This window comes from Nomascus leucogenys, chromosome 22a (assembly GCF_006542625.1).
Source record: "Nomascus leucogenys isolate Asia chromosome 22a, Asia_NLE_v1, whole genome shotgun sequence".
NCBI lineage: Eukaryota > Metazoa > Chordata > Mammalia > Primates > Hylobatidae > Nomascus > Nomascus leucogenys.
In genome coordinates, this window is record NC_044402.1 from 133531734 (window position 1) to 133791151 (window position 259418).

Below are 259418 nucleotides of genomic sequence, written 5' to 3' on the forward strand. Positions count from 1 at the left end.
AATTATCCTTAAAAACTCCAATCCCTGAATGCTTGGGGAGATTGATATGAGTAATAATAAAACTCCCGACCAGGCGTGGTGGCTCACGCCTGTAATCCCAGCACTTTGGGAGGCCGAGACGGGTGGATCACGAGGTCAGGAGATCGAGACCGTTCTGGCTAACACGGTGAAAGCCCGTCTCTACTAAAAATACAAAAAACTAGCCGGGCGTGGTGGCGGGCGCCTGTAGTCCCAGCTACTCGGGAGGCTGAGGCAGGAGAATGGCATGAACCCAGTAGGCGGAGCTTGCAGTGAGCCAAGATTGCACCACTGCACTCCACCCTGGGCAACAGAGCGAGACTCTGTCTCAAAAAATAAATAAATAAATAAATAAAATAAAATAAAATAAAATAAAACTCCCATCTCCCTCACAGCTGCTCTGTGTGAATTACTATTTCTCCATTGCAATTCCCGTGTCTTAATAAATTGGCACTGTCTAGGCCGTAGGCAAGGTGAACCCACTGGGTGTTTATACACCTGCTCGGGAACAGGCCCCTCTAGGTGCTGGGGACAGCTCAGTGAGACGGGCCTGGCCCCCTTGGAGCTCGTGGGGGCCACCAGAGGGAAAAAAGGACTACAAGGGAGAGGGAAGTGTCAGAGCCCATTGCAGGGGAGGTACTGGTGAGGAGCAGATCACAGGCGAGGCCGCAGCCCTGGGGGACTGGGACTGGGGGAGCTTCACTGGAGGTCAATCCTTGGAGCTGGCACCTTGGATTTCAGCTTCAGCCCAGCAGGAGACATGGGCAGCCCCATGCCAGGAGCACAAGGGCAGCTGCTGCCCAGCAGGTGACACTGAAACATCATCAGTCTCTCCAAGGAGGGGACACAGGGCACCTGTGGAGATTGTGGGCTGTGTTCGGGTCCAGGTGGGGCAGGTGGCCAGGAAGTGTGGCCTGAGACAGGGGGACAGCATGGTGGCACCTTTGCTGTGACAAGAAGGGCTTGAACCTACCATCAAGGGGGGCAGGAAGATGGGGCTTATTGAGGCAAAAGGTGCCCCCAGCACCCCTAAGAGAGGGACTGGCTGATCCCAGATCACCTACATAATTTGCATGTTCCTTCCTGGTCCTTGAATTGGTACCTTAGCCTCTTCCCAGGTAGGAGGCACAGGTTTGTCTTGGGCCTTTTTTTTGAGACAGAGTTTTGCTCTTGTCACCCAGGCTGGAGTGCAGTGGCACGATCTTGGCTAACTGCAACCTCCACCTCCCAGCTTCAAGTGATTCTCCTGCCTCTGCCTCCTGCATAGCTGGGATTATAGGTGCCCGCTATCACATCTGGCTAATTTTTGTATTTTTAGTAGAGACAGTGTTTCACCATGTTAGTCAGGCTGCTCTCGAACTCCTGACCTCAGGTGATCCGCCCGCCTCAGTCTCCCAAAGTGCTGGGATTACAGGCTTGCGCCCAGCAGCCTTGGGCCTTTTTTCTTCCTGGATCAAAGTGGGGAGAGTGAGACAGGAGGATTTAGACAGAGGAAGGAGGCACAGATGAAGTTTCTGGTTTGGCAGAAAAGCCCCTGCAAGGGAGGGAGGTGGGACAGTGGCCCCAGAAGACGCTCCGTGTCCGAGGAAGACCTGCATGGCATGGATCTCTAATGGAACCCTTGACAGTTGTGGAAAAGGTAGAGAAGCCAATCAATCATACAGGGAGACAGCTGTCACCCCGCCCTGGGGATAGCTGCCCGTTGGGGCATTTTGGTGTTCTGAGCATGAACAAAGGTGAGAGGTAGAGAAAGATCCTGGCAAAATCTTAAGTGGAAATTCCGAAACTGGGGAGCCAGCACTGGGGAGGGGCAGTAACAGGAAAGGGGCTGGAGAAGGGGAGCTTGGAGCAAGGCTGGGAAGCCTAGAAAGTTCTGTCCCTGGGGGTGGGGGGAGCCCCTACTATGCCGTGGCCACTTGGGGGCAGCGTCAGCTTCAGGAGGTAGAGAGGAGGGTCCCCGAGCAGTGAGGGAAGGAGGAGGGGACCTTTTAGGACCAAGACGGGGCAGAAGGCAGAAAGCAGCAGTTTGGTGCCTGAGGGGTGAATGGAGCTGCTCCTGAGGATGGAAATACCTGAAGCAGGTAGGGTGGTTGGGGGGAGTGGAGGGGGGGGAAGGGAGGATGGGGTGCAGGGTTAGCTGAGAGGTCGGGGCGCCTATCTGAGCAGAGGCCTGCAGGAGGGAAGCCAGGGAGCCTTGGCTCAAGAGGGAGAAAAGTAAGGATGGCCCCTGGCTTTCCTTAAGGCTGCAGAACTCATTAACACACTAGGAGAGGAAGCAAGAATGTGCGGGGGAAACCAGCCTGAGCTCAGAGGGAGACTCTATGGGGGAAGCTGGACTTGGAAATGGCCCATTGTTCCCCGGTCTTGGGTCTCGTGTAGGGTTGGGACTAACCTGGAAGGTTAAATATGAATTACAGGAGCAACTCATTGAATACCAGTTTAACAATCATAGTTTCTAATGCAAACAACATCTCTTTTAGAGACGAGAACGCTGAAACCTGGTGAGATTAAGGAACGTTCTTAAGCCCACATGGCTGCCACGGTCCAGCTGGGCCCCGAGTCCGGGCCTCTCCACCCCAGGGCCACTTCTTCCCACTCCTTGCTGCTCAGTTTTACATCCTCCAGGCTGAAATGTTCATGCAAAAGTGGGAAGTGTGTTAGAAACTCTGACAAAACTCATGTGCAAGAGAAGTGGTATGTCAAATGTGAAGAGCATACCTTTTCCTGATGCTGGGACAGAAATCACTGAAATTAATTTTTCAGACAGGGTCTCACTCTGTCACCCAGGCTGGAGTGCAGTAGCTCCATCATTGCTCACCGCAGCCTCGAATTCCTAGACTCGAGCAATCCTCCTTCCTCAGCCTCCCCAGTAGCTAGGACTACAGGCACACGCCACCATGCCCCGTTAATTTTCAATTTTTTTTTTTTTTTGTAGGGATGGAGGTCTTGTTATGTTATCAGGCTGGTCTGGAACTCCTGGCCTTAAGCAATCATCCTTCCTCAGCCTTCCAAAGTGCTGGAATTACAGGTGTGAACCATTATGCCTGGCCTGAAATTAACTTTAAACCTAGGAAGTAGAGAGTGGTATAGAGAGTTTGAGACAATTTGTTTTTTACAGGATGGAAGTCCGATGCCAGAGAGTTGTAGGTTATGGATTTGTATCTATAACCTACATGAGGTGAAGAGAGCCCTCCAGGGAAGAGGCAGAGCCAGAGGCGAAAGAACAAGCTAGACATTCTGGACAGCAAAAAAGGCCAATGACAGCGTGACGGAGAAGAGGAACCGTGAGCTGCATGAACTGCAGCAAGCGAAGCACAAATGAGCCATCGGTGTGGGTGATGGAGGAAGGAGAAGCCGGGAGGACTCTGGGGAAGGAGCCTGCAGGCTTGGCAGGCATTAGGCAGGGCAGGGAAATTTCAGACAATGGAACTTCTAAAAAGTTAAACGTTTTATTTTGTATTTCCAAAAAGCTGCGGATGATGGAATTCTAAAGCCAGCTCTTCAAGGAACCAAAGGGCTCGGAGCGTAAGATTAAGAAGTTAATGATTTGGAGATCTGCATATCTGCACCTAGTAGGTTCTCAGTGTAAGAGGTTGAATAAACGAAAAGCAGGCAATTAGGAAATGAAATAAGGAATTGAGAGTGGATGGGGAGACTGGGGACAGCTCTCAGGATCCCCCAGCCATCTCTCCAGCCACAGTGCCGTTTGCTGAAGGGGAGGGGCTTTCTGGGGTCACAGAGCTTCAACAGCCAGGACTAGAACCTTCCCCCATCACCTGATATCTGGCTGTGTGCTCCTTCCCTTTCTCCTTCTGCCATGTATAGGGAGTTCTGGAATTTGTTCTATATTGTTGGAAGACCTGAGCAAACTGTTAGATGAGATAACAGCTTGAGTTAATCCCAGTTCCCAACTTCCCATTAAAATCCCAATGCAATCATACCACAGGAAGATGCTACCTCTGCACTAGAAGGCAAAATTAAGAGTTCAGTTTATGGGCCGGGTGCCATGGTTCACGCCTGTAATCTCAGCACTTTGGGAGGCCCAGGCAGGCAGATCACCTGAGGTCAGGAGTTCAAGACCAGGCTGGCCAACAAGGCAAAACCCCATCTCTACTGAAAATACAAAAATTAGGCCAGGCGCAGTGGCTCACGCCTGTAATCCCAGCATTTTGGGAGGCCAAGGCGGGCGGATCATGAGGTCAGGAGATCGAGACCATCCTGGCTAACACGGTGAAACCCCGTCTCTAATAAAAATACAAAAAAAATTAGCTGGGCGTGGTGGCGGGTACCTGTAGTCCCAGCTACTTGAGGGGCTAAGGCAGGAGAATGGCGTGAACCCGGGAGGCAGAGCTTGCAGTGAGCCGAGATCGTGTCACTGCACTCCAGCCTGGGTGACAGAGAGATACTCCGTCCATCTCAAATTAGCCGGGTGTGGTGGCGGGCACCTGTAATTCCAGCTACTTGGGAGGCTGAGGCAGGAGAATTGCTTGAATCTGGGAGGCAGAGGTTGCAGTGAGCCCAGATCACGCCATTGCACTCCAGCCTGGGCAACAAGAGCGAGACTCTGTCCAAAAAAAGAAAAAGAAAAAAGAAAAAAAAAGAATTCAGTTTATGGCAGGACTAGCAGGCTCTTCCACTAAACATGCTAATGAAAAGTAAAATGTTGAAGCATTGCTGAAGATTGACTTTTGCTTATAAAATTCTTAAAAAAAGAAGACATACAAATGGAAAACAGATACATGAAAAAACACTCAAGATCACTGACCATTAGAAAAGGACAACACAATGAGATACCATCTCACACCTGTTGGCATGGCAGTTATAAGAAAGATAAGAGAGCAAGTGTTGGTGAGAGAAGATGTGGGAAAAGGGCACCTTGTGTGCTGGTGGTGGGAATGTAAATCGGAACAGCTCTTACGGAAAACAGTATGGAGGTTCCTCGAGAGGTTAAAAATAGAACTACCATATGACCCAGCAACCCCACTTCTGGAAATAAATCCAAAGGAAATAACATGAGCATCTTGAAGAGATATCTACACCCCCATGTTCATTATTCATGATAACCAAGATGTGGAATCAACCCAGATGTCCATCTACAGATGAATGGATAAAGAAATTGTGGTACATATATGTGGTGGAATATTATTCAGCCATAAAAAGGAGAAAATCCTGCCATTTGCAACAGCATGGATGAGCTTGGTTGAGCTTTCTGTATATGGCTAACTGAAATAAACCATACACAGGAAGAAAAATACTGCATGATCTTATATGTGGAATCTAAAAAGTCAAACTCTTAGAAGCAGAGAGTACAGCAATGTTTGCCAAGGGCTGGGGGTCCTTGGCAAAGGGGAGATGTGGGTCAAAGGGTAAAGCCTTTCAATTATAAGATGAATAAGTTCTGGGGATCTAACATATAGCATAGGTGGTGATGGATGTGTTAATTTGATTGTGATAATCACTACATGATGTATATATCTATCACATCATCACACTGTATACCTTGAACATATTCCACATTTGTCAATTAAATATCTTTAAAAATTATATACACAGTTTATAAGTCAAAAGACAAAATTAGAGGGGAAACATACAGCAGGAAGCATAAATGAAGTGTTGGAAGCGTTGTAAGACACAGAGCAGGACTCTTTCTTTCTTTTTTTTGAGACAGAATCTCACTCTGTTGCCCAGGCTGGAGTGCAGTGGCATGACCTCGGCTCACTGTAACCTCTGCCTCCCAGGTTCAAGAGATTCTCCTGCCTCAGCCTCCCGAGTAGCTGGGATTACAGGCACGTGCAGCCACGCCTGGCTAATTTTTTATATTTTTGGTAGAGATGAGGTTTCACCATGTTGTCCAGGCTGGTCTTGAACTCCTGACCTCAAATGATCCACCTGCCTCAGCCTCCCAAAGTGCTGAGATTACAGGCATGAGCCACCGTGCTTGGCCAGAGCAGGACTTTTTCTGATGTTCTGGAATTGCTGCTAAGGCCAAACAAATTTCTGCTGTAGCTTAGGTCTGCCGGCAACCCAAGGGATCACTGAGGGAGGTGTGCCTCCTATGGTAGTCCCCACTCTCAGATAAAAGAAGAGGAGGAAGAAGGGAGGAGCTTGGCCCTCTGGGGGTGCTGTAGCCCATGCAGAGGAAGCTGGCTCCAAAGAAGCCCTGGAAAGGCCCAGGGCTCCCTGCAGGAAGGAGAGGCTCCCAGCTGGATGCTCGCAGGGCTGTGGAACCCACGGATCCATTCCAGAGTCTCCTGGGAAAGGGTTCTGAGAGCCTAGGGTTATGGTGCTGAGATATGGGAATACGCTGCCCATAGGAATGGAGCTGGCTTTGGACTGGAGGATTTCTGAAGGTAGGGACCTGTTGGAAGACTTTGTTCTATGGGGCTCAAAGGGATTGTGGCTTGTGTGTCCTTGAAGAAAATGAACCCCCTCAACCATGGCCTTTGGAGCAGCCCTTTACGAGAAGACCCTGGAGTTCCCTGAGGGTCCTTGAAACCCAAATGTCAGCAAGTGGTAGGGGTTGGGGACAGCCCAGGTGGCCACTGGGCCAAGCAATAGGAGGCCCAATCTGGAGAAGGGATTGCAAGCAGGCATGTGCCCCCAGGGCCAGAGGGAGATGTAGCCACCCCTCTGGGAAGGATGGTCTCTGGTGTGTGTGTGTGTGTGTGTGACCACCTCAAAGACCCCAGAGGGATGCCTCCTACTGCTGTGCACAGCTGGTCGAGTAAAGGTGCCTTAGCTGGCTGATCCCTGCTCCCTCCCCAACCACTGGGGGAGGAGGGGAAATGGGGAGGGTGGCTCCAGGCCAGCTCCTTGCCACTCCCCAGACAGTCTGCAAGAAGAGCTTTGAACACTATGAGATTGAACGTTGGAAAATTGGAACGTGGCTGAAATGTGCAAAGGATATAAACAGCGCACAGAAGGTTGATACAAATCACCCTTAAAATCTTGTGAAAGGATTTTCAACCCTGTGCCTCGTAAAAGGAAAGTAAATCCAAACCACACTGAGATGTCTTTTTTCACTTGCTATATTGGCAAAAACTCAAAAGTTTGAAGAGTAATTGGTGCAGCCAAGGGCAGCAGGCAGCCGCCATCCCTGCTGGTGGGAGTTTACATGGATTCCAGCCCTACGAGGCAGTTTGGCAATGCCTGTCAAAATAAAAAAGCAAATACGCTTTGACCCAGCCATCTCCCCTGCAGGAATTTGGCCCCTGGATCTGCCTGCACTGTAGGGAGTGTCCTGGGTGCAGGTGACTCACTCCAGCATCGTCCTGGAGCCAGTGACTCATGGCAGCATTGTTCAAGGGCAAGCAATTGGAAGCAACCGGGGTGTCTCTTAATCAGAAACTGGCTACACAGATGAGAAAATTCTAAACATTTTCACAAATGGGAGATGACGCAGTTGTAAAAGCAAAAAAGAGGAAGTTCTATGTACAGTACTGATCAGGAAAGGATGCTGGGATACATCAAGAAAAAAAGCAAGAACAGAAGAGTATGTTTTGTATGTTTCTATCAGTATAAAGAGGGAAATGTATTCAGATTTATTCAAATGTGCCTAAAAACTTCTGGAAGGAGTTACAAGAAATTAATATCAAAATTATTATCAATGGTTACACACACACACACACACACACACACACACATATCTGAAATAAGATTAAATTAGATGAGGGAGCCTGGATAGTTGGGGAGTAGAGCTGGGAGGAAGAACTTAAGGTATACCTTTTAATACATTTTTATTTCTTAAAGCTATGTCGGCCAGGTGCGGTGGCTCATGCCTGTAATCCCATCACTTTAGGAGCCCGAGGTGGGTGGATCACTTGAGGTCAGGAGTTCAAGACCAGCCTGGCCAACATGGGGAAACCCTGTCTCTACTAAAAATACAAAAATTAGCCAGGCATGGTGGTGCACGCCTGTAATCCCAGCTACTCAGGAGGCTGAGGCAGGAGAATTGCTTGAACCTGGGAGGTGGAGTTGCAGTGAGCTGAGATCGTGCCACTGCACTCTAGCCTGGGCAACAGAGTGAGGCTCTATCTCAAAAACAAACAAACAAACAAACAAACAAAACTATGCCAGGGTATTATGTATTCAAAAATTAAATATATCTCTTGAGAAAAAATGACTAGCACAGAACCTTAAATACAGAAATGAGTCCATTCTAAAAACTAAAGGAGACAGGGAAGTTGTGGGATCTGGACAACAAACCTCCAAGACCCCTGCTATGCAGCAGAGAAATGAGTCTACAAAGAGAGAAGTTAGAGGCCATGACGGGGAAAAATAAAGCTGTTTTATATGTATACTTTAAAGAAACTGGGGTTTCCCAAAGAATTAGGTATGGAATAAGAAGGAACAGTTAAATGAGATATTTTAATTTCTTTATCAAAGTGTTTTCAGAGTGATTTAACTTAATAAAGTTGAGGCAATTTCATAATCATTAGAAAGTCTTAATACAATATAGCCATTGGTAGGTCAGTTGACAAAATTAAATACCAATCCCCAGCAAAAACCTTTAAAGATGAGACTAGAAGGAAAATTCATCATGGTAAAGAAGAGACTGTGTACATTTAAACATGGCAATGGTGAAAAATCAGAGATGCTCCCAATAAGAGTATGGTTCCTGCTCTCATCATTATTAACATGTTTGCAGAAGTTTTGATCAGCATAATGAGACATAAAACAAATAAGTTATCAGGAAGAAAGCTAAAGTAATCATAATTTGTAGGCGACATGACTTGTATACCTAGAAAACTCCAAAGAACCAACTGAAACTACTAGAATTACAAATAATTCAGCCTAGGTCCTGAATAAGATAGACTCACTGCATGTCAACAAAAGCAAGTTAGAAGGTGGATTATAGTATTATAGTAACAAAGCCAGAAAACACAGGATAATTGTATTAATAAATACAAACAACCTATATAAAGGAAAAACTTGAGAGATGAAAGGAAGCTTGCATATTTAGAGAAGCATGAGTTTTTATTGGATTGGAAAATGGAATATTAAAAATATATCGGTTAATATTTAATACAAGTTAATATTTATAGTTTTAGTGCCATTCCAATGAAAAAGACTGATCAGACTGTTTTGACAAAATGATTATGAAATTCATCTGCAGGATAAACAGCCAAAATTAGCTCAAACTTTTTGAGCAATATAGATAATAAAGAGAGCCTTCTTTTCCCAAATATCATTAAATGTTACAATAATAAAAGGAATGTGGTATTGGTACAAAGTAGTTGATCAGTGAAACAGAATGGCCAGCCCAGAAATAAATTCTTATCTCTAAAAATGTTATTTTATAGAAGAGGCCTCACAAATATAAAAAATTGAAGGGCTACTAAACCAGATAAAAGTCAGAAGAAAATTATAGTCCAATATCTCTTACTAATATAGAAGAAAATGTCCTCAACAAAATACTACCAAACTGAACCCAGCAATATATGAAAAGAATTATATAGTATGACCAAGTAGAATTTATCCCAGGAATGCAAGGTTGGTTTAACATGTGAAAATCAATTAGTGTAATATACCATATGAATGAAACAAGGGACAAAACATGATCATCTTATTAGGCATATGACATCAAATAGCATTTGACAAAATTCAACAACCCTTCATAATAAAAACATTCAACAAACCAGGTATAGAAGAAAATTTTCTCAAACCTGATGAAGGGCATCTATGAAAACTACACAGCAAATGCCATATTTAATTGTGAAAAACTGCCTACCTTCTCTTAAGATCAGGAAGAAGATAAGAATGCCCACTCTCACCACTACTATTCAAAATTATAATGGAGGTTATAAGACCCTTAGCCAAGAAAAAAAAGTCATTCAGATTGGAAAGGAAGACATAAAATGATCTCTATTTGCAGATAACATAATCTTGTATATAGAAAATTCTAAGGAATCCAGTAAAAAACAAACAAAAAACCCCAGAAAACTATTGGAACTAATAAACAAGTTCAGCAAAGTTTCAGAATACAAGATCAATATACGCAAATTAATTGTATTTTTGTATAGTAGGAAAGAATAAACCATAAATTAAAATTTTTAAAAACCCATACATAATATCATCAAAAAGAGTAAAGTACTTACGAATAAATTTAACAAAAGAAGGGCAACATTTAGATGCCGAAACTACAAAATATTATTGAAAAAAATTAAAGAAGACCTAAATAAGTAGAAAGATATCCTATTTTCATGGATCAGAAGAATTAATATTGTTAAGATGGCAATACTCCCCAAACTGATCTCCACATTCAACATGACTTGATTAAAATCCCAGGTGGCTTCTTTGCAGAATTTGATAAGCTGATCATACAATTAATCTGGGAATTCAAGAGACTCATGCCAAAACAATCAAAGAACAGAGTTGGACTCACACTTCCTGACTTAAAAACCTACTGTAAAGCAACAGTAATCAAGACAGTGTGGTACTGGCACAGAATAGGCATACAGGTCAAGAGAATAGAATTGGGTATCCATAAATAAACTCATATGTCTATGGTCAAATGAGTTTTGACAGGTGCTAAGACCATTCAATGAGAAAAGGATAGGCGTCTTCAACAAATAGTGCTGGGACAACTGGGTAGACACAGGCCAAAGAATGAATTTGGATTCCTACCTCACATCATATACAAAGATTAACTCAAAATAAATAAAAAACCTAGTTGTAAGGGATAAAACCATAAAACTCTTAGAAGAAAACTAAATCTTCTTGACATTGGCGTAGGTAATGGTTTCCTACATATGACACCAACTGCACAAGCAACAAAAGAAAATAAATTGGACATCATCAAAATTTAAAACTTGTGTGCTTCCAAGTGCACCATCAAGAAAATTCTTGGCTGGGCATGGTGCCTCATGCCTGTAATCTCAGCACTTTGGGGGGCCGAGGCTGATGTGTCATTCGAAGTCAGGAGTTCAAGACTAGCCTGGTTGACATGGTGAAACTCTATCTCCACTGCAAATACAAAAATTAGCTAAGCTTGGTGGTGCACACCTGTAATACCAGCTACTTGGGAGGCTAAAGTGGGAGGATCACTCGAGCCTGGGAGACAGAGGTTGCAGTGACCTGAGATTGTTCCACTGCACTCCAGCCTGGATGAGTGAGACTGTCTGAAACAAAACAAAATTAAAAAAAAAAAAGAAGAAGAAAAGAAAATTCTCACAGAATAGGAGAAAATATTTACAAATCATATACCTGATAAGAGTCTTGAGAGGATGGATTTAAAAAAAAAGAATCTTGTATCTAGAGTATATAAAGAACTTGCACAACTCAATAATAAAAAATAACCCAGTTAAAATATGGCGCTGGGAACAGTGGCTCACATCTGTAATCCCAGCACTTTGGGAGGCTGAGGCAGGAGGATCACTTGAGCCCAGGAGTTTGAGACTAGCCTGGACAACATGGCAAAACCCCCTCTCTACACAAAATACAAAAATTAGCTGGATGTGGTGGCACACACCCGTAGTTGCAGCTATTCAGGAGGCTGAGGTGGGAGGATGGCTTCAACCCAGGAGGCAGAGGTTGTGGTGAGCCCAGATCACACTATTGCACTCCAGCCTGGGTGATAGAGTGAGACCCTGCCTCAAGTATATATTTACCCATATATGTGTGTGTGTGTGTGTGTGTGTATGTATATACATATATATATATATATACACACACACACATAAATATATATATTCAAAATATACGTGTGAGTATATATATGGGCAAATGTATACACACACATATGTATATTTTCAGATCCTTTGCCCATATATATGAATTGACATGTCTCCAAAAGATATACAAATGGCCAATAAATACATGAAAAGATGCTCAACATCATTAGCCATCAGAAATGCAAATAAAAGCCACAATGAGATACCACTTCGCACCCACTAGGGTGGCTGTTAAAAGAAAGACGGACAATAATAAGTGCTGGTGAGGATGTGGGGAAATTGGAATCCTCATGCACTGCAGATGGGAATGTAAAATGGTTGGGGCACTTTGGGAAATAGTCTGATAGTTTCTCAAAAGATTAAACATAGAGTTACCATATGACTCAGCAATTCTCTTCCTAAGCCTGTTCCCAAGAGACATGAAAACATACATCCACACACAAAGATGTACACACGTGTTTATAGCAGCATGAGTCACAACTGGCAAAAAGCCAAAACACCACAAATGTCTATCAACCAATGAATGGGTAAGTAAAATGTGATCTATCCATACAGTGAAAGATTATTTAGCTATAGAAGAAATTGTTCATACACGCTATGACATGAAGGAGGCTTGAAGACATTTTGCTAAGTGAAAGAAGCCAGTCAGGGAGGACAACATGTTGTATGATTGCATTTATATGAAACATCCAGAACAGGAGACTCCACAGAGACTGAAAGCAGATGAGTGGTTGTCCAGGGCTGGGTGGGTTGTGGGAGACGCAGAGTGAGTGACTGCAAATGGGGATGGGATTTCTTTTGGGAAGGTGAGAAAATGTTCTAAAATGGCACAGTTTTGTGAATATACTAAAAACATTGAGTTGTACACCATAAATGGGTAAGTTGTGTGAAATGTAAATTTATCCCAATACAGTTGATATTAGGCTGGGTGCGGTGGCTCATGCCTATAATCCCAGCACTTTGGGAGGCCGAATTGGGTGGATCACTTGAGGTCAGGAGTTCAAGACCAGACTGGCCAACATGGTGAAACCCCGTCTCTACTAAAAATACAAAAAGTAGCTGGGCATGGTAGTGGCTGCCTGTAATCTCAGCTACTCAGGAGGCTGAGACAGGAGAATCGCTTGAATCCAGGAGGTGGAGGTTGCAGTGAACCGAGTTTGTACCACCGCCCTCCAGCCTGGGTAACAGAGCGAGACTTTGTCTCAAAAAAAAAAAAAAAGATACTAAAAAAATAGAGGGCTATCAATAGAAGTTTTGAACACTGGTTAACAGTTGGGGAAAAATGTCAACTTAAGCCTTCATAATAAATTTCCTAAGTAAACTCCAAAGGAATTAAAGCATTAAATATTTTCTTCAAATCACAGAATATTTTGAGAAAGAATTTGGTGGTTCCCACGGCTTGCCATATGACACTGGGGAAACTGTGGGTGTTGGGAGTGGGGAGTGGAGTCGGCCAGGCATGGCTTGTCATCCCCATTCGGCCCTTCGCTGGCTGAATGCACTGGGCATGGGGGTTCCCCTTGGGGCCTCCTGTTGCTCCACTGTCTTGCAGGGAGGACAAGTGTTATCCAACTCCTGGGACTGATATGAGGTTGCACACTGCTGGCACTCAGTATGTGGGAGCTGTTTTATTTATGCATTATTATACAAATTAACATAGAAGATACTATTCCATCCACAAATGTAATACATACACATATACATATATGGATATATACACACATGTAATACATACATATGTATTATATGTACATGTACATATATGTATAACCACATATGTATAATACATATATGTATATGTGTATATATGTATATAGCCAACACAGCACGTATTATATGTATTATATGTAGATATACATATATATAACCACATATATGTATAATACATATATGTATATGTGTATTATCCAACACAGCATAAATCCAAAAGAGGATAAAAGAAAGAATAAAAGGGTGCGAGCATAAAACTGAACGGGGGATAAGGTTAAGAAATTCGTATTACAAAGACTCTAGTGTGGATGGGCTCAAACTTCCCTAAGCTTCCTGGCAGTCAACATGAAAAGGAGACATGTGTCAGTGACTCATTCTACTCCATTCAGGTATAAAAACTGACCAATTCCAGCCTGGCCAACATGGCAAAACCCCATCTTTACTAAAAATACAAAAATTAGCCGGGTGTGGTAGCACACATCTGTAATTCCAGCTACTCGGGAGGCTGAGGCACGAGAATCGCTTGAACCCAGGAGGCAGAGGTTGCAATGAGCTGAGATTGTGCCACTGCACTCCAGCCTGGGTGACAGAGTGAGACTTTGTCTCAAAACAACAACAACGTCATCAACAACAACAACAACAACAGCAGCAGCAACAACAGCAACGGACCAATTGCTGGGAAACTGCGTTAGTGCTAAGGCTTCAGGGATTTCTACCGAGGGCTCTTATGAGAGAGGCCGCTGCGGGCAGTGATTCTCACGTGTTTAAGAACTTGTTAAATATAGTCTTCCCTCGGTATCCGTGAGGGATTGCTTCCAGGACCCCCATGGATACTGAAATCCATGAATGTCCAAGTCCCTTATGTAAAATAGTGTAGTATTTGCATATAACTTACAAAGTATAACTTGATGATTTCACACAAAAAGACAACCAAGCTCACCACCATGCCCGGCTAATTTTTGTGTTTTTAGTAGAGGTGGGGTTTCACCATATTGGCCGGGCTGGGCTCGAACTCCTAACCTCAGGTGATCCGCCTGCCTCAGCCTCCCAAAGTGCTGGGATTACAGGTGTGAGCCACCGCACCTGGCATCATTTACCCTTTCTTACGGTTAAAAGATTTTTTAAAATTTTAGCAGGATACATAAAGAGCCCATATTAAGTGTACAGATTGCTGGATGTTTACAGACTGAACCCAGATGCAGAAGAACTTTATTGCCACTTCAGAAAGTGTCCTAACGCCCACTCGAAGTCACTGCTCCCTGCCCCCAAGGGTGACCTCCGACTTCTAACAGTTTATGGAACTGGAATCATTCTGAACGTTCTCTCTTGTGCCTGGCGTCCTTCCTCAGTGCGCCCTCATAGTTGAGCACTGCGTCCTTGTAGATGGTTTGCTCTCAGTGCCCTGTGGCAGTGGTTCTCACTCTGGCACTGGCCTGGGGATCACCAGGAGGTTTCATGCACAGATTGCTGGGCCCAGAGCTTCTGATTCAGGAGGTCCAACCCGGGCCCTGGGCATCTGCTTTTCTAACACATTCTCAGATGCTGCTGCTGGGGCTGAGACTGGGGCACACACCGTGAGAATTCTCTTTTCTCTGGAAAAGGAGCCTGCGCTTGTCATTGTTGCTTTCAGGAATCGCTAAGGGGCAGCACACCTCACAGGGGTTGGAGGGACAGGGTAGTGTGGAGACCAGGGCAGGGTCCTGAGGTGACACAGGCCTCTGCAGTGAAACTGTCAGAGTGAAGTGAAGCTGGCATCCAAGCCAGAACCCCCGGGCACCTTTAATAATATGCACCCTCCTTGGGCCTACAGTGGAGATTTCTAGAACACAGAACTATCCACCATAGATTTCTGCTCACGGCACCAATCGACTCCCTATTCTCCCTCAGAAAGGGCTCTGGCGAAGGGTCCCACATTCTCCCTCTTCTCTCTAATGTCTGCCGTCCCCTAGGGCTTCAGGCAAGGCTCTGGCGACCTGGCCTCCCCACTGCTTCCCGCTACGCTGCTGCTGTCTCGTGCCCTCTGCTCTCCCAGGGCCCACCCTCTGTCTTTTTCCTTTGTTGGAGTCTGCTCTCCCAGGGCCCACCCTCTGTCTTTTTCCTTTGTTGGAGTCTCTCCTGCTCAGGGGTGTTAGCTGATGGCTCTGTTTAGATGGCTGTGCCTTCCCTGTGCTCTGTATGTCAAATAGTGCATGCTTCTGCCTGGCGTCACTGAGCGCTACCAGCAGGTCCACCCGCAGGTGGCCGCGGGTGATCCTGGCAAGCTTCGCTACAAGTCCTCAGCCACGTTTGGGAGAAGTGCCCCGACAGGACAGGGGGTGGCTCCTGCCACCTGCAGCCCCTCCCTGCCCCGTGGTTTCTGAGGAGGAGGTCACAGGGCCGAGAAGAGCAGCAGGGACGCAGGCCAGAAGGTGGTGGTGGAGACAAACCCTCCTGGAGAGTAACTGCCCTGAGCAGCAGATGCTCTTCCCCCTCTTCCCAGAGGAAAGCCGCAGTGGGTGTTTCAGTGCTGAGATAGGCCCTTTCCATTGAGCTCATTTGATCTTCACAACAACCCCAGGGGGTGGGGCGGGAGTAGGGTGGCTACTATTGAATCTGAGGCTCAGAGACACTCAGTAACTTGTCCAAGATCACACAGCTGGTAAGTGGCTGAGGTGGGATTCAAGCCAGGCTCTTCCAGGTCCCAGAAGAAAGGTACGGCTGGCATCAGCACAGGGGAGGTGGAAAGACTGCCTGCAAGGTGGAGCGTGGCGCATGTGCTTAGGAAGCACGGCTGCCCCAATCAAAGAGCAAAGACCAGGGACAGTGCAGCCAGGGACAGAGCCAGAGGCCAGGACAAGGCAGGCCTGGCTCTCTCCGGGGATTCACCAGCTGGCTCATGCCAGCTGGGAGGCTGCCGTCCGCTCAGTAAAGCTCTCCCTCCATGCTGGGTGAAGCCTTCTACGTAGGGGGCCCTGGGCAGTTTGGGGGCAGGGGCTCAAAGCAGCAGTAGGTGACTTTCCCACAGTGGCTGTGGTGGTGGATGGGTGGGTGTCTCCTGCTTCTTGTGCAGCCCTGTAGGTGCTGGGCTGGTCGTCTCTCTTCTTCTGATGTCTAACACCCCTAGGAAGGCGCTCCCTCCCAGCATGTCCTAGCAGGACTCGAGGCCAGGTCTCCCTGGGCACTCCACACACCCCGGGAGCCTCTGGTCCTATCTGTAGGGTGATGCTGCATTCCTAGTTCACGGTATGAGGTTCAATATGGGGCCCTCAGTGGGTGGGTTCTGCCCGCTCGTACAATGCGCATGACTGGCTGCCACACTGTGCTAGGGCCTCTGGTCACGAGACGGACACGGGCTCCTGGTTTGGGACCCCTGAATAGCAGGCAGAAGGGAATTTTCTAACATCCCCCATCTTTCCAAACCTGAACTTGCCTCTCCTCTGGCCTCTTTCCCTTCTGGAAGCTTCCCGCATCTGAGCAGCGATTAAATCTGAGCAGGGATTAAATGAGATTATGATGCTGGCCATGGCAGACACTCACCATGGCAATCCTCCCAGGCTGCTCTTTTTATTATTTGCAACTAAGTGAATGATCCGCTTTTTAAAATAGTTTTTACTTTTTGGTATATAAAGAATCAACGGTTGTAAAATGTATGTAATGCTCAATATAAAAATTGTACATAGAGTTAAAAAAAAAATCAAGTGGCCGTCAGAGCCCTCCCCTTGTGTCTGACCCAGTAAATGACATCTATGCTGCATTGTATCGGGGACTGGTGGGTGGAACTGCTGAGTCCTGCCCCCCCTGGGCATGCTGGTGACAGCAGCCACTCTCAGCCAGGTGGGAGAGGAGAGGGGCACCTATTTTATTCAAGTGAAGTCCAGCAGCTGCCTCCATGTGTGACTGTGTCTCTCACATTTCCCTGCCATCAGACAGGGCATGAGCCAGAGGGAGAGAGCTGGGGACAAGGACCACGCCTTCTAGGGTGAGCGGCTCAGCGAGCCTCCGCCCTTGGCAAGCTCCCGCCTGTGGGCAAGGTCTGCCACCCCAGCCAGAGGGAGGAGGGCCAGGGCTGCTGAGCTCCCAGGCCCAGAGCAAGGCAGACGCTACGTAAAAGTGGTGAACATCATTTCCAAAGCCCAGTGGGGATGTTTATGTGCAGGGGCCTGCATGACACACTGGGTCTTTGTTGAATTCTAGTAATTGGGTCATTTGCATGTCGGGGTTGCTGTGAACTCCTTTATTAACCCATAGTCAGGGCGAGTTATAAAAAGGTCGGCTAAAAATGACAAGACTAATACCGGTGTCTTAGTCTGCTAACACTGCCGTAACAAAATACTGTAGACTAGGTGGTGTAAAGAACAGAAATGTATTTTCCAACAGTTTTGGAACTGTAAGTCCAAGTCCAGGTAGCCGGCATGGCCAGGGTCTGGTGAGGGCCCCATCCTGGCTTGCAGAGGCTGCCTTCTCTCTGTGTCCTCACTGGGACTTTCACCCAGGATGGAGGGCAGTGGTGCCACCATCGCTCACTGCAACCTCCACCACCTGGACTCAAGCGATCTTCCCGCCTCAGTCTCCTGAGTAGCTGGGACTACAGGCATACACTGCCATGCTTGGCTAATTTTTTGTATTTTTTGTAGAGATGGGGTTTTGCCATGTTGCCAGGCTGATCTTGAACTCCTGGGTTCAAGCCATCCTCCTTCCTCCTGCTTTGGCCTCCCAAAGTGCTGGGATTGCAGGTGTGAGCCACCATGCCCAGCCTCTTCCTCTGTTTATGAGGGTACTGATTCCGTCATGGGGCCCCACCCTCATGACCTGGTTTAAACCTAAATGCCTCCCAGAGGCCCCATCTCCAATACCATCACATGGGGGGTTAGGGCATCAATGGCTGAATTCTAGGGGGAGACAAACATTTAGCCCATAACAACTGGAGAAGGAATGAAGGGAACACTTGGATTTCTGGTTGGGAAAGTCTCAGTTTAACCTGATTTCTCGAAATGGCGCCGTGAACCAGTGTTGTACCAGAGGCAGCCATCCTACCTTCCTGTTCCCGAGCCCCTTCCTTGGGAGCTGCCTTGTCCTCAGCCCTGGAGGGGGCACCCTGAGTGCCACTTCCCCGCTTCCCACTGGCCACAGCTGACCAGAGCAAGGTGAAGCTTTGGCCCAGGAGGAATCAACCTGGAGGCTGGGCTGAACCAACCAGATTCCCCCTTCCGGAGAGGAGGATTGGAGAGGCATTGAGTGCAACCTTGGCAGGTCCCAGGCGTGAGACAGACCTCTCGCTCAGGCCCAGCAGAGCAGGCAGGAGGCAACTCCTAACATCTCTCATCACCCCCAACATAAGCTCTTTGGCATCTCCCTTCTGGAAGCTTCTCTCAGGTGTGCATTGCTAGAAGCATCGAAAGCACCTTTGCACATCCTCATGTGAGCCTGTGAGTCTCCCCACGGGCCCATAGGTAGGGGGAGGTGACTCAGACCTGAGGAAAGTTTCCTGAGGATGTGAGCCCAGGAGTGGGCTGGAGGGATTCAGGCATGTAGAGGGTGCTGGGGCCTTGGTGGGGAGGCAGAGAGGAGAGTGGGAATAGCCAGCGAGAATGGAAGGCAAGAGGGAGGCAGAGGGTGACAAGGTCGTGTGGGCCATGGGGCAGAAAGGCCAGGATTTCTATGCTGGCTTGGGTGAGTGAGTTATTCAAGAGGCAGATGTGTTTTTAAAAATGAGCAGTAGCCTGGCCAACGTGGCGAAACCCTGACTTCTAAAAATACAAAAGTTAGCCAGGTGTGGTGGTGTGCACCTGTAATCCCTGCTACTTTGGGAGGCCGAGGCGGGTGGATCACCTGAGGTCAGGAGTTTGAGACCAGCCTGGCCAACATGGTGAAACCCATCTCCACTAAAAATACAAAAATTAGCCAGGTGTGGTGGTGTGCACCTGTAATTCCAGCTACTTGGGAGGCTGAGGCAGGAGAATAGCTTGAACCTGGGAGGCGGAGGTTGCACTGAACCATTGCAATCCAGCCTGGGCAACAGAGACAGAGAGACTCTGTCATAAAAAATAATAATAATAAAATAAAAAAATGAAAGCGAGCAGTAATGGCAGGGACATTGGGGCTGTGATTTTTTCCATCCGTCTCTCATCTAAAATAGTCACAGGATTTGGGTAAACCCTAGATCCTCCTGTCGTCCTTCCAGCTGCGTGGGAGTTGAACCGGTGACTGTGAGGTAATTTTAGGAGGGACATGAGTCAAACGTTCAAAAAATCAATAGTTTAATATTTTATGTATTCTAGAAAAAAACCCAATTAGCACATCAAACCTGTGATTTCATAGATATTAAAGCTTAGGATGAAAATGAATGAAGTAAGAAATTTAATTTAAAGGCAATCTGTAGAAAATATTAATAAGACAGGCAGTACATGGACATGTTAAAAATTGTAAATGTGGCCAGACGTGGTGGCTCATGCCTGTAATCCCAGCACTTTGGGAGGCCGAGGCAGGAGGGTCACTTCAGGCCAGGAGTTTGAGACCAGCCTGGGCAACATAGCAAGACCCTGTCTCTACAAAAAATAAAAAACTAGTCAGGGGTGGTGGTGCACGCTTGTAGTCCCAGCTACTTGGAAGGCTGAGGCGGGAGAATTCCTGGAGCCAAGGAGGTTGCAGTGAGTTATGATCACACCACTGCACTCCAGCTTGGGCAACAGAGAGAGACCCTGTCACACACACACAAAATATTGTGAATGTGGAAAGCAATTGATTGATGTTCGGGAAACACTAGATTGAAATGACCTCGGTGAGCCAGACACCAGAGCATGTTTCTGTTCTGAGCTAAGGCTTCTCTCCTCTCTTCATGCCAGCCTGGTCCACTGTCAGTGGCAGCAACAGCATTTGTGAACTTTAAAGAAATACAGATTCTTGGGTTGTACCTGGAAGCCTGGAGGGTGGGGCCCAGGCATCATTGTGACAAGCCTCCTGGGGGACTCTGAGGAGCCTGGACCCTTCTTACACTGACCTCAGCGAGTCTGCACATCTCCGGAAAGGGGGTGCAGAGTGTGTGTTTGTTCAGGTCCAGGGGGAGAGTGCATGCCTTTCACCAAATCCCAAGAGGGTCTCGGCCCTCTAAGCTTCCTGCAGTCCTGTTTAGCTGACACGTGATTGCCCATGCCCAGGAATCCATGTGCGTTAATCGTGAATAACCCAAACCCTCTCAGGAGGTGGCGGAGCATTCCTGGTGCATACAAGACAGCTCTGGCGAGAGTTTGGGGCCTCCCCACTCCAAGGAAGGCCTCTGGGACTACCTGGTGGCTGCCCCAGATGGGGCTGCCCAGCCTCCAGGCCACTGGCCTCTGCTCCCAGACCCACAGCAGCACGGGGTGCTCTTTCCCCCTGAGGTCGATCCCAGCCTGTTTCTGATTCTTCCTGAATTCTCCTTCTCCCTCTCTTGGCTTTTCTCTTCAAACGTCTCCTGACCAGGTTCTGGCAGTGGTTTGCAGCTTAGATGGACCCTCGGGTGTCCGCCTGGAGCAGCCCTGCCTGCACCTTCCCCTTCCCCCTCCTTGCTAATATCCTCTAAGGCTCTTTCCTGGAGGACTCAGTCCCATTTGTTCCTGGGCTGGCCTGAGAAGCCACTCCACACACACACCACCCTCCCCTCCCACCCCCACCGAAGTCCATGGAGACGTCTGTTCATCCATCGGCTCCTTTCTCTTCTAGCAAATGTTCACTGAAAATCCACCTGCCTGGGGCCAGGCCCTGGAGAAACAAAGACGCAAAGGCCCAGCCCAGCAGGCCAGATGGTCACAGTACAACATAAAAGTGCCAAGCTGAGGCCATCCAGGAGGCCCCCTGAGTCCCAGCCATGGGGATCTCGGATGTTCCAGAACTTGGCACACATTGCAGATGTTCAAATCACATGTACCCGATACTGGTGGCTGTGCCCCTGGCCCTAGCTTGTTGCTCCAACTTGGCCCTTGTTGTGTGGCCCCTGAATTGCCTTTTTAACCAACAGACCCAGCATTTAATGCATGTTAGAGTTTTCTGACCTCCTTGCCTGGTTGAGGGCAGACAGATGTCACAGTGATTCAGTCACTCTGCAAGACAGGCCAGCAAGCCGGCTTCATTTCTGCAGCAAGCACCCCCTCGATCTCTGCCATGATCATGTCATAACTTCTCCAGGTCCCCCAGCCTCCCGCCTCACCTGCCCCTCTGTCCTTGTACCCAAGGTCCTTGAGAAAGCTGGAGGCTGGAGAGAGGAACTCTCCAGCAGCCCCTGACCCTGCAGCCCTGCAGGTGCCTGTCCAGCTTCTCCCACCCCTTCCCTTCTTCTGGGGACTCCTCCCTCTGCTCTGCTTCCCAACGACCCCTCCCATGCTCCCTACTTTCCACCTGCACCTGCACACCTGAGCATGTCATTGCGACAGCTGCAGCCCTCGCACGGCCTCTTCCAGCCCTTCCCCAACCCCTGGTCCCAGGGGCAGCACTTCTTGGCCTTGACTCCAGGCTGATCTGGGCTAGGAGCTGCCCTTCAGCCCCTGGAATCTGCATTGCCCTCCAGGGTCCTCTTCCCGTCTAGATTCTAGTGTGGAGTGCTTGTCAAGGCCATCAGGGCAGAAAGATGAGGTAACTGCTGGGAACGCCAGAAAACACCCAAACCTGGTCCTTTGTGGAAAAACACACAGTGCCTCATGTCACACCCACGCCCACAACACTCCTGAAGGCATTTAGGAAGCAGCCCAAATGCCTTACCTGCCCTTACTGGCCCCTACCTTCCCTTCCCCTTCCTCCTGCTCCCGCTCCCCTCACCCCCCATCGCTGAGGATCAGGCTGGGCTTCGCCTCACTTTCCCTTCCTCATCCTGCTGGGGGCCTTTCTTTGGGGCTGCGTGGACATTTGGTTGAGGCAAAGGTTTTCTCCTGGCCCCTTTCCCCGATCCTGGGGTCGCTGGTTCAATGACTTTGAGTGGGCTGCGTGCTGGGTGCTGGGCTGCCAGCTTTCACGCATGAATGTGCCTAGGGTGCCACTGACAGCTGCCTCCAACCCCCAGAGCCCCGACCATGACTCTGAGTCCCATCCCAGAGGCTCTGCCTCCGCCATACCTGCTCCCAGGACTGGGGCGGCTACCGCATGCCCCTTTCACATGGGGTCTCTCTAGCCTGGTCACTTTCTTCCAGCCTTTCCCTGCTCCCTTCCCCCACACAAGTGGATGAGTCCTCTCCAGGCAGAACAGGGCCTGTTGGGGAAGCAGTTTCAGGCCTGCTCCAGGTGGAAGGATGTCCAAGACTGCTCACCACGGCAGGGGTGACCAAAACAAGGACCATCTCAGGGCCAGGGCACTTGGACCTCTGACCCACAGATGCAGGCAGTTTGCGACAGGTGGCAAGTGGCACTCCTTCCCCTTTGTGACCCCGTCATCCACTCAGGGGTCTGGGAAGGACTTGATCAGTGTCTCTCATTTTAAAGATGAAGATGCAGAGCCTCCACCAGTGCACCTGCTCAGAGTCACACAAATAAGGCACAGCTTGTCCCCTGGGTTCCCAAGGACCTGACTGCTCATAGAAACTTCCTCCCTACCCAGACGCATATACATGGCTGGTGGGAATGTAGATTAGCACAACCTCTATGGAAAACAATACGAGGATTTCTCAAAGGACCTAAAATAGAACTACCATTCGATCCAGTAATCCCACTACTGGATATCTACCCAAAGGAAAAGAAATCATTATATCAAAAAGATACCTGCACTTGCATGTTCATCACAGCGCTATTCACAATAACAGAGATGTGGAATCAACCTGTGTCCATCCCTGGATAACTGGACACAGAAAATGTGGTCTATAGACACAATGAAATACTATGCAGCCTTAAAAAGAATGAAGTCATGTCTTTTGCAGCAACATGGGTGGAACTGGAAGCCATTATCTTAAGTGAAATAACTCAGAAACAGAAAGTCAAATACTGCACATTCTTCCTTATAAGTGGGAGCTAAATAATGTCTACACGTGGATGTCGAGTATGGACTGACAGACATTGAGGACTCCGAAGGGTGGGAGGCTGGGAGGGGGGTGAGGAGTGAGAAATTGCTTAATGGATATAATGTACAAAATTTGGGTGATGGTTACACCAAAAGCCCAGACTCTGCCACTGTGCAATATATCCATGTAACGAAACAGCTCTCGTACCCCCTAAATTTATACCAAAAAAAAAAAAAAAGACTTTCTTCCTAGTGTGAATGGCAGATCAGATACACACGGACCACCTTTCTCTACTCCTTTGTCATGACAGACATTGCTAATCTATCACAGCACTCTTTCCCTTCCAACCTAGATTGGGTCTCGTTGTCCTCAACGGATTCTGCAGGCAATCATTAGCATGGATCAGCACCAACACATGGATGCCCCCAGTGTGCCATTTCTGGGATATTAACTGGTAAGTTCCTACTCTGAGCAGCTATGGGGCTCCGAGTGCCCCATGGTTACAACCCAGAGGGCTGGAGCTGGCAGGGCCGCTCCTCAGATGTGTTCCCTCATGGAGAGTGCAGTGGGGGAGCAGTGCCCTCGGGGCTGTCTCTACACCCCCAAAACACAGGCCCTGAGCACTAGCAGGAAGCAGCCAGCCTACCGAACACTTCTGCCCAGATTCTCTGCTGGGAAGGCGAGGCTCTCCTGATCCACAGGACCACTCCTTCCAGCGTGGATGCCCGTGTGCTTACAAGGCCACCTTCTGTGGCAAAAAGTTCAGCATCTTGAGATGGGGAGATTATCCCAGATTACTCAGGTGGACGCAGTATATTCACAAGGCTCCTTATAAGAGGAATGCAGAAGAGTCAGAGAGAGGTTTGAAGGCTATGCTGCTGGATTTGAGGATGGAGGAAGAGACCACAAGCAAGGTAGTACGGGCAGCCTCTGGAGGCTGGAAAAGGCGGGAAACATCCTCTCCCAGAAACTTCAGAAGGAAACAGTCCTGCCAGCAGCATAGGTTTAGCCCAGTGAGAGCCATGTTGGGCTTCTTGTCTTCTAGAATTGTAAGATTTGCATTGTTTTTTGTTGTGTTTTGGTTTGGTTTTTTGAGACAGAGTCTTGCTCTGACACCCAGGCTGGAGTTCAGTGGTACGATCTCAGCCCAGCGCAACCTCTGCCTCCTGGGTTCAAGCGATTCTCCTGCCTCAGCCTCCCAAGTAGCTGGAATTACAGGCACCTGCCACCACATCTGGCTAATTTTTGTATTTTTTGTAGAGACGGGGTTTTGTAGTGTTGGTCAAGCTGGTCTCGAACTCTTGACCTCAAGTGATCCGCCCACCATGGCCTCCCAAAATCTGGGATTACAGGCGTGAGCCACTGCGCTTGGCCTGCATTGTTTTAAGCCACAGTTTGTGGTAATTTTTGACAGCAGCAGTTGAAAGCTAACACACTCTTCTTAGTGATGGAGCTCTAGCTCTATGGGGTTCACCATTATTGAGCTCCCCAAAACTCTTTCCACACCAGCATTTACCAAGCCATTTTTTGAAAAAATTGGAGCATCAGGGTTTTGCTGGGAAAAATGCCTTCACTTCTCAAGCAATATTATTCACTGGAGGGAAGTCATCATTGGGTCTAATGTGCAGGTGCCTCAGGGGAGATTTGGGGGTTGTAGAGGCTTCTGGGCTGATGACAGGTAAGCTTGAATGGCATCATCAAAAGAAGAGGGCACCTCCAACTTAGCCAAGCACAGAGCATGTGGAGCTGGTTTGGTGAAATCTTCCCAGACAGCTGATTCTCTTTATATTTGAGGGTTCTTGTGTACACATTCCTGTTTAGTGCTCAATGTTCTAACTATGTGCACTGATAAATTCACTGATAAATGCTGCTGAAAGTTAACTTTTGTATTGGAAAAAGTGATCCGTTTTCTTTCTCATGGCATATCAGTATAATAATAGCTAAAATTTTGCAATGGCCAAGAGCTTTCTGTGCACCATCTCATTGAACACTCATGGCGATCCTGTATGATCTTTCCTGTACTTGTCCTATTTCTTTCACTTTTAGAGAGGAGGACATGGAGCATGGTGGGTCAGAGAGGTTAACCGACTCATCCAAGGTCACACAGCCAGCAGGTGGTGGAGGCAGGATTCAAACCCAGGCAGCCCAGCCCCAGCAAAGCGCTTAAGATCATGATTTCCAAACGGTTTCTCACCACCTTTAATTTAAAACATGGTGGGTCAGTCATGGTAGCTCATGCTTGTAATCCCAGCCCTTTGGGGCCTGAGGCGGGCTGATTGCGTGAGCCCAGGAGTTCGAGACCAGCATGGTCAACATGGCAAAACCCCATTTCTACAAAAAGTACAAAAATTAGCCGGGCGTGGTGGCACATATCTGTGGTCTCAGCTACTTGGGAGGCTGAGATGGGAGGATCGCTTGAGCCTGGGAGGTCAAGGGTGCAATGAGCCATGATCCCACCACTGCACTCCAGCCTGAGCAACAGAGCAAGACCCTGTCTCAAATAAATAAAAATAAATAAATACAATTCTAACTTTTAAAGCAGATAGCATTTCTCAAGAAAACAGCTTTAAAGATCACAGAGAATTTGGAGGGGGAGCAAAGGTAGATAATGGTCCAGCCTAGCTTTCTAGGAAGAACCCCTTGGCCCTCCAGGTAGCCACCAGGTAGCTCGGTGTCTGAGTCCTGCTCAGGCTGATCGTGGGTCTCCAGCGGGGACAACTCACAGAGAAGAGCAGCGCAAACTGGTGCCTAGCGAAGGCTGAGAAAGGGAGGAGGATCCACACCGGGGGCTTTTAACCTGGCAGGACCCTAGCACTGCTCACATGAGAAGATGCTGGCTGTCTATGCATGCCACGTAATTTTGGCAATTTCTGTGATATTTCTCCAATGAATACACAAATCAGCCGTAATAATGTTTTCCCAAACACGGCCTAGATGAGCCTGTTGATTTTAGATTGAGCATCCAAACGACTTCATTATGACCCTGAGCTCCATTTCTTACCCTTGACTTGGAACCCAACGTGGCCAATGGTGAATGACTTTGCTCTTGATTTAGGAATGGTTCCAAAGAGGCCAGAAAACTGTAGAAAGTTGCAAGTGACTGCTCTGATATCTCAGGCACCAGGAAAAGTTGTCCAGGTGCCAGATGCCCTTTTCAATCCAGAAACAACTTTAAAATCATTTTAAAGTCCAAAGCTAATTTCCCAAAAAGGAACTTGGCACAAAGGAAGGCTTTCCTCCGACGCTCAAGAATCCACCAAGGAATGTTTTTCTCACTCAGATGAGAGCAAAACTGCCTTGATCTTTGTCCTTACTCTCATGAGTGGATTTATGACTTGGGAGCATCCTGAAAAATAAAGCCCATATGCGAGGTTCTAAAAACTTCAAATACTTGGAAATTTTTCACTCCATTGGTGGGATTTAATGGGAATCTATTTTGGCTCAGCAACACTGAGTGTATCAGCTGAGAGTAAGGAAATTGAGTTTTCTTGATCTGCTTATGTGGATTGTGGTAAAGGGTAAGGAGGCAGCTGCAGGGGCCTGAAATGATGGTGGAGAGCTTGGGAGTGGAGCAGGCAGTGTTGCCATCTTTTCACTTTGGGCCCAGAGAGCAATTGCACCCAGCAATTGCTTGTCGATGGGCTGCATGAGGTACTCTCCAGGGATCTGGCCTTCACAGAGTTCACTGTCATGTAGCCTGAAAGACTGATACAAGCAGGTCGCACTAACTTGTACATAAGATAGAGCAACACTCCCCAAGTCAGCACCTTGGGACTGACCCTGGCCACTTTGGGGTGGGACCTGGGGGTCAAGGGCCTTAGGCCCAGCTTGCCTTCCATATCCCCTGTCACTGCCCCTGTGGTTCCCAAGCTTCTCTTGTCCCTTGAAGGGCATTGCTGTCCAAGTTTCTCACCCTTCTGCAGAGCCTATATTTTGAAGGATTTGTCTCTGGTAGGAAACATACTCATTAAATAATAGTGAATTGGCACCTCTGTTTCTTTTTAGTTTTTCAATAGATATTTCTTTTTTTAAAAAAAAAAAACTTTACTATCTGCATCTTTTTTTTTTTTTTTTTTGAGATGGAGTCTTGCTCTGTGGCCCAGACTTAGTGCAGTGGTTTGATCTCGGCTCACTGCAACCTCCACCTCCCTGGTTCAGGTGATTCTCCTGCCTCAGCCTCCTGAGTAGCTGGGATACAGGTGCCACCACACCCAGTTAATTTTTATATATTTAGTAGAGACAGGGTTTCGACATGTTGGCCAGGCTGGTCTTGAACTCCTGGCCTCAAATGATCTGCCCGCCTTGGCCTCCCAAAATGCTAGGATTACAGGTGTGAGCCACCACACCTGGCCCATCTTCATGATTTTTTAAGTGTGCAGTTCAGTGATAATAAGTATCTTTATATCCTTTTTCACTCCTTTATCCCTGCATCCCTGCTCCACTTCCTGGCCTCCAGTAACCACCAGTCTACTGTCTGTCATCATGAGACCCACTTCACAGTTTTAGCTCCCACATATGAATGAGAACATGAGATATTTGTCTTTCTATGCTTGGTTTATCTCATTTGATATAATGGCCTCCACTTCTATCCATGTTGCTGCCAAAATCTCCTTTTTATTGATCTATTTATTTTTAGAGATGGGGGTCTTGCTATTTTGCCCAGGCTGGATCTGAATTTGCGATCCTCCCACCTCAGCTTCCAGAGTAGCTGGGACCACAGGACACACCGCTGCACCCGGTTCATATATCCATTTTAAAACTCATCAGCAACTTGGGGCCAGGTGCAGTGGCTCACCCTTCTAATCCCAGCACTTTGGGAGGCCGAGGTGGGAGGATTGCTGGAGCATAAGGTTTTGGGATGAGCCTGGGCAAGATGGTGAGACCCCATCTCTATGGAAAAAAAAAAAAAAAGTAAAACTCCTGGATGATTGGCGGCCAGAGCTTCTAGCTGTGGGAAGCATGGCGCTGGTGCATGAAGCTCCAGCCGAAAGTGAAGGCAACTGAGACACAGCCAGCAGGTGCAGGGTGCAGAAGTGAGGGATGAATTTCCCATGGGACATGCTGGCCATCCAGATCCCCACTCTCATCTCTGTGGACCTCTGGGGTCCTGGCATCTTGGGTTGGGCCATCCCCTCCACCCTCCCTCCACTCCACCTGTCCTGTCTCTCTTTTTTTTTGAGTTAGAGTCTTGCTCTTGTCCCCTAGACTGTAGTGCAATGGTGTGATCTTGGCTCACTGCAACCTCTGCCTCCTGGGTTCAAGCGATTCTCCTGCCTCAGCTTCCCGACTCCTGGGATTACAGGGGCCCACCACCATGCCATTTTTTGTATTTTTAGTAGAGATGGGGTTTCACTATATTGACCAGACTGGTCTTGAACTCCTGACCTCAGGTAATCCACCTGCCTCGGCCTCCCAAAGTGCTGGGATTACAGGTGTGAGCCAGCACACCCGGCTGGCATCCTTTAAACAGACCTCATGCCTCTCCTGTCTCTGCCTCCACTGGGCCAGCCCTTACCTGCAGGGCTCCCTCCCTCTTGCTAAAACCCTGCTGTCCCTTCACCTGGAATGTGCTATCTGTGAATGTATGCTATTTAAAGAACCTGGAGCATTCAATTCGAGTGAGTGTGAAAAAAATTACTACCTTATTTTCAAGGTAGAGAGTCTTGCTTTATAATACATCAAACCACACCCCAGTTCTTCTCCCACTCCTGGAAAATCATTAATAAGTGATGGAAAATTGTTGAATGATGCCCAGCTCAGAGGCCCGGTCCTCCATGCAGGCCTTGCTGATCATTTGTCCCTTTGATAGTGCCCATCCTCCTCATTTGAACATGTGATTTTTTTTCCTTGTCCACAGGCAAAGTGAGTTGAGGCCAGAAAGATGGAGAGATGGCCTCACCCAGGCTCCCAAGTCCTTAATCAACCGCCTGAACTAGTTTCCCAAAAGCAGCCCCCAGCGGCTGCTCCAGCAAATGGCCCCTCCTCAGTGCTTAAACCCTGTATGGTCTCCCAGGATGCTGGCCTCCAGGATGGCTGCCAAGCAAAGGGAGGAGGAGTGAGGCTGAAGGCCTCAGCCTCCTGGGGTGGGTCCTCCAGTCTGGAGGCAGAATTCCACCCCCTGGTCTGACCTCTCCCAAGGTGGGGAGAGGTGGTCCCAGACCAAGGGAAGGAATTTTTCCTGAGGCCCAGCAACCTCCTGAAGACACCATCATGGTAGCAGAGGGGGCTTAGGTGCGGGGAGAAGGGGGGTCTGAAAAGAGGCACCCCATCCAGGCTCAGAGATTGAACCCCATGCTCAGCTGGGCCACGGCGCCTCTCAGCCTCAGGATCCTATTACCATTGTTGGGGTGAGAGGGCTGTTGTGCTCTTTTCACAGAGCAGGACTTCTGGCCTGGCCTCGGGGATGTGGGACACAGCAGCGCTTCATCTCCACTAGCCTGAGGGCCACCATTGTCCCATCTGTGTCCCCAGCCCCACTTCAAAGCCTCACACATACAGGGTGCACAGCAATTATCTATGAAGGAATAAAAGAATTTTTGCCATTGGGGTCATGCTGGGGGGTGACTTCAGAGCATCGGAGCTGACTCCTTACTCGGGAGGCAATGGGCCCATGCAGATGGGGAAGGGATGTTATCTTGGGAGACGGGATGTCCAACTTGGTGCTGGTGGCTCACCAGCTTCTTGGGACAAACAGTGGCTCCTGTGTCCCTGGTAGAGCCAGCAGGCTTAGGTGATTAGATTTGGTCTCCTCTGAGAGGCTCTGGGTGGCCCCACAACATCTGGGCTATTTTGTTACTGGTACAAGCTTCGGGTCTCCCACTGGCCAAGGGAAGTTCTTAAAGCAATAAAAAAAAAAAAAAAGGAACAGAGACAGAGTCTTGCCAGATTGCCCAGGTTGGAATGCAGTGACATGATCATAGCTCACTGCATAACTTCTGGGCTCAAGCAGCCCTCCTGCCTCTGCCTCCTGAGTGGCTGAGACTACAGGCATGCATCAGCTCTTCTTAAAGCAATTTATCTTCCCCCATCTCTAGCCTTATCTGTGTCCCCAGCCCCACTGGGGCAGAAAGCTGTTGAATGTTACTCACACTGTCATTGGTATCAGCCCCTGGCTTTCCTGTGGGGAGCCCCTCCCAGGGAGGGGCTCCTATGACAATTTGGGCTCCAGAAAGGGATGTAGAAGGAGAGTGCGGTAGAGGGAGGTGGTCTGTGGTCTCCCTTCATGAACCAGAAAGCTTGACCCCAAGGGGACCCTGGCTTCTACTTCCTCAAAGCTAAGTAGCGCCAAGGGGCAGCCTGAGACATGGGCAAAGGGGAAGCCTAAATGGAAAAAGAGAGAGAGAGAGAGAGAAAGAGAGAGAGAGAGAGAAGGGGCAGGGAGAACAAAGACACATGGCAAGTGTCCAAGCCAGAACATTCCCACCAGTGGCCTTATTGCATTAAGGATTTTCCCCAAAAGCAGAAATACATTGATAATCAATGGAACATAGCACAGCTGTCACAAGCACAGGAATCACAAGTCCCACTTCTACGGAGCCAGAGACTGTGTGACTGTCCCAAATTTTAAATCAAGATAGACAATAAGAACCTACCACTTTCACATCCAAGAAAACCGTGTCCCCACACATTTCAGTCACACCGTGCTGTGGCTTGAGGCCAGCCAGGTGCACAAATCGGGAAGGTTCTGAGGGGTAGGGCCTTCTGTCTTTCTGAAAGGGGCCCCTGAGCAGGAGCGGGCAGTGCTGGGGGAGCTAAAGCGCAGTGGGCTGTCACTTCATGGCTATGACTTCTGTTTCCCAAGTGCACCTCCGACCCTGAGATTTGCGCCATGGCATGCAGGAATCAGGGCACTTCCGTTTACATATACACTTCTTATCAGGACTGGCGTCGTGGGTGTGGGGCCTGTGCAGTCACAGGGCCCTGTTCTTAGAAGGTGCCCTGGCTTGCTTTAATGCTGTGTTGTTGTCCTTTTGAAAGTCTTACTATTTTAACAAGGGGCCTTGCATTTTTATATTGCACAGGGCCCTGCAATTATGCAGCCATTCCTGTTTTTGATCTCGCTTACCCCACAGCCATAATGGAAGAGGGCCTGGAAGGAGTCCTTACTCTGATTCCCAGATGGTGAAACCGAGTGCCAGGAGGGGCAGTGCTGAAGCCGAGACCAGACAGGATCCCTCCAGGGCTGCTGTTTCTCTTGGGGGCTCCTCCTCAATGAATGGATGGGTGGCGATCTCCCCTCCTACCTGTCCCAGAAGTAACCTCTCTTCCTTCTCTTGCTTTATCTCATTTTATTAAAAAAAAAAAAAAAAAAACCAAAACCATTCTCTCACCTGCCAGCGAGGAGCTCATAGGGGTTGAGCTTCCTCAGAGAGTGTTCCTCTCTCGTCCCCTGTCCTGTCCAGGCACCTGCGAGCAGGCTGGTGTGTCCCCGGCTAAATCCACAGGCGCTCCACTCTGTCCTGGAGAGCCCACAGCCAAAAACTTTGCCCTCTCCTGGAAAAGCCTCACTGGGAAGCATTCCTGACCTTTAGACCTGCCTTGGCTCATAGCTGGCCACGAGCCCATAACGATCACTTCCCGGCTGGGTGTTTACCTTCCTGGGCCCCATGGGCTGAGAGCCAGGGTGGCAGCCACACACCTGACACAAAAGTGGTGCAGGAAGGAAGGGCTATCTGAGGGGAAGGCTGGGCATGGCTGGAATACCCGCCGCCTGCCCAGTGCAAGGTAATGCTGATTGTCACACCAAGAGGGGCCCGTGGCATACCTGGCCCACCAACCCCAAGCATTGGCCAGGCCAGATGCACAGCCCTCAAATCTGAGATTTGGGAAAGGCTTTGGGGTCCTCCAGGGTTCTAGTTGCTTCCTGCCATGGCCATCTGGCCTTAACTCAATCACTTCCAGGCATGGAACACTCACTGCTTTGTAAGGCATCTTGCTCCATTATTATTATTATTATTATTATTATTAATGCTAATAGCTTCTTTTATCCAGTGCTTACTACATTACAGGCACTGGGCTAAGTACATTACATAATCTATGTAATCCTTGTGTTGTCACTATGACCAGAGAATTATGCCCATTTTAAAGATGCAGAAACAGAGGCTCAAGAAATTGATCATCTTGCTCAAAGCCCCACAGCTAGTAAGCTGGAGATCCAGGATTCAAACCCAAGCCAACTATTATCAAAACCACTACTGTCATTTGCCAAGTTTAATTGCTACAACATCCATCTTTATATAAAACTCAAATCAGCATTTGTTTTAGCTATCTATTCTGGTAACAAATTAACTCAAACTGCGTGGCTTGAAACAACACTTATTTGTCATCTCAGTTTCTGTGGCTAGAAGTCTGGGCACTGTTTGGCTGGGTTCTCTGCTCAGGGTTTCTCATAGGTTGCCATCCAAGTGTTGGAGGGGCTGAGGTCTCATCTCATGGCTCCACTATGGGGGATCCACTTCCAAGCTGCTGATGTTGGCAGGATTCCGTTTCTTAGGGCTGTAGGATGAAGGCCTCAGCCCCTCTCAGCTGCCAGCTGTGGCCACTATCAGTCCTTTGCCACGTGGGCCTCTCTGCCCTGGCAGCTCGTTTCATCAGAGAGGGCTATGGAGAGAGTCTGGGAAGAGGTAGGTCAGTCTTTTGTAATATACTTGAGGATGTGATATTCCATCACTTCTGACATAGTCTACTCGTTAGAAGGAAGTCATCAGGCACAGCCTGCACTCAAAGGTAGGGGATTACACAGGGCACAATACCAGGGGTGGGGGTCCCTGAGGGCCATCTTTGAAAGTTCCCACAGCCATCTGATTGCCACAAAACATGGGTTTCAGTTTTGTCCCTGAAAGCCAGATTGAAGTAGTCTCTTATCCATTCTCTCACCCATCCATCCACCCATCCACCCATCCATCCACCCATTCAACCATCCATCCATCCATCCATCCATCCATCCATCCATCCACCATCCATCCATCCATCCATCATCCACCCATCCACCCATCCATCCATCCATCCATCCACCCACCCATCCACCCATCCATCCATCCACCATCCACCCATCCATCCATCCACCATCCATCCACCCACCCATCCATCCATCCACCTGCCATCAATCCATCCATCCATCCACCCATCCATCCACCCATCCACCCACCCATCCACCCATCCATCCATCTATCTATCCATCCATCCATCCATCCATCCACCATCCACCCATCCATCTATCCACCCATCCATCCACCCATCCACCCACCCATCCACCCATCCATCTATCCATCCATCCATCCATCCATCCATCCATCCATCCACCATCCATCCACCCACCCATCCATCTACCTGCCATCGATCCATCCATCCATCCACCCATACATCCACCTATCCACCCATCCCTCTATCCATCTATTCATCCATCCAGCCACCATCCACCCATCCATCCAACATCCACCCATCCATTCATCCATCCATCCATCCACCCATCCATCCACCCATCCACCCACCCATCCTTCCATCCACCATCCACCCATCCATCTACCATCCATCCATCCATCCCTCCACCCATCTACCCACCAATCCATCCATCCACCCACCCATCCATCCATCCACCCATCCACTCATCCATTCATCCACCCACTCATCCACCCATTCATCTACCCATCCATCTAGTCATCTACCCATCCACCCACCCATTCATCCATCCACCCATCTATCTATCCATCCATCCACCCACCCATCCATCCATCCACCCATCCACTCATCCATTCATCCACCCACTCATCCACCCATTCATCTACCCATCCATCTAGTCATCTACCCATCCACCCACCCATTCATCTATCCACCCATCTATCTATCCACCCATCCACCCACCCATCCACCCAACCACCCATCCATCCATCCACCCATCCATCCACCCAACCACCTACTCATCCATTAATCCATCCACTCATCCACACATCCAGCTACCCATCCATCTACTCATCTACCCACCCATTCATCCATCCACCCATCCATCCACCCATCCACCCATCCAGTCATCCACCCATCCATCCATCCATCCAGGAAGCTTGAAGAGGTTGATTATAGATCAGAAGTAAAAAAATGTCCCAGGCCATGGATAGAAATAGAATTACCCATCCATTTACCCATACATCCATCCAGCCATCCACCCAGCCATCCACCCATTTATCCAAACTTTCCTTCATTCATTCAACAAACATTTGAGCAGGGCACTATAAACCAGATCCCACATTAGGCTCAAGAGATATTAGAATAAGTGCATTAACTCCCTCTTTCCCTTCTCTGTCCCTTGCCACCAAAGCCTCCCAACAGAGCCTTCCTGCATGCCGAGGTTGGAGAGGTGTCCGCTGAGTGCTCTGTCTTCTGGGAACATAGGCTGTTTCCTGCAACCTATCATCAGATGCCACACTTATGAGACCCTCATCCTTCTCACTCTCTTCCATTGTTTCACTCATTAAAAAATATATATTTTAAGCAATTCCTAAATGTAAGCATTGGTAGCTGGTGTGTGTGTGTGTGTGTGTAGGATTAGATCTGGGTGGGAACATGGGGGTGCAGCAGGGACCTCCTGGGTGGGCAGGGCCAGCAAGGGGCACAGGTAGAGGCCTGAGCCCTGGACTCACCTGCCTGTGGACCTGTCCCCACAACCCAGCTCCCCAGGCCCAGGGCTGAGGTAATGAACTTGTGAGAAGAGGGCGAAGGGGTCAGTGGGGTTGTCATCTTCAGGTGCCCAGTGGGATGACTTTGAAAATTAAAATTATAAGTCTTTCACACAGGAGACCATTTCTTTCCTATTGAGCACCTAGTACCAGTAGGTATTGTGCTAGGCCCTGGGGCTACAATTGGGTGGCTTTCTAAAGTGAATCTAATTTCCTTTTTTGTCCTTTGCTCTATCTCACTGCCTCAGAACAGGCCCCCATCAACTCCTACCCGACAATTGCAATGTCCTTTAAATGGGTCTCTTGGCTTCAGTCTCTCCCAATTGCTTCCAGCCCTCAGCACCCCATCCCACTCAGTATCCATGTGAATCTGCTGACACAGATCTGATCTTGTCACTTTCTTGCTCAAAAACATTTTATATAACCTGTGTTAACAGTTTTATGAGTGTTCTTCCAGAAATGTTCTATCTATACATAATCTCTTCCTCCCTTCCTCTCTCTCCCTCTGTCTCTCTCCCCCTTGCATTTCTGTGTGCGTACACACACACACACACACACACACACATCCCTATATCCTTTGTTTTACTTAGGCAGGATCTCAACATGTATGTTCTGTTCTGTATTACTGTTTTGGTGGTTTTCCAATTTAGCGCACTTTGAAGTTCTTCACTGTTTTTAATGGCTGTTGGCTGTTGTGGTATAGAAATATTCTGGGATGGTACTGAGAAATCCCTTTCAGGGCCTGGGGTGTCCTTGACCCGAAGCTTTTGTGATGCTTTTCTGAGTGATAATTTTGATAGATCGTTAATGAGCTTAGTAGTCATAAGCCAATTGTTTCAAAGGGATTTTCATAATTTTGTGTTGGTAGGAATTGAATAATTAATATAATGAGTTTAATTTATTATAAGACTTTTTTTATGATAAAATACCTTCTCGTGTTAAGTTTGCTTTAAGGGGTGGGAAGAGGAGAAGAATCTAAATGTTTTGTTATTGTTTTGGTTATTTGAAAAAGTAAAATTTAACTATATAAAGATGATGGACCAGGCCTGGTTAAGAAAAAGAACTGAACAGAAGCAGGAATACTTATCAAAACATCCACTGAGTACTTGTGAACCAGGCACTGTTCTAAGTGCTTTACAAGGATTAACATGTTTAATCATCCCTACAGTCTAGGATGAGGAAGCCAGATCTAAAGGGGTTAAATAGCTTTCTCGAGATCCCATAAATTTTCTGGAACATACAGAAATGCTGGATATATATTTTTTGTAATGTAAATATGCAATTCAATTCAAAACAAGAAAGGTACATGTTCAGGTGCCACAAATGAAGAGATAATTCTATATTTACCTTGGTGAGCTGAGTACTTTAGGGACTGTAGCATACATTCCTTATGGTGTTTGTTATAAATTAATGGTTATGGGGCAACAAGAATCAAAGCCTCTGAACTTGAACACAGCAGGAAGCTTGAAGAGGTTGATTATAGATCAGAAGTAAAAAAATGTCCCAGGCCATGGATAGAAATAGAATTACCCACAAGAAATTGGAGAACAAGCTGGATCCACACATGGGATCTAACTTTTAGCCACTCGTGATGTACAAAAATCCCAAGATAGAAACGGAGAAAAAAATTTGAGAATTTGTGACCCCTTAAGACTTATGCAGAGGCAACTAGGGGGAGGTCTCCACGATCTGGGGCACTGGCAGGAACAATTCCACCATCACACTGAAAGGATAATTCCCATTGAAGATGAGCTCATAGGCAGAAATTATAAAACATTTTGGTCTTAAGGAAGACCAATATGAAGAATATAAATTATTAAACATGATCATAACAAATTATAAAACATTTGAGAAAGTCCAACATAAAGAAATACATCCCACAAAAAATGGGAGAGTTGACACATGAGAAAATAGAAACAATACAATAATATTTAAAAAGACTTTAAAAACTTGTGTTTCATTTCGGAAGTGAGTGCGTGACATAATTACCTTCTTGGGATTTCAAAGTACAACAATTAAGTCTCTCCTGGCCTCAGTCAGATGATAACAAGTTTTAGCAAACTTGGCATTCATAAGTACTTGACCTTGGATGGAGGAAAAGGTTAGAAATATTTGTGTGTGGAGAAGGTAAGTGTATCAGTTTGCTAGGGCTGCTATAACAAATTACCACAGACTGAGAGGCTTAAGCAACAGAAACTTCTCACAGTTCTGGAGACTGGAAGTTCAAGATCAAGGTATCAGCAGGTTTGTTTTTCAGAAACCTCTCTCCTTGGCTTGCACATGGTGGCTTTCTCTCTGTGTTCTGTCTTTCCTCTGTGTGTGCACACACGTTTGTGTCCTAATTTTCTCTTCTTATAAGGACACTGATCTTACTGGATTAGGGACCACCCATATGACCGCATTTTACTTTAATTACCTCTTTAAAGGCCCCATTGGCCAGGTGCAGGGCATCACGCTTGTAATCCCAGAACTTTGGGAGGCCGAGGCAGGTGGATCACCTGAGGTCAGGAGTTCGAGACCAGCCTTACCAACATGATGAAACCCTGTCTCTACTAAAAATACAAAATTAGCTGGATGTGGTGGCACACATCTGTAATCCCAGCTACTCAGGAGGCTGAGGCTGGGGAATTGCTTGAACCCGGGAGGTGGAGGTTGCAGTGAGCCAAGATTACGTCATTGCACTCCAGCCTACGCAACAGAGCCAGAGTGAGACTCCATCTCTAAATAAATAAAAAAATAAAGGCTCTATCTTCAAATATAGTCACATTCTGAAGTACTGGGGGTGAAGATTTCAACATATGAATTTTGAGATTACACAATTTAGCCCATAACAGCTCAAATGCCTTTGTTTCTGCTTTTAAATCCCAATAAAAAAATCACTAATTGTGTGACCTTGGAATAGTTACATAATCACGTTTTGCTTCATTTTCTGCTTTGCAAAATTGGGGTGATAAACAGCACCTGTTTCATAGAGTTGCTGTTAGAATTAAATAAATTAATGTATGTAAAACTGTTAGAAATAAATACGCTTAAAGTGCTTAACGAGATAAAGGAATACAATCTATCAAATAAGAAAAGAAAATTATTATTTTTTAAGGTAGAAGTTGTAGAAATAAAAAATATTGATGTAGGCTGGGCACAGTGGCTCACGCCTGTAATCCTAGCAGTTTTGGAGGCCAAGGCAGGCAGATCACTTGAGGTCAGGAGTTCAAAACCAGCCTGGCCAACATGGTGAAACCCTGTCTCTACTAAAAATATAAAAAAATTAGCTGGGCGTGGTGGCGGGTGCCTGTAATCCCAGCTACTGGGGAGGCTGAGACAGGAGAATCGCTTGAACCCAGGAGGCGGAGGTTGCACTGAGCCAAGATTGCGCCACTGCACTCCAGCCTGGGTGACAGAGTGAGACTCCGTCTCAAATATATGTATAAAATCTTAAATAGAGATGACTTTAGGTTTCGTGAGATTTAAAGGGAATGCTTCCAGTTTTTGCCCATTCAGTATGATATTGGTTGTGGGTTGGTCATAAATAGCTCTTATTATTTTGAGACATGTCCCAACATGCACACGTATGTCTATTGTGGCACTATTCACAATAGCAAAGACTTGGAACCAACCCAGATGTCCATCAATGATAGACTGGATTAAGAAAATGTGGCACATATACACCATGGAATACTATGCAGCCATAAAAAATGATGAGTTCATGTCCTTTGTAGGGACATGGATGAAGCTGGAAACCATCATTCTCAGCAAACTATTGCAAGGGCAAAAAACCGAACACTGCGTGTTCTCACTCATAGGTGGGAATTGAACAATGAGAACACTTGGACACAGGAAGGGGAACATCACACACCAGGGCCTGTCGTGGGGTGGGGGGAGGGGGGAGGGATAGCATTAGGAGATTTACTTAATGTAAATGACGAGTTAATGTGTGCAGCACACCAACATGGCACATGTATACATATGTAACAAACCTGCACGTTGTGCACATGTACCCTAGAACTTAAAGTATAATAATAATAATAATAATAATAAAGATTTAGTGAGATTGAGTGATTTGGAAGAGATATCTGAGAAAATCACCCAGAATGAAGCACCAGCAGGTAAAGAGATGGAAAATATGAAAGAAGCAAAAACAAAATCTACAGAATAAATTTTAAAAACTCAAGGAGGAGAGGTTACTTTCAAAGAAAAAAGACTGAGGATTTTTCAAGGTTTGGAGAAAGACCTGAATTCTGGGTGAATGAAAGTGAATTCACACCTGAACAGCCCATAATGGAACTGCAGAACATCAAGGAGAAAGAAAAAATCATAAAAGCCATCAAAAAGAAAACAGATTAATGATGATCCTGGAAAGCCAAGCACTGTCCCCTGACCACAGGGATTTTTCTCCACACCTCTCCCCTCCCTTCCTCACAACCCAACGGAGCACCCACTGTGTGCTGGGTCTTGTGCTCTCCACTGAAATGTTCTCCTCTGCTTCTTACATTTTACTTTTCTTCCTGGTCTAGCCCAGGCCTTACCTCTTCCTCCAGGAAGTCTTCCTGACTGCACCTGTTCTCATCACTTCCCACTGTCACTGTCACAGTCCACCTCAAACCTGCCCTCACTGGCCTCTGTTTCTTGCGTGTTGGTCTTTCCTGCCATGTAAATACTAAGCACTTGGAGCTCTGGGACTTGGCCCAGGATCTTTCTCTTCTGCTCCTCCCCAGTCAGCATGGTGCTGGCTACACAGGGTGTGTTCAGTGAATATGTTTGAACACTCAATCAGTTGATCCCTGGGAGTCAAATATACATTAAATTTGCATGCCGAATCAAGCTTCTTCGTACAAGCTTTTCAGGTCCTTTTGGAATCATGTGTTCCTATTAAGTGACTGGGCCAGGTTAGAGTTAATGGGCTCCCTTAAACCACATTTTAAAGGCTTTCATTATATTACTCACCAGTATTTTTAAAATAATGACATTTATTTATTTATTTATTTGTTTATTTATTTCTTATTTTTGATTTTTGAGACAGGGTCTCACCCTGTCGCCCAGGCTGAGAGCAGGGGCACGATCTCCACTCATTGCAACCTCTGCCTCCCGGGTTCAAGCGATTATCATGCCTCAGCCTCCTGAGTAGCTGGGACTACAGGTGTGTGCTGCCATACCTGGCTAATATTTGTGTTTTTAGTAGAGGTGGGGTTTCATCATGTTGGCCAGGCTGATCTCAAACTCCTGATCTCAAGTGATCCACCAGCCTTGGCATCCCAAAGTTCTGGGATTACAGGTGTGAGCCACCACACCCGCCTAGTCCCTTACACTTCACTCATCTTTAGAATACGTCTTCTGTGGCTGTATCTAAAGGCATCAACGTTAAGGTGATTCCCTGACCTCCTGTGGGGTATGAGTCTGGCTGGGCAGTCTGGGTTTGCTGAGGACCCCCGATATGGGCTGGCCTTTTGGAGGGACTTTTGAGAATTCCAAGGTCAGACTTACATGACCATCTGTCTCAGAACTGGGGAGAGGGTAGATCAGAACAGGAGCAAGAGGACCCAGGAGCCATCCAGGAGGTCCCTCCGACCTGGGGGCAGTCAGGGAAAGCTGACCTTCCAGGAAAAGAGGGGCCGAGGTGTCATGGACACAGTTGGCTCTGAGCCATGGGAACCATTGGGAGCTGAGCAGCCAACCACAGACCCCGTGAAAGGACTTCGTCCAGTGGAGGGGAGGGGAACAAAGGACAGGGCCTCCCACATCCCTGGCTCAAGACTAAGACAAAAAGCCTACCCTGAGCTAAATGTGACTGCCTTTCAATCTTTCCAGCTTCTGCAGCCTCACCCACGCTGCCTGGTGGTGACCTGCAGTGAGGTGGTTTATATCTTCTGGCTGCATGCCAGCAAATGACTCATCCTTCTGGGGATAAGCTCACGGCCCAGGGAGCCTTGGGCATGGTTGTGGTGCATAGAGAAGAAAAGGATTCGCTGCCAGGTGCTAAATCTGATGGGTCCCTACCATGGGTGAGACGCTGGGTAGAGAGATTCACATCTGCCCTGCCTGGAAAGGTAACATTCATCCTTTCACTAATGAGTGCTTATTGGGCCACAGTGATGTATCAGAAACTGTTGGAGATACTGAGTTGCAGTAGCAAAAAAAGCATTCAGAATCTCTGCTCTCACGAAACTTAGGGTCCATTATGATTTTTTTTTTTTTTTTTTTGAGATGGAATCTCGCTCTGTTGCCCAGGCTGGAGTGCAGTGGTGCGATCTCGGCTCACTGCAACCTCCGTCTCCGGGGTTCAAGCGATTCTCCTGCCTCAGCCACCCGAGTAGCTGGGACTGCAGGTGCCCGCCACCACACTGGGCTAACTTTTTATATTTTTAGTAGAGATGGGGTTTCACCATATTGGCCAGGCTGGTCTCGAACTGACCTTATGATCTGCCTGCCTCTGCCTCCCAAAGTGCTGGGATTACAGGCGTGAGCCACTGTGCCAGGCCCTCTTATGACATTTTACCTTCATTTTTCAGAGGAGGAAACAGATCCCAAAAGGCCAGAAAAATGGCCCCACTCACCCGTGTAGTATGTGGCCGAACCAGAAGAGCAGCCAACTCCTGCCTGGCTCCCCACCCCTGAGCTTTCCAGACTCTCCCGGGCCCTGGGAAGTCCATCCTGCTGAGCACACGTTTTGCTCAGTGCATCCACTTGAAGAGCGACCTTAACTGAAAGAGCTCATGGCTCATCTTCTGATTCAGGCCTGCCTGTGTGGAGCGCTGGACAGACTTCCTCCTGACTAATGAGCCTTCGCATCCTAATTGGGCCAGGGCTGGGCCTACATGCTGCCATCGTTCCTGGAACGTGCTTGGCCAGATGAGTGGGAGGCAGACGTTGGGGACTCCCTTAGGTGTATATAGGTCATGGACCTGATAGAGGAGGCCTTGAGACCCGAGGAGAGTCCAAGAGAATGCAGGAGCCACGGCACTTCTAGAAGCCGGGCTCCCACCACTGCTGGACGCACACCCCAACTTCACAACTGGGCCCTGATCCCAATCTGGCTTGAGACACTCCTGGAGGTACGGCTTATCTCTAATTAACTTACACGTTCCTTTGTTGATATAAACAAGAGCTGTTGTTCCTGCTGGATAAGTCTGAAGCGGGGTGCGATGCTTGGAAACGCCTTGACAAGGCCCATTTTAAAGAGCATGACAGTCGCGGCCCCTCCACACCCACTGGGATTGCACCCCGCTTGGTTCTTGGGATGTCCAGCGGTCATGCTGGATGGGACCGTGTGCAGAAGGCTCAGTTCAGCCGGCTCAGGAACACTCCCCGATTCTGCCCTAAAGTCACTGCTGGTTTGAACTCCCAAGAGGAGGCCCCACAGTCCTGGACCAGTGTGGAGTCAACACCGCAGTTCTCAGTTTGGCCTGGGAACTCCAGCAAAGCACGGGGCCAAGCGGACTTGTGGAACCCACTGGAAATGGGTTTTTCTTGGGGAAAGAGGCTGACCATGCGTGGGGCTTGCTACCTCCAGGGTTGCTCTGCCAGTGCGGTGAGCTGACTGGAGGCAGAGCTGCCTGCTGTTGGGAGAGACGGCATTATTCTGATGTGGGAGCCAGCAGGTCAAGTCCCACCCCAAACTCAGCCAAGAACAAAGGTGTTTCCTCTGGGAAAAGCTGCCCGGGGCACCAATTCCCCACTCCCCACAACTGTTGACTCCCTTTGGTTGTTGTGGAATCCCAGAGGCAGGGACCAGGGCTTCTCTGTTTATCTGTTTCCCGCACTGGCAGGTGCTCCATACAGATCTGTGAAATGCCAAGCATCTCCCCGAAACGGGCAAGGTGAATGCCGGCAGGGAGGCCCCAGGCTTTGCAAAGTGCTCACGAGGTTGTGCTCCCAACAAGACATGGAGAGAAGGCAGACAGGGGTCCCCCGATGTTGTCTTTGGTCAGGGACTTCACAGAATGTTCAGACATCAGAATCCCAGCTGTGGGGCTTGTGGCAGGAAATCCCAGTAGTTGGGTCCTGGAATCTGGCAGATCCAGGCTCAGAACCACTCATCTCCACCACCAACTGGTTGCGTGCTCCTGGGGAAGCCTCTCTGACCCACTTCTCTGTTTCCCCACATCTGTGATAGGATGTAAAGGCCAGCCTGAGGGGCTGCGTGGGAGAAGTGAGATTTCACATGCGAGATGCTTGGCTCTGGGTTTGGTACCGGCAAGGCCAGAGCAGCACCAGCCACTGGTAGCCTTAGTGGGACCCTATGAAATTGCTCCTGTTTGGCTATTTTAACCTACAAAATGGCAATTTCTCAGAATTCAACCTGATAGTGTCACCGCTGACATTGTCTGGCTACTCGAGTGTGAGGCTGGGTTTTGCTGAGACCCTTGTCCACCCCACCCAGGGGGATTCAGGTTCCAGCTCCTTACCCACCCACACTCCCTTGATCCTCATCTAGGCTCAGCCCCTAGAAATGGAAGGGGCCTGGGTGGGCACCTCACATAGCTCCCTTCCCACCAGATGGGGCAGCTGAACCCAGGAAGGTAGATTCTTGCCAAAGGTGCACAAACTATTAGGAGTGGACGTAGGACCAGAATCCAAATTTTTGGACTCCTAATTCAGTTCTCTTCCCACTACATCAGCCTAGAGCAGCTGCCAATGTTTGAAGCCAGGGGGCTGGGTCAAGGTGAGCCAGCTGTTTATAAGATGTGCTGAAGCCTGGCATGGGATTTAAAGAGGTGCAGGCATTTTCAGGACTTCTCTCGGAGGGAGTGCTGCATGGGCTTAGAAGCGTCTTTAGTCCCAGCTCTGCCACTTGAGGGTTAGGAGAGCTCGTTTTCCTCATCCGTACAATGGAATAATTACAGCAGCTACTTGGTAGGGTGTTGCAAGGGTTAGATTAATCAATATTTGTAAATTGCATTGTCAATAATAAAATTTGTAAATACGATTTACAAACATTTTAAGACAATATTGGAGAGCACCGAAAGAGCGTCCAGCACTTTGTAAGGCCGTGTAAGTGTTTGGTATTATTATTATTCGAGGCGGAGTCTTGCTCTGTCACCCAGGCTGGAGTGCAGTGGCACGATCTTGGCTCACTGCAACCTCTGTCTCCTGGGTTCAAGTGATTCTCCTGCCTCAGCCTCCTGAGCAGCTGGAATTACAGGTGCCTGCCACCATGCCCAGCTCATTTCCGTATTTTTAATACAGACGAGGTTTCACCATGTTGGTCAGGCTGGTCTCAAACTTCTGACCTCGGGTGACCTGCCAGCCTCGGCCTCCCAAAGTGCTGGGATTACAGGTGTGAGCCACTGCGCCCAGCCTGGTATTATTCTTATGAGGACACTTGGGGATTGATGTGGGTGGGTGTGAGTTGGGGCCAGGGCTGAGGCATTGCTGAGGATGAGAGACAAGAGCCCTTAAGCTGACCCTGGGGTCCTGTTTTTCCTCCCCGACCTCCAGTGCCTGGCTTTGTCTCGACATACACACAAGACAAACACTTGAAAGACCAGCAGATTGCAAAGGGTTGGGGTGAGGAGGAGTCCACAGCTTTCTGCCTCCACACTGTCATCTCTTCCATAAGGAGCATCACTCCACACCTCCCACGTCTCACAGAGTCCGGGGTTAGTGAGGGCAAATGAGGTGATCCCTGTAAAGTGCTTGTACAGGTTCTGGTCCTAGCAAGCCCTAGCTAGGTGTTTGGCAACAATCGTAACCCTTCCATCCCCTGAAGAATGCAAATTCCACGAGAGCAAGGATCTTGGTCTGGTTTATTGATGATGTAACCCAAGTTCCTAGATCCATGCCGGGAACATGGTAGAAACACAGTAAATACTTGCTGCAAGAAATAATAACTTTGTCCCCACCCTCAAAGAGATTAGAATCTAGGCCGGGTGTGGTGGCTCACGCCTGTAATCCCAGCACTTTGGGAGGCCAAGTTGGCAGATCACCTGAGGTCAGGAGTTTGAGACCAGCCTGGCCAACACAGTGAAACCCTGTCTCTACTAACAATACAAAAAATTTAGCTGAGCATGGTGGCGGGTGCCTGTAATCCCAGCTACTTGGGAGGCTGAGGCAGGAGGATGGCTTGGACCCTGGAGGCAGATGTTGCAGTGAGCCAAGATCGTGCCACTGCACTCCAGCATGGGCAACAAGAGCAAAACTCCGTCTCAAAAAAAAAAAAGGAGATTAGAATCTAAAGGAGGAATCTGGAATACAGTCACAGACACTATGGAAATCAGTTCCGAATACTTTAACCTCACATGTTCCCAATGCCTCCCCCGGTTTACTTTCCCGATCATGTTGATTCCTCTGCTCTCTAAGAGCCAGGCCCCTCCCAGTCACCACTGTCTCTGCTTCATCCAGGCTTTTGTTTGATCTCACTGGAAAACTGCAACATGCTCACCTTCCGTGCTATTCCCCCTGAAACTAAAAGGGGCACTTACTAAAAATAAATCAGGTTGGGTCACTCCCTTGTCTAAAAATGTTTGAAATCTTCCCATTGCCTCCAGGCTAAAATCCAACTCCTATGGCCAAGAAGCACATGCGAAGATGCTTAGCCTCCTTAGTCATCAGGGAAATGCAAATCAAAAGCCACAGTGAGATGCCACTTCGCACCCACTAGGAAGGCTGGAATCAAAATAACTAAAAGGACATAATAACAAGTGTTGATGAGGATGTGGAGCAAGTGGAACCCTCGCACATTTCCTGTGAAAATGTGGAGTGGTATAGCTGCTGTGGAGGATAACTGGGCAGATCCTCAAAAAGTTAAATACAAAATGACTGTATGACCCAGCAATTCTGCTCCTAGGCAGATACCCTAGAAAACTGGAGGCATATGTCTGCACAAAAACTTGCACACTAGTGTTCATAACAGCATTAGGCAAAATAGCCCAAACACCAGAAACAGCCCAAATGCCCATCCGCTGATGAATTCATAAATAAAATATGATTTATTAGCTGGGCATGGTGGTGTGCACCTGTAATCCCAGCTACTCAGGAGGCTGAGGCAGGAGAAACCCGGGAGGTGGAGGTTGCAGTGAGCCAAAATCGCACCATTTCACTCCAGCCTGGGAGACAGAGCAAGACTCTGTCTCAAAAAAAAAAAAAAAACAAAGTGACTTAGTCTATTTGTGTTGCTATAACAAAATACCACAGACTGAGTAATTTATAAATAATAGAAATTTATTTCTCTGGAGCTGGAAAGTCCAAGATCAAGACACCAGTAGGTTCAACGTCTGGTGAAGGCTCGGTCTCTGCTTCCAAGATGGTGCTGTTATATATAAAGTTTTGGTGCCACAAAAGGAATAGCACTCGAATATAAAATTTTCTTTTCAATTCTCAGCAAGGCAAGTTACTTCTATAGAAGGGTGTGCCCTTACAGATGGCGCAATGGTGAGCACACACTTGGACAAGGGAGAGGAAGGGGTTCTTATCCCTGACTCACGTGGCCTCTACTGCTGCGTCGTTCCCCTATTGGCTAGGGTTAGACCACACAGGCTAAACTAATTTCGATTGGCCGGTTTAAAGGGAATGATGGGATAAGTGCTTTAGGTGGGAATCAGGGAAGAGCAGGTAGCAGGTAATTGGAACGAGTCAGAGTGGAGCAGGTAATCGAAAAAGGTTGCTTTATGAGGAAGTTAAGTTTAAAAGTAGAAGGCAAAGAATTTAACATACTGACATATTAATTCTTTGAAAAGAAATTTAGAACTCATGTCTAACAGTGCCTTGTTGCTGCATCCCCTGGAGGGGACGAACACTGTGTCCTCACATGGTGGAGGGGGACAAACCACTCCCCTAAGCTCTTTCATAAAGGTTCTAGTCTCTTCCATCCTCATGGCCTGGTCCCACCTCTTAATACTATTGCACTGGGGATTAAGTTTTGACATGAATTTTGAAGAGGATACAAGCATTCAAACCATAGCTGTGGTGTAGCCATACAATAAAATATTACTGAGCCATGAAAAGGAATGAGGTACTGACACATGCGACAACCTGGACAAACCTTGGAAACATGGTGCTTGGTGGAAATGCCAGTTGCATGGGCCGCATGGCATATGACTGCATTTACATGAAATGTCCAGAACAGGCAAATCCAGAGAGACCGGACATAGATGAGTGGTTGCCAGGGGCTGAGGGGACTGGGTAATGGAGTGTAAATCAGAAGTAAAATGCTAAGTCCCCCCAATGAACTGAATGGACCCTTCCTCAGCTAAGGGCATTCCCAAGTTAATTTGAAAAACTAGTTCAGACTATGATGGGAAGTGAGGGTCAGAGGTCAGACATGTCTCCCACCTTCCTCCTTTTGGAATTCAGATACAGCTGACCAGCATTAACATTAAAACAAATCTTTTTTTTTTCTTTTTTTTTTTGAGGCGGAGTCTCTATCACCCAGGCTGGAGTGCTCACTGCAACCTCTGCCTCCCAGGTTCAAGCAATTCTCCTGCCTCAGCCTCCCAAGTAGCTGGGATTACAGGCGCGTGCCAGCACACCTGGCTAATTTTTGTATTTTTAGTAGAGACAGGGATTCTTCATGTTGTCCAGGCTGGTCTCAAACTCCTGACCTCAGATGATCCACCTGCCTCAGCCTCCCAAAGTGTTGGGATTACAGGCGTGAGCCATTGCACCTGGCTAAAACAGATCTTAAGGCTGATGAAATGGATTTTTTGTAGCAATAAGACACCAAATTCCAAACTAACTCTAGCATAGCATCACAGGACAGATAGTAGGTCCTGAATGAAATTAAAGTATTTTACCCCCCAAATGTATTTCCTCGACATATTTTGAAATGGCCCTGCAAAGCTGTCTCTTGTGAGGAAACATCTGCGTTCTGTAGAGAATCCCCTTCCCTTTCCAGGCCTCTTCCTGATCCAGGAGAGAATTAACTAAGACCCTGGCATCTTTTTCATTCTGTGAAGAGCTCTGAGGCCTGCCACCTGGAGGCCTCCTCTGCGTGATGAGACCTTGGTCTCCACAACCGCTCATCTTAACCCAGACATTCCTTTCTACTGATTCCAGGTCTTTAGATAAACTCTTTTGACCAACTGCCAATCAGAAAATTTTCGGAATCTAACTATGATCTGGAAACTGCCTTCCCTACCCCCACCTCAAGTTGTCCCGCCTTTCCAGACAGAACCAATGTACATCCTACATGTATTGATTTATGTCTTAAGTCTCCCTAAAATGTATAAAACCAAGCAGTACTCTGACCACATTGGGCACATAGGATCTCCTGGGGCTGTGTCAAGAGCCATTGGTTACTCATATTTGGCTATAAATCTCTTTTATAGCCAAATAGTATAAATAGTATAGTACAGTATAAATCTCTTCAAATATTTTACAGAGTTTGACTGTTTTCATTGACAGGGGAGTGACTGCTCACAAGTATGGGATTTCTTTTGGGGTGGTGAAAATATTCTGGAATTGGATAGTGGTGATGGCTGTATAACTTTATGAAAATACTAAAAAACCACTGAATCATACATTTCTCAAACTCCTGACCTTAGGTGATCCACCCGCCTCGGCCTCCCAAAGTGCTAGGATTACAGGCGTGAGCCACTGCACCCAGCCTGAATCATACGCTTCTAAAAGGTACATTTTATAGTATGTGAATTATATCTCTATTTTATTTTATTTTTTGTTTTGAGACAGGGTCTCACTCTGTTGCCCAGACTGGAGTGCAGTTGCGCTATCTCAGCTGACTGCAACCTCCACCTCTCGGGCTCAAGCAATCCTTCCACCTCAGCCTCCCAAGTAGCTGGAACTACAGACATGTGTCACCATGACTGGCTAATGTTTGTATTTTTTGTAGAGATGGGATTTTGCCATGTTGCCCAGGCTGGTCTGGAACTTCTGGACTCGAGCAATCCACCTGCCTCTGCCTCTCAAAGTGCTTGGATTACAGGCTTGAGCCACCGTGCCTGGCCACATATCTCAATTTTAAGCATGTGGTTCTCTTCTTGAGGGTGGGCCAGCCAGTGGCTTCGCTCCCTAGTTCTAGCCTGAAGCCCCTGTTCTCTCCCTTGCCCCATCTTCTCTCTAAGGCATGAGCCACCAGTTCTGGTCACGCTCACCTCATGGAGCCCACCAGCCCCTTTCCCAGGCCTTAGGCTGGACCCCTACTCAACCCCAAAGGCCCGGTGTATGTCTTGCCTTGTGATTCCTCCCAAAGACGTCTCTGTCTTGTTTTCCCTCTAGAATGTCTTTATAGATTTCCTCAGCTGGCCGGGCATGGTGGCTTATGCCTGTAATCCCAGCACTTTGGGAGGCTGAGGCGGGCGGACCACCTGAGGTCAGGAGTTCAAGACCTGCCTGACTAACATGGAGAAACCACGTCTCTACTAAAAATACAAAATTAGCCGGGCGTGGTGGTGCATGCCTGTAATCGGGAGGCTGAGGCAGGAGAAGCACTTGAACCCGGGAGGCGGAGGCTGTGGTGAGCCAAGATTGCGTCATTGCACTCCAGCCTGGGCAACAAGAGCTAAACTCCATCTCAAAAAAAAAAGATTTCCTCAGCTAACCTTCCCTCCTTTCCTCCCACATTGTATAGAGAAGGCCAGCCATTGTAATCTGTACAGAAATTTTGGCCCTGAGGACATTTTAAATACAAACATTTTAAACTGAATTATACCAACTCTGCTGAATTTCCATCAAGGACACACTTTCCAGAGCCCACTCTATGGAGCTTAAATAAATCCTTGATCAATTTTCGAGAGAACACTGTGAAACTGCATAGTTCTCCATTTTCATTTTTACTTGTTATGATATTTGATTCTTTCCCGCTGACATTTTCTAACAAGATTTCAGCATAGGCCTCCCGATGTCCATCAAGGCCTGTTTTCTTGGATTGTAATTTGCAGGTCTAGATTTTGTCACCAAGCCATGAATCTCCCACCCAAGTTTAGGGAATAGCACATTTTTTCCTTGTGCAGCTTTTGCCCTTCTAAGTTTTATTTTCTCGCATCGTCCTAATATTAATGTTCACTGTGGTTGAATGAAAGACCGATAGATTACAATTATTTCTCAGAGAAGCTAAGTTTTAAATAGATAACGCACGCATGTGGTAGAAAAATGAGAGCAGTACGAGAGGGTGCACAAAGGCAAACCTTGCCCCTCTTGCCGGCCTCTTGCCCACTTGCCCTCTGCAAGGGCTGTCTCTCAGACAGGGAGCCCAGGACGCTGGCTCTGACATGGAGACCCAAGGCAGGCAGGAGCCTCCGGGGGAAGGGGAGGAGCAGCAGAGAAAGAGGCGGCTGCAATGCAGTCTCAGGGAAGGCCCAGCCGCCCCAAGGGAGCTCCGGAGCGGCACTGTTCCTGGTTAGGAGGTCAGGAAGAGGGTCTTTAGGCTCTGGGTGGACCAATCATCACGCAGCCCTTCTTGGGTATGACCTGGGGCAGATTCTTCATCTAGGAACAACTGGCCTGTCCTCCCCAGGCCAGGGCCCTGCAGCCAACACCTGGGGGATGCATCCTCCTAAAGGGACCTAGGCAGCTCAGCCCGAAAACCACTGTCACCCACTGTCCCCAAGTTACCTTTGTCCCCTCCCTACCCTTTTTAGCAGAAGACTTATTTTTAATTGTTATTTTCTTAGACCTCTGGAGCACCCCACACCCCCAGCCTGGGTTAGCTGTCAGGAGCCGCTGTCTCTTCCTTTCCCACTGCCGCGCCGCCCCCTCGCTGCCTCAGGGGGAGCCCACGCAGCGGGGGAAGCCGGGCCTCAGCCTCAGGCAGCCTGGGGAGCAGAGCCTTAGAAGCCATGCTTTTTCTTTTTCCTTTCTTTTGAAACAACTTTCTAGGGCTCTGGAGTTCTGAAAAGCTCCCATGTGTCACTTTCCGGCATTTGGGCAGCTGCCGAATGCCACCCGGCCTGCACTGCTGTCCTCCCAAGGTTTGCCCCTGGATTGATGGTCTGGGTTTGGCAAAAGCAGCTGGAGGTTATCGAAAATCTGTTGCAAGGAGCGTTGTTAACTTAGAGTAAAAATCTAATCCAAAACACACTTTTGCAATACCCCCTCCCGATATCCACCGAGGCAAAGGCAGAATTAAGAAGCAGGGTCTTGAGACGTAGGAAAGGAGAATGAACCCCACGCGGGAGGAGGACAGGCCGCCCCGACTTTGGTCCACTCTGCCAGGGGGTGAGCACCGCCTGTCTTGATGAATGACTCGGCCCATCTCAGATGTGGCTGCAGGTGACACATCTTCTCTTCCTGTCCACCCCCAGCCCCATGGCGTCCCTCCCTGTCCTGCAGAAGGACAGCGTGTTTCAGTCGGGAGCCCAAGCCTACAGAATCCCTGCCCTGCTCTACCTGCCTGGGCAGCAGACCCTGCTGGCCTTCGCGGAACAGCGGGCAAGCAAGAAGGATGAGCACGCGGAGCTGATCGTCCTGCGCAGAGGAGGCTACGATGTGCCTACCCGCCAGGTTCAGGTGAGGCAGGAGGTGTCTGCCCTGGCTCCCCAGGGCTCTGCCACACCCTTTGCTGCTGTGATCAGGGGCCAGGCCTGGATCTCAAGAAATAAAGGGACAACTTTATCCCTCAATGGCTGCGGTACGGAGGACAGATAGAGCAGAGAAAGTGCCCCCAGTGGTCACCTGGACCTCTGGATTCACCGTGAATTAGTCCAGTTGCCCTCCATCTGTTTTCCTGAATGACTGAATGAGGTGCCCAGCATCCCTGATGACCTGAGGGAGGAATAGTTCAGTGTTGCATAATGGAGGGTTGTGTCCTTTGAGTAAAATTAACTTGGGGACCTGGGGTGGGGTGATGGCTTGTATCCTGAAGTTCCATCTTGTAGATTAAATAATTAATCCTGACGATAGCACCCAAGGCTGGCTGATCATATTTGAAGAGTTTAATATTATCATTCCTTTGTGGTCATTACTACACAGCTGTTCAAAGCATGGGATTTGAAGCAGGTGGACCTGGGTTCAAGTCCTGGTTCTGCCACTGACCAGAGGTGTGGCCTAGGCAACTCCTCCTCCCTGTCACAGTCTCTTGCTCACTGTAATAATGGAGCTATTAACACCTGTTCCCCAGGGATTGAGGCATTAGATGAGACCGTGGATGTTAGACTTTTGGCGCTATGTCTGTGCTTAGAATTGCTCAATGGGGGTAGCTGTTAATAAATGGGGACAGACAGCACATGTGACATAGACTTGGGGATTCTGGAAGCTCAATGTGACTCCTCCTTGGCTACATGAGTAGGATATGGAGTGTAGAAGGTGAGAGGTGACTGTCACATTCTGTCTTGTACTGGTTAGGTTGTTGCACCTCCCGCCAGGGCTTTGCTATTCAAGGACGGCGAGCTGGACTGGGGTGGGAAGTGGAGGAACCAGGATGAAGTTGGGAATGGCTCATGCACGAGTCATCTTCATATCTTGTGGTCTGGCAGGTGGGTGTTCTGTAAATGCATATTGATGGCAATGGAAGGAACAGAATCACTCAGCCGAGTGTGGCTGCCTTGGAGGGGTGAGGTGGTGCCCCGGGCCCCGCAGCTCTGGGGAAAGTTGCGAGGAGGATATGAGTGCTGGGTGAAGAGTTCTCCTCGATGACTTTTGACTCTAACCTGGGAGACACGCCTGTGCCCACCCCTCCCATGCGTGCAGCTCCTGGAACCATCCCCAGCTGTTTCAAGGCTGCCTTCTTCTTTCTCTCTCCCCACTCAGTGGCAAGCTCAGGAGGTGGTGGCCCAGGCCCGGCTGGATGGCCACCGGTCCATGAACCCATGCCCCTTGTATGACGCGCAGACGGGGACCCTCTTCCTCTTCTTCATTGCCATCCCTGGGCAAGTCACGGAGCAACAGCAGCTGCAGACCGGGGCCAATGTGACGCGGCTGTGCCAAGTCACCAGCACTGACCATGGGAGGACCTGGAGCTCCCCCAGAGACCTCACTGATGCGGCCATCGGCCCAGCCTACCGGGAGTGGTCCACCTTTGGGGTGGGCCCGGGGCATTGTTTGCAGCTTCACAACAGGGCCCAGAGCCTGGTGGTGCCCGCCTATGCCTACCGGAACCTTCACCCCATCCAAAGGCCGAGCCCCTCTGCCTTCTGCTTCCTCAGCCATGACCATGGGCGCACGTGGGCGCGAGGGCACTTTGTGGCCCAGGACACCCTGGAGTGCCAGGTGGCCGAAGTCGAGGCTGGGGAGCAGAGGGTGGTGACCCTCAATGCGAGAAGCCACCTCCGAGCCAGGGTCCAGGCCCAGAGCAACAATGATGGGCTTGATTTCCAGGAGTCTCAGCTGGTGAAGAAGCTGGTGGAGCCGCCGCCCCAGGGCTGCCAGGGGAGTGTCATCAGCTTCCCCAGCCCCCGCTCGGGGCCTGGCTCCCCAGCCCAGTGGCTGCTCTACACTCACCCCACACACTCCTGGCAGAGGGCCGACCTGGGCGCCTACCTCAACCCACGACCTCCAGCCCCTGAGGCCTGGTCGGAGCCGGTACTGCTGGCCAAGGGCAGCTGTGCCTACTCAGACCTCCAGAGCATGGGCACCGGCCCCGATGGGTCCCCCTTGTTTGGGTGTCTGTATGAAGCCAATGATTACGAGGAGATTGTCTTTCTCATGTTCACCCTGAAGCAAGCCTTCCCGGCTGAGTGCCTGCCTCAATGAGCCCGCGGTGCCCACCACAAGGGCCTGCCTTTCACCTGCACACCCAGCTCAGAGACTGTGGCTGCCTCTCCTTCCCATGGCCCCTGGACGTGGGGGCCACTCTGGGCTCCCTTCGGCACCCATGTGTGGGGAGAGGTGCACCTCTTGCTCTTTTCCTCCTGCATGGTTCCAGTCTTCCCAAAAGGTTCTATTTTCAGCCCAGAAACCAAAAGTGCCTGACTTCCCATAGCCCCTCCACAGGGAAGGCGTGGAGGGTCCTGCAGCGCAGCTGTCACCTTGCCTGCCTGTCCCCCACCCCCAGCTTTGTGTAGGTCTTGACAAATTTCCTAGTTCAACTCCTTCCTTCTTGGGAACCCCTCATTGTGTTCCTGGGGAAGAACTGAGATGGAAGACCATGATGTAAATTAGCAGAGATGTGTGTGTGTGTCCGTGTGTGTCTGCATGTGCATGTGTGTTCATGTGTGTCCATATGTGTCTCTGTGCATGCGTGTTTGTGTGTCATGTGTGTCCATGCATACATGTGTTTCTGTGTTCGTGTGTCTGTCTGCATGTGCATGTGCGTTCATGTGTGTTCATGTGTGTCATGTGTGCCTGTGTGTTCGCATGTGTGTTCATGTGTGTTCGTGTGAGCCTGCGTGTGCATGTGTGTTCGTGTGTGTCCATGTGTGCTTGTGTGTTCGCATGTGTTTACGTGTTCATGCGTGTCAACGTGTCTGCACGTGCATGTGCGTTCATGTGTGCATGTATGTTCAAGTGTGTCATGTGTGCTTGCGTGCACGTGTGTTCATGTGTGTCCATGTGTTTGTGTGTTAGTGTGTGCCCATATCTGCATGCATGTGTGTTCATGTATGTCTATGTGTGTCTGTGTGTGCATGTGTTTGTGTCTGTGTGTGTGCATGTGTGTTCGTGTGTGTCCATGTGTGACTGTGTGTGCATGTGTGTTCATGTGTGTCCGTGTGTGTCTGCATGTGCTTTTTTGTGTGTGTGCATGTGTGTCTGCATGTGCGTTTGTGTGTGTGTCCATGTGCGTCTGTGTGTGCCTGTGTGTTCGTGTGTCTGTGTGTGTCTGTGTGCATGTTTGTTCGTGTGTGTATTTGTGTATGTGTCCTTGCCAATGCTTTGGGGCAGACAGCATGGAGAATAGCTTTGCAGGGAGTAAGGCAGGGTCTGGGAGAATTAAGCGAGCTTAAGTAATTGTATTAGTGTGTTAGGGCTGCCAGAACGAATTACCTTAATCTTGGTGGCTTAAACAACAGAAATTTGTTCTCTCACAGTTTTTTCTGGAGGCCAGAAGCCTGAAATCAACATGTCTGAAAGGCTCTGTGCCCTCTGGAGACCCTGGTGAGCGGAGCCTTCCCTGCTTCTTCCAGCTTCTGCCGGCTCCCAGCAATGCTTGCTGGTCCTTGGCTTGTGGTCGCATCACTCCAATCCCTGCCTTCATCCTCACGTGGCCATCTCCTCCTCCTCCTCTGTCTTCTCTTCTATGTTTATAAGGACACTTGTCACTGACTGGATTTAGGGCCCACTCACATAATTCAGGGTGATTTTTTTTTTTTTTTGAGACAGAGTCTTGTCTGTTGCCCAGGCTAGAGTGCAGTGTCACCATCTCAGCTCACTGCAACCTTTGCCTCTCGGGTTCAAGCGATTTTCCTGCTTCAGCCTCCCAAGTAGCTGGGATTACAGGCACGCACCACCATGCCTACCTAATTTTTGTGTTTTTAGTAGAGACAGGGCTTCACCATGTTGGCCAGGCTGGTGTTGAACTTCTGGCCTCAAGTGATCCACTGGCCTCTGCCTCCCAAAGTTCAGGGATTACAAGCATGAGCCACTGCGCCCGGCCCAGGAGGATTTTATTTCCCAAGATCCTGAACTTAATTACATTTGCAAAGACCCTTTTTCCAAATAAAGTCTCATTCAGATTCTGGGATGTGGATATATCCTCTTGCACTTCACAAAGGAGAATATTCTAAAGGCTACTAAATGGCTCGACATCATTAGTCATCAGGGGAATGCAAAATAAAACTGTGAGAGACTTATCTACTAGAATGCCCACATTTAAAAGATTGACAACAGCAAATATCTGCAAGGATGTGGAGCCACTGGAACTCTAGTATATTTCTGCAGAAAGTAACGGACACAACCACTTTGGCAAGCGATTTGGTGGAATCCACCAAAACAAAACATGTAAATACTCCATGACCCAGCAGTTCTACTTTGGAGCACACATCCAGGAGAAATGAATGTTCATAGCTGCCGAAGACACATAGAAGATTGTTTATAGCAGCTTCATTCACAAGAGTCCTAAACTGGAAACAACCCAAATGTCAATAGAAAGTAAAATAAATAAGTAAATTAGGGGCTGGGCATGGTGGCTCATTCCTGTAATCCCAGCACTTTGGGAGGCCGAGGCGGGTGGATCACCTGAGGTCAGGAGTTCGAGACCAGCCTGGCCAACATGGTGAAACGCCATCTCTACTGAAAAATACAAAAAATTAGCCAGGCGTGGTGGCAGGTGCCTGTAATCCCAGCCACTAGGGAGGCCGAGGCAGGAGAATTGCTTGAATCTGGGAGGTGGAGTTTGCAGTGAGCTGAGATTGCACCATTGCACTCCAGCCTGGGCAACAAGAGTGAAATTCTGTCTCAAAAAAAAGAAAAAAAAGGACATTTGGGCATATTCATGAAGTGGAATATTATAATACACAACAGTGAAAGAGTGGACTACTGCTCTCCACACTAGCATGGATGGTTTTCAGACACCATAACGAGTGAAGGATATCAGACTCGAATGAGTACATACCTTATTATTCTATTTATATGAAGTTCAAGGACAGACAAAACTAAACTGTGGTCTATCAGTCGGGATAGTGGCTGCTCCTGGTGGAAGGGAGCTGTTGACTGGGACCCAGCAAGAGGGAGGCTGCTGGATGTCCTATTGCTTGATCTGGGGCTGGTTATGTGAATGATTTCGTGTGTAAAAGTTTGATGTGCTGTACATAAAAGATTTGTGTGCCACCGAGCTCGGTGGCTCACACCTGTAATCCCAGCACTTTGGGAGGCCGAGGTAGGTGGATCACGAGGTCAGGAGTTTGAGACCAGCCTGACCAACATGGTGAAATCCTGTCTCTACTAAAAATAAAAAAATTAGCCAGGCCTGGTGGTGCGCGCCTGTAATCCCAGCTAGTCAGGAGGCTGAGGCAGGAGAATCACTTGAACCCAGCAAGCAGAGGTTGCAGTGAGCTGAGGTCGCGCCATTGCACTCCAGCCTGGGCAACAGAGCAAGATTCCATCTAAAAACAAAAACAAAACAAAACAAAATAAAAAAAAAAGATTTGTGTGCCTTACTGCATATATGTTACACCTCAATAAAAAATAAAAAATGAACAAAAGAGCAGATTTGCTAGTTTAACTCCCAAAGCAATATTGTATGTTGGGTTTTAAAACTGAAATTGAATTTCAACTGAATTTCAATATTGGGTTTAAAATTGATTTTTTTTTTTTTGAGATGGAATCTGACTGTGGCACGATCTCTTCTCACTGTAACCTCCGCCTCCTTGAGGCAGTTCAAGCAATTCTGCTACCTGAGTCTCCCAAGTAGCTAGGATTACAGTTGTGCACCACCACACCTGGCTAATTTTTGTATTTTTAGTGGAGACGGGGTTTCACCATGTTGGCCAGGCTGGTCTCGAACTCCTGACCTCAGGTGACCCACCCGCCTTGACCTCCCAAAGTGCTAGGATTATAGGCATGAGCCACTGCGCCCGGCCTTTTTTTTTTTTTTTTTTTTTTTTTTGGAGACCAGTTCTTGCTCTGTTGCCTAGGCTGGAGTGCAGTGGCACACTCACAGCTCACTGAAGCCTCCCCCTACTGGGCTCAAACGATCTCGCCTCAGCCTCCCAAGTAGCTGGGACTACAAGCACGTACCACCATGCCTCACTAATTAAAAAAAAAAAAAATTAGGCCGGGCGCGGTGGCTCACGCCTGTAATCCCAGCACTTTGGGAGGCCGAGACGGGTGGATCATGAGGTCAGGAGATTGAGACCATCCTGGCTAACACGGTGAAACCCTGTCTCTACTAAAAATACAAAAAATTAGCCGGGCACGGTGGCAGGCGCCTGTAGTCCCAGCTACTCGGGAGGCTGAGGCAGGAGAATGGCGTGAACCCGGGAGGCGGAGCTTGCAGTGAGCCGAGATCGCGCCACTGCACTCCAGCCTGGGTGACAGAGCGAGACTCCGCCTCAAAAAAAAAAAAAATTGTAGAGATGGGGTCTTACTATGTTGCCCAGGCTAGCCTCAAACTCCTGAGCTTAAGTCATTCTCCTCCCTCAGCCTCCCAAAGTGCTGCAGTTATAGGTATGAGCCACCATGCCCTGCTGAAACTGAATTTTTAAATAAACGCTTTATTTCAGAATAATTTTAGATTTACATAGAAGTTACAAAGATAGTACAGAACGTTCCTGTATACTCCACACCCAGTTTCCCCGGATGTTGACATCTTACATAACTGTGGTACATTTGTTAAAACGAAGAGATTAACATTGGTACATGGTTATTTACTAAACTCTAGACTTTATTCTGATTTCACCAGTTTTTCCACTAATGTCCTTTTTTTCCCCCTGTTCTAGGATCCAATCCAGGATACATTTAGTAAAACAGAATTTTTACTGTAATAAATTTGTATCCTTAGAGACACACACATACACAGATTGATACACACAGTTCCAGAAGGTCCTCCCTTCCCGGGACCTTCCCTTAAAAACCACCTCTAAACAAATAAATAAGCAACCACAAAGAATGTGTGCTTCAGCCTCAGACTGCTGATGTGTAAATGACGGAAGAAGTAGTTCAGTCTCTGGAGCCCAGGAAGGTGGCCTTCAAATCTGCTACACAGAGCTCCACGTCCAGGCTGTGGCACTCTGTCTGGGACTACTTTGGTCAACTTTGAGCCCAACGCCACTGCCTGGGACATCTGGGTGTTGGGGTGTAGGGGTGTGTGTGTACATGTCCAGCATCCAGTCCAACTTTGGGGTTGGTGGACCAGCCTTGTTCAACGTTCCACCTGGCAACCCCACAACCGGGGTGCAGACACAGCAGGGATTCGTGGAGCCCGGGCCTCATCCACACACTCCCCTCAACACAGACCAGGGAGAACTGGAGCTCCAGGTGTGGGGAGCCCACATGGCCCTGGTTCTTGTAGATATCTGAGGCAGGGCTGCTACTGTTCACCTCACCTCTGAGCAGCTGCCCTGGTGCAGCCATCCCCTTTAGACTCCATCTTTCATCTCACCTTCTATGGCCCTATGACCTTCCTGGCCGGGCGGGTCACAGGTGCCTCTCCAGGTTTGTTTTGTGTCCCAGCTGGGACAGTGGGAGGGACCTGGACTTCTGGTGCCTGAGAGACCAGCCCTGGGAAGCCACTGGGGAAGGGATTCCAAGGCTGGGGAGGGGGCATGGCAGTTGGCATACCTGTCAATGGGGAAGAGCCAAGGCCCTGACAAGGCCTGTGTGGCTGGCTGAATAATGGCCCCCGCCGCCCACAAAGATGTCCACATCCTAATCCCTGGGAACTCTGAATGTTACTTTACATAGCAAAAGGAATTTTGCAGATGTGATTCACTTACTCTTGAGATGGTGAGATTATTCTGGATTATCCAGGTGGGACATAAATGTAATCAAAGGGTCTTTGTAAGAAGGAAGTAGAGAGAGATTCAATACAGAAGAAGGCCTTGTGAGCACTGAAGTGAGATCCTCGGCTTTGGGCTTTGCAGATGGAGGGAGGCGCCACTAGCCGGGGAATGCAGCTCTAGAGCCAGAGAAGGCAAGGAAGTTTCCCTTAGTGCCTCTGTGGGGAACGCGGCCCTGCAGACACCTTGACTTTAGCCCAGTGAAATAGACTCAGGACTTCTGCCCTTTAGGACTGTAGAGAACAAATGTATGTAGTTTTAAGTCACCAAGTTTGTGGCCATTTGTTATAGTGGCAGCAGGAAACAAATACAGCCTGGCTATTCTTGCTGTTCTTGCATGCACACCTGAGAAGTGCGTGCTGAGGAGGTGAGCGAAGAAGGGAGTGATACTGTGGCCGGCTCTGGGCCTGCCAATACCTCCCAGGATTCCTGAGGGTCATAGTGGCCCAAAGTACCACAGATCCTTCTGGATGGACTAGGGGGAATACACGAAGGAAAAGGAAGATGGAAAAGAGGTCACGTTTGCCATATTCTCCTTTCAGTCCTCCCTTTGGTCAATCCCAACATCTGATGGCTCAAGGTAAATGACAGAGGAACATTGGCATCCGTAAGCTGGGCCACCCCTGTTGTCACGGCCTTTCCTCAGACTGCAAAATCATCCATCCCACCCAGGGAATCCAGACCTTCCGTGTCTGAGAGGATTGCACCTCTCCAAATCCCCAGGGGAAGGACAGACTTGCTCTCGAGAGAGAATGGAAAGGCTGTGTTACCATGACGACCTTACAGTCCCGCCAGCTGCCCCACAGGGACATGGGCCATTTCCCAATAATTACTACTGTGGGCAGGAGGGTAAACACCCAGGCCCTTCATGGTCTACTGAACACAAGGCTGAGCTCCTTGGTGTCCTAAGAATCCTCAGTGCCGGCCGGTCGCGGTGGCTCATGCCTGTAATCCCAGCACTTTGGGGGGCCAAGGTGGGTGGATCTCTTGAGGTCAAGAGTTCGAGACCAGCCTGGCCGACATGGTGAAACCCAGTCTCTACTAAAAATACAAAAAATTAGCCAGACGTTGTGACAGGCACATGTAATCCCAGCTATCCGGGAGGCTGAGGCAGGAGAATCACTTGAACCTGGGAGTTGGAGGTTGCAGTGAGCCGAGATCACGCTCTCGTGATTACACTTCAGCCTGGGCAACAAGAGTGAAACTCAGTCTCAAAATTTAAAAAAAAAGAATCTTCAGTGCCATCTGGGTCCTTCCATTCATGGTCAAATAGTGGCCAACCTTCCAATAACTGGCCCTATAGAAGCACCCGTGGAGCCCTGCCTGCATCCTATGGACGTCTCTAGAATCTCAGAGCCCCCAGTCGGGGTGGGCTGCCTGAGGACCAGGGACATCCCCAAAGAGAGAGACACTGGGAGCCAGGTATCTGCTATCCAGACACCAGAGGTCAGAGCACTATCGGTGCTGAGGAGCTGAGCTCTTGTCGCCGTTAGGGACCCCCAGGACAAGCGTCATCATTTCCACCACGTCTCCATTCATTTCCTCTTTTTGTTGGTTCCAGGCATCTGATGGCTCATGGGAAATGACTGTGAGGTGCTGGGAGTGACAGGCTGTGTTCTTGCCTATTGCCACACTTATTGCTGAGATTTTGCAAAACGAATCCACTGAGGACCTGGGGAACTGACCAGGGTCAGTGACATAGTCAAGGCCACCTTTTCTGTATCACCCGCTAGGAGCACCAAGAGTCCAGTTTGCCTCCAAAGGATGGGAAATTCCCTGTTATACAACACATGCAGCTGAGCATCAGCAACGGGCTGGATGTCACTCTGGGAGGTGGGATTCACTGGTAACAGCACAGAGCCACTGCCCTCAAGAAATTCACGTTATGGGATAGGGTGGACAATAAACAACTAAGTAGGAAATGCAACGTCTGTACTGGTGAGCGATATCCAGGGAGCGATATGGTCAGGAGTGAGTGGGGCTGCTCGAGGACAGCCTCCCGGGGAGGTGACATTTAACAGAGGCATCGGAAAAGAGAGATAACACAGCCTGATTGTTCCCCTCACGGAGCCATAGTCAGGGATACCGGGACCTGATCAGGTCCAGCCAGCTGCCCGACCCAGGGACTTCAGCCTCCTGCTTTTCACTGAAGTCGGAGCCTGCTCCGTGGGTTTCTGCCTTCAACTTCTGGGAAGTTGCGAGAAATGCAAATTTTTTTATGTACATCATTTTGCTATGTTGCCCAGGCTATCCTTGAACACCTGGACTCAAGCAATCCTCCCACCTCAGCCTCCCAAGTAATTGGGACAACAGGCTCATGCTATTGCACCTGTCAAAAAATGCAAATTCTTGAGTCCTATCAAATTCTACAGACCTACCGAATCTGAAACCCTGAGGCTGGGGGCCCAGCAATCTGTGTTTTAAGAAGCCCCTAGATGATTCTGATGCCTGCAAAAGTTTGCAGACTTGGAGGAACCCTGGAGGAGAGCTAAACCTACTCACTACATTGCTCAAGATGCAGGAAGCTCCTCCCGGTTCCGCAAGACCACCGTGCCTACTCTGGTGGTCTCACTTTACCAGTAGCTGCTGATAGGATTTCGGCCTTGGAAACTGGGACCCCAGGTGAGGGTGGTTGATGATCTCAGCTGGGTGTGAGGTTGGCAGAGCTCCTTCTCACACAGGCTTTTCTCTCTGCCCACAGCTCCTGTTGATGGAGCAGAGAGGATGAGCGGCTAGGCATGCCCTTCTAACTCGGACTAAACAATTCAAAGAAAATGTTCTTTGGGCCTGGAAAAACAGTCCATGGGTCTCCGTGAACCTTCCCTTGGTGCCAGTGGGTTTGTTGCCCACTCATTTCCGTGGGTCTCTTCTTCACTGCCCTGTCTCCCTGTCCCCATGGACCAATTAGTTGTGGTCTATACCAGGCCCCGGCTCGGCCAGCACTCTTTCTCTGTCACACATCTTTGCAATGAACTACACCATGAGTGGGCACTTAGAAGGTAAGTCTTGTTCCTCTTTGGTCATTCTGTAATGTGAAAAGACATTTTTTTAAGACGGAGTCTTGCTCTGTCACCCAGGCTAGAGTGCAGTGACGTGATCTCGGCTCACTGCAACCTCCGCTCTCCAGGTTCAAGTAGTTCTCATGCCTCAGCGTAAAAAAAAACATTTCTAAGGGGCATAACCTAATAGAAAGGCTGCCAATGGATGTTGAAATGATTCCAAAGTCATGAAGCTACACGATGAACTTCGGCAGCCCTCTGGGCCTCACATCTCAGGGCCATCCGCTCTGCTCTTGGCCAGCCCACTGCCTGGTTTGTTCCTATAACAAGCATGTGTGCCAGGTGCATGGAGACCAAAGGACATGAAGTCAGCCACTGGGCCAACTGTCTCCCGACAGTGAAAACTGCCTGAAATTTGTCAAGACAGTCAATTTAAAAGCTTTAAGAGTCGTCTGTTGGCAAGGCCCACACAACCATGTCAAATTCTGCCTCCCACTTCAAAAATTTTAATCATGCCAAAGCCACACACATGCACACATATGTAGACACACATGCACACATATGTAGACACACATGCACACATATGTAGACACACATCAAAAATATAGCACACACATGCCGAGTTTCTGCTCCTGTCTTCTTCTACCAGAGGGGCCAGCCCTTCTTGTCAAATCATTCCATGAAAGGCCCTGCCTCCTGAACAGATCCTCCTGGCCTGACCCTGGTACCTGTCACCTCCCAGAAATGGTCTGCAATTCCCACCAGGAGAGACCCTCCTCTGCATCGGATACCTAGGGTGGGAGGTGATGGTGGGAGGGAACCTGAAGTCCAGAAGGCCCCTGCTAAAAGCATGTGGGGCTTGGGAAGGGAAAGAGGGGCCTTGGAGCATCTCCAGGGTGGTTGCCATGGAAGGCTCAGAGCCTGCCCTGTAGGGAGAGCAGGCACAGTGGTCTATTAAACCCAGCGGTGCTGATGGGGAGAATCTGCCCTGCCCAGGAGAGACCCTCTCTCTGCACAGCTGAGATTAACTGGCTTTAACGTGGCTGCACGAAGACTAACAACCTTGTCGATTCTTAGAGTTAAGGCCGCAGGTGGTAGTAGCAAGACATGAAACATTAGCCCTACAGAGATGGACGTGACCTTGAAGTCTGTTAAGTCTGACCTACTCATTTGGCAGGAATGGAAAGGGGTCTCGTACAGTGATGTCCTCCAAACCACACAGCTGATTAGAGGCAGGCCGAGGAGGCAACTGCTTTTCTGATCTCAGAGGAACGTTCCCACAACTGTTCTGGGCACCTCCTTCGTCTCTGTCTGAACATCCAAGAAGTACAATGGGCTTCCAGGTTCCGGGATGTGGAATCCTGCTTGGCCTGTCTCTGGAGCCTGTGGCCTGAACCACTGGGCACTGTGCCACCTTCCCTGCCCTTCCCTCATCTCCTCATCAGATTCAAGGGGGAGAAGGGAGCTCAGGCTGCCAGCTCTGGCCTGTGGACTTGCCAGTCTGAGGTGTCTGAACTGAAAGGACGTCAAGAGCTGAGATACAGGCTTCATCCTCCCTTGTTGACAGCCTAGGAGGGAGTGATTTGCACCAAGCCAGGAATTGCTGAAGAGCTCAGTCTCAAAGGCCCCTGTGTCTGCATCGTGAGAATTCAGTGCTGGGGCCACACTGCCATCCACATCTCATGCCCAGTGAGTGAAGAAGAAAGGAAGGAATCCAGTATTTAAATGTGCTGCTCGGAGAAGAGGTGAGAAAGCTGACTGTACTTTTGGCAAGGTATTGCTTTTTCAAGTTCCATTTTTGTACTGTTTTTAGAAGAGGGCTTCAAAGTAATAGATGCCAAATATTTGGAAGTACAAAGAACTAGGGGGGAAAAATCACCTATAATTTTACTAACCGGGGCGCATTTTCTTCTGGTCTTATCTGTGAATTTTCCTTTTTCTTCAAAACTGAGATCATCCTGCAGATTTTTTTTACTCCATTTTGCAGATGAACATGCTGCAGAATTGATCTAGGATCATGCTTTTGATCCCCCAACTTGACATTATATCACAAGCATTTCCTCCGGGTTATTCTCTAGCAAAAGATAATACGTCAAAGAGACATGCTGTGAATTACTTATGCATTCCTTTAGTATTAGAAAAAGAAGTTACTTCTGTGTTGTTATAAATAACAATGAGATGAACATCTTTGTGGGTAAATCTTGGCCCTTATCTGTGATTATTTCTGTGAATTGAATCCTCTAAAAGGAATGATTGTGTCAAAGATGAATATTTGATATCTCTTCAAATGGGCTGCTTGCCAGTGTAAAGAAAAATGCTCAATTATGATTTGAAATGCCCTGAAATGGCTTTCTTCTTTTATACTTTTAAACAACTGAGCTCCCAGAAAAATTGACTAAATAATGCATTTATTCTTTAATACACAAGTTGTGGTCCCTGCTTTCTCCCTGATGTTGTTTATAATCTAGATATAAGACCAGAGATGCCGGGCGCGGTGGCTCACGCCTGTAATCCCAGCACTTTGGGAGGCCGAGGCGGGTGGATCACGAGGTCAGGAGATCGAGACCATCCTGGCTAACACGGTGAAACCCCGTCTCTACTAAAAATACAAAAATTAGCTGGGCGAGGTGGCAGGTGCCTGTAGTCCCAGCTACGCGGGAGGCTGAGGCAGGAGAATGGCGTGAACCCCGGGGGGCGGAGCCTGCAGTGAGCCGAGATCGCGCCACTGCACTCCAGCCTGGGTGAAAGAGCGAGACTCCGTCTCAAAAAAAAAAAAAAAAAAAAAAAGACCAGAGATGGACACACACACACAAAGTTCTAGAATCACAGAGGTCAGAGGGCCCTGGGTGTTACCTGGCCTGGCTTCGTTCATTTGACAAGCACTGAAACAGAGGACTGGGGAGGCTGGGTGGCTTGCTCAAAGTCCCACAGTCCTGGCCAGGTTGGTACCAGCCTCTGCAGGGTCTTCCCCACTAACTCCCTGGACCAGAAGCTCAAGGGTCCCCATGAAAGATCCCGATGACTGTCACATCCTTTCCTTTTCCTTCACACCCAAAAGGCACCGGTTGAACAGTCAGGCCCTCCGTTCTTTCCAAGGAGGTTCTAGGTCAGGAGATGTCCAGATAGTGGTTGTTGTCTGAGCCATGTTTCTTCCACATGTGGAGCATTTTCTTTCTTTCTAGATCTGTCAATGACATTCCAAGTGCAATCTCATAATATCAGGGCCATTTGGTTTTCAATGAGGACCTAACTTCTAATGCACTAACTACTTATGCTTTTTTTCTTCATTATTCCAATCAGAACTCATGTATTGAGTGTCGGTTACGTGTTATGTACTGTGCTAAGGGAATAAGACAAAAGTGAACGCTGGGTGGGCATAGTGGTTCACGCCTGTAATTGCAACACTTTGGGAGCCTAAGGCAGGAGGATCGTTTGAACCCAGGAGTTTGAGGCCAGCCTAAGCAACATAGTGAGGCACCATCTCTACAAAAAATTAAAAAATTAGCCAGGCATGGTGGCATGTGCCTGTAGTCCTAGCTACTTGGGAGGCTGAACTGGGAAGATCACTTGATCCCCAGAGCAAGGCTGCATTGAGCTGTGATCATGCCACTGCACTCTAGCTTGGGTGAAAGAGTGAGACCTTGTCTCAAAAAAAAAAAAAAAAAAAAAAAAAAGAATGTTTACTGAGAGCTGCCTGTGTGCCAGGCATTGGTCTAAGCCATTTACAAGTGTCGAATCCTTATTATTGAATCCTTACAACAACCTGTTAAGTCAGGTTACTATTATCACCCTCATTTCGCAAAGAAAGGCTGAGGCAGAGAAAGATCAAGCCACTTGCCCATGATCTTACAAGCTGGTAAGTGACCAGGCCAGGAGATCTGCCCTTTTCCCCGTCTGGCCACAGAGAACTGAGGCGAGCTCTGGCTAGGGAGGAATTAGACCCTGGACAAGAATCTCAGTGGAGGGCAAGAAGACCCAACATAGAGTATAAGCTCCAGGAGGGCAGGGGATTTTGCTCCCTGCTGCATCTCTGGGGTCTAGGACACGGTCTTGATTCATGGGAGATTCTTAGTCAATATCTGTTGAATCAATGAATGAGTAGACATATGTAAGGTGCCAATTCAGTCATACTGGAGCCCAGAGTGAGTATGGGAGAGGGAGGAGGAGACGAGGAAAGGCAAATGAGATGTGGGTCTGGAAGAGCTTGGTGTGACCTGCCACGGAGCTTGCATTTCATCCAAGGGCGGGGGACACCACAGGTGATGTAACCTAAAGAAGTGGCAGGCTCAGATTTGCATTTTAGAAAGAGATACCTGGTAGGCATGCAGGGACAGAGTCAGAGATGCGAGTGGGGTGTCCTGCAGGAGGAGGCGGGAGGAGGATGGGCCAGCAAAGGCCCTCTTGAAATAGTCCAGGCAACAAAGAAGGCTGGGACCGTGGGGCTGCCGCCAAGGGAATGGATTCCAAGGAGCTCCAGAACTCGATGATCCATCAGATGTGGGTGGTGAGAGAGGGGGCGGGGATGAAGATGGTGGTGGTTTCTGGCTTGGGAGAAGCCAGTTTGGTGACAGCAATCTAGATAGGCGATGTGTGTGGAAGAAAAGGTTTTCGGTGTAAAGATAGAAAATTCAGATGACATAGCTTTTAAGTGTCTACAGGGTGTCCTCACAGGCAGCAGGAAGTGTGGATCTGAAGGAGGTCAGGACCGGAAATACAGATTTGGAAGCCGCAAGTGAGGAAAATGCTCTGGGGGAGTATGGAGGAGACAAAAGGGATGACCAAAGACAAAAGCCTGGGAAGAAGGGGGCTCATGGAGGAAGGTGTAGAACTTGGGGGAGCAACAGGAAGAATTCTGAGAGGGAGGGAGAGTCCTGCGGGGTCGCTCACTGTAGCGGGGTCATGATGATGATGGTGTGCTGGGAGAAAGGAGCTGTTGCAAAAGGTTTTGGTGGGAGGGTTGGGGTGGGGACAAGGCTGCTGTAGGAGGCAGAGTGAGGACAATTTATTCCAAAAGCTCCCCAATTTATTCCAGAATCACCCAGGTGATACCCAGACAAGAAGAAAGAGCAGGGAGCTGTGGCTCTCAGTCTTGGCCACCCAAGGTACTCTTCTGGGGAGGTCCCGGCCCCACCTTAGAGATTTTTATTTAATTGGTCTGGGATGGGGCCTTTCAGAATTTCAGCCAAGACTGAGAACCTTTGTCAGGGAGGATTTTTTAAGTTTTTATTTTATAACATGGAAAAATCTTAAGCATGCTTATAGGATGAGGGGAAGGAGTGGGTGGGGAGGAGAAGGAGAAAATCCAGAGGTGTGGGGGTGGCTGTAGGAGCCGGTCCCAGCCACAGGAGGGGAGAATCTGGAGGAGCCCCGGGGACGATGGGATGGAGGCGGGCGTGGACGCATTGGAAAGCAGCCTGGGAGACCCATCTAGCATCTGTGGGCAGAATAGTGAGGGGCTTTAATGTTTGGTGGCTTCTGGAAGTGAGCTAGCCTGAGGAGCGTGGGGAGGTGAGGTAGGGAAGCAGGGTCCACTGGAAAAATGCAGGCTTTGGTGCTGCAGCCAGCAGAGAAGGCAGGGGAGAAGCTGGAAGGCTCTGATCTCCATGCTAGTGGGAAGCCGTGGGTTTTGTCCTGGGCTGTGCTGCCTGGCAGGGGCATTTCTCTGGCCACATCAGCAGCCCCTTCTGGCTGGGTGTGGCGGGAGAAGAAGGAACTGTGAGGGAGTTGAGGGGCATGGGGAGGACAAAGGTTGTGGAGATGTGTGTGATGGAGAGGAGGGAACAGGAGGTGGTCAGGGCAGGGCTTGGGGCTGGCCAGAGATGAAAGAGGAAGCAATCACAGCCCGAGGGCTGGATTGTGATTGGGAGGCTAAGGTTTGAGTTGCTGGCGCTCCCTGGGCTGCAGCTACAATGGGTAGAGTTGGCAGAAGGTGCTGGATCCAGGTATGGAGTAAGGACTCCTGCCAAGTTCTCAGGGGTGGGATGGAAATAAGAAAAAGTCAGGAAATGGTCAGATTCCAGTCTTGTAAGTACTGTTAAGGATTTCCCACTTTGTCTTACAGGCAGTAAGCAGCTGTTGGAATCACTCAGCAGGGGTGTCACGGGATGAACGGGAGGCTTTAGGGTGAACCTGCAAAGTTCTTTGCAGTCTGGATTGCAAACTGAAGATCTGGAACTGAAGATTTGAGAGATTAACTAGGTCACAATTGCAATGAGACCAATTACCGCTGGGTGGGGTGGGATGTGCAGTTTGATAGGTTTAACCACCACCCTGGCCCTGGTTCCCTCTCCCACACCTCCAGCAAGTGTGCTTCAAGCCATCTTTTTGCTTTGTTTTGTTTTGTTTTGTTGAGAAGGAGTCTCCCTGTGTTGCACAGGCTAGAGTGCAGTGGCAAGATCTTGGCTCACTGCAACTTCTGCCTCCTGGGTTCAAGCAATTCTTCTGCCTCAGCCTCCTGAGTAGCTGGGATTGCAGGCAACTGCTACAATGCTCAGCTAATTTTTGTATTTTTAGTAGAGACAGGGTTTCTCCATGTTGGCCAAACTGGTCTGAAACTGCTGACCTCAAGTGATCACCCGCCTCAGCCTCCTAAAGTGTTGGGATTACAGGTGTGAGCCACTGCGCCCAGCCTCATCAAGCCATCCTTGAGTTCACAATAAAAATCCAGAAGGTAGGGTGAGAGCCATGCTTCTGTTCCAGAGGGAATTTCCTCTAAATCTCCATGCCACATGCATCTCCAAGGACCCTGAAAACGGTCATCTGACACTCCTGTGTGCTGGGGACCAGCCCATTGGGCCTAGACCCAGTAATTTCTTTATCTGTGCTAATTCCAATAATGGTCTGTGTAAAAGTAACAGTGGAAGCCCAAGAGGCTTCCAGACAGGAGAGGATTCAGGGGAGAGTATAAGTGAGCAGGCCAGAGGCTCTAGGCCCTACGCATTGCAGAGCCCAGTGCAGAAGTTCCAGCTCATTTAACTCAAGATGTGTAGCAGAGGTATGCAGAGGTATACAGAGGTTTTGGGATCAAGCAGATGTAAGCTAGACTCTCAGGTCTGCCACTAACTTGCAGGCAATTTATTTAACCTCTCTGGTCTCAATTTCCCTGCCAGTAAAATAGACATAATAATAGGATTTCCCTTTGTGGGTTGTCCATGAGGATTGAGCAAGGCACCTCGTGTAGAGAGCATAGCAGTGCTTCCACATGGTTAGCTGGTAGATAGATATTGGCCATTTTTATTAATTCAACACATGTTTATTGGGTACTGCTATGGACTGGTACTGGCTACTTTAGGGGAGTTATGTCCCGCCCCCTGAAATTCATATACTGAAATCCTGACTTCCAGTATGACTGCATTTGGAGATTGGGCTTTTAGGAGGTAATTAAAGTTAAATGAGGTCATAAGGATGGAGTCCTAACCTGACAGGGTTGGTGGCCATAGAAAAAGAGGAGGAGAGGAGGGAAGGCCACAGGAGGACATGGTGAGAAGGTGGCCACCTGCAAGTCAGGGCGAGAGCCCTCCTCAGAGCATGACCATGCTGGCACTTTGATCTTGGGCTTCCAGCCTCCAGACTTATGAAAGATAAATGCCTGTTGCTGAAGCCATCCAGTCTATGGTGCTTAGTTATGGCAGCCTGAGCTGACAAAGACAGGCGCGTACTGCCTGGCAGCATGAGCCGGATGCTGCTGCAGCATGCAATGAACAAGACAGATCTGCATTCTCCCGGAGGTGAGAATCTAATGAGGGGGGAAGAGAGGTGCACACAAAATAGTGCAAGTCATGATAGGAAAAGGCTCTAAGAGAAGAGCAGGCAGGTTGTGCAGGCTAGGGCAGAGGAGTGCTGATATGCTGTGGAGTGGCGGAGTGTCAGAGAAAGACGCGTGCTTTGGGTAGCCCGCAAGGCTGGAATGGTCTAGGGAAGAGGTGATGCTTCCGGGTGGGGGTGGTGGCAGGGATAGTGGCTGGAAGGGCAAGAGTGGGGAGGCATTTCAGAAATGTTTCCCCATAGTTGTAGGAGCTGGCGAGGATGCAGTCAAGAAAACCTGGGGCTTCTTGAGATCCAGTCCGGCCAAGTAGGAGGAGGGAGCGGGAGGAAGACCATGCTGGGAAGCAGATTCTGATGGGAATGAAGCTGGGACCAACGAGGTGGGGTGTTTGTTTGTTTGTTTGTTTTGTTTGTTTTGGCACATTAGTTCAGAGAACCGCTGGCTGAAGCAGAGAGGAAAAGGAACAGAACGTGGAGCTGGGAAGAAGCTGCCACGTAATTGCCACGGAAAGAGTGGCTGTTGGCAGGAGCTGCATTTAGGAAGCATGGTAGTGGGCCCTGCCAAGGGAGGCGGTCATGATTCATGCCTGGGAAGTGCTCGAGGCCAGAACGGAGGTTGGATGAGGCGCCGGGGCCTGGGGCGTGGCGGCCGTGGTAGACTGGCCCGTGCCGGCGATGGCTGGGCTCAGGGTCTGGCTCAGGGGAGTGTTGCTGAGAGTTGCTGTCCCTAGAATTTGTAAAATCTGACTCTGGGGGCGGAGAGCCAGGAGAGGGGTGGTTGCTGTGGCAACAAGGGCACTCCACAGGGGTAGGGTGGGGCAGTCGCAGTGGTGGGGGTGGGGATCACAGGCCTGCCTTGCTTCACATCCCAGGTGTGGGCTTAACTGCAACAAAGCTGCCAAGAGGCCATGGGCTTGGCCCCTTCATGTTCAGTGCAAGAAACAGATCCAGACAGCTTTCTGGAAAGGGAACGTATTTATACATTTTCCTAAAAGTTCAAATGCAAGGAGAGAGCTCATTCTTAAATCAATATTGTAATGAATGTCAAGAATTCCTTTGAAATAAAAGTCCCCAGGGCTTGTTTTTTAAAAACCTGTTTCATAAGTAGGATTTTCATCCATGTCACTTTCTTAAAGTAGGACACTCCAGAATTGCCCCTCTGAGTTTTAGAAAATATTAAGCCCCAGTTATCATCAACAGTAGGTATGTAAATTGGTGCAACCACTTTGGAAGACAATACGGCATAACTAATCAAAACTAAAAATGCACACAACCGTTGAACACTCGTTCCTCTTCTAGAGATTTTTCTTGCAGATAGACTAACTAAAAACTGGAATCTTTGGAAGGCTGAGGGGGGCGGATCACTTGAGGTCAGGAGTTTGAGACCAGCCTGGCCAACATGATGAAACCCCATCTCTACTAAAAATACAAAAAATAGCTGGGCATGGTGGCACATGCCTGTAGTCCCAGCTACTCAGGAGGCTGAGGCAGGAGAATGGCTTGAGCCTGGGAGGTGGAGGTTACAGTGAGCCAAGATCTCACCACTGCACTCCAGCCTGGGCAACAGAGCCAGACCCTGTCTCAAAAACAAAAACAAAACCAAAAAAACCCTGGAATCTATGTGTCCAGGGAGAGAAGACTGGTAAAATGCACCATGTTATGATATAGAATAGTAGGTATCTTTAAAAGAATGTGGTAGATATAAACTCGCTCCAGGAAATGTCCAGAAATCTGAAGTGAAAAATGAAAGGCACATAATAGAGTATTTAAAAAAGGGGGCCCTGCAAAAATCGGGTTGTATATGCATAGAAAACTTTGAAAGACTGCACAAGACATTGGCCCTGGAGAAATGGATCTGGGGTCTGGACTGGCAGGAAAACTTACTTTTTATTACAAACCCTTTTGAGCATGTTAAATAACATGTTACTATGTGCACATGTTACTTTACAATTAAAAAAAAAAGGTTAAGGAGAGAAAAGTGGTCTCTTTCTTAGGAATCCTGAGAGGAATGATGGGGGAAGAGTCTCCCAGGATACAACCAGCCATCCACACAAAACAAAATGCTTCCAGCAGGATTTTACACACACTACCTCGAGCTGGAGTTCTCTTTTTATTTAATTTTTATTATGACAAAAGTAGTATGTGGGCAGTAAAGGAATGCTGGAAAAGTAGATAGAAGAAAAAAAATTGCTCGTGGATATGCCGCGTAACTCAACCGTGTTCGCCTTCGGTGTCTTTCCAGGATAGAGCTTTTTCCATAGTTGGAATCGTAATATATTCCCGTTTGGTTTCTTGATTTGTTTGTTTGTTTGTTTTGAGATGGAGTCTCGCTCTGTCGCACAGGCTGGAGTGCAGTGGTATGATCTCGGCTCACTGCAACCTCCACCTCCCGGATTCAAGAGATTCTCCTTCCTCAGCCTCCCGAGTAGCTGGGACTTCGGGTGCCCGTCACCATACCTGGCTAATTTTTGGATTTTTAGTAGGGTTTTCAATGTTGGCCAGGCTGTTCTTGAACTCCTGACTTCAGGAGATCTGTTCACCTCGGCCTCCCAAAGTGCTGGGATTACTGGTGTGAGCCACTGTGCCCGGCCTTGATTTGTTTTTTCACTTAACATTGTATTAGAATATTTTCCTCTGTCCTTAAGAATCTTGACAAGAGACATATGTTGGCTTTTTGGACATGGTTTCCTCTCACCCAATTCTTCCCAAAGTCAATCCTAATTCTCCTTGTTTTCGTTCAAGCCCATTTGATTTTCCGGCATCTTCAGTGAAACAGGAGATGCCCGCTGCCAGGTCTTCGGTGTTCACAGATGTCCTTGAGCACTTATGGACTCCATGGGCTCTTGGACTCCTTGGGGACCGCCCCTGTGCCTATCAGCGATGTTCCCGGCTCTGGTCCCAGGGGGAGGCCAGAGTGCAGCGCCACCTGGTGGCCGGGAGTCACAAGGCGCGGACCCGGACCCGTTCAGGTTCTTTGTAGTCGCAGGTAAAGAGTTCTCTTCTAGAACTGGGTTGTTAAACCAGTGGCGAAGGTCACTGATGCCAGCTGCCCGCTGGAGCCCCCAGGAGCCCACCGAAGCTCGGCCCTTCAGGAGCTGGTCAGGGCACCGCCTGGGGTACCCGCCTCATCGTGAGCACCTACCTGGTGCCAGACACATTACATAACTTCCCAGACATTCTTCAACAGGCTGTCACTATCGCTTTGCAGAGATGCAAACCAATCCAGAGATGCTAAATAGTCATGGTAAAGCTGAGATTTGGACTCCAGCCTTGTTCCTGCGTGTCTAATTCAGAGTCTGATTTACAGCACTAAAATGGAACTTATCAGAGGCGCAGAACAGGGAATGGGGTGGAGGGTGCCGTGATTTGAGACGTCGCCTTCCCATTGTTGGGGACGCACCAAGCCCCAGGAAGCCGTGGGGCCTCATAGATGGATGGTCTCTGGCAAAGTCCGTCAGGAATTCAGAAGACTGCGGCCACTAGCTCTGCAAATCTGAATGAAATTTGTGCCTACAGGGTCCTGGGTGGATCTGGAAATGTCAAGATGCCGGTAGCAGAAAAGGAACTGGAAACGGAAAGGCAGGCTGATGGAGCCTGGTATCTTGACAGAGCTCCAAAAACAACTGTGGAAAGAGAGGGATGGAGAGAGAGAGAGAGAGAGAGAGAGAAAGAAAGACTGGGCAGGGAGAGAGAGAGCTGGGTGGGAAGAAATCCTTTTCTGGCAGATGTTAAGGGATCATGATCCGCTCGGTTTGGGAGTGTTCCAGCTCTGCTAGATGTCTCCAGTGGGACGGTCTCCCTTCATCCTAGTCAGGGGCTGGGACTTGCCCTCCTCTTCCACCATCTCAGTAAGCGACCTTGGCCTTTGATTTGAGAGGGGCCGATGTGGGCAGGGTAAATTCTCAGGACACAGGAGAGCATCCATCCTTCTTAACAAACTGTGAATAAGGTGCTGGCTCCTGCTTTTGACTGGTTTTCCCAGCTGGTCTTCCTCAGTGGCAGGAAGCAGGAGCCTGGGGGCTGACCCACCTGCCCTGGGCTCCTTGGGAAGGGAACAGTGGTGCTTGATCCCAGGAGGCTCCCTGTGAGTGACTGCTCCCTTCTCCAGCGAAGGATGTCTTATTATCAGGTCTGAAGACGAGGGAAGTTCACTATTGATCACGCCAGCCAGTGAGCAAATTTCTAACTTCACGGTCAAGTATTTGCCCTTCTATTAACCAGGGTTCTTCAGAGAAGCAGATAGATAGATAAATAGATAGGGAGATAGATGGCTAGATAGATAGGGAGATAGATGGCTAGATAGATAGGTAGATGGCTAAATAGATAGATGGATGGCTACATGGATGGATAGATAGATGGCTAGATAGATAGATGGCTACATAGATAGATGGCTAGATACATAGACAGATGGCTAGATAGATAGATGGATAAATAGATGGCTGGATAGATGACTAAATAGGCAGATCGATAGATTTATAGATCAATAGATAGATAATAGATAGACAGATGGCTAGACAGATGGATGGCTAGATAGACAGATGGCTAGATAGATAGTGGCTAGATAGACGGATAGGTATTTGGCTAGATAGATGGATGGATGGTTAGCTAGATAGCTAGATAAATGGCTGGATAGATAGATGGATGGCTAGATACATAGATGACCAGATAGATAGTGGCTAGATGGATAGATAGACAGATGGCTAGATAGATAAATAGATGGATAGATAGCTGGCTAGATAGGTGGATAGATAGGTGGATGGCTAGATACATAGATGGCTAGATACATAGATGGCTAGAGATGGATGGCTGGAGAGATACACAAGTGGACAGATAGATAGATAGATAGAGAGATATTTATGGAATTGGCTTATAGGATGGTCAAGGCTAGCAAGTGCAAAGTCTGTAGAGTGGGCTGGCAGGCTGGAGACCCAGGGAAGAGTTGCTGCTGCGGCTCGAGTCCATAGGCAATCTACTGGCAAATTCACTCTTTGGAGGAAGTCAGTCTTTTTCTATTAAGACCTTCAGCTTATTGGATGAGGCCTACACACAGGAATTGCTTTACTCAAAGTCTACTGATTTAAATGTTCATGTCATCTAAAAAATACCTTCAGAGAGACATCTAGAATAATGTCGACCAAATATCTGGGACCTGAGGCCCAGCCAAGTTGACATAAAATTAACCATCAGTGCTCCCTTTGCTTTTAGCACTCAGTGAGTGAACACTTTCAGCCCCTGCACCCCAAGCCATGAGTGATATCTATCTATCCACCCAGGCTGGGGGAGAGTGGGAGCCCTGGGGCATAGTAAAGGGCTTCAATGAACACAGGAGGGGAAGGGAAGTACAGTGACAAATGCTTAGATATATTGTATATCTGTTAACATTGTATAGTAGATATATATTATATATATATAATGTGCGTGTATATATATACACACTATATATATAATGTGTGTGTGTATATATATACACACTATATATATAAAATATAATGTGCGTGTGTATGTGTATACACACACACACACACACACACATATATATACACAGTATATATTGACCTCTGCCTCCCCTCTCCTGGCTCAGTCCCTTCTCAGACCCTGAAATTCTTTGTTTCTTGTCCACGGTGGAAGGACCCCTGGACAAGAAGCTTGGTGTCTCCATTGTGCCTCTCTCCCAGCCTGCCCTGACCCTGTCCTGAGACTCAAACCTTCCTGTGACCTGCCCTCACTCAAGGTTTCCAAAGCAGAATCTCTCCTATGCCTTGGCCCTGCCACGTCAGCCCTCCTCTTCAACACTGAGACCTGTCTGTTCTTCCCGGAGCTTCTAGAGTTGACTGAGTGCCCATGACCAGGTGCCTGCCAGACCACCCTGATGCTTCTCACTGCCCAGCTTTCCCAGAAATTGCTCAAGTCCCCTGATGGGGCCTGGGGCTTGCCAGGGCTAGCAGTGCCTTCGGGCAGGTGCCCCAGTCTGGACCTAGGATCACATGAGTGAGTCCGACCCCACTTCTTCCCCTCAGCTGCTTTCCAAGCCTCTGCCCCTTGGGTGAGGTTGACCAGATGCTCCAAGGAATGTGTAGACTCACACTATGCAATTGCTCTGGGGCCCTATGGCTGGGTGTGGCTCCTGGGCACAGCCTGGGGAGCAGGTTCCTCCTTTGAGTGGCCCCCAGCATTGAGGACAGCAAGGATAGTGGCAGGTGGTCTAGGACCTCCTCACCCCTGCCAGCAGCAGCAGCTGGAGTCCCTTGTCCCTTCTGGAGGCTCCTGTCCACTATCAGGCAGCCGCCTCCTCCAACGTCTTTCGAGGACATTGCTGCACAGCACCGATATACCCATGGGCTCTTCCCAGCAGCATCATCTCCCACCTCCCATCCACGTGGTGATGCTGAGCCCTCCACATTGGTCTTGCCAAGCCAGATGCAGGCAGACATCCCTGGAGATTGAGACTGCTCTTGTATTTGGAGGGCTGGGGTGCAGTCATCATCAAGTGGGATCTCAAGATAGGAATGCAGTGATTATGGCCTAATACACTCAACAGAATATGGCTGGAATATGTGTGGTTCTACCTTTATGCTGTAAAATTTGGAACAGTAAATTTTTTTTTGTTTTTGAGATGGAGTCTCGCTCTATCGCCTAGGCTGGCATGCAGTGGCGCGATCTCGGCTCACTGCAATCTCTGCCTCCTGGGTTCAAGCGATTCTCCTGCCTCAGCCTCCAAAGTAGCTGTAGCTGTGATTACAGGCACGTACCACACCCGGATGATTTTTTTTTTTTTTAGTAGAGACAGGGTTTCACCATGTTAGCCAGGCTGGTCTCAAACTCCTGACCTCAGGTGATCTACCCACCTCAGCCTCCCAAAGTGCTGGGATTACAGGGGTAAGCCACTGTGCCTGGCCACTCTCTAGCCCTTATTTGAAGTCTTCATTGATAAATCACTATCCCTCACATGAGTTGGTTAATTTTGTAATATGTTAAAATTATTTATATTGACTGGAGACCTACAAAAGAAAAAATCCACCCACCAAAAGGGCAGCCCTGATCTAGATACTGGGATTTTCTGGAGGGCAGAAGGGTGGGGGACAAGCCAGCTGACCACGCTGGATAGATCAGGCAATTGGGTAGAAAAGGAAGCAAAGATGGGATGGGTCTTAAAAATGAGGGGAGCGTGCCTGTGTGGCGAGTGTGCCAGGGGATCTCACTCTGTGGAATTGCAAGGACCGTGGGAATAGAGGTGTGAGAGGTGCGGGGCTGGGGGTTTGGGGGAGCTCTCTGAGTAGAGCAGTCTTGGCATGGTAGGGGTCTCTAGAGATGAGTGGGTGGAGATGTAAAGGGACCAGTATTGCAAATGGATCCTCGTGGTGGCGTGGTCTGGGGCTTCATGGATGTTAGTGGAGGCCGGCAGGGAAGCGAGGAGGGTGCGAAGGTGCACAGTGGGGGCATAGGAGATGGCCCCATAAAGAGGGGGTGGACAGGTGCTGAGTGGAGGCCTCCACGCTGGGCTGCTGCAGAGGTGGCGTGCTCCAGGAGGGCCGGAGTGTGGAGGCCAGTTCCCATCACCAATGTGTCCCCACGCCTGGCTCCAGGCCTGGCCAGAGGTCCTTGACTGGGAGTGCTTTTTCTGCCCTACAGACTCACCTGCCATTGCGTGTTGCTCAGCCGGGAAGTGCTGGGGGCCCTGTTCTGGGACAACCATCAGTGTGACGCATGTTGAGCCCCTGGGCACATGTGAGCTCCTTTATGAGCTGCGTCCTTCAAGTTAGACAAGAAGAAACCAAGGCTGAGAGAGAGAAGAAACTTGACCACGTTCCCACAGCTTGAATGTGGTGGCGCTGCCTGGCTGGTGCCCCTTCCTGGAGGGGGTCTGTTGTCATGTCCTGGAGGGCAAGGCCTGGATGTGGGATGGTGGGGGCACTCTTTGTGCAGCGGGTCAACACGTGCCCCTTCAGCCTTGGTGAGCCTGACCCAAAGACGGAGGGTGCCCAGGTCTGGGGGCTGAGGGATGGGCGTCCACCGCAGAGCCCTCAGAAATGACTGGTCCTGGATGGCGGTCCCTGGAGAGGCAGCTCCTCTTTGAGTGGTGGGCAAACGTGGCCATGCCCAGCCTTGGAGGCGGTGCAGTCCCACCGGCCGCCCTGACTGCTGAGATGCAGGACTCAGCACCCAGTGTTGTGCTTGGCCAGGCGGCCAGCCTGCCCTGTGGGGCTTTGGGGTTCTCCTCTCCGAGCTTGTTTCCCCAGCATCCTGGAGAAGCCCAGGGACAAACCCAGCCTATGTTCCCGCTGTAAACGGTCCACATCCGCTCCGAGCTCCCTTTGTGTGTCTCCAAGCTGGACTGCAGGGATCAGAGCTGTGCTGCCCGTGCAGCACCCACCTGCCCCTGGGAATGAGCGTAATGGGGTCACAGAGCCATCACTTGGACCTTGGTGCCCTTGGCTGGTGGCGGCCAAGGTCTCCCAGCACCCAGGCCGCTGGGAGTCTCTAAGGGGGAGGGGTGGGGCTCGACTGTCCCCTCCCCCTCAAGTTTGCTCTGTCCTGGGCAGGCCGTAGTCCCAGTTGAGAAGCTGTGCCCCCTTGGGTGTTTTGGAGGTTCAGGGTGGGTGTTGAAAAGCCCTGGGGGAGAGCAGAAGGCTCGGGGGCCTGTCTAGAGTGTGGCATCCCACGTGGGCGTCAGCACGGCCGCAGAAGAACTACTCCTGGGGCCCACCCATGCCTGCTAGGCCACGCGTCTTCAGAAGTGGCCACAACTCTCCTGACGTCTCTGGAGCCGGTCATTCCACCCAGGGGACTTCAGCTGCCACTGGACACTTCAATTGTAGTCTGCGACCTGTTCCCAGGAAGGAGAGGGCAGGCGAGGGAGCCGCGGCAGCTGTGGCAGGGTGTGGGGGACGCTGGACGGCCAGGGCCCCCCCACCACGCTCTCTCTCTCGCTTGGTTTCTGTAATGAGGAAGTTCTCCGCAGCTCAGTTTCCTTTCCCTCGCTGAGCGCCTGAAACAGGAAGTCAGTCAGTTAAGCTGGTGGCAGCAGCCAAGGCCACCAAGAGGCAACAGGCAGCAGGTTGCAGCGGAGGGGCCTCCGCTCCCCTCGGTGGTGTGTGGGTCCTCGGGGTGCCCGCCGGCCCGGCCGAGGAGGCCCACGCCCACCATGGTCCCCTGCTGGAACCACGGCAACATCACTCGCTCCAAGGCGGAGGAGCTGCTCTCCAGGACGGGCAAGGACGGGAGCTTCCTCGTGCGTGCCAGCGAGTCCATCTCCCGGGCATACGCGCTCTGCGTGCTGTGAGTACAACATGCTCCCTCCCCAGGCACAGAGATGACAGAGGAGCTTAGAGGGGGCCCAGCATTGAGATGGGTTGTTCTTATGTCACAGGACAGAGTGATCTGACATGCACACTTCCCCACCACCCTGTCATGGACCTTGTCCTTGGACCTTGGCCTTGGAGTTCAGAGAGCTGGTCTCGTGGCAGGTTTTGCAGCCTTGGAGCTGTCAGAACCACTCTGAGGCCTGATCTTACAACCCAGCTTCCCATGAGCTGTGTGGACCTTGTGGCTTCCTTGGAGTCTGGGGACCGAGAGAAGGGAGTTTGGGCTTTTTGAGCCAGGAGGAGGCTCAGGACTCCGTGGAGGTGGGTGTGTTAGAGATCAGCTCAAAGATGCCCAGCTCAGAAACCCTGAGAAGAGCAAAGGTGGCAAGGGGGACCCTTCCTGGAGCACCCAGGCTTCGGGCCCGTGGAAGCAGCTGTTGTTTGGCGAGCCAAGAATATGGGGCGAGTTTAATCAAGAAAGGACTTTCCGTTCACTCAGAAGCTGCTTTCAGGGGCCTGAGAGCAGAGGAAGTCACCGTTACCAGCAGCGAGCAGCCTTTTCTCTCTCCTGAGCACTCGGCTGTGACCGCTGCCCACCCCCCACCCCCTCAATTTGGGTCTCTGTCACCATCAACTCCTCCCACTGCCCGGTTGGGGATGTTACTGAATGTGCCAGCTGTGCCAACAATGGAGGAGCCAGCCACTTGCTGAAGGTTCCTTTCTAAAACCCCCTTCCTGTCCAGTGTCTGAAGGAGGCCCTTGCCCTGTAGCTCTTGGTCTAATCATTTTGCCGGGGCCGCAGGCAGTGCCAGGGTGTAGTCAGGGAAGGGTGTGTCCACCTGAATATCTCAAGTAGCATCCCTGGGCTGGCAGAAATGTTCCCCCGAGCAGCCAGGGCCTTGCCCTTCTCCAGGCAGGAGGGGAAGTGGGTGATGAACCCAGACCTGTTTTGAATACTGACTCACAGCTGGGACCTGCCATGCTAAGCATTTGTTAGCCCATTTCACCCTCACCACAACCTAAAGTGAAGGTCCTGTTAAAAGCCCCACTTTGCAAATGAGAAATCTGAGGTCCTGGCAGGTTAAGTGAGTGACAACAGTCAAAGCCACGGCCATGTGCCCCCAGAGGCTGCAGCTGAGAGCAGCAGCCTGTGGCCCAACCTCTCCTGCTCCCAGTCCAGCGGGGCATGCCTGTAGCCTTGCGGGGCTGGAGAAAGAAGCAAGGGGAGCCACAGTGTTTGCAGGGTCAGCTGGGGCACTGGAAACCAAGCCAGGCTCACGGCTGGTCGCTGGCCTGTGCTGACAGTCTGCAGCCCCACCTCCAAAGACTGGTTTCCTGTGCCCCTCTCTCATGCCTCAGGGGAAGGAACGCAGGCCCAGGCTGCCTGGACTTCCCCAATGGGGACCTGCTGCTGCTGGGGCCTTAGAAGGGGCAGTAAGATTCTCTTAGGCGTCTCACAAACCCAGTCTGACTCCACCCGGCCCATGTGGATTACTTGGATTTCTCTCCTGGCCCAGCGGGATCTTGTCCTGGCTGTTTGGTGTTGGCTGAGCCGAGGGCTTCCAGGGCCCCATCTCATTAACCTTCGCCGCAGCCCTTTGACCAGGGCTTGCTTTGTGGTTGCTCAGGTTACAGACATGGGGTTTGGGTCTCTCTGACTCCAAGCTGTGAGCATCTTAACGCCTAGGATCAGCCTGAGCCAGAGTCAGAGCTGGAGAGGCCTTGGAGAAGCTCTGGTGCAACAGCCCTGGTTTTTCAGGGGGTAGACAGAGTGCAGAGAGCCTGAGGCCTTTGTCCACCATGCTGGCTGGGGGCAAAACTGCTGGGATCCAGGCCAGTTCTCATATTCCTTCCTCCACCTCTTCTCTCTGAACCCTTGTCTGCACTGAGTTACTCTCAGAGTCATGATGGGCGTGCAGTGTCTGCTCCTTAGAGAGGGACCTGTGGTGCCTACAGATGTCCACTATCCTCCTTAGCCGAAGCCTCGTCAGCCTCCTATCCTGAGGCTGCTGGGCTGCAAACACTAGGAGCCCCACCCCTTGGCCAGACAAACCCTGGGCTCAGGGTTCCCCTTTCTCCTCTGCTCAGGGTGGGAAGCTTCCCCTCCTGCAGGGTCAGGCTCCACTGTAGGCCATGGGATGCTATGGACCTGCAGACTTTGCACACATCTGCAGGCTTCATATGGCTGCCACCCTGGATTTTGCCAATTACGGAGATTTTAACACTAAAAACTAATTAAATGAATGATAACAAACTGTCATCTTCCAACACCTCATTTCTTGAAAGAAAGCAGCCTTTGACACCAAAAGAGGCAGGAAGGGCATAAAAAAAAAAAAAAAAAGCCAGTCATTTAAAGCAAAGAGATTGAACTTCTTGAAAAACAAACCCTACCACCCTTAGTTTTCTGTGTTCCCTGCAGAGTCGCCGTGGCCTGACGGAGACGGCAAAGGCAGGCAGTCCCAGGCTGAGGGGTGTGCAGGGCAGCCGGGTTTCCTGCGGCTGCAGAAGTAGCAGGCTTTGCCCCCCAGCCCTGGAAGCCTGGAGCCACCCTGCTCTAGAAGTGACTGCAGAAGGAAGCCACACATTCACCCTCCTGCCCTAACAAAGTCCATGGGAAAAGTATACCTGCCCCGTGGCCCCTCGGATCCCCCGGGTGCCCTGACCTCATCCTGCCTGGGCCCCGGCAGCACTCCCTCCCAGGCCCCCTCTGGTGGGCAAGGGGACAACGGCCCAGAGTCTCCATCTGATGGTTTGGGCAAGTGTGCCTGGAGTCTCCTCACCAGGGAGGGGCCTTTGTGCTCAGGAAAGAGAACAGGATTTGATTATGTAAATGGACTTGAGCAGGGGTTGGACATCAAAAGACAGGGCTGCAATTCAGTGCCACCCACGTGACTTAGGAGTACACATTCTGCCCACACCCAGCAAACCCTGCATTTCCTCGAGAGAGGTCAGCCCCGTCACCTACCACTGGGCAGGAAAGCTTTGATCTCACTTCAGCAGCTTGGAAAGCCCTGCTTGACAGGGAGCCTGGGCTCCATCTCGGGGCACAGAGAGTTGCAGTGGGAAGACTCCAGCAGATGGCTGCCCGGTTTGAGTCCAACTCTGCCATCTTGCAGCCAGGGGCTCTTCTAAGCAGGGCCTATGTCGTCCCCACCTGGTCCCCACTCAAATCCCCCGGCGGAGTTGGCCCTGCTCCAGGGGGAGTCTGTGGGTGCCTTGAGGGGATGTTGGGCACATCGTGGATGGGAGACATTAAGAGCTGTCAGGCTCATGGCCTCTCCTGCCACGCAGGGGCCAGCACACCTGGCAGGGCCTTATGCTGCAAAGAAGAGATGCCTTGGGAATGGGGGCAGTCAATGCAAGGGTCCATGGGTCAGCCGAGCCGGCATCCCCTTGTGCAATCTGCACAGGCAAAGGTGATCAAAGGCCCAACATCAGGATACACCCTGACCTCTCTGAAGGAGGAGCCAGGGCCTGGGATCGGGCCTAGGGTGGCTGGCTCAGCTGGCTGCCATCCAGCCTGGAGTTGCCCAGGAAGGCGGCATTCCCAGCCAATCACTCCAGAGAGAGGGGGCTTCCCTCATGGGGGAGGCGAAGGCACGTGGCTGCCTTTGGCTCAGAACCCAATGCCTGGTCGGGCCACAGCTGAGAGTGTGGTTTTGGTTTCCCTCCACATGTGGCCTTCCACAGGCCACCCAGGCACCATGGCAGGGTCTGGCTCACCCCTTCCCAGGGGCAGTGTAGACAGTGCACTGGACAGACCTTGCTTCACTAACAGAAGGTTGTTACCAACCTGCTCTGCCTAATAACAGCAGGCAACTTCCAAAGAGCTATGTGCCAGACACCATTCTAGGCTTATACTGACTCATTTGATGTCCACGAAGACCTTCAAAGGAAGTCCTATTATCCCCACTTTACAGATGGGGAAACCGAGGCACAGAGCAGTTTATGGAACAGGCCTAGTTTACAGGACTAACAAATAACAGGGCCAGGACTTGCATGCATGATCTTCCTGGATGCGAGAAACAGAGACCAAAAGGTGGCCTGTGTGGGGCGGGGCAAAGCCTGGAGAGGGAACTTCTGGTGATGGAGTCACAGAGAAGGGAATTGGGAGTGCAGAACTCCTAACCTCAGAGAGTCCAACAGAGTTGGAAAGCTGTGGTGTGAGCGGGTGGCTAAGTCTCCCTTTTGAAGCTTCAGTAAAATAGACACTGTTAATTATTTTTGTGCAAATGCAATAAGGCACTATTTTTCATATCTGATATTGACAGCAGTGGGAAAAAATGCTGGCCCAGGCAGTAGTCAGAGCTACTGACATCTGGTTCACACCAGAAAGCAGGCCAAGGGGCTTTATCCAAGGCTAACTGCCGAGTTTTCTCTCTGCATGCAAGACCAGGAAGGGGTGATGTGCCCTGGAAGGCCTATGTATTTCACTCACTAACTGTATCTTCCATGTGAAGTGATGCAGAGCAAGCGTGTTAAAATGGAGTCTCCAGGTTTTCTGTGCCTATGCTCAGCCCCCCAGAAAAGTCCTTTCGGGTCCAGGGATAGGCTCCAGCTTTGGTGCTTTGCATGTTTGTCTACCTGGTAGGTTAAATTCATAAATTCATGAACACAATCAGCACTTCTTAGGTTTGTTTTTTTTTTTTTTTTGACAGAGTCTTGCTCTGTCACCCAGGCTGGAGTGCAGTGGTGCAATCTTGGCTCACTGCAACCTCCGCCTCACAGGTTTAAGCAATTCTCCTACCTCAGCCTCCCAAGCAGCTGGGATTACAGGTGCCTGCCACCACACCGGGCTAATTTTTTTTTTTTTTTGTATTATCCTCAGGTGATCTGGCCTCTTTGGCCTCCCAAAGTGCTGAGATTACAGGCATGAGCCACTGCACCCAGCCTTTTTTTTTTTTTGAGACAGTCTCGCTCTGTCGCCCAGGCTGAAGTGCAGTGGCGTGATTTTGGCTCACTGCAACCTCCACCTCCAGGATTCAAGCAATTCTTCTGCCTCAGCCTCCTGAGTAGCTGGAATTACAGGTACCCACCACCATACCTGGCTAATTTTTGTATTTTTAGTAGAGATGGGGTTTCACCATGTTGGCCAGGCTGGTCTTGAACTTCTGACCTCGTGATCCACCTGCCTCAGCCTCCCAAAGTGCTGGGATTACAGGTGTGAGCCACCGCGCCTGGCCCTTTTTTTTTTTTTTTTTTTGAGACAGGGTCTCTCACTGTTGCCCAGGCTGGAGTGCAGTGGCACAATCACGGCTCACTGCAGACTTGCTTGATCAAGCGATCCTCCTGCCTCAGTTTCCCGAGTAGCTGGTATTCCAGGTGTAAGTCACCAAGCCTGGCTAATCTTTTTTATGTAGAGACAGGGTTTTGCTATGTTGCCCAGGCTGGCCCCTAACTCCTGGAGTCAGGTGGTTCTCCCACCTTGGCCTCCCGAAGTGCTGGCATTACAAGTGTGAGCCGCTGCATGCAGCCTCACATCAGCACTTCTCAATTAATTGGTGCCATCTCCCTGCACATGAACCCTTGCGTCATGATGACGTGTGGTCCTCGCAGCCAGGCCTTTCTCCCCACCCCAGACATAGAGTGAGAGGAGCTCTGCTCTTCCCTCTATAATTCGTGCCATGTTGTGCACTCCTGAGGAGCAAGGCTCTGTGGTCTGCTGGCTCTGGTGTGCTGCATTTGCAAAATGCTAACCTTCCTGTGCCAACCCAGCATCTTCACGGGTGGAATGAGGATGACAAGGCCAACGCCCACTTGTTGGGTTATTTTTTCAAATTGAGGTATAATTCATATTCCATACAATCACCCTTTCTATGGTGTGTAATTCTTTATTTTTTTTTTTTCTGAGACAGAGTCCTGCTCTGTTGCCCAGGCTGGAGTGCAGTGGCGCAATCTCGGCGCACTGCAGCCTCTATCTCCCGGGTTGAAGCGATTCTCCTGCCTCAGCCTCCTGAGTAGCTGGGATTACAAGCGCATGCCACCACGCCCGGCTAATTTTTTTTTTTTTTTTCTTTTTGAGACAGAGTCTCACCCTTGTTGCCCAGGCTGGAATGCAATGGTGTGGTCTTGGCTCACTGTAACCTCTGCCTCCTGAATTCAAGCAATCCTCTGCCTCAGCTTCCCAAATAGCTGGGATTACAGGTGGCTGCCACCACACCCAGCTAATTTTTGTATTTTTAGTAGAGACGAGGTTTCACTATGTTGGCTAGGCTGGTCTCGAACTCCTGACCTCAGGTGATCCACCCGCCTCGGCCTCCCAAAGTGCTGGGATTACAGGCGTGAGCCACTGCACCCGGCCTTGGTATACAATTCTTTATCGTGTTTTTAGTGCATTCACAATGTTGTGAAACCAACACCACTGTCTAATTCCAGGACATTCTCAATACCTCGAAAAGAAAAGAAATCGTGTACCCATAGCAGTCACTCCCTATTCCCTCTCCACCCAACCCCTGGCAGCAACTAAATGACTTTTTGTCTATGGATTTATCTTTTCCGGATGTTTCATAACTGGAAACATACAACATGTGGGCTTTCGGGCCAGCTTCTTTCACTGAGCACAATGCTGTCAAGCTTCGTCTGTGTTGCGGCATGAATCATTCCTCTCCAGGGCTGACTAATGAGCCACTGTATTGAAAGAACCACGTTTTGTTTATCCATTCATCAGTTGACAGGCATTTGGGTTGTTTCCACTTTTGGGCTATAATGAATAATGCTGCGATGAACATTCATATACAAGGTTTTGTGCAAACATATATTTTCAATATTCTTGGGTCTATATCTAGGAGCAGAATTGCTGGGTCATTTAAGTCTAACACTTTGAGGAACTGCTAAACTGTTTTCCTTGGTGGATCCACCATTTTGCATTCCTACCAGCAACATCTGAGGGTTCCAATGTCTCCACTTCCCTACCAGCCCTTGTTACTATCTTTTTTATTATAGCCATCCTGGTGGGTGTGAAGTGATGTCTTATTGTGGTTTTAATTTGCATTTCTCTAATGGCTAATGATGCCAAACGTCTTTTCTCATGCTTAATGGCCATTTGTATTTGGAGAAATGTCAATTCAGATCCTTTGCACATTTAGAAAACAGGGTTGTTTGTCTTTTCCTTGTTTCCTTGGGTTATTGAGAGGATAAAATGGAAAGATGTGAGTGACATTTATAGACCAAGGCCAGGCATGTGGTAAGCACCCACCGAATGCTTCGCACACATAAAAATCATGCTGGTGCTGGGCAAGGTGGCTCACACCTGTAATCCCAGCACTTTGGGAGGCCAAGGCAGGTGGATCACCTGAGGTTGGGAGTTCAAGACCAGCCTGACCAACATGGAGAAACTCCATCTTTACTAAAAATACAAAATTAGCCGGGGATGGTGGCATATGCCTGTAATCCCAGCTACTCGGGAGGCTGAGGCAGGAGAACTGCTTGAACCTGGGAGGCGGAGGTTGCAGTGAGCCAAGATGGCGCCCTTGCACTCCAGCTTGGGCAACAGGATGGAAACTCTGTCTCGAAAAAAAAAAAAAAAAAGTCATGCTGGTGATCAGCCGTGGTGGCTCACACCTGTAATCTCAGTACTTTGGGAGGCCGAGGCAGGCAGATCACGAGGTCAGGAGTTTGAGGCCAGCCTGGCCAACACAGTGAAACCCTGTCTTTACTAAAAATACAAAAAATTTAGCTGGGCATGGTGGCGGGTGCCGGTAATCCCAGCTACTTGGGAGGCTGAGGCAGGAGAATTGCTTGAACCCAGGAGGTGGAGGTTGCAGTGAGCCGAGATCATGCCACTGCACTCCAGCCTGGGCGACAGAGCTAGACTCCGTCTAAAAAAAAACAAAAAATCGTGCTGGCAATTAGTCTGTATGAGCTAAAAGTGACTAGTGACATCTCAGAAGCAGAGGAGTACAAAACCCATCTGTGAAGAACATTCCACACAGAGGAGAGAGGAGAATGGGGGCAGAGGATTGCTTCAGAAACTTCCTGGAGGCCTCCGGGGGATGCTGAGCTGTCACTTGAGGCCTCCTCGGAGGAAGCACTCAGAGAGATGGAAGCAGGAAGAGGACTGAGTGATGCCCCTGTGACTGAGGCTGCTGAGGACAGGGCTGGGAGCCTGGAAGCCAGCAGGAGGAAGGGATGGGGGCACGGAGGCATGTGGAGTGAAACCAGGGGCAATGAACATGACATCAGGAAGAAAGGCAGGCATCTGAAGACCACTAGGCTCCAGTTGAGGGGGTGGGTGCAGAGGGGACTGAAGTCCTGGGGCTGAGGATGATGGAAGGAGCACAGCGTGTTCCATGATGGGGGTGACTCAGGGTTGACAGGTGCAGCAGCACGTGGGGACCAGATTCTCTCCCCTGCTCACTTCATGCTCCCATTGTCCCTTTTCATTAGAAAAACACCATGTTAACAAGTGCAGGACCCTAACAGTTTGGGTTCAATACTTATTGTAAACAATCCCACGGAGGGCTGGCCCCGAGAGATCAGCTGGGACCTCCCCAGAGCAGAGAGGCTTGCTGGACCACACAGCTGTCAGTGGCAATGGAGAAACAAATAGATCTGATAAACAGCGACGTCCTGTTCTTTAGAGTCACTTTAAAAAATGGTATTTATACAAAGCACAGAAAGTACAAAGCAAAAAGCAGAAAAGTAACCACCCCATCACGAGACACTAACATAAACATTGCTAATTCGCTGGTGTATCTTCTTCTCTCTTCCTCCCTGTATGTATGTAATTTCCATTTTGTATATACATGTATTACATGTATATGTATAATTTTAGTCTGAGATTTCTAGCAGCATTAGCATTTTCCCATTTAGTTAGAATTTCTTCCTAAATATCATATTTTAATTTTAGTCTGAGATTTCTAACAGCATTAGCATTTTCCCATTTAGTTAGGTTTTCTTCCTAATGATCATATTTAATGGATGTACAGGATTCTATTACATGATGTGCCACACTTTATGAAATGATTCTTCTATTATCAGATATTTAAGTTATCAACAGGATTTTGTTGTTATAAATATGACTGATGAAGATCTTTGTGCAGAAATGTTATAAACATGTCTGGTTATAGATTCCGAGGAGTGGAATTACTAGATCAAGGGACAGGAATGTTTTTAAGGCTCTTGATACAGAATGATACATTGTTTTCCAGAAATTTTTTTCCGTATATACACCAGTAAGCTGTACAAGAGAGTGCCCGCCTCATTCTAACCTTCCTGTTCTGAATATTTTCAATACATTGCAAGGTGAAGGTGGTGAACGTTCATTTTGATTTGCATTTGATTGTGGTCATGTTGAGATTATTTGATAGAGTTATTGACCTTCATAATCCCTCTTTTGCGAATCGTCTGTTCAATTCTCTTTGCCATTTTTCTATTGAAGCTATAGTTTTTCTGTTATCTACTTGCACAAGTTTATATCACACTTGTTGCAAATATTTTCATTCTGATTTTCCTTTAAGTTTTATGATTTTTTTGACACTCAGGGATGGTAAATTTTTGTATAGTGAAGTCTATCAGTCTTTTCCTTTTTTCTCCCTTAGCTTTTCAATGCAGAGAATCCCTCTGCACACAGAAATTCACTTGTTTCTTCTTGCGCAAGGCAGGTGGGTTAGGACAGAACCTTTGGAGCTAATAGACTTGGGCTAAAGATTCAGCAGTTTTTTTTTTTTTTTTTTGAGATGGAGTCTTAGTCTGTCGCCCAGGCTGGAGTGCAATGGCATGATCTTGGCCCACTGCAAACCTCTGCCTCCCGGGTTCAAGCGATTCTTCTGCCTCAGTCTCCCGAGTAGCTGGGATTACAGGCACTCGCCACCATGCCCAGCAAATTTTTGTATTTTTTAGTAGAGACGGGGTTTCACCATATTGGCCAGGCTGGTTTCAAACTCCTGACCTTGTGATCCACTTGCCTCGGCCTCCCAAAGTGCTGGGATTACAGGCGTGAGCCACTGCGCCTGGCCAGGATCCAGCAGTTTATTTAATTCTGCTGGGCCCTGGTTCCTCATTTGAAAACCAGGGCTAAGAATACCTATGTGATAATGATGTGGGGCAGATTGGACGGAAAATATGTATCACATTTTTAGCACGGTACTTGGTAAAAACAAATATAGCAGTTATGGGTTTTTTACTTTTGTTTTCGTTTGTTTGTTTTACATTGAACCATTTAATCTCTCTGGAATTAATTTAATAAATGATTTAGGATACAGATTTAGGCTGAGCACAGTGGCTCACGCCTGTAATTGCAGCACTTTGGGAGGCCGAGGTGGCCAGATAACCAGAGGTCAGGAGATCGAGACCATCCTAGCTAACAGTGAAATCCTGTCTCTACTAAAAATACAAAAAAATAAAAATAAAAATTAGCTGGGCGTGGTGGTGTGTGCCTGTAGTTCCAGCTACCTGGGAGGCTGAGGTGGGAGAATTGTTTGAACCCAGGAGGCAGAGGTTGCAGTGAGCCAAGATTGTGCCTCTACACTCCAGCTTGGGCCACAGAGTGAGACTCTGCCTCAAAAAAGGAAAAAAAAAAAAAAAGATTTATGTGTATTTTTCTCAACTAATCATCTTTCCCAAAACCTCTTACTGAATAACATTCCTTTACCCTTTGGGGTTCCTCTTTTATCATATTTTAAGTCATATATCTTTCTTTGTGTTTATACTCTGTTCCATGTATATCTGCTTTTCTTTCACCAATATCATAACAATTATACCACCTAATTTTATAAAATATTTTATTTTAGGTGTTTTTCATATCTATTCTTCCAGATGAACCAGCTAATAATATTGCCAAGTTGGAGAAAACTACTATTGGGACTTTGATTGGAATTGTACAAAATCCATAATATAGCTTGGGTAAATTGGCATTTTAGTAATATTCAGTCTTAACAAATATGGTTGTCCCTATTATTTTAAACTTTGTAATTTTCTTCATATAGATCCTGCATATTTATTGTTATAATTTCTTCTGATTAACTTATACTCTTATTACTGTTGTGAATACATTTTCCCCTACATTTCATTATAACTGATAACATACAGGGAAGTTATAGATTTTATAAATTCATCTTTTATTCTGTCACTTTACTCACTTCTCATTATTTCAAATTGTTTTTCAATTGCTTCTCTGGGATTTTCTTGTTTGACTCTCATGTTTGACTCTCATGTCATCTATAAATTACCATTGTTTTGTGGTGTACTTTCCAAATACTTATGACACTTATTCAGATTTCATAACTTATTGCATGGGCCAGTATTTCTAAAACACTACAGTGGGGAATATTGGAAAAAGAAAACATCCACCTCAAGGAGACATAGTGTGAGAATTGCCGTGGACCACCTGGGAAGGGCATGGGATAGCCTCTGTCACCTAGTTACCACTTGATAAAAAATAATTGTTGCTGTTTGTCACGTCCAAGAAGAAGCAGTCTTCTTGTAGTTTTAGAAAGAGTTCAGAAGGACTGAGTATTTAATTTTTATCAAATGCCTTTTTAATATCTATTGTGATGATTATATTATATCCCTTATTTGATTTACTGGTAAAATACTTTTATATATTTATATTTGACTTATATATATTAAACCATTTCGCATGATTACAATGAACTATTCTTGATACAATATCTTTTTATTGTACTCTGAAACTTATTTGGGATTTTTATATATGTATTCATAGTTGAGGTTGATTTACCTGATTTTGCTTATGTTATGGTTTTAAGAGTCATGTATATTTTACAAAATATTCTGGAGGCATTTATGTAGCATAATTATTATCTGATTTTTGAAATACTTAAAAAAATGTTGGTAAAGCCACTTCTTCTCAACGCCATTTATAGAGATAATTCTTTAATATGTACTTCAATTTATTCTTTAGTGTTGAATTGGTCTTGTTTTCTATTTCCTCCCATGTCACTTCTGTTAAGTTATACATAATTTTCAGAGAACAATCTATTTGTTGAGATTTTCAAAATTTCTGGCAAACAATCATGCATAGTTTTGTATAACTGTAAGGTTTTTTTTTTTATTGTGGCCATCTTCATTTTCTCATTTCTAACTGTTTGTGGTGCCCAGGGTCCTGGTAGGAAATAGATGGCACCTTCAACAGGAGTGATAAAGACAGGAATGGCAAGGCAGCCAGTGGCTGGCACCCTCAGGATCCATTCCCACCCCTGACCTGAAGAGGCAGGGGCCAGAGCTGTGTCACCAGAACCTGGCAGGGCTGCAGCTAGGAGCTGGTTGAGAAATCTGCAGAAACACAGTCTTAAGAAAATGCAAAAACACAGACAAAAACTTTAGAAATTAGAAATGATATGTAACAAGAGTCACAAAAGGATTTAAAAGCAATTACAGGAGCAGATCAGCAAAGCGAGATAGGAACACAAAGAGGTTCTTGAATTTTATAGTTTGGTTCTCTGTCTCTCTGTGGGTCTGTCCATGGTGAAGATGTTCCTGGGTCTGGCTGTCAGTGTTCATTTGGCTAGGAATGGCCATACAGAAATGCTAAGATTTATCTGAAAGAATCAAACACGATGCAGTTTCTTCCTACTTCCACGGGCTTGTCCTCCCATATTAGAGTAGAATTGCTCGTACCACATCAGGGTTGACCTGGTCTTGGAATGCCCTTCTGCTGAGAGTACCTTCCTGCCTCTTCTTTGCCTCCACACTCAGCACAGGGTGGGCACCTGTCATCACCCAGCACCTGTGGGAGTCACATGGGAAATTTGCTGTAAGCCCCCCTTCATTTGGGAATGGAACAAATCTCATTTGTTAGCAGAAGGAAGTACTGTTGGGCCCAGTGCTATCCTAACCCAGATCTCCAATGGGAATAATCCTGATCTGATTACTCTGAAAGGCCAACCAGTCACTGGGAGGAGTCTCAGCTGAGAGCCAGTGTTAGCGTAACAAGGTGTTATCAAATCACCACAAAGAGCTGGGGAAGGGCTAGGCGAGACCCACTGCCCCCAAAGAGCAGTGAGCATGTTTTCCAGGTTATGTTCCAGGGCAGCAATTGCCAAACACTATTTAGTTGTGGAATCTTTGCTTTAAACATTTTGCATGTAAGATATTGTATGTGTATGTGCATGTGTACATACACATATGCATGCATGCATGTTACATGTATACACGTGTATGCATATGTTGTGTGTGCACATGTATGTGTGTGTGTGTATATAGGACCAGAGTGAAGTACAAACTGCTGGTGGGGTGGCAGGCCAAGTGAGCACCCTCCTCCACTGCCTGGCAGAGCCCCCACACCCATGGAATAGTTTGGTACTACTGCTCACCCGATGACTTGTGTGTGGTGGGGCTGTTGGGGTGTGTGTGGGGTGGTGCTGTATGTTTTCCCTTGAAGGTTGAAACTGATTCAGCCCCGGGGGTCAGAATGTCCAGCCCTGTGCATTGGCTATGCAGGGTCATTAACATCTGCTGAGATGTTACTGTCTAAGGGGGAAGTATGGGAAGTATCTTCTTCCTATTAGACTAGCTTTTGAATTCTGATCTGTTTTGGTAACATGGAGCTGTTTCTTTGTTTCAATGTTTCTAGAACATCTTTGAAAAAGCCATAAAAGTTTGTCTGCCACATTTGATTGAACCAGAAAGGCTTTCCTGTTCTGTGCGCCTGCCTCTGACTCTCCCTTCGTGACTATGTTCTTTCTCTCTGTCTACTGGCTGATGTTCTTCCTCTCTGTCTACAGGCTGATGTTTGGGCTGGCTGGAGCTCTTCCACAAGTCAGCTGCCCTCAGCCAAATAAGAGGCTGTTTTCACCCCTCACCTCATTTGCATACCTACAGGAGGAAGTGCCAAGGGAAGACAGCATTGAAAAATAAGAGCATAGCAGAGTTGAGCTATCTCCACATTTGTCTGGCAGGCTCTGCAAAGGGGATTGAGGCCAGTGGTTCTCTGTGTCCCAGAGGTGTCCCTGGGAGATGTAGTGTCACTGGACTAGAGATTCATCCTTGCTGTCTCTGATGCAAGATGATTGTATCAATTCAGGCTCTGGAGTTAGGACGGGGAGCAGAAGGATGGGGACTAAAGCTATGGGAGAAAGAGAGAAAAATCACCTTTTCTATGTGAAGTGAAGAGACATGTGGAAGTGAAATTACTCAAAATTCTTTTTAAGTACCCATGATGCAAAAGCCATAAAATAAAATATTGTAAAATTAGCCACATAAAATTGTAAAACATCTACACAGCTTTAAAAAAAAACCTGTTAAAAATAACTCCAAAATATATTGTAGCATATATCAGAGTCTTATTCATAACTAAGCAAAAAATGATACCAAAATAAGCGAGTCAAAGACACAAAAGAGAACTCACAGAAAAAGAAATACAGATAACCAAACATGAGAACATGCTGAAGGACTTTTCTCATAAAGAAAGGCAAATTAAAGCAAGTTATCATTCTCACCTCTCAGATTTGCAAAGATTAAAAGGTCTGATAACAGCCAGTTGGCAGGGTGTGGGGAAATAGACACATTCATATGTGGTTAGTAGGAGAAAAAAAAGGCCACAACTTCATTGGAAGACAGTTGGTAGTCTCTATCAAAATAGCAAATCTCCAGGTCATTTAGCCAGCTGTCACCTTCTAGTGATTTATCTACAATCACTAATAAATGTCAACACATGTACAGCACATGGTGAGACATGATGAAAATAGTAATAAACCATCTCTCACTTGGCTTGAGAAGACCTCTATGATCTTTTTTGGTGAAAAAAAACAAATTTCAGAAAACAGTATATATAGTATGATATTATTGGCATCTAAAAAGATATGCATATATAATCTTGTGGGTATGTTTAAAATTTCTGAACTTAGTTACAAACAGGAATAGGAAATCTAAGAAGAGGGGCTCATGGGAGTGGGGAAGGAGATGTTTATTTTTTATTTTATATCTTTCTGTATGGTTTTCATTTTTTAAAGTTAGTATATATTTTTAAAAATCTAGTTAAACAGGGTCAGGTGCAGTGGCTCACGCCTGTAATCCCAGCACTTTGGGAGGCCGAGGTGGATGGATCACCTGAGGTCAGGAGTCGAGACCAGCCTGACCAGTATGGAGAAACCCCATCTCTACTAAAAATACAAAATTAGCTGGGTGTGGTGGCACATGCCTGTAATCCCAGCTACTTGGGAGGCTGAGGCAGGAGAATTGCTTGAACCCGGGAGGCAGAGTTTGAGGTGAGCCAAGATTGCGTGCCATTGCACTGCAGCCTGGGCAACAAGAGCAAAACACCGTCTCACAAAAAAAAAAAAAAAAAGAAACCCCATCTCTACTAAAATACAAAATTAGCCAAGTGTGATGCAGGAGCTTGTAATCCCAGTTACTTGAGAGGCTGAGGCAGGAGAATTGCTTGAACCTGGGAGGCAGAGGTTGCAGTGAGCCAAGATCGTACCACTGCACTCCAGCCTGAGTGACAGAGTGAGACTCTGTCTCAAAAAAAAAAAAAAAAAATCTAGTTAAACAATAACATCAATAACATACGTAAATGCTCAGTGGAGTGCCTGTACCTGAGGGGTTGAGTGTGTGGAGCTTCTACACTGAGGCACTGGCTTAATTACAGAGGCTGGTCCTGTCTACAGGGCTCTACGGGCCAGGTGAGCCTTCCAGGCTCATGAGAATCTTAAGTAGCAAAATGGGGCAAGATTACCGTGGGTGGGAACAGACCAGCAGCTGTAAGTAAGAGCCTAAGATCCAAAGAGCTTTCCCCCAATCTCCTGACAGCCTGCTGGCCTCAGCAGCCGATGGATTCCATGGGCGTTAGCTGCTGCCAGGGTTTCAGCAGGCTGAGGACCACCTCAGTGTGCCCCTCTCCCAAGGTGCTAGCACTTGACAGCTCCCTTTTCCTCTCAGAGGAAAGTAAAAAGTACCCTCTCCTCCTCACATTAGGGATGACTGTGCCAAAGGAAGTAGAGCTTCTAGAAAGAGAGGAGAATCTGGGATTCCTCGGACTTTCTTGTTAGAAACAACCCCAAGACTTGCTCTCCAGCTATTGGGGCAAATCCAGGTCTTGGCAGGGCTGGTGGCCAACCCCTGGGAGATAATCCAAGGGGCGTAGTGTCCAAGAGGATGAAGCCATTTGGGGGTGGCAGGGAGCTCAGCGAGAACGAGGTGCTGAGTGATCCCTGCCCCGGCCGGGTGGCCCCTCTGCAGCTGTGCCTGGCTTCCCATTCACCATAGGCCACTCTGCTCGGGCCTGCTGGAGTCGTGTTTCTTCTTCAAACACCCCCTCTTTTTTGTTGTTTGTTTGTTTGTTTTTGAGATGGAGTCTCGCTCTGTCGCCAGGCTGGAGTGCAGTGGCACGTTCTCGGCTCACTGCAAACTCCGCCTCCCGGGTTCAAGCGATTCTCCTGCCTCAGCCTCCGGAGTAGCTGGGACTACAGGTGCGCCACCACGCCCAGCTAATTTTTGTATTTTTAGTAGAGATGGGATTTCACCATGTTGGCCAGGATGGTCTCAATCTCTTGACCTTGTGATCCACCGGTCTCAGCCTCCCAAAGTGCTGTGATTACAGGCATGAGCCACTGTGCCCGGCCTGCAAACACCCCCTCTTGCTCTACCTTCTTGGCAGCCGAGAGGTTAAGAAAGCCCCTCCACGTGGCAGACTCCTTTAGATCAGACCCTGTAGCTGCCAGGTCCCCACCTAAATGACTGCCCCCCACACCTTTTCCTGGTGCTCTCTGAGTGCAGAAGCAGTGGGGGAATAAGAGTGCCTCAGCCCACGATTGCTGGACGTCAAGGCTCACCTCCATCTTAGAGAACGGTAAGCTCCGAAATTCAGAGACTTTGTGTCCAGATTCCTCAAGCTGTGTCAGGAAGTCTTGTCTTTTCAGTTAAGAGGAAACCAGGTTTTCCTGCATGGGTTCTAATAAAGTCTTTGATCTATTTCAGGTATCGGAATTGCGTTTACACTTACAGAATTCTGCCCAATGAAGATGATAAATTCACTGTTCAGGTGAGTCCTTTATAAACCTAGAAATCTGAACCTGACTTCAGCCGATACTGGCAGAGAAAGGGTGTAAACGACGAGGACGAAAGCGCATGCGCAGGTAGCCGGACGAAGGCCAGGCTGAGCCTGGCTTCCTCCCAGGCGTCCGTGGGGTGGCTTAGCTGGTAAACTGTGGCCCTCCAAGTGACCTGCTCTGTGACATGACGGAGTTGCATGCCACGGGCTATTTGTGGTCCATGGGTATGAAGAGGAAACGAAGGTGAAGCAGACTGCCCAGAGATTAAGGGAAAGGACGGGCTGTGGCTTGGCCGACTGTTGTCTTCAGTCTCTCAAAGGAGAGAGAGGAAGTGGCTCAGGAGGGAGAGAAGGGAGGTGAACTTACAGGAGAACAGACCGTGTTTTCTGAGGGGCTGTGAGACTAGCACAAAACAGTGCCTTTCCATTTGTAGAACTCTGTTCTGTCCAACGCTGGTGCTCATGGCATCTGATTTCACCAAGCAAAGTCAAAATTTGCACTTTTGCAAAGTGCAAAACTTGCAGTTCATTTTTTTCTTTTTTCTTTTTTTTTTTTTTGAGGCAGAGTTTCACTCTTGTCGCCCAGGCTGGAGTGCAGTGGCGCAATCTCGGCTCCCTGCAACCTCCACCTCCCGGGTTCAAGTGATTCCCCTGCCTCAGCCTCCTGAGTAGCTGGGATTACAGGCGCCCGCCACCATGCCCAGCTGATTTTTGTATTTTTGGTAGAGATGGGTTTTCTCCATGTTGGCCAGGCTGGTCTTAAACTCCTGACCTTGAATGATCTGCCCACCTCGGCCTCCCAAAGTTCTGGGATTACAGGCATGAGCCACCCCGCCTGGCTGCAGTTAAATTTAAAAAGAAAAATCAGCTGCACCCATCCAAGCCCGGGAAGGCCACCCAAAGCACGTTTTACTAAAGGCTTTGTTTCGCCACAAAATGTCACAACTGAGTGTCTGGAAGCCAGGAGAGCTTTTCTTATCTGGCTGCATGAAGAGCACATGGAGGTGGCAAGAAGGAAGGAGACAAAGTTTCCATATCCCGGGTGTGTGTGTGTGTGTGTGTGTGAGAGAGAGAGAGAGGGAGAGAGAGAGATACTCAGTTCTCAGGGACTAGAGTAAGAGGCACAGCAGTGCATCCACGTCCCAAGCAGAGTATCCGGGGCCGACAAAGGTTTGGACATCATGTCGTGGGAGAGCAATGGTGGCGTTGGAGGAGTTTGGTTGAAAAGAAAGTGGAAGTGGGAGGGGAGAGGCAGGGTACACTCTTCCGTTTCAAAGCTTGAAGGGAATGATTCATTTTGTGCAGAACTAGGATGTAGTAGAAGACAGGGAGCTGGACTCAAGGTGTGGGGAGACCACAGGCAAGTCCCTGGGGGCAAAACTCCTCCAGAAGTTGTCAAGAGGGAGAGTGTGGTGAGCAGAACGCCCCTCAGGAAGACAGCTTATGAGGATGGAAGGAATTGCTTCGAGGAGCGATGTGGTTGAGAGGGACCCAAGGGGCATGTGTGATGCAGCCCGGTCCAGGGGCTGTTTGCTGCAAGGCCTCCTTAGGAGATGCCAGTTTAGGCTCAAGCAGAACCACTCCCCGCGTAGTTAGGCTGGCCTTGCTGCCGGCTGCCTCATCCTCCTGCTGCTGCGTCCACTGCAGCCTCTAATGCACCTCTGCTGGAAGGCTTTCCACCGGCCTAGGGCACCGCGGGTTTGGCCTGGTTCTTAGCAGTCACCAGGAGCAGATGTTGGCACACCTAGTACAAGAATGTCCTTTCCAGCACTTGGCGGCTATTTGCCATGGGAATGTCTGTCTCTGACGTGGGCTCTTCACCATGTGTGGGATGTGACCGGCAGAGGGGAGCCCTGTCTGGGGCAGGCAGTTGGCCTCAATGACCTCTACCATTTTCTCCAAGTCTAGGAGGGCATGAGCTGTTCTGGCAGAGTTGGCATCTGTGATAGGTGGTTTGCTGAGAGGAGTCGGCAAACTCTCTTAAGTTAAAAGTTGGTCGATGCTTTTGATCTTTTTTCCCTTTGTGGTTTCTTCTCTTCCTTCAAAGTGAAGAAAACTTTACGTATGACTGGAAAAGACATGACTCTGTGGCTTCTAGTAGAGTTGGCACCCGCCGCCTGTAAATGTGTAGACTGCATCTCCGGTTTGCCCCTCTCTGTCACCATCATGTTCTTGCTACTGTGACGTCTTGTGACCCTGGGAACTGCTGATGAAATCCGGGGCCTCGTCAGGCTACAGCGCGGGGTGGGGTGCGGGGAACAGAAACTCACCTTGGCTGACTCTGTAAGGGGTAAGGGGTGGGCGGCCTTTGTGGAGATGTGCAGAGCTAGGAAGGAGAAGGCCGCTCTAGGGCCTTGGAACCAGAAGAGCATGGGGTCTGCACGCGGCTTCTCCCGTGGATCAGCTTTTCTCTGTGGGGCCGCTCTTCCCAGCCAGCAGCCTTCCTTCTCAGTCCCCAGTCCTAAAAGGGAGTCTGATGGCTCAGCCTCCATGGCTTTCTCCGCATGAGCCACTCAGGGGCTGCCAGTCTGGGTATGAATCGGCTATCTTGGAGCAGGTGCCCCCCTCTGCCTCTCGGAGATGGGGACAGAGTCGTGGGGGCAGCGTGGCTCCTTAAGGTCTCCGCTCAGCCAGGGCAGTGGGTGGGCAGCTTTCATAGAAGATGGGCGGCCCTGCTGGACATATCTGCTCCTGACCCCGGCACTAGATCCGTGACCTCCTCAGTAGCTGACATGGTACAGGGAGCTGTGGACCTAGGTGGTCTGAAGAGGTTTCCCTTCAAGGTGAATTAAAGGGGAATTCTCATAGGAGTCTCCTAGGTGGACTCACCTGTGAGAATCTACCTCCAAGACTAAATGACAGCAGATGTCTACTGAGGACCAAGTGCACACTCACGCCCAATTAAGCAGACTCAGAGCCCTTCGGGGAAGCTTTAGCAGTTATTGATCTCTGCCTATTTTAACTCAAGTTCCTCTTTTTTTGTTGAGGCAAAACCTCACAGTCTTTTCTGAGCTTAGCCACAGTTTCTAAATAACTCATTCCTGACACCTGAGCCTGTTCAGTGCCACCAGAATACGAGGCTCCCCAAAATAAGAATCTGGCCTGAAACTTTGCCAAGTGAAGCACCGAAAGGCTTTCATTGTTTCTTAGTTTAGTAACTTTAGCCCTTTTCCCGGGGACTTCTGTTCTCTTGTCAACACCAAAGATCTCATCTTCATTCTTTGCAGACCAACTTCATGGAGTTGGCCCACGTGTCATAGCCCATGACAGCCCCGTATCAATCAGGGAGAGGAGCCACCTCACCTGGGGGACTCTTTTCTCTCACTCCATCTTTCACAGGCTTAAAAAAAATCCGAGATGGGAGGGCAGGATGCAAACTGTAATTTCATCCAACCCCCTCGTTCTAAATATGAGTGTTGCTGAGAACTGCGGAAGTTGGAACTCACAGCCAGGCCTCCCGGCCTCTCCGGCTAAGCTTTCTTACTTCCAGCCCAGAAGGTGTTTCCAAGCCTGGCTGGAGTCCCCTGGGGAAGGATGAGCCCAGGACTCTGCCCAGAGGGACAGGGAGACAGGGCAATGTGGCCTCTCAGAGAGCTTGGCCTCTTGTCCTTCACACGGTTGTAAGATAATATTTGATCCCAGGTGGCATCTGTCCCTTGTGGTAAATCAGTGAGGTGCCCCTAGAATGAAAGCAGACTCCATTCCCGGCTGGGATCTGGGTTCAAGTCCAATTTGGTCAGTGATGTGGCCTTGGGCAAGGACTGCCAAGAAACTGCTGGAAAGTAGAGATCACACACATACCTCCCAGCACAAGGAAGCTGCTGGGGAGAAGGGTGGAGACAGCAGGGAGCTGGAGGTGCTTTAGAGGATTCTAGGCAGTGCTGGGAGTGGTGGGGAAGGAGGGGCAAATTTTGGAACTCCGTCTCCCTCAGCTCTGCTCTTTGGGCTGTGGGCTTCATGTCTTCAGGGACCTGAGTAGGCTCTGGAACTGTTAAGCCGTTGTTCAACAGCTGCTGTGCCACTCAAACCCTGAGAACCTTCTGGACTCAGCTTGCGCTGCTTGTCCTGGTTGGGGGAGGGTTGGGGCAGTGCTCTGAGCCCTGTGTGAGGCCGGACGAAGGGAGGATGGCTCAGCCCCCCAGGCCTGACTGTCCCACACCAAGAGAGCGGGTTTCTTGTAAAGCCAAAACTCCTTTCTTGACTTGGAAAGGGAAGTGACTCTCCCCTAAGAGAAGCCCGTCTTGAGCTGCTCGCTGCAGACTGAGCTGGGAGGCTGCTGCTGCCTTTGAAATGGCCCCTCTTTGGGAGAGTCAGGAAGAGTCTGAGGCCCTGCCAGCCTCCCTCGTGGGCCGGCTCCGGGGTGGCCAGGGAGACCTGGAGCGGCCTCAGATGTGTCGCATAAATGGCTGTCTCAAATCTAGGGCCACAGTTGAAGCAAAAGAGGCCCTTCGGCTCCACCCTACAACCTTTCGGCCCTCGCGCCTTTCCCGACATCCTTCCCACCAAGAGGAATAAAGCAGAAAATTAGAACTACCCACAATCCCCTATCACATCAATGTTCTCTGTGAACTTCCTGTCTTTTCTTGAGGTTGAGATTGTATCTAGGATATTGATTGTTTCAGTCAAGATGGGAGCACCCCCAGGTGTTTTTCTGTTTTGTTTTGTTTTGTTTTGTTTTTGAGACAGGGTCTTGTTCTGTAGACCAGGCTGGAGTGCAGTGGCGCGATCTCGGCTCACTGCAACCTCTGCTCCCAGGCTCAAGCAATTCTCCCACCTCAGCCTCCTGAGTAGCTGAGATTACAGGTGTGCACCACTATGCCCAGCTAAATTTTGTATTTTTCTGTAGAGATAGGGTTTCACTATGTTGCCCGGGCTGGTCTCAAAAGCCTGGGCTCGAGTGATCCACCTGCCTCAGCCTCCCAAAGTGTTGGGATTACAGGCGTGAGCCACCACGCCCAGCCACACTCCCAGGTTTTAATGCAAGTTTAGATGAAGAGTTAGAAAATATCTATCTCATAGACCCTTTCATTATTCCTTCCCGATCTGGAAGAAAAAATCCAGTGGCCTGAGCCATTCCGGTGAGTTCTAAAGAAGAGACACTTGTGACTCAAGTCCCTGGTCCCTGACGGTGGCTGTCACGTATCTCCGGGCGGCATGGCTTTTGGGGAGGGAAAACAAAACAACTTTCTAAAAGTTGTTCCGTCACAAGCATCCGGGAGGTGAACGGTCGAGCCATTGTTATTAAGCTCAGGAAGCGAGTGGCAGCTGTTATTGTTCTGAGTGGTCACTGAGTGAAGTAAAGATTCCGTCTGAACCGCCGGGCAAAGGATATGGCTCTAACACACTTCCTGAAGTTGCACAACAAGAGGCGCAGAAAAGGTGCAGGGCACAGAAGCCTAGCATGGCCAGGGCTGCCCTGTGTGGGCTCCACAGCCATGCCAAGGACAGTGGGCCCCAAGGGGGTCCATGCTGGTGGAGGGGTTCCTTTATGCTCTGACACTCACCTTCTAGAAATCTGCATTTTGAATTGGTTTTTCTGTCTACTGCAGAATATGGACAGATCTATTTTCTAAGCCCCCGAATATCTCAAAACATCTTTAGTTGTCTACACATTCAAGAGTAATTTGATAGATATAAAATTCTTGGAACCAACTGTTCGCTCAAAATCCTGTACGAGGTACAGCACTGCCTTCAAGAATGTAGTGTTATGGGCCAGGTGCAGTGGCTCACGCCTGTAATCCCAGCACTTTGGGAGGCTGAGGCAGGCGGATCACCTGAGGTCAGGAGTTTGGGACTAGCCTGGGCAACATAGTGAAACCCCATCTCTACTAAAAATGCAAAAATTAGCCAGGCGTGGTGGCACATGCCTGTAGTCACAGCTACTCCAGAGGCTGAGGTGGAAGGATCGCTTGAACCTGAGAGGCAGAGGCTGCAGTGAGCTGAGGTCTCACCACTGCACTCCAGCTGGGTGACAGAGTAAGACTGTCTCAAAGAAAAAAAAAAAAGAATGTAGCGTTATGAATAGTTCCGAGTACAAAATCCAAGGCCAAACTTGTGCTGGTTCCTATAGAGGGGACCCATTTTTTTCTTTTTTTCTACTTTGAAGCCGGTGGGAATTCTTTTCCAGTGTTGTCATTTTCCTTTCATTGATAGTGCCTGCAATGTGTTCAGCTTGCTCACTTTGCAAACTCTGTTCTTTGACACAAAAGACCTTTCTTCTGTTAGGTCTTTGGGTAAGTTTTTATTCCAGCTCTTCTGGCATCTTTCTTCTAATCCCCTGAGAAAGCCAAGGCTCCCCTCGTTTTCTAGCCTCCTGGGGTACACATGCCCTTGTGACTGAGCAGCCCCTCCCTCTCGTGTGGCTGCAAGATCCCTAATCCCTTCCCCAGTCTGTCAGAGAATTCTGGAAATAGTATCCATACCATTTGTCATCTCTACCTCCAAATGACTGTCTTTATTTTCTCCCCATCCCCACTGGCCATTTTGTCCTTGTTTCTCCATGTTCCAGAGCCATCTGGTTCACCTTGCCCCAGATCGTGGGTCTGTTTCCTGTCTTTGTTACCCAAAGCAGTCTAGGACTCACATCAACGTGCACCATGTGGCTGATAAGTTTAGACTGGGGAATGGGATGCAAGTGTAACCAATGAGATGTGAAGAGAAGGGCTTTGTGGGCTTCTAGTAAAGGTCTATTTGTCTTAAAAACAGACATAGGGATAAGATAGCCTCTTTCTTTCTTTCTTTCTTTTCTTTTTGAGACAGAGTTTCGCTTTTGTTGCCCAGGGTGGAGTGCAATGGCATGATCTCGGCTCACCACAACCTCCACCTCCTGGGTTCAAGTGATTCTCCTGCCTCAGCCTCCCGAGTAGCTGGGATTACAGGCACCTGCCACCACGCCGGGCTAATTTTTGTATTTTTAGAAGACATGGGGCTTCACTATGTCGGCCAGGCTGGTCTCGAACTCCTGACCTCAGGTAATCTGCTCGCCTTGGCCTCCCAAAGTGCTGGGATTACAGGTGTGAGCCACTGCACCCGGCCAAGATAGCCTCTTTCCTACCTTTGGAAGCTGCCATAGGATGTGATAGCTGGGACTCTGCTGCTGCCTTGTAACCATGAGGAGAGGTAGCTGGCGAGTGAGGCCAACACACGGAAAGGAGAAGTGAACCTGGGTCCTGGATGATGCCCTTAAATTTGCTGAACAGAATGAGGCAACCTGGGATCTGCCTTGCCTCTAGATTTTCTGTTTTGTGAGTTAATTAATTCCTTTTTGCTCAAGTTAGTTGAGTTAGGGTTTTCTAACAGCTAAAAGTGTCCTAACTTACAAAGGTTTAAACTATCCTAGGAGAATTTCAAAGCAGAAAAGTGAAAATTTCAAATTGAATATCGAGTTTCACTGCACCAAATGCCCGTGAGCCACGGTCTGACAACACAGTCCCTGGGTCTTCCTTCTCCTTAGCCTGTGTCATGTTTCTGGGACCTGCTCCAGCCCTGTCCCAGACATTCCTAATGACTTATGTTCCTGTCAGACATCCTTGGGCTCAACATCTCTTTCTCCAACCCTAACTAGAAAAAGCACAAAAATCAATCAGTATTTTAACAATGTCTATGCACTGGGCAGGCATGATTTCTTGCTTATTGCAGAATGGTTTCACTTCTCATCTTGACTTTGCCCTTCGAGATCAGGTTCCGGGTCTAATTGTGTCTGTCAGATTTGCAAGAGGCCACTTCGGGTTTGCCAAATAGAAGAAAGTCTTTCTGAGCGGCATCACTTGATCACCCCAGAAAAATAGTCACCCCATCCTTCACTTGTTGCTCTTTAACCACTTACCCACCTTTCTTTTCTTTGTGACACTTGTGACTATCTGATTTTATATTTATTTATTTATTTATTTATTTATTTATTTGAGATGGAGTCTCACTCTGTCACCAGGCTGGAGTGCAGTGGCACAATCTCGGCTAACTGCAACCCCTGCCTCCCGGGTTGAAGTGATTCTTCTGCCTCAGCCTCCTGAGTAGCTGGGACTATAGGCACACGCCACCACACCCAGCTAATTTTTGTATTTTTGGTAGAGACAGGGTTTCACCATGTTGCCCAGGATGGTCGCAATATCTTGACCTTGTGATCCACCCACCTCAGCCTCCCAAAGTGCTGGGATTCCAGGTGTGAGCCACCATGCCCGGCCCTGATGTATTTTAAAATACACATTTTTATATTGACTTATTTATCGTCTATACTAGAACTACTCCTAGCATGTGGTGACTGCTCGATACATATTTATTGAATGAATTAACTCTTCTGCCACCATTAAGAAGATAGGAAGTGCTACAGATTTCACTTAAAATTATGATCTATCTCACCCTTGCTGCAGTTATTAATCTTAAATTTGTCCTCCATAGGATCTGCCGTTATCTATTGACTTGCTTTTCAGGCCTTGGTCAACTTCCTCTGCATTCGAGACGGGTTCTCTTTTCTGGACTCAGTTCTGCTGTAGCTCCCTCCAAAGTGGATTCTCATTTCAGCATTGAATTGAGCTCCTCATTTTTTTTTTTTCTCGAGACAGAGTCTCACTCTGTCCCCCACGCTGGAGTGCAATGGCGAGATCTTGGCTCACTGCAACCTCCGCCTCCTGGGTTCAAGCGATTCTCCTGCCTCAGCCTCCCAAGTAGCTGGGATTACAGCCGCGCGCCACCACCCCCCACTAATTTTTTGTATTTTTAGTAGAGACGGGGTTTCGCCATGTTGGCCAGGCTGGTCTCAAACTTCTGACCTTGTGATCTGCCTGCCTCAGCCTCCCAAAGTGCTGGGATTACAGGCATGAGCCACTGCACCAGGCCGAGGTTCTCATTTTGTTGCAAGCCTGCCTTGCCTGGCTGCTCTTCGTGTTTCACTGGCCCTGTTGTCCGTTCATCCTTCTCCTCTTCCTGGGATTTTCACTCCTGGGTCATAAAGGCCTTGCCTTTTTGACGTCCACGTGAGGCTGCTGATGCTTCCCGAGACATCCCGAGACAAGTTCCAGCAGCCACATTTCCAGAGAAGGCTCTTCCTCGGGTCTTCAGGGTGGTGTAATGTCCTAGTTCCCTTGGGGAAGCAGTTTCTTCTCTCAAGCTTCTGTTTCCTCCTCAGAAACAGTGGGAGGCCAGCAGTACTTCTCTCCTGTGGAGATTTTGAGGACTAAAAGAGATGGTTTATATAAACACGCAGCTCATGTCTGACACGTGACTCCATGGATGACTGTTTTAAAATGGCAAGGACGCACAGAGGCCAGTCAGCTCGCCAACACCAACTCAGGGTCACCGGGCAGAGGCCCCGGCCTGTGACTGGCCAAGAGCTGGGAACACCAGCCACAGGGGAGAGAGAAAGGGCTGAGACTTTGGGACACAAAAAACTCAGGAGTCCTGGGATTGGCAGCAAGACCGTCCAAAGGGGCCTTGGAGAGGAGGACGAGTGCCTGGAAATCCTGACTGGCCCTGGATCGGGCCCCAGGAGCGAGGGTCATGGGGGACGGAGGCACCAAGTAGGGGCCCCTAGACCCTGTCTGCCTTGGGACCCTCTGAGAACTGTAACAGTTAGCGTTACAGCCATATGTCCTGACTATATTCCTTAAGGGTCAGGGGTTGTCCTGTGCCTGCTCACTGGGCGTACGTCACTGCTGCTTTGGATAACTGAGGAAGACAGAGGCGGGGTGAGGGTGAGGGTGGGTTCCTGGGGTCCCACCAGGTGACAAGAGAGAGCGTCGAGGACACGGGAGGGACCAGCGGGAGGCCCCACAACTCCCACCTGGGGCCTATCTTATCATCTGTTTCTGGCCTGGTTCCCTTTTGTTGAGCCCCTGTCAGGAGCTAGGCACTTCATCCGTGTTCTTTAATCCTGGGGGAGGGTTTACTACTATTGTTGCTATGATTACTATTCCCATTTTTAAATTCAAGGAAACAAAGGCTCAGATGAGATAACACTGTTTGCCTGTTTCATAAAACTTGTGACAGAAGAGGGATGTCATTGGAACCATGCTGTGGCTCTGTGCCCTGCAGCCTGGGGCGCTGGGCTGGAGGGTAAGCTTCACACGAAGGCTACTGGCCTTTGTTTCTCCAACCACTGGAGGTTCCCCAGCTATGGAACCAGCTAAGGGCTTTGCAGTATTTGAGCCATGACCCTTCCTGAATGAGACTCAAGATGACTCTACTTTTAGGCCAAGTCCAGTGAGCGTTATAGCCGTATGTCCTGACTATATTCCTTGAGGGTCAGAATGACAGCTTAGAGATGCCCGACAGCTCATTCATTTATTCAGTGAATATTAATCGGGAACTGAACAACAGCCACCCTCAAAGTCCCTCCTTCATAGGATGTTCAGTCTAGAGACCAATGACAAGGAATTTTCAAGATTAGACTCTGAACCCCAGATTTTTACATCTTGAGGGGGAAGGGTCTCAGGAAACCTCTACAGTGAAAGGAGCTCCCCTCAAGTGGGAGGAAATGAATGGCCCAGCCATGTCTTCCAAAGAACCATCTGCGAGGCGCCCAGTCCCTCTTCTGTGCTTCCAAACAATCCCCCTGCCCAGCGTCCACATCCTCATATTGTGGGGTGGTAGGCGGCCCGGTGTCTGTCTTTCCCAGTGAGCTGTGGGGGCCTTGAGAACAAGGGTGAGGGTCTCAGTCACCCGAGTGTCTGCCCTTGGGCACAGGAAAGAGGATGTGTCACCATCCCCTGAATGAAAGGCCATCCAAAGGGGCCTTGGAGAGGAGGACGAGTGCCTGGAAATTCTGACTGGCCCTGGATCGGGGCCTGGCTTGAGAAGAGGCTTCTATTGACCACTCAGTGCCCACAAAACCTCTGAGGTTAACTTTAGTCTGCCCTGTTCTTAGCAGACTGTATTTCATTTTGAGCAACCCCAGGAGAGGAAAATCCAAATTTCTCTCTCAAATATTGAATTAATCCATACATGAACAGTTAGTGATTTTTATAAAGAGATTCACCATAGAGGAGTAGTTCTTTCATTTCTGCTCTCCCTGGCTGTCTGAGTCAAGAGACCCTGCCAGGCTGGTAGCCATCAGGGTGCCTGACCCATCTCCCTACCATATTTATGCCCCTCATGACTGGCAGGAAAAAGGGTCTGAAATCTTGAAATGGAGAAATGTGTTTTCCAAAATCCAAACATCTCACAAATATGTGCTATGAAGACCCTAAAAAGAGTTCTCGGCACCTCACACAGACACAAGCACAGAACATGAGAACATAGTCCCAGCCTTTAAAGAGAGAAAACAGACATTCCAACAAGCAGATTCAAAGTCACTCTGGGTCAGACACAGTGGCTCACGCCTGTAATCCCACCACTTTGGGAGGCCAAGGCAGGTGGATCACCTGAGGTTAGGAGTTCGAGACCAGCCTGGCCAACATGGTGAAACCCCATCTCTACTAAAAATACAAAAATAGCCAGGCGTGGTGGTGCACACCTGTAATCCCAGCTACCCAGGAGGCTGAGGGAAGGAGAATCGCTGTAACCTGGGAGGCAGAGCCTGCAGTGAGCCGAGATTGCACCACAACACTCCGGCCTGGGTGACAAGAGCAAAACTCCATCTCAAAAAAAAAAAAAAAAAAAAAAAAAAAGAAGTAACTTGGAAGTCTACAAGAAAGATACCACTGGCTGGTTGGGTAGCGATAGAACTGCTTTCTCCCCTGACGAAGGCTCTGGGGAGATACTTACTCTTACGACACTAAACACCTTCCTGCCCCCAGGGTCTTGGCACCTGCCCTGCCTTGTGCCTGGGACTCTGTCCCCCAGGTCACTATGTGGCTGACTGGCCAACAGGATTCCTCCAAGGCCTTTTCCTAGGTCTTCCCATCTAGTATCATGCCCTGTCCCATAGCTGCTCCTTATTGCACTCCTGCTTTTTCTTCATAGCCCTTATCGCTGTCTGCAAGGGGATTCGTCTCCATTGCCACTATAACAAATTTCAGCAAACAGAGGGGTTTAAAACAACACAAATTTATTATCTTGCAGTTGTGCAGGCCAGAAGTCCAGAAGCTCTCACTGGGCTCAGGTCAAGGTGTCAGCAGAGCTGAGCTCCTTCCAGAGGCTTCAGGGGGAAATTCCTGTTCTTGCCTTTTCTGGTTTCTAGAGGTCACCTGCATTCCTTGGCTCATGGCCCACTCCTTTGTCTTCAGAACCAGTAATGGCCCATCAGGTCTTTCTCATGATGCCGTTTCTAGGGCTCTGATTCTCTGCCTCCCTCTTCCCCTTATGAGGACTCTTGAACGTAGATTGGGAACAGCTGAATAATTCAGGATCCTCTCCCAACCTCGAGGCCAGCACATGAGCAACCTTATCTCCCCCAGGCCGTGGTGCATAACAGCAGCAGGTTCCAGGGATAAGGAGGGCCTGGGAGGTGGAGGCCGTTATTTTTTCTACCACAGCAACTATCTTGATTATGTATTGACTCACTCATTTATTATCTGTCTCCACCACGAGGATGTAAGACTCACAAGAGCCAAGACCTTGTCCATCTTGCTCTCCACTGTCTCTGTAGCACCAGAAGAACGCCTGGCACAGAGTAGGTGCTCAGTAAACATTTGCTACATGATTGAGTGAAGGAGTAAATTTGCAATACAAACAAAGTGGGAAAGGCCAAGGAGGGAAGGAGAGTGCAGACCTCCAAGCCTTCCTGTTCTGAAATTATCTGATTCATTCCACAAGATTAGCAAAGCCTCCCAAGATGTGGGCGTTCAGGGCCAATGTTTCATAATCAGCTCTGCGAGGTTGTCGCTGGGTCTGGGATGAGGCGGGCGGCCGGAGTGACTGGGGGCCCGAGCTGCCAGGCTCATCAGGGAGCCGCCCCAGGCTCTGCCCCCTCAGGCAGCTTCTCTCCAGGCTGCTCCCAGGGCTGGGGACGCTGGGCTTGTCTGCCAGCTGTCACTTCTGTCTTCCCCAGAGTACCTCAAGAGTTTTACGATAAGAAAAGAAGCAAGCTGGAAAGAAGAGCATCTCAGGGATATGTAATTAGGATAAAAATATCCCTCATAGGCTCTGGGCAATGGGGAGAATGGAGAATGCTTGCGTTCCTGGGCCCAGTGGAACCACGAGGGCTTTTGAAACATAATGATTCGCGTAGGTTTTTAGCATTGATGAGCCTGTGCAGTGATGAACGCCATCTATACAGGTGTGCGGTGGCAAAAGCTGTGTGGTTAAATTCTCGAAGGGGAGGAGTTTAAACGGAGCTGCATGTAAATACAGGACCTTTGCTTGGGGTGAGAAGGAAAGGGGAAATGGAAATAGCGAGGGGACGAGCTTCCTTAATTGCATGTGGCAGAAGGAAACGGCTATTTCAAAGGCGAACATTGAACGTGGGAGGTGGAGGAGGCCTTGGATGCTCCCAACAGCATCCCTTTACCCCTTGATCTCCCATCCCTTTTTCCGTCTTGAGACAGGCCACGGAGCCCCAGGCCCATCACTGTCAGTGGCTCCCAGGTAGCCAGGGGTGCTCCCACCCCAGCCCCCAGCACCCCCCCAGCCATCTTCATTCCTCAGCCCCACCTGACACGGTGCCCCTGACAGGGCTCAGTAGATTCCTGCTGGATGAAAAAGGCATGGCTGAAAGAATCTTCACTCTAAGATAAAAATGCTTACCCAGGAAGAAACAGAAAGAGAAATTAAAGAATGTGTCTTGAGAGAAACGGAACAATAAGCAGACTTCAACCTGAGGGCTTTTTGAAGTCAGGTTCTCCTTCACGCGGTCTGACGGGCCACTGCATTCCTCTCTTGTCTATTCTTTTTTTGGACAGAGAAGGATTACTGCAGATTAATATTGATAATGTCTGCTTTTTCTCTTAGGACAGTAGTGAGGGTGAGGAAGTTCAAATCGAAAATACAAAACAGAAGTAAAATCCCCTGACATGGAAATAAGCCTTCCTTCTTGGGAAACTATCAATGTAAATATGTTTCTCTTTTTTTTTTTTTTGAGACGGAGTCTCGCTCTGTCGCCCAGGCTGGAGTGCAGTGACGCGACCTCAGCTCACTGCAAGCTCCGCCTCCCGGGTTCACGCCGTTCTCCTGCCTCAGCCTCCCGAGTAGCTGGGACTACAGGCGCCTGCCACCTCGCCCGGCTAACTTTTTGTATTTTTAGTAGAGACGGGGTTTCACCGTGTTAGCCAGGATGGTCTCGATCTCCTGACCTCGTGATCCGCCCGTCTCGGCCTCCCAAAGTGCTGGGATTACAGGCGTGAGCCACCGCGCCCGGCAGTATGTTTCTCTAAAATGTAACTTTAGAGTCTGGAATATATTTGACATCTTAAAAATGGTCTTCAAGACTTTATGGTAAGGCCAGGTGCGCTGGCTCATGCCTGTAATTTCAGCACTTTGGGATGCTGAGGCAGGCGGATCATTTGAGGTCAGGAGTTCAAGACCAGCCTGGCCAACATGGTGAAACTCTGTCTCTGTCTAATTCAAAAATTAGCCAGGCATGGTGGCGAGTGCCTGTAATCCCAGCTACTCAGGAGGCTGAGGCATGAGAATCACTTGAACTCGGGAGGCTGAGGTTGCAGTGAGCTGAGATTGCACCACTGCACACTCCAGTCTGGGTGACAGAGTGAGACACTGTCTCAAAAAAAAAAAAAAAAAAAAAAAGACTTTATGTTAAGCACATCAAGTGTTCAATGAGGCATTTGTTAGAGATGGTCAGTCCTCAATTTTGGGGTGAAAAGATTTGCAAAAATTCGTCAATAATAACGTGATGACATCCAGAGCTGGTCCCACCACTGGCTCTCTCCTGCCACCTGCCCGGTAGTGGCTTCAGGCCACACTCCCTTGGCAGAAGAACATGCTATGCATGCCTCCTGAGCATCTTCTTCTGCCTCCTGGCCTGTTTTCCCTGTGCTGCTCCCTGGAGTCTGAAAAACAGATGTTGCCCTGGTCCCCTGCCTGGTAGAGCCCAAGAGATTCCCTACAGCTGTGCTAGCCAGTGCTGCAGCCACAGGCCACATGGGGTCACAGAGCACTTAGAATACGCCCCCTCCCCCCCCAAAAAAGAATGTTCTATATCTCATGATAATTTTATTGCACATTGAAATTTTAATATTTTGGACATATTGGGCTAAATAAAATACATTAATCAAATTGATTTTATCCTGATCTTTAAATACTCCTAGGCTGGGCATGGTGGCTCATGCCTGTAATCCCAGCACTTTGGGAGGCCAAGGCAGGCAGGATCACTTGAGGTCAGGAGTTCAAGACCAGCCTGGCCAACATGGTGAAACCCCGTCTCTACTACAATTACAAAAATTAGCCGGGCCTGGTGGTGCATGCCTGTAGTCCCAGCTACTCCGGAGGCTGAGGCAGGAGAAATGCTTGATCCCGGCAGGTGGAGGTTGCAGTGAGCTGAGATTGCCCCACTGCACTCCAGCTTGGGCAATAGAGTGAGACTCCGTCACAAAAAAAAAAAAAAAAATTCTAAAATCTGGCTGCTAGAAAATTTAAGATTATATATAAGGCTCACATTACATTTTCACTGGGCATCATTGCTGTAGAACCTTGCTGCTCAGAGTCTGGTCTACAGGCCAGCAGATCAGCATCACCTGGGAGCTTGTTAGAAATGTGGACAATCAGGCCCCAGACCTGGGAATTCAGAATCAGTGTTTGAACAAGATCCCCAAGTGATCCTGGTGCACATTAGGGTTTGAAGACCATGCGTGGGTGGGGGGAATGGCAGTCAGTCTCACTAACCATGGGAGGGAGTGCAAATGCCGACAAATGCTCTGGAGGGCAAATTGCCAATGTCTGTCAACATCTGTAATGTCTGGGTCCAGTGAGGAATGTTCTCCCACCCCTAATTTGTCCAACAAGCCACATGGACAAAGATATATATACAAGGACACCCACTGCAGCATTATTTCAAATAGGGGTCAAAGAATCAAACAAATTTACAAGAAAAAAACAAACAACCCCATCAAAAAGTGGGCAAAGGACATGAACAGACACTTCTCAAAAGAAGACATTTATGCAGCCAAAAAACACATGAAAAAATGCTCATCATCACTGGCCATCAGAGAAATGCAAATCAAAACCACAGTGAGATACCATCTCACACCAGTTAGAATGGCCATCATTAAAAAGTCAGGAAACAACAGGTGCTGGAGAGGATGTGGAGAAGTAGGAACACTTTTACACTGTTGGTGGGACTGTAAACTAGTTCAACCATTATGGAAGTCAGTGTGGCGATTCCTCAGGGATCTAGAACTAGAAATACCGTTTGACCCAGCCATCCCATTACTGGGTATGTACCCAAAGGACTATAAATCATGCTGTTATAAAGACACATGCACACGTATGTTTATTGCGGCACTATTCACAATAGCAAAGACTTGGAACCAACCCAAATGTCCAACAACGATAGACTGGATTAAGAAAATGTGGCACATATACACCATGGAATACTATGCAGCCATAAAAAATGATGAGTTCATGTCCTTTGTAGGGACATGGATGAAACTGGAAAACATCATTCTCAGTAAACTATCGCAAGGACAAAACCCAAACACCACATGTTCTCACTCATAGGTGGGAATTGAACGATGAGAACACATGGACACAGGAAGGGGAACATCACACTCAGGTGACTGTTGTGGGGTGGGGGAAGAGGGGAGGGATAGCATTAGGAGATACACCTAATGCTAAATGACGAGTTAATGGGTGCAGAAAAACAACATGGCACATGGATACATATGTAACAAACCTGCACATTGTGCACATGTACCCTAAAACCTAAAGTATAATAATAAAAAAACAAAACAAAACAAAAAAAGAATCCTAACAAACAGCCTCATGTTGCCTAGGTTAGCATTCAACCCAACCATGATGAAGAGGGAACTGCTTAAATACAGTGTGGTCCAGCCAATGGAAGACTATGGGGCTGCTTAAAAAATTAAAGTAGAGCTGTGTGTAATGAGTTGGAAAGATCTCAAACATTAATTAAAAAGTTGCAGGGTGATATTGTTGTAGGATAGTTTTCGGTTTTTGTTTAAGGGATAGATTATATACACAAGATTGCACATATATGAGTGTTGAGATAGAACTTGTATTTTAGAGATAGGGTCTCACTGTGTTGCCCAGGCTGTTCTTAAACTTCTGGGCTTGGCCAGGCGCAGTGGCCCACGCCTGTAATCCCAGCACTCTGGGAGACCGAGACGGGTGGATCACCTGAGGTCAGAAGTTCAAGACCAGCCTGGCCAACATGGTGAAACTCCATCTCTACTAAAAATTAGCTGGGGGTGGTGGTGGGCACCTGTAATCCCAGCTACTTGGGAGGCTGAGGCAGGAGAATCGCTTGAACCTGGGAGGCAGAGGTTGCAGTGAGCCAAGCCATTGGACTCCAGCCTAGGCAACAAGATTGAAACTGTCTCAAAAAAAACCAAAACAACTCCTGGGCTCAAGCAATCCTCCCACCTCGGCCTCCCAAAATGGAGATAGAACTTTTAAAATAATTTCTTTTTTTTTACTTTTAAAAGTTATATCTCAGCTTGGTCAAAAAAAATTAAAACAGTACCAAACGAAATACATCGGAAATAGAGACCCCCTTCTCTTATTGGTAACCCTAACGGCCTGCAAATCCCCCACCCTAGTCCCACTGTTGACAGTTTCTCAGATACTGTTTTCATACGTTTTATACATTTATATTTGTTTTTGTAAATGGGATAATACTGTATACACTGTTCTGCGATTTGCTTTCTTCCCTTAGCAATCTGTCTGTGAGATGGATCCAAGTTCATTCATACATCTTTGTGCTTTTTAACAGTTGAACAATAATGGATGGATACATAGATGATTTTCTTTTTTGTTGCTCTTACTACAAAAGACGTGCTACAATAAACAAGGCTTGCTTGTGACTGTGCATACAAGCTTTTTCCAAGAAAAACTATTACTGGGTTGAAGGAATCCATATATGATTGTAAAATACTGCCAAATTGCTTTGCCCGGGGCTCTTCCAAGTGACCTTCTCACCCAATGTCTCTCGGCCCTCATGATGCTCACACATCTCAATTCTGGACATTACCAGTGCCTGTAATTTTCATCAGACAATGAGTGAAATATGTGATCGCAATATTTTATTTTGCATTTCTCTCATTAGAAATGACACTAATGACCCGGGCGTGGTGGTTCATGCCTATAATCCCAGCACCTTGGGAGGCAGAGGTGGGCAGATCACCAGAGGTCAGGAGTTCGAGACCAGCCTGGCCAACATGGTGAAATGCCAACTCTACTAAAAATACAAAAATTAGCCAGGTGTGATGGCACATGCCTGTAACCCCAGCTACTCAGGAGGCTGAGGCAGGAGAATCACTTGAACTCAGGAGGCGGAGGTTGCAGTTAGCTGAGATCACACCACTGCACTCCAGCCTGGGCAACAGAGCAAGACTCTGTCAAAAAAAAAAAAAAAAGACACTAATGGCTGGGCAAGGTGGCACATGCCTGTAATCCCAGCACTTTGGGAGGCTAAGGCAGGAAGATCACTTGACCTCAGGAGTTCAAGATCAGCCTGGGCAACATAGTAAGACCCTATCTTTACAAAAATTAAAAAAAAAATTTTTTTTCTTTTAATTAGCCAGTGATGGTGGTGCACACCTATAGTCCTAGCTACTTGGGAAACTGAAACAGGAGAATCACTTGAACCCAGGAAGTTGAGGCTGCAGTGAGCCAGGATCACACCACTGCAATCCAGCCTGGCTGGCAGAGCGAGATCCCATCTCAAAAGAAATGACACTGAGCCTATTTTCATATATGCATTCACCATTTGTGTTTCTTTTCCTGTCAATTGCCTATTTATATTCTTTTTCCCTTTTTTCCTTTTTAAAAATATTTCTGACTTTAAAAACCCTTTATATGTTTTGTATATTAATTTTGGGGGTAAGTTATAATGAAAATATTTTCTCCAGCCTGCAATGTTTTTAAACATTGTTTATGGTGCACTTTGTCATGTGGAAGTTTAAAACCGTTAGGTAGTCAAATGTTTTCATTTATGGATTCTGAGTTTCATGAATCACCCATCCCAATATTATTTATTTAGGGAAAATACTATTTTCTTCTAACAATTTTTAATGTGTTTTTATGTTTAGCTCTTTATTTAGTTTTATATTTGGTATAAAATAGGGACTATAACTTCACCCTCCAAATGGATAACCAACACCGTATTAAATAGCCCATCCTTTTCCCATTGACTCACAATGCCATTATATTATGTGCTAATTTCCCCCATAGTCCTAATCTGATTCGAAATGCCTCCTCCTGTTCCACTGATAGATTAATCTACTCTTGTCCCAGCTACGTAGGTTTAATCACTGTGGCTTTATTGTGTGTTTCCTTATCTGGCAGACTAAGTTCCCATTTATTATTCTCATTAGTCCTTGCTTGCCATGCATTTTCTTTTCCAGGTGAATTTTAAAATCAGCTTGTCAAGTTCTCTAGAAAATCCCTTTTGGAATTTTGTGCAATTACGTGTAATTAATAGGTTAATTTGTAGATAACTTATGTTCTTATAACATCAAGTCCTTCAATTTGAGATCATGGTTTCTCTTTCCATTTATTCAGCTTTTCTTTTATATCTTTTTTCTGCTTTCTCCATATAGTTCTTAAACCTGCCCTGTTACTGAGTGTGATGTAGCTTTAATTACCTTTGCAAACAGAATCTTCCTTTTCCATCATGACATTTTCTGATTAGGTTTTGTGGGTATCTAGGAAAGTGATAGTTTCTGTAGGGTACTCTTAACTATCTGTCTGAATTCTCTTATTTGTTTTAATAGTTTCTGAATTTATTATTTTGGCTTCCCTAGGTATATGATCTTGTTTCGTGCAAATAATGGCAGACGGTCTGTTCCTTCCAATGCAACTCATTTAGGGACAGGGGAGTGGTTCTGATCTGTTTTGTACTGGCTGGGACCCGCCGTGCAATGCTGCAGATCAGTGACATGGTGCTTTTGGTTGTCTCATTTCTTTTTTTCTTTTTTTTTTTGAGACAGAGTCTCACTCTGTCACCTAGGCTGGAGTGCAGTGGCACGATCTCGGTCACTGCAACGTGCACCTCCCAGGTTCGAGCGATTCTCCCACCTCAGCCTCCTGAGTAGCTGGGATGACAGGCGTGCGCCATCACGCCTGGCTAAATTTTGTATTTTAAGTAGATTTAAAATACAGAGTTTCACCATGTTGGCCAGGCTGATTTCAAACTCCTGACCTCAAGTGATCCACCTGCCCCAGCCTCCCAGAGTGCTGGGATCACAGGGATGAGCCACCGCACCCGGCCTTGGTTGTCTCACTTCTGATTTCCAAGGATGTTTCTGCTCCAGCAGGAGGATGCAAGTCAAAGACAAGGAGTGTGACAGGAGTGCTGGGGGACGGGCACTCACCGAATGGTGCCCAAATGGGACCAGCACCGTGGATGGGAGCTGGCGAGCTTGGCCGGTGGTGAGCCATGGATGGGAGCTGGCGAGCTTGGCTGGTGGTGAGCCATGGATGGGAGCTGGCGAGCTTGGCTGGTGGTGAGCCGTGGATGGGAGCTGGCAAGCTTGGCCGGTGGTGAGCCACAGGGTCTTCTGAGCCAGCTCAACCCACTGCGAGGCTCTTCTTTGGTGAGATGTGATGCTGGGGGTGTGGTCAGGGCCAGACATCAGGAAACTCTCAGGCCACGACCTGTGTATCTCTAGATAGTTCTGGTCTTCTTTAATGTGTTCCTTAAATAGAGCAGAAATCGGCCTCCTATGACATCCACTCCTGGATCCCGGTTCTCCCCTCAGGAGACACATGGAAGCCTCAACTGTTGGAAAAACCAGGCAGGTGTCCCTTGAGTTTTCTTCAGGCCAAACCCTCTGGGTTACTTCAGCCATTCGCACGCCCCTCTTAACCCCAGGCCATCCCAGATCCCCTCCCATGACACACTCAACCTGGTGCCTGTCCTTCCTGATGGGGGTCTCAGAACCCAAGGCCTGCAGAGTGGGCGCCCCCTCCACGAGTGCAGTCTCACAGACAGTGGCACCAGGGGGCGCCCATTCAGCGATCCAGCTTCACAGTGTATTTGCCATCGACTAAAACGCCATCGTCTTTTTCACATGTGCTCCTGCTAAGCTAGATTTGGAATTTTATTTTTATTTATTTATTTATTTATTTAATTTTTTTGAGAAAGAGTCTCACTCTGTCGCCCAGGCTGGAGGGCAGTGGTGTGATCTTGGCTCACTGCAACCTCTGCCTCCGGGTTCAAGCAATTCTTCTGCCTCAGCCTCCGGAGTAGCTGGGATTATAAGTGTGCACCACCATGTCTGGCTAATTTTTGTATTTATAGTAGAGGCGAGGTTTCGCCATGTTGGCCAGGCTGGTCTCGAACTCCTGACCTCAGGTGATTCACCCACCTTGGCCTCCCAAAGTGCTGGGATTACACGTGTGAGCCACCGTGCCCAGCCTAGACTTGGAACTTTAGATTGTTTTGTCCTAAACTTCCCATGGCTACACCAGCCCGTTACTCCAGACCACTGAGATCAGCTTCATCCTGGCTCTGGCACCTGGCATGTGTACCATCCTCCTAGCTGGATGGCAGCCCCACGTTGGAAGGCCTGCCTCCTGGATCCTCATCTGAATTGCTGATGTGAATGAGAGGAGGAACCAACAGCACAGACGCCTATGTCTGGACTGACACTGCTGTGGCCTCAGCCAGGCCCATCTCTCTCCATGTGCTCTTCAACAACAACAAAATCACAAATGAACCCCATAAAATGCTTTATGGAAACCTATAGATATCAGATTAAAGATCACAATCTGGTGGCCCCTATGTTGGATTTAGTGTTCTGTTCACCCAACCCATATTTTTAAAAATTATAAACCAGTTACAAGCATTTTTAAAAATTCAGAGATTTCTACATAATAATCTGGATTTTCAGCTTTCCTTGAAAAATCTGAAGATCTGATACCCTTGATTATTCCACGGTGATGTAGCTGGAGTGGGGTGTGTATTAGTCTGTTTTCACGCAGCTGATAAAGACATACCTAAGACTGGGCAACTTACTAAAGAAAGAGGTTTAATGGACTCACAGTTCCACGTGGCTGCGGAGGCCTTACAATCATGGCAGAAGGTGAAAGGCACATCTCACGTGGCAGACAAGAGAACAATGAGCTTGTGCAGGCAAACTCCCATTTTTGAAGCCATCAGATCTCATGAGACTCATTCACTATCACGAGAACAGAGCCCCCATAATTCAATCACCTCCCACCAGGTTCCTCCCACGACACGTGGGAATTGTGGGAGTTACAATTCAAGATGAGATTTGGGTGGGGACACAGTCAAACCATATCAGAGTGGAAGCATCTCCTTTCAATGGGGCACTTCTCTTTGATGTGTCACCATCTCCACCTCGCCCTGTCGCCTCACTCCCAGCCTGTTCCACTCATTTACATCACCCGCCTGACTGCTGTAGGCCACTGAGCTATGATTTTCATCAGATGCAACCAGTTACCTAACTTGTGAGGCCAGCAACCAAACACTGGTAAACAGGTTTAGTTGACTTGGTGTGTTCCCAGTGACCTCCCGCTAGTTCCCAGGCCCAGCACCTGCTTTGCCTCTCCTCACAGATCATGCTGTTAGTAATCTCATCTAGCCTCTTGCTTGGGATGGACGTCAAGCTCACTACACTGTAAACTCCAGAACAGCCCATGTTACTCCCGGTGACAATCAGAATCCTCCCTGGCCTGCCCTCAGGTGTCCTGGCTCTCTCCTCTCAGCATCCCCCGTGGACTCATGGGCACCCCTGGCTGAGCTAGCTCACCCAGAGCTCTCTCTCTTCCCTGGGATGAGGCTTGGTTCTACGGAAGCTGGGGTCGTCACCGCCCGTTTTCTGCCTTGGGGTTTGGTCCCAGTTCCTCAGAGCAGTGACTTTCAGTTCCTTTGCAGGTGTGATCTGTCTGCTCCTGTTAGAGCCTCCTTTCCCCAGAGGGCTGGGTGGGCCCCACTGGGGAGCTGGAGGGCTCAACTTTGTCACTACACTTGCCACCCAGAACACTGTTACTGTCCCTTTCTGGCATTTCTTGGTTTCAGACAATCTCACCTACTCCTCCAAGAAGGCGGAAGCTTCCTGTTGTGGTCTGGCCCTTTGCCATCTTTAAGTGTTCCTCACTGAACAGTAATCCCCTCTGTGTGCCCCCAACGAATCATTCACCATCTTGTGCTAACTGCGTTTCTTCCTGATCCAAACTTGCTTTCTGGAGATGGGGGCCATGCAGAAGGAAAGGCGGGTGTATCAGGAGGTCTGGTCTCTGGGGACTGAAGGAATGATTTTGCCAAAATGGTCAATGTCACTGGACCACATGCCATGGTAAACCTTGGACAACCAGTTCTCCAGCGAAGAAAACAAGCCCGTGATTTGTAGTGTTTGCCAATTTCTACCGTGGAGATACTCTAACCACAGCTCCCGCCAGGGTGGCTGCATTCACAACCAGTTCTTGGGGCTCCTGGAAAACTGGGATTTGAGCCTGTAGGAGCCAGTGCCAGCAACCCATGGGCACATGTGTTATCAACTCACATCTGCCAAGTCCTGGCAAGGTCTCCTGCCTCTAGGACTGTAGACATCTTTATTAGAGACTCCTGTCACTCCTATTAGGAGTCAGACAGATTAATAATCACTTATCTTTACTTAGAGCTCTTTTAATCCCCAAACTCTTATTTATAAGTTATTTTATAAATTAATAATGATATATGATAATATATACCATATATCATATTATAATTAATGACATATATGTCATATACCATTATTTAAATCAATCAATTAATTATTAAATAATTATGATATATAATTATATATTATATTATTAAATATATAACATATAATAGATATATAATATATTATATAAGTATTAATTGCATATTATATAAATATCTATTACAATAATATACATATATTTATTTATTATAAATTATATTTATTTATATTATTTATAATTATATTATATTATATTCATATTCTATTAACTTATTTATAAGTTAATTCAGTTTTACCTCTTCCTTGTGATCGGGTTTGGGAAGGATGTTTTTTCTACCTGCCTGGTCTACTTCCTTGACTGTGTGATCAGGGTCAAACTGTCCATTCTTCTGAGCTTCACTTTATTTATCTGAGAAATGGCAGTTGCTAGTCCATTAGCAGTTAGCAGAGCAGGTGCTGCGCGATGACTCTCACTGACTGGGAGCCATACCCTGGGCTCTGTTAGTTTGTTAAACCACTTGGGCAAGTAGGTCTTGGAATCTTCATTCACAGCCAAGGAAACTGGTTTGGTCTTAGAGAGTTAAATACTATACTCTAGATCGCACAGCTAGTTGGTGGTGGAGCTAGGATTTCAATTTGTAGCTGACGTGGTGTTTTAAAACTTACTTACAAACATTAAAAAATCTGAGATTTCATTGAAGAATCTGGACTTTTACCTTCTGAAAAACTGAAAATTCTAGCACCCAAGGCCTGTGTCACTCCGTGAGGCTGTAACTGGAGCTAACTGGAAGCTGCTGCCTTTGAAAGGGTATTTCCCCCGTGCGCCCCAGTCCCCGCCTCTCCCTAGTGTCTCACATTTCGCCTGCTTCACTCACACCAAGCTTCACATTTCGTGATTTTCCCCATGGGCCAGAATGAGAGGAAGAAACTGAGGCACAGAATGTTTTGGCAATTAATTAAACTCAAATCAGAGAGGCCACAGCAGAGCTAAGAACTGGTCTTTCACAGTCAGGCTACGCGATCAAAACCACAGCACCTCAGTGGCTCACACCTATAATCCCAGCACTTTGAGAGGCCGAGGCGGGCAGATCACGAGGTCAGGAGATCGAGACCATCCTGGCTAACATAGTGAATCCCCGTCTCTACTAAAAATGCAAAAAAAATTAGCTGGGCGTGGTGGCAGGCGCCTGTAGTCCCAGCTACTCGGGAGGCTGAGGCAGGAGAATGGCATGAACCTGGGAAGCGGAGCTTGCAGTGAGCCCAGATCGCGCCACTGCACTCCAGCCTGGGCGGCAGAGCGAGACTCCGTCTCAAAAAAAAACAAAAAAAACCCACAGCGCCTTCTCACTACAAAGCCATGTCTTTACAAACTGTTTTAATCCCTTCTGTCCCCATATTGCACTTTGTATAACCCTCCCCTTCCTAGGAAACCATTTGAGTGGGTGTCTTTTTATTTGAATATGTTCTTACAAAACATTATTGTTGTCTTGGGTGCATGCATTTTAAATTGACTGAAGCAATATCATAGCTTTCATTCTGTGTTCCCCCTTTTCACCAAAGGATCATCCATGCTGCTGCGTGCACAGCAAGCTCTTGCTTCTGGCTGCTGCAAAACACCCCATGTATGCTTTGACCACACTACTTGTCCACTCTCCCAGTGAGGCATCCAGGTTCCCTGCAAATCTCTGCTGCACAAAGAATGACAACCCATATAGCTGGGTTGTCAAAGTGAGCCCTGGGGTATATGCCCAGGAGTGAAGTTGCTGGGTCATAGGATGTGCTCATATTTAATCTGCCTAAATTGTACCTGATTATTCTCCACAATGGCTGTCATGGTCTATGTTCCTGGGTTTCTCTATCCAGCACAGATGTTGAGGGAGAAGGGAGGGCTTTGTATCAGTAACTAGGCCCTTGGAATGGAGTTCAAGGCAGGCTTGCCTCATGCCAAAGGCACCAGAACACACAGGCAGAGAGATTGGAAAATGGCAATCTTTCGGAGTCCAGGAGCATAGAACTTAGAGGAAGGAACCTGAGATCTGGGTTCGAGTCCTGCCTCTGCCACTTCCAGGGCAAGTCACTTGGCCCTTCTCTATCCTGGCTGCCTGCCAAGGGGGTGATCTGCCCAGCGCTAGGGTGTTCTCTCAGAAAAGTAGTTCTTTTCTTTTGAGACATAGTTGCTCTGTCACCCAGGCTGGAGTGCGGTGGCACGATCTCGGCTCACTGCAACCTCTATCTCCCGGGTTCAAGCAATTCTCCTGCCTCAGCCTCCCGAGTAGCTGGGATTACAGGCGTGTACCACCAAGCCTGGCTAATTTTTGTGTGTTTAGTAGAGATGGGGTTTCACCATGTTGGCCAGGCTGGTCTCAAACTCCTGACCTCAAATGATCCTCCCGCCTTGGCCTCCCAAAGTGCTGGGATTACAGGCATGAGCCACTGTGCCCTGACTTTTTTTTTTTTTTTTTTTTTTTTTCTGAGACAGAATCTTGCTCTGTCGCCCAGGCTGGAGTGCAGTGGTGTAATCCTGGCTCACTGCAACCTCTGCCTCCCAGGTTCAAGCGATTCTCCTGCCTCAGCCTCTCGAGTAGCTGGGATTACAGGTGTACACCACCACACCTGGCTAATTTTTGTATTTTTAGTAGAGATGGGATTTCACCATGTTGGCCAGGCTGGTCTTGAACTCTCAACCTCAAGTGATCTGCCTGCCTTGCCCCATTTCTTTATCTGTAAGTTGGGAAGACTAACAGAAACTTAAGTGAAGCTGTTTGAGTACTCAAAAAATATTCATCCTTTTCTTCATTCATTCCCAACGCTGAGGTAAATGCACAATGCATTTCATCTTCAATGCTGGAGCTTCTGTGCATGCTCGGTCGCACTTAGGGCACCCTGGTATCCCCTGTAGCTGGTTCAGGGACTCACGGGACAGAGGCCCTGCTAAAGAGCAGGATTTGGGACTGATCAGGGCAAACAGAAGGTGAGGTCGGAAGTGTGCTGAAGCCATGGCGGGTAGGCTCAGGGAGGGATGGTCGTGGTCCTCATGGGCCATAGTTGGGGAGGAAGAGGAAGAGGAAGCTAAGGTTTTCATGTCTGATCAGCTCTTCTATAAAGTGGGGGGTCCAAATTCTTTGCCAGTGCTGAGAGGCTTGAGTTGAAGACTTGAGGGTGAATCCTTTGGTCAGCTGTTGAGGACAGGCTTGAGATGGACAAGTGCGAGGATTGATTTTGAGAGTTGACCGCCATAGGTCAAGTTCTCCCAGAAGCAGATCCTAGGCCTTGGTACCAGTGATTCATGAAAGAAGGGCTCCCAGGAAAAACCAGTAAGGGAGTAGGGGACAAAGAACAGGGAAGAGGAGGAAGCCAGGTGTGGTTTCAGGTGAAGTCTCACCTCTGGCCTGATCTCACAGGAGCTGTGGAGTGTAAATTACGCATCCAAATTTGTCCCGCAGGGAGGCAAGAAGCTGGGCATTTGTACATGTACTCCAGGCCCACGTTGGCTATCTTGGGTAGGGATAGGGAATGTGGACCTCCCGGGTTTCTCCTGGATTTCCCCATGAGTGAGGTGGTTCCAGTGCCCAAGGGCAGTCATCTGAGGTACCAGGGTTAGGTCTTTGGCAGCAAAGCAACAGAGCCCCCAGAAGTGGGGATGGGAGCAGGGGGTCAGTCAGTGGGTCCCAGGGAACTGGGTAGGACAGCAGCTGTGCTCTCTGTAAGAACCTGGCTATGGTTGGAAACCATCATCTCTGTCTACACTTGTGCTTTGCCAGTGCTGCTCCCTTCGCTTGCCAGGATGCTCCCCGTCTCTTTGCCCCGCCACCTCCTATTCACCTGAAGTAGGAGCATCTCAGCTGCAGAGTAGCTTCTTCGGTGAATCCTTCCCTGACCCACCAGGCTGAGTCTCCCGGAACACCCTCCCAAGCTACTGTCTTCTCTTCACAAGCCTCTACACCTGGTCATATTTTCTTAGTTGTTTATGGTTCTGTGTCTTGCCCCTTCGCTGGACTGTGGGCAGGGCCTGGGTCTGTGTTGGTCCCTGATGCCGGCGGCGGAGCTGGGGGGGAAGAGAGCCAGAGGGGAAGGGAAGGGTAAGAGGGTAGTGACCACAGGCGGGCCGCCTGCTGGCTGCTGCACCACCAGCTCTGCTTTCCTCCAGCCCTGCCCAGGGCAGCAGGTGATCGTGGGGCTGATCTTGACGAGTAGCTTCGAGGACAGGGGCCACAGGAGGACAGGCTGCCAGCGAGTGAAGGGTGCCATGGAGAGAGTGGCTCTGGGGGGCCACAGTGGGGTTCTGGCTTGTTGGAGAGCTGGTGGGGTCCAAAGAGGCCTGAAGGCCTGCACAGGGCATGAGATGAAGGGACGGTGGCCTCTGGGAGGTCAGAGAGCAGTTGCTATGGGAATGAGCATGTGGAACTTGATGATTTGTCCCTATTGGCAGATACTGATGATAAAACAAGTTGGGTGACATTGGACAAGTTGCCTTATCTCTCGCAGCCTCAGCTTCCCCATGGGTTAATGAAGATAAGTATGTCATGAAAGTTCAATAAGAGGAAGATCCTGGGGGAAAGTTTATTTTTCCCACCACACTTGTATCTGTCAGTGTTTGCTGCATAAAAAACAGCCTCAAATCTCAATACTTAATGACAGCAAACATTGATTTTCCACTCCTGGGTCTGCAGGTCTGCTGTGGTTGGCTAATCTAGCTGGGCTCTCTTGGACTCAACTGGACAAGGCTGGACTCCAGGTTTCTAATCTCGTCCAGGTCTGTGCCTAACATCCTCATTCCTGGGCCAGGCTGAAGGGCTGGAGTTTTCCTGGCCATCCTTTCTTATGGCAGATTGCAAGGGCCCAGGAGGGCTAGTAGAAACTCAATGTGCCCTTAAAGCCCTCAGCTCAGAACTGGTGCTTTTGCCCATATTGCATTGGCCAAAGTCATGTGGCCAAGCCCAACATCAGTGGGGCAGAGACACAGATTCATCACACTCTAGTGCAAGATGCTACAAGGCCCCGTGATGAAGGACATGGCTGCAAAGCCCTGCAGCAGGGAAGGGCCCCTCTGCCGCAGCACCCCTCCTCCTCCTCTAGGCTTCTCCAGTGCACTAAGCTCTTGGAGAAAGTGCAGAAACCTTTCCCATAGTGAACTGGAAAGCTCACTGTGATGCCAGGTATGAGGCACAGTTTCTAGCTGTCAGCTGTGACTCTAGTGATCAATGACACATCCTTGTCCTGGAGTCTTAATTGTGGGCCTGAGTTTCCCAGATGAGGGTTCCACCATCCAAACACCCGGAGCACCTGCTGATAGAAAGCGTTGTCATCCTTGTCCCCTTGCTCTGATCCTGGTGACATTAACAGAGACTTCAGAGCTGTCATTTCAGTATCAGCCAAAGCTGTCAATTTTCCAGCCCTCCATCCTGAGCTCCTTTGATGTGAGGGGTTCAAAGCACTTTCTAAGCTGCTTGAATCTTCAAGGAAAGCATGGGCCTGACTCTCATGGCACAGATACTGGGGAGTGAATAGCAGAGATTTGGGGACCTGATGATCTCAACATCCCAGTGGGAATCCTGGCTCATGGGGGATAAGGCCTAAGTGAATGCCCATGTCTGAGAGTTGACCTGGCATGAGGCTTTCCCCAGCAGAGGATGCAGTAGACAGGGCTGCTGGTGGGTAGGCAGGGGGTAGGCAGGGACCCAGCCTGGGGAGGTTGGCCTGATCCCACAAGGAGCTGTGGAGTGTAAATTACACCTCCAAGTTTGTCCTGCAGGGAGGCAAGAAACTGGGCTTTTGCACGCATACTCCAGGCCCCCGTTGGCTATCTTGGTGGGGCACAGGGAATGTAGACCTCCCAGATTTCTCCCAGATCTCCCCATGGGCAAGGTGGCTCCAGTGCCCGAGGGTAGTTGTCTGAGGCAACAGGCTCAGATCTTTCACAGCAAAGGGGGTGTTGGCTCTGAACTCAGAGAAAGGGGTGATTTAGAAGGGAGTGCAGAGACTGCTGGGGAGTGGGGCAAAGCACCCGCCAGGTGGTTCTGGGAAGTCTGCCCAAAACAAGGTGAGAGGAATGTCGAATAACTTAGCTTCAGGAAGTTGGGGCTGGTTGGAATGAAGTAGTTGGGAGAAGACAGAATCCAGCTCCACTAGTGCCAGGGTCCCCCAGCCCTGGACAGCAAGGGCCTGGGGAGGGGTTATAACCTGGTGCTCACTGGGGAGCTGGGAAGAACCGGGTGTCTGGGGTGGGAGTCATGATGTCCCTTCTGGTCCCAGCTGGTGGGTGGGTGGAGGCAGGGTGGGTGCTTGGGCTCAGTCTTTACTTTCCTTCCCTTAAGCTTGGGCCTCTTCCCCAGCGCTGCCACGGCACTCCCTTCCGCACACAGATTCTGACCAAGACTGGCATTGGCTTTTACCCTTTTCAAGTCTCCAGACATGTGGTTTGGGTCCAGTGGAGACTGGACTGTGCCCACAGATAGCAAGTGCCAGCTTCACCCCTCCCACCTCTCAGTCCACCATAGTCCCGGGGGGCAGACCTGCTGTCCTCCAGGAGGTAGACTCCCCAAATGCCAGGTTTCACACCACCCTACCCACCCGCTGAGCCTGAGTGGCTTGTGTCTGCCACAGCGTCTCTGACTGCCTTCTCTGCCCTGGGCTGGCAGCCCCCTGGCTCTGTGCCTGTCCTCCTCCGGGATCTCACTATCATCTAGCTAGAGAGTCCAGGGTCCCCACCCACCACCTCCACCCCCTCTCTCATCTCTCTCATCTTGAAATGTCCCCTGGGATGCTGCTCTTCTGACAACATCTTTGACTGCTCAGGCAAGCTGCTCAACCTCTCTGAGACTCAGTTTCCCCATCTGTAAGCTGAAGATATCAAACCCACCTGCACTATTAGATAAAATATAAATTAGATCACATATGTGAGCACATCTGGCCCACTTCCTTCCACATCTAATATCAATCAACATCCATTCTTTTTTTTTTTCTTTTAATCGAGATAAGGTCTTGCGATGTTGCCTCCTTTCTTTCCCTCCAAGTGCCGGTCAGAGCTCACGGCCTTCCAAGCCCCAGGAACCCACAAAATCAGGCCATCTTTGTGAGATGTGCCAGCTCAAATTCCCTGCAGCCCGACTACCAGAAATTTGCCCCTTTGAAAGTTTCCACAAGTATTTCTGAGATGCCCCCAAGGAGCCCCTCCCTGCTCCCTCCCAGGGCAGCACGGGGGCACCTTTCCTTCCTCCTCTGCCAGGTCCTAATGTGCAGGTCTCTGACAGGCACTGCCCCAGGTACCGCGAGAACACCAAGGTCACTGTCCCAGCCTAGGGCTCTGTGCCAGGTGCTAAAGCTACCCATCCACAGTCTTGCAGCTTCTGCATGGCAGAGAGGGGAAAACCCCCTGCCCCGTGCTAGGCTTTGATTTGTACCCAGAGACCCACAAAAGAGTGCACACCATCAGTCTCTGTCTGATGCTCAGTCATTCCAGAAGCTAAATCAAGCCATGGGTTGTGGGAGAAAACAGAAGCTATGTCCTATCTACTCCAATTCCTCTGCCCCTCCAGAGTACCTCCCTCTCCTGGTCACAAAATGAGACCTGCCTTGCTCTTCTGTGGATGGAAACTTGCAGGAGCCTAGCTTTGCCATGCCAACGCACACTGCCCATCCACCTCCATCCTGCAGCCCCAGCCGAGACACTTGTGCTGCTGAAGAGAGTGCAGCCCCTCCCCTCTGGCTAGTCCCACAGCACACGCTTCAGCTGAGACAGCCAAGAAGAGCAAGGGGACCGCCTGCACTCACCACAGTGCTTGTCGTGGGCTGCTTTGGTCACCTCACCCTCGTCTGTGCACGCTGCTGTGTGACTCTGGTTCTCTGTAATTGACCTTTTTCTTATTGGTGTGAGCATTGTTGCAACTATTCGGGCATCGTAGGTGTTTCCATGGTATTTGCAGCTTTTGTACAGAAACCTTTAGAAGTATATAGACTGGGAATGTTTTTGTATGATAAAAATAGACACGTTTAGGCAAGATGATTTCTTTTCTTTCTTTCTTTGTTGTTTTTTGTTTTTTTTTTTGTTGTTGTTGCTGTTGCTGTTGTTGTTGTTGTTGAGACGGAATCTCACCCTGTTACCCAGGCTGCAGTACAATGGCACAATCTCGGCTCACTGCAACCTCCGCCTCCCAGGTTCAAGCAATTCTCCTTCCTCAGCCTCCTGAGTAGCTGGGATTACAGGCGCCTGCCACCATGCCCAGCTAATTTTTTTTGTATCTTTAGTAGAGATGGGGTTTCACCATGTTGGCCAGGCTGGTCTCGAACTCCTGACCTCATGAACCACCCGCCTCAGCCTCCCTAAGTGCTGGGATTACAGGCGGGAGCCACCACGCCCACCAGTCTTTTTCTTTTTTTTGAGACAGGGTCTCATTCTGTTGCCCAGGCTGGAGTGTAGGAGCACAATCTTTGTTCACTGCAGTCTGCATTTCTCAGGCTCAAGGGATTCTCCCATTTCAGCCTCCTAAGTAGCTGAGACTATAGGCGTGTGCCACCATGCTCAGCTAATTTTTTTTTTTTTTTTTTGAGACAGAGTCTCACTCTGTCACCCAGACTGGAGTGCAGTGGCATGATCTCTGCTCACTGCAGCCTCCGCCTCCCAGGTTCAAGCGATTCTCATGCCTCAGCCTCCTGAGTAGCTGGGATTACAGGTACACACCACCAAGCCTGACTAATTTTTTTTGTATTTGTAGTAGCGACAGGGTTTCAGCATGTTGACCAGGCTGGTCTTGAGCTCCTGACCTCAAATGATTCACTGGCCTCGGCCTCCCAAAGTGCTGGGATTACAGGTGTGAGCCACAGTGCCTGGCCTAATTTTTTATTTTTATTTTTTTTTAATAGAGACGAGTTCTCATTATGTTGCCCAGGCTGGTCTCTAACTCCTGGGCTCGAGCCATCTTCCCACCTCAGTGTCCCAAAGGGCTGAGATTCTAGGCATGAGTCACTGCGCCCAGCAACACGCTGCTCTCTAACCTCCCCCTGCTTTGTGTGTGTGCATGCACATATGCACGCTCGTACCAATTACATCAGCTAGGTTACATAGGCTGATTTTCAACAAACTATTACAGTGTTTAGCTCAAAAAGTGGTTATTTAGGCTGGGCGCAGTGGCTGACGCCTGTAATCCCATCACTTTGGGAAGCTGAGGCAGGTGGATCACCTGAGGTCGGGAGTTCGAGACCAGCCTGGCCAACATGTAGTGAAACCGCATCTCTACTAAAAAATACAAAAATTAGCTGGGTGTGGTGGCACATGCCTGCAGTCCTGGCTACTTGAGAAGCTGAGGTAGGAGAATCGCTTGAACTTGGGAGGTGGAGGTTGCAGTGAGACGAGATTGCACCACTGCACTCCAGCCTGGGCAACACGGCAAGACTCTGTCTCACAAAAAAAAAAGAAAAAAAAGTGGTTATTTTAAAAAAAAGATAATTTGACTTATAGAACATTTTCAAGAATGGTACAAAGAATTCCTTTATACCCTCTGCTTTCCCCAATTAATGTTTTAGCGTACTGTTTATCATCGTTTCACTCATATTACTATTATCATTTTTCTGAATTATTGACAAGTTGCTGACGATGCCCCATTGTTCCTAAATATATCAATGTGTTTTTCCTAAGTGATAAAGACTCTTCTTTGTAACCACATTCAACCGCCAAAATCAGGAAATTAACATGGATGAAATACCACCATCTAATTCTTAGACCCTTCGTTCAAATGTTTTTAATAGTCTTAATAACAATATATACATCTATTATTTACATATTTATGGAAGTTATATATAACTTTTATACACACACACACACACACACACACACACACACACACATAATTTCCCCCTTCTGGGCTGAGGCTCAATCCAGGATGATTTGTTACATGTAATTGTCATATCCCTTCAGTGTCCTTTAATTGGGCACAGTTCCTTGCCTTTTCTTGTCTTTTGTGACCTTGGCATTTTTCAATAGAATAAGCTAATAATTTTGTAGACTGTCCCTCAATTTTGGGTTTTCAGGTGTCTCCACATGACATGGCCTGGATTCTGCGTTTTCTGCAGGAGTGCATAGCAGCAATGCTATGTCCTCTGTGCACCCATCTCAGGGGGTACAATGGCCTTCTACTGTTACTGCAGAACTTAACACTGGACACTTGGTTAAGCTGGTGGCTGCCAGGTTACAATAACGATTGTAAAGTTACTAGTTTTTGCTTTTAATAACAATTTAAGGCCAGGCGCAATGACTCACGCCTGTAATCCTAGCACTTTGGGAGACCGAGATGGGCAAATCATCTGAGTCCAGGAGTTTTAGACCAGCCTGGGCAACATGGCAAAATTCCGTCTCTACAAAAAAATACTAAAAAATTAGCCAAACGTGGTGATGCATGCCTATAGTCCCAGGTACTTGGGAGGCTGAGGTGTGAGGATCACTGGAGCCTGTGAGGTCGAGGCTGCCGTGAGCCGTGATCATGCTCTGGCCCTTCTTTCTCCCCCACTTCTTCACCCACGTGGGGCTCTATGATTCTGAAGTTTGGGGGAGAGGAGGTGGTTAAAGGTTGAGACCATCCTGAGGGCAGGAGAGAAGTACAGGAAAGCATTTCAGGGGTTGCAGAGAGGGGATAGGCCAGGCCGGGCGGAGGTGGCCCCCACCCCTAGTGAGAGCTGGACAGGAGGCTGCGTCCAGCCTTTCCCTCAGATGAGCTGGCTCAGAGCAGGGCAAACGCAGCAGGAGGTCTCCTTCCAGAACTCAAAGGCTCGGGCTGCGCCGTCAGACTCCACACTGACCCTCACCCAGCCTTGGGATGTGTGAATGCCTGGGTCAGTGGGCTCCGAGACCTGGACTGAATCCAGCTCTGCCTCTGTGGCCTTGAGAAACTTCCCAGCCTCCACAGGTGGGGAGTCTCCCCACTGGGAAATGGAAGTAATAAAAACAGCAGCCACCCCGCAAACCCACAGCATGCTCTCCACCACAGCTGAGGGGTGTTTTCACCGTCCTCTCTAGTGGCTTTCTCATCTAACTTGAAACAAATGCTATGGTGCGGGGAGCAACTGAGCAGGGTGTTTGGTTTGGTTTGTTTCCCACTTTTTTTTTTAGATGGAGTTTCGCTCTTGTCACCCAGGCTGGACTGCAATGGCGCAATCTCGGCTCACCACAACCTCCGCCTCCCAGGTTCAAGCGATTCTCCTGCCTCCGCCTCCCAAGTGTCTGGGATTACAGGCATGCGCCACCACGCCCATCTAATTTTGTATTTTTAGTGGAGATGAGGTTTCACCATGTTGGCCAGGCTGGTTTCGATCTCCTGACCTCAGGTGATCCGCCTGCCTCAGCTTCCCAAAGTGCTGGGATTACAGGTGTGAGCCACCGCGCCTGGCCTGTTTCCCACTTCTTAATACTGTCCCACCACTGGTAAAATCTCCACAATCATTCTATATGCTCTTCCATTTAAAACGAAGCCTGGAAGACTCTTGCGGGGGGTTCCCAGCACCCCAGGGCTCCTGCTCTGCCTGCATGGCCTTCCTCTGTGCCTAGTCCTGTTTTACGCCTCATTTAGAGACAGCAAACAGTGTTAAAGTTAAAATTACCCCCTGGGAAACTTGAGCCTGTTCAACGACTCTCCTGGATGGTGTGACTTTCCTGGACGGTGTTGGAAAGTCACAGCCCAGGAAGTGTGTCTGGAAATGCAGCACTTCTCAGCATGTGCAGCCCTGAGCCTCTAGCAGTCTGGACAACGGCTGTTCTTTGTTTTAAAGACCCCAGTGCCCTTCTCATCCTGAACCCCGGGGCCACAGGCAGCCCCTCTCCCCTTGCCCTGTACCTTCCCCAGGAGTATTGCTACCTGAGTGAGCTCAGGTGCCAAGCAGTCAGACAAAGGTGCCTCTCCCTGCAAGGCCCAGCCTGGCAATCCACATCTCTGGTTCCCTCAACACCTTTCTTCAATGGAGAGGTCCATTTTCTGCAATGCACATGCCCCTCAACACAGTGGTGGGGGCTGTCATTATGTCATTATGCTTCCAACCAACCTCCTCTGCAAGGAGACTTGGGGGACTATGAGGCTGAGCCAAGCAGGGTTCCTTTCCTTCAACCACTTATGAGCTTGTGGGGAAGGCAGGCACAGCAACTATGACATGACGCAGAGTGAGCTGCTGACTCTAAGCGGGGCTTGGTGGGGAGCTGTCTGCAGAGACTGTAAAAATGATCCTGCTGGAAGTCACCCAGAACTTTCCACAGACCTAGAAATAATAATGGGAGGCAGGAGAAGAGTATGTTGTTTCACAATCTGAACTCCTACCGTGTTTTGTTTGTTTGTTTTTTCCGCTTGACTCTTGGCTATGAGCACAAATTCATGTCCATTCTGCCGATCCAAAAAGCTCCGAAGGGAGGGCTACTCTGAGCCTGAGATGTCAGATATATATATAGATAGATAGATATAGATATAGATACATAGATACTTTTGAGACAGGGTCTTGCTCTGTCGCCCAGGCTAGAGTGCAGTGGTGTGATTGTGGCTCACTACAACCTCCATCTCCTGGGTTCAAGCAATCCTCCCACCTCAGCCTTCCAAGTAGCTGGGACTACAGGTGTGCACCACTACGTTTGGCCAATATTTGTATTTTTGTAGAGACAGGTTTCATCATGTTGCCCAAGCTGGTCTCCACCTCCTGGGCTCAAGCAATCCGCCCACCTCGACCTCTCAAAGTGCTGGGATTACAGATGTGTGCCACCATGTCTGACCAAGACCTCATAATTTTTTTTTTCTTTGAGACAGAGTCTCACTCTGTCACCCAGACTGGAGTGCAGTGGCTTGATCTCAGCTCACTGAAACCACTGCTGCTCGGGTTCAAGCAATTCTCCTGCATCAGCCTCCTGAGTAGCTGGGATTACAGGCGCCTGTCACTGCACCCGGCTAATTTTTATATTTTTAGTAGAGACAGGGTTTCACCATGTTGGCCAGGCTGGTCTTGAACTCCTGACCTCGTGATGCACCCGCCTTGGCCTCCCAAATTGCTGGGATTACAGGCGTGAGCCACCCTGCCTGGCCGAGATGTCATAATTTAACAAGCCTGCTTAAATAAGGCAATGCTGCTCTTGGTTTTGTTCAAAATCAGGCTTCCTGTGTTGTGCTCTAGTTACCTGCTAAAGGGCGGAGGCATTCACTCCAGGGAAAAGGGAGAGTTGCCACGGCAGAAATCCACGTGTCCGAGGGCATCACTTGGGGGCCGCCGGTAACCATTGCGGGGATCATGTCCCGGCTGACTTGGGCCTTCACGGTTTCCTTCTCTGTTTCAAAATGACTTAACAACTCTTTTCAGGAAGGCAGCCGCTGTGGAATGAGGAACGAAGTCTGGCAGCCTGGGCTGTTAGGAACCAAGGGCAGCCCCCTCCTTAGTCAGAAGTGTGGCTGGTGCTAAGCTCCCGATCGGAGCCTGGACGTCTCATGGGGGGACGCAGGCACTTGCTTTCCCTCTGTCTCCTTGGGCGTCTTTTCACCGTGGCCTTCACGTGCTGAGCATCTTCCATTTGCTCCCCAATTCATTCGCTTCCCTGTCCCCTGCTTTTTCATTGGGTTTGGCCAATGGGAGCCGCAGCCAGATGAGAGGGAAGTTTTTTGGGGGGAAGGGGATCTACTGCCCTGCCCCCATCCTGTAAAGTCTCCATGGTCAGCTCCACGGGAGGCCACAGCGCCTGCTGGGCAGCCCCCTCTGGGTTCCAGCACCTGCTTCTTGTCTGTGATCTTCCCAGGGTGGTAAGTACTGCGAGTTCGGGGGGGCTGTACTGCCTCTTATTGGTATCCCTATGCTCTGTCGCTACATGTTCTCCCCAAGTTCCCCCGTTTAATGAGACATCTGCCTCCTGCCGGGACTCTGGATCGTGCACATGAAAAATGCACATGACACCTTGTTCACATTTTGCCTTTTACAATTGCTGAAAAGGCACCACCTTTGGCAACGTGCTGGGGGATGTGAGTGAGGGCAGCTCCCCTGCTTGCCACTGTTTCTCTGCATCCCCAGTTCCAGACCCACGGAAGGCCCTCCCTGACCATCCCTCCTCCTGGATCCAACTCTTGTCTGTCATCCTGACCCAGGGCGGCAAATCCATGGAACCACTAAATGCCGCTCCAATTGCCAGGCCCTGCTGCACAGTCTGGGGATGGCACAGCCGTGAGCAGACCTGTCCTGACTGTGGGTGCACAGCTGGGTGGGTATGGACTTGGCCTGCTGTGGGTGGGAACCCCCAGGCCTGTCCCAGCAGGAACCCCCTGCTCCTGCTGGCCTGTGGATGTCAATACACTGTCCACCTGACTGGGTGGGGATTGTTAGGTCACACCCAGTCACGGTCGCCCTTTGAACGGACCCATCCCCCCACCGGCCACTCTGCCCTGTCCCCTTGGCCATCATACCCTGATGCAGGACCTTTCTGGGCCCAGGTTCAGAATGCAACACCATGGGTGGGCTGCTCCTCTCTGCAGTGCACACACTGAGGCCAGACCATGCTCCTCACCACCCACCTGTCTAGACCACGCTCCCCGCCCCTCCCCTGTCTGGGCCGGCTCTGTAGCTTCTATTATCCTCGTCTTGGGCTCTGACTCTTTCTCTTCCTGTTCTAGAATGTGCTTTGAACATAAGTTCTCTGTTTCCCTTGTCAAAGCTTAGGGTCAAGAGCAAAGCCTTATGAGGACACCTTCCTGGACATTTTCTCCGGGGACACCTGCCTTTGCCTGGTTGGTGCCCCGCCTTCGCCGTCTCCTGTCTGCACTGCCTGTGGGCACAGGGTGCTTCCTGCGGGCCCACTGCACACAGCAGGTTTTCCCTCAGGTGGGGTCTGTCCCTGTGGATCTGCTTTCTGTAGACCTGCTGTGTTCTTCCTGGGTGCTTTCCCCTCGGAGGGGGAGAGGTGGAAGAAGGCTCCCTCCCCAGCACACTTGTCAGCAGCCATTGTCAGCTTGCCACCTGTCTGCCATCCGTGAGGCTTGGCTTCTCCCTGCATTCTCTCCCTTCCTGGGAACCCAGGCAGCCGGCAGCCTTGGTTTGTCAGACCCTGGCTCCCTGGCCTCTGGGAGAGGGCCAGGCACACGCGGTGCCCTCACCGGGTCCACAGGGACTCCTTTAAATTGCTCTGTTCCTAGTACACAGCGTATGTCATCAAGTCTAAGACGTTTACCTTTCAGATTTCACATCTCTGGAGTCATGTAAGTCTATAATCAATGGTGTAACATAGTCTGTGGTTCAGCTTCTTAGCGGTGCATAAAATAACGTGTCTTACTTGGTTTTAGCATTGGTGCGTCTTAAATTCCCAAATCTCACATGCTCACTCCAACACGCATTCTTCAGATACCCTCCAGCCAAGAATCCTTTTCTGGATTCACACATGAGGCATTCGACTTCGACTTTCTTTGGTACTTTCATATTCCTTTTCCATGCTCTTAATGGCTTGTCATCTATTAGCTGTATATTTTTTGAGTCTGACACTTCACGACTGCTTTAACTGAATCGAGTTCATAGATCTTGTATCATGTCAAATTATTTTTGTTATTCTGTTCACTTTGGTTTTTGAACCTACTCACGTTACTTTTTAGAAGGCCTGGCTGCTGCTGCTCAGATAGCTCTGGTTCCACAATGTTTGAAAGAGATTGCTTAACATGGTGCTTTGTGAAAACAAGGGAATTTATTGAAAAGAATTTAGAACACCCTTTTGCTAAACTCTCTATAAATTTACTAACTTAAGACACACACACACACACACCCAGGCACAGACTTGTATATGCATATGCACACAAAAAACACACTTGGAAAGAGAGAGACAGACAGAGACAGAGACAGAGCCCAGATGGACAGCCCTGAATCACAGGTCAGTGAAAGAGGCGTATGTGTCCTCACTAGGATTGGAGTTTGCCACCCAGGCACAAGGGCTCGGGAACAGGTCTGAGTCCTAACCCTGCTCCCTGATGTCTGAATCTGTCCCAGTCTGGGTCATCCTGCCTCATCTCTCCTGATTCCACTTACCTGTAATCCCGAAGACCTTCAGGCACCCTCCCACCCGCCCAAATCAATCCCAATCCCAGTCGATATCTGACTTGGAGGCGGGAAGGCCAACGCTTGGCCCAGCCACGCTCAGGCCAGATGCCGCCTGTTCACCAACCAGGGTGGGCTTTTCAACCTCCATCCTACTTGCCTATGGGTCTCGTTTCCCACAGGCGAGGGGTCCCATTCCCTCCAGAAAGAAGGCAGCTGGCAGCCCCCAGAGGAGCAGTGAGATCCTTGACTTCCAACTCCAAGGACGGCACCTTCTCAACTAATTTTAAAATGACCTGAAGGTTGCTGGGTGTGGTAGCTCACACCTGTAATCCCAGCAGTTTGGGAGGCCGAGGTGGGTGGATCACCTGAGGTCAGGATTTCGAGACCAGCTTGGCCAACATGGTGAAACCCCGTCTCTACTAAAATTACAAAAATTAGCTGGGTGTGGTGGCGGGCACCCGTAATCCCAGCTGCTTGAGAGGCTGAGGCCAGAAAATCACTTGAACCCAGGAGATGGAGGCTGCAGTGAGCCAAGACCGTGCCACTGCACTCCAGCCTGGGCGACAGAGTGAGACTCCATCTCAAATAAAATAAAATAAATAATCTGAAAGTCACTGGCATGGTGGCTGTTATGAGGACAGGGTGAATCACAGGCACTTAGCAGTTGCCAGGGGCGCTATGCTCCTCCAGGCCAGGGAGGCCCCACCCAGAGGGGTGCCTCTTTGGGGCTCATTCCTGTATCTACCAACAGCCTGATCCCTTGCTCCTGTTCAGCTGCCCCTGAGGGCAGGGCCTGGCAAGAAGGTAAAGGGTGAGGTAGGGGTGGAGCCCATCTTGCACCTGGAGCCACGGGGCTTACAGGAAGGGGATCTGCCCCAGGGCATTTGAATACCCAGCACAATTACCCCCAAGGTCCTCTGCTATCAGCAACAGATACAAACCAGGTAGATCATTTACTGAGTTTTGATAAAAACAACTGTAACAAATGAAAAAAAATAAATAAAAGCAAAGCAATTGCTGGAATTGATTTTTTCTTGTGTTTTTTTAAAAAAAAGTTCTTTGTGAAGGAAAAAATAAAAGTAACTTCCCCACCAAACACACTCACAAATTCTAGAAAAACACATTCTAAACTGTTGAAAATAGGTATCTTGGGGTTGTGGGATTACAGGTGATTTCTTTCTTTCTTTTTTTTTTTTTTGTTTTGAGACAGGGTCTTACTCTGTTGCCCAGGCTGGAGTGCAGTAGTGCGATCTTGGCTCACTGCAACCTCCTGCCTCACCCTCCCAAGTAGCTGAAATTACAGGTGCACACCACCACGCCCAGCTAATTTTTGTATTTTTAGTAGAGACTGGGTTTTACCATGTCGGCCAGACTGGTCTGGAACTCCTGACTTCAAGTGATGTGCCCACCTCAGCCTCCCAAAGTGCTGGGATTACTGGCATGAGCCACCACACCCAGACAAATTTCTTATTTTAAAAAAATCCATATTTCTAATTTTGCCATAATATAAATGTACTATTTGTATAAAAATACTTTTATTTTATTTTATTTTATTTCGAGACTGAGTTGCCCAGGCTGGAGTGTAGTGGCGTGATCTCAGCTCACTGCAACCTCTGCCTCCCAGGTTCAAGTGATTCTCCTGTCTCAGCCTCCCAAGTAGCTGGAATTACAGGCACCTGCCACCACGCCCGGCTAATTTTTGTATTTTTTTTTTTTTTTTTTTTTAGTAGAGATGGGGTTTCATCATGATGTTGGCCAGGCTGGTCTCAAACTCCTGACCTCAGGTGATCCACCTGCCTTGGCCTCCCAAAGTGCTGGGATTACAGGTGTGAGCCACCGTGCCTGGCCCAAAAATACTTTTAAAAATAAAAGATTTTAAAAACGGAAAGAAAAAACAGATCTTAGGAACGATCCTCTGTGTACCTTTTCAGAAGGGCCCTTGGCAGCTGCTGGGTGCAGGATGTGAGGTTGTGGGCGTGAGGGCCACACACCCTGCGTAGGAGCCCAGGGATTTTCCTGGATCGCAGTCACTCCCTCCGCCTCGCTGGTCTCCGCCGCAGGTGGCCTTTGTGGTTGGCTGACATTCTAGTCGGTTAACATGTGCGTTTGTTTGGGTGTTGTCCTCAGGCATCCGAAGGCGTCCCCATGAGGTTCTTCACCAAGCTGGACCAGCTCATCGAGTTTTACAAGAAGGAAAACATGGGGCTGGTGACCCATCTGCAATACCCTGTGCCGCTGGAGGAAGAGGACACAGGCGACGACCCTGAGGAGGACACAGGTAGGGAGGGAGGGACAGGACGGCAGGAAGTACTTTTGGGAACTTGCCCTGCACCCATCTTGAGTGCTTGTAGATTAGGTGAGTCCTATTATCAGAGGGAGACTGTTGGCATGGGGGTTAAGGACAAGTTAGGAACACAGGCTCTGGGGTCAGGCAGACGTGGGTTAAAATTCCTCCTACCCAGCTTATTAGCTATGTGACCTTGGAGAAATTACCTGACCTTTCTGAATCACAGACTTCTCTTTAAAGAGACAGTAAAAATAAGGCTGGGCTTGCTGGCTCACGCCTGTAACCCCAGAACTTTGGGAGGCCGAGGTGGGAGGATCGCTTGAGGCCAGGAGTTTGAGACCCTTCTGGGCAACATAGGCAATCCTGTGTCTACAAAAAGCTTTTTAAAAAATTTATTCAGGCATGGTGGCTCAGGCCTGTAGTCCTAGCTACTTAGGAGGCCAAGGCAGGAGGATCCCTTGAGCCCAGGAGTTCAAGGTTGCAGTCAGCCGTGATTGCACCACTGCACTCTAGCCTGGGTGACAGAAGAGACTTTGTCTAAGAAAAAAGGAGAGAAAGAGAGAGACAGTAAAGACTGCACGTCCTCTGCTTCACTTGACTAGCCTTTACAAAGACAGAGAGAGAATAACAATAGTACCTGCCTCTCACGGTATCCCAAGGATCAAATGAGTCGAGAAATGTAGCACCCAGAGCCTGGTACATATTAATAGTGAGCACTCCATAAATGCAGCTACAGTCATTAGCATCATTACAATCCACTGAATTTCACTGTGAGGAGAGTGAAGGAGGAGACCCTTGCACCTAACTGGGAGGATGAGGAAGGTGTTTCTTTATGTCATCATTAAAAGGGGGTGGGGGAAATACAACCCCTAAAAATATGTTGAAAAAAATGTACAGTCCCAGCCGGGTGCGGTGGCTCACGCCTGTAATCCCAACACTTTGGGAAACAGAGGTGGGCAGATCATGAGGTCAGGAGATCAAGACCATCCTGGCCAACATGGTGAAACCTTGTCTCTACTAAAAATACAAAAATTAAGGCTGGGCGCGGTGGCTCACGCTTGTAATCCCAGCACTTTGGGAGGCTGAGGCGGGCGGATCACGAGGTCAGGAGATCGAGACCACGGTGAAACCCCGTCTCTACTAAAAATACAAAAAATTAGCCGGGTGTGGTGGAGGGTGCCTGTAGTCCCAGCTACTCGGAGAGGCTGAGGCAGGAGAATGGTGTGAACCCGGGAGGCGGAGCTTGCAGTGAGCCGAGATTGCGCCACTGCACTCCAGCCTGGGCGACAGAGCGAGACTCCGTCTCAAAAAAAAAAAAATTAGCCAGGTGTGGTGGTACACGCCTGTAGTTCCAGCTACTTGGGAGGCTGAGGTAGGAGACTCCCTTGAACACGGGAGGTGGAGGTTGCAGTGAGCCAAGATCGCGAAACTGAACTCCACCCTGGCAACAGAGGGAGACTCCGTCTCAAAAAAAAAAAAAAAAAAAAAATTATACAGTCCCTAAAAAGTATGTGAGACTTAGGGTGCCCTTTACAGCATAGGGACAAAGACCAATAGAGCAAGAGTCAGATGGAGAAAGTTTTGCAGAGAAGGAGCTTGCCTGGGGATGCCCCACTTTTCCCCTCAAAGATTTACTGAGAATATACCTAAGGGAATAGAAATCATTTTGTTACGAAGACACATCTGCGTATGTTCATTGCAGCACTATTTGCAATAGCAAAGACATGGAATCAGCCTAAATGCCCATCAGTGGTAGACTGGATAAAGAAAATGTTGTACATATACACCATGGAATAGTATGCAGCCAGTAAAAAGAATGAGATCATGTCCTTTACAGGAACATGGGTGGAGCTGGAGGTCATTATCCTTAGCAAACTAACACAAGAACAGAAAACCAAATACCACATGTTCTCACTTAAGTGGGAGATAAATGATGAACACACATGGACACAAAGAGGAGAACAGCACACACTGGAGCCTACCTGAGGGGGTGGGAGGAGGGACAGGATCAGAAATAACTATTGGGTACTAGGCTTAATACCAGGATGATGACATAATCTGTACAACAAACCCCATGACCTAAGTTTACCTATGTAACAAACCTGCACAGGTACCCCTGAAATTAAAATACAAATTAAAAAAAAAAAAGGCTTATTTCGTAAAAGAAAACAATGAGATACCTAACCGGGCCCCTCAGTTGGCCAGGACTCTTCCTGAATTCCAGCAGGTGGAGACCGCCAGGTCCCCCAGCCTCTCCCCGAAGAGAGGAGAGATTTGTCCGGAGACCCTGAGACCCTTGCCTGGCTCCTGCCTGTTCTGGGGGCTTGCTGCAGGCATCCTTTTTCTCCCTCACCTGTGGGCTGGCTTGTGGGCCACCAGGACCCCCTGCTCCCTCCCAACCTCATGGAAACACACTTTTCATGGTTGTGCAGCTCTTCGTTTCCAAAAGGAACGCAGCTCCATGGAGGCTGAAAGGGCCCCAGGCAGGCCCTGTCCCTTCTGGCCTCCCTGGTCTGAGTGAGTGCTGCCCTCTGGAATCAGGAAGGTCAGGCTGTGGAAGAGCTAGGGCTGACCTGTCCCACTGTGAGCCCAAGGTCACTCACCAGCACCGCGTCCTGGCTGCACCCGAACAGCTGCCCCCAGGCGCCCAGGGCCATGCTGAGAAGCTGTTCTGCAGAAACGCCCTCCACACTAAACACCCTCACTCCCCTCGGGTTGCCCACCCCAGCTAGTTGGGCCCCTCTGGGCATGGCTGTCTGGAGGAAGATCCCGAGAAGTTTCTGTGAAGGCTGAAAAAAGAACCTCAGTCTCGTGACTGCTGGCTTCACTTCCCCAAACGAGGTTGCCCAGTCGTTGGCTTGAACCAGGGCAATGCGACACGAGGCCCCCGCAGTCCAAGAGGTCTGCTTGGGCCCAGGGCCTCTTGAGGCACTGCCAGACCGTGGAGCTCAAAGCAGACTCCTAGTTGTCTTCAGAACCCCAGACAGAGGAAGTGAAGGGCCTGTTCGCTAAAGAGGAGGTCCCCCGGGGCCCACTGTGGTTGGGCCGGGGCAGCCGCTCTGTGTGGGAAGAGGTTCAGACAGAGCTCTGGACCCTCCATTCGTGGTACGTACAGGATGAACCTTCTCCTAAAGGCGATGGGTGGGCTCCCACCTCCCAGGCCAAGTTCAAGTCATTTGTTGAATGTCTCTGAGTGAAGGGAAACCCCTTGCTTTCTTTTATGTGTTTCTGAGAGTCTGAGGGAGGAAAGAAGGAAGGGCAGAGGCTCGACAGAGGGGGCCAGGGAGAGAGAGAGGGGGGCAGTGTGGCTAGGCCTGCCTGCCTCCTTACCCCTGGTCCCTTCCCGTGGTTTTGGCTTATTCTGGGAACTGGGCCTCTGCCCAGTCCAGGGCTCAGCCATCAGGAGGCACCTGTCTCAGCCCCTGAAAGCCTGAGAGCCAGACCCATCCTGCTCACCTGCCTGCTGCTGCCGGCTTAGTCCATCCAAGGTCAGCAGCCCTGCAGGCCTTCCAGGCCCTCCATGGAGCAAGGCCTTCTGGCCCTGGCAGGTGTTTGCTGATGGCCATAGTGGGGCAGACACTGCACTAGCCAGGGCCCTGTGACAGGAGGCTCTCCCTCCAGGAGGGAGTCCGTGAGGGACACAGGGACGCAGATGGAGATCAATAACGTGGGTGTCGTGGCCTGGACCCCATGCGGCTGCGGTGAAGGCCGGGTTGCGCTCACAGTGTCCTCACCAATGGCCTTCCTGCTGTTCTCTCTGGTAGAAAGTGTCGTGTCTCCACCCGAGCTGCCCCCAAGAAACATCCCTCTGACTGCCAGCTCCTGTGAGGCCAAGGAGGTTCCTCCTTCAAATGAGAATCCCCGAGCGACCGAGACCAGCCGGCCGAGCCTCTCTGAGACGTTGTTCCAGCGACTGCAAGGCATGGACACCAGTGGGTAAGTCCCCACTCAAGTCCAGCCGGGGCTTCGTCTGCAGTGAGCCCAGCCAGGGCAGGGCTGGATGGCTTGGGTTTCGATCCTAGTTATGGGCCTGGTGACCAGAGGGAGGTGGGGAGGTCTCCGGAGAAGGGCGCTTGTCATCTTGCACCTCAGAGGCCTTTGCACCATCAGCTTCAAGAAGGCCAGGGGCATGGGCCTTAACAGGAGAAGTGCTCCATGGAGGTGGAGGAGCACTGTGTCTCCATGCACGGCCCGGCACAGTGTAGGCAGTCACTGGATATGTGCTACATTAATTAATAAGTTGGTACCTGGTAATCTCCATGCCTTAGTAAATATAACTTTTTTTTGTTTCTTTGAGAGAAACGCTCCCCTGCCCCCCCAAAGAAATCCTAATGACAGGGCTGAAGCCACATTTCCAACTTGAAGGATCCATCTGAGGCTGCCAGGGCTGCCCTCCTACTCTCTCACTTGGCAAAATATGAAGTAGATGCCGATGGGACACATACGCCACCGGGTTGCTGTGACACTTGGCATGTTCCTATTTCCACCTGGACATACTCTTTGGTTCTTCCCTGGGCTCTCCAGGCTGAGTTCTGTGCATGCTCCTTGAATTATTTGTGCTATTTATCAAATAGCTGAATATCCAGTGTTGCTACTATGTTGATTGTCTCTATATATGTGTCTAAATAACAGATGCTTTAAAAGTATTCCACATAGGCCGGGCGCGGTGGCTCATTCCTGCAATCCCAGCACTTTGGGAGGCCGAGGCGGGCAGATCACCTGAGTCCAGGAGCTCAAGACCAGACAGACCAACATGGCAAAACCCCTTCTCCACTAAAAATATAAAAATTAGCTGGGCATGGTGGCGGGCACCTATAACCCCAGCTATTCAAGAGGCTGAGGGAGAAGAATAGCTTGAACCTGGGAAGCAGAGGTTGCAGTGAACCAAAATTGCGCCACTGCACTCCAGCCTGGGCAACGAGAGAAAAACTGCGTCAAAAAAAAAAAAAAAAAATCCACATCGAGCCACTTGTTTAGTTCCCCAGGGTTTCCATTTCTTCCCGGGTTTGGATGCTGAATGCAGTAAACTGGATGGGGAAGAGTCGGGGACGCCCCATGGTTCCACCTGCTGACCTCTCCTACTAAGTCTCCTACACCTCCTGCCAACTCCATCTCCTAATCAGCCTCTCCACCCTGGTTATGGGGTTCTGCCTCAGTGGGGCCAGCAGAGGCGTGAAGCCAAGCTTCCAGGCAGCCTTCCAGGAGGGGTTAGGGTCGGGGCATGGGCTGAGGGCTCATGGGCAGAGAGGCCTGCTTTTTCTATCTTTGCTTCTCACAGCAGTGGAACCTTCCTAAATCTTAAGTTTGGAGATGGGAATGCGTGAAGGGGGCGTGTGCAGAGACCAAGGAAAGCAGCAACCCAGAGCCCCTCCATTCTCAGGGTCAAGGAAAACTGGGACTCCACACTGTTTTAAAATCAGTCTATTTCGCTTGTCAAGTTGCTCTGCACATAGAGGATTGCCTTTTGATTATTTTTCTTTAAATAACAACTTGCACAGTCTTTCCTGCAAGTTAATTAGATCTCATCAGTTAGGTCTTAGTTAATAGGTGAATTATCACGTTTCTAAGTAAAATTAGCCTTCTCGAATAAACATAGTTTACATCTTTATGTCAACACTTTTCTACACAAACTTTTCTTTTTTGAGATGGAGTTTCGCTCTTGTTGCCCAGGCTGGAGTGCAATGGCACCGTCTCAGCTCACCACAACCTCCCCCTCCAGGGTTCAAGTGATTTTCCTGCTTCAGCCTCCCGAATAGCTGGGATTACAGCCATGTGCCACCACAACCGGCTAATTTTGTATTTTTAGTACAGATGGGGTTTCTCCATGTTGGTCAGGCTAGTCTCGAACTCCCAACCTGAGGTGATCTGCTCTCCTCGACCTCCCAAAGTGCTAGGATTATAGGCATGAGCCACTGTGCCCAGCCTACCACAAACATTTTAACAAGTAGAACTGCCTGTAATACAGACTCATGGTATCAAAGTCACAAGGCAATAGTCATTAGATCTGTTAAGATACATATTTTAATACAGGGGTCCCCAACCCCTGGCCTGTTAGGAACTGGGTGGCAACAGGAGGTGAGCGGAGGGCAAGCGAACATTACCACCTAAGCTCCGCCCCCTGTCAGATCAGCGGTGGCATTAGATTCTCATAGGAGCATGAACCCGGTTGTGAACTGTGAATGTGAGGGATCTAGGTTGCATGCCCCTTAGGAGAATCTAACTAATGCCTGATGATCTGAGATGGAGCAGTTTCCTCCCAAAACCATCCCCCCACCATCCATCTGTGGAATAGTTGTCTTCCACAAAACCAGTCCCTTGTGCCAAAAAGGTTGGGGACCGCTGTTTTAATACTATAGATGTTTGTCCCTTTTAGTAAACAGACTCAGGCAGAAACTGGATTTTTATGATGTCAAGACCCAGAATAAATATAGATGAACTTCAATGTAAATGTTCTTTTCTCAATCTAACAATTGAAATGGGTAAGCCAGTCCTGTTCAGTATTTTTTTTTTTTTGAGATGGACTCTCGCTCTGTCACTCAAGCTGGAGCACAGTGGAGTGATTTCGGCTCACTGCAACCTCTACCTCCCGGGTTCAAGCAATCCTCCTGCCTCAGCCTCCTGAGTAGCTGGGACTACAAAAGCATGCCACAAGGCCCAGCTAATTTTTGTATTTTTAGTAGAGACAGGGTTTCACCATTTTGGCCAGGCTGGCCTTGAACTCCTGACCTCAGGTGATCTGTCCACCTCTGCCTCCCAAAATGCTGGGATTATAGGTGTGAGCCACCATGCCTAGCAATTCCTGTCCAATCTTAAGAGCAACAGCTTTTCATTCTTTCACAGATTCCACAGGAAAAGCCTTGTGGCCTTTAGTTTCAATTTGATTACATATCAAGCCTGGAACAAAAATCTTTTTTTTTTTTTGAGACGGAGTCTTGCTCTGTCGCCCAGGCTGGAGTGCAGTGGCACGATCTCGGCTCACTGCAAGCTCTGCCTCCCGGGTTCACACCATTCTCCCGCCTCAGCCTCTCCGAGTAGCTGGGACTATAGGCACCCGCCACCACGCCCGGCTAATTTTTTTGTGTTTTTAGTAGAGACGGGGTTTCACCGTGGTCTCGATCTCCTGACCTCGTGATCCGCCCACCTTGGCCTCCCAAAGTGCTGGGATTACAAGCGTGAGCCACCACACCCGGCCTGGAATAAAAATCTTTAAGGCATCCGGGCGGGGTGGCTGACACCTGTAATCCCAGCACTTTGGGAGGCCGAGGCGGTGGATCACCTGAGGTCAGCCTGGCCAACATGGTAAAACCCCACCTCTACTAAAAATACAAAAATCTGGGCCTGGTGGCACATGCCTGTGGTGCCAGCTACCCAGGAGGCTGAGGCAGGAGAATCGTTTGACCTCGGGAGGCGGAGGTTGCAGTGAGCCAGAGATCTCGCTATTGCACTCCAGCCTGGGTGACAGGGTGAGACTCCATCTCAAAAAGAAAAAAAAAAAAATTAAGGCTTGTAATAATTTTTTCCACACAGGTAAAGTAACATGGTTAAGCCTCAGTTTTCTGATTTGTAAAACAGGAATAATTAGTAATAATATCTGAGTCATAAAATTGATTTGTGGGTTAATGGAGAAAATGAGCATGAAGTGCTTAGCATAGTGTCTGGCATGCTGTGCTCAGGAAATACTTCCTATAATTACAATTTCCATCATTATGGGAACAAACACTCAAGCGTTACCCAGAACAAAAGGTGCTGGAAGATGGAATGCAGACAGCTGATTCGACTTTAGGGGGCGCCCCTCGTGGGACTGGCCTGGGCTCTCTGCCTGTGCCTCTGCCACCAGGATTGATCTGCACAGTGAACAAATCCTGCCTTCAGCCCCATTCACTCTGTACACTGAAGGGGTTGGAGCAGATTTGACACGGCAAAGTCGGCCACTTGCACTACCTCATTCCATATCCCCAGCCTCATCGCTAATCACTCAGATTCCCCCACAGAGCCTGGGATGAATCCAGACTCTCTGAACACAGTGCCCTGGGTAGCCTTTGGCTGTGAAATTGCAAAGTGCATGGGAGCTAAAGCCATTTGTTATCTCTAGATCCCATCATCCTTCCAGCCCTCAGAGCCTACCTTTATAAGTAGATAAGATAGGAAAACAATTCCACTTACACTTTCCAAAGCTTTTGGCCTCCTCTTTTTTTTTTTTTTTTTGTGAGACAGTGTCTCACTCTGTCACTCAGGCTGGAGTGCAATGGCACAATCTTTTTTCACTGCAACCTCTGCCTTACGGGTTCAAATGATTCTCCTGTCTCAGCCTCCCAAGTAGCTGAGATTACAGGCACCCACCACCACGCCCGGATAATTTTTGTATTTTCAGTAGAGGCGCGGTTTCCCCCCAGGCTGTTCTTGAACTCCTAACCTCAGGTGATCCGCCCACCTCGGCCTCCCAAAGTGCTAGAATTACAGTTGTGAGCCACCGTGCCCAGCCTTGGTCTCCTTTTTAAAGTATAACCATTTCCCAGACCCCCAGCCAGAACCACTTCCTCCCAGCAGCACCCAAAGGAGCTCATTGAGAGGCACCTTTTCCTGCTGGGCCACTTCTTCTTGCTCTGACCTGCTAATCTACCCCATCAGTGAGACCACGGGAACCTTCGTCCAGGTTTGCAAACGTTCCCCTGAAGGACTGTGTCCCCTTGGAGGCTCTGAGGATGAGGGTTTGTTACTGTTGTTGCTGTTCCCGTTGGTGATGGTGGCAAGCATGGTTTGTTTCTTTTTTCTTTTCTTTAGGCTTCCAGAAGAGCATCTTAAGGCCATCCAAGATTATTTAAGCACTCAGCTCGCCCAGGACTCTGAATTTGTGAAGACGGGGTCCAGCAGTCTTCCTCACCTGAAGAAACTGACCACACTGCTCTGCAAGGAGCTCTATGGGTAATGGCTGGCCCACGGGGATGGGCAGGTGGGGGTGGCCACCGGGCGAAAGAAACAGCTCATGAGAGCAACCTCTGCCTCTGCCTGACTGAACAAATGCCTCTGCCGCACTCACAATAATTGAGTGGTGAGCACAGCTTGGAAATCTCTGTGGTTGTTTGGAGGTCTTGTTATCATGGAATTTGAACAGTAGCTTGTGTGTGCTGCAGCTTTTTACAACTAAAGTTAATTGGAGGCCAGTTGCTCTGGGAAGCGGATGGGGTGGGAGGACATGGCCAGCCCTTTCTCACTTGCACAGGATCCACCTCTTAAGATTTTTGCTGCTGCTCTTGCTGTTTGCTGCAGCCATTACACCTGACAAGCACAGAAAGGCATCAAAAGGAAATAAATTAAAGTTAGTCTATTTTCTGCGTGGGTGGTTATGGCCCAAGATTTCCAGTGATGTCAATTTTTCGAAGGGAGATGATTCACCAAACTTCAATTTTCTGATATCCAATCCTTTGAATGACCAACTGGTAAAGGTTCTGATTTCTTTTAGATTCTGTTGGTTTTACATTTTAAAATTTAATTGACGAAAGTTAATTTCAAGTTAATTACATTTTAATTGTTAAAAGTGCAAAATTAAGGCTAATATGCCATCCAAAGAATTGGCAAAGAATATTTTAAATGCCAAAAGCTTGGAAGAGAAAAAAAAGAACATTCCAGAGCATCTGAACAAAGTCAGAGGGAGCCAAAACAATCCCATCACAAATGAAAGGTCAGGCCAGGTGCGGTGGCTCACGCCTGTAATCCCAACACTTTGGGAGGCTGAGGTGGGTGGATCACCTGAGGTCAGGAGTTTGAGACCAGCCTGGCCAGCACGGTGAAACCCTGTCTCTGCTAAAAAAAAAAAAAAAAAAAAAAAAAAAAAAAAAAAAAGAAAAATTAGCTGGGTGTGGTGGCACACACCTGTGATCCCAGCTACTCTGGAGGCTGAGGCAGGAGAATCACTTGAACCTGGGAGGCTGAGGCTGTGGTGAGCCAAGATCTCGCCACTGCATGCCAGCCTGGGTAAGAGAGCAAGACTCTGTCTCAGATAAACAAACAAACAAACAAATGAAAGGTCAACAGTTTGGTTGGAAAAATGGGATTTCATACTGGCAACGGTTTTGTAGTCTGTGCTGTTTTTTGTGTTTTATTACACATACAGCAGTTTCAAGATTCCTTTGTCGATTTCTCTGGGGCTGTATCAATCTTAGCTTAGTTAATAGGCAGAAAAGACTCTTTTATCATCAGTAATCAAATTCAACTTTCCTTTTAAAGGCTTTTAAAAGCACAGTCAGTACATTTGGTAAATTTAACAAATAATTTCTTTGACAAATCGAGCACTCACCAAATTGGCCAGTTGGGCTTAATTTCAATGAATTGGCTTTCAACTAATGCAGCTGTAGCTAATTGGACCTGGAGCTATCATTTTTATAGATTCCCATGGAGGGATTTTGTTCCATTTGATGCTGTTGTTATGAATCACTTTATCACTAGGGGAAAACACATACACAGGGCACTTTCTTTTTGTAAAACACCATTTCACAATGGCTGATAACAAGCTCTTAGTTCTGCTTCGATGGAGATTCTGTTCTTCCCTGCTTCCCTGTGGAGAAAGAAATATATTTTAAGTCTCTCCACGAGGCTTGCCTCAGACTTCCCCAGACACTTCTGCACATTGTTAGATTTCCCTAACACCTCACCGCTACCTGGACTTCCCAGGAGCCAAGTCACCTCATCACTAGGGCGGCAGCAGCTTCCCCAACTTGTCTTCTTCTCGGGTACATGTGCTGATGGAGAGCACTTTCTTCAGCTTCTAGCTGCTCCGTGACTCTATTTAGAATTAAAGACACCGTCGTGCTCTAAATTTCCCTTGCACACTTGTCTTTGCTTTCATCGGTAAAGCGACAGCCAGGCTTGGAGACTTGATCAGCCTTGGAATTTTAGAAAATTGTAGAAAAGAACAAAATGATGCTTCCCATTTCTCCTGCCAGAATCCCTGCAGATTCTCATCCCTGAAATTGTAAACCCATAATTTTCAAACTGCTTTGATTGGAATAGGTCTTCATTCATTCGTTCATTGAATAAACATGTATTGGAGGCCTCGTCTGAGCCCTGTTCTGGGTGCTGGGATGTAGCAACAGACACAATGCGCAAGGCTCTTGCTCTTTTAGGCCTTTTTGGATCTAACGTCTCAGTGAGGTGCCCAACAGTAGACTAAGGATCCAGATAAACAAGAATTTTATTTTATTTAATTAATTAATTAATTAATTTTTTGAGACAGGATCTCGCTCTGTCACCCAGGCTGGAGTGCCGTGGTGAGATCTCAGCTCACTGCAGCCTCAACCTCCTGGGCTCAAGTGAGCCTTCACCTCTCAGCCCCTATCCTTGAGTCCCCCCACTCACTTGCTTCCCCCGACCCCAACGGAGAAGCTGGGACTATAGGTGTGTGCCACCATACCCAGCTAATTGTTGTATTTTTGGTAGAGATGGGGTTTTGCCTTGCTGCCCAGGCTGGTCTCCAATTTCTAGGCTCAAGCAATCTGCCTTCCTCGGCCTCCCAAAGTGCTGCGATTACAGGCATGAGCCACCGTGCCCAGTTCAAACAATAATTGTAGTAAACATCATGATAAGATAAAACAGGATGATGTGAGGAAGAGACATTGGGTGGGAGAGTGCCAGCTTCCTTTGGAGGTGAAGGAGGTAACAGAACTGGGATCTTGGTGACAAGAGGGAGCTAGCCACCCAGTGATTTGGCAGAGGGACATTAAGTACAAAGTACAAAGGTCCTGAGGCAGGAATGAAGACAGCCTGCTCAAAGAACAGTACGTCTGCGTGGCAAGTAAGTGTTAGGAACAGAGGTTGGGGAGAGGCTGGTGTAACATGGCCAGAGTCAAGAAGTAAAAGCACAGGCTGCCCAGAGAGGTGGAATTTTAGGTGAACAGCAACTTCTTTAGTATAAGTATATACCGTGTAATATTGGGATATACTCATGCTAATAGATTATTCATTGTTTATCTGAAATTCAAATTTCACTGGGTGTCCTGTGTTTTACCTGGTCACCGTAGGCAGGAGCCACATCACGCAAGACCTTACGAGACCCTGTAGAGTTTGTACAGGGCTGTGCCATGATCTGATTTCGAGTGGTGGAGGATGAATCCTAGGAGGCACTGCCCAAAGCAGGAGACCAGCTGGGAGTGGCTGTGGTTGTCCAAGTGAGACAGGATGGCAGTCCATGAGGAAGGCGGCTAGCAGGGGCAGGGGTCTGTGTCTGTTTTGCTTCCTGCTGAGTCCCAGGTTATACACAGGCTCTGGCACATGCTGCTCAACAGATATTAGGTAAATGACCCAATGACTGGAAGCGTGCAGATGCTGAGAACAGGTGTGACCTGGGACGTGTGCATGGCAGATGCGTCAGACTTGCCACCTGATTGGATGTGGGGTGAAGGGAAGATGAATCTAGGGTGACCCCTGGGTTCCCAGTGTGAGGGGCTGAGTGGATGCTGATGCCGGTTCCTGGGATGGGGAAAGTCAAGGAGGAGGAGGAAGGAGAGGGTGGTGGGAGGAGAGTTCTGGGCTACATTTGGCTTGAGGGGCCATGAGGCATCCGAGTGGAGTCGCCAGCCATGGAGCTAGTGCTAAGAAGCTAGGACGTGGGGGATGCATTTGGGGAATCACTGAAAGCTGGGGGTAAGGTCACTGCAGGTGAGGGTGTGGACAGAGGAGAACAGGGCCAGGCTCAAGATTTAGAGGAGGGACAGAGAAGGAGGAGCTGGGAGGGGGTGGAGAATGGCATCAATGATGTCCAGGTCTATTTGCTTGGACCTAAGTGTGAATGAGGACGTTGAGCACTGAGGAGTGAGGAGAAGTTCCGGAGCCCCCTCGGCAGAAATGTCGTGATGATGTCCCTGTGCGGATCTGGCGTAAAGATCTCTTTGCAGTACAAAGCATCAGGCAAGATTTGCAACCCAGGTTAGGTTCCCTAGAGCTGGACAGAAACTTTTTTTTTTTTTTTTTTTTGAGACGGAGTCTCACCCTGTTGCCCAGGCTGGAGTGCAGTGGCGCAGTCTCGGCTCACTACGAGCTCCGCCTCCTGGGTTCACGCCATTCTCCTGCCTCAGCCTCCCGAGTAGCTGGGACTACAGGTGCCCACCACCACGCCCGGCTAGTTTTTTGTTTTTTAGTAGAGACGGGGTTTCACCGTGTTAGCCAGGATGGTCTCGATCTCCTGACCTCGTGATCCACCTGCCTCGGCCTCCCAAAGTGCTGGGATTACAGGCGTGAGCCATGGCGCCTGGCCTGAGCCGGACAGAAACTTTTCCAGAGAGAGAGAATAAGGAACCAGGGACTGGAAATATTTGGTAACTCCTGAAATGGAGACACGGAAAGGATTGCAAGTGGAATTTTAAAATAAAAGATCAAAGGTCTGAATAGCAATACAATATCTATTACATGAGAGCAGGGTAAGATTTTTTATAAACCAAAACCAAAAATACTTCATTACCATTATAACTGTTTCATTGGAGGCCATAAAATAAGCCCATAGTTTTCCAATCAAATTTCAAAAATTAAATCACAAAACAGAGTAGAATGTCAGAAACATGTATATCAAAAGCATGAAAGGACTAAACAAGCCTAGATGAGGAATGTGTGGTAAAAATGGACAGTCCTTGGAGACAAAGCTCAGAGGTGCTACCTGTAACTGGTAGGATATGTTCTTGAAGAAGTAGGAAAAAATTGCCAATTAATGTATACAATTAAAAAAAAAATTTCCAGGCTTACAAAAGAGCTAAATCTAGGTTCCGAGAAGCTCCATAATGATCCAAATAATACAATAATCAAACAGCAACACTTAAACATCTTTTTTTTTTCTTTTAAAGAGACAGCATCTCACTCTGTCACTCAGGCTGGAGTGCAGTAGTGGGATCATAGCTTATCCATCCTTGAACTCCTAGGCTCAGGTGATCCTCCTGCCTTTACTCCCGAGTATCTGTGATTACAGGCATGCACCTTCATGCCCAGCTAATTAAACAATTTTTTTTTTCTTAGAGATGGAGTTTCACTATATTGCCCTGGCTGGTCTCAGACTCCTGGGCTTAAGCCTTGGCTTCCCAGAGCTCTGGAATTACAGTTGTGAGCCACTGTGCCGAGCCTAAATCTCTTACAATGTCTCTAAATGACAAGGAAAGATAAATTCAACAAATAGATTGTTACAAACAGTACCATAGCTTTAAAATGGTCGATATTTAATAGTATTCAAACTCCTTGACAGTATAATAAAGATTCGGAAGTCGTGTCTCCAAGGAAAAGGCTACTGACCTGGAAAAGCTCAGCCTAGCTGTCATTCAAGAGCACAAGGAGTCTTTTTCAGAAAATTCCTAAAAATGTACCAATCAAATGCCTGACTCAAAAGGAATCCAAAAATTGTTTTTCAGAAATTTTATAGTCCTGGTGATCTTAAAAACAAGAAGCCTGCAGCTTACTGAGCAGCAAAATATGAATATACTCAAAGCAGAAATTGTTCATTCTATACTCCCATAACACACTGTGATGAAAATAGAAATAAGTCACAAAACTAGCCACAACCACCCAATTACCTGTACATTTTAAAATCACCTTTTAAATTATAGCTAATTAAGAAAGAAACTGACACAATAATACATGGGGTAGGTGTGGAGGCACAGAGTGGAGTAATCAAACCACTGCATATCAGAACACTATGTGATGCAGCCAAAGCACTACTTAGAGGAAAAACCATAGCTTTAAAAGTTCTGCTCTATTATTAAAAAGTAAATAGAAGGCCGGGCCTAGTGGCTTATGCCAGTAATCCCAACACTTTGGGAGGCCAAGGTGGGCAGATCACTTGAGGTCAGGAGTTTGAGACCAGCCTGGCCAACATGGTGAAATTCCATCTACACTAAAAATACAAAAATTAGCTGGATGTGGTGTTGCACACCTGTAATCCCAGCTACTCAGGAGGCTGAGGTAGGAGAATCACTTGAACCCAGGAGACAGAGGTTGCAGTGAGCTGAGATGGTGCCACTGTGCTCCAGGCTGGATGACAGAGCGAGACCGAGTTAAAAAAAAAAAAAAAAAAAAAAGGAAATAGAATAACGAGTCAAATGTACAAACTGAGTCCAGATTGTAAATCTCTTGAAGACATCATGGGTCATGTCCTAATCCCCTTGATGTTTCCAGGACCCAGCAAAGTACTTGAAATGTTAATTTATTTGATATTCATGAACAAAGATCCAATGTGTACCAACTACCTGCAAGGCACTATTCCAGGAGCTGGAAATACAGCAGTGAATAAAACAGAATCTGTAAGAAATCTCTGCTGAGCAACTGAGCAATAACAACAACCAGAAAGGAGATGAGGAGGACAAGATGGTAAAAATAAAAACAGAGATACATCAGGAAAAACTGTCAATTAAGAAAGTTTTAAACATGAGAAATGTCGAAGGAGAATTAATAATCTGCATTAAAGATTTGCAAATCACTAAAGAATAGTGTACAGTTACGTAGCTACAGATCTTCAAGTTAGAATTAAATGGAACACATAGTTTACATAAAATATAAATCATTAAAAGTACCATGAGTGTCCTTTAAACTTTCAAGGAAAAAATGGTGAGCATAAGGTATAGATTATTCCTGAATGACAAAAATGTCACCTAATTCACTCTTCAAGTAAAATATGATTTAAATCCAAAAAGCTAATCAAGATAATAGCCTGAAATAGAACTCTCTATCTCTGATTTCACTTATTAATATAAATGTATATTGTTTCAGTAACATCCCAGCAAATATAATTTAGTGACATGAAAAATGGAGGCTTTATCTAGGAGGTCACTCCAAAGATGAGTCAACGCAAAGAAAACACTGTAATTTTGCAGTAGATTAAAAGGTAAAGGGAAACCATTTGCATAGATAACATTTTAAATTCATCTCTAATTTTTAAAAATCATTTTTAAAAAAAGGAATAGAAGGATACTTCCTTAGTAATGCAATATGAATCAAAGTAAAATTAATTACAATCGATAGGGAAACATTAAAATATTCCATTAAACTTTTGTGTGTGTGTGTGTGTGTGTGTGTATGTGTGTGTGTGTGTGTGTGATGGTGGAGTCTCACTCTGTCCCCCAGGCTGGGTGCAGTGGCAGGATCTTGGTTCACTGCAACTTCTGCCTCCTGGGTTCAAGCTATTCTCCTGCCTCAGCCTCCTGAGTTGCTGGCATTACAGGCGCCCACCACTATGCCTGGCTAATTTTTGTATTTTTAGTAGAGATGAGGTTTCACCATGTTGGCCAGGTTGGTCTTGAACTCCTGACCTCAGGTGACACCCACCTTGGCCTCCCAGAGTGCTGGGATTACAGGTGTGAGCCACCACACCTGGCCCCATTAAACATTTTAACAAAAGAAAAAGAGATAACCTTTTTTTTTTTTTTTTTTTTTTTGACTGAGTTTTGCTCTTGTTGCCCAGGCTGGAGTACAATGGCATGATCTCGGCTCACTGCAACCTCTGCCTCCCAGGTTGAAGTGCTTCTCCTGCCTCAGCCTCCCAAGTAGCTGGGATTACAGGTGCCCGCCACCACACCTGGCTAATTTTTGTATTTTTAGTAGAGACAGGGTTTCACCATGTTGGCCAGGCTGGTTGCGAACTCCTGACCTCAGCTGATCTGCCCGCCTCAGCCTCCCAAAGTGCTGGGATTACAGGTGTGAGCCACCATGCCCAGCCTGAGATACTGTTTATCATCTGATTTTTAAATACATACAAAAAATTTTTGCCAAAGCAATACCAAAAAAGAGGCAAAAAATTGGAGAAACAAAAATAAAAGGACATGAGGAAGCATGAGAACGTTCCTTCTGAGTCTGTAGTTCTGGGTTCAGAGACTCTGGATGTGCTAGACAGAAATTGAATGGGAATCTTGAGGAAATCAACTCAAGGGGAACAAAGAGGGAGGCAGCTCTCTCTCTGGGAGGTTCAGAAAGACCAAACAAGGGATCTAAGCCCTCCCAGCGGTCCCTGGGGCCAGACCTACTGCAGGACCCAGCCCTGCTCACCTTTGCTCCCCCAGGGCTGCAGCTCCTTCTTCAGGATCGGTCCCTTAAGCTAGGGACCCGAGGCTGGACTTGTTGTCCAGGGACACTTGGACAAATCCTTTCTGTAGGATAAGGCTGATTCTTAAGTCTTCCGGCTGCAGTCCCGGTGTCTCCTGGTTGGTCATTCTGACCCTAACTGACACCTTCATACGTGCCTGGGAGCCAGTCAGATTTCTCAAAGTTTAAAAAGGCTTAGAAATACAGGGGGAAACTGTTATTCTTAGAAAACCCTAAGGATTCAGCTTCTGTGTGTGTGCCTGTGTATTTGTGTTTTTAGGATAACATTTTGTAAAAGGAGAACAATGAATGAGGGAGACCTATTTAATGTTAAAACACATTCTGAATTACTGCTTTAGAGAAACGTTTTAGCCCGAATGCTTTTCCGAAATGACAATTTAATCAGAACACCACTGTGTTGGCAGATGGACAGAGCAGCTCTCGGGAAGTGGAGTGTGAAACCCAGAACGGAACGCTGCCTGCATGGTGCTTCCCTTCCCCTCCCATCAGACACCTCCCGCACCTGATTCTTGGTCACAGTTCCTACCCTCATCCTTGATCCTCAAAGGATAACAATTTCAAACCAGAAAACTAGCACACCATTCTGGAAGCTGTAATTCCTTGCCTAGTGTACGTGGGGAGGCTTGGATTTTTAGTTGAATGAAAGAAATGAAGTCTGGAAACAAATACTCCCATATTCAAGCAAAGCTCTAACCCAAGAGAACTACAGAAAAAGAGAAACTGATGTTGAGTGAAACAGAATAACAATTCAGAGAAAGAGGCATATGTAGCCATTTATGCCTAGTGTTCCATTATTGGAACGCTAAGCATGTGGGAGTTATTTATTTCCTACTGCTCAAGGTCATCGCCAAGGTCTGATTGCAAAAATTCAAAAAAATTGCGACCTTAGGCATAAATGGGTTAAAAAGAAAAAAGTTCTAGATGGGGTAAGGAATTAAACACATAGAACAACAACAATAGGCCGGGCGCGGTGGCTCACGCCTGTAATTCCAGCACTTTGGGAAGCCAAGGCAGGCAGATCACCTGAGGTTGGGAGTTCCAGACCAGCCTGACCAACATGGAGAAACTCCATCTCTACTAAAAATACAAAATTAGCCGGGCGTGGTGGCGCATGCCTGTAATCCCAGCTACTCAGGAGGCTGAGGCAGGAGAATCACTTGAACCCAGGAGGCAGAGGTTGTGGTGAGCCAAGATCGTGCCATTGCATTCCAGTCTGGGCAACAAGAGCAAAACTCCATCTCAAAAAAAAAAGTAAAAAAGAAGAACAACAAAAACCCTCATCTATAACATGATTATTTCAAAAGAGTTAGAAAACAATTTAAAATGAGCAAATAATTGCTCCCTAGTAAATACCAATGATAAATTATTAACTACAGTAAGTAAAAATTGCCAAGGAAAAAATGAAAACTCGAACAATAAAAAATTGTGTATCATTTCATAATGAGATCCAGGTCACCTAGGATTAATATAATGATAGTATATTATTATATATTATATATGTTATAGGCTGGGCGTGGTGGCTCACGCCTGTAATCCCAGCACTTTGGGAGGCTGAGGCGGGCTGATCACCTGAGGTCAGGAGTTCGAGACCAGGCTGACCAACATTGAGAAACCCCGTTTCTACTGAAAATACAAAATTAGCCAGGTGTGGTGGCGCATGCCTGTAATCTCAGCTATTCTGGAGGCTGAGGCAGGAGAATCGCTTGAACCCGGGAGGCAGAGGTTGCAGTGGGCCAAGATCCTGCCATTGCACTCCAGCCTGGGCAACAAGAGCGAAACTCCATCTCAAAAATTAAAAAAAAAAAAAAAAAAAAAAAAATATATATATATATATACACACACACACATATATACACACACACACAATATATTAGTATTTATTATTATGATATAATGAGATTATATTATCATGATATAATGAGATTATATTATCATGATATAATGAGATTATGTTATCATGATATAATGAGATTATGTTATCATGATATAATGAGATTATATTATTATGATATAATGAGATTACATTATTATGATACAATGAGATTATATTATTATAATGAGATTATATCATATTATAATATGAGATTATAATATAATGAGATTATATTATAATATAATGAGATTATATTATAATATAATGAGATTATATTACGTCGTTATGATATAATGAGATTATATTACGTCGTTATGATATGATGAGATTATATTACGTCGTTATGATATAATGAGATTATATTACGTCATTATGATATAATGAGATTTTATTACATCGTTATGATATAATGAGATTTTATTACATCGTTATGATATAATGAGATTTTATTACACCGTTATGATATGAGATTTTATTACATCGTTATGATATAATGAGATTATATTATATCGTTATGATATAATGAGAAAAAAATACAGCACCTAGATTAAATACAAAGCAAAGCAGGCTGGGCCTGGTGGCTCACGCCTGTAATCCCAGCACTTTGGGAGGCCGAGGTGGGTGGATCACCTGAGGTCAGGAGTTCAGACCAGCCTGGCCAACATGGCGAAACCCTGTCTCTACTAAAAATACAAAAATTGGCTGGGCGTGGTGGTGTATGCCTGTAATCCCAGCTACTCGGGAGGCTGAGGCAGGATCACGCCACTGCACTCCAGCCTGGGCAACAGTAAGACTGTCTCAAAAAAAAAAAAAAAAAGCAAAGCAATATGTAAAGTTTATAACACTATATAAAAATACGAACAAAATTCCCAACAGAAAATTGCCAAGGGAGAAAAAACAGAAAAGTTTATACAAAGAGAAATGAGAGAAATGCAGTAGCCATTAACTAGAAATCTGCAATAGAAAAACAATGACATTAGAAATTAAAGATATGCAAATTTATTCATCCATATTGAAGTGCAATGTTATGCCCCTTAAAAGAGAGAGAAAGAACAGAAGTACAGTCATTAGAGCTATTGGGTGATCAGGTCTGGACAATGCTGGTGACCCTGTATAATCGGTACTCACAGGTTTGGCAATAATGATCAAGAGCCATAATCTCTGGTTATCCTAATTCTGTAATTAAAAATTAGAAAAGCTATATGAACAAAGCTATTCAGACCAGCCTTTATTTATTTTTATTTTTATTTTTATTTTTGAGACAGAGTCTCACTCTGTCGCCCAGGCTGCAGTGCAGTAGCACGATCTCTGCTCACTGCAAGCTCTGTCTCCCGGGTTCACACCATTCTCCTGCCTCAGCCTTCCAAGTAGCTGGAACTATAGGAGCCCGCCACCACGCCTGGCTAATTTTTTTTTGTATTTGTAGTAGAGATGGGGTTTCACCGTGTTGGCCAGGATGGTCTCGATCTCCTGACCTCTTGATCCTCCTGCCTTGGCCTCCCAAAGTGCTGGGATTACAGACGTGAGCCACCGCGCCTGGCCCAGAGCAGCATTTATTCATATAACAAAGATCTCAAAGTAACCCAAATATCTAGCAATCGATTTCAGCACATTTACTTGATAGACTATTTTCAAATCATTAGAATGTTAAATATGTAAAAACATGAACAATTTTTGATGAAACAATAAGTGAAAAGTAGAACTCAAAATCGTCTGCCCCCCTATGTTAAAACGATAGAGAAAGATGAGCTGGGAACAAACAGCGGATAAAGCCTGAGGATTGGAGTTGTCAATGGATGTGACGATGGGAAAATCCTTCTGAGCCTGCATTTGGGCTGCTAGGAGGGGATTTGCCTCAGAATCCACAGATCACCAGCACTGGGCAGCCCTGATATTTAAAATGCAGATTCTAGACTCTATCAGGCAGGAGCCAAGAAATTTGCATTGTTAACACCTGTGTGTGTGTGTGTGTGTGTGTGTGTGTGTGTGTGTGTGTGTGTGTGTGTGTGTTATAAACACAGGTTGGGAACCATGGATGACTAAGTGAAGTCATTTTGTCACTCTAGATTTGAATTTTCTACAGGCTATAGAGTGTAGTTTGGCTAAAGCAAAACCCAGCTACGATCAGGACTACACATCAATTCCAGTTTGCTGTGGGTTGGGAAGGGATGGGGGCCGAGTGTGGGTGGGCCAGTCCTGGCAAGCCTTGATCTTTGCCCGGGCTTGTCCTTCTGGGGAGAATTACCTGCTTCTGCTGAACCGGCGGTGACCTCATCTCGGGCTGGAACCCGTGCTGCCATGGAAGACTGTTTCTGGTGCCCACTAATCCTTGATGTTCACCTTGTTCCCTGCCCCCAGAGAAGTCGTCCGGACCCTCCCATCCCTGGAGTCTCTGCAGAGGTTATTTGACCAGCAGCTCTCCCCGGGCCTCCGTCCACGTCCTCAGGTAAAGGGTCTTGGGGTTGAAAAGGTGAGATTAATACACCAGGGAGGAGGATTGAGTTAGCCAGTCCTGAGGGCTCAGAAGGAAGAGGGGAGCACTGCCCATCGTGTGTTCACTGGGCAACAGCAAGCAGGTACGCTGGGGTTGGGGGTGGGAGCCTCAGCCCCTGCCATTCCCAGGAAGCCATCTCCCACTGCCAGATTTTGATTTGAGGAATAAAGATTTCAAATTATGCACCCATCAGCAAAACTTATTTGTGCCAAATAAGGGGGCAAGCAGGGCCTGTTCCCATCATTTCTCATCAGAAACTGAAAGGAAAGAAAAACAGGAGATGCCTAAACTCTTGATCCTATCTCTTGTCCCAGGAGGAGCAGGATGAAGGTGCCCCCTCAACCCCTGCACCTGCTCGTGGCCTGGCAGGAGGCCAAGGTCGTGTTGCTCATTAAGCAAATGTCTGTGTAACAAAAGGTGTCATCAATATAGTTTTAACAAGTTTTTTTAGAAAGCAAAAGCTGTATCTTAGGAGAAAGTACCTGCAACAAAGATTAGGGACAAAGGATTACAGATAACAAAAGGTGTCATCAATAAAGTTTTAACAAGTTTTTTTTAAAAAAAAGCAAAAGCTGTATCTCAGAAGAAAATACCTGCAACAAAGCTTAGGGGCAAAGGATTACAGACAAAGCATTCATATGTTTATATTATTATTTTCATTTGAGACATGGTCTCGCTTTGTCGCCCAGGCTGGCGTGCAGTGGCACAATCACAGCTCACTGCATCCTCAAACATCGGGTCTCAAGCGATCCACCCCACCTGAGCCTCCCATGTATTAAAACCACGATTACTTTTGCACCAGCTAATAGCTGGGGGTTACAGGTGTGTGCCACCATGCCAGTCTCCTTTTAAAATTTTTTGTAGAGACAGGTCTCACTGTGTTGCCCAGGTTGGTCTCAAACTTCTGAAGATCTTCCTGCCCCGCCTTCTGAACTGCTGGGATTACAGGTGGGAGCCACCACACCTGGCCATGTTTTTTTAAAAATTCCTACAAATAATTAAGTAAAAACAATCCAATTTTTAGAACAGGGAAAGGCTATAAACAAGGCGGTTCACTGAAGAGGGACAGGGAATAGCCAATATAGATAGGAAAAGGTGTTCAACCTCACCTTGTTAGTAACCAGGAAATGACATTTGACACGAGGTGGTCTCTTCTTGCCTATTAGATGGACAAAGAGTTGATGCTCAAGTTGATGGTTGAGTCAGGACTTGACTAGGGTGTGGGGTGGAAGAGGTGCTCACAGGGGCTCACTCCTCTGCTGTTGGAAATGGAAATGGGTTTTCTGAACGGCACTTTGGCCATTTGTATGAAAATGTGAACTGCAGGCATCCCTCAAGCCCACAGTTCCATATGTCGGCAGCTTCTTAGGGACTACAAGCACACAAAAAGTAAAAGAAAAAACATTGAAAATCATATAAACAGGCCGGGTGTGGTGGTTCACACCTGTAATCCCAGCACTTTGGGAGGCCGAAGCGGGTGAATCACCTGAGGTTAGGAGTTCGAGACCAACCTGACCAACATGGTGAAATGCTGTCTGTACCAAAAATACAAAAATTAGCCAGGCGTGGTGGCGGGTACCTGTAATCCCAGCTACTTGGAAGGCTGAGGCAGGAGCATTGCTTGAACCCGGGAGGTGGAGGTTGCAGTGAGCCGAGATTGTGCCACTGCACTCCAGCCTGGGTGACAGAGTGAGACTCCATCTAAAACAAAAAAGGAAAAAGAAAAAAAGAAAATCACGTAAACATAGAGAGCTGGTGAACTGCAGTGGTGCAGAATTCTATTCTAAGGTGTGAACACTGCTCTGGAAAGATCTCCAAGGCTACTGTTAGGTGGAAAAGCAGATGGCAGGATGATATAGACACTCTGATGGAAGTCTCCACGAGGAAATCAGATGGGAAGGATTTAAACCCAAAGGGCCACGCTGGTCACCACAATGCAGGGATGAGACTGGGGAGAAAGGGACTGGGCCAAGGGGGATTTTGAGTTTGCCCGCATTGTTTGTTTGAGTTTTCTACGGAGAACATGAATTTGTGTTCTACTTGTGCAACTTTCAAAATTCAGAAAAAAAATTTTTTGCTTTCTCCGAAGTGAATGATGGGTTAATTTCTAAGAAAGTAAAAGCAAATCTAGACAAAACAGGGGCTCTGCCCGACACTTGAACTTAAGTAGTTTGAGTGGAAGAATGCACAGTCAAGTCTTTGAAGTAGATTAGAAGAGAGAAAAAGCCTCGAGAGAGAGGCCAGCTGCAGTCCCAGTTACGGTGCTGCCTGGTGGAGGCCAGTCTCTGCATTTGGTGGCAGGACAGAGCAGCCACACGGTGGAGGGTGCATCTTGCTGCCACACTCCCCTCCCTTTTATGAGACCCTGAGTCTTGAAGAAAAACAGAAAAGGTTATTCTTGATTTGTCTTTAGGAATTCAGAAATCAAGGAGGGAGTTGAGGGTGCCTTGAGGAGAGGAAAGAACATTGGTCCATGGATCAGAAACACCTGAGTTCAAATTCTGATTCACCCTCATGGACCTTTAGTCTCCCCATCTGTGAAATGGGGACAGTCATGTCTCTGCAGGGTTTGGTTAAGGAGTGAGTGAAACCGGGTGTGTGAGACTTCGGACCCTGCTAGACTCTCACCAACATGAGGCCCTTTCCCTTAAGTAGGCAAGACAAGCTGGGGACACCCAAACCCCTGTGTGGTTACTCGAGGACTGCTGGGAAGGTGAAACACAGTGTTATCAAGATGCTGGCTGGGGGAGACCTGGGTCCGCCCTGTGTGAGAAAGGAGAGCCGGTAGCCTCCCTTGGATGGTTAACCTGCCTTGGAGCCCACTTCCTTTTTTTGAAAAGTGCAACTGAAAAGCAAAGTGAAAAAACTGGGTCAGCTGATGTAAACCCTCAGGTAGCAGTCAGACCAGTCTACCCTTTAACAGGCTAAGCTGTGAATTCTATCCGCAACCTCGACACTGGTGACATTTGGGACTGGATTGTTCTCTGTCGTGGAGGACTCCTGTGCACTCTAGGAGTCCTCCACATCCTGGCCTCTACCCATGAGACGCCATTAGCATCCCCCAGCTGTGACAGCTGGAAATGTCTCAGACATTGCCAAATGTCCCCTGGAGGGCAAAATCGCCACCAGCTAAGGACCACTGGGCTAGCCCCCAATTCAAATCTCAGGTCTATACTAGCTGTAAACTCACCACTCTGACTCTATTCCCCCATCAGCAAAACAAGGATTAGAAAAATCAAGACATGTGAGGATTAGATGACTTAATATATTTCAGATGTGCTTGGCATATCATTAAGAACTCATCAAATCATCATTAGGCAGAAGTATGGGGAAAGCTCCAGCATTTATCTAATACTTTTCGTTTCAAGCACAAATGCCCTGTTTGTCAGTAACTTCATTTATGTTCTCTAAGGTCTTGTTAGATCTCCCCTCCCAAAAGTCACAAATCCAAAGAGAGAGCCGGTGGGGGGCGGGGGACCTGCAATTGAATGGTGATTGCCCCGGGTGAAGGCAGGTCATTCCAAATGTCTTCTACTGTGAAAAGGAGGAGGCTTGAATCTGTGTTACCGTTTCAATTATTTGTGAGATAAATAACCCTAAAACAAGGGAATCCTGAACTATCCCATCTCCTGACCAGCTTTTCTTCTCAACCAACAGGCAGCCCTTCTGTTGTTCCCTTGCCTAAGTCTTAGTGCCACCCCTTCAAGCCACTTCCCCGATTGACAGTAACTATAGAAGAATTGTAAGCTTTATTAAGAAGCAAGGGAAAGACCAAAAAGTGGTTAGAGAAAGCACTGACAATTATTAACTGCTGTAATGGTGGAGTGATGGTTATTGGGACAGGGAATGTTGTGGTGTCTAAGGGTGGTAGTGATGGTGATAACAGAGGTGGTCATGATCATGGGAGGGCTGATAGGAGTGGAGATGGTGGTAGTGATGGTGATGGTGATGGTAGACGTGGTCATGATCATATGGGAGTGATAGAGGAGGAGATGGTGGTAGTGATGGTGATGGTGGAGGTGGTCATGGTCAGGATAGGAAGGGTAGGGGTGGAGATGGTGATAGTGATGGTGATGGTGGAGGTGGTCATGATTATGGTGAGAGTGGTAGGGCTGGAGATGTGGTAGTGATGGAGATGGTGGAGGTGGTCATGATCATGATAGATGTGGGGTGGAGATGGTGGTAGTGATGGTGATGGTGGAGGTGGTCATGATCATGGTGAAATAATAGGTGGAGATGGTGGTAGTGATGGGATGTGGAGGTGGTCATGATCATGGTAGGACTGGTAGGGGTGGAGATGGTGGTAGTGATGGTGATGGTGAGGGTGGAGGTGGTGGTAGTGATGGCGATGGTGGAGGTGGTCACGATTATGGTGGGAGTGGTAGGGGTGGAGATGATGGTAGTGATGATGATGGTGGAGGTCATCATGATTATGGTAAGAGCGGTAGGGATGGAGACAGTGGTAGTGATGGTGACGGTGGAGGTGGTCATGATCATGGTGGGAGTGATAGGGGTGGAGATAGTGATAGTGATGGTGATGGTGGAGGTCATCATGATTAAGGTGAGAGTGGTGGGGGTGGAAATGGTGGTAGTGATGGTGATGGTGGAGGTGGTCAGGATCATGGTAGGACTGGTAGGGGTGGAGATGGTGGTAGTGATGGTGATGTGAGGGTGGAGGTGGTAGTAGTGATGGTGATGGTGGAGGTGGACATGATCATGGTGGGAGTGATGGGGTGGAGATGGTGGTAGTGATGGTGGTGTTTGTGGTGATTGTGGTGGCCATGCTGATGACTCTGGTGGTGCTGTTGAAGGGAATCCTATTGATCACGGCAGTGCCATTGATCATTTTGACAGAGGCAGCAGTGGTAATGGAGGTGGTGATAGTAAAAGTAGTACACTGAAGTAGCTGGGTGGAAAATTGAGGTCAAAAGCAAGTGCAACCTGGCTGCTATATTGAGCAAGGGGTGAGGTAAAGGGACATCACCTGGCTGGTGATAACCCTGGTTCCATTCTGCTTTGTGTTCACATTAGTCATGCATGTGTCTGATTTTATCATTCCACCTCTTATTATTAACTTAATAAGGTATTAATAACTTAATAATGTATCTTATTAACTCTACATTTCCACACCTGGCAGCATGTCTAACGTAGAATAGATGCTTTGTAAATGTTTCTTCTGTGAATAAGTGCATGAGACCATGCACTTGGCATCAGGCAGACAGGATACATATCTTGCTCTGCCATTTACTAGCTGTGCGACCTCAGACAAGTTAGTTCATCTCTCTGGGCCCTATATATACTGAACAACTTAACTGAGCATCTTCATTGGCCAGACACTGTTCTGAGCCCCAAGGTTGCAGTACTGAACACAGTCCTCTTGATCTCCATTCTCATGGAGCCTCCATTCAGCAGGGAAGACATACAATGAACACATTGGAAGGAGATAACTTTAGCTGGTGGTGATTGATATGAAACCAAACAAGGCAACTTGGTAGAGGTGACCTGGTGGCTATTTTAGACAGGGTGGTCAGGGAAGACCTCTTTGCGGGGCTGAGACCTGAATGATGAGGAGGTGCCCCTCCCAGGGGAAATTGAGTCTCTGGAGATTCCTCAGAAGGGAAGCTCAAGGCAGATGTGAGTTGAGGATGAGAGTGGCTCAGATCTTGGTGGGGCAGGTGAGGTGGGGGGCTGCATCATATAGGAACTCGGAGGGCAGGGAAGGGGTCGGGATCATTTTCTTCTCTATGTGGAGAACTGTACTGGGGTTTCAAGCAGCAGGGCTGGGTCTATTTTGGAAGTAGGACGGGAACACCATGCAGGAGGTGTAGGAGGGAGGAAAGGTAATATGCAAGGACAGTCCTTGAGTTTTGTTTAAGCAACGGAGTGGGTGAGGTGAGAAGCACTGGGGGAGAGGCAGATTTAGAGGGAAGAAGAAATGAAGATCTATTTTTTGGCCATGTGAATTCTGAGAAGATTGTAGAGATCCCTGTGTCCTCATCTGCCGGAAGGGGATAATAATAGAACTTGTGGGGCTGCAGGGAGGCTGGAATGGGGTGAGGTGCGGAGAGCACCCAGTGCGTTGCCTCTCGATGGTTCAGGTTCAGTGATGCCGCCTTGATCCTCTTTCCCTCCTCTCCCACTCCTCCCCCAGGTTCCTGGTGAGGCCAATCCCATCAACATGGTGTCCAAGCTCAGCCAACTGACAAGCCTGTTGTCGTCTATTGAAGACAAGGTACGTGTGGGGCTCCTGCGGCTTCTCTTGGTCCCCTCTTTGGTCCCCTCTTTGCATGGAGAATGTCCAGATGCACAGGCTCGGTGTCCCCTTGACCCTCTGTCTCTAACGCTGCTGCCCACAGGTCAAGGCCTTGCTGCACGAGGGTCCTGAGTCTCCCCACCGGCGCTCCCTTATCCCTCCAGTCACCTTTGAGGTAAGTGGCCATGGGACAGCAGAGCCTGGGCTTGGGCTCCACAGCCGGGCAGAGAGACATGTTCTTGTTCCTGTGGAAAGAGGGATCGGGGCTTGAGCTGGGGAAGAGCAAGGAGCCCATTAGCCAAGAATGGCAGTTGGTGGACCTTTGTCGCTGTGACGGTGGTTCAACGTCAGAACGGGCACCCAGAGGTGACTGGGAAACCCCCTTCGGAGGGAAGCTACAAGGGAGGAGTGTCTCATTGGGCCAGGCACCATGTAAACTTTGTCCTTCTCAAAATGGCAGAGATGAGTGACATCAGACAGGGCTGCAAAGTACTGCCTCAAGGGGGTGGGGAATTCAGAAAAAAAACCCATGCGATTCCTGTGATTTCCCTGACAATGACTGGATTAGAATCTCCAGGCTTGACCCAAAATGTGTTTTTCTTTACAATCCCCAGAAATTCTAGTATATTCACCCCAGCACTGGTCCCACATTCAGGAATCCAGTATGAGACCTGCACTTCCTCCGCCACACACGCATTCCCCACCCCAAAGTCCTTTCTAGACCTGGTGATAATCCTCTATTAAGATAAATTTCCATTTTCTGAGCATGCCTACACAACTGTTGTGGGTTTTCTTTTCTATTATTATCATTAAATGTTCAATCAGTGGTTGTAACAAGGCCTGGGAGTTTAAATCTATTACTAAAATCCTTTCTGGAAGTAGGTGACACATCAGATTAATGAGTGTTGTCAAAGTCATCAGTGAATGAACCATTTCCAGCAATTCGTCTGTTTCCTCCACCAAACCTACTGGCAGAACGGCTCCCCCACACACAGTGGACGAGGGGGACGCCCCGAGAGTCTCTGTGATTCCCGGGAGACGCCCGTGGAAATGTGCACGTGTGCCGCTGGGGCGAAAGAAGCCCAGTGGCCCCACGAAGGACGCCCACCAGAGGTTGCCCAGCCATGTAGACAAGGGGTTCGAGCGGGGAAGCCTTGCAAAAGCCCAGGCAGAAAATCAATGAGTGACACATCTCTTCCCTTCTAAGGTGAAGGCAGAGTCTCTGGGGATTCCTCAGAAAATGCAGCTCAAAGTCGACGTTGAGTCTGGGAAACTGATCATTAAGAAGTCCAAGGATGGTTCTGAGGACAAGTTCTACAGCCACAAGAAAAGTAAGACCCCTCGCGCCTATCAACCACTGGCCCTCACCTGCCTGTGGAATTCCTGCCCTCTCAGCTCACCTCTCAGAAGGCCTGCCCTGCAGGTCTGTCTTCCGCAAGCGTGCATGCCTGCGCTCACGCTTGTGTGTGTGTGTGTGTGTGTGTGTCTTCTCTTCCCCACCAGGACCCAGTGTGATCCATGCTATCACCTCTCAGTGCCGGGCACAAAGCCTTGCACAGATGAGGTCTTGTTGACAATTGGGTAGTGTCTGTGGCACAAGATAAACTAAACTGTGAGTACATGGACTCTGGAACCAAACTGCCTAAATTCACGTCCCAGCTCTGCCACTTAGCAGCTGTGTGACCTGGGACATGTCATGACCTCTCTAGCCCTCAGTTTCCTCATCTGTAAAATGGGGATGATAAAAATTATGTGAATAATATGCACAAGGCTCTTTAGGCCAGAGCCTAGCATGTAGTGGCCACTTTGAGAGTCAGCTGCTATTAGCAGGTTGAGAACCATCAAATCAACTCATCCATAAAATGGAAACTCTTCACACAACAAATGCATATACAGAAGCTGCAGAGGAGCAAGACAAGGGGATCCAGGGCCGGCAGGACAGATGAGGCCCCTGCCCACGTGGAATTTATATTCTGGTGCATTGAGTGGCCGATAGAGACTCAAATACATCTGTCAGTACAGATGAATGATCAGATAGATGATCTGTCAATACAGTGGATGATCGAGCCATGAAAAGTGCTACAAAGAAAACAAAACAGGGCAATGGGGTAGAAGTTAACTGGCAAGAGGGGATAGTGTAGAAGGGGCAGACACAGAAGTTTCCTCTGAGTAAGAGGCACATTGGCAGAGACCCCGAGGCTGAGAAGCAACCAGTCGGGCAGGGGTCTGAGGGAAGAGCACCCCAGCTAGCAGAGCAGCATGTGCAAATGCTGGGAGATGGGCACTGGGGCTAGCAGGCCAGGGCCCAGGTTAGGGAGGCCAGGCAGGGTGTCAGGAGGCAGAGGGGTAGGCAATGCCCAGTGCAGGGCCCGTGGGGCTGGAGAACAGCAGCAGACAGGACCAGAGGGTTGACGAAAGCACGAGCGTTTCCTGAGCAGCCTCCGGTTCTGGCTGATGGCGAATGGACATCTTTCTTCATCTGGGTGGCCAATGGGTTCCCCCGAGAAACCTGATCAATGCGTAGACCCTTCCCTCAGATACATCCCAACCTTCACACAATAGTTTGCATCCCATGTCAGGTTTTAAGACCACTGTGAGGCCCCCCAAGTCCCTGTGGCTACAACAGCTTTTTTTATTCTTTAGTGTCTCAAAGTTCATTTAGAGGGGCATGGTTAAGGCTGCCACAATTAGCAGATAAAAATACAGGAGGCCCAGTTAAATTTGAATTTCAGATAAACAACCAATGTAGTATATGTATGTCCCATGCAATATTTGGGACATACTTATATGCAACAATGATTCACAGTTTTTCTGAAGTTCAAATTTAACTGGGCCACCTGTATTTTATCTGGCTTCTTCAGGCATGATCAGCACCTTTTTTTTATTTTTGAGACAAAGTCTCACCCTATCACCCAGGCTGGAGTGTAGTGGTGTGATCTTGGCTCACTGCAACCTCCGCCTCCTGGGTTCAAGTGATTCTCCTGCCTCAGCTTCCCGAGTAGCTGGGACTACGGGACCACCACCACGCTCAGCTAATTTTTTTATTTTTAGTAAAGATGGGGTTTCACCATGTTGGTCAGCGTGGTCTCGAACTCCTGACCTCAAGTGATCCACCCGCCTCGGCTTTCTAAAGTGCTGGGATTACAGGCGTGAGTCACTGTGCTCGGCCATCTTTTGTTCTTAATAAAGTAGTATGCACTAAGTGTGGGGAACTGGGAGGACCTTGGCAGGGCCTGTGCATTCAGAGTCCTCTCTGTCCCTGTGTCCTTGGAGATAGGATGCTCTGTCCCCCAGGTATAGGGAGGGCTCCTCTCATATGAGGGTCTATAACCTGCTTTAGAGGAATGTCAGAAGGTCCTTCCTGCACCTGCCATTGCTCAAAGTCCTTCAGCTTAAAATATTCAACATGCTTAGGATGCCATATTTTGGAATAGTGCATCCTGAACCCACTGATAGCACAGTGGGGTGCTGGTAGCCCAGCCTTGAGTCCCAGGTCAGCCACTTGTGACTTGGGTCTGGTGTCTTCTCTCTGGTCCTCAGTTTACTCTTCTGTCCAGCAGGGATAGTAGTAGCGTCTTGCAGGGCTCTCATGAGTCTTATGTGGGTGAACATCAAAGCACCTGGTGCTTAGCCTCCAGGGAGTGCTCAATACGATTGACTGTCACCACCACCACCATTATTATTACCCTTCCAGGGTAGCCATGAGGGAGGCTGATCTCAGGGAATGGCTGGGGGTGACATCATAGCTGTCACAGTCCTGCAGAGGGGAGCTTATAGCATCATGGCGGCCCCTGTGTATAGTGGCAAGTTGGGCAGGAGAAATGGGGAGTCACTGATGGTTCAAACAGGAAGGCTGTGTGGAAAGTGAGCTTAGAGTGGTGGTTTTCTCTTATTTGTTGATATGGTTTGGCTGTGTCCCCACCCAAATCTCATCTTGAATTGTAGCTCCCATAATCCCCAGTTGTCATGGGAAGGACTGGGTGAGGAGGTAATTAAATCATTGGGATGAGTTTTCCATGCTGTTCTCATGGTAGTGCATAAATCTCGTGAGATCTGATGGTTTTATAAAGGGGAGTTCCTCTGCACAAGCTCTCTTGCCTGCCACCACGTAAGATGTGACTTTGCTCTTCCTTTGCTTCTGCCATGATTGTGAGGCCTCCCCAGCCATGTGCAACTGTGAGTCCATTAAAACTCTTTCCTTTATAAATTACCCAGTCTTGGGTACGTCTTTATTAGCAGCATGAGAACAGACTAATACATCTGTTAAGGAGAGAGGGGTGGCCCCAACTTGGATAAGAAGAGATGGAAACGTTAGGACGACGAGTGAAGATTGTCAGAGCACCTGATTACTAAAAAACTTAAGATTGAAAGAAACACCTCCCAGGGTTCTGAGAAGTGCTATGAACTTTTGTTGGTTTAACGCAACAGACGTTTGCATAGCATCTTCTGTGGGCCAGCCCTTCATCGTGAATGCTTCCTCTAAGGATTTGCTGTGGAGAAGGGAACGCTGGCACATGGGCAGGTATTAGAATGTGCTCCAGAGGACGGTTGTCCAGAGGGAGGACTGATTAGCTCTTTTAGGGAGTGAGGGCAGGAGGCTTCACACCACCGAGACGGCTCTGACTGGGATTTGAAGGATGAATAGGATTTTGCCAAGCGTGAGTCAGGGGAGGGCACTGGTACTGAGAGAATGGGGTGTGCAGGGAACGGGAGAGGGTGTTAGTGAAATCACACATTACATGTTGCTCATCTCTCGCTATGGTTCTGGAGAGAGAAGCAGCTGGGCACGCCATCCTAGGTGTGAACGGAGCCCAGAATGCCCAAGTAAGGATTGGAGCTGTTGCTGCTGAGAGGTGGGTATTCTCCTTCGTGGAAACAGATCAGGGATGGGTGAAAGAGCTAAACTAGAGATCACTGGCCCTAAGAAAACCCAGCTCTAGTTAAGAATGGGCTATGCGTGGGTGCAGTGGCACGCACCTGTATTCTCAGCTACTTGGGAGGCTAAGGTGGGAGGATCACTTGGAGCCGGGAGTTTGAGTTCACCCTGAGCAACACAGCAAGATTCCATCTCTAAAAATTAAATAATAATAATAATAATAATAATGGGATATTTCAGAGCAGGTTTGTGAGACCTGAAGAGCATGGATACCCACAGACTGCCAGCCCACTCTCCAGGACTGTGCCCACCTGGCTCCAGTCCTCCCGCCAACCCAGGATAGTGGAGCCTGACTTCCTCTCTGTGGTGACACCTGTCACATCAGAGCACAATTGACTGCTCACCAATTCCCTCCCTTTAAAAAGGGCAAGGTCTTTCCTTTACATACCCTGGACTCTGGAGGCCCCAGCTCGGGCCCTGGGGCTCAGCAAGTGCGTGCTCAGGGATTGCCAATTGCCTGAGGCACTTGCAACGTCATCCATCATAAATCCCAGCTCTGTCTCCCCCCTTTAATGTGGGCTTCACAAAGGCTGGGAGGTGGATTTTTTGGTTGTTGTTGGCCACTAAATCCCAGAGCCAAAACAGTGCTTAGCACAGAGTAAGTAATCAGTAAATGCATATTGAGAGAATGCATGCATGAATCAGTGAATGAATGCAAGAATGAAGGAACGCACACAGGAATGAGAATGAATGTAATAATGAATGAATGCACACATGAATGAGAGAGTGAAGGCAAGAATGAATGAATCTATGCATGAAGGAGCGAATGTGTCCTAAACCAGGTAGGATCATACAGTTCTCATGGATGCATGTTTAAGTGGCTTCTTTACAGTTGGTGCTGAAAGGCAGTGTGGTTCAGGAGTGGGGGCTCTAGGTAAACTGGATGCATGTGTTGGTTCCATGACTTGCTAATAGTATGATCTCAAGTAAGCTCCTTAACTCCTCAAAGCCTCAATGATGCCTCCACAAGACAGGGATTCCTACAGGGGTTGCTGTGAGAGTTAATGGGGTAAGGTGTGTCCTTAGTGCAGTCTGGCTTATGGTGAGTTTCCAGCCATGGTTATTATGATAGAGTGGTGCTCGCCTGGAGGGAATCTGTGGTTGCAAGAGTTGGAGCTTCCTTACCCTATTTTAATCACCATGTTCATGAATAGCTTTGGCATCATGGTCTTCTACACATAGGAACAGCCAGCCAGTTGCTGTATGTTCAAATCATAAAATATTCATGCTCCGAGCACCTGCTATGCACATACCAGGCTTTGGGATGAGGAGGTGGACCAGCCAGCCGGGGTCCTAGCTTTCAGGAAAGTTTCATTCAAATCAGGGCAAAGGAGAAAATAAACAAACACACACATATACAAACCAGGAATGTGTCAGGGAATGATAAACTCTAGACCTGGGGATTTAAATAGAAAAATATGACAATAATGGGGAAAAGCCTTTCTGAGGACATGCTGTGCCATTTGAACCCAGACCTGAGTATCAGGAAGATGCTGGCTGTGCCCAAACCAGGGAAAGAGGCCACTGGGCTCAGTTCCAAGGCAGGAGCAAGTATGGCGTGTGAGATGGCTGGGCGGCCAGGACTCAGACGAGGCTGAGGCTGGACAGGGACCAGGCATGTGGTTTTGCTGAGCCAGAGTACCAGGCTCACGTTTCCTTCCAAATGCAGCAAGCCACCATTAGGAGGTTTTCAGCTGGGGGGTGGCGTGATTCCACTTCAAAAAGATAACTCTGGCTGATGTACTGAGAATAAACTGTGGGAAGAGAGGAAGAGTGGAGACAGGGACACCAATTAGGAGGCCACGATAGCAGCCAGGCAAGAGGCAGTGGCAGCTGGAGATGGGAAAAGGTGAACGGGGTGGGAATGTTTCAAAGGTAGACCAGCCAGCACCCGCTGATGGATACCATGTAGCAGGACAAGGGAAAAGGAACTTCTAGTGTTATTTCACTGGGCGTGGGGAAGGTGGGGCGCTGACTGACCCTGATGGAATAATAATCCTGATCAAACAAGATGTCACATCCTGGGGGCAACCGCACAGTCCTGCAAACAGATGGCAAGGAAATTCAGGGGAAGGAGACATGGCTTGATCGTAGCAGACTGGAAAAGTCTCAGAGCATTTGGTTAGCAATGGTAGGAATCGGACTGTGGGATGCTTACTGAGGTGCAGACAAGGCTGATGTCATTTCCCTTTGGGGAGGCTTCCAGCTCAAAGTGATGGTTGAATGCATGCTCTGTCATCAGTTCCCTTCCGGAAGGCAAAACCCATAGGGAAAGAGAGAATGGGAGAGCAACAACATTCTGAAAGCCGGAAAGGGGATGGATAGCGAGAGCCACTTGTAGGAACCAAAACACGAAACCCTAAGCAGGTGGAAGAAAAATCAGAGACCCTGACTCACACAAAACCCACAAAGGGCTCAGGAGCTGGGAGCCTCGGGGACCCCAAGAAGTGGGGTGAAGGTGGGGTTATACACAGCAGGGTCAGATAGAAGTCTATTTAAAGACAGTTCAGCCCAACAGATCACACTCCACTCCATGTAGCCAGTGGCTCCTCCTCACTCCTTTGGCAGAAGACTGCATATTCTTCTTTGGAGAAGGTGACGGGCTGGGAGATGCCAGGCCTGCTGCAGGCAGGAGAGCCTACCGAAAACAGAGGACTAAGGGACAGTCACTTGCTGAGTGCTGAGACCCCAGCCTTCTTCCCTGCCCAGCTCCCAGGATGCTGCTGGCCAGCCCCACCCTCCCTAGGCAGGAGTTAGAAGTCTTCTCTGGGAAACTTCATCAGCCCAGGGGCAAAGATGGAAAGGTGTTGTCATCACGCAGTTTCCCCAGGATTCAGCCCATCAGACCACCCTGTGGAGAAGCCCTGCTCGACAGACCCCACCTCACTGTTGGACACAGACAGCCAAGGATCACCAGACACTGGAGGGAAGCTGGGGACAGGAGACGGGACACAAAGACAAAACACTTGGAGGGGTCAAATTCTTTTTTTTTTCCTTTTTTTTTGAGACAGAGTTTCACTCTTGTGGTCCAGGCTGGAGTGCAATGATGCGATCTCAGCTCACAGCAACCTCCACCTCCTGGGTTCAAGCGATTCTCATGCCTCAGCCTCCCAGGTAGCTGGGACTATAGGCATGCACCATCATGCCTGGCTAATTTTTGTATTTTTAGTAGAAATGAGGTTTCACCATGTTGGCTAGGCTGGTCTCAAACTTCTGAGCTCAGATGATCTGCCTGCCTTGGCCTCCCAAAGTGCTGGTGTTCCTGGATGAAACTGAGGGTTGGGCTGCTATTTCTTGTGGCCCAATAACCAGATGCAGATGAACTGGGGAGGAAGAGAGTTTTTATTTTCTGTAACTGGTTACAGGAAGAAGGCCTGGAAATTATCACCAGACCAAATCAAAATTACAGTTTTCCAGAGCTTATATACCTTCTAAGCTGTATGTCTACGTGTAAGTGTGTATTCATCGAAAGATATAAGTGATTAACTTCTTTTAATTTATAACTAAGGTCTGAGTCCTGAAGACCTTCCTCTGGAGCCTCAGTAAATTTACTTCATCTAAATGGGTCCAGGTGCTGGGGTGATTACCCCTATCTTGTCTCCTGCTAAATCACGGAGGTTTGGGGAGTTCCTTCAGACCTCCAATAAACTTGTTAAATCCTAAATGGGTCCTGTTAAGAATTCCTTTGCCTAGGCAAAACTTTTGATGGGCTTTTGTTACATTCCAGCCTTTGTATAAGGGCTTTTAATATTTAACTTAACCACTCAGTCAGTACTGAAACAGTTGTTACGGAGGCCTGCATTAGTGAGACCTGGCCTGCCACACTGGGGTTATAGGCGTGAGCCACTGCACCCAGCCTTGGAGAGATCAAATTCTATAGATAAAAAGAAATGCGCCTGTGGAATAACAGAATGATACCTAGAAAGGAACAGTAAGAGAATAAAATGAAAGTGAAAAAGGAGGAGGAGGAAGAAAGAAGGGGGAAGAAGGGGAAAGGGAAAGGAAGAACAACTCTGGGGCAATAAAAAATATTATAGCAGTAATTAAAAAAAATAAGAACCCGATGGAAGAGTGGAAAGATACAGTTCAGAAAAGCTCCCAAAAGGCAAAACAAAAGGACAAAGTGATGGAAAATAGGAGAGGCAATATTTTTACAATTTAAAAGACCAGTTCAGGGCTGGGTGCAGTGGCTCACGCCTGTAATCCCAGCGCTTTGGGAGGCCGAGGCAGGTGGAACACTTGAGGTCAGGAGTTCAAGGCCAGCCTGGCCAACATGGTAAAACCCCACCTGTACTAAAAATACAAAATTAGACGGGCATGGTGGCACACACCTGTGATCCCAGCTACTCGGGAGGCTGAGGAAGGAGAATTGCTTGAACCCAGGAGGCAGAGGTTGCAGTGAGCCAAGATCCATGACTGCACTCCAGCCTGGGCGACAGAGCGAGACTCCATCTCAAAAATAAATAAATAAATAAAATAAATAAATAAATAAATAATAAAGAAGAAGACCAGTTCAGGAGGCCCAATATCAAAATAATAAGTGTCAGAGAAAACAGAGTGAGAAAATTTATTAAAGAATTCAGGAAAGAGTCTCAGAACAGAATAACAACACTTGCCTCCAGGTTGAAAATGGCCAAGTGCTCACACAACACAGGAGGCCCACACAACCCCGAAAAGTCTCACAACGCTGGGCTCCAAGAAAAGATCCTAAAAATGTTCAGAGCAAAAGATAGACTACACCTGTGTCAGGGGCCCCACAAGACCGCCCCCAGGTTCTGTGATTCCCTCAGAGAACCCACAAGACCCAGCAGGTGATCATATTCACAGCTGTGATTTATTACATTGAAAGGATATAGAGCAAAATCAGCTGAGGGAAAAGACACATGCATGGGGTGAAGTCTGGAAGAAACCAGGCACGAGCCTCTAAGAGTCTGAGCCTGAGACCTGAGTGTCAGGAAGATGCTGGCTGTGCCCAAACCAGGGAAAGGGGCCACTGGGCACAGTTCCAAGACAGGAGCCAGTGTGGCTGGTGAGATGGTCAGGCTGCTGGGGCTCAGACAAGGCCGAGACTGGGCAGGGGCCAGGTGTGTGGGTTTGCTGAGCTAGAGTGCCAGGTTCACGCTTCCTTCTTCTTAGATTTGAGGCGGAGTCTCACTCTGTCGCCAGGCTGGAGTGCAGTGGCACGATCTTGGCTCACTGCAACCTCCGCCTCACAGGTTCAAGCAATTCTCCTGCCTCAGCCTCCTGAGTAGGTGGGACTACAGGTGCCTGCCACCACACCTGGCTAATTTTTTGTTTTGTGTTTTAGTAGAGACAGGGTTTCACTATGTTGCCCAGGCTGGTCTTGAACTCCTGAGCTCAGGCAATCCGCCCGCCTCAGCCTCCCAAAGTGCTAGGATTACAGGCATGAGCCACATCGCCCTGCCCACGTTTCCTTCTAAGTACAGCAAGCTACCATTAGGAGTGGCTCCACTCTTCTGTGGAGTCACAAAGGACACACTTCCCTCCTCCCCCAGTGAGGTGTGACAACATGTGTGAAATGTGATTGTTAACTGGGGACTGATCACTTGGACACCCTCTACCTGGCAGGTACCCAGATTACAGACTCCCAAAAGGAAAACAGGCACTCAGCATAAACCATACTGTTTGTACAAACAATGTAGGCACAGCAAGTCTCTCATCAGCTCTGGGAATGGTGGGAGCCCTCCCGAAATCTAAGTTCCCAGATGACAGCAGAAAGCCAAACTTTCCAGCAAGCCCTTCTAAGGACAGCAGTCTCGGGCCTGCTCTGCTAACTCTTTTCTGAACAAGAGAATCAGAACAACATTGTTTCTCCAGCAATCCTGAAAACTAGAGATGATGGAACAAGGTTCCAGAGTCCGGAGGATAATTATTTCAAATTTAGAGTTCTGTCAGTTAAGCGTGAGGGTCGAATTTTCAGACACGCAAGGCCTCTAAAAATGTATCACCCATTCTTCCTTTCTTGGAAAGCTACTAGAGATGTTGCTCTACCCAAATGAGGGTGTAAACCAAGAAGAGGAAGACATGGGGTTCAAGAAATGGGATTTAATATGAGAGAGAGAGAGAGAGAAATGTATTCCTGGATTATGAAGTAAGGCCCCAAGGTAAAGGCTGTGCCTCAGCCCTCGAGGTTACCAGCCCAGAGAAGACCCGGAGGCTCTGGGAAAGGCTCCCTCAGGACAAAGAAACTAATGAAAGTAGTTGGTCACATGGAAAAGAGAGTTATAAGCTGGGGAAGAATTAGAAACAATAAAAAAAAAAGGTATGGCAATTACTAACTCCAGGAATAACAAAAAGTTGTCTAGAAAAAGAGAAACAATCGGGGCTGGTCTGTCAATAGCATTTCGATAATCAGAATAACAAACACTGAGTACTTATCTGGCCAAAATTATGATATAATTGTTAGAAGGATGATGTGGGACTGAAATTATGCATTGGCAGGGAGTCAAGGTGGGGGAGCAGGGTGTGTGTGTGAAAGACATTTCAACCTTCATCTTCCATAGTGGACAGTCAAAAATGTAATAGGACATTCCTTCCTTCCTTCCCTTCCTTCCTTCCCTTCCTTCCTTGCAGGGTGTGTGTGTGAAAGAAATTTCAACCTTCATCTTTCATAGTGGACAGTCAAAAATGTAATAGGACCGACCTTCCTTCCTTCCTTCCTTCCTTCCTTCCTTCCCTCTGTGGCCCAGGCTGCAATCTACTCGCCGCGCTGGTCGCCAGCTCCTGATGCCGAGTGCTCTGCCCGCCTCAGCCTCCCGAGGTACTGGGACTGCAGACGGAGTCTCGCTCACCCGGTGCTCGGTGTTGCCCGGGCTGGAGTGCAGTGGCGTGGTCTGGGCTCACGGCAGCCTCCCCCTCCCAGCCGCCTGCCTTGGCCTACCAGGGTGCTGGGATTGCAGCCCCTGCCCGGCCGCCACCCCGTCTGGGAGGTGGGGAGCATCTCTGCCCGGCCGCCCCTCTGCCCAGCCTCCCCATCTGGGAAGTGAGGGGCGCCTCTGCCTGGCCACCCATCGTCTGGGAGGTGAGGAGCGCCTCTGCCCGGCCACCCATCGTCTGGGAGGTGAGGAGCGCCTCTGCCCGGCCACCCATCGTCTGGGAAGTGAGGAGCGCCTCTGCCTGGCCGCCCCGTCTGGGAAGTGAGGAGCGCCTGGGCGGGAGTGAGGAGCGCCTCTGCCCGGCCCCCCGTCTGGGAAGTGAGGAGCGCCTCTGCCCGGCCACCCATCGTCTGGGAAGTGAGGAGCGCCTCTGCCCGGCCACCCATCGTCTGGGAAGTGAGGAGCGCCTCTGCCCGGCCCCCCATCGTCTGGGAAGTGAGGAGCGCCTCTGCCCGGCCACCCATCGTCTGGGAAGTGAGGAGCGCCTCTGCCCGGCCACCCACCGTCTGGGAAGTGAGGAGCGCCTCTGCCCGCCACCCACCGTCTGGGAGGTGAGGAGCGCCTCTGCCCGGCCACCCACCGTCTGGGAGGTGAGGAGCGCCTCTGCCCGGCCACCCACCGTCTGGGAGGTGAGGAGCGCCTCTGCCCGGAGGTGAGGAGCGCCTCTGCCCGGCCACCCACCGTCTGGGAGGTGAGGAGCGCCTCTGCCCGGCCACCCACCGTCTGGGAGGTGAGGAGCGCCTCTGCCCCCCACCCACCGTCTGGGAGGTGAGGAGCGCCTCTGCCCGGCCACCCACCGTCTGGGAGGTGAGGAGCGCCTCTGCCCGGCCACCCACCGTCTGGGAGGTGAGGAGCGCCTCTGCCCGGCCACCCACCGTCTGGGAGGTGAGGAGCGCCTCTGCCCGGCCACCCACCGTCTGGGAGGTGAGGAGCGCCTCTGCCCGGCCACCCACCGTCTGGGAGGTGAGGAGCGCCTCTGCCCGGCCACCCACCGTCTGGGAGGTGAGGAGCGCCTCTGCCCGGCCACCCACCGTCTGGGAGGTGAGGAGCGCCTCTGCCCGGCCACCCACCGTCTGGGAGGTGAGGAGCGCCTCTGCCCGGCCACCCACCGTCTGGGAGGTGAGGAGCGCCTCTGCCCGGCCACCCACGTGTCTGGGAGGTGAGGAGCGCCTCTGCCCGGCCACCCACCGTCTGGGAGGTGAGGAGCGCCTCTGCCCGGCCACCCACCGTCTGGGAGGTGAGGAGCGCCTCTGCCCGGCCACCCACCGTCTGGGAGGTGAGGAGCGCCTCTGCCCGGCCACCCACCGTCTGGGAGGTGAGGAGCGCCTCTGCCCGGCCACCCACCGTCTGGGAGGTGAGGAGCGCCTCTGCCCGGCCACCCCGTCTGGGAGGTGAGGAGCGCCTCTGGCCCGCCGGCCGCCCCGTCTGGGAGGTGAGGAGCGCCTCTGCCCGGCCGCCCCGTCCGGGAAGAAGTGAGGAGCGCCTCTGCCCGGCCGCCCCGTCGGGAAGTGAGGAGCGCCTCTGCCGGCCCCCGTCTGGGAAGTGAGGAGAGCCTCTGCCCGGCCGCCCCGTCTGGGAAGTGAGGAGCGCCTCTGCCCGGCCGCCCCGTCCGGGAAGAAGTGAGGAGCGCCTCTGCCCGGCCGCCCCATCTGGGAAATGAGGAGAGCCTCTGCCCGGCCACCCATCGTCTGGGAAGTGAGGAGCGCCTCTGCCCGGCCACCCATCGTCTGGGAAGTGAGGAGCGCCTCTGCCCGGCCACCTATCGTCTGGGAAGAAGTGAGGAGCGTCTCTGCCTGGCCGCCCCGTCTGGGAAGTGAGGAGCGCTTCTGCCCGGCCGCCCCTGTCTGGGAAGAAGTGAGGAGAGCCTCTGCCCGGCCGCTCCATCTGGGAGGTCTACCACGGAGGCCAGAAGCAATGTGGGGGCTGGATGTGGTGGCTCACGCCTGTGGTCCCGGCACTCTGGACGTGAGGAGCGCTTCTGCCCGGCCGCCCCGTGTCTGGGAAGAAGTGAGGAGCGCCTCTGCCCGGCCGCTCCGTCTGGGAGGTCTACCACGGAGGCCAGAAGCAATGTGGGGGCTGGATGTGGTGGCTCACGCCTGTGGTCCCGGCACTCTGGGGGGCGAGGCGGGTTGATCACTTCGGGCTAGGAGTTCGAGACCAGTCTGGCCAACTTGGCGAAACATGAAAAATACAACAGACAAACCAACCAACCAACTCAGTGACAACAAAACAGGTCTACCCTGGAGTCATACTCTAATTTTTTCTATTTTCCTCCCTTTCTGATCCTTTATCCCACTTTCTTTTTCTTCCTCTTCCTTCTCCCTCTTCTTTGTCAAATAGAGGATTGAGTTATCACTGATCCATATAAAGTCCCTCTCTCATTTTAACTCCCACTCTCATTTTAACACCCACCCCCCATTTCTATTTCCCGACTTCCCATGTGTAACCTTCCTAATGTGTTTGATACGCATCTTTTTGTTTGTATGTATTTTTAGAAAATGTTTATTGTTTTTGTGTGCAAAAAAAATTAATAAAAAAATGTAATAGGACATAATGAAAACTGAAACATCAGAAAGTATTAATCTAAGCATTTTTTTTTTAAGAAACAGAGTAAAATTCCAAAAGAATCCATTAAGAGAGTTGAAATTGGTTGCCTATAGGGAGCTAGACACTGAAGAGAGGGTTGGGTTGTGGGGGACTATTGTTTGCAAAAACCTTATAGAACAACTTGACTCTTTTAATTGTTGATGACAGTAAAATGTAAAATTAAATTTAGATATAAATTAAAAACAAAGCAAAAGAAGGAAAGGAGGAAGAGTAAGGAAGAAAGGAGGGAGGGAGAAGAGGAAGAAGAGAAGAAGGAAGAAGAGAGAGGGGAAGGAGGGAGGCAGGGAGAAAGATGAAAAGACAGACGATCACGCTGTCTCTGCTCTGGCCAGGCCAACTCTTGCTTGTTCCAGACATCACCCTCCCCAAGCATGAGCCTCTCTTGGGACGAGCAGCTGGAAGCAGAGGGAGCTGGGAGACCAGACACAAACTGGGGGCTCAGCTTGGGGACGGGAGTTGATAGTCAGGTGCCTGGAACATAATGGAGACCGTTCATATGGTTGAATGAGTGGATGAATGAATTAATGAATTTCTTTTCTCTTAAGTCCTGCAGCTCATTAAGTCGCAGAAATTTCTGAATAAGTTGGTGATCTTGGTGGAAACAGAGAAGGAGAAGATCCTGCGGAAGGAATATGTTTTTGCTGACTCCAAAGTAAGTGACAGCAAACTTCTAAAATGGGCTGTGAGGTAGGGAGGGGACACAAGCGCTTTGAGGCTTGCTGTGTGCCAGGGAGTGTTTATCATTAGCTCATTCAGTTCCCAGAACAGCCCATTTCACACCTGGGAAAGGTGAGCTTAGAAAAGTTGAGGACCACGTTCCAGGTCGGCCTGGATTTGAGCCATCACTGTCTCAGGAGCAGGGAGGCTTCCCACTTTGCCCAGCTGCCTCCCAGCCTCGAGGCCACATCCTTCATCACCCACATCTAACTCAGCCCTACACCTGGGGGAAAGGCTTTTAGCTTCTCTGGGCTGGACTTGGGAAACCTTTGGGACACTCCTGGATTGATTGATTGATTGACTTGAGACAGCGTCTCACTTTACCATCTAGGCTAGTGCAGTGGCGTGATCACAGCTCACGGCAGCCTCCACCTCCTGGGCTCAAGAGATCCCCCCACCCACCTCAGCTGAGGTGAGACAAGTAGCTGAGACCACAGACACACACCACCAGCTAGTTTTTTATATTTTGTAGAGACAGAGTCTCGCCGTGTTTCCCAGGCTGGTCTCAAACTCCTGGGCTCAGGCAATCTTCCCGCCTCTATCACCCGAAGTGCTGGTATTATAGGTGTGAGCCACCCCTGGATTTAAATCTGAGTCTCGACTGGAGCTCCATCCCAGAGACTTTCATTTCTGCACTTTGCCCCACTCTGCAGAAGTGAGATGCCCCTGCCAGGACGGGTTTCTGGGGTAAGAGGTGCTGTGGACCACTAGGGAAACCCAGGCTGGGCCTCTGTGCCCCCAGAGTGGGTTCTTTGTGACCTGACCCCTCATCTCAGAAATTTGAACCAAGGGCCAAAACCCATCATCGTGGCCTTATTCATTGTTCTCTGCCATGCAGCTCATGTGAGGCAGTAAAAATGGATTGCACCAGCCTGAACAACATAGTCAGACCCCATGTCTACAAAACAAAAAAATTAGGCCAGGCACGGTGGGTGCCTTATGCCCATAATCCCAGCACTTTGGGAGGCTGAGGCGGGACGGTTGCCTGAGACCAAGAGTTCGAGACTAGCCTGTGTAACATGGTGAGACCCCATCTCTATGAAAAAAAACAAAATAGCTGGTTGTGGTGGCGTGAGCCTGTAGTTTCAGCTACTTGGGAGGCTGAAGTGGGAGGATCACTTGAGCCCAGGAGTTCGAGGCTGCAGTGAGCTGTGATCACACCACTGCACTCCAGCCTGGATGACAGAGCAAGATCCTGTCTCAAAAAAAAAAAAAAAAAAAAGATTGCAGCGCAATAAGGGTGTCCATCACATCAGGTGCTGGCTGACATCTCACATCAGGGACCCCCAGCAAGGCCAAGGGACAAGTGCTTCTGGTGCAGGCCCACAGCGATAGCTCCCCACTGTGTGCCCAGTCTCCGCTCCTACTTTCACCTCCAAAGCATCAGGCTGGTGGGAGGTCTAAGGTGTCCGGAGCTGTCAGGAATAATAGGGAAGGGTCTGGGAGAAACAAGAGAATGGGGCCCAGACAGGTGGTGGGAGACGGAGAGAAAGACCGCCGGGCTGGAATGCTTTCTGAGCACCTGGGCATAGGTTCAAACACCAGCTCTGCCCCATTGCTGCCACCTCAAAAGGACTGAGGCACAGGGATAAATGGAGGCCATGAATCTTGAGCCACTCCCAACTCGAGGCAGGTTATAGTAAAGATGGTCATTATGACATCTTTGTGAGCTGGTGTCTTTAGGGAGGACTTACTGAGATTTGCAATTATGAGGTTGAATCATGTGAAATTTCTGTCTTTGCAGGTTGAAATAGTCAAACACTGGTCATGTCATATATTACAACCTGAAATTTCTGTAGTTTTGTTCAAGTCTGCCTGCTCTATTGATTGCATCCTAAGAGAGGGCCAACTGAGGCTGCTTGGTGCCCCACTGGGTACCCCAGAAAAATACGTGAAAAACATTGAGTAGGCTATGAAAGCCTTTGTGTCCTCTCTTCTTTTTAATTAGTTTCCTTAATTTAAATTTGCTTTCATTACATAAGTAATCTATGCTCCTTGGTGAAGATGTGGCAAACACAAACAAGCAAATGTTTAAAACAAAAACACTCATATACCATGAGTTAATCTGGGACTGTGCCCCTTCCAGATGTTTTTTAATTTTCTCTTTCTTTCTTCCTTCCCTTCTTTCTTTCTTTTTCTCTTTCTTTTCTTTTCTGAGACAGGGTCTTGTTCAGTTGCCCAGGCTGAAGTGCAGTGGCAAGATCATGGCTCACTGCAACCTCAACTTTCTGGCCTCAAGTAATCCTCCCACCTCAACCTCCTAAGTTGGGAGGGACTACAGGCATGCACCACCATGCTTGGCTAATTTTTTTATTTTTTGTAGAGGCAGGGTTCCCCTATGTTGCCTAGGCTGGTCTCAAGCTCCTGGGCTCAAACAATCCTTCTGCCTCAGCCTCCCAAAGTCCTGGGATTACAGGCATTAGCCGCTGTGCCAGGCCCAAATGTTTTATTAAAAATGCAATGATGCTATTCATATCATTTGTCAACCAGCTTTTCATGCTTAAAAATATATATTGTGGCCACCTGTCCTTGTTGGCAAGATAGTTCTGGATCACACTTGTTAAACACTATGATATTCTAGTTTATGGACGGTCTATAATACTTTTTTTTTTTTTTTTTTTTTGAGACAGAATCTAGCTCTGTCACCCAGGCTGGAGTGCAATGATGCGATCTTGGCTCACTGCAACCTCCACCTCCTGGGTTCAAGCAATTCTTCTGCTCCAGGCTCCCGAGTAGTTGGGATTACAGGCATGCACCACCACGCTTGGCTAATTTTGTATTTTTAGTAGAGACAGGGGTTTCACCATGTTAGTCAGGCTGGTCTCGAACTCCTGACCTCAGGTGATCCACCCACCTTGGCCTCCCAAAGTGCTGGGATTACAGGCATGAGCCACCGCACCTGGCCCTCTAATACATTATTAATGAATCTCTTAAGGCTGGACAGTAAAGTTATTTCTGATTTTTTTCTGTACTGAGGCATGTGCTGCAGAGCCGTGACAGGGTTGGACTTCTGTGCAGCTCCTGATTACTTTGTTAAAGTCACAACCTTGCAGGGGAATGTCTGGGCCAGAAGCCACTCACTTACGACTTTGGACACATGTTACCAGGTCGCTGTCCTGGAAGTTCATATTGATTTACGCTCTTCTCAGTTTTGTTGAAGCTGACCAAGTCCTTTGCAAAGGGTAATGTGCAGGGAGGCAGAGGCCTTTCTAAGTCTGTCTGCCCTTCCATCCCTAGAAGAGAGAAGGCTTCTGCCAGCTCCTGCAGCAGATGAAGAACAAGCACTCAGAGCAGCCGGAGCCTGACATGATCACCATCTTCATCGGCACCTGGAACATGGGTGGGTCCGCACGCCCCCTCCCTGCAGTCGTCCCCTCTGCTTCTGCTTCCCTGACTCAGGCATCCTCAAGGTGGGGTGGAGTGACAACATCCATGTCCCCTTCCTTCCTGCCCCAGGGCCCTGTCCCTAAGCCCCAGCCCACCCGCACAGCCTCCTTCCTAAGGAATTCCACCCTTTTCCTGAGATGATGGGTAAGAAAAACAAGCTTTGGGACTATTGTACCCCAGGAGCAGCTGGTGTGGGTTACTCTGTATGTCTAAATTGGAAAGTTTTAGGGAAAGAGTCTGAATATCTAGGTGAAGGGGCTCATGGGCACCCTGCCAGCACTAGGCAGCTCACCAAGGGGCTCCAGGCTTGAAAGAAAGAAGTCCATCCTGAGTAGGGTTGCCAGATTTATCAGGAGAGAAACAGAGAGAGACAGAGAGATAGGTACATAGGTAGACAAAGGATGCCCAGTTAAATTTTAACTTCATAGAAACAATTTTTTTAGTATATTTTTAGCTACAAACAAATAAATACTAAATATATATGCTAAATAGACATTAAGCTGAATATATGGTATATATACATATGCTAAATATATACAGTATATATACATGCTAAATAAATGTAATTATTATGTTAAATATAAATTATGCTAAGTAATATTATTTAGTTTAAGCATACAGCTAATATACTAAATATATGCTAAATATATTTTGTATTAAACATATATACTGTATATATACTAACATGCACTCTACTAAATATAAATAATACTAAATAATTTTTTAGTGTAAGTGTTCAGGTAGAAATAAATTAGATAGAAGACATCCAGATAAACTTATTCTAAAAACTACCAGTTTATCTGAAATTGGAATTTCACTGGGCGTCATGTGTCCCTTACCCTTGTCCTGAGAGGAGTCTGGGAGGAAGAGGGTGAGCAGCGGCCGGCAGGGGCCTCCTGGAGGTGAAATGGCAGCATGTCACTCGTGTCCCAGGGCCACAGCAGCCCTGGAGTAGAGCCCGGGCCAGTGCCCCGGGGGGTCACATGTCCCCTTCGGTCCCTTTCAGCGTTTCTAATAAGAGACAATAGTCTGCCTGATCTCGTCCCTCTGGACGTGGTCAGGGATATCCATGACACAAGGGCAGGGGTGCCCTTCCCACAGAAGAGTATGGAAGGAGGCAGCTGAGCCCATGCTGCAGGAGGGCCAGGGACCCGCCAGCCCGGGGATTCGGGCACCTACTTTGAGCCTCTTGGGGGAGCAGAATTTAGCCACAGTCCATTTACTCCAATGCTTGGCTTCTTTGCACTTGTAAGGCAAGAAACTCACCTCTTTGAGGAACAAAGTTTGCTCATCCTTCAAGGGCATTGTAGGGAGAACTGTCCAAAATTTCCTGATTGAGTTGCTCCAACTCAGTTTTGAAATGGGAATGCGGAGGAGTTTCCATGCTCTCCCGTCTCTCCGGCTCACACCCATGCATCTCTCCGCTCTGGGCTGGGATCTGTCTTGCAAGGGAGTCTTTGTTCTCGCCCAACAATGGGTTAGAACCCGCCATCATCCAAATCTTGTCAGTTCCCTTGGCTGTCTTGAGAATAGGATGTGGGTTCCTTGAGGGACAGGACTGTGTCTCAATTATCGTAGCCTCAAAGTGCCGGAGAGTGTCTGACATCAGGGAATCTTCTGATGTTTCTATACCTTGAAACTTAACATTATGTTTAAAAAGAAGCTTAACTGAGCTCTAGCCCTAACCGACATCCTGGGTGAGGTTGGCGCCCAGGCCTCCATTGCAGGCATTTCTTTGGGCTGCCTGGATGGTCTTGTGTGACAACGTGACCTCCCTCACACTCCTGCCCTCTGTTTTGAATTCTCCTAATGCTTTGATTCGATGTGCCTTTGACTCACTTGGTGTTGGGTTTTGCTGTTGAAGGTAACGCCCCCCCTCCCAAGAAGATCACGTCCTGGTTTCTCTCCAAGGGGCAGGGAAAGACGCGGGACGACTCTGCCGACTACATCCCCCATGACATTTACGTGATCGGCACCCAGGAGGACCCCCTGAGTGAGAAGGAGTGGCTGGAGATCCTCAAACACTCCCTGCAAGAAATCACCAGCGTGACTTTTAAAACAGTGAGCAGCTGGCCATGCCATGGGTGGGCTTTCGGGACAGAGTCTGCTCAGCTGGGCTGTCTCAGAGGCAAGGGCAGGCTCAGCCTATCAGCTCTCAGTTTGCAAGGATGTCTGGAGGCCGCCACTGAGAGATGCATCTGTATTCAGAAATAAATGGGATCTGTGGGGTATTGCAGAAACCCACTGAGTCCTCTATCTTCCCATCCTTGGTCAGCCCCGGTTCTTATCTTTAGGATGCTTTGTCTCACCTATCAAGCATCGTTGGTCGTCCCCCGAAGGGTTGGGATTACAGACAGGATACCCCACACCCAGGGGCTGTGGCTGGGGCTGGGTGTGAATCACTGTGCCCTGGTTCACACCCTACACTTGGGCTGAGTATTGCAACGTTGTCCTCCCACCAGGTCGCCATCCACACGCTCTGGAACATCCGCATCGTGGTGCTGGCCAAGCCTGAGCATGAGAACCGGATCAGCCACATCTGTACTAACAACGTGAAGACAGGCATTGCAAACACACTGGGTGAGCAGGGTGGGGACCCTGTGTTCCTCCCACACCCTCTGCCTCAACTCACATGACCACGTCATCCCGATACCACCAGTAGTTCCCCGGGTTAAAAACAGAGAGCCTCACATCCTCAGATCCCCGCTCAGTCCTCAGCAAATAGGGGTGGTTAGTCTCCCAGGCTGAAACTCACTCAGGGTCTACACCAGCAGTCCCAGGGATCTAGCTAAAATGCAGGTTCTGACTCAGTAGATCTTGGGTGGAGCTCAGGGTTCCAAGTTTCTGACAGGTTCCCAGGCGACTTGAGCACTGCTGGTCAGCCCGTGGGACCCACTTTAAGTAGCAAGAACCTAGAACAGGGATTCGCCAACTTTTGCAGGAAAGGGAAGGGCCTGATAGTGAATATTTCAGGCTCTGCAGGCCACTCAACACTATTCCTCTCTGCCTTTCTGGCGGGAAAGCAGCCATAGTCAACCCAGAAAGCGAACGGGAGTGGCTGTGTTCCAGTGAGCCTTCCTTACAAGCACAGGCGGGAGGTGGCTGGCCCCCTGCCCTCGGTCCCTGAACACCAGATTGGATCTGGAAACGTGTCAGTGGAGAGTCGCTGGCTTCAGAGAGCAGTAACAAGGGCAAGAAGTCTTCATGAGTGTAGGAGTGCAAACCTGTGTGTGTGTGTAGGATGTGTGTGTGTGAGTAGGTCTGTGTATGTGAGTTTGTGTGAGAGTATGCATGTGAGTGTGTGAGCCTGTGTAGGTATGTGAGAGTTTATGGATGTGTGTTTGTGAGCGTGTTTATGTAAGTCCATGTGTGAGCGTACCACCCCGTATCTATGAGTGTGTGTCTATATGTGTGTGAGTCTATGCATGTGTTTGAGTGTTTATGAGAGTCTATGTGAGTCCGTGTGTGAGCGTACCACTCATATCTATGAGTGAGTGTATGCGTGTGAGTCCATGCATGTGTTTGTGAGTGTGTTTATGTGAGTCTGTGTATGTGAGTCCGTGTGTGAGTGTACCACCCTGTATCTATGAGTGTGTGTGTCTGTGTGTGTGAGTCCATGCATGTGTTTGTGAGTGTGTTTATGTGAGTCTGTGTATGTGAGTCCGTGTATGAGTGTACCACCCCATATCTATGAGTGTGTGTCTTTGTGTGTGTGAGTCCATGCATGTGTGTTTGTGAGTGTGTGTTTATAAGAGTCTAGGTATGTGAGGGTGGGTGTCCGAGTGCATGTGCGTAAGTGCTAGAGCCTCTCTGTGTGTGTATGCGTGTGTGTGCGTGTGTGTGCACATGGGGTGGTACACACACAGGGCTCCAGGGCTGGCATCAGGGGCGAGGCCAGTGGTTTTTGGTGGTTGGAGTCAGTGGAGTCAGGAACAGGACAGAGTCCCAGAGATAACAGGAAATAGAAGCATTGCTGCAATCGAACGTGCAAAGCTCTCTCAGCTTTTCTGCTGACAAACCGCAAACTGCCCGTGTCCACCCCCACTTGTCCCTCTTCCTTCCTGCCGCAGTTGAAGGGTGGGGTTGGCGTGGCTGTCCTGGCTGCGCCCACGCCCTCCTGCTGCCCAGGAACTGCCCTGGGTGTGGATTCCATCACACCCTGGGCTTCCAGTCCCTCCCACTGGCCCCTGCCCTGCTGTGCAGAATATGCTTGGACCTCCTGGGGCCACATAAAACCACCCCCTCAGCCAGACCAGTTCCTGGTCATCCTGGCCTCAGGGCTGGGCACTGGGTCAGCTTCTGAGCAGGCAGGAGCTCTGCTCATGTGGACCTGACACACATTGCATGAGCCGACGGGAGGGAAAGAAGCCAGTTCCTGGGAGGGAGCGTGCTGGCGAAGGAGTGTGTGGCGTGGGCAGAGAGCAGAGGTCGGGGCCTCCCTGAGAAGGGCAGTGCAACTGACATCTGAGGGGTGAGGAGAAAGGCCTGGCCAGAGTCGCAGCTTTGTGACCATTGCAGGGCAGCTTCTGGGCTGTGGAGTTCACACATGCCTTCCCCTCCTTCCTCTCCTTCCCCTCCTTCCCCTCCTCTCTGCCCTGGGGCCAGCCTCCCTCATCCACTCCCCTGAAATGGCTCCCAGCCATAATTAGCACAGGACAGGAACAGCAAATGCTGGTCGGCTGATAAAATATTAGTCCTGGCCGGTGTGGTAGGCTCATGCCTGTAATCCCAGCACTTTGGAAGGCCGAGGCAGGTGGATCACTTGAGGTCAGGAGTTCAAGACCAGCCTGGCCAACATGGTGAAATCCCACCTCTACTAAAAATACAAAAATTAGCTAGATGTGGTAGCGTGCACCTGTAATCCCAGCTGCTTGGGAGGCAGAGGCAGGAGAATTGCTTGAACCTGGGAGGTGGAAGTTGCAGTGAGCTGAGATGGCGCCACTGCACTCCAGCCTGGGTGACAGAGTGAGACTCCATCTCAAAAATAAAATAAGTCCTTAGAACAACCAAGGCCTTTCTAAGAGTGTGCCCTAAGCAAGGCTGTGTGCTAAATGCTTTGAATCATCTCATTTAATATAAACGCCCTGCTAGGCACGATGGCTCATGCCTATAATCCCAGCACTTTGGGAGGCCAAGGTGGGAGGACCTCCTGAGACCAGGAGTTTGAAGACCAGCCTGGGCAACATAGAAAGGTACCATCTCTACAAAAAAAAATAATAATAAAATGCTGGGCATAGTAGTGCATGCCTGTGGCCCCAGCTACTCAGGAGGCTGAGGTGGGAGGATCACTTCAGTCCGGGAGGTCAAGGCTGCAGTACGCCATGATTTTGCCACTGCACTCTAGCCTGGGTGACACAGACTTTGTCTCAAATTTAAAAAAAAAAATACAAACGCTCGGGCAGAGACTCTTATTATTATTCCCATTCGCAGATGAAGAAACAGAGTCTATGGAGATGATCCATAACTTGCCCAAGGCCCAGGGATAAGAAAGTGGTGGGCGGGGATTGAAACCAGGCTGTGGGAACCGGAACCAGTTGCTCAGTTCCAGGTCACCCTCTAAGAAAGAAAGAAGAGGCCTCCCAGGTTGGGGGCAGAGGGGCAGGGCTGGAGAGCTAGGTGCAGTGGAGAGGGCTGGAGGGCAGAAAGGCTGTGTGCTCCCCCACTGGGTCCTGAGGAGGCTGAGCCAGGTGATACCCAGGGGTCCCTTCAGCCTATGGCCTATCTAGAGCTGTCCAACCAAAAGAAAATGGGGCCGGGTGTGATGGATCATGCCTGTAATCCTAGCACTTTGGGAGGCCGAGGCAGGCAGATTGCTGGAGCTGAGGAGTTTGAGACCAACCTGGGCAACACAGTGAAACCTCGTCTCTACTAAAATACAAAAAATTAGATGGGTGTGGTGGTGGGTGCCTGTAGTCCCAGCTACCCGGGAGGCTGCAGAGATTGCGCCACTGCACTCCAGCCTGAAAAGAAAAGAAAAAAAGATAAGAAAATGGGAGCCTAATAGATCATAAATAAATAGATTTATGATCAAAATAGATTACAATTTGATCTATTACGATCAATAGATCAAATTTTCTAGTAGCCACATTAAAAAGGAAACAAGTGAAATTAATTTCAATAATAGATTTTATTGAACTTCATACATCCAAAATACAATTATTTCAATAGATATTCAATGTAAAACGTTATTAGATATTTTACAGTCTGTGTTTCTTACCAAGGCCACAATTCCAATGTGTATTTTACACTCACAACCTGTCTCATTTTGTACCAGCCACATTTCAGGTGTTTGATAGTCACACGTGGCCTGTGCCTGTATTGGACAGAGCAGCTTCTCACCTGCGTGTGTCAGAATCAACTAGAGCAGGGGTTGACAAGTGTTTTCCATAGAAGACCAGATGGTGAATCTTCTAGGCTCTTTGGGCCACACAACTGTCACAATGCTTCAGCTCTGCCATCGTAGTCTGAAAGCAGCTACCGACAATCCAGAAGTCAATAGGCATGGCTATGTTCCAGTAACATGTTCTTTACGAACACTGAAATTTGAATTTCATATTTTCATGAATGACAAAAGATTGTTTTTCTTTTGATTTGCTTCCAACCATTTACAAATGTAAAACCATTTGTAGCTGGCAGTGAGCCAGCATTTGCCCACCACTGACCCTGGAGGGCTTGTCAAACACAGATTACTGGGCCCCATCCCAGGATTTCGGATTCAGTAGGTCTGGGGTGGGGCTGAGAATCTGCCCTTCCATGAAGTTCCCAGGTGATGTGCAGCTGCTGGTCCAGGGAACTCCCTTTGGGAACCACTGACCTAGAATAGATCAGAATGTTGGCAGAAAAAAGTGTGATCTCAGTGTGGGTTTTTGGTCTCCCCAAGAACCTTGAGTTCGCTGGGAGGGAGATCAGCCCACCCAGGCTGGGACCTTCTGAATCTTCCCAGGGCTTCTGGCTGCCTGCTTAGCACCCTGGTCACTTTAGAGAGAGATGCTGGGGGAGGATCACAGCAGCCGCCTTCCTCTGCCCTGCCGAGAAGCCTGAGGCTGCCGCCATCTGCACTGCTCCTGCATTTTCTCATCTCCCGCTCTCTGCCCAGCGGCTCCCACCCCACACGACCCCATTTTGCCCTCCCCTTGCCAGCTCCTCACTCACTGCCCCTCTCCCCCTGCCTTCGAGTGATTTCTGGCCCCTTGGCAAGTGTGTCTGTTTGATATTTTGATTCTTTCTGCTCTTCTTTTTAGGGAACAAGGGAGCCGTGGGGGTGTCGTTCATGTTCAATGGAACCTCCTTAGGGTTCGTCAACAGCCACTTGACTTCGGGAAGTGAAAAGAAACTCAGGTAATGGAACTCCTTCCCCACAAGAGTGTGCATTTGGGCTTTCTGCCCAGACACGCCTCATGCCTCTAAGCACCAGAAGGACCTGCTCAGCTCCTGCCTTTGACTTTGTGGATGTCCTGTGGCCTTTCAGGGCCCACCACAGTCTCATTAAAGGCAACTGCAGCACACTAGTGACCTCACGTGTGCAGGAATTTTGTCTGAAGGTCAGAAAAGATATTTCCTCGTGTCATTAGCCTGATGGACCCCTAACTAGCACTGTTTCTAAAGCAGAAAGCCTCCTCTGGGGCCTCCTTACAAATCCAAGCTGATCTTGCCTAGCTGGGGCCCAGGAATGAAGACAGCCATCTAGAATCTTCACTGTTCTGATTCTCTGCTGAGCAGATGCTGCTGCTCCTGGGTCCCTGCCCTCTGTGCACCCAGTGTGGCCTCAAATGCCCTTTGCATCCTGGCTGTGCCATATTTGCACACTAAGGTGGTTTGCTGCAGCAGGGCTGGAGGGCTAAGTCTCACTTCTCCCCACCTGCTATGCTCCTCGTCCCCCACCTATGGCAGGAATGACTTCCTGCCACAATGGAGGGGGAACCGGTGACCCCGTGCTAGATGGTCGCTTTTTCCTTGCATTAGGCGAAACCAAAACTATATGAACATTCTCCGGTTCCTGGCCCTGGGCGACAAGAAGCTGAGTCCCTTTAACATCACTCACCGCTTCACGCACCTCTTCTGGTTTGGGGATCTTAACTACCGTGTGGATCTGCCTACCTGGGTAAGGGGCTGCCTGCCTGGGGCTGGGGCTGGGGCTGGGGCTGTATGAGATGGAGGCTCCCTTGAGTCAGCTTGGGGCAGGTGGTCGTGGAGACACGTGAACCAAGTGGGCTGAGGCGGCTGCTCCCCTTGGGGGCTCAACGCTGTTCCCATTACTGAGCCTCAGCCGCTCCTCATGGTTCCCCTGTGCTCACGCCCGGTTCCCATAACTGTCACAGCCACCCTGCCACCATCACATTGCAGCCCGGGTCATCCAGCTGCCCGCCCCCAGCCCCGAAGCTTGCCAGGCCTGGATCAGCAGGGCTTCTCACCAGAGGCCTGGGCATGTTCTTGTTCCAGGAGGCAGAAACCATCATCCAGAAAATCAAGCAGCAGCAGTATGCAGACCTCCTGTCCCACGACCAGCTGCTCACAGAGAGGAGGGAGCAGAAGGTCTTCCTACACTTCGGTAAGAGCAGCAGCCCCGGCCAGGCGTGGTGGCTCACACCTGTAATCCCAGCACTTTGGGAGGCCAAGGCAGGCGGATCACGAGATCAGGAGATCAAGACCATCCTGGCTAACACGGTGAAACCCCGTCTCTACTTAAAAAAATACAAAAAATTAGCCAGGCGTGGTGGCAGACGCCTGCAGTCCCAGCTACTTGGGAGGCTGAGGCAGGAGAATGGCGTCAACCCGGGAGGTGGAACTTGCAGTGAGCCGAGATCACGCCACTGCACTCCAGCCTGGGCAACAAAGTGAGACTCCATCTCAAAAAAAAAAAAAAGCAGCAGCCTCTCCTCTTGGAGCCTTTCCAGCCATCCTTTCGTCCCCTTTCCCCCGATTTCCTACCAGACGAATAGGGAAAATTGGCCAGACGCAAAACCTGGGGAATCAGAATTGAAACCGAAGTCTCTCTGTTTCAGAGGAGGAAGAAATCACATTTGCCCCAACCTACCGTTTTGAAAGACTGACTCGGGACAAATATGCCTACACCAAGCAGAAAGCGACAGGGGTGAGTCCTCTTCATAGACACCTCCCCTGCCCTCCATCTCCTCCCTGCTCGTGTCTGTTCCCAAAAGGTGGACAGAAAGCGTCTTCATCCATGAGGCAAAAACAAACAAAAAAAAAAGCAAAGAAAAAAATTAGAAAGCACATGTTGATTTGTGTCACAGAGTAAATGGGCAGCCACACTTGTGCACTGCTTTGAGCTAGAAAAATAACCCTTGTGATTTACCTTCTGTCCAGATATTCTAAGATGCTGAGAGGATTTTAAAGTATTATTTCCTTAACTGGGTTCTGAAGATCATTTTTTTAAAAAGTCCCATGATCAAATATATTTGCTAAACTGCCGAGTGAATTAACATTAAGCAGGTTTCTTCACTGCAGGACTTATCAGAACCTTTATGGGCCTAAGAGCATTGGGGTTCTCCATGAGGAAATCTGTAGGCCAAACTCAGTTATTCATGGAATACCAATTAATATCTTATGAGGCCACCTTTTTCCAAGGAACAGTGGGGAAAGATGCAATAAAATATGTATTCATTAAAAAAAATATATATGTATTCATTTGTTCAAAGATATTTCCTGATGGCCTATTATGGGTTAGGCACTCTCCTAGGTGATGGGAGAGCAAAGATGTCTGCTCCAGGGACTTCACAGTAGGAAAAACAAGACAAATATGCAACTAGCTGTAGCCAGAGCCAGAATATGACAATGCCAGGGCAGGGAAGGATCAGGGAAGCCAGCCCCTGGCAGGGTTCAAGGGTTGAACGGCTGGGGCAGTGAGGTACCCAGACCCGCTAGAAGCCTAGGGCAATGGAGCACAAGCTCAAAGTGTCATCTGAAAGAGTTCAGGGGCAAGTGAAGAACTGGATGTGGGAGAGGAAGGCCAATCACTGGGTGGATTTTAGAACAGAGCAGGAGAGGAAGAGAATACAACTGAGAGGACAGGAGGACATCCTGGACTGCTGTCACCCACAAGGCTGGGACCCCCAGGATGGGACACCCTGTTCCACAGGGTCCACTGCCTGCTGTGTGGATAAGGTCACCTCGCCCAAAGGCACTGTCACAGCGGGTCCATGGGGGTCCCTGTGCAGGCTGGTGAAGGATGGTTTGGTTTGACGTGAGTTTAAGTTGAGGCAGATGAGGGCCTGCGATGGGAGAGTGGCCAGTCCTAGATGCCAGGATGAAAGGCCATAGGGGGCCACTGCAAGCTCTGCCAGGCACTGGTGCATCAGAGTGGCATGTGCAGAACTGTGGTGGGGCATTGTGATAAAGGATGAGGACGCAGCAGGGGCATTGGTGAGGAGGCCGTTGTGTGCATTCAGCTGAGCAACAGCTAGGGCCAAATCAGGGGAAAAACAGTGAAAATGAAAGAAAGGGGGAAAGCAGGATATATTGGGAGACCTGATTGCCATTGATAAAAACTGGAAAATCGCAAGGCAGAGCTGGCTTGAAGAGGAAAAAAATAGAACTTGTTTTCAGACTTATCGATTGTATGACATTAGTGGAAGAACTCAGAGAAAATGTCCAGAAGGCAGCTGAAAATAGTGATGCATTGCTTAACAACGGGGATATGTTCCGAGAAGCGTGTCATTAGGTGACTTTGTCATTGTGGGAACCGCATGAAGTGTATATACACAAAGCCCACTTCAGTTAGGTGGTGTGGCCTATTGATCCTAGGCTACAAACCCGTATAGCATGTTACTTTACTGAATACTGTGGGCAATTGTAACACAATGATAAGTTTTTGTGTATCTAAACATTAAAAAGGTACAATAAAAATACGGTATAAAAAGAAAAAAATGGGCTGGGTGCAGTGGCTCATACCTATAATCCCAGCACTTTGGGAGGCCGGGGTGGGTGGATCACTTGAGGTTAGGAGTTCAAGGCCAGCCTGGCCAACACGGTGAAACCTTGTCTCTACTACAAATACAAAAATTAGCCATGCATGGCGGTACACGCCTGTAACCCCAGCTACTCGGGAGGCTGAGGCAAGAGAATCGCTTGAACCCGGGAGATGGAAGTTGCAGTGAGCTGAGATCGCGCCATTGCACGCCAGCCTGGGTGACAGAGCAAGACTCTGTCTCAAAAAAAAGGAAAAAAAAAAAAAAGATGGTACACTTGTATAGGGCACTTACCATGAATGAAGCTCGCAGGCTTGGAAGTTGCTCTGGGTGAGTGAGCGAGTGAGTGGTGAATGAGTGTGAAGGCCGAGGACATTACTGTGCACTACTGTAGACCTTATAAACACTACACTTAGGCTACCCTACATTGATTTTTTAAATTTTCTTTTTTCAATAATAAACTAACCTTAGCTTACTGTAATTTTTTTATTTATCAGCTTTTTATTTATAAACAATTTAATTTTTGATGCTTTTGTAATAAAATGTAGCTTAAAATACAAACACATTGTACAGCTGTACAGAAATATTTTCTTTCTTTATATTCTTAATCTATAAGCTTTTTTTCTAGTTTTAAAATTTCAAAACTCTCATTTACATTGACTTTTTTGTTGAAAATTAAGATGTAGGCCGGGCACCGTGGCTTATGCCTGTAATCCCAGCATTTTGGGAGGCCGAGGTGGGCAAGTCACCTGAGGTCAAGAGTTCGAGACCAGCCTGGCCAACATGGCAAAACTGTCTCTACTAAAAATACAAAAATTAGCCAGGCGTGGTGGTACGCACCTGTAATCCCAGCTACTTGGGAGGCTGAGACAGGAGAATCGCTTCAACTCTGGAAGCAGAGGTTGCAGCAAACCGAGACCGCGCCACTGCACTCCAGCCTGGAGCAAGGCTCCGTCTCAAAAAAAAAAACCATAAATGCACATATTAGCCTAGGCTGACATGGGCTCAGGATGGTCAATGATATTATCTCCCACCTCCACATCTCGTCCCACTGGAAAGTCCTCGGGGCAGTAACATGGAGCTGTCATCTCCTATGATGACAATGCCTCCTTCTTGTTACCTCCTGAGGGACTTGCCTGAGGCTATTTTATAGTTAACATTTTCTTATAAGTAGGAATACACTCTAATGATAAATAATATCGTAAACATGGAAATGAGTGGCAGTTGTTTATCATTATCAATATTATGTACTGAACAGAATTGTACTGTTATGCTTTTATACAACTGGCAGTGCAGTGGGCTGGTTTGCACCAGCATCCCCAGAAGCATGTGAATAATGTGTTGCGCTGTGATGTGATGACAGCTACAGAATCACTAGGTGATGGGGATTTTCCAGCTCCATTATAATTTTGTAGGACCTCTGTCCTATATGCAGTCCATTATTGTGGTACATGACTATTTGTGGAGCCCCACGGGTAATTCTCAGGGGCAGCCGATGCAGAGAACTGCAATATTAAGAAGTAACTATTTAGGCTGGGCATGGTGGCTCATGCCTGTATTCCCAACACTTTGGGAGCTGAGGCAGGTAAATCATTTGAGGTCAGGAGTTCAAGACCAGCCTGGTGAAACCCTATCTCTACTGAAAATACAAAAATTAGCCAGGCGTGGTGGCACACTCCTGTGATCCCAGCTACTCAGAAGGCTGAGTCAGGAGAATTGTTTGAATCTGGCAGACAGAGGTTGCAGTGAGCTGAGATGGCCCCACTGCACTCCAGCCTGGGCAACAGAGTGAGACCTAACTAACTGTTTGGCAGAATCGATGAAAACTAAAAATGCACCTATTCTATGATTCAGTAATTCCACTTTGGTGTGTGTTCAAGAGAAATTTGTATATTTGTTCACCAAAAATAGGTATAAGAATGTTTGGCCGGGCATGGTGGCTCATGCCTGTAATCCCAGAGCTTTGGGAGGCCAAGGCAGGTGAATCACCTGAGGTCAGGAGTTCGAGACCAGTCTGGCCAACACGGCGAAACCCGTCTCTACTAAAAATACAAAAATTAGCTGGGCGTGCTGGTGGGCGCCTGTAATCCCAGCTACTCAGGAGGCTGAGGCAGGAGAATCACTGGAACCTGGGAGGTGGAGACTGTAGTGAGCCGAGACCATGTCACTGCACTCCAACCTCAGCAACAGGGCGAGACTCCATCTCAAAAAAATAAAATAAAATAAAATAAAAAAAGAATGTTTATGGCAGCTTTGTTTGTAATCTTCAAAACTGAAAACAACCCTATGTCCATTAACAGTAGAGTAGATAAATGTGATATTTATAAACAATGGAACTTTTATAAGCAACAAAGTGGCTGAAGGAGTCCAACATAAAAGAGTATCTACTGAGCGAGTCCATTTATGTAAGTTCATATAAATTAATCAATGGAGATGTTAGTTGCACTAATGCTCACCTTTAGGAGGCTCTGGTATGACAAGGAAGGCGTATGAGGGAACCTTTAGGATGATGGCGGTTTTCTATATCTTGCTCTGGGTAGTGGGTAAGTGGGTATATACAAACAGAAAAATTCATGGGACTGTACACTTACAGTTAGCACACTTTATGTAAGTTGTACCTAAAGTTTTTTTAAAAAGTGAGTGGTTCAGAAGTAGAGAGAATGAAAATAAAAACTTTTTTTTTTTTTTTTTGAGATGGAGTTTTGCTCTTATCGCCCAGGCTGGAGTGCGGTGGTGCAATCTCAGCTCACCACAACCTCCACCTTCTGGGTTCAAGTGATTCTGCTGCCTCAGCCTCCTGAGTAGCTGGGATTACATGCATGCGCCACCACGCCCAGATAATTTTGTATTTTTAGTAGAGATGGGGTTTCACCATGTTGGTCAGGTTGGTCTCAAACTCCCAACCTCAGGTGATCCACCTGCCTCGGCCTCCCAAACTGCTGGGATTACAGGCGTGAGCCACCATGCCCAGCCTGAAAATAGAACATTCTTGAAAGAAAATTGGTAAAAGGAAGAAAACAGAAAAGTAACTGAAGGAGATGACAGAGGTAGGCTCTTTCAGGATGAGTTCGTTTATGTTTGTAGACAGAGAAGAAAGAGCTAGAACATGAGGGGATAAGGATACTGATAAAAGACGGTTGTTGGCTGGGCGCGGTGGCTCATGCTTGTAATCCCAGCACTTTGGGAGGCCGAGGTGGGCGGATCACGAGGTCAGGAGATCGAGACCACGGTGAAACCCCATCTCTACTAAAAATACAAAAAATTAGCCAGGCGTGGTGGCAGGCGCCTGTAGTCCCAGCTACTCAGAGAGGCTGAGGCAGGAGAATGGCGCGAACCCGGGAGGCGGAGCTTGCAGTGAGCCGAGATCGCACCACTGCACTCCAGCCTGGGTGACAGAGCGAGACTCCGTCTCAAAAAAAAAAAAAAGAGGGTTGTTATTTGCCAGTTTACCTTGTCTATCCCACCCAGGGGACATCTTGCTCATCATTGCAGCCTGAGGCCCTGGAGAGGGCTTGTCATATAGTATTAATAGATACTGTTTGAGTGACTGGATAAGTAGGTAGACGGGTGTGTGAATGGGTCAATGGATGAGTGGATGGGTGCGATGGATGGATGGATGGATGGATGGATGGATGGATGGATGGATGAATAGGCAAATGGATGGGTGGGTGGGTGGGTGGATGGATGGACAGATGGATGTGTGGGTGGGTGGATGGATGGATGGATAAATGGATGGATGGGTGGATGGATGGATGGATGGATGGATGGGTAGGTGGGTGGGCAGATGGATGGATGGATAAGTAGATGGATGGATAAATAGGAGAATGGGTGGGTGGGTGGGTGGATGGATGGATGGATGAATGGATGAACGGATGGTTGGATGGATGAACAGGTGAATGGATAGATGGGTGGGTGGGTGGATGGATGGATGGATGGATGGATAGATGGATGGATGTGTGGGTGGGTGAATGGATGGATGGATGGATGGGTGGGTGGATAGGTGGATGAATGGATGAATAGATGGATGGATGGATGGATAGGTGAATGGGTAGGTGGGTGGATGGATGGATAAATGGATGGATGGGTGGATGGATGGATGGATGGATGGATGGATGGGTAGGTGGGGGGCAGATGGATGGATGGATGAGTAGGTGGATGGATAAATAGGAGAATGGGTGGGTGGGTGGGTGGATGGATGGATGGATGAATGGATGAACGGATGGTTGGATGGATGAACAGGTGAATGGATAGATGGTGGGTGGGTGGATGGATGGATGGATGGATGGATAGATGGATGGATGTGTGGGTGGGTGAATGGATGGATGGATGGATGGGTGGGTGGATAGGTGGATGAATGGATGAATAGATGGATGGATGGATGGATAGGTGAATGGGTAGGTGGGTGGGCAGATGGATGGATGGATGGATGGATGGATGAGTAGATGGATGGATGAAGAGGAGAATGGGTAGGTGGGTGGGTGGGTGGATGGATGGATGTGTGGGTGGGTGGAGGGATGGATGGATGGATGGATAAATGGATAGGTGGATGGATGTATGGATAGATGGATGGATGGATGGATGGATGGATGGATAGGTAAATGGGTAGGTGGGTGGGGAAGGGATGGATGGATGGATGGATGGATAGGTAAATGGGTAGGTGGGTGGGGGAGGGATGGATGGATGGATGGATAGGTGAAGGGTTAGGTGGGTGGGCAGAGGGATGGATGGATGGATGGATGGATGGATGGATAGGTGGATGAATGGATGAATAGATGGATGGATGAATAGGCAAATGGGTAGGTGGGTGGATGGATGGATGGATGGATAAATGGATGGATAGGTGGATGGGTGGATGGGTGGATGGATGGATAGGTCAGTGGGTGGATGGATGGGTGGGTGGGTGGATGGATGAGTGGATGAATAGGTGGATGGGTGGATGGATGAATGGACAGGTGGTTGGATGGATGGGTGGATGGACAGATGGATGAATAGGTAGATGAGTGGATGGGTGGATGGATGAATGAGTAGGTGGGTAGGTGGACGGATGGATGGGTGAATGAGTAAAGATGGGTAGATGGGGAGATGAAGAGGTGGATAGGTGGATGAATAGGGAAGTGGGGGTGGAAGCTGAAGTGTGTTATTAAAGTAAGTGGCTGCAGAAAGTGAGCAGAGACTGAGTTGAAAATACAGGTGGGGGTTCATCTGAGTCAGAAAGAAAGTAAGAGAAGGTGAAGATACAAGGGATACTGAAGTAGTCAGGAGGATAGGTGAGGGAACACAGCAAGGTGAGTTATCTTATTCTAAAGAAGAAGGCATGGCAGTGGAGTCTGGACTTGAGCCATGTGAAAAAAAGTTTAAAGCCACCTACAGGGAAATTCTATAAAAAGCCAACAGCCGATTAATTTGAGGATTACAGAGGCCACCAGTTAATCTTTTCTTTTACTGATTAAAAAAAATAATAATAAGAGGCATTTTACAAAGCCTGTGACTTTGATTTGCAGATGAAGTACAACTTGCCTTCCTGGTGTGACCGAGTCCTCTGGAAGTCTTATCCCCTGGTGCACGTGGTGTGTCAGTCTTATGGTGAGTCCAAACACTGTGGAAAGCAGACCAGGATCAGAGAATGGCACCAAGCTGGGAGGTGCGACTGCCCTAAAATCTAAGGGCTTCAGTCTGTTGATGTGTCAAAGGGAGGAATTCACTGTAACCCTAATCAGGCGACCTGGAAATGTTGATGCTTCCCTGCCTGTCTTGGGCTGCCACCTAATCCATATCCCCTGCTTTAGGAGACATTTGAATCATGGAGCACTTTTTTCTTTTTCTTTCTGAGACGGAGTCTCACTCCGTCACCCAGCCTGGAGTACAATGGCGTGATCTCATCTCACCATAACTTCCACCTCCTGGGTTCAAGCGATTCTCGTGCCGCAGCCTCCCCAAGCAGCTGGGATTACAGGCTCCTGCCACCACACCTGGCTAATTTTTGTATTTTTAGTAGAGAAGGGGTTTCACCATGTTGGCCAGGCTGGTTGTGAACTCCTAACCTCATGTGATCAGCCCACCTCAGCCTCCCAAAGTGCTGAGATTACAGGCGTGAGCCACCGCGGCTGACCCGGAGCACTTTTTTAAAAATTCAGTTTTATTTCTTTTGAAAAGAACATATTAAGTGTGAACCATATGAAAGTTTTTGTAGGTCAGAAATAATCAGTTATTGGAAATTCATATGGCTCAAACTAATACATGTCACAAGTGTGTGCACATATATACACATATATATTTGGGGAGGTTTAACAATAAATTGAGTTAAATTGATTTTTAAGAGGCATAATATATAATATTAAAATAAATAATTATGGAATAAGTTATCAAAACAATTAAGAAATAACTGTTAGCCAGGCGCTGTGCCACGTACCTATGGTCTCAGCTGCTCAAGAGGCTGAGGTGGGAGGATCGCTTGAGCCCAGTAGTTCAAAACCAGCCTGGGCAACGTAGACCCCATCTCTGAAAAAAACGAAAGAAAGAAATGACTGTTAACTCTTGACCCTCAAAGTTGAAGGTGCACTGAAGGAGTTCTTAATTGCCTGAATGCTGATTCTGAAAATCTACTGATTAGTTCTCACAAAGTGAGACCTTAAAAATCCACAGAACAGAGTTGCTTTGAACACTTCACTGACTGAGAATTGTGGTATTATTTTATTTATTTATTTATTTATTTATTTATTTATTTATTTATTTATTGAGACGGAGTCTCTCTCAGTCGCCCAGGCTGGAGTGCAGTGGTGAAATCTCGGCTCCCTGCAACCTCTGCCTCCCAGGTTCAAGTGATTCTCCTGCCTCAGACTCCCGAGTAGCTGGGATATCAGGCACGCAGCACCACGCCTGGCTAATTTTTTGTATTTTTAGTAGAGATGGGGTTACACCATGTTGGTCAGGCTGGTCTCGAACTCCTGACTTCAGGTGATCCACCTGCCTCAGCCTCCCCAAGTGCTGGGATTACAGGCCTGCGCCACTGTGCCAGGCCCAGTGGTATTATTTTACAACACTGTAAATTCCCACACAATGGCCTCTAAAGGATGGCCACCCCGGTCCTTGGAGCAAGGAGAGGGACGGGGGAATACTGCCTGCTGGCCACCTTCATAGCTCCTACTCTGTCTCTGGGGACTGACAGATTTGGTCTCACAAATTTAACTCTGGTCCTATACATTGAACTGACTTCCATTCCAGTGCATGTCTCCTCCTACTGCCCAGAAGAGCCCAGAGCAGCTACCCTGAAATAGTTTAACACACGCACCCTGCATTCCTTGCTGAAGGACTGAGCTCTGTCTCCCAGAAGTGACGTCACTAGACGAACTTCACACAACACCTTTAGATGTGTGGGAAGGCAACCTGCCCTCACAGCCACGGCCAGGGCATTGTTCCAGCTTCCAAAGCTCAAAGTGCCTGAGTCCTACCCTCTGCCTGTAGCCTCTTCACTTGCGCATTCCCTCCCTTCCACCCCTCGGACTCTCCAGGCCTGTCACTCCTTCCCAGCCACACTCAGGGTCAACCCTGTCAATACTGTCCTTCCCACATCCTGCAGCTCTTCGCATCCTGCCAATTCTTGTCTCAACCATCTGCCTGCTTCAGCCAGCCTCTGCCGAGAGTCAGGAGATAGTGGAGGCTTGTAGAATTACCACTTACTGTTTTGCACCTAAACTTGGCATTCAAAACTCGACAGTGGAGGCTTTAGAGAAAGAGGAGGGAGATTAGTCCGGAAGTGGCAATGAGGAGCAGGAAGGACACCCTTTGTCCCCACTTCTGGGCCCAGAATATGAGGGCTGGGGAGCAAAACAAGCCTCACCAGAGAGGCCAAAGTGTCTTCCGGGGAGGGCCAGGTTTGGGAGGTGACAGGAAGATTAAAGATACAGGGAATTTTGCTAATGATATTTCATTGGGTGCCAGAGGGCTCAGTGGAAGCGTTTAATGAGTTGGGGTTGAGGGGAGGCAAGATGTTGGAAAAGAAAAGGGAGTGAATGTCCACAGCTCAGGAAACAGGGGTGACCTGGGAGCCTCAGTCTTCTCATGGCAATTAACATAGCCAGGCGTATCAGCTGTCTATTGCTGCATGACAAACTATCCTAAAACTCAGTGACTTAAAGCAAACATTTATTTGCTTGCAAGTCTCTGCGCTAGGCTGAATTTGGACTGCTCACCTCTGCTGTAGTTGGTGTCATCTGGGCACACTCAGGCAGGAGCCCATCAAATCTGGGGTCAGCTGACTGTCGGCAGGCATGGGGTGGTACTCATCATCCAGCAGGCCAGTGGCGGCTTCTTAGCTTCCTGGTCTCAGGATTCCCAGCTACAACTGTCACCAATGGAAGTTCTTCTTAAGGCTCTGTTGGCCTCATGTTTACTAAGGTCCCATTGGCCAAAGAAAGTCACATGGCCAAGCCCAGACTCATGGTGGGAGGGGACCACAGAGAGTGTGGTTAATGGGAGGAGGACTAGGTATTTGAGGGTCACCCATCTTACAGTCCACCTCCTAGGCTTAAGGGCACACTGTAGTGCCATTGCTATTACGTTCAGTACATATCAGACATATTCTGAGAATGCTTAAAAAAAAAAAAACCCTGCTTGTCAACCCATTAAATTCTCCCTGGAACACCCCTCCTCCACTGCCACAGCAAACCTGTACCCCTGCGCTCAGCCTGACTCCGCACCTCCATCCTCTCCTGCCTCATACAGCACTGGACCTCACTGGTTTATTCTTGCTCATGTCCAGTTTTTTGTTTTTGTTTTGTTTTGTTTCGTTTTGTTGTTTGAGACAGTCTTGCTTTTTTATCCAGGCTGGAGTGCAGTGGCGCCATTTTGGCTCACTGCAATGTCACCCTCCCAGGTTCAAGAGATTCTCCTGCCTCAGCCTCCCAAGCAGCTGGGATTGCAGGCACCCACCACGACGCCCAGCTAATTTTTGTATTTTTAGTAGAGACAGGGTTTTGCCATGTTGGCCAGGCTGGTCTCAAACCCCTGGCCTCAAATGATCCACCCACCTTGGCCTCCCAAAGTGCTGGGATTACAGGCGTGAGCCACCGCACTCGGCCTCAGGTCCAGTTTTTAGGCTGATGCCCTCGCATTGTCTTCCCTCCTGTCTCAGAGAAGGGGTAGCCTCCTCTTTCTTTCCTGCCTAGCCTTTGCCCCTGGACCCTTGACTCCATCTGTTCCTTCTCCACTACCAACCAGTGCCCCCACTCCCATCCTTCTCTCCTGTCCCTTTCTCTGTTCTGTCTCATAGTTTCCATGTGTTTCTCTGGTGATCCTTAGTAAGTGAGCTTTTTTTCTTTTCATGTTTATTAGCCATCTATATTTTTTGGTGAATTTTCTGTCCATATCCTTTGGTTGGTTGAAGGGTGGAGTGTTTATCTTTTTCTTGCTGATTTGTAAATGCTTTCTAGAAAAGGATGCCAAGTCTGTTTTGCCACCTTCTTGGTCTCCTTTGCTGGTGGTTTTTCCTTTGCCTGCCCATTCACGGTTGGTGTGCCCTGGAATTCCATCCTCGTCTCTTCTCATCCTTCATGTGAAAGCCCAAACACGCTCATGTCTTCTGCTTCCACCTAATCCTAAGACTCCACATCTAAAGATGCATCTCCAGCCTTGAGTGCCCATTTCCTGCCAGGCATCTCCAACGGGCTATCTTGAAAGAACTGTCTTTCTAGAACTGTCCTCTTTCTCTTGCCCCTTCCCAAAGTGCTCTGCTGCCTCCGTTCTCACCCGAGCGCCAACCTCCTTAACAGAGTTTTCTACACTTAGCGTCCTCCGCTCTCTCCCGGTTCTATGAGGCATCATAGGATGGAGAAGGTGTCCCGTCTCTCCCACTGATGAACTGAGTGGCCTTAAGTCCCCTTCCCACCCTGTGTTTGGGGCTCCTCATCAATAAAATAAAGTGAGCCAGGCTTGGTAGCTCACGTCTGTAATCCCAGCACTGGGGAGGCCGAGGCGAGTGGATCACCTGAGGTCAGGAGTTCAACACCAGCCTGGCCAACATGGTGAAACCTCGTCTCTACAAAATACACAAAGATTAGCTGGGTGTGGTGGCATGCACCTGTAACCCCAGCTACTCGGGTGGCTGAGGCATGAGAATTGCTTGAGCCTGGGAGGTGGAGGTTGCAGTGAGCAGAGATTGCGCCACTGCACTCCAGCCAGAGCAACAGAGCGAGACTCTGTCTCAAAAATAAGTAAATAAATAAATAAAATGATTAGACCAGAAAAATCTCCATGGTTCACACTCCCTAATCAATTCAAAAGGTCATAGGTCTTTAGGAAAAATGAGCACAGGCTTCTTTTGTCCATGGAGGAGGCAGTGTCCACGCTGTCTTCCACCGAACCCTTTAAGCATTGCTGTGGAAGGACAACAGGACAACAGGGGCAAAGCCTTCGCACTTCTGGAGGGCTCCATAACTAAAGTTTCTTTCTGATTTAGGGTTGCCCTCCTTGGCCTGACCGGAAGGGCTTCTCCTTCCCTGCTTAAAAATGCCTTCCCTCCCCTGCAGGCAGTACCAGCGACATCATGACGAGTGACCACAGCCCTGTCTTTGCCACATTTGAGGCAGGGGTCACTTCCCAGTTTGTCTCCAAGAACGGTAAGCAAAGGACGGTGTCTGTTTCTCTGTTTTCCTCAATGACAAGGAGTGTTGGGAGCTTGTCTTCGGGTGACAGTCAGTGGTCTGCATTAGAGGAAGGCTCATTTTCCCAGACAAGTCCACAGTATCAGTCAGTTTCTTCATGTCCCAGCCACAGCACAATTTCAGTCCGGAGAATTTACTTGCTCTGCTTGGCAAGTATGTCAGCCTTTTGAGCCTCAATTTTAGTCTGAAAATGTGGGTAAATCAGTGTTTACCAAGGTGTGGCCTGAAGACACTGAAGATAATTCTCCGGGTGGGGTGAGAGGAGGGGGCAGAGGACATGAATAAACATTTATTGGTAATGCCTTTATTTTAACATGTTTTAAATTTATGTCTTCTGTTTAAGGCAAGCACCGTTGCTTTTCCATTTAGTATTGTGATATACCTTATTCAGCTACACTTAATTTTAAAAAGTGAGTCTATTTAGAGAAAATATTAAGAGTAGCACAGGTGCATGGTAGGCAGAGATGGTGAAAATCGTTAAGATGGGATGCAGATGACTGAGTTTTGGGAAACACCACGTAAATAATATTTAGATTTGCAGGTAATTTTTCAAATAATCCAGCTCAGCCCTGGTTGCCAGGCCACCCTCGTCCCAGATGGGCCAGGTGTTCTCTGTAATGTGCCCATCCAGCCCTTGGCCTAGGTGACCAGGGAGCCATGTTGTCTCTGCCCAGTCTCTGCTTCTGCGGTCAGCCCAGTGGTCACCAGGATCCTTTAGGAAGACCAAGCGTAGGGGACCCAAATACAAGGAAAGACCATCTTGCTCTGTGTCCTTCATGCCCTGGGGGACACACGTGAGGCTGGAGCACTGTCTTCCTGGGACGCTCTTCTCTATCCTATTGTATCTAACATCCATGGCCCTGGAAATGTGACCTCCCTCCTCCGCCCAAGCCTTGACCCACCATCATGTCTCCTTCCTAAGTCTGGCCACTGTGCCTTTCTAGAATCTTCCTAGTCCTTAGGCTGGACCTCTTCCCCGACTTCCACCCGTCTCTCCTTTCTCTGAGCTCCTGCAGCCTTGAAGGGGTTGCCCTTGCCATCTCCTCCTCTATTCCGGGGTAGGACATCTTCTGTGTCAGGCTGGGCTTCCCTCCACGGGGGCTCAGTACGCAGCAGATGCTGGAAAACACTGATCACAGGGATTGAGCATTGACAGGGCATCTACCTAAGCCAAGCCTGGACTGGGCACTGTGGGGTTTAGAAAGAGAAAGGAAAGAAGGAAGGATGTGAGGGATGGAGGAAGGAAAGGTTTGTTCATGGTCTCCGAACAAGTCTCTGTTCTGTGGCTCCAAATTTCTATGAAAGGACAGAACACTTAAGCTTAAGGATGCTTGCAAAAGCATCGTCTAAATTAATGCAGTTGCAGGCAAGTTAACTCTGTACAAATGAGCTTACGGAGTCCAGAGTAGGGAGTGGGAATAACTGTGCCTAAGGGAGAAAGAGCTGCTAGCCCTCATTATCTGAACTCAGAAACAGCATTGATTTGGGTATTGAGCAACCGAGCCATTATACAAAGTCTTTTTGCTGGAACTAGCTGGGAGCCTGAAATAGTGGGGGTATTGCCTGAGGTCACACAGCTTTAGTGACAGAGATGAAATGAGGTCCAGACTCCTGGGACTCTGCATCTTTCTGCCCTGCTCCCTGCCCTGGCCAGCTCACGATGCATCAGAGAGGTTGAGGATGCTCGGCTGGGTGCTGGATTTTGCTGTAGCTTTAATTCTCCTCCCACTAGACTCCCACCTTCCTGGGACCCTGAGAGGGAGCTCAGTATGTGGCATGAGAACTAATTTGAAATGCTCCATCTCCGGGCACATTGTGGAACTGAATCCGTGTTCTCCCCTGTTCCAGGTCCCGGGACTGTCGACAGCCAAGGACAGATTGAGTTTCTCAGGTGCTACGCCACATTGAAGACCAAGTCCCAGACCAAATTCTACCTGGAGTTCCACTCGAGCTGCTTGGAGAGTAAGTGGCTGCTGAGCCACCTTCTGGGCGGAGCTGGCTGAAGCCTTCTTATAAACGCCTTTCATACTTGGCACTTTGCCCCATTTCTCCTCTCCCTGGAAGGGACTCACGAAGCGGATCAGAGAAGTGGGGCTGCAGGTGGATGACTCAAGGGGACACTCAGTTACCGTGAGGGGTCCCCCTGTGGCCTGTGCAGCCCTAGGGGCAGGGGTGGCCATGAATGCACCGACTCCTCAGTCCCTTGTAGGTGGCAAGCGGGGTCCAATCCCTGGCCCTCAGGGCGGACTGCGACCCACTCGAGGTTCCCTGAAAGCTGGGGCTCTGACTCAACCAGAGAGTGTTGGGCCCAGGTCCAGACCTCAAAGAGCCGGTGTGATGGCCTGAGCAGCAGCTGCCTGTTGTCGCCCTGGCCTCTCTTGCTCGTTGGAGATCACAGCGTCTTTCTCGGGGGGTCTGCAGCATCCGAAAGCAAGCAGGAGATGGACAGGCTTCCCTGAGCCAGCAGCATTTAGCACAAACTGTGTTTAGGAAACACCCTTTCCAGGTGACATTTCTAGACAGATTGTCTAAAGCTGTTTCATGGCTAGGGAAGAGCTGCGTGTGTCCAGCCGTCTTCACTGAGATGGTCTGCATAGTGGTCAGGGAGGAAAAGGGGGCATCACCTCCACAAAAGGGCATTTTGTGAGGGCCTGGCTGGGATGCTTCCAGAAATCAGGAAGAAGCGTGTGCTGCCAATTCTGCCCCTCTGGTCCCTGCCTCCTTCTCCAACTGAGGTGGGCCCGGGCCTGGTGCTAGAGTGGTCTTTGCCACCGAGTCCCCAAGCCCCAGTTCACCCAGCAGGGTCAAAGCGGTTCGAAAAATGATGAGGATTTTTGTGCGGGTGTTTTTAATAAACTATCAAGACACTTGCATACATTTCTATGGAAACAGCATATTAGGAAGCTTAAATTAGAATTTCAAAGGGCTGCTATCTTGAGTGGCGTGGGATGAGCTGTCAAGTTTCCTAATCTTTTTGCCTGTGATGTGATGATTTCTTTGTTGCCTGGTTTGTTACAAAGAGGAACTGAAAAGGAGGGGGAATCTCTTTGATTTACCTAAAAATAATTAGACCATGTTGGCAAATGACCAATCCCTGCACAAAAACAGAATCCCCAGCAGGCCTGACTCCTAAATGCCTAAATGATGCTGAGGCCCCGAGATAAAAAAAAAAAAAGGAGAGAGCACATCTTCCTAGGTCTGGGTGGGGTGACCCAGGAAGTCTTTTCTGTCTGGTTCTTGCTCTGTTTTCTGAAAACCAGCCTTTTTGTCCTCCAACAGGTTTTGTCAAGAGTCAGGAAGGAGAAAATGAAGAAGGAAGTGAGGGGGAGCTGGTGGTGAAGTTTGCTGAGACTCTTCCAAAGGTAATTCTAGAGCAAGGCATTCCCCAGAGGGAGATTTGCATTTACTAGGCCAGTAGTACCAGCCAGTGGCAGAGCTATGGCCAGGCCTGACCAGAGGAAGCAGGAATCTCATAGACCAAATGCAGAAAGAGGCCCACTCTAGGAGCAAGCTCAGGGTGCTTCATAACACACTTTGCAGCAGTGGGTATGTGGCCTCAATATTCCTAAACGGTTTCAGTTCCCCTAAAGGATCACAGAAGGGATCTAGAGGTCAGCTCATCTAACCATATGATTTTGCAAAGAAGGAAACTCAGGTGCAGGGCCAAGCGCTGTTTGCTCATCGCCTCATGGCTGCGGTAACACACCTAGGATGCAACCCCAAGACCCTGATCCCTGTTTTGATGCTTGTTTTCCTATTCAGTGCTGGTTCATAGAATCAAGTACAAAGAGGCATAGAGAGGGTCCATTGGCTACTAATCATACCCTTGTGAACACACGAAGTACTTGACATGTCTGTGGCCCTGCAAGAGCAGAGGGTGGAATTGAAAACACTCAAGCAAACCTTAGTGGGAACACATTCTTCTTTGCTATAGAAAAAATGGTTTTCTGGTCTGGTGTGGTGGCTCACACATATAATCCCAGCACTTAGGAAGCCAAGGCAGGGGGATTTTTTTTTTTTTTTTTTTTGAGACGGAGTTTTGCTCTGTCACCCAGGCTGGAGTGCAGTGGCACAGTCTCGGCTCACTGCAAGCTCCGCCTCCCGGGTTCACGCCATTCTCCTGCCTCAGCCTCTCCAAGTAGCTGGGACTGCAGGCGCCCACCACCACGCCCGGCTAATTTTTTTGTATTTTTAGTAGAGACAGGGTTTCACTGTGGTCTCGATCTCCTGACTTCGTGATCCGCCCGCCTCGGCCTCCCAAAGTGCTGGGATTACAAGCGTGAGCCACTGCGCCCGGCCTAGCAGGGGGATTTCTTGAGCCCAGAAGTTCAAGACCAGCCTGGGAAACATAGTGACACCCCATCTCTACAAAAAAAAAATTTTTTTTTTCTTTTTTGTCTCTCTTTTTTTTTTTTGAGACAGAGTCTTGCTCTGTTGCCCAGGCTGGAGTGCAGTGGCATGACCTCGGCTCACTGCAACCTCAATCTCCCAGGTTCAAGCGATTCTCCTGCCTCACCCTCCTGAGTAGCTTGGACTGCAGTTGTGCACCACCACATCCAGCTAATTTTTGTATTTTTAGTAGAGATGGGGTTCCTCATGTTGGCCACGCTGGTTTCAAACTCCTGACCTCAAGTGATCCAATGGTCTCAGCCTCCCAAAGTGATTAGAGGTATGAGCCACCGCACCCAGCCTAAAACTTTTTTTGTTTTTAATTAGCCAGACATGATGGCGCATGCCTGTAGTCCTAGCTGCTCTGAAGGCTGAGGCAGGAGGATAATCTGAACCTAGGAGATCCAGGCTGCAGTAAGCTATGATCATGCCACTGCACTCCAGCCTGGGTGACGCAGTGAGACCCTGTCTCTTTTTTTGTTCATTTGTTTTCCTACTGAAACTGCTTTTGTGGTGCTAAATTGACAGTGGAGGTGTTGGGTGTCCTCGAGTACAAGCTTATTATGAGCTTATTAGTTGTTCATGCTGGGTGGGAAGTGGAGTTTCTTTCTCATGCCATGAGGAAGGGGTGGAATGAAGGGGAGTCCCAGGCCAGGCAGATCCATCACAGGAGGTGGGGTGTCTTGGGGGCTCCCCTTGGAGATTCCCTTGGAGGTGACACTCGAGGTGAATTTGAAAAGGACCAGTCTTTTTTTTTTTTTTTGAGACGGAGTCTTGCTCTGTGCCCCAGCTGGAGTGCAGTGGCACGATCTCAGCTCACTGCAACATCCGCCTCCTGGGTTCAAGCAATTCTCTGCCTCAGCCTCCGAGTAGCTGGGATTACAGGCGCCCGCCACCACGCCCAACTAGTTTTTTTTTTTTTTGTATTTTTAGTAGGGACAGGGTTTCACCATCTCAGCCAGGCTGGTCTTGAACTCCTGACCTTGTGATCCACCCGCCTCAGCCTCCCAAAGTGCTGGGATTACAGGCGTGAGCCACAGCACCCGGCCTAAAAGGACGGTCTTAAGCAGGCGGAGGGACCCATTCTTTCCCGAGACTGGGGGTAGGATGTTGGCAGGTTTCAGGGGGCTGGACCCACATTGGCATTAACCTTTGATTGGAACCAACTTTCAGGCCATGTAAAAAGGCCACGTCAGCTCAAGAGCAGAGGCTGATGCCTGAACCCCAGATTCCCCCAACTGCGGCACAATTCCAAATTACTCAGAGGCCACGGCCAGCTCACATGGCTCTGACTGGAATCTCCCACTGAGGCCCCAGAAGAGCTGTCAGAAGTCCCTGTTCTGGGGCTGTCTTCGGGCCCGAGTCGTGGGGGCTCCAAGGAGACGTTTCTGCCTCACCCGGCCCAAGCCCGTCCTCCTGCTCCTCCTCCCTGGCTGCTTCCAGGCAGGGCCTGAACAGTAGTTTCCTCCTTTGGTGAAGGTGAAAAAGAGAGCAGCACCCCATTCCACAACACGTTCACCCCCTTGTCCAGCTCAGGGGCCCCTAGGGCACCCTATCTTCCTCCACTCCCCACATCCTCACAGCTACCAAGTCCTGCTGTTCCTCTTACCTCTGTCCCCTCCCTCCGTCCCCCTGCCCGCTCCCAGGGGGTCCACTCCTCCTGTCTCCTGCCTCTTGCTGAGGCATCCTGAATGCTGATGGATCTTTCTGGAATGCCTCTCTGATCTTAGCATCCCCCTCTTTATCCGGTCGACTCCCTGTTGCCCAGTGGGGCAAGCAGCCTCATCTGCTGTTCCCACAGGACTGCAGGGGCCTTCACTGTCTCCTGCTCCCTGACCCCCCGCCCCACCCCTGTTGCCTGGCGGCCTCCTCTGTTCACCCTGTAAATCCCTGCTGTGGCCCCCTAGATAGTTCTTCTCCCTGCCACCCCCTGCCAGGTTGGTGGTGTCCCACAGAGACATTTGTTGTTCACATGTCTGTCACCCCACTTCCCATGCATCCCAGGAAGGACTGGGTCTTCCTCCTGCATCCGAGGACCACAGCTCTGGCCCTGGGTCTAACTTAGAGCCAGACATCACCTCCTGCCAGGATCCAAGTGATGACTGGTGCAGCCGTAGAACCCTGGAGTGCCCAGAGCTCCACTGCAATTTCCAGTCATCTGTTCTGGAACATTTTTTTTGAGGCTGAGTCTCACTCTGTTGCCCAGGCTGGAGTGCAGTGGTGCCGTCTCGGCTCACTGCAACCTCCGCCTCCCGGGTTCAAGCGATTCTCCTGCCTCAGCCTCCCCAGTAGCTGGGATGACAGGCACGTGCCACCACGCCTCGTTAATTTTTGTATTTTTTAGTAGAGACGGGGTTTCACCATGTTGGCCAAGCTGGTCTTGAACTCCTGACCTCAAGTGATCCGCCTGCCTTGGCCTCCCAAAGTGCTGTGATTATAGGCATGAGCCACTGCACCCAGCCTGGAACTTTCTGAATGGAGATATAGTGAGTCTGCCCTGTTGGCCAACATGGTGCCCAGAGCCCTGTACCAGGAGCCTTTTGGTGTCTGGAAAGGAAGGGAGGGAATCACCTAGAACAAAGTATCACCTTTTTATTTGGCCCTTCTGTATGGAAGCCATCGTGAGGAACAGCCCCACATCTGAAAAAGTCATAACTTGTAGTGGATGAGGAGCTAGTGTGCGTGTGATACTACTCCCTGCACTTGCCTGGACACAGCCCCCACTGGCCAGCGCTGTGCAAAGCCTGTTAGCCGCACCCCCTGCCGCCAGCCAGGCCAGCAGGGCCTCTGGGGGAGCTGGCACTCCCTGGCTCTGGAAACTTGCTCGCAGATGGAATGTGGGAGCCTGTGTCTGTCATTCGCTGAGCCACACCCCCAACAATCTGTAGGACACTCCAGGCCCAGCTAGGAGCTCTGCCAGGATGGACACAGAGGCTGCATCCTCCCTAGATAGGGGCAAGCCAGATAGGGGCAGGGCTGGGATGCAGCCACAGTCCTGGAGGGGGCCAAGGAGAAGGTCTATGCTCTGTGGGGGGAGCCTGGTGCAAGGTGGAGTGCATGTGTCATTCCAGACCTGGTGCCTGGCCCCACTTCCCCGCCAGCCTGCCTTCTCCTCCATGACCCTGGCCTAGGGATGGGAAGGAACGGGGGCAATGGATGAGGCCCATGTGGGGTCAGGCCTTCTTGCTGGGACCTGGGAGCCAGCTCAGTTTAGGAGGCCTAGGGTGCAGTGTGGAGGTGAGGGGGATAGGGAAGGAAGCTAACCCCCACCTTGCTGGACAGGGTGTATGTGAAAGCTAACCCCACCTGCTGTCTTGGGTGTGGACAGCAGAGATTTGGAACTGATTACTAAGAACACCTTTCGTCGTCATCATCCACCTGTCCACCCACCTGTCCCCTCACCTGTCCCTTGCCTGTCAACTCCAGTCCTGTGCCCTTCTCTCTGCAGCTGAAGCCCATTATCTCTGACCCTGAGTACCTGCTAGACCAGCACATCCTCATCAGCATCAAGTCCTCTGACAGCGACGAATCCTATGGTAAGGGTCTGTGGGCAGGTGCCACACCTGCCTGTGAGCTGGCGGCCTCTGACGTAGCATTGCCTTCCGGGAGAGCCTAGCTGGCACTTCCGGTCGTAGGCTCCTGCCTCTCCTTTCCTCATCCCAGGGCTGCTAGTGGGACTGTCACCACTAAGTCATCTTTCCCTCCCCACTAGGCTTCTGGGCAGGACAGCCAGCAGTGGCAACCCCTTCCATGTATTGAGCCTTCCCTATGTGTGAGATCTGTGCCAGGCACTTTCCAGTATCATGTGGTATAATCTTGACAAGACCTTACTGTTCTCTAATGAGTAAACAGAGGCTCAGAAAGATCAAGTGACTTGCCTGAGTCACGTAGGTAGTGGTGGCTGTGCCCTAATTTGAACCCAGGTCTGCCTGCCCTTCTCTGCTTCTCATGTGTCCTGAGTCAGCCTCCTCAGTTCACAGGTCTGGAGCTGCAGAACACCCTCTGCTGACCCAGTCTCTAAAACACCTGCTCAGGCACAAAGGGGCTGCTGCTTCTGCCCCCAAGGGGCCACCCTCTGCCCAAAGACCCCCTCTCCCCAGCCAGAGCAATTTGGGCTGAGGTGTGGTTCAGGGTCCTCTGAGTGGGACTTGGGGTACTGGAAACACCAGCTCAGGGCTCTCTGGTCTTCTCTTCAGCATTGCCTGGTGCCCAGACCAGGCAGGCTGTGGAGGCCTGTGGCCAGAGAGACACCACAGGCTTTTGTACCATCTCTGCCTGTTTGTGGCTCCAGCCCAAAGTCAGGCTCACCCTTGCTAGACCACATGTGTGGCTAGACCACGGGGTGAGAGAGGCAGAGAGAGCTTGGAGGGGACAGAGAGAGGCAGGAAGCAGGAGCCAGACCAAGCCTCTCCTTACAAGCCAAGCTAAGAGCAAATACCTTATCCCGAGGGCAGTAGGGAGCCATTGGAGATTCAAGCGAGGAAGTAACAGGATCAGATTCACACCTTGGAAATCTGCATCTGCAGTGATCAAGATAACAGATGAGTGAGCCATAATAGAAGGAGTGACAGTAAAAAAGGAGAGAAGAGGATAACATTGAGAGGAATGGAGTAGAAAACTATCTGGGCCTGGGATTGGGGAAAGGGTCTGTATTAGTCTGTTCTCATGCTGCCGTAAGGACATACCTAAGACGGGTAATTTATAAAAGGAAAGACGTGTAATTGATTCACAGTTCTGCAGGGCTGGGGAGGCCTCAGGAAACTTACAATCATGGCAGAAGAGGAAGCAAACACATCTTTCTTCACATGATGGCAGGAAGGAGAAGTCGGTGCCCATTGATAGGGGAAGCTCCTTATAAAACCATCAGATCTCTTGAGAACTCACTCACTATCACTATCACTATTGAGAAAAGGATGGGGTAAACCACCCCCATGATTCAATTATCTCCACCTGGTCCCTCCGATGACACATGGGGATTGTGGGAATGACAATTCAAGAAGAGATTTGGGTGGGGACACAGCCAAACCATATCAGGGTCTGAGCGGCTGCATGAATGATGCTTCCACTTCTTGCACTGGGTTAGGTGTAGTGCCCTGGGTAAGGGAGACCAAGGCACAGCCACAGCGTACGAGGAAGACCAGAATGCTGTGGTGTTGGGGACACCATCAGAAGAGTTGGGTCAAGAAGAGGGTGTGGTTACAATAGCAAATGTGGCCAAGGGACCCAACACAAAGACCGAGCGTCCCTTAGATGGAGTGACTCAGACCATCAGCAGACTTGGTGAGCACAGTGTCCATGGAAGGGCTGGGGTGACAGCAGACCACAGCACTTAGGGGTGAACAAGGCATGAGGAGGGAGGCAGAGGAGAATGCACCTGGGTCAAGGGAGCACATCCGTCCACATGCTTATTTATTTGAAATGGAAGACCTTTGAATGCTGCTCGGTAGAAGTCACTAAAGAGGAAGAGGCTGCAGACACAAAGGAAAGCCCCGCGCAAGGTCGCCCACTGTGCAGGCTCTGCCAACACCTGGGTGTGGGCACTGTCGCTCCCCTCCTTGGGGAGGTGAGGAAAGGAGGCTGGGAGACCTGAAGGTCACGCAGCTACTGAGTAGCCTGTTGGAGGCAACTACGTGATCTTGGGCCTGAGCCCAGGCGGCTCTTCCCCGTTCCCAGTGCAGCACTGGCAAGAGGGTCCCTGAGCCGGAGGAGGGGTGGGAAGAGCCTAAGGAGTGTGATGGCCCTAATAGGGATCCCCTCGTCACAGATGCAAGAGCATCTGAGTGGCTGCTGAAATGTTTGAAGCTTTGATGGCAGGAAACAGGCAGTACACAAAACACACGCTTCATTTTCTCACTCAAATCCTGTATTTCTACGACACAGCAAGACCCTGTCTTTAAAAATAATATACTGTAATCCTCCTTTGTTTCTTCCACTTCATATTCATACTCACAAACGCATATCATCATAATAAAAAGGAGAAAAGTCAACAGTCTCATTCCATAATCATTTTTATTTTGGTTTCACATTTCCAGCCTCATACATAGGCATACCTAGATTTTCATACTTACTATCACAGAAACATCATTTTATACTCTGCTTCCTTCACCTGGTGTTAGATGAAACACATTTTCCATGATTCTCCTGCCCCACCTTTGTGACTGTTCCTTTTGATGGCTGCATTATAGTCCACGGACTTACTGCATCCTCATTTTAAAAGTAATATTATTGAGGCTCTGTCAGTTGTTTTTGTTGGTGCTATCAGTAACACTGAGATGAATCTCTTTGTGGACATTTTTTATTATTCTTCAGCTACATTTTTTATTCCTTTGAATAATCTCTTTAGGACAGGTTCCCATGTTTGCCAGATCAGAGGGTGTCAATCAGTGTTTGTGCTTCTTGGCGCTTGACACCAAACTGATTGCCATAAAGGCTGTCTCAGCTGACCTCACCACGGATAGGCTTCCCCAGATCCTTGCTGGCATTGGGTGGTTTTGTTTTTTTGTTTTTGGAGGCCAGAGTGCAGTGGCACCATCTTGGCTCACTGCAACCTCCGCTTCCCAGATTCAAGAGATTCTCCTGCCTCAGCGTCCTGAGTAGCTGGGATTACAGGCATGCACCACCACCCCTGGCTAATTTTTGTAATTTTTCGTAGAGAGGGGGTTTCACCATGTTGGCCAGGCTGGTCTTGAACTCCTGACCTCAAGTGATCAGCCCACCTTGGCCTCCCAAAGTGCTGGGATTACAGGCGTGAGCCACCGTGCCCGGTGCATTGGGTTTTATTTTTCTCCCTTCCTATCTACACTAACTTCATGTCTGTGAAAGAGCAACTTAGTGATTCCTTAGTTTGCATTTTTGATGGCTAGGAAAGTGGAACTATTTTCCATTTATTAAAATTAACCAGCTGCAATTCTTTTTGTGTGAAACGTCTGTCTGTATTATCTGTTCATGCATCTGCTGGAGATTTGATTTTGAGGAGTTCCTTGTGGAGTTCAGATGGAGTACCCTCTTGCCTGGGGAGCTGGCTGCAGATACTGTTCCCAATCAGTTTCCTTTTTATTTTAGGTTTTTTCTCTGTGCTAGTTTTAAACTTGCATGTCCTCTTGCCCGCCAATTTTGTTCTGTCATGTCTTATACTGCATCAGATCTTGGGAAGTTTTCATTCCCTACAGCAATCAGATGAGTGTTTAATTCTGTCTTTCTGCTGCATTTTCTACAATATAATTTTTTTTACATCAACTAATTCACCTTTTGTTCTAAGACTTGAGACATTTGCCCCCAAAGTACTGTGGTGTTGTTCTGACAGATTTATTAAATAACCCTTGCCTGGGCCATAGTTTCAAAGGACTGTCTTTGGATGACAGAGCCAACTCTCCAGCCAAGAGTTTGGTGTTTCCTCCATGAAAAGGCAGGGTCTTCACCCAGCTGTCTGTCACTTTCCCCACAGGCGAGGGCTGCATTGCCCTTCGGTTAGAGGCCACAGAAACGCAGCTGCCCATCTACACGCCTCTCACCCACCATGGGGAGTTGACAGGCCACTTCCGGGGGGAGATCAAGCTGCAGACCTCTCAGGGCAAGACGAGGGAGAAGCTCTATGGTAAGCAGCAAGCCCCTCCCCAGCGCCCTCTTCAGCCCCCCACCTAGGGACGGGAACGCACTTTCTCTCAGCAAAGCTGTCAAATATTCTCTCTGCTGCAGCCTCAGAGCAGAAATACAGCACTGGAAAAGATCTCAGACAATCTGGCCCAACCCTCACTCAACTCAAAAATTTCCCAACAGAACCCAACATCCAGCACCCCCAGATCACCCTCCCCGACCCTGTGGATTTTTTAGGGCCCCAAACCTCACCTATCAGCCTTTAGGCCTTGTCATTCCCCCATTATCACCTCCGCTAAAAGAAGGACCCAAGGTACCAAGTGAACCTACCTCTTGTTAAATGGCTCCTTCCAGGCTGTCCGGGGAAGACCACAGCTACAGTTGCAGTTGAGATTTAGAATTTCTTGGGCGACCTCTGCTTGTCCACACGGCCACATGGTGCCCACTCCCATATACAAACAGATCCTCATATGTGCCTAAACCCTGCCCTCATGGTGCCCACCCAGGTTTCTGTACCTTCTAAACTGCTTTTTTTTTGGGGAGGGGGGTGGACAGAGTCTCACTCTGTGGCTCAGGCTGGAGTGCAGTGGCATGATCTCAGCTCACTGCAACCTCCACTTCTGGGGTTCAACTGATTTTCCATCTTCGGCCTCCAGAGTAGCTGGGACTACAGGCACCCACCACCACGCCCAGCTAATTTTTGTATTTTTAGTAGAGACAGGGTTTCACCATGTTGACTAGGCTGGTCTGGAACTCCTGACCTCAAGTGATCCACCCGTCTCCGCCTCCTGAAGTGCTGGGATTACAGGCGTGACCACAGCCTTTTTTTTTTTCTTTCTTTCTTTTTTGGAGACAGGGTCTTACTCTGTAGCCCAGGCTAGAGTGCAGTGGCGCAATCTCAGATCACTGCAACCTCCGCCTCCCAGGTTCAAGCAATTCTCCTGCCTCACCTTCCCGAGTAGCTGGGATTACAGGTGCCCACCACTGGCTAATTTTTGTATTTTTAGTAGAGACAGGGTTTCACCATGTTGGCCAGACTGGTTTGGAACTCCTGACCTGAAGTGACACACCTGCCTCGGCCTCCCAAAGTGCTGGGGTTACAGGCATGAGCCACCGCACCTGGCCTGTTTATTTTAATCTGACAAAACATACTTGCCTGTTTTGTTCCTTGCTGAGACGAATAAGTTGGAAATGTCACATGAAATGACAACTCTGGATCCCAACTCTCCTCTCTGTGGATCCACAGCAGGCATAACTAATCAATCACTGAACTCTTACGAGGCCTCAGAATCTTGCTTAACTCACCTCCCCAGGTACTCACTATTCACTGTGCAGCTTCAACCTGCAAATGGAAACCCCTTTGCCATCCCTCGCCTAAGCTCTGGAAGCTGGGCCCTCACGTGCTCTTTCCCACCCTTTCCTTCCAGACTTCGTGAAGACGGAGCGTGATGAGTCCAGTGGGCCAAAGACCCTGAAGAGCCTCACCAGCCACGACCCCATGAAGCAGTGGGAAGCCACCAGCAGGTAAAGTGGGCATGGGGTGGGTGTTGGGGGGTGGATATCAGGGACTCATGACAAATTAGCATGGTTTGGCCGGGTGTGATGGTTCATGCCTGTAATCCCAGCACTTTGGGAGGCCAAGGCTGGAGGATCATTTGAGCCTAGGAGTTTGAGACCAGCCTGGGCAACATATCGAGACCCTGTCTCTACAAAAAAATTTTTGGCTAGGTGCAGTGGTTCATGCCTGTAATCCCAGCACTTTGGGAGGCCAAGATGGGTGGATCACTTGAGGTCAGGAGTTTGAGACTAGCCTGGCCAACATGGTGAAACCCCATCTCTACTAAAAATACAAAAATTAGCTGGGCGTGGTGGCACATGCCTGGAATCCCAGCTACTCGGAGGGGCTGAGGCAGAAGAATTGCTTGAACCTAGGAGGCAGAGATTGCTGTGAGCTGAGATTTCGCCACTGTACTCCAGCCTGGGTGACAGAGCAAGACTCTGTCTCAATAATAATAATAACAATAAGCTGGGTGTAGTAGTCCTAACTACTTGGGAGGCTGAGATGGAAGGATTGCTTCAGCCCAAAAGGCTGAGGCTGCAGTGAGCTGTGATTGTGTCACTGCACTCCAGCCTAGGCAAGAGAGTAAGACCTTGTCTCAAAAAAACAAAACAAAACACTAGCATGGCTCTGCAGACCCAGGGCCTGTGAGAAGTTGAACTGAAGCACAGAGAAACCCAGGACACGGGAGAAAGAAGCTCCAGCCCAGAAGAGGTGCTCTCCTGCCTCCTCTGTGAGTCTGTTGACCGCTGGGGAGGTTGGTGTGACTGTGACAAAGCTGGGGAAACTCTAACGTGACGGAAAGTTGTTTGACTCAGCTAACATTTGTTGAGTCCCTATGATGTGTCCAGTTCTAGAGAAATCAAGGCAAATTCAGTGCACTCCCTGACTTAGGAATTTGCGGCCTAGTGCATGAAGAAGTGACTGTGGAGAGGATGGAGAGATTCCAAGTCTACAGATGGTGGCTGTGTCTCCTGTGGGACAGAGGACACCAGCAATCATGGGATCTGTGGCCACCAAACCCCACCCTATCACTAGCAAGAAAAATCACGGGGGGAAAATGCACACTGGTTGCTCTTGGCAGAGACTGAACTGAGAATAGTACAGATGTTAAAGTCTGTATTACCAGAATACAGACGTCCTTGGTAGCAGGGCTGCCCTAACTCACCGATGTGGTCTCGAGTTCCAGAATCAAGTTCTGGTCTCTTTGCCAGCTCACCAAGCGGGGAGGCAGAACCATGCCAGCAGCAGACACAGCTTGTTCCTCTCCTCCCTCCCTTCCCCACAACACTCGTCCCCACCAACCCTTGCCCTCACCCCAGCCACCCCCGCTGCACACAGGAATTCTCATCTCTAGCGCATTCCCTGATCCACTTCCAGCTTCCGATGTTCACAGCCGTGGGCACACAAGCATCCCCTTTCCCTCTTTCCCTCCCATGATAATCCCATCAGCAAATGCATCCTGGCTCTGAAGTGTCTACTGGGTTCCAGAATCAGGATCAGTGTAGGGAAACAAATTCTTTTCCATTTTGACTAGCATGAGAACGAGCATTTATTTCTGAAGCAGGCAGTGGTGAATGGGAACAAGGTACAGCTTGGAACTAGGCTGGCGGAGCACAGGGGAGCTGTGGAGTGTCCCTGACAGCCTATATACTCAGAACTCAGTTCTCAGGAGGCCGGCGCCTGACACAGTGGCAGCACGCAGTGTGTCTGTTGGGGCCACCTCGCCCGGGTCTGGGCCATCCCCTCCATAGCTTTAAGCTGACTGCCCCCCATTCCAGGCTCCAGCCTTGATCTCTGTGACCTCACACTCATTTTTCTAAATATGCACATGGCTGTCTCTATGCTGACGCTGCATGCACAAACATGTGGGCTGATGTGTTCCAGAAGAATCCCTGCCAGAGTCTGCCCTGAAAACCCCCTCCTTCCTGCCACCCAGGCTAGCCCCCACCATCTCTCTGCCCTGCCAGCCTTGCCAGCTTCTCACTCCATCCTCTGCACCTGCTCACCAGCCTTCAGACCATCCAGGAACAGGCCAAGCCCCTCTCACCTGGAGGCCTTTGCATGTGCTCTTACCACTGCCGAGAACATTCTCCCCTTCTTTCTCTCTTATCTGCTTATCTTCTTATCTCAGCTAAAAGACCACCTTCTCAGATGGGGCCTCCTGGGGTCACCCAATGCCCAGTTGGTCCCAGCACTTCACTAGTCCCCATCTCTGCCCCTTTTTATTCTCAGACTTCATCACTACATCAATACCGTGTCTCTGTGCCACTGAGCTTGTTTTTCTCTTCCATCAAAAGTGAGTTCCATAAGAACAGAGACCACGGCTGCCTCACTCACAGCCATATTCCCTCCTCCCAGCCTGGGCCGGGTGCTTACGAGGCCCTCAATAACCACAGTGTTGCATGGATAGATGAATGAATGAATGGATCACTGCCCAAGAGGTGAAGGAGTTGAGGAGAGCCCGAGACAGCCCAAGGGTTATCAGAGGACACTTTCCTTGGGCTGGTGCTGACCCCAAGAAGAGAAGGGACCCCTGAGATGTGACTCTATGTCTTCCCTGCAGGGCCCCTCCGTGCAGTGGCTCCAGCATCACCGAAATCATCAACCCCAACTACATGGGAGTGGGGCCCTTCGGGCCACCAATGCCCCTGCACGTGAAGCAGACCTTGTCCCCTGACCAGCAGCCCACAGCCTGGAGCTACGACCAGCCACCCAAGGACTCCCCCCTGGGGCCCTGCAGGGGAGAAAGTCCTCCGACACCTCCCTGCCAGCCGCCCATATCACCCAAGAAGTTTTTACCCTCGACAGCAAACCGGGGTCTCCCCCCAAGGACACAGGACTCAAGGTGAGCATCCTCTTCATTAAGATGGCTCCCTCCCTCCTTATGAAAGCGCCTTGGGCTTTCACCCTAGAATGGAAGCCTCCTAAGGGCCACAATTTGTGTCCACTTGGCTCATGACTTATCCCTGGGGCCTGAACACAGCAGACCCCTGACATGTATGTGGAGTCTTCCACGTCCTAACCTATTAGTGCGACTCGATTTCTTTTTAAAGCGTAAAAATTTGTAAAGATATTGCCAAGAAAAGGAACCTCCTATAAAAACTATATACATATCAAAAAACATGTTTCGGGTTGGGCGTGGTGGCTCACGCCTGTAATCCCAGCACTTTGGGAGGCCAAGGCAGGTGGATCACCTGAGATCAGGAGTTCAAGACCAGCCTGACCAACAAGGAAAAACCCCATCTCTACTAAAAATACAAAATTAGCCCAGGGTGGTGGCGCGGGCTGGTAATCCCAGCTACTTGGGAGGCTGAGGCAGGAGAATTACTTGAACCCGGGAGGTGGAGGTTGCAGTGTGCCGAGATCACGCCATTGCACTCCAGCCTGGGCAACAAGAGTGAAACTCTGTCTCAAAAAACAACAAATTTCGGCTGGGCACGGTGGCTCACGCCTGTAATCCCAGCACTTTGGGAGGCTAAGGTGGGTGGGTCACTTGAGATTAAGAGTTTGAGTCCAGCCTGGCCAACGAGGTGAAACCCCGTCCCTACTGAAAATACAAAAATTAGCCGGGCATGGTGGCTCACACCTGTAATCCTAGCTGAGGCAGGAGAATCGCTTGAGCCCAGGAGGCAGAGGTTGCAGTGAGCCAAGATTGCACCACTGCACTCCAGCCTGGGTGACAGAGTGAGACTCTGTCTCAAAAAAAAAAAAAAAAAAAATGCTGGGTGCGGTGGCTCACGCCTGTAATCCCAACACTTTGGGAGGCCGAGGCAGACAAATCTCGAGGTCAGGAGATCAAGACCATCCTGGCTAACACAGTAAAACCCCATCTCTACTAAAAATACAAAAAATTAGCTAGATGTGCTGGTACACACCTGTAGTCCCAGCTACTCGGGAGGCTGAGGCAGGAGAATCGCTTGAACCCGGGAGGCGGAGGTTGTGGTGAGCTGAGATCACGCCACTGCACTCCAGCCTGGGCGACAGAGCGAGACTCTCAAAATAAAAGAAAAAAAATGTTTCTAGAGCTAGTTAACCTTCGGGCATCTCCCGCTCCCTAGAGGGCCCCGTGGAACAGGGTGGGAGTTTCCGTGTAGAGCCTGCTCGCACCCTCCAGTTCCCCTCTTTTTTCCCAACCACGAGGTTCCCTGTTCTATAAGCAGCTTCCTAGTCTCTCCTGTGGGGGACACTTAGTTAGAAACTGGAACTAGGGATATAAAAGGCAGGGCAGCCAGCCTGCAGAGAGAGGAGGCCTGGCCCTGAAACTCTGGGGAAGCCCCAGACAGTGGAGAAAACTGATCTGAGTCTAGAACTGGTTCAGGCAGAAGAATGGAAGCCAGATAGGAGACCGGGCTGGGCAGCCGAGGAACAGGGTCAGCACTTCCCAAAGGCACAGCCACTCTCTGGTGCTGCTGGAACAGAGCAGAGCTAACCATGGGCCCCTCGTGGATACACAAGCAGGGACCTCTACGTGTTTCTAGTAGCCACAAGATGACAGACAGACGTGAAAGTGCAGGCCCAATTACCAACGATTTAAGATGGGCAAAATAGCATGAACACTGTCTTGCCTTGAGGTTCTTTGCTGGTTTATCATAACCTCAGGGGTTCACTCTCAGCCTCTCTTCCCCCAACACTGGTTTTTTCTTCATCTTTTTTCCATGAGGACTTGGGTGCTGTCTGCCACACGGGGCAGAGCCAGCAGTGGGTGTGGTCTCCATCACACTGTCCTCCAGCTCCCTCCAGCTCCACCCTTCCCAGGCCTGACCTGGCAGGGTCTTCCTCTGGATGGAGGAGCTGTTGACAGTCTCATTTCTCAAGATGTGTAAGATATGCTCTAAAAAACGGATAGGCCGGGTGTGGTGGCTCATGCCTGTAATCCCAGCACTTTGGGAAGCCAAGGTGGGCAGATCACTTGAGGTCAGGAGTTTGAGACCAGCCTGACCAACACGGTGAAACCCCAGCTCTACTAAAAATACAAAAATCAGCCGGGCGTAGTGGCCCACACCTGTAATCCCAGCTACTCAGGAGTCTCTGAGACACGAGAATCGCTTGAACCCGGGAGGTGGAGGTTGCAGTGAGCTGAGGTCATGCCACTGCACTTTAGCCTGGGTGACAGAGCAAGACTCAGTCTCAAAAAAAAATAGATGAGAGGAAGTCGGGAAGAGAGAGAGAAAAGGACAGGACAGGATAGCCCTGAAGCTCAGCTCAGCTGTCTCTCTCTTTACCTCTGTACAGAGTGTGTTGATAGGATGTCAGACCCTGGTCATTCATTCCCTAAGAAACTTGGAGGGAGGAGAAACAGCCTCAGTTTCCTGCCCTGGAAATATGAGGACAAAAGGCACTATTCAGTGAGTATCAAGGTGCTTGTGTGGCCACCTCTTTGGAGACCCCAGGAAATGGAGCTCTAAGCAACCAGAAAGAAAAAGGAGCATGATTATTTGTGTAAGTGAATGCTTTTCAGTTCCCAAAGCGAATGGATCTTGGTGCATAACAATGAGCACACAGCTTGGTGGGAGCATGTTCCCCACAGCCACATGGTGACAGCTGCAGACAGGCTGCCATCCACGGGCAAGGGGCCCCCAGGGTGTGCTTCTAACTCACTGCTCACCAAGGAGGCGCTTGGAGCCTGGAGCCCTGCAGTTTGCACACCTGCCTCATCCCTTTCCCCTGCTCCAGGTCCCAGGCTCAGCCAGAGCAAAGGCTGTGGAAGGGGGTGTTACAAGCACCATCAGTGTTTCCCCAACATCACCCAGACCCAAGTGCAGGGACTGACCTTCCCGGTTTGCCAAGTACTGTCCCAGTTTTAGCACTGAAAGTCTCACATCTCAAGAAACCCTTCAGTCCTGCGCAAGCCAGGGCAACTGGTGACCCCAGATCAAAGCTGTGCAGTTAGGAAGGGGACTCTTCTCAGCCCCTGGCCAGTGCTTAGCTGCTTTAGAGATGAGACTCTGGTCTCCTGAATCTGAGAAGTACAGTCATTTGCTGCAGAAATCAACTCGTCCCCTAGATATCGGTTCCCGTATTCAACAACTGTGGCCTGCTGTAGGAGTCAATTTCTTGTTACCTTTGGTCAGGGGAATAAGACTTACTTTTGAGCTTTTCATGGTTTTCCCCAGTCTTCCCCGCCCGCCCCCACCAAGCTTCCCCTTTCTAAGTGCAACAGAAACCTCCTCTTAGAGGGAAGACTTCCCTGGTCTCTATCTCGCTGCTCTTTTCCCAGAGGAGTGAGCTTTGGAATCACAAAAGGGCTTGCACCCAGGGCTCTCTTCCTGGTCCTGCCCCCAGTTCTCTGAAGTGAGCCCCCTCCTCCCATCTCAGCCACTGAGAGAGGGTGGTCAGAGGTCAGGACTTCTTGCTCCTTCATCTGAAAACTTGTGACCATGCCAGTTGCTGGGGAGGTGGGAAGGGGCTGTGGAGAGCAGGCTCATCTGATGAGGATGAGGGGTTGATACTGAGGTGCCATGTAAGTTCTCGCTTCATTTCTCCTACAAATCCTCCAGTGCCGTGCCCCTTGCTCACGGATGCTCTGATGTGAGCAGGTTTTATGGTGGAAAAGGTCCCAGGCCAGAACTGAGGCTGTCTTTGAGGACAAGTATGATGAACACAGTACTGTTTCCTCTTCCTTTTTTTCACTTGAGGTGAAATTCACTTAACATAAAATTAACCATTTCAAAATGAACAGTTTGCTAGGCTGGGCACAGTGGCTTATGCCTGTAATCCCAGCGCTTTGGGAGGCCAAAGTGAGAGGACTGCTTGAAGCCAAGAGTTCAAGACCAGCCTGGGCAATATAGTGAGACTCCCCATCTCTACAAAATAAAACAAAACAAAAAAATTAGCCAGGCCTGGTGGCATTGCTACTCCCAGCAATGTCCAGCAACTCCTAGCTACTCCCAAGTAGTCTCAGCTACTTGGGAGGCTGAGGGGAAGGATTGCTTGAGCCCAAGAGGTTGAGGCAGCAGTGAGCCATGATCACACCACTGCACTCCAGCCTGGGCAACAGAGCGAGGCTCTGTCTCTAAAACAAAACAAGACAAAACAATTTGGTGCCATTCAGTACATTTGCAATGTTACACATCTCTATCTAGTTCAGAAACATTTGTATCACCCCAAAGAAAGACCCAGAACCATTAAGCAGCCATGCTCCCATGTCTTCTCCCCTGGACATGTGTCTTCCCTGCTCTGTCCCTGGCTCTAGGCCCAGTGACCTGGGGAAGAACGCAGCAGACACACTGCCTCAGGAGGACCTGCTGCTGACAAAGCCCGAGATGTTTGAGAACCCCCTGTATGGGTCCGTGAGTTCCTTCCCTAAGCCTGCTCCCAGGAAGGACCAGGAATCCCCCAAAATGCCGCGGAAGGAACCCCCGCCCTGCCCGGAACCCGGCATCTTGTCGCCCAGCATCGTGCTCACCAAAGCCCAGGAGGCTGATCGCGGCGAGGGGCCCGGCAAGCAGGTGCCTGCACCCCGGCTGCGCTCCTTCACCTGCTCGTCCTCTGCCGAGGGTAGGGCGGCCGGCGGGGACAAGAGCCAAGGGAAGCCCAAGACCCCGGTCAGCTCCCAGGCCCCGGTGCCAGCCAAGAGGCCCATCAAGCCTTCCAGATCGGAAATGAACCAGCAGACCCCGCCCACCCCGACGCCGCGGCCGCCGCTGCCAGTCAAGAGCCCGGCGGTGCTGCACCTCCAGCACTCCAAGGGCCGCGACTACCGCGACAACACCGAGCTCCCGCACCACGGCAAGCACCGGCCGGAGGAGGGGCCACCAGGGCCTCTAGGCAGGACTGCCATGCAGGTGCGCCGCGCCACACGTGGGCTCCCGTGCATGTGTGTGTGTGTGTGCATGCGTGAGTGCGTATGTGTGTGCCTATGCATATGTGTGTGCGCGCATGTGTATGTGCGTGCATGTGTGAACGCATGCATGTGCACACATGCGAGTGATGGTCCTGGGAACTGCTCCATGAGAAGGGAGAGTCAGGATTTGAACCCAGGCCTGCCTGTCCCACACATCCCTGACCCTGCATTGCCTCTGCAGCAGTTGTTGAAAGGAAGAAAGGCCAGGCTGTGGATCAACTCTTAGTCTAGTGTCAGGCCCAGAGGAAGAAGATTCCATAAAGAAAAGGAGCCTAAATCATTTATATCTCATTGTTATTATTAGAAATTTTGTTGGAAACTGAGTTTTGCCAGGCACGGTGGATCCCGAGGTCAGGAGATTGAGACCACCCTGTCCAACATGGTGAAACCCCGTCTCTACTAAAATACAAAAAATTACCCGGGCGTGGTGGCGCACGCCTGTAGTCCCAGCTACTCGGGAGGCTGAGGCAGGGAAATCGCTTGAACCTGGGAGGCAGAGGTTGTGGTGAGCCGAGATCGTGCCACTGCACTCCAGCCTGGTGACAAAGCAAGACTCCGTCTAAAAAAAAAAAAAAAAAATTAAAAAAAAAAAAACGGAGTTTCACTCTTTGTTGCCCAGGCTAGAGTCCAGTGGTGTGATCTCAGCTCACTGCAACCTCCGCCTCCTGGGTTCAAGCGATTCTCCTGTCTCAGCCTCCCGAGTAGCTGGGATTACAGGCACCTGCCACCACGCCTGGCTAATTTTTGTATTTTTAGTAGAGATGGGGTTTCACCATGTTGGCCAGGCTGGTCTCGAACTCCTGACCTCAGGTGATCTGCCTGCCGGGGCCTCCCAAAGTTCTGGGATTACAGGTATGAGCCACCGCACCCAGCCTCATTGTTATTATTAAGTCACATTCATACTGTCATTTCCCAATATTTTGGAGAATTCAGCACACTTTCCCTCTCCTTCATGTAAAATAAAAAATTTTTTGAGCAAAACTAACAGTGATTAAGAACAGACTCCAGGCCGGGCGTGGTGGTTCATGCCTGTAATCCCAGCATTTTGGGAGGCCGAGGTGGATGGATCACCTGAGGTCAGGAGTTCGAGACCAGCCTAACCAATATGGTGAAACCCCATCTCTACTAAAAATACAAAAATTAGCTGGGCATTGTGGTGTGCACCTGTAATCCCAGCTACTCTGGAGGCTGAGACAGGAGAATTGCTTGAACCCAGGAGGCGGAGTTTGCAGTGAACCGAGATCGCAACACTGCACTCCAGCCTGGGCGACAGAGTGAGACTCTATCTCAAAAAAAAAAAACAAAAAAAAAAGAACAGACTGCAGAACCAGGCTATGTTGGGTTTGAATCCCAGCCCTCCCACTTCTTGTCTCTGTGCCTTGAGCCTCAGTTACTCATCTGTAAAAAGGGGCTGTTAATGGTACCTACCTCATAGACTTAGAATTGCATTGTAGGCTATAATGTATTATTAACATGTATTATCATCTACATAGAAATTACACATTTATATTTATGTATTTACATTGATATTCATTACATATCATTTCATATATATACTATACATATTACATATGCGTATATATTATATATATATATATATATATGGTACGTACCTGGGTGTGGTGCTATGCACCTGTAGTCCCAGCTACTGGGGAGGCTGAGGCATGAGGCTAGCTGGAGCCCAAGAATACAAGGCTGCAGTGAGCTGTGATTGCACCACTGCAGTCCAGACTAGGCAACAGAGTAAGACCCCATTTCTAAAAAACAGTTTTTTTTTAATAAGTGGGTAAAGTACTTAGAACAATGAGTGCTGGCTCTTGTCAGCTACATGTTAAAGGAAGCCTGGCCTAGCCCACAGCATGCAGGGACCCGGGCCACTTAGTTCAACATGGTCTGGTGAGAATGAGCCCTGACAGCCCTTCTGTTCTTGTCCTACAGTGAAGCCCTCCGTGAGCTGCCAGTGAGTCGGGAGCCCAGAGGAACAGCGCGAAGCCACTGGACCCTCTCCCAGGACCTCCTGCTGGCTCCTCCTGCCCAGCTCCCTATGCAAGGCTTTGTGTTTTCAGGCAAGGGCCTAGCTTCTGTGTGGCCCACGGAATTCACTGCCTGTGAGACTTGGCACCAAGTGCTGAGGCTGGAAGAAAAACGCACACCAGACGGGCAACAAACGGTCTGGGTCCCCAGCTTGCTCTTGGTACTTGGAACCCCAGTGCCTTGTTGAGGGCGCCATTCTGAAGAAAGGAACTGCAGCGCCGATTCGAGGGTGGAGATATAAATAATAATAATATTAATAATAATAATGGCCACATGGATCGAACACTCACGATGTGCCAAGTGCTGTGCTAAAGTGCTTTACAAACATTCGTCATATGAGGATGACCTCGAGAGCTGAGGCTCCAGCCATCTAAAACCACGTGCCCAGACCCACCAGTTTAAAACGGTGTGTGTTCAGAGGGGTGAAAGCATTAAGAAGCCCAGTGCCCTCCTGGAGTGAGACAAGGGCTCGGCCTTAAGGAGCTGAAGAGTCTGGGTAGCTTGTTTAGGGTACAAGAAGCCTGTTCTGTCCAGCTTCAGTGACACAAGCTGCTTTAGCTAAAGTCCCGGGGGTTCCGGCATCGCTGGGCTGAGAGCAGGGATCTACCTGGCTTCTCAGTTCTTTAGTTGGAAGGAGCAGGAAATCAGCTCCTACTCTCCAGTGGAGAGATCTGGCCTCAAGCTGGGCTAGAGATGCCAAGGCCCATGCCAGGTTCCCTGTGCCCTCCTCGAGGTGGGCAGCCATCACCAGCCACAGTTAAGCCAAGCCCCCCAACGCGTATTCCATCGTGCTGATAGAAGAGTCTTTGCTGTGGCTCCCGAAAGCCGTGCTCTCCAGCCTGGCTGCCAGGGAGGGTGGGCCTCTTGGTTCCAGGCTCTTGAAATAGTGCAGCCTTTTCTTCCTATCTCTGTGGCTTTCAGCTCTGCTTCCTTGGTTATTAGGAGAATAGATGGGTGATGTCTTTCCTTATGTTGCTTTTTCAACATAGCAGAATTAATGTAGGGAGCTAAATCCAGCGGTATGTGTGAACGCAGAAGGGTATGCGCCCCACATTCCCATGGTGGAAGTCTGCGTGACCAATAAATTGTGCCTTTCTCACTCAGCTATGTGTGTGGCGTTTTTCTTGACATTCGGAGCCATAGATATCATTCTAGATGGCAGGGCCTGCACAGGGCACAACTGAGGCAGTTAAGGGTCCGTGGTGATGATGGATGGTGTTGCCCTGACCAGATGGGACACCACAGAGCCAGTTTGAAGCTGGTCCTGGACTGGGAACAGGAGTAAACCACACTCCTTCCTTCCTTCCGTCCACACATCTTCCTGGCGCTCCAAGCACCCTGCGGCCACCCAGAGGCCACGAGCATCCCCTCCAAACCTGCTGTCCTGCAGCCCTCAAGTTCCTCCCAGCTTTTATAAGTTTTCACCACTTAAGCTGCAGTGACAAAAAAACACATGTCAACACTCCCCAGGTCATGGGTTCCCAGGTCAGGGAGCAGCCCCCGGTCCAGAGGCACGGTGCAGGCCACTTCCACGGTGCCTCTGCCCCACCTCGGGCTGCCTGGCCCCTGCTCCTGCTCACAGACACCAGGCCTGGGCTCCAGGCAGGGCCTGGAGCAGTGTCTTTGGCAGCCTCCAAGCAAACCATTCACTCCCACGCCTCAGTGGCACATGGAGCCCACCAGGGGCAGGACTGAGTGCCTGCTGGGACCGTGGCTCCTTATCCCCACTCAGGTGTCCCCGCCCTGCAGGCTCACTGCCTGGTGTCCATGTAGAACCTGACCTAAGTCCCAGGCCCCAGCCTCTGACTCACAGACCAAGGGCCAGGGTGGAGAGACAGCTGGAGACACCCAGACATTCTTTAGTCTCCCAGCCCCCATCACCAGAGCTAAGGACCCAGGCATGGATGCCCATGGTCCCTGGGGAACCCACTGGCTGCTGGGGTGGGCTGGCCTGCTACACAAGTGCCATCATCTGCTCACCCACGGGGAGAATGTCAAGCCCAAGGCCCCATGCCTGCTTAGGATGGATGTCTAGGCGCTCCCCAGCATTTCTGTGGGTTCCCAGGAGATACGGGCAGGAGAGCAGCTGTATGGGGCATACGTCATGCTCCCCCTCACCTGCTCTGGGTTCTAGTCACTCAAGCAAACGCAGTGCCCCCACCACAGTCAAACCCAGGGCTACTGTGAGGACCTGGCTTTGATTGCACGTGGTAGGACAGCTGAGGCCCACCTGGTGCTCAGGACAGGAAACGCTGTGGAATGCAAGAATTTTCTTTTTTTTCTTTTTTTTTTTTGAGACGGAGTCTCGCTCTGTCGCCCAGGCTGGAGTGCAGTGGCACAATCTCGGCTCACTGCAAGCTCTGCCTCCCGGGTTCATGGCATTCTCCTGCCTCAGCCTCTCCGAGTAGCTGGGACTACAGGCGCCTGCCACCACGCCCGGCTAATTTTTTTTTTTGTATTTTTAGTAGAGACGGGGTTTCACCGTGGTCTCGATCTCCTGACCTCGTGATCCGCCCGCCTCGGCCTCCCAAAGTGCTGGGATTACAAGCGTGAGCCACCGCGCCTCGGCCGGAATGCAAGAATTTTCACCCTTACCTTTTCCATCTCTCAACCCTGCACCCACCCCGAGAGGTCCCTGACCACTTTCTCCCTAGGCTCTTTGCTGCCATGATCCTATGGGTTCCACCTTGACCAGGTCTGTCCTGTCTCTCCTTTCCTGACAATTCTAGGCATTCCAAACACCCAGTTTCCCTCTTCTGGCAGGGTGAAGGGGAACCCAGACATCCCTACCTCCTTATCACCTACATAATTCACCTCCAAGTAATTCACCTACACCAGGCTCCCTAACCAAGAAGGCAGGTCAATTAGCCAGCTCTCCTCATCAAAGTGCTCCATTCCTAGGATGAATTCCACCACCCTCTGAGATTGCAGATGCTGCTACAGTCGCTGTTCCTTTTAAGAGGTAATTTTTTCCTTCTCTGCATGATGCCATGAAGGCTGGTTGAGAGCAGCAGAGTTTGTGCCGACAAGAAGGTGTTACCCTCATGATGGACAGTCTCTAGCAGCGCTCTTCCCAGCGCCTCCATGCCCCGCCCCCCCCACCCCCGCAGCCTGGAGGGCAGTGCCTGCAGCCTGTGCCACCTGCAGGGACAGAGTCAGCCATGGGCTCCTCCTCCTTCCTGAATTTCCATTCTTTTTCCACACCATTTTCCCCACGCCATAGGAGAGAAATTAGTGAGTCATTCAGAAAAGCTCTCTCCCACAGCTACCTTCCCTAGTTTCAGCCTACCAGGTTCTCATCTTTGCACGTCCTTAAAATAGCTCCTTTCCCTTGGCAAACAAATTTCCATGGAGACCCAGCTATGGGAAGGCCCAGAAGCTTTCTGCAAGGCAGCAAACTCAGTTCCCAGCCTTCACTCCGACAGAGACCCTTTATAATGCAAATGTGTGGTCTCACCCCCACAGACACTCCCACCCACAAAGGTCCCATTTTGGGAAATCTGAACCACCCAGGGAACACACTGGGAGGTTGAGTCTAGGTACAGGCAATCTAGTTTCTTGTTATTTTCTGACGGGCTGGCTGGCCTGCACTGGTGAGTTCTCTCTCAGGTCACAGCAGACCGAAGCACTAGGTTTACCAGTGACTAATATCACAGCAGGCATACCCAGCTCATGCTCTTCCTCCATGCACTTGACCACACATATTGATGGCGTGCACTGGGCCTTGGGGGTCAGTGCTTCTATTGAGGGAGGCCATGGGGTGGGAGGGATCCTGGACTATGGGAACAGATAGAATGGGGCTTAAATGTCTTTCATTTCCTAAAACTATAATCTTGCACAGTTTTCTTAGCTTTTCTGAGCCTCAGTCTCCTCATCTGTACAATGGAAGGCAGGCTACCTTCTGCCTGGTGTGGTTGTCGAAGATTCACTGAGCTCATCTCTGCAAAGCCCCTGGCTCGGTGCCTGGCCCTGCTGTAGGGGTTCATTGAGTGTTATCCCATTCCCTCATCCTGCGAGACAAGGCAATGAGGGAGGGCACCGTGCACAGCATTGGAAAAGAAGCAAAGAGAAGAGCTTCGGGGATGCAGGAATGTCCAAGGCGGAGGTAAAGGCAAGAGCACAAATACATACACAAGGCAGGCTATCCGGGGGCGAGTCAAGGCTGTGAAAGAGCAGGGAGCTAGATCAGGCTAAGGCATGGATAACTGTGGCCGGGAGGAACTAGATGAGGCCAGGTGGGCTATTTGAGGCTAAGGAGGGGCTAGCTGAGGTCAAGGAGAGGCGAGGTTAGTTGAGGCCAGGAAGACTAGTTGAAGCCAGAGGTGCAGGTGGATTCTCTAGCTACACAGAGCACAGCTGCTCAGATGACTTGAGCCAATAGGAGCAGACCCAGCGGACGCATAGGAACACTTCATGGGGCAGTGCTGGGCAGTGTTTCTGGCCACCAGGGACATGTAGGCAGATCCAGTCACCACAAAGCAGCTTTGTACCCCACGGCGGTTCTGGATGGGTCTGTCCCTGCGAGACTTGTCTCTCCCTCCTTCGGCTTTTTCTTCCTCCTTCCCTAACCATGTCAATGACTTGCAGTCCTGCCTCATTCTGCAGGGAATGGGGAGCCTTGGGGACTCCGGAGCACACAATGACGTGCTTGCTCAGCATTTAGGAAGGTCGAGAATAGGGTAAGGCCAGCAAGTCTCAGGGGGTGCAAAAGGTAACCTACGCTCACTCTCCAGTGTTCACCCTGAACTTGCACCACCTCAGATTTAAACATCCCCCCCGCCCATCCCTGCCTTGCCTCCCCTTCATCCAAGCCCTGCAGAGCAGGCATAAAAGTGAAAGTTAGATTCCAGAAGGAGCTGCATTCCTGTGGCTGAAAGGTGGCGACGCTCCGACCCGCAGCCTTGGCAGGGCCTTGGGAGAAGGAAGGGCTGGAGGTGCAGGCGGGAGAGGCCATCCTCTGCCTCATGTGGCATCCTGATTTAGTGCGCGGGCTATAAATTGAATTTCCAGGCCTTATTTAGAGTACATCCCCAGAAATGGTTTGTCCCGCTTCTGTTATTTTTAAAAAGCACTCTGTTTAGGTAGTAGTTGAGAGCACAGACTCGGGAGCCAAACTGCTTAAACATGTCAAAAATGTGCCAGGTTGTGACCATTGTGCAGAAGAAGGCAACATGCCCAGCTTCCAGAAGAGGCCGATGCACAGGCCAGCAGTTACAGTGCCAAGTGGTAAGGGGGATGCAGACAAAAGCCCCCAGCGATGAATTTCCTTTCGGGGTTGGCTGGGAAATGTTTCATGATTTAGTGTTAGTATTTGCAATGATAACCAGACTGGTGCTGAGGATCTTGGACTCTGGGTTCAGAACACTTGGGTTCAGCCCCCAGCCCTACCACCTGCCACCGACTGGCAGGCCATATGACCATGGCTAAGTACTTAACTTCAGTTTCTCCATCTGTAAAAAGGAGATGATAATAACATCACCCTCACGGAGGCCTTGTGAGGATTTATTTTTTTATTTTTTTAATTTAATTTTATTTATTTATTTTGAGACGGAGTCTCACTCGGTTGCCCAGGCTGGAGTGCAGTGGCACAATCTTGGCTCACTGCAAGCTTCGCCTCCTGGGTTCATGCCATCTTCCTGCCTCGGGATCCCGAGTAGCTGGGACTACAGGCGCCCGCCACCACGCCTGGCTAATTTTTGTATTTTTAGTAGAGACGGGGTTTCACCTTGTTAGCCAGGATGGTCTCCATCTCCTGACCTCGTGATCCGCCCGCCTCAGCCTCCCGAAGTGCTGGGATTACAGGCGTGAGCCACCGCGCCCGGGTGGCCTTGTGAGGATTAAAAGGCGTGCTAATGTAAATAGCCCTGGCTGCAGGTAAGCATTCAATACATGTCACTGTCATCAACAAGATGCTCTCACAAAGACAACATAATTCTCCATGTTCCCACTGCAGCCTCAACAGCTACAAGGCCACAGTTTTTACTGTTTACAAGCCCTTCTCAAGGTGACTCCTTTGTTTCTGGACTCAGGGCCTGGTCCTGGCCCCAGATCTGACAAGCGGCAGGGCCTTGGCCAGGTCACTCCTGCAGGCCACACCATTTGTGACACCTGTGACATGAGAAGTAAGGCCCTGTGCCTGCCAGGAGCGGCACGGCACCTGCAGCAGCACAGCCACCAAGCACAGCCACAGTCCCAGCACCCATGTGCCGGTGAGGTCTGTCACTCATTCCCCATCCTCGGATGCCTTCTACAATCCAGCCCTGGAATCCTGTCCGACCACCGATGACTCACACAAAGCAATGCGGGACCTGGGATAAGTGTGCCTCCATCTTGCAGGCTAACTGCTGGAGGAACTAACCCATGCGGAACTGCTCCCCACAGGCAGGGGTTCTGGACCGTGGGGCTGGGTCATTCTTCGGTGTGGCGCTGGCGGTGCACCACTTAGCAGCATCCCTGGCCTCTGCCCACTAGACGCTAGAACCCACCCCGAGACGTTCCCAAACGTCACCATCTGGCAGACAGAATGGCAGAATCACCCCCAGAAGTGGACAACTGCCACAGAGCAGTTCTGAGAAAAGCCTACTCCTTGCTGAAAAAGGTGAAGATCTGAATTCTGACACCAAACACACACAAATACGCACGCATGCACACGTGCAGGAAGCTAGCAGGAAGGAGGTGCCCCCCACAGATCTGGAGAAACATCACAGGGCTCGGCTGGGCATGTTGGCTCATGCCTGTAATCCCAGCACTTTGGCAGGCTGAGGCAGGCAGATCACGAGGTCAGGAATTCGAGGCCAGCCTAGCCAACGTGGTGAAACCCCGTCTCTACTAAAAAATACAAAAATGAGCTGGACATGGTGGTGGGCACCTGTAATCCCAGCTACTTGGGAGGCTGAGGGAGGAGAATCACTTGAACCCTGGAGGCAGAGGCTGCAGTGAGCGAGATCACATCACTGCACTCCAGCCTGGGCAGCAGAGCAAGACTCTGTCTCAGAAAAAAAAAGAAAACAAAGAAAGATCACAGGGCCCGTTAGGCTCCTTCCATTTCAAGGGGCAAAGATGTAGCAGGTCACCTCAGTGTTTCACGTGTCCATGTGAAGAGACCACCAAACAGGCTTTGTGTTAGCAACATGGCTATTTATTTCACCTGGGTGCAGGGGGCTGAGTCCGAAAAAGGAGTCAGCAAAGGGTGGTGGATTATCATTAGTTCTTAGAGGTTTTGGGATAGGTGGTGTTTGCAGCAATGTTTTGGGGGGCAGGGGGTGGACCTCACAAAGTACATTCTCAAGGGTGGGGAGAATTACAAAGAACCTTCTTAAGGGTGGGGGAGATGACAGAGTACATTGATCAGTTAGGGTAGGGCAGAAACAAATCACAATGGTGGAATGTCATCAGTTAAGGCTATTTTCACTTGTGTGGATCTTCAGTTGATTCAGGCCATCTGGATGTGTACGTGCAGTCACTGGGGATATGATGGCTTAGCTTGGGCTCAGAGGCCTGACATTCCTGTCTTCTTATATTAATAAGAAAAATAAAACAAAATAGTGGTAAAGTGTTGGGGTGGCGAAAATTTTGGGGGGTGGTATGGAGAGATAATGGGCAATGTTTCTCAGGGCTGCTTTGAGCGGGATTAGGGGTGGCGTGGGAACCTACAGTGAGAGAGATTCAACGGAAGAAAGATTTTGGGGTAAGGGGTGATACTGTAAGGTGTTAGAAGGAGCATTTGCCGTATAGAACTATTGGTGAAGGACTGGATGAGGTTTTGTATGAATTGAGAATCTAAACGAAAGACATAAGGTCCGAAAAAGAGAAGGAGAAAAATAGGTTTAAAGGACTAAGAATTGGGAGTACCCAGGACGTCCAATTATAGAGTGTGCAACATTATTGTTTGCTTGGTTGGCAAGTTTTGGGGCTCTATCCTTGAGTTTTTTTATGTTGTCATACACCAGGCCAGATTGATTTAGGTAAAAACAACATTCTTCATTTAAAAATATACAGAGTCCTCTTTTTTAGCAGTAAGTAAATCAAGGCCTCGGTGATTTTGGAGGAAAGAGAAATGCAAAGCCAGCAACTGTTTGTTAAAGAAGGATTAGAAACGGCTAGGAGAGAGTGACTGAGATTGATAGTGAGGTGGAGATAGCTGGGGAAAGGTAGAGGGTGACATAAGAACGGGAACGAGAATAAGAGTAAGTATAAAAGCAAAGAATAGGACTTCATCAGGGTGAAAGTATTGGAGTGCACTTTGTCACTGAAGATCTTCTATCCACTTAAAGAGAGACTTAAGGGTGGCAGTTTGAGGTAAAACCAGGTGCCACTGAATACCAAGAGCCTGAGAAACTGCTTGGGTGATTTGACTAGTAAAGGCCGGTCCGTTATCAGACTGTATAGAGGTGGGAAGGCCAAACCTAGGAATTATGTCTGACAGAAGGGAAGAAATGAACACAGTGGCCTTCTCAGACCCTGTGGGAAAGGCCTCTACCCACCCAGTGAAAATGTCTACACAGACCAAGAGGTATTTTAGTTTCCTAACTAGAGGCATGTGAGTAAAGTCAATTTGCTAATACCGGGCGGGGGCAAATCCCTGAGCTTGATGTGTAGGGAAGAGAGGGGGCCTGAGAAATTCTTGAGGAGTAGTAGAATAGCAGGTGGAACATTGAGAAGCGATTTTCTTGAGGATAGATTTCCACGATGGAAAGGAAATGAGAGGTTCTAAGAGGCGGGCTAGCGGCTTGTAACCTACATGGAAGAGATTATGAAATGACGATAGAAAAGAATGGGCCTGTAAGCCTGGAAGGAGATATTTTCCTTGGTCCAAGAACCATTTGCCTTGTGTGGGAAGAGATTGATAGGTGGAAGTTTCAGTGGGGGAGTAGATGGGAGTGGCCAGATGAGAAGGAGAAAAACTGCCGTGAGGGATAGAAATTGGAAGCTACCTGCTTTTTTAGCTACCTTATCAGCATAAGCATTGTCCTGAGCGATGGGATCTGATGCCTTTTGATGGCCCTTGCAGTGTATGACTCCAGCTTCCTTTGGAAGTAAAGCGGCCTTGAGAAGAGTTTTTTATTAAAGAAGCATTAATGTTGGAGGACCCTTGTGTGGTGAGGAAACCTTTCAGCCCATAAAACATCATGGTGGTGCAGGATATGAGGTCAGTATAAATATTGACATGTAGTCCCTTTGCAAGAGTGAGGGCTCGAATTAAGGCAATGAGTTTGGCTTCCTGAGAGGTAGTGGAGGGAGGCAGAGCGGTAGCCTCAATGATAGATGTGGAAGATTCTATAGCATAGCCTGCCTTTGCTAGTGAGTGGCGATTAGGCCTGGTGGAACTGCCATCAATAAACCAAATGTGATCAGAGTGAAGAACAGGAAAGAAGGAAATATGGGGAAATGGAGGGGGGGCCAGGTGGATCAGAGAGATACAGTCATAGGGGTCAGGTGTGGTATCCAGAATAACGTGGAAGGCCAGATTGAAGTCCGGGCCAGGAACAATGGTAATTGTGGGAGACTCAACAAAGAGTGAATATAGCTGAAGGAGCTGGGGAGCAGAAAGTGTATGTGTCAGGTGTGAGGAAGAAAATAGATTTTGGAAGTTATGAGAACTGTAGGCCGGGCGCGGTGGCTCACGCTTGTAATCCCAGCACTTTGGGAGGCCGAGGCGGGCGGATCACGAGGTCAGGAGATCGAGACCATGGTGAAACCCCGTCTCTACTAAAAAAAAAAATAAAATAAAAAAATTAGCTGGGCGTGGTGGCGGGCACCTGTAGTCCCAGCTACTTGGAGAGGCTGAGGCAGGAGAATGGCGTGAACCCGGGAGGCGGAGCTTGCAGTGAGCCGAGATTGCGCCACTGCACTCCAGCCTGGGCGACAGAGCGAGACTCTGTCTCAAAAAAAAAAAAAAGAACTGTAGAGAGTGAGTTGCGCATAGTTTGTGATTTTGAGGGCATCAAATGTCTCACGTGTCCGTGTGAAGAGACCATCAAATAGGCTTTGTGTGAGCAACAAGGCTGTTTATTTCACCTGGGTGCAGGTGGGCTGAGTCCGAAAAAGGAGTCAGCAAACTGTGATGGGATTACCACGGCACTCCAGGCTAGGCGACAGAGCGCAACTCCATCTCAAAAAAAAAAAAAAAAGATGGGCTGGTGGGGGATGCACTGGACTTTATAGTCAGGCTTGAGGAGGCGGTGCCTGATTTACACAGGGCTCACAGATTGGTTCCATCATGTATGACGTTTACATAGCAAGGGGAATGCTGGTTGCCTCACCCTAATCTTATTATGCAATGACCTTCCCCCTTGGCTGGTGGCCATCTTGTCTGCTCCTTACTGTACATGTGGCTGACAGAGATAAGGGAAGATAGAGCCGCCATCTTGAACATGATTGGCACAACTGCTGGTGTCTATGTCTGCAGCTTGATTTTACAGGCTGCTTTTTGTTAGAAAGGAAAATAATTTGGGGTTGCTCTTCATTAAAAGGACAACCTTACTGGGGACTTCTGTATTCCCACTATCTGCCTAAGTGTCAAGGCTCTGAGCCCAAGCTAAGCCATCATACCCCCAGTGACCTGTGCTATCTAGACTCTCTGCAAGCTCCACCTCCTGGGTTCATGCCATTCTCCTGCCTCAGCCTCCTATCTTTTTCCTCTTGGAAGTCCCATCTCTCTCACTAGAGAGAGAGCTGTTTTTCTTTCTTTTTCTGTCTCTCTTTTATCTATTAAACCTCCGCTCCTAAACTCCTTGTGTGTGTCCATGTCCTAAATTTTCCTGGCAAGACAGTGAACCCCAGGTATTTACCCCAGATAATATAGCTGCTTCAGAATGTTCTATGGGCAGGGAGCCACTGTGGCCACCTGGGCTTACCCTGCAGGCACTGATGGGAACACATGCCTGTGTCACCCCATGCAAAGAGGAGCAAGCAGGAACCAGGCATGGTAGCTCACGCCTGTAATCCCAGCAATTTGGGAGGGTGAGGTAGGAGGATCCTGTGAGGCCAAGAGTTCAAGACCAGCCTGGGGAACATAGTGAAACCCCATCTCTACAAAAAAACAGAAAAAAACTAGCTGGATGTGGTGGCATGTACCTGTAATCCCAGCCACTTGGGAAGCTGAGGGAGGAGTATCTCTTGAGCCCAGGAGTTCGAGCTTGTAGTGAGACATTATTGTGCCACTGCACTCCAGCCTGGCTGACAAAGGGAGACCTGTCTCTAAAAAACCCAAAGAGGAGCAAGTTGGTTGCTACCATGCCAACTCCGAGTCACAGTGAAGGGCTGCCTCTGGGAGAGGCGTTAACTCCTTAGCTCTTCTGGCCTATGCAGCAAAGCCAACTCCCAAGGCCAGAAAGCCTTCAGGCAGGTGGGAGCAGACTGCTGTGCATGACGTGGGTCACAACACCCGACAGAGTTCTACTGCCTGGCCATTCTGCAGGCCCCTGGCCTCTCTGATGTCTACTCTGTGCCTTTGGGTTGACATTCCCGGGCGCTCGGCAAGTCGTCGCTGAAGAGGGGCACCTCACTTGGAGTTCTGTAATGTGGGATGGTCCAGTGTCAAAGAATGAGGAGAAAACATTCCAGACAGAAGATGTGCAGGCCTGGAGAAAGAGCTTGGTGTGTTCAAGAAAAGGGAAAGAACTGGTGTGCTGGAGTGTGGTGAATGCAGTCAAGGCCAAAGCTTGTACTGTTCTCCACACAACAGCCAATAAGTCAAGAGACAAGGAATGGGGGCAAGGAAGACGACTTTATTTTAGAAAGCCAGCAAAACAGAGAAGATAATGGACTAATGCCCTAAGGAACCATCTTGGGCCAGGCATAGTGGCTCATGCCTGTAATCCCAGCAATTTGGGAGGCTGAGGTGGGCAGATTACTGGAGATTGGGAGTTCAAGACCAGCCTGGCCAACATGGTAAAACTCTGTCTCTACTAAAAATACAAAAATTAGCTGGGCATGATGGCACACGCCTATAACCCCAGCTACTTGGGAGGCTGAGGCACGAGAATTGCTTTAACCTGGGAGGTGGAAGTTGCAGTGAGCCAAGATCATGTCACAGCCCTCCAGCCTGGGCAACAGAGGGAGATTCTGTCTCAAAGAAAAAAAAAAAGAAAGAAAAAGAAACATCTATAGCTAATATGAATTTCGGAATCCTTTTATATTAGGGAAAAAGGGGAGAGAGAGGGGTTGCGATCAAAAGGTGATCTATGACCACAGACAATTGAGTGGCAGCAAGGGTAAATTTCTTTGTCCCTGGTCAAGTCACAATGCTCTTATACATTTTTAACATAATATTGTTACTTGTGTGCACACCCTCCTTATCTCCTTGGGGGCTAGTTTTGGGAAGTGGCTGTTATCATCCCTGCTTTAAGGTTAAACTCTCATAGTTATTTCTCTCATAGTTAGCTTGGCCTATGTGCAGAGATACCACAGCAGTAGGGGTGAGGGGTTAGGAGCAAAATAGAGTTACATGTACACTGTTACATGAATGAGAGTGAGTAGGGTGAAGTTAGAGCAGTAGGGGGCCGGGGGTGGTGGGGTGGGGGCACGGGGCAGACACATTCACAGGCTCCTCAGTAGGACAGACACTCTGTCTTGAGCCCAAATGGAGAGTCACACAATCCATGAAGTGGTAGGTGGGCCCGAGAGGAGTCCATGAGCCAGAGTTGATCGCTTGATGATGTCTCTTGTGTATGGTGGCTGCACCTGACAGCAATAACTGAAGCACAGCGAGAACAACCCTGCATGGCAGATGCACCTGAATGTGTGTTTGGAGTTTACAGCATGGCCAATCTGAAGATTTATTCCTTAACTCTGAGGAACATCTGAGCCCCCAGCACATCCTGTGGAAGGTGGGCCATAGAGAGCATGAAGGCCCTTTGTTTTGGGTTAAAGGAAGGTTGCCAGGTAGAAGTTGCTAAGTGAAGGTGCTATATAAACTGCATGCTTTTTGCAAGTGGTGGCAGTTCTCCTGTCTGCCTGCTGCCACTCTGTCTTGAGCCCAAATGGACCATCACTGTGTGTAAGTTCCCAGTCAATCCTATGTCCCATTTACTGGCACTGCATCTCTTCTTCAGCCTCTTGAACCTGGTGCCATCCCTATTGAAGGTAATAGGGATGCGGCACGGCACTTTGATAGCTGAAGGAAGAGGGAGGGTATTTGTGAGAGGCTATGTTGGGTAACTAAAGAAAAGGAGAGACCACCGAGGCCCATGGCAAGGCATGACTTCTCCACTCTGTCCCCGGGTGCTTGGCACAGAACAAGAGCCTGGCAAACACTCCCCCAGGGCCCCATGGGAAGAGGGGCTGCTACAGTTTCTGGGATGAACTTTGCCAGACACAAGCAGGAGCACAAGCAATAATACTTCAGGGCCCAACTGTCAAAGATTTAGCAAATAGAAATATAAGATGCCTTGCTTCTTGATGAGATGAATAGTAAATAAAATTTTAAAAAATAAAAAATAAAATATAAGATGCCTCGTTAAGTTTGAATTTCAAAGAAACAATAATTTTTAGTGCAAGTATATTCCCAAATATTATATCTAAAATATACTAAGAAAATTCAAGGTTTGTATCTGAAATTCAAATTCGACTGGACTTCCTGTATTTTATCTGGCAAGCCTAGCCCTACTCTATTTATCTCAGGATCTAGAAAAAGGCTCCATTCCCTGTTGGAGGGCTGCTGCATTAGTCAGGGTTCTGTAGAGGAAAAGACCTAATAGGACAGATGTATATATGAAGAGGAGTTTATTAGGGAGAGCTGACTCACAGGATCACAAGGTGAAGTCCCACAATAAGCCGTCTGCAAGTGGAGAAACAAGGAAGCCAGTCCAAGTCCCAAAACTTGAAAAGTAGGGAAGCCAACAGTGCAGGCTTCAGTCTGTGGCTGAAGGCCCAAGAGCCCCTGGCAAACCACTGGTTTATGTCCAAGAGTCCAAAGGCTAAAGAATGTGGAGTCTGATGTTGGAGGGGAGGAAGCAACCAGCATGGGAGAAAGATGAAGACTGGAAGACTCAGCAAGTCCCCTTCTCCCATCTCCTTCTGCCTGCTTTATTCTTGCTGTACTGGCAGTTGATCAAATTGGTGCCCACCCACATTGAGTGTGGGTCTGCCTCTTCAGTCCACTGACTCAAATGCTAATGTCCTTTGGCAGCACCCTCACAGGCACACCCAGGAACAATACTTTGCATCCTTCAATCTAATCAAGTTGACACAGCTGAAATGAGCCACTACCACTCAGGATCTATAAGACACAAACCTGAGGCAAGCAAGGAGCAGTGACAGTAAACAGCACAGACTGCAGACAGGGCTGCAAGTACTGACTTCACATCAAAGAGAACCCAGTGGAAGCTGAGAGAGTGCCCATTTTTAGCATAAAATTTTTAAACCTAGATGAAAACTTACATAAGTAAATAATTCCTGCCAAAGTCTCACCTATAAGTTATCTGAAGTAAGTTATCTATTAACTGTGTGACTTTGGACAAATTATTTAACATCTTAGAGAAGACAGAATTTGCGATTTGTGTTGAGCCAAATTAATTGCCCTTAAAAACTCAATAATGTTCAGAAGAATAAAATAGAATTCTGAAAATCCATAATCTTTCTTAAAGTCCAAACACCATTCAAAATTGCTTCATATAAGAAGAATCCACAAAACATGACCCATCTCAAGAGAAAAGACTAACAGCCATGATCAACCCCGTTCCAGATGCTGGAATTAGCAAAGATGTTGAAGCAGCTACTATAACTATACTCAGGGGCATAAAAGAAAATACTCTTGAAACAAGCAAAATGATATAAATCTCAAGAGAGAAAGAGACATTTTAAAAAGTCAACCTAGAAATCTAGTACCAGTGATGATATCCTTAAGAATGAAGTGAAAACATCTTCAGTTTAGGGCCGGGCGCGGTGGCTCACGCCTGTAATCCCAGCACTTTGGGAGGCCGAGGCGGGCGGATCACGAGGTCAGGAGATTGAGACCATCCTGGCTAACACGGTGAAACCCTGTCTCTACTAAAAATACGAAAATTAGCCAGGCGTGGTGGTGGGCGCCTGTAGTCCCAACTACTCAGAAAGCTGAGGCAGGAGAATGGCATGAACCCGGGAGACGGAGCTTGCAGTGAGCCGAGATCGCGCCACTGCACACCAGCCTGGGTGACAGTGAGACTCCGTCTCAAAAAAAAAAAAAAGAAAAAGAAAACATTTTCAGTTTAAAGAAAACTGACAGAATTTGTTGCTCTCAGATCTACTACAAACAATCCTAAAGGAATTTCTTCAGGCTGATAGGATATGATAATAGGTGAAAACTCAGATCTTCAAGAAGGAATGGAAAGGATTGAAAATGGTAAATACATGGATAAATATAAAAGACTTTTTATCTTAATTTTCTTAATTTCTTTAAAATATAACTGTGTGAATAAATGATTATAACATTTTACTATAGAGTTTAGAATGATACCAATGTAATACTTACGACAATTGAAGTGGGGAGAATGGTAAATGGAGCTATACGATTGCAAGGTTTACACGTATTTTTTGTTGTTTTTTGTTTGTTTTTTTGAGATGGAGTCTTGCTCTGTCACCCAGGCTTCTGGAGTGCAGTAGCACGATCTCGGCTCACTGCAACCTCCACCTCCCTGGTTCAAGTGATTCTCCTGCCTCAGCCTCCCGAGTAGCTGGGACTACAGCCACGCATCACCATGCCTGGCTAATTTTTGTATTTCTAGTAGAGATGGGGTTTCACCATGTTGGCCAGGCTGATCTCAAACTCCTGACCTCAAGTGATCCTCCCGCCTCAGCCTCCCAAAATGCTGGGATTATAAGTGTGAGCCACTGTGCCCAGGCAAGGTTTATACATTTTACATAAAATGGTACAATTTTAACTCTAAATAGACTGTGATATATATATATATATATATATATATATATATATATATATATATATAATGTATATATTTAAATCTCTAGAGCAACCACTCAAAGGGGATTTTGGGGGGAGCTATGCGTCTTTCAGTAGCTTCTAGTTTCACATCCGTATTTCTAGTCCTCTGACCCTTTTCTGTCCCATGCTAGACCCTGCCCTGATTCCTTTACTCCCTAAAATACCACCAACGAAAGGCCATGTGTAAGGCAGACTTCACTGAAAGTGGGGGGCAATGGATGATTCATCACAGACCACACAGTCAACAACTTAAAAACAACCATTAGAAACCTTTTTTATTCTGTTTTTTTTTTTTAAGAGACAAAGTCAGCTGGGTGCCGTGACTCATACCTGTAATCCCAGTACTTTGGGAGGCCAAAGCAGGCATATCAATTGAGCCCAGGAGTTCAAGAGAAGCCTGGGCAACATGGCAAAACCCCATCTCTACAAAAACCACAAAAAAAAATTAGCTGAGCATGGTGGCACATGCTTGTAGTTCCAGCTACTCAGGAGGCTGAGCTGGGAGGATCACCTGAGCCCAGGGAGGTCGAGGTTGCAGTGAGCTATGACCACACCACTGCCCCTAGTCTGGATGAGAGTGAGACCCTGTCTCAAAGCAAATAATAATAATAATAATAATAAAGGCTTTGGGAGGCCGAGGTGGGTGGATCATGAGGTCAGGAGATCGAGACCACGGTGAAACCCCGTCTCTACTAAAAATACAAAAAATTAGCCGGGCGTGGTGGTGGGCGCCTGTAGTCCCAGCTACTCAGAGAGGCAGAGGCAGGAGAATGGCACGAACCCGGAAGGCGGAGCTTGCAGTGAGCCAAGATCGCGCCACTGCACTCCAGCCTGGGCGACAGAGCGAGACTCCGTCTCAAAAAAAAAAAAAAAAAAAAAAAAGAAAGGGTCTCACAGTCATTCAGGCTGGAGGGCAGTTGTGCGATCATAGCTCACTGCAGCCTCAAACTCCTGGGGTCAAATGATTCTTCTCCCTCAGCCTCCCAAGTAGCTAGGACTACCGGCATGCCACCATATCCAGCTAAAGAAATCTTTGTTTTTAGAATTCTTCAGTCTCCAGGCCGTCAGAAATTTCTCTCTGATCTACTTTATTGGAGCTCCCCCACTACCTTGCCCCTTGCATTTGCCCTCCCTCTCTTAAGAACTTTCCACAATCTTCTTACCTGTCCTTTTGAGCAACATGACTTTCTGTCTATTCAAAGCCCATCCTGGCCATGTGTTGGTGGTGGGGAGGTGCCGCTGCTTCACAACAGCCATGGCCCTTAAGATATTCTGCTGTAAAAAGACAGTTTTCTCTCTGAAAAATTCCACTACCAGCTTCCAAACCCATTTTTCTTTCCTCCTACATAGATATACCACAAAGCTATCTCCGTCTCCCTTATCTATTAAACAGAGCAAATGAGCTCGGATCCAAACTTGTCCACTCATCCAAGCCAAACAAGAGCCTTGGAGGCATCCAAACCCACCCTCGATGGCTATTGTTATACAAGTGTGCCCCCTGGAGTCCCACACCCCACCTCAAGTGGCTTATGTGTTCACCCAAAATATATGTTTATTAAGCACCTCCTACACAGTGCTTGTCATAATATTATATATATAACTCTCCCTAAGAAGGATTTTTTTTTTTTTTTTGAGACAGGGTCTCACTCTGTTCTTCACAACACACTTGGCTGGGTTCTAAGAGCCAGGGGAGAGAGAGAGAGAGAGAGAGAGAGAAATGAGAGAGAGACACAGAAATGAGAGAGAGAGAGAGAATGAGAAAATGACAGAGTGCACCAGCTGGAAGCCATATCGCCTGTTATGACCTAGCCTCTGAAGTCGTGCTGAATCATTTCTGCTGCTTTCTACTTGAAGCAAGCCCACATTCAAGGGTGAGGGAATTAGACTCCACCTTTTGATGGGTGAAATGTCGAAGACCTTGCAGGTATGTTTTAAAATCCCACAGCCTTAAAGAGAAATGTTGATCATAACGGAAAGTTTTCCTGATGGGCAGTAATGAGAGGAAAATCATACTGTACAATCTAGAGAAAGCTTCTCTAAAATCCTCATTACCCACTTTTCTCCCAAAGGACTTCAGGGCAGCCTAGGCACCCCACTCTCCTCTCTGCACCCCTTCTCCCTCACATTCCTTTCTGTTCTAGTTCGTGCCCTCCCAGGTTTATAAAGTGAAATTGAGACTCATAGGTTTTTTCTTTTCTCCATGGTCCATGTCCATTGATTCCCTCAAATGAACCAACAAGGCCTTTCCTCCTTAGGAAGGTGGGAGAAGGTAGGTTGCCATGCTAACGTTTTTCATGGTGTGTGTGTGTGTGTATGTGTGTGTATACACATAAACACATCTATGTATTTGAAAATAAACCCAATCATTTTAACTTAGTAATTATATTTGCAAATTAACCCCATAATTTGAATAGACTAGACATTTTTATATGCACATAACCCATGAATATAAAGACATGTGCCTAAATGTACAGGAAACAGGGCACCCTTAAGAGAGACCTTAATGAAGAGTCCATTTACAGAGGTGCAGGCAGAGTTAAGAGAAGTAGCAGGGATGTGGAGGCGGCCAGGGACTAGCAACAGCAGGAAGCCATCACCTTCCTTAAATCTGAAGGGGGGTGGATATGGCATACCCCAGGTGGTGGTAGCCAGACCCCAGGAGCCTGACCCCTGCTAGAAGCTGCGGTCAGAAAAGAAACCAAGAACAACTGAGAAGTTAAAAAGTTGTAGATTAAAGTTACTTTGACCTCTCTTTTCTCCTGCCTTTTTATCCCCTGCTGATTCTTCCCTTTGGTCAAACCCAACCAGAATCCAGAGGGCAGGTGGTGTTATTGTCCTCCAGGGCTCAGCCTCCAGCCCAGAGCACAGTGAGAAGAACAGACAATGGACGGGGAGGAAGAGGGGCAGATGGAGAGTACCCAGCACAACTCGTTTAAAAATGAATAAGATCATCTTTTGATGGAAACTCTTTCTTCTTTTTTTTTTTTTTTTTTTTTGAGACAGAGTTTCACTCTCGTCGGCCAGGCTGGAGTGCAATGGTGTGATCTCAGCTCACTGCAACATCCACCTCCCAGGTTCAAATGATTCTCCTGTCTCAGCCTCCTGAGTAGCTGGGAGTACAGGTGCTGGCCACCTCGCCCAGCTAATTTTTGTATTTTTAGTAGAGACGAGGTTTCGCCATGTTGGTCAGGCTGGTCTCAAACTCCTGACCTCAGGTGATCCACCCGCCTCAGCCTCCCAAAGTGCTGGGATTACAGGCGTGAACCCCTGCACCCAGCCAACTCTTTCAAACTGTTACATACACTGGGAGTAGAAGATGGTGGGGGGGCCACATGCCCAAACAATGAAGAAAAATAGATAGTGACAGCAATTGGCATGACAGTCATTCTTAATTGCATGAGCTGATGAAGTGGAATTCCTGGCATGACTTACCCCAAAGTAATTTATATTTGGCTTGGAAAACAGAATGGTTTTTATAACAGATTTTTCTAATTATGTTTTGCTTATGTTAATATGAGGGTTTGACTCCCCAAGTAAATACCACCTGATCACAAAGCAGGATGGCTCAGAAGTACACTGAGCACCAGGTGGAAGCCAGGCTGGGATTTCACAATTTGCTGCAGATGATGCAAAAGTACCTGGAAGTTTTTGCTTTTGATGTGTGGGGGCTGTGTCTCCAACTTATTTGTAAAAGCATTAAGGGCAGCTACTGTATCTCATGCTTCCTCTCGATTCCTCAAAGATAATAATACTCAAACTTTGCTATGCATAAAAATCACCTGGGGAACTTGTTAAAATGCAGATTCCTGGGCCCTGGCAGGATGATTGATTCTGTTGGTCTGGGTGATGCCTAGGAATCTGAATTTCAGCAAGCACTCCAGGTCCTTCTCATGCTGGTGTTCGGGCCATTACATTTGGAGAAACACCATTGAAAGCATTAGACACATAGATTCATACTCAAAGGAGGCAAAGTGCTGTAACAGATGAAGTGGGGGAATGATTAAGAGCCAGAGCTGGGTTCCAATCCCAATTTTGCCATGAATTCATTGAGGCAGCTTACCTTCTCCGATAATCATTTGCAAGAAGGGTAATACAGACTTTGGAGTCATTAGGAAAATTGGAGGTAGCAAATGAAAAATAAAAATCGGGTGAAAACAGTGGCTTTCACTATTTGTACCCAGAAGTTTCTTGGGTGAGCCTTTCTCAAGGTAACTGGGCTCTGAGAATCCTACCTTCGAAGACCCATGAGGATGGCAACTGTAAGATCAGCTGGTCTGGTACCATCTTAGCACTGTTTCCTTGCAGTCACTGAGTGCCATCCTGAGATACTGCATTTCATAGATTTCATGTTTTTCAGGCTCACTCTTTCCTTGTTTCCACTTGTGAAATTATTATTCATCCTGCAGCATATGGACAACAGGTTTTTTACCCATTCTCTCTTGCCGTTGGCATGATACCATTCAACAATATGGTGTTAACAAAAAATATTAAAACTAGCTGTCTTAAATTTTTGGTTCTGGTTCATAATGTTGCATAATGAAAAGGAAAATCTTTCCCACAGTCCCAGTGCTGCGGAAACACTTAGAAATGACTCTAAATATAGACTCTCAAATGACAGAGAGGTTGTTTTATGTCATTCTGCGATTTCTTTTTCACAGCATGTTCTATGTGCTGGAATAAAAATTTTTAATGAAGTCAGAATGCTAAATTTAATGGAACCTTTGCTCTTTGTTCATTGCAAAATACATCATGTTTCCATTTAATTTGCTGTGCATCTTGGCATCAGGTCCCACACAACAAAACAAAACTCAGACCTCATAATTCAATAGTTTGGATTATGCCCAGATTCTAAAGACCACTGCATGTCTTTCCTAATTTTTTACTCACTTGGTTTTCAGTGAATAAATGTAAAAAGAGTCTGTAATTGTTCCTCTTAAATCACCCTAATTGAACATAAGAGTGATAATGTATTACTGGAGGAATATTTTACATAATGTAAGTACTAATCCTAGGTGGCATATAATTAGCTTGCAATTTTTTTTTTTTTTTTTTTTGTCAATAAGTAGCATAAAAACACTGATTGAGGCTGTGGCTCACACCTGTAATCCCAGCAGTTTGGGAGGCCGAGGTGGGTGGATCACTTGAGGTCAGGAGTTTGAGACCAGCCTGGCCAACATGGTGAAACCCCATCTCTACTAAAAATACAAAAATTAGCTCGGCATGGTTGCACATGCCTGAAGTCCCAGCTACTCAGGAGGCTGAGGAAGGAGAATTGCTTGAACCCAGGAGACGGAGGTTGCAGTGAGACGAGATGGCACCACTGCATTCCAGCCTGGGTGCCAGAGCGAGACTCCGTCCCAGAAAAAAAAAATACTGATTGTTACGGAGAATAAATTTTAACTGCAAGCTGTTCCAAGCAGGCTATTCAGAACATGTACTTATAACTTAGGGGTGTAAAATCTATAGTAACCTGTTAGTGACTGCAAAATCTAATCTAGTTACCAGAACTTTGCTTCTCAAACTTAGGTGTACATAAGAATTATGTGAGGAGCCTGTTTTAAAAATGCAGGTCCTTGGCCAGGTGCAGTGATTCATGACTGTAATTTAGAAGGCTGAGATGGGAGGATTGCTTGAGCCCAGGAGTTCAAGGCCAGCCTGGGCAACATAGTGGGACCCTGTCTCTATAAATAAATTTTTAAAAGTGCATGTCTTGGGACCATTCATAAAGAATCTGACTCAGTAGCTGGGGGACAGAGGAGCTAGGGGAGTTGCAAAACCCAGAAACATGCATTTTAAACACTCCCCCCCACCCCCCGCCCCAGGTCATGCTGATGTAGCTAATTGAGCACTGGCTAGCCCATTCTCCCTACAGAGGCTCTTTCTTCCTTATTTGTACCCATCCATTCTCTCACCTGTGAGCAGACACAGGCGTGCACCCAAGATTATGAAATTTTGTTGAGCTCTTGGACTTCTCCTGGGCTAAGGCCACATGACAATCTACTCAGGGGTAAGGTAAATCCACTCTAATCCAGCAAGTTACCTATCCCAGGAATTGCTAGTACTGGCTGAAGAGATGGATGCCTTTGGGTTAAGATAAAACGCACTATCTCATGGGTTCTCTACTTGATCCTCATTGCTCTGTAGGGTGGGGCCTATGTGTATTTTATAGAGGAAGAAACTGAGGTTCAGGGAGGTCAGGGCACTGGCAAAGGTCATATAAGAAAGGTAAAGGCCAGGCCTGGTGGCTCAAGCCTGTCATCCCAGCACTTTGGGAGGCTAAAGTAGGTGGATCACCCGAGGTCAGAAGTTCGAAACCAGCCTGGCCAACATGGTGAAACCCTGTCTCCACTAAAAATACAAAAGTTAGCCAGGCGTGGTGGTGTGTGCCTGTAGTCTCAGCTAGTCGGGAGGCTAAGGCAGGAGAATCGCTTGAACCCAGGAGGCAGAGGTCGCAGTGAGCCAAGATTGTGCAACTGCTAGGAGATAGAGAGAGACTCTGTCTCAAAAAAAAAAAAAAGAAGAAAGAAAGAAAGAAAGGTAGGGAACCAAGTCCAAGTTGTGTCTCCAATCTCTAAGCTTGTTCTTTTCAATTCCTTGTCAAGAGTTTGGTTGTATTGCCAGAATATGCAGAGATGGGTTAAGCATTTTACATTTAAAAAAAAACAACACATTACCTCTTGGTATTAATTTTCTATACAAGAGGAGATGATCTCAGTGTTCGCAGAACAGCAGCTACACAGGCAATGATTAAAATTCTGAGAAAAGTCTCCCTCAGTCTGTCTTCAGACAATGCTTCCATCTTATGGTTAGGTATGAAAGTAGAAAAGTAATTTGGGGCCTGGTTCTCACACCCTCTGTCGCTGGCCTCCCTGGAGCTGGGTGGTGGCATTGCAAGGACTATTTACCAACAGGATTAGAAAAGTGATCTTCGCAAACCTCACTCTAGAATTTTCGAAACTGCTTTTTGTGCTTTTGGTAATGTATGAGTCTATTCAGCCTGCCACAACAAAAAGCCACAGAGTGGGTGGCTTAAAAAACAGAAATTTATTTCTCACATTTCTGGAGGCCGAAGTCCAAGATCAAGGTACCAGCAAGTTCAGTTTCTGATAAGGCCTCCCTTCCAGGCTGATAAATGCCTGTCTTCTCACTGTGTCCTCACATGGTAGAGACAGCAGGAAAGAAATTTCTGCTTTCTCTTTCCCCTTCTTCCCCTTCTTTTTTTTTTTTTTTTGAGATGGAGTCTTGTTCCCATCAGCCGAGCTGGAGTGCAATGGCACGATGTTGGCTCACTACAACCTCTGCCTCCTGGGTTCAAGTGATTCTCCTTCCTCAGCCTCCTGGGTAGCTGGGATTACAGACGTGTGCCACCACACCCGGCTAATTTTTGTATTTTTAGTAGCAATGGGGTTTCATCATGTTGGCCAGGCTGGTCTTGAACTCCTGACCTCAGGTAATCCACACACCTCGGCCTCCCAAAGTGCTAGGATTACAGGCGTGAGCCACCGTGCCCAGCCATCTTTCTGCCTCTTCTTATAAATCCACCCACCTTTATGGCTTCATTTAACCTTAATTACCTCCTAGAAGCCCGATCTCCAAATACCATCATAATGGGAGCTGGGGCTACAAAATATTAATTTGGTGGGGACCCAAAATTCAATCCATAGCAGATGAACCCACTTATTTTCCAGGAAAGCAGCTTTGGACAGAGGCAAATAGGCATCTTGTCTTAACTAAAGACAGAAAGTTCTATCTGAGAAGATGCCCTTCCAACCCTTTTCTCTTTTGTGGAGAAATGGATGCTTTATCAGGAAGTTAACATGTGTGATTACTAAACCACAGGTGGGGGCCCAGGAGACGCCACGCTGCTGAACCCGGTTCCACAGCGCTCAGGCAGAGTTGTGCACAAGGTTGTATGTACGTGCACACTGCCTGGGGAGACACGCTGTAGCCACAATGGTTTCCCTGCTGTTTTGGGGACATGCCAGGCAAGCTCTGGCCTTAGGACTGACTTAGACTGGGTTCCCTGGAAGCAGAGCCTGAGCCTGGGGTTTTTGTGCAAAGATTCTCTTGGAAGAAGTCTAGTCCCAGCCTGATCCCAGGGGGAGCTCTGGAACATACATTACTCCTCCTAGAGATGGTCCCTCTCGGGGGAAAGGGGATTGGACACTTGTCCCTGCCCCCATCAGTCAGGCATTGGTCCCCTCCCAGGCATGTCCAGGACAGGAAGCAGGTCAGGTCAGCCAAGGGCTATCCTCTGAAGAGGGGGACAGGTGTGAGGCTTTAGCAGACAACACCCCCCTCAACAACAGAGGGAGGGGGCCAGCGCTGCTACAGAGAAGCTGGGGGGGCCCAGTTGCACCTACTATGGAGGAGCTGTTGCTCTAGCTGATCCCTCTGCCTGGGATGCTCTCCCCCAGATGACCTCATGGCCAACTCCCTCACCTCAGAGCTTTGCTAAAATCTCACCTTCTTCCTTTTTTTTTTAGACAGAGTCTCACTCTGTAACTCAGGTTGGTTGGAGTGCAGTGGCATGATCTCAACTCACTGCAACCTCCACCTCCCGGGTTCAAGTGATCCTCGTGCCTCAGTCTCCCGAGTAGCTGGGACTACAGGCACGTGCCACCACGCTCAGCTAAGTTTTGTATTTTTAGTAGAGACAGGGTTTCACCATGTTGGCCAGGCTGGTCTCAAACTCCTGACCTCAAGTGATCTGCCTGCCTCGACCTCCCAAAGTGCTGGGATTACAGGCATAAGCCACTGCAACTGGCCGGTGTTTTTTGTTTTTTGGTTTTTTTTGTTTTGTTTTTTTAATATCATCTGTTTCTTCCCCCTTACAATGAAAGCTCACTGAGGGCAGAGATACTGATATAGGCTTATCACCCAGAATAGTGCCTGAGATATCATAAGCACACCATGAATATTTGTTGAATTAAGTCTCAAAGGGGCCCTGACTCAGAGAAGGGAGTAGGTCAAGAGCTCAGATAAACAGATTACACAAAAGGTTACTAGCCAAGCCATTAGGCATGACTTGGGGCCTGCAGGAGGGGCACCACTACCTCAAGGTATAATATAATTTTTGGGCCAGTGAATGCAAGGGTGTCATTACACTGTGCTCGGTGTGGCTGTTCAGAAGCCGTCCTGCCCTGCACAGCTGCTCTATTTGAGGACTTACTAAGCTTTTCCTTGACCTTCTAAAACAATTCTGTCTTATTCTCCCACAGAAGTCTCAGCTTGGGCAAGTAGTGACCACCCACCCCTATGATAATACCTTAGTTAGCACAACTTTTCATCCAAAGATACGGAAATGCCAACATATGGAAACACTCAGATACCACAATGTTTCATAAGCACTAAGGGAGGAATTTTTATAACTTCCTATAAGAGGCTTCCTAACACTCAAAAGTTGAGTGACCCCATCCACACCCACCTCCTGTCTGCCTTACAAAGAATGTCTCTTAGACAAATCCTGAAAACTCATACCAAAAATATTATATCTTGCTAGCTTTCCCCCCAAATAACTCACAGGTAATGTTTTATTCTTTGCCTATAAAAAATGGGCAAAGTATTTAGACAGACATTACCCCAAGAGAAAAAAACGGAAAATAACAAATTTGTGGGAAAATCCACAATTTTACCCATAAAATGCAAATTCAAACAACAGTCAGATACCATCACAATCTATCAAACCAACAAGAATTTCTTGTTGTTGTAATACCAAAACTGGTAAGGCTGTGGTTAGGGTGCACATTCAGCACTGTGGGTGGAAATGTGAAGCGGTAAACCTTTGTGGAAAGCTACAAGGCTAGATCCTTAGAGGCTTTGATATCTTCATCATCTTTGACCTTTCTTCTAGAGTCCCTGCTAGGACCTTATCCTACCAAAAAATCTGAAATGCAGGGGGCAAAAGTCTTTGAACCCAGCCATAGAGATTTCACGCAGGACTCACATAGCAGGAAGAGGGAGAGGGAGAGGTTACTTAGGTAAGCTAGCAACAGATTCTCTCAAAGTTTTTCTTTGGTTTAACGTTTTGTTTTTTTTTTTTTTTTGAGATGGAGTTTTGCTCTTTTTGCTCTTGTTGCCCAGGCTGGAGTGCAATGGCGCAATCTAGGCTCACTGCAACCTCCGCCTCCTGGGTTCAAGCAATTCTCCAGCCTCAGCCTCTCAAGTAGCTGGGATTACAGGCATGCGCCACCATGCCCAGCTAATTTTTGTATTTTCAGTAGAGACGGGGTTTCACCATGTTGGTCAGGCTGGTCTTGAACTCCTGACCTCATGTGATCCACCCGTCTCGGCCTCCCAAAGTGCTGGGTTTACAAGTGTTTGAGCCACAGCTCCTGGCCTGGTTTAACTTTTTCTCACAAGGATAACTCTTGTCACATACACTCCGTGGCCCAACAAACAGAATACTGGCATTTAGTTTCATAATTGGAATTGCTGATTTGTTGTGTTTTGACAGTTGAATCATGTTTCTAAAACTCCTATTTTCATGTTCCAAAAATTTCCCCTGTGCCTGGGGTTGCAGGGCCATCATTTACTCCTTGCTGGATTCTTTAGCTGTTAACATAAAGCCATAGTAACAGCTATCTTATCTCCCAAATTCGAAAACTCAACATTCAAAACAATCATTTTCAAAATTCTCTGAATTCTCTTGTTACTTTTCCTCCTTGAACTTCGCTCACTAAAAATCAACACAAAGTACAGTGTTTTTTTCTGTCTCAACTAGAATAAAACCCATATTTATGAATACTTTTCAGGTAAGGTATTCACTCATTAAAAAAAAAAAAAAACAAAAAAAACTGGCCGGGTGCAGTGGCTCACGCGCTCATGCCTGTAATCCCAGCACTTTGAGAGGCCGAGGTGGGCAGATCACCTGAGGTCAGGAGTTCGAGACCAGCCTGACCAACATGGTGAAACCCCATCTCTACTAAAAATACACACAAAAAATTAGCCAGGAGTGGTGGTGTGCACCTGTAATCCCAGCTACTCGGAAGGCTGAGGCATGAGAATTGCCTGAACCCAGGAGGTGGGGGTTGCAGTGAGCCAAGATGGCACCACTGCATTCCAGCCTGGGCAACAGAGCGAGACTCTGTCTCATAAATAGATAAATAAATAAAAATTAAAAATTAAAAAAAAACTTCTACCAGTAAAACAAGGGCTCACCTCAAATGGGATTTAGGTTTTCCCTCTTTAATTTTTAGCAGGAAAGCTGCTTAGAAGGTTGCTGGTAGCTCTCCGTTTCTGGAGGTGGCCTCTTTGGAACTGACTTTATTTACTCTGGGAAAGTTAACAGAAACGGGCTTTCTAGTTACCCAAAGGTAAAGCAAATTCCCACCCATCAACCTTGGAGAAGCTGTGAAATCACGTCCCATGGGGAGGCAAGATTGTTGGGAGGAATGGAGGAGATTCCATCCAGGCCTGGACGCAGGAGACCTGCCCTCTCAGCTGTGGCACGAGAGGCCACCGCCGGGGGTGGCAGAGAGGGTGGGCGGATCCCCCACACTGCAGTGTCATCCACCAGGGCCCGAGAAGGGCTCTGCAAGGCCACGCTCCTCCTGCTAGGGGCCCTTCTCCCACTCCCACCTAGGACTCGGGAGCAGCTCTTGGGCCTCTTCCCAGGACGCACAGGAGTTCACGTCCTCAGATCTTGGTAAAGGCAGCAGGAGAGGGTGGAAATGTCCTGCTTTTGCGTCTTTGCCATAAAATGTTGTCTAAGGGGTCTTCCTGCTCTAAAATTCTAAATTTCCATTTCAGTCAAGGCTTTCTGCTTATGGGGAAGAGAACTAGCTCAAAACGGAGACTACGTAACCTAACCCTAAGGAGAGCTCAGCCAGGCAGTGTGGCTCACGCTGTAATCCCAGCATTTTGAGAGGCTGAGGCCGGTGGATCACTTGAGGCCAGGAGTTCGAGACCAGCCTGGCCAACATGGTGAAACCCTGTCTCTACTAAAAATACAAAAATTAGCCAGATGTGGTGGCACATGCCTGTAATCCCAGCTACTCAGGAGGCCAAGGCAGGAGAATCACTTGAACCTGGGAGGTGGAGGTTGCAGTGAGCCAAGATCGTGCCATTGCACTCCAGCCTGGGCGACAGAGCAAGACTGTCTCAAAAGAAAAAAAAAAAAAAAAAAAAGGAGAGCTGATGAAGAGTCTAGCTAGCCAGGCCTCAGCCACATGGAGCTGGGAACAAGCTTGTTAGGCAGCGGGTGGCTCTTCTCTGGGCCCTGGTCCTCTCTGGACGTTTCCTTCTGCCCACCTGTTTCTTGCTCTGCCCAGTGTCCTCTGCCTATTCCTGGTTCTCCCTGGCTTTGTCTTGCCATGGTGCTGACTCAGCCCTTGACTGCTCCAGACCTGGAGGCCCGGCTCCTCACTCTCCCCTAAGAGAGGATTTGGGCCCAGTTAGGTGTCCATGGCTGGTTCAAAAAGCTCTTGGCCAGAAAGCTTCAGTCATAGGATAGAAACACAGCCACCCAGGCACATGACATGATTAGAGGGAAAGAGAAGTGGACCTGGGAAGAGTCAGGACCCCCAAAATGTCAACAGCAGTGTTGGTGGCAGCTCCTTTCATTCCCACTTTCTTCTATTACTTGGGTTCCATCCAAACCTCTCCGGTTCTCAGAGAAGTACATTCTAGGGCAGGGTTAGACATGAGAGATTTATTGAAGGAGGTGCCTGTGCAGGAAGATGGGGAGATTACAGGAGGAGGCTGGGAGAGCTGTCAGGCCAAGATGCAGGTCTGACCCTGGTGAAGGAGAGAGGGAAGGAAGGTGAGGTAGGAAGACTCTCAGCCTGCCGCACATTCTAACAAAGTTTGGGCAGGGTTGATAGGCATCTGTCTAAGTCAGTTCAGTCTACTATAATAAGATACCATATACTGGGTGGCTTATAAACAACAGAAATGTATTTCCCACAGTTCTGGAGGCTGGGAAGTCCAAGGTCAAGGTGCTGGCAGATCCAGTATCTGGTGAGAATCCTCTTCCTGGTTTGCAGACAGTAGACTTCTCACTGTGTCCTCACATGGTAGGAGGAGCAAGGCAGCTCTCTGGGGCCTCTTTTATAAGGTCCTCACCTCATGAATGGGTGCTGATCCCATACATGGGGGCTCTTCCCTCGTGACCTAAGCACCTCCCAAAGGTCCCACTTCCAAATACCATCACACTGGGGACTATGGCTTCAAGGTATGAATTTGGGGCAGGGGCACAAACATTCGGTCCATAGCAGCATCCTTGAGGCAAAGTTCATCAGAGGAGTCCCACGTGTCAGAGGAGTCATTCTGCCTTAGCAGCCCTGCTGTGCTTCGTCCACACAGGGTCAAAGTGGTGTGGACTTCGTGTGGACTTGGTTGGGAGCAGTGGTAAGAAATGTGGACACAGCTTGAATGTGGTGGTGGATTCAGAGCACAGCATCAAGGGCTGTCAGGTGATTGTATTTCCCCCAGCAGGAGATCTGAGAGATACAAGTTCAAGGTCAACACACAGGCTCTTTTCTATGAAGCAGGAGAAGGAAGGCACAGATTGGTAAGCTTGCAGGCTATGGAGTCCACAGGCTGGGTTGGAATCTGCCTACCTCTTACCCATCATGTGCCCCTGGACAAGTTACCTGTCTCTCTGAGCCTCACTTTCTTCCTCTGAAATAATAATAATGGCCATACCTACAAAGCACTTACTGTGTGCAAGACACTGTTGTCAGTATTAATTCATTTAATACTGGGGCACACAGTTTAAGCAACTTGTCTAAGACATCAGAGGTGATAAGTGGGTTCAGAATTTGAACCCAGAACCCAGGCCACATTGTCCTTGTGAAGTAGAGCCAGCAATAGCACCAACACAACTATGCTGTTGTGAAAACTGAGAAGAGAACAATTGTAAAGCATTTAGCCTCACACATTGTATACATCCAATAAATGTTACCTTCTGTTACTGGCATTACTAGTTATTATTATAGAAGGTACAGACTGAGTTTTTCTTTAGTGGTTTCGAAG

At 48.8% G+C, this 259418-nt stretch overlaps 2 protein-coding genes across 3 annotated transcripts; both read left to right on the forward strand.

Annotated features, from left to right (window-relative positions):
* The first annotated feature begins 51198 nt into the window (after positions 1-51198).
* On the forward strand, positions 51199-53580 carry NEU2 (neuraminidase 2). The gene is made up of 2 exons (XM_030804006.1): positions 51199-51399; positions 52639-53580. Exons 1-2 carry the CDS (start codon positions 51199-51201, stop codon positions 53578-53580), a joined length of 1143 nt encoding a protein of 380 aa, XP_030659866.1.
* A 25085-nt stretch (positions 53581-78665) lies between these two features.
* INPP5D (inositol polyphosphate-5-phosphatase D) lies at positions 78666-230625 on the forward strand. Of its 2 annotated transcripts, XM_030802963.1 has the most exons (27): positions 78666-79300; positions 96202-96265; positions 138133-138283; positions 142057-142228; positions 147074-147214; positions 159588-159675; positions 165875-165955; positions 166080-166151; positions 167184-167307; positions 180961-181067; positions 184370-184472; positions 186384-186580; positions 186982-187099; positions 191761-191857; positions 192482-192620; positions 192959-193067; positions 193522-193610; positions 200946-201027; positions 205968-206057; positions 207951-208064; positions 209382-209464; positions 213940-214027; positions 217936-218085; positions 219512-219608; positions 222209-222490; positions 226838-227429; positions 229427-230625. In XM_030802963.1, the coding sequence occupies exons 1-27, from the start codon at positions 79167-79169 to the stop codon at positions 229427-229429; spliced, it is 3567 nt and encodes a 1188-aa protein (XP_030658823.1). In that variant the 5' UTR covers positions 78666-79166; the 3' UTR covers positions 229430-230625. The 2 variants fall into 2 exon arrangements, with proteins under 2 accessions (XP_030658823.1, XP_030658824.1); XM_030802964.1 differs by lacking the exon at positions 226838-227429 and having other exon boundaries at positions 79020-79300.
* Positions 230626-259418: the final 28793 nt, after the last annotated feature.

Coding starts and splice junctions, on each gene's coding strand:
- NEU2 (XM_030804006.1), top strand. CDS start 51,199: ATGGCGTCCCTCCCTGTCCTGCAGAAGGACAGCGTGTTTCAGTCGGGA. Junction 51,400..52,638: donor TGCCTACCCGCCAGGTTCAG/GTGAGGCAGGAG, acceptor CTCCCCACTCAG/TGGCAAGCTCAGGAGGTGGT.
- INPP5D (XM_030802963.1), top strand. CDS start 79,167: ATGGTCCCCTGCTGGAACCACGGCAACATCACTCGCTCCAAGGCGGAG. Junction 209,465..213,939: donor TTGCTGAGACTCTTCCAAAG/GTAATTCTAGAG, acceptor TTCTCTCTGCAG/CTGAAGCCCATTATCTCTGA. Junction 214,028..217,935: donor TGACAGCGACGAATCCTATG/GTAAGGGTCTGT, acceptor CTTTCCCCACAG/GCGAGGGCTGCATTGCCCTT.